We start from the raw sequence: 288,358 nt of genomic DNA, 5'->3' as shown, positions 1-288,358 counted from the left end.
CTGATGCTGGTGGGTCGCGTTTCTTTGCGGTTCAGAAGTCCATTGCTGATAAACTGGATCGACTCATCCCGGGTTTCGGCATCAAAATATAGAAACTCAGCGGAGCGAAAATAACGACACGCACCACCATTGGAAGTGAACAGAAGACTGATGTTTATTGCATTGCGATTGCCCGATATGGATTTGGAATGTCCATGGTTGCCCGTAGGCAAAATTACACCCGCCGAAGTTAGAGTTTCTACACAGTATGTGGAGGCGCTACTCGATATTCAACGCATAATACAATCAGCCTGATTTGAAAAAGGGAAGGAACGGAACGCGAACTTCCACATTCATATTTTAAAATTTTCGGTTTGCAAAACCTGTGTAATAAGCATTACAATGGAACCAAATCTTGTTACTCCGTCAACCCATGTTTGATTCACTGCATTCAAACACTAGTGCAGTTGATTTTAGCCGTATATGTGTGCCCTATATGCAAATATTAACTCTCAAGATCGAATTCTTGCTCACCAATCGCTTCTACCTCTTCTAAACACAGCGTTTAAGCACATGATAACTTTGTTAATTAAAAGACTAGCGCATAAAACTAGGACAAAGACAGAGAAGGAGACAGGACGAGCGCTAATTAGCGCTCCTCCTGTCTCCTTCTCTGTCTTTGTCCTAGTTTTATGCGCTAGTCTTTTAATTAACTATGTCAAACCAACTAGCCCAGCTTTCCGCCTTGAATGATAACTTTGTTTTGTGAAATATTTTCTCCCTTGGAAGACCAGCACTCATTATTATTAAAGCAATACGAAAACCAAAAATGCCGCCGAGACCTCGCCTGGGCGAGAATGAGGAGCCCGGAGGTGATAAACGGTAGTCTCGTTGAAATCATCGTGCGCACAGCAGTGTTAGTGACACACATGGGAACGCGTGGCACGACAGTAATTTAGCCTCTAAATTAATCTTCCCCACGCGGCCTGCTGGCCTTGGCCTTGCATCAACGAGCTAGCTTTGGGCAAATAGCTCTTAAACGCGTCCCCATTTATTCTGATACAGGCAACTTCCGCACATAAATCTCTCGTGCTTTCCAAAGGAGCAATATTACAACTTCATTTTTACTGCGCTAGCACTTATATTGGCCATTCCACGCATTTAGCCGTTGTCTTTTTAACCGTCCGTCCGTCCGTCCGTCCGTCGGTCAGTCAGTCAGTCAGTCGGTCGGTCGGTCGGTTGGTCGCTCGGTCGGTTGGTCGGTCGGTCGGTCGGTCGGGTCGGGTCGGGTCGGGTCGGGTCGGGTCGGGTCGGATCGGGTCGGTCGGTCGGTCGGGTCGGTCGGGTCAGTCGGGTCGGTCGGGTCGGTCGGTCGGTGGGTAGGTCGGTCGGTCGGTCGCTCGGTCGGTCGGTCGCTCGGTCTGTCTGTCTGTCTGTCTGTCTGTCTGTCTGTTCGTCTGTCTGTTCGTCTGTCTGTCCGTCTGTCTGTCCGTCTGTCTGTCCGTCCGTCCGTCCGTCCGTCTCAAGCCGGTTTGTGGCAGGCTGCTCACCTGCCCTCCGGATATTAAGCAACTACTCGGGAAGGCCAACCTGTGTTGCAACCAAAAACAAGCAAGCCAAATTCCACCGATTTCAGCAGGTTCCAGAAAAGGCCAGTGGCACATCACTTCACTCTGCACTACTTCATCAAAAGTGAATGACAATTCCGCATATGTGGAGATTTACCCTTATCCCTATCCCAATAACTACAACCGTCAACACTGGGCCTGAACACCAGAACCGAAAGGAAAATCTAACTGCTAGCGCACCTAGTTCGCATTTCTGCTAACTGCGCAAATTAACCACCACATTTTTTTTTCTTGGCGCACCGTCCGAATATGCTTGGCAGCGCCGTAAATCAGGTGCACAGGCTTACCGCTAGTCTGCTGCGAAAGATCCCTGGTAAGTTAAGTGCGGGCTTTACTTACTATTTTCCTCTTTACTTCGTTGTTATTTCAAATTTCTGTCTCTCCTACTCGTCGCCTAATGCAAAAGCAATACCGTTGCTAGTGCTTGTGCCAAAGGGAGCAACGTTTGTCAATTTATTCCAGCGTGACGTTCGTCGATGCATTGGAACGCGACAACACCTTCGATGCCAAGTTTGTTACCAGGATTCATGGGAACTCGGTTTCTTGCTACGCGTTGCATCTTACCCGGAAACTTTTCTCAGAAACATCAAGCAAAATTTGCATCGAAGCTAAGATTATGCCAGCATGAAACCACAGGCTTATAAAGGCTTTTTAGCTGTGTCTCTTGCCCTCGTCTTCGTGGGCAGTATTTATTTCGCTTGGAGAGGACAAGATATCTCAGCACTCGTAATGAGGAAAGTTTTTTCTGTGCAAAAAAGTTCGACGCTTACGTTACGTAATGTGCTCACCGACTGCAAACGCTTTTGGAGTCATCAGTGAGTGTACGAAAACGCTATGCTCAAAAGCAAAAGGAAAGAGCATACAAAGGAACACTTCCTATAAAGCCGCATTTCATAATATGTGTAATTTAAGCAATATTTGGAAAAAGTTTTGTAAGCACGGGCTTTTTCAATTAGTTTGCCTCGAAATGCGGCTGCCGCAGCCCCCTTATGACGCAGATACTCGTGTTCAGCGGCTGAACAACGCAGCGCTAAGTTCGCTCGGCAGAGGATTGCGCGGTAGATATGGTGAAGGGGCACTAATGGGAATTCTTGAAGGATCTACAGTCCAGAAAATAAAGATGATAATTAAAGGCAGTACATGCATGTGCATGTGTGCACATGCGTAGGCCTTATTTCACTGTAGTCAGTGAAGACCACCTTGCCCAGACCAAGAACTGTCATTTGTTGAAACGTTGTCAAGGCGACTGAGACTGCCCCTCAAACTTTGTTCATTTCAGTGTGTGTTATTTTGTGTTATTATGTGACGCAGATAGAAAGTTTCTCTACATGGCCTCAAAAATGGATTGCAGAAATTTAAACAGCAAAAGTGCCCATCGATTATTTTGCACGTCATCCATGTACAATGCAGGAAAGAAGCCGTCGTTACCACTGCAATGTGTGGTAAGAATACCTTATTTCAGAATATTGTGGTGCCTGAGTGGCTCTATCGAATGAGCAGTCACCTGAGCATCTGCAACCGTTTATGTGAACTTTGCTGTTGTGTATCAACGAATACATTTATTCTAGAAATGGATGGTAGGCGACATATTCTGGTAAAAGAGCGGGTTAATGATTGACAATGCGTCCTGTTATTTTTCATTTTCTGGCGGGCGCAGTTTCAACACAGCGGTACAATGAGGCATCTTTGTTTTCAGAACCGAAAAGCCCATACCTAGACAATAGTTACGCAACTGAGTTTCTCTACTACTCCTGCCTTTGAATTGGTTGTACCCTGCACAACATTTATCGATAATAGAATGTTACTTGCGCTATAATTAGATTTCAAAAGTACTCCTACTGCCAATTTGTGCTAAGCTACGCCTGAAACAGAGCCCTTCAGTTCCAAGTAACATTTTTTTATGAGTAGATCAGACACTGGTTATGTAACTGACGAATGCATCAGACAAAGTCCTTGACTTGGGGGACACACTACATTCTGCCAATTGTCTAGCTAAAAGAAGAAAGCAGTACATTTATATGATACTTGAACCGTCACATGCGTACACGACTGCCATGAATTTAGTAGGAGATTGCTTGCAAAAAAAGGAACAAATATACAGGGTGTTTAACTTAAGATTTATACAATTTTTAGAAATAGGCTTTGTGAGTTACAAGAGTGCGTTTTTCAGCATAGCATTGTCAGTGGCGTAGTATATCAGAATACACCTAATTCATGCTAACTAGCAGAATGGTTAACTAATATTGTATAGTTAACTGTTTGAGTATTAGAGTTAGGTTCCTCAGTTATTCAGATGTGTCTTGCCCACGTAAATAATACTCATATCAGTGTTTAGAATTTCGGAAAGGTGGTCACCCTCAGTGGTTTAGTCCTACAACATCTGGCTATTTCGACGAGTACGTGCACTGAAGTGGTTGCTTTGCCTGCAATTTTCTCGAAAACGCATGTATTTTGGCGCGATGTAGCCAAAATTTGTTCGGCCATAGCGCCGACGGTAATGCTGTCTGAAAAATTCTAAAAACAGCTGTGGATATTACCTACGGTTGCCTGCACGCCTTTCAATAATTAAGGAACCTAAGGGTAATGCTTATAAAGTTAACTATTCAGTATTAGTGGACCATACTACTAGCTATCATGCCTTAACTGTATTTTGATGTACTACACTACTAGTAATCCAATGCCGAAAAAGCGTTCTTTTTACTCGAAAAGGCTATTTTTAAAATTGTATTATTTCGACGTGAAACACCTTGTATATTGTTCTGACTTATTCCGTAAATGGTCCAATCAATTTTGAAGCGAGCTGCAATCACAAAACTTCAGATATCTGCATTAAATGAAAAAAAAAGAATATAAAATCAATATATAGCAAGTACACCCGAAAGGTTTTCGTTGCTACATCGCTGGTAGGCTACTATGAATGACGCAATGAATTTTCAATGCAATCTCTGCGAATTAGGAGGGAGTGGAATAAGAGGAAATGCAGGGAGGTTAACTTAAAGAATAATCGGTTTGCTACCGTACACGGGGGAAGGGGGTGAGGGGATAAAAAAAATGAAAGAGAAAGGAGAGTAACAGAAAATTGAAGTCACATGCGAATTAATTTTTCTTTTGCTCCACCAGACAAAAATTTTCACTGGAACGATTCACTGTAGTTTTTGAGGCAGCGCAGTGAATGTCGTGTTGGGCATTATACCAGGTTATTATTGGTTCCGCTTACAAACTTCACGATGGCTAAGGAAGCAGGCCGAGCAGTAACGTTCATTGCCACTGATTACACTCAGACATAGGTACTGCCCTGGTCCCGAAGGCACTCCTGGTATACTCTGTATCATGCAAAGTGAATCAATAAAGCAAGGTTGTTGAATCAACTCTGCTCGTTTAATGAACATTGTTGAGCTCGTTCTCTGGTTTTAGACGCAACCTATTCCTCTTTCCGTTTCGACAATCTTTCATGCATCAGCATTAACGCGAATAATTTAGAAGGCGCAGATGTCTACTTTTCGTCACTGCTACGTAAAGAACCTTCGAGGCTGCTTTGTGCGCTGTTATCTACGGTGGCGGCCTGTCTATGACATTGAAGCTCCGTTTGATAGCCCTCGCGATTGACACGTGTGGAAAATGCTGGCAAAGGGTAATGTGATCCCCCAAGCGATAGAGGAGGAAGGTTATGCTATCTGAAAGCATTTTTTCTTTGTATCAGTCATAAAACAGCCCCAGCGCAAGCAAGGAAGCTTTTCTTCAGTAGTTTCTAGGCTGCTGCGCCTGACCAAGCATCCTGTAGGTATTGGGTCTTGTAGGGTTAGCGGTAGTGAAGCAAGTGATTTTAGTTACACGCATTTTGCTCTCTTTTTACATAACCTCTGCTAGGTTAATCAGTATAAGAACACTGTGAGACGTGCGCCAGTAAATGTGTTTATACTTAGTCTCTTGATGTCATAGTCCGTACGGTAGTGCTCGTGTTAACGGTCTCAGTTCGCGAGCGTTATGCCGGGGCTACGCCAATAGTATTTGTCTGCCGGAAATGGGATCCCGAACTAACGCTTGCTGCTGTACGGCGAGAATTTTCACTGCTGTGCCAAGAAAGGCTACTATACTGAAAGAATAGTTTTATACAGGAAGGTTCTCTTCTAGTGAACATATATTTATTGCCCTCTGCGGGAAGCCAATCGCGGGAGAGCAGCCTCTTCTATGCCTAAATATCGAACTGTCATGAATATTTGTTCGCTCGAAAAATATTTCAAGACGCAGTAATCTCGGCACTGGCTCCGAAGCAAAACAATACGTCAAGGCCCCCTGCCGCGCTTGATGATCTCTGGCCCACTCAGCTGAGCAAATTGCGCACTCGACACCTCTAGCTTTAGCGTTTCGCTCCTTCTGTTCGCTGAGAACATAGTTCATTCGCAATTTGAATCAACAATTTTTAAAACGACATATTTCTACTTTAAATAATTTTCCTAGAACATTAATTTTTTATTTAGGACTACATTTTTTTTATAAACTGAAATTTCTCACCACGAACAAGTTTGAAACAACGCGCCTGAAACAAGGTATGCGCTCAAACAGCCGCATTCCAAATCGGGTAAATTGTAAATGTAAATTGTTAAAGTTACAGTTAAATTGACTGTGAAGTTAAGAACGTGAACTGGAAGGTATATTAGGGCCAAGACAGCGTTTTAGTTCAGTGTTTATTCATGTAAACTCATTTTCACGTCATGCATCCAATCTGTATGGATTCACTTCATACGAAGGTGGAAAATTTGTTTTGGTTTTTCTTTTATGGGGTTTAACGTCCGAAAGTGACTAAGGCTATAAAGGACCACGCATTGTAGCACTCCGTTTAATTTCAACCACCCGTGGAGCACGGCATTCGCACAGCTCACTAGACTCTAGCATGACGCTTCTGTCTAAATGTGACTGCCGCGGCCGGGATCAAACCCGCATCTTCCGGGTGAGCAGCCAAGCACTCTAACCACTGAGCCACCGTACCGGATGAGTTCAAAAATTTCATATTTCAAGAAACACCGTTCAACAAAGCTGCTAATTCTTCCTATCGCCATCGTTGGATCGATGACCACTGAACATTAGCGCTACTGTGCGTTAATGTGGCCGGGCACAGAAATGGTAGCCGTGACGCCGAAGAGATCTTAAAGAGTGGGTGCGACGGTGTGCGCACGGAAGCAAGAATACAAGGACGTCCATGGCAGTGTACAGCCACATTCAAGCGTTCAACATTCAAAATTTGAATTTCGTTTGAGTCCTGGTCTCGTTAAATGACATTTAGTGGTGCACTTCGTTACTCCTATACTCACAATTACGGTGCATATATCTGCTTCAGGCTGCGTGTAAGCATGGCGATAAAATAAAGTTTCTTCGGTAGTACTGCGCCCCATGAGCTTTACACTCCTGGAGCACATTACGAAAGATAAGCCAGAATTGAATCATGAGATATAAACTTTTTTTTTCGGTAAACGTTTTATGGTTACAAATCTCTTGCAGTCTCGTTGCGAATAAATGTTATCCGATGTTCTGCAAGAAATTAGTGCGCATTCTATTCTTATTGGCAGCAGTGGAAACATCCGAGAAATCAAGTATTATATGGAGGTGCTCTGAAAGAAAGAATAAGAGCTGGATTTTCAACGCCAAATTTAATCAGCCAGACCTGAAAAAGGGAAGGAACCGAACGAGAAGGCACCCATTCATACTTTGAAACTTTCGGTTTGCTAAGGATGAGTAGTAATTATAATGCTTATTACTCATACTTTCCTAGTCTAACATAACTTCCTACTCCATAATAATTTCCTACTCCATCAATACGTGCTTGTATTCAAATACCAGTGTACTTTATTTCGGCCATGCATGTGTGCGCTATGATACAAATTTTAAATCTCTAGACCGGATTCTTTTATAAGCTAATAACATATTCCTCAGAAAACATTCTTGCTCTCCTAATGCTTCTAATTCTCCTAAATGCAGTGTGTGTGCTTGTCATACACTTTCATTTAAAAATGTTTTCCTCCGCTGACAAGGCAAGCACTCATTCTTATTGCTCCAATACGAGAACTGCCGCCGCGGTGGCTCAGCGGTTATGGTGCTCGGCTGCTGACCCGAAAGACGCGGGTTCGATCCCGGCCGCGGCGGCTGGAATTTCTTTGGAGGAGAAATTCTAGAGGCCCGTGTACTGTGCGATGTCAGTGCACGTTAAAGAACCCCAGGTGGTCGAAATTTCCGGAGCCCTCCACTACGGCGTCTCTCATAGCCTTAGTCGCTTTGGGACGTTAACCCCCATAAACCAAACCAACCAAACCAGTACGAGAACTAAAACCACCTCCGAGACCTTGCTGGAGCATGATGTATGATCCCACAGGTGTTACGTTAGTGCCTTTCATTAAAAACCTTGTACGCAAACCATCGCCAGTGACACATACAGGAACGAGTTGCAGAGAAGTTATGTAAGCTCCAAATTAATCTTCCCGACGCTCTCAGCTGTCCGCGCGTTAACGAGCTAGCTGAGGACTAATAGCGCGCAAATGCGCCCCCATTTATTCACATGCAGGCAACATTCCGCAGATAAAGCTCTCGTGTTTTCCAAAGCAACGTTCTTCGCTCCCCTAGCCATACCACTTCCTTTTCTTCTTTGCACAGCGTTCGAAGGCCCTCGCGAGCGCCGTAAATTACTGTGACACGCTCACCTCTAATACGCGACCAAAGAGCCACGGCTAAGTGAAGTGCGGAATTTACTAACAGTTTTCCTCCTTGGTTTGTTGCTACGTCAGAGTTCTGCCTTGTTTTATTCGGCGCCTTATGCAAAAGCAATGCCAATTCTTGTGCCAGAGCGACCCTCGCTAGTCCATTAATTACAGCAGGACGTGCGTCGGTACGGTCGGACGCGACAACACCTTCGATGCCAAGTTTTTTGCCGGGATTCACTGGAACTCGGTTTCTCGCTACTCGTGGCGTCTTACCACGAAATTTTTCTCAGAAATAAAACGGAAAACTTGAATCGCAGCTAAGACGTTACCGGAGCATGAAACCACTTATAAAGGCTTTTCAGCTGCTTCCCTTCGAGACGTCTTTGCGGCCAGTATTTGATTCGTACCAAGTAAACAAGATAAGACCTGAGGGAACTCGTAATGAGCAAAATTTTTCTTTCTAAAAGGTTCGGCGCATGCGTTTCGTGAGCGTGCCCACCGATTGCAAACGTGTTTGGAGCAATGAATGGGCGCACGGAAACTTTATGCCCAAAGGAAACGAAAAAGCCCATACAAAGGTGAACTTCTCATCAAGCCTCACTGCACGATATGAGCAATGGGTGCAGCGATATTGGCGCAGAATTTCCTCCTGTATTTGTAACTTAAACTCACGAAAACAACTGGATTCTGTGTTTACGAAATGATCGCGTGCTTGGGCGCGGTTTTTTAATTTAGTCTACGTACAAATGCGGTGACCGTAGTCCGGAAATGACGTGTAATCTCGCGTTTACCAGCTTAACGTCGACGCTCAAAATTCGCCCTGCAGAAGACTACGCGGCGGAAGCGGTAAAATGACACTACTTAATCCGAATTCCGAATGGTGTTCACTCCAGATAATGCAGATGATATTAAAACGCAGCACATGTGCACGTGTGTTGAAGTGCGTGTATCTGTGCATGGGAATCACTAAACATTCTACGTGGCACACGCGTAAAGAAATCAGACTGCACATGTATCGTGCACGTGTGTGCGAATGCATGTAGGCGCGAGTCTGTCTGTGTGTTTCTACAACGAAAAATAAAATGCGTTCCTAGCGCTCGAATAATCTATTGCGATAACTGACACCTCCAGTGGTCGGCAGCGGCGAGGAGATGAGAAATTACCGGATTTATGGTACTTCTACGTTTTCGTAAAGCTTAGTGTGCTCTTATGCATGAGGTAGTGGTGAGTCGCTGATTAAGTTCGCCCTCCAGCGGTTCTTTACGGCATTCCATGATCTAAATAATTAAGTTTTTTACAGCGATGCTGTTAAGAAGATAAGCCTCTGATCGGCAGCATTAGCTTTGACATCCACATCGCGAGGGGCTTGTGAGGGAAGTAATACGATGAGAGGAGTAGGTGAAGGTGGCTGAGGGTAACAAGGAAAAGAACTATCAGAACCGACATAGCAATAAATGAAGCATTGGAGCGTAAGCCGGTGAGAATGAGAGCGAACCTCTACACTGTGCGGGTGCAGCGCATAGGGGAGGAATCTGGCAGCTACAGCGCGGCGCAGCGAGAGTTGTGTGCGTGTGCGTGTGCGCGTGCGCGTGCGCGCGTGTGCGTGCGCGTGTGCGTGTGCGTGTGCGTGTGCGTGTGCGAGCGCGTGCGCGTAGGCGTCCGCGTCCGCGTGTGCGTGTGGGTGTGTGTCTGTGTGTGTAATCACCACCCCGATAATTAAGGGATGGTACTAGTAATCTTGCTATCTTTCTGTGCGTGTGCGCAGTTGGGGTGGGGTGTCTCGAAAAGGCGGAGTGTGTTATCTAGCGCAGCTTCGCCCACAGCACCAGATCATTGCTCACCACCTAGCGGCCTTCGAGAAAAACCACCAATTCATGTCCAGCATAGCAACGCACTTCAGTTTTCCGTTACTCGTGCACTGTAAAACAGCATTTCTGTTCTCAACTCATGTCATCGCGGGAAGTACAAAAAAGAACAAAAAGCGATCACCAAAGGAGCTTTCGTGCGTTTTATTTTCATTCTCATTGGAACGCCCGCCCACTGTTATTTTGTTGCTTCCCAAGGGTGTCAGACAACCTGTTCTGAGCAGCGTTATTGATCACTGTACTGGGCACTGGAAAATGCACTACCACGGCCATGTTTTTCCTTCGAACCATTTCGCTGGAGACAGCTTCTTCCTTATCGCTAAAAATCAACTTACCTTGTAATCACTTATTTAATGTCGTACAATCGCGTTGTGATCACGGTTATTTTTTTTTTCAGGAGCGCTGTCATAGGCTACAGAAGTCGTCGTGGAGCAATCGGTAGTATCTAGCGCTGTTTCTACATTGCTATAATTGATGCTTGCCCTCGAGGAGTAAGCCAGCTTGCTGCTTTTCGGCCAGCAAGGCTGTGTGCCAAAATGATGGTGCATGCAGAACTGGGCCGAGATGATGGAGCAAAAGTAGGAGGCGAGAATATTAGAGCGGCAGACGTAGAAAGCGCATCAATTGTTGATATTTCCAGGGTGTATCATTGTCTTGTTTTTTACACCCCACGCACGCTTTACTGTAAATCTGCTCCATTTCGGGACCTGCACAAAGGAGTCGCAAACTGCCACGCATCATGTTCCCATGCTACCTGTCTCTCGTGCTGGCAGGGCTCACACAAGACGCAACTTTCAGTCATTGGAGTTCAGTAGTGTGACTTTGTGGGCTTGTTGGTTCATAGAATGGAAAAACACTGTACCGCAGCAGAAGGAAACAGAAAGAACAGTGTTTCTCGAATCGCTTAGGCACAGCCAGCAAATGGGTGTGTGGAGGCGGATTGGTACCTTTAAATCAATACGAACGCTCAACTACTTCTGCATAGATTCGATTTCATTAAACGGTTGTTTAACTTATTTTTACTGTGCCAAATAAGGCACCAAGTTTTCGGAAAGCGGAAAACTGTACAAGGGCCGCTTGTTCCGCTTAATACTACGTGTTTAATGCGAATAGAGCTCGGCCCCCACAGAGGGCATTAAAACGTGGTTTCGGAATTCTCGATGTCAATGCTTGGCGTACGGAGCTGCATATTTACAGCACGAGCAGAAAGTTTGCAATTCCTCGTGCCATCCCCTCGTGCTTTTCTAATGAGGCAATCGTTGTAGGCTAAACGGCATTGCAGCCTCTCATCAATCAAGCCATTGAATGAAGTCAAAAGTGAAATTTTATATACGCGCAATTAGTTCGGTGCAAACACGAAAAGCGGATTGCCTGTAGCAGTGAATATATGCCGCATGCATAGATTTGACCTGTCCAGAAAAGGCAGTAGCGCATATACAATGGCGTCCGAACATGTTGGACTCTTTAAAAAGGCATTTTACTTTAAAAGCGATCTGGTGTGGCTCACGCTGCTATCCTGATGTCTCCTCGCACAGATCTGCACAGGGCGGGAATTTAGGCGCGGTCATCAGCGTGAGTTCTCCCATGCGATAAAGCAGAAGGGGTTGGCGGGGGTGGTGGTAAAAACATTTACATTAGGTTAGCTTTCGCCGTCCATGAAGGAGATGTCCTTAGTCCAGGACCCTGATGGCTGGCGCGATCAGGCACACCCGCTCCATGTGATTTCTGGTCGCTCAGCGCCGAGCCAGGCATGAGCAGGAGATGGCGGGTGAGAAATGGGTGTTCGGTTTCCTGGTAGGCTCGGGCACCCCCATACAGAGAGATAGAGTGCTGGTTTTTTATCTTACACGGCGGACAACCTTTCGACCATTGCGTGGGGAGGAAAACGTGCATATGAAAAATGTTAGGGTAGATGAGAGTGGAGCTGGCGCCGACGATGGCGTCGGCTTTTTTTTTTTAGACATTTTATTTAGACTCGAAAGTGCTCTCGGGTGGTGGGGCAAAATGCATATATGCTCTGCCCGAAAGGGCCCTTACACCAGTGCTTTGCTCCTAAATTGTATGCATCAAATCAAATCCATTTCTGACGTTGAAACACCAGAAGACATTAATACTGTTTTCCACGTAGTAAAAAATGAGATAAAGGAGTTACAAAATCAGAGAATGAAAGAAGTGCATGACATGAAAATGAAAATTAAAACTTATAATACATGAATGCATTAGCACGTAAGGCATTATACCACGCATTCATGTGCAATTTAGTAATCAGTCAATGAACATCCGAAGATAGTAAATAGCTTTTAACAGCGCTATTGAAACAACGGCGTGACAGAGCAGTCACCTAAATCTAAACTATATGGGTGTTGATTTTAAAAATCTGGTATTATGAAAGATAATTACTCGTCCCATAATTAGTTCCTAGACGTGGTTTCTTAAAGCAGCCAACTCTAATGTCGTACAGAATATTGCTGCCCTACCAGGTAAGTTTGCAATGTAGACTGATATCGTCTAAATAGGGTAATAAAAATTTTGTACACACCGCTGCTTCGCTGTGAAGGCTCAAAAACCTGAAGCACATTTCGGTGTAAGTGGCAGCAGCGGTTGCAATAGCCGTTTCTTAATATGTTGCAGTGTGTGGTGCTCAGGTCTGCATGGCTAAGGCTATCGATTCACTGTGCATTCATAGCTGTTGCTGCAGGAGAACGCAATTGAAGCATGATGATTTACTAACCTCAGCTTCCGAGCAGAGTCATTTGGCCGTGATGCATTTCCGACCACTGCGGTCTGAAGGCACAATGACTTCTGAAGAGCAGAACAATAAGAACACTTGTGAAGAACATCTTGGAACGTAAAAAAACGATAGCATAAGTGTAAAAGCCTTATGCGCTTCTAGAAAAAAAAATCATGAAGGGCATAGAGTGCACTGAAAAAGAAGCAAAGCTATTGAATTGGTCGAACCGTTTCCGAGATGCTGCAGCAGTGAGCAGGAACGGATAGAACTCCAGAAAGCTTCACGGAGCAGCGCAAGACGCCTCCTCCAGAAGGTTCGATGCTCCATTGCTTGTGGTGACAAAGTCCGTCCTGGGCGAGCCGTTCAGGCAAAAAAATTTTTTGATGCAAGCTGGAAAATCTGATAAAATGAAACTGCGTTTGGCAACGTCACAGCCTGAAATCCATGACATTTTTCTTCTGTCCATTACTTCTGGTCGCTGACACTGTGCCATGTCCGGAACTCTCGGACGAAAACTTTCAAAATAGGAAGATTGTAAGGTACTCTTATGAGAATATTGAAGGTCCATTCTTCTGATATCTAGCAAAATCTCTAATTTTTAACTCTTTTCATCGATCCCAACGAACAGTTAAGGCTGCCATAGAAACGAATGGGTAACGCTTTTGACAATATCAAAAATAATAATAGAAAAAAAGGAATGTCCTGGGGTGATCTGCGGATATATTGATTGTTGTAGTTAAATCTTGTAGTATATGAAGATATTGCGCCCATAAATGGTTTCCCGCGCAAACATGCTTTTGTCCAGAATTGTTGGGTATGCTTCCTTTTAGTGTATCGCAAGTAGGTGAAGGGTGCTTCATCGCTTACAGCGCTTAGCTGTATGTGAACGACACGCTGCGCTAAGAGCCTGAAATATCTGAAAGAGCGATTGGTCTATTGCAATCTACCGAACTTAGACTAATACAGAGGGTCCACATATTGCTCGGTTACAGTGAAATACTTACTGTACAAAAATACTTACTGTGAAATACAAAAGCTATCACCCTCCTCGGAGGTCCTTTTTTAAGTAAATGATTTTTTTTCATGTGCACTTTTTATTCTGGTTGTTACTCTATTCATGACTTGGCTCATGGCTTATGCGGTCAACGTACCAAAGCTACTTAAGCTATGAGGGGCGCTGTAGTGGAGGGCTCCGTATAATTTTTACCCCCTGGGGTTCTTTGATCTGCACTGGCAACGCACAGTAAATTTGCTTCTAGCATTTCACCTCCATCGAAATACGACTGCGGCGGCCGGAGTGCAACTCGCGTCTATCGGATCAGCAGCCGAGAACCATACCCAGTGAGCCACCGCGGAGGCTAATGACGGGCTGCTGTATGTTGCTGAGATACTGTGTGAGTTTGCAAAGTGTTACATGAATTATGTGAAGGTAGATTCTCTATTTTATTTTCGGCTCAAATGGCTGCTTTTTCGTTATTGTTCCGTAGAGTAGTGCCTTAACGAGTGACTTATAAGCATATTGATGAACCAGTGTTTGATTCTTGAATAAATAAAAAAAAATATTGTCACGATATCGTTGTTTGGCACGTTGGTGGGGCAGCTCACCAAGGTACTTTGCTTCCCGATATTGGACTGTATCTTCATTTGAAGTCCTTTCAATATTGGCCTCCCCTTTATGTGCTAGCAAGGGCATACCTGGAAAATCCACCTTTCCAGACCTTATTTCATGCTCTAGATAAGGTAAAGATATATATAAGCATTTACAAAAAGAAGTTAGGCACCCATGGCCGGCTTGTTCTTGACAGGAAGTGATTCGTCAAGGCAGCCAATTCGCATTGAACAGTGTTAGCAGTATGCATCGATGAAATTTTGGTAGGCAGAGATGTACAAAAAGATCTAAAAATTCATGGAACACACCTAAGTGGACTAGAAAAAAGAACAATGCGGACGAAGGTGAATAAAACGAGGTATTCGCTCACGCCCTGTGTGGAGGAGGAGGAGGAGGTAGAAGAGGAAAGGCAGGGAGATTAACCGGAAGAGTAATCGGCTTGCTACACTACACGGGGGGGGGGAAGGAGTGAGGGGATAAAAATTACCGACGATTACGTTACTTCCTAATGCGAAATTTGAGCGCAGCAAATAAGCTGTTTCACCTTTTCGATAGTGAGTCAACCCCAGCTGCGGAGTTGGTTTCAGGGACAACGCCGCCGATGCCGACACAAACAATATGATACCCTCCCTTCCGCAGCGCTAAGAACCAGGTCTAGCCGTGGGAAGGTGGTCACGTATTCGTCGACGTGCCGGGGCCTACGTGAAATAACCGGCGCGTCGGCAACTGAAGAGCACCCTATCCGCCACACAAGAACAGGGGGGGGGGGGGGGGGACCCTTCCCTCTTCTTTCTGCATGGCGGCGACGGTGTTCTATGCAGTCACGTTATCTTGACTCTCTAGCGGCGTCAGCGGCATCCAGCGGTATCAGTCGGTCGCTGCTATCGCTGGGGGGATGAAAGGGGGGCGGAGCTGGTTACGAGGCCGACGACAACGCCGACGACGACGCGAAACCCAGGAACGGACGCCAAAGAGCTGCGCTCTAAAAAGAAAGACAAAAGAGAGTAGCAAAATATTGAAGTCACTCTAAATAGTCAGTTTTCGTTGAAGTCACAGCCTATCGTGCAGGCCAGAAGTTCGCAACAAGCGGAGCAGTGCCTAGGGGGCCTTCACCGCCGACGATCGCCGCGGCCAGTGGCTGAGAATCTTCACTTCCGTCAGTGGGCGTGGATCTAGGCGCTCCAGCGAACGGCTGAGAGACTACCTTTCGGCGCTGTAGGCAGGGCAGTCACAAAGAATGTGGGTTATAGGCTCTTCATGCCCGCAGATGGCACATGCAGTACTATCAGCCATACCGATTAAGAAGAGTATTGGCCTTTGTAAACCGCGTTGTATGCGGCTGGTGGGCTATTTCGATTAGTGTCCTAATAAACCTAATGATGCCATAAGTAAAACAAAACTACGATACTAATATGAAATAATGACCGAGAGTTAGGCTTTGGTGTGCAATGGTAATAAAAAAATGCCAAGGCAATCTACAAGTTAGTGCCTTATTACCATGCATATGTGCTTGCCTGAATGTCGTATTAGTGAACAAAAAATTGGCTTTTGTCTCTGCTTCAAAAGAGACATTAAGAAGAATATGAATTTGCCTGTACTAATCGATTACCGCTTTCCTATGACAGAGATGCTACCGAGAACGCAGCTAGAAAAGGTGATCAAAAAATGAAACCAAAGTGCCACCACCCCCGCCCGGCGTTTATTACACGCGAAATGTAGTGCGTCGGCAAAGATGTCCAGCACGTGTCTATTAGGCCAGCGAAAGCCGCCATTAACTCCTAAATGGCAATCACGGAGTAATTTTTGGCACGCATGGCGCGAATTTCTATCTTATGGCGGAAATAGTTTTAGACGAAGTTTTTCGAAAATAAACGTGTGTTTAGCGGCGACAGAAACGTGAACATAGGCCGAAAGCCTAGCAGAACTGTTTTTGATGAAGAAAAAAGGTGACAAAGGTGCTCCCAGTCTCCGTGCAGTCTCCCAGTTGCTTATTATTTTTACACTGGTTCGGTTTTGCCACAGTTGTTCAGAACACCTGCCATCGGTTTTTGACTACTTATTTCACACGCCCGAAAAAAAAAAAGAATATTTACGTGACGAAACTTAATATTGCTATAAAATGGGATGTGTGGCTGCTGAGTCACAGTGCGAGGATCAATATAGGAGAAGTTATTAGAGAGTTCACTCATTCAGTTTTTGTTTAAGCTTCGGGAAACGAACAATGTTGGATGGTTGCCCCAGCCCAAGAGTGAGATTATTCACATATTGCCTTCGATAATTTTTCATGTTACTGATGCGTAATTAAAGTTGGTAGAATTATTGTTTGTCTTAGTTCCCCGAAATGGTAAAATATATTTTGAAAATTAGGGCTTTAGCACAGGTTTCATGATGGTCTTTCCGCATGACCGCAGAAACGGGTGCCGAAAAGAATGACATCATGTTGAAGTTTCAGAAGCTGGTAGTAATAAATACTTAATGCTATGAAGAAAATAAAATATGAAAACTGTGCAGATTGCTATAAATGGAGACGGTGCCACGTATTACGAATGCAAACACCGAAGTTTATTTTCGAGAAACGGAATGCCGAAGCCATAACGCGGTCAGTTTACGATCTCTCTTACGAGCGCTGAAAGGTGTTATAGCTCCTGTATCGTGTTTAAGGTACTAAGCGCGGATTTATGACTACCAAAACCACACTGAAAAGGAAGAGTGGTGGCGAGAAAAACTTGTTTCGACTCCTGTTACGCTGCGACATAGGCAGTTGGTCTTTGGCATATGTGGAAGGTGAGCATATGAATAGTTTTTCTGCATACTGCCGCACTTTACCAGGAAACGTGGAAGAAGACCTCACTGGAAGATGTCGCATATCATATAGGCTTTCTGGCTGCTAATGGTAACAGTACCGAACACCGATAATATGGGAAGTCAGAAAAAAAAGTACTTTCGACACAGACCTCTAGCCTATGCAGAACGCGCGAAAGACTACACCATGAAGGTTCTGTTTTCGATTCCTTGAGGCTGCCATTGAATTCGAGACAGGCAATCCATCAGAAAGCGTAAATTCAACAGCTGCAAACCATAAGTCTTTAAAAGTGTGGAAAAAGTATAATTATATTTTTCATTTCCTGTGAACGCGTTGCGTCTCCTTCACTGTGAGAAGTCTGACAATTTCAGTGTCTGTGCGTTTTAATTTCTCGCAGGCGGTATGTTATTAGATGAAAACTAGTGACAAAACTGCAGTTTCGCAGCAGTATGGCAGATGCACAGAGCGCCGCCCAGGGTTCTTTATAGGAACTCCTTCGGGCTTCCGGCGCTTATTTTCTGGTGTCTTGTTGGATGTTATTGATGTTACTTGCTTTTTTATTTTGCTCGCTTTCCGCCAACATTTGTGTGATTACGCTTCTATTCGTACACAACATTTAGGACATGTGGATCATATATACGTGCTGTTGCTGTCACGGGAAGGGTCGTCTGCATGATGCTTCACATGCGCTACCGTAGGCGTGAAACACCATGAAACTAAACGATATCGTGGTACTGTGATCAGCTTCTAGTTCATTTTCTCCCTTCGTGTTTCTTTCTCTTGTTTTGTGGCTCAGAATAGTTATGACGTTATATATAGCACAAAGCTTGTGCCCACGCAACTGGTTAATCATTGGTTTGCGTTGGTACTAAGGCGACCTGAGACATGCCTCCGTTTTCTTTCGCCTGTTTGCTATTGCGTGTTATATGCCGCACCACATCAAGTGACACATCAGCCACCTTCCTTCACCATCATCATCCTCAGCAGCAACAACAGACTGACTACGCGCACTGCAGGACAAAGGCCCCTCCCATATTTCTCACATGAACCCAGTCCATTCGTTAGTTGTCTGATAAATGACGGCTTCCTGTTTTCCTGTCCTAGAAATCCGGGAGCTTCACCGCCATGCAAACAATCAAAGGGAGCGGCGTACTTTTCTAATGAATATCGCAATTCTAATCAATTAAAAGAAACTACCATGTGGATGAAGCCGCCGAATCTACCCACAGAGAAGCTTTTTTTTCACCATCTCTCTTTCTAGGCTTGACGCAGCGGGCACCAGTTTTACTGTGCGTGTTGCGTGAACGAGGTGGCCGGAGACGAAGCAGCGAGAGCAGGTGGATGCTGAAAAAGAGTTTACTGTTTATTTTACATATAAACAGAAGTTTCAGAAAGCATAGGAACACCTGCCATCCGCCTGATTTTATACGGTCCGCTGTCTCGAGCTTGTTAGCTGTGAAATGTAGCTCTTATATTAGTGCCCAGTAAGGTGAAGTCATGAAGTCTTGCCAAACACCCATAGCCGGAGGTGTAACCTCTGCCCTTTCATTCCCCTTCCGATGGTGAAGGCAGCTCTTCCGGTGTCGATGCTGATTCTGGCACAGCGACTAAGCTCATCGGGCGGCCGTAGAGAACCTGCAACGATTTGTAGCAAGCGTCACTGGAGCCGGCGTCGACAAGCGTCAGCTTGAAGACCCACTTCCAGAAAGGTCACCGCCTCCGGACAGCCGCTCCCAGAGGTCCCTAGGAACGGTGTGCGGCCACCGCCGTCGTTAATCAGTGTAAGGAAGAGGAGAGGTTTCCCAGAAAGGTCACGGTTTTCGTGCCACCTTCCTCCGGCTGTCTGGTTCCTTCCCCTTTTCTTCCACCGTTCCCCGCAGGGAAGGCAACAGGCTTTGTCCTTCCCCACCAGCGAGACTATCGCGAGTAGTGACGACTTTCAGTCCGCCGCCGCCGAAGCTGCCGGTCGGCGCATTTTCTCCTTCAAACGGAGGGAAGACATCGTCACTGTTGTGGCCATGTCTGTGTGCCCAATTTCGGAGCCGCGTCGAAGCCTCTTGCCTAACTCATCCGCTAGCCGATCTGACCATAAGCGTGAAAACAGCTGGAGGTGCCCGATCATAAAAGCTTGTCCGCCGTAAGAAAGAGCCACGAAGTGGTCACAGCTGATCGGTTCAGCACGAATGGGGTCCCAGTCTGTCATGTCTTCATGACAGCCAGGATGACCTTTACAGCTTGCAATAAAGCTCGAAACGGAACGTTTCCAGTCAGCTCTGCCCCAAGCCCATACCTTGAGCAGGGCAGTACGCGGCAATCTTAGAGAAATTCCAGGTGCCAGCATAAGAAGAGAAAAGGAGAGAAAACTGACACGCTACACAGCTCTGGCTTCAAAAGCTCATGTGTGAATATTTGGCTTGCCGGACCTAGTCGAGGCAGTTTTTATTTTTCTTCTTCTTGTGAAACAGAAGGCTAATTCTTCTGAACTTTGGCCAAAGACAGCAGCTGTAGCTTTACGGCAAAAAGATCATAACGCTGACCTTAAGGAAGGTGAAAAAAAATAAGTCAAAATTGTTTATTTCGAACGAGAAGTGTCCGTTGCAGTGCCACAGAGAAAAGCTACCTTTGAGGCCGTCAGCGTTTCCATTTTCTCGCCCCTTCCGCTAACGAACCTGAATTCATTATTGCCGTGTGGTTCCGTATCGAAGCGTGCTACTGACACCTGACGGAAATCATCAAACTTTGCTCAACCATCACTGGAGCCCAATTTTCATAAGGCTTTCGAGCTTACTAAAGCTAAAAAAAAAAAACTACTCGAGGCCCTTACACAAGCCACATAAGCTACAATGGTCCATGCTGGAATTCTGCGCGTCAGCGGAAACAATCTCGTTCAAAAACGCCTCCAGAAATATCACAACAAAGAGAAAAAAACTGCATGCATCTTTCTTGTTTTTAAGTGTGCTATTGATGTTAACGATCGGCAGACAATTCACCTAGCCATCACGGTGCTAATTTTCAATTAATAAAGAAATATGTTTAATGCGCATGGTGTCACTAAAGTGGTAGTCAAAAAATCATGCTCACCACTCTTCACTGCGGTTCCGCGATTACAGCCAGAAATTGGTAGCGTGGCCTCACACGCGACTTATCTTCATTAAAGGCAATATTATTTTTGCCACAAATGAAAAAAGACAATTATATTCGATCATATTCCATTCATTAGCCCTCATTTAGCGTTCCTTCGTTAATTAGAAGGATACAGCGAGAAGACTGTGCCCTGCAGTAGCCGTAGTAAGGCCGACAAAGAGGATGACACCAAAGGCGAATCGCAAAAGGCGCCCGTGTGCTGTGCGATGTCAGTGCACGTTAAATAATCCCCGGTGGTAGAAATTATTCCGGACATCTCCATTACGGCGCCGCTTTCTTCCTTTCTTTTTTCGCTCCAACCTTTATCCCTTCCCTTACGGCGCGGTTGTAGTGTACACCGAGATATCTGGGACAGTTACTACGCTATTTACTTCCCTCAAAAACCAATTTTCATCTTCATTTTTTCATGTACATAGAGGTGATAGATCAGACGCGCCTCCGCATCGCTGAAACAATTAGCCTTTCGACGTGCCTGCTTAACTTCGCGATGGTGCTGTGCTCTTTGACTTAATAAAGACAGCGAAGATAGTTGCTTCCTCACCCTCTCGATAATGTTCGCGCCTCATCACCACGCTGCGACAGCCTTGGAGCAGCTATTGCGGATGGAAACTATCGCTGAAAAATGACTTATGAACGGAAGAAAGGGTGGCACTTAGCGATCGCTTCAAATTTGGTGCTTTCTACCGTGCCGTCCTGAAGATACTCGCAAAAAGCACTCCGCTGGAGAAAGCATTGGCTTTCTTCCCCCGTCACTGCGACCAACTAGTGCTTCGTGAGCTCCACGAAAGCATATTCGGCGTGTCGCGAGCGTAATGGCACTCCGTGGTCTCTCGGGTGGCTTTACCATTAGATGTTACCGCCTGTGTCTCAGGATGGCACAATCTTAGCTCTATCGCGCATGGATAGACTCTCAGGACCTTCGAGCGTGTTTCTCTTGGAAAATACATTATTCCCCTTGCATTTTTCCTCTAAACGTTTGGACCTCTCCCATGTGTCAACTGATTTCACACTACGTCCGGGAGTTCTTCGTGCGCGAAATCGGAAGATTTCTCATTTCTTTCCGCAGGCCTTTTCCCTTCCCCGTTACTAGTGGCCGCTAGTTGCACTGAATTTCGAGCCAGGTATTTGAACTGTATTCTTTTATCCTTCGCCCATTTCGTTCTTCAACGCCTACAGTGTTCCGAGTGCGTCGCCTCATAAGAACCAGCTTCGTCCAGTTTTCGATTCGCACCATGTAAACTTCTTTAAATTCAAATCTGGCAGTCTTTTTACCATTGTATCAGATTGCCAGCACTCCAGAATCGACCGAGTGTTGACATCTGAGGACAGCATTAGCACATTTCCTTTGTTGTGCCCTCTTCTCCAGTTTTCCCTTAGCCGGTTTTCTTCACAATGAGCTGCTCCGAGCCGCGTCGTTCAGCTACCGTTTGTATCTTAGTTTCTGTTTGATCCGAGCTCAGAAGCGAAGCGCGATCAATGTCGGCGTCTTTGACAGGTTGACACTGGCGCCGTGCCACTTTCGCCCATGTGGTGTCCTCTTTGCCGCTTACTCTCTGGTGACACTGATCTATGCTGTTTCCTCTGCAGCTGTCAAGGCTCTCTGCCATTTCCAATTCGGAATACGCATCTTTTGAGAGGCTGTTCTTTTCTTCACATACTCGTTGAATGCGTGAACGAACTCCCTGCTCACCGCATTTAGAATGCCCAGCACAGCTATAGGCTATCTTCTCATTTCGGCATCACTCTCCGAAATGTGCACTTTTCATTTACCTGCGCAGCGGTCGAACTTGTTTGCAGTCATTTGTTCTTTGTCGACGCCGCTTTCCATCTCGACTACTGTCTCAGTAGTTGCGAGCCCTCTCTGTGCCGAAGTAGCATTGTTCCTTTCTTTTAGCGAAATTTTGTCTTTTATATTATGCGCTGTCCTTCCGCTATTCTTCAGAGCAACAATCCTGCCATCAGCTGACTGAGTAGAACTCCTAGGCTAGTTATTTACACATTGCTGCGAGTGCTGCTGTCAGCTTGGCTTGTAAAGTACGCCTCGGCGAGAATTACAACGGACCGGAAAAGAGCACTTTTAGCTTTCGCGTAGTTGTTGGCATCCTCTTTGGGAAGGTGGGCAAGTACACTGCCGGCATCACTTGAGGGGACCGTCACGAACATCACTGGCCAGTCGTCCTAGTCTAGGTACTCTTCTGTATAAACGCTATTAAAATTTTCTGGAAAACATCTTGACCTTTCGACTGTTCTGAAAACTCTTAAACGATATTGCGTTCTTTGCCATACTAGCGAGTGAAATTTACGCGTGAGTTTCCGCAGCTCTGGTTCTTCTCGGGCTGGTTATTTATTCAACCTCCGTTGAATGTCTTTTTGGAAAAAAAACAGCGCACTAAGTTGACGTATCTAGAAAGAACAGACACCACCACAGCAATATTGCTGGTGTGTGTTATTTCAAAATCCGTCACATTTATGCGCTCTTTTTTTCAATATGGTATAAACTTAGCTCGATTGTCGGCTCTTCGGCTGAATGTACTGGAAAATCCGGTATGAATTTTAAACCGCAACCGCATACCGGTTTGCAAATCCTGTACAATAACCCTGTATGCGGTTCCGGTTTAAAATTCATACGGGATTACTGCACAGTCCTGTGTTGTACAGGCCAGCCCCGTAATATACACGAGGGCCCTGTATCACAGGGAAAAGGCAGGAATAAAATGCTTCAAATATATCCCACTTGGACTAAATCTGCACAAAAACTGGGGCATTTCTCCAACAAGTGCCATAAGTGCACATGCCAAATGGTGCAATATACAGAGCCTCAGAAACTGGTAATCTGCGATTATCAGCGACTCGCATTGCAGTCGATGTGCAATTGTGTTATTTGCTCCCAGCTTTCACCAAGTATTGGCAGCTTGGTGAGTATTATAATGCATCAAAAAATCCAAACGATGTTTATTTTTTTTGCATGTCTTGAACCAGCTCACTGAGGTAATAATTTAACTCTTTGCGACGATCTACCGGCCCTGGGGTCTCTACAGGGTGCTGGCCAATGAAGTAGTGAAAAGCACCTGCAGAAAATAAAATATTATTGCTAGTACATAATGCCCCCAGCTGATCATTTAATTGGGCACTGACACACAACATTGAGCACTGTGACATGCAACTTACGGCCAATGGCTTGTAGCTTTCCAGGGGTCATTGGCTTTCTGCCCACTGTGGAGGCTTGTGGCTTCAGCTACCGATGGCAAGCTTGCCCTGTCACGCTCCTTTCCAGGAGTTGTGGAGTCGTCCAAAGGCTGCGGGCTGCGTCCTTGCAGAAACGCGAATCTTTGGGTGCCACCGTAACTGCTGCCCACTTTGCCGAAGCAATAAAAATTCCATTCCCTAGGTGGACCTGTATGCAATAATTACAAATGCATGCCCCAGTAGCACTAACGGGGCTCTGAATTGCAGGCCATCGTGGGCCCAGACAAGCCACAGACAAGCCAGGCGTCTCATGACGCCTGGCCCTGAGCATTGGCAATTCTCAGTATCGTGAATGCACCTCACGCTTTTCGTATTTGAATCAATAATGTATTGCAAATCTGCGTCGTAACATTGTTGGTATGTAAATAGGTTGCTCAGACGATTCCAATGCTTGCGTGGTCATCCTCCATTATTTACAGCACATACCGCAGCATCGATGCGATGAGTGATGTTTGTGCAAGGTCTTAAGCCGCTCCCTCTCAGGACGCTTATCTCTGATTGCTCTCGCACGTATACATCATATGCCTCTGTAAAGAAAGAATACAAACCATAAAACTAATTTTAGTCGTGTTATCATGAAGTACAAGCAATTTCACTATGTAGCTGAACGAAAATTTTGCGCTAATTCGTCCCTCTACGCTGTGCAATCCACAAATTGCAAAGTTAAAAAGACACTTGACAGTTAGAACTTTTCTGTTGACGCCGAGCATATAACCGAGACGGAGGCAATACTTAAAGAACAGAGTGATTTGAAATTCGTACTTGCGTCCTAGCAGCACGACGTCGCCGTCATAAAATCCGCCTTCACCGCCGTGGCCTCCACCGGTCAAATGTCAGTAAATGTCACTGTTCACCAGTCACGTCTTTCGGAGCGAAGTCATTCAACACTGAGGGAAGGACGATAGGGTTCCACCATATTTGCACTGGACGTACGCATGGAAGGCGATGTCATCTTCGATCGTGCATTGATCAAGCAACACGAGGAAAGGCAAAAAAAAACTATAACAAAAATTCAACTAGGACTAGCGAGTGCCAGCGTGTTTTCGCAGCTACCTTCATCGCTTCACACTCAACCCAACCGCAGGAGATAAGAAAAACCTGTTCCAAATGAACGCAGGAAAGGCGGGGGAGCACTTCTGCATAACGTCACCGCGCAGCGACCGGACACAGTGAACAAGTAGAATCGGAGCCCCCTCTCCACTTCATGGAAGCGCCGCAGGGAGTGTGGTCTTGAGGGCGGCTTAAAATGTTCGGTAGTGGGTTGTAGACTGAGCGCCTCCGCGCCATTTGGGGGAAGGGGGCTGGGAGGGACAGGACATACACAGAGGAGTCCTCGGGGAAGGAACAAATTTTTCTTAACCCTGGTTTTTCTGTCTGCCTTAAGGCAGACAGAAAAACCAGGGTTGAGCAGGTTTTTTGTTGCGAGCGGACCCAGTAAAAGCTGGGAAGGCGGTGGTGAGAGGAAAGAAAAAAACTCGAAAAAAAAAACAATTTGCGCAAAGACAGGTTACTCGTGTGACGTTTCTACACGAGTTTATGTTTTTATTTGGTTCTCTCTAGCACTGTACCTTTTCGCTAGCCCGAATTGTCGCCCTTTAGGGAACACCCCAAGCTGCCGACTCCGTTGAGTTAGTCTTTTCTTGTTCGTCGATAGAAATGTTCTGGGCGATTTGTGATTAGTATCTCTTCCTGATAGGGTGAAGGGTGGGGCCGCTCGCGATGGCGCTCGGCCAAGTTGCATTATCAAAGTGCGATCACTTGACGAAGAAGAAGCGCACAGAATGCCTGCACAAAAACCAAGAATTTTGTGTCTTGATCGATGCGTCGCTACAGACTGCTGCTAGCGGTCATTAAGAAAGCTGCTGCAATGAACGCGACAGTAGCAAACATTTTGCAGCCTCAGGCGCAGTTGCCGGAGGCTCGCTATGTTCATCAACCAGTCATGAATTCCATGCGCCACATGTTGCATGGAGACGACGAAAGCACTTGCAGTGCTGGCCTAATTGAAATGCATTGAAACAAGCAAGAAACCTTAAGCTGGAAGCTTTCTCCGCGGCGACCGTAGCGCACCAGAAAAAAATGCAATGCGATAAACACCAAAAGAAGCACCAACAAATCTCAGAAGCAGGTTCTTTTGTTATTACGACGTTCAAAGAGCATCTCTTTAGTTTTAATTTTTAGTTTTTATGGGGTTTAACGTGCCAAAGCAACTAAGGCTATGAGAGACGCCGTAGTGGAGGGCTCCCGAAATTTCGACCATCTGGGGTTCCTTAACGTGCACTGACATCGCACAGTACACGGGCCTCTAGAATTTCTCCTCCAAAGATATTCAACGGACGCGGCCGGGATCGAACCCGCGTCTTTCGGGTCAGCAGCCGAGCACCAGAACCACTGAGACACCGCGGCGGCTGGAGAGCATCTCTTCGTCAGAGTGAAACGTGCAAGGTCTTGCTATTTGGGCACGCTTAACCCTTTTACGTCTGATATAGGATATGCAGGCAGACTAAATGCCAGAATGTCAACTCTTCCCGTGTACAACTAATGTAGTACGTGGGACTGTCGATAGGTGTTGCCCGGCAACTCGCTAATGGCGAATAATGTTTCTGCCCTGTGAAGCCCAGAGTAACCTGCGCAGGATTTACCAAGGCTGCTGGCGGATATATACTAGCTGTTTGCCAGCACACAGCCGCCCTGGCTTTGTCAGGGTGCTGCACGGGAAGCCAATATGGCGTTTGCCCGCAATTCTCCTTCTTGCAACCCCCGTCTTTCATGCTCGAACTGCATGTTTTGCCACTGCGCACTCACGCTTAGCCCTTTTCTTAGCCCTTTCAACAAAACCGTGCATGTGTTGATTATCGCACTTGTGCGCACGCTGACCCCTAGCCCCCCTCCCCCTAAAAAACATTTGCTGGCGTACAACAGTCAATCTGCAGACCAAGCACCAAAACCACGCAGCACATATCGCTCTGAATACAGGCTGGTTTGTCCGGTTTGAGCTCCGTACCGGACTGGTCTATCCGGTTTGAGCTCCGTGCCGGACTGGTATGTCCGGTTTGAGCTTCGAACCGGGAATTGACTGTCCGGTATGAGCTCCGTACCGGAGCGGTCTGTCCGGGTTGGGATCGATAGCGGACCGGTATGAACCGGTATAGCCATCAAACCGGACGGATCTCACCGGTATGAGAGTGATACCGGACCGGTATGAAACCGATATGTTCCGGTAAAATCCGGTTTGCCGCGATACCGGATTTTTCAATAGGGGCATTCGGCTTTATCCTGCGCATTTGCACCGCTGTCCTCAATGCGCACTCCGTGAGAGCCTGCTTGCTCCCTTCCCTTTGCTGCCGCCGTTCTGTGCAGGGACAAGAAGCTTTTTCTCGTTCTTCCAACAGGGAGATTATTCCGAAGGGTCATGACCTTCTATCTACCGCCTTTTCTTCCGCAAACAAAGGAAAGACGCCACCGCTGCCGCCGCTATGAGTCGTTGTACTGGAATTCGGCACCCCTTAATCCTGCTGCCTGGCTAATCCGTCAGCTCACACAAACGCCAGCATGGAAATTCTGCTTGAAGTGCGCAATCATAACAGTAGACACTAGGTTAGAGCTCACGCTTGCTCACGCTTGCTCCCACTTGCTCACGCTTGCTCACGCTTGCCTCATCACACCCAAAACTTTTATGAACTTTTATGGACCTTTATCGGAAAATAGAACCCTGAGCGGGGCAAAAAGCCGGGTGCGACCACCCGGCGTTGTCCAGAAAAATGCTGATTCACTGATGGGCTGTGACGTCAGCAGTATCATATCCTGTTGACTGAAGACGCATGACGTCCCCAGATCGGGTAATGTCATTGGATAGGGGGAAATGAGGTCAATAGACCGGTAGCGATGCCATCAGACAGTGTTCCTAGTGGGAAGCATCCACCTTGCAACCGTGGCAGTTGGTATGTGGTTTACGGGACAAGCTCCGAAAAAGCAACTTTTGTCTCAAGGCCCCTAAAACCCCTTCCTGCAAAGGCATCAACAACTTCGAATGCTATGGCATAGCCAACACAAAATAGAATGAGATGTCCCTGCGTTTTTTTTGACAACTCTCTTTACTATGAACTAAAGCTCCGACTTGCACTGCGCAAAACAGGACTTTAAACAACTTTGCTATCTCGCTCGTGGGTGGGTGTTGCTTTCAGGAACTGATATTATTCTTTGCAAGGCCAATCGTCCTGCTTGTGCCACCTGCGGCTGTCATGAGAGAATAGGACATACACTTGGTGAAAGAGATGGAAGACAAACACTATGCTATGCTGTATAGTAGTAGTAAAAACATTTATTTATTTATTTATTTATTTATTTTTCAAAAGGAAGAGTTAGGGAGTAGGGGGATGGGAATAGATAGATGTGGAGCTACAGTGGTCGGTCTTCCCTAGTCCAGGATACCGTTGGCCACCGCCGCTGCCTTGGCCCTCGTCACCAGCATAAGCTGAGTGCTCGGGTCGGAGTCAGCCAGGAGGGCCTCCCACTGCTCTAGACTAGGGCTATTTACCTTTGGTAGTAAAGGGCTTTTTTCGCAGCCCCAGGTGGCGTGGTACGTTGTGGCGTAGCCCCCACACCACACGCACTCTTTCGCGTATAACACCTCGGCATAGACCGGTTGAGAGCAATATCCACCGACGGTGGCGGACGACAGTCAAATCTGAAGATACGTTAGACACTTTCGGGTTTTGAGGGTGCGATCCTATTTTCAAGACAGGCTCTCACATGGTAACGCGCACGTTTTACCGAAGTCCTTCCTCGTTACGTCATCACTGTTTTTTCATTTTCTTTTGCCCTTTATGTCCCCACTTATCATTCCTGTCTGCTAACAGCCAATTGGAAGATTCTTCTAGTTGGCCTCCTCGCCTTTCCTTTTGCTTTCTCTCTCTCTCTCTCTCTCTCTTTCTCTTTTCAACATGTAACGTGGTTCTGATTTCATGGGTTTAAACTTAACTATGACATCTGATAGCATTCTTTCCAATGCTGCCGGAAATCACCGAACCATTTTTTTGCATTTATTAACTATGATGCTTTACGGGTGCACATTGTTCACCAGCAATATCTTTTGGTTGAAGCCCATTTATACTCTCAAAGTTGGTTCAGCGTACTTGTTTGTTTTTGTTTGCTTTCAGCTTTATGTTCTTATTAAGCTCTCGGCAAGACTATGCCTGGGTGCCCACATTGAAAAGCAGTTTTTCTATTGAGAATTCTGATAAATACATGAAATTAAATGACCACGAAAGCCCTCCGTGCATATCCCCCAAATCTAATGTCTTGTACAACTGCCCCACTGCGGCTGCCTCTGGCTAAATCAGACGGAAAAGAAACGTCGGTGGTTTTGCATCACTATTTCAGTACCAGCAGAGGTGAGCTTGAAAGCTATAGGAAAATATTACGCGGATAAGCGTAGTTGCAGTGCACCAGCAAAAAGTTATTGATATTCATTCTATAGTACCTCTTTCGTTCCTGCATAATTAGCTGTTAGAGTGCTCAACAATTTCTTGGTGAACTATGTTTAGTACTAAACATGCATGGTAGTGACGTATGGTCGTAGTGCACTTGAAACTTGGTAAACTCTAGAGAGTGTCTTTACTTGTCCATTGCTCAAGCCGCTACAAGACATTCCTAATTTAGGTGCCTGATGCAGCTCCGTAATAGTAGTCGGCTGATGGATGAAAATGGTCGTATCTGGTCGGGGCTTCAATGCAGAAGCACAGTCACAATATCCGTTTTGCTGGCCCTGTTTCAACAAAAGATTTAATAATATCCGGAACATGTCTCAAAACATCCCAGGAGAACAACATTATGCTGCAAATGCTTCCCCGTGATAAGTATGCCAAACCTATAGCTCATTTTTCCTGAACAGATCATGTTTTATACTGGGCGACAAATTATCCCTGAGGCAAGCAGCTTCGCTAGTCGCCCGCGAATCACAAGAAAACTGGTGGCTGCTTGATTTTGCTTATCCGAGAGTAGTGCAGCACTGGCAGTACTTTTTCATCATTGGGCCAGCACTGCTCTGAGGCAATTATGTGGCACACAAAATTGTGGTTGACACCATGCTTCGACTTCATCGCGGTACTATATGCCAATGGGCTAATGTCCTATGCAATATATAGAAGATATTTAAAGTAGCCGGAGGGTTAACATATCTACACAGTAGCCAATCTGATCAGGACATAATCAGATAAGCTGCATCACACAATAATGGGACATCTTGTGAGGACCAGGTAACAGCATATCTCTTGAAGGATGGAGGGGAGATTGTGCTAGAAAAACTAGCCACCTTGTATACGCAACGCCTTATGACCTTGAGCGTACAAGAAGCGTACCGATCGTCTTACTGTTGGTTGCCTGTAAGGAATTTTTAAGGTAATTGCTAATAGAGCTAGGACAACCTCAGACTTCAATGCACCAAATGATCAAGCAGGTTATATTATAGCATACTAGTCAATAGACCATATTCACGTTGCCGATCAGGCGGTAGACAAATGTGAACAATAAACCCATCCCTGTGCATAGCCTTCATAGGCTACGAGGAAGAATTTGACTCACTTAGACCTCAGAAGTCTTGCCGAGTCTGTCTGAGGTAGTCTGAACTCTGTGGCGATCGATGTTCATCAAAAATGGTGCAGCCAAGCCGTGTGGTGAAAATGGGCTTGCGGCCATCCCATCCCATCCCCATGCCTTCCTTCAGTTACGCAGTCATCGTACCCATGTGGTTGCCATTTATAACACCGCATTTTCAGAGTGGACAGCCCCATTTGTTTGATCTACGGAGATGAAAGATCAGCACTATTTAAGGGAGAGGTTCCGTCAGTACCGCCTTCCTCAGATTTTGCAAAGGGCACAATAGATTGCAGCTCCAGCCAACCGTCCCGCGTCCTAGACCTAGATGTATAATTATCGGCTACTGCCAAGTAGGTCCTTTCCAACGCGATTCCCTTGCGCAGGTGCGGAGCAAAAAAAGAACCACTGTCTGCCAGATGTGGCTGCCCATTGAACCTTGCACCTGAATGACGTGGAGGAGTACGTCCAGCTGTTCTTTTACGCAGTGTCTGCCAGTCTCTCTTGTGTTTTGCCCTTGTAGTTCCTCGGCTGGCATCGCTTGCAGCCCTAGCAGACTAAGCCTGGAGCACGTGTCCTGCATTACATGGGGTGTAGTTCACCTGGCCCGGACGTCTAGGGGCGGATCTTTCTTGCATGCAGCTGCCAACTGCAATGCACGGTCTAGACGCCCACCAAACTAGCGAACACCGGCTCTCGTTCCGGCGGCACTGTGCTTAAAAACGACCTGGACACTGGCAGCGGTAGCAGAAGGGTCAACTGGCGTGCAGTCGCGAGGAGCGTGGTCCAGTTCCCTCGCATCGAAGGAACCGAACCTGTCTCGCATATATCTGCCGTGAATGGGCCGTACGCAACCCAGCGGGGGAAGCTGAAGCATAGAGCTGATCATTTTAAAATGATGGCTTCAGTAAAGGGGGAAACCGGAACACAGGCGACATAGAGGTCGGCTAACTGCACAGGCGGCCCCCGGCTGATACGCAGTCGCGATCGCGGCAGTCGGAGCAGGGTGAGGCACTAAGGCGCCAAGGAAACCCCAGACTGTTCTCAAGGCTACGTCTCTTGTCCCTTGCTTTCTACGAGGTCGGGGTGTGATGTAGATGAACTGAGCGGGAAAGGCATCATGCTGTCATAGCTGCCAAGGTCTCTTCTGAGCCGGACGGCCACTGTCCCAGGAAGGGCTCTGCTAGATCCTACACAACGGCAATGAAGTTCATGTGGCGGGTGGACACACAGTGAGGTCGAAATCTTTTTCGTTTCAGCAGTGGCACATCACGCAACTGCAACACATGTGGCTCCCACGCCGACAATCGATTTCACATGGTGTCTGTCCAGTCTGGACGCCCCCTCGTCCGATTACCCACTTAGTGGCCTCCTGTGCTCAGTCTCACAAAAGTGCGAGTTCTAACAGGCTCTTTCGCTGGCCCACCATCGTAATAGCGGTGCCTACGCACGAGCCGCGAGGAGGAAAAGAGCGCGCTGCATGGACTCCATGTATAAATTACAAATGCCCCATACCCACCACTTGCATGGGCATCACACGGCAAGTGATGACCCCACAGCGAGGCCGTCAAAAACAGAGGAAAATCTGTCCGCCTGTATAAAAATATTGTAAGGGCTTTTCTCATGCAGTTAACAAGTCATATGGCGTGCACGCTTTCTGAGAAAGACTCACCAGTGGCATGACTTGCAACATTTTATATGATTAAGAAGTCGAAAACAGGCTCCGTCGCTGATTCATATACTTCTTTATGAGTACGTTTGCAAAGGAACATTTCCATAAGAAAGAGCGGCCGGCAGGCAGTAACGTTGTTGAACCCGAAAGAAACCAATGCTGCATTCAAGTAACTCTGTATTCTCTCTCAAGAAAGCAACACTGTATTAAGGCAAGTAACTCCGTTCTCTTTATTGATATTTTTCAGCCCACAGCCAATGACTCGTACGCCCAAAAAGGTCTCTTTATTGTTAAGATTATTGCATCATTTGCGCCTGAAAAAAAACTTTAGGCAATTTACACTCACTAGTTTCACGAAGATTTCGCGACTTAAAAAGTGCTTACAAACGAATTTTATCATTTAAGAAAATCTATCATGCATATTAAGATTTCCACTGTCTTATAATATTGTTTCATGTCTGGCGACACTATCCCCGGTGTACTAATTGGGAACCCTCACGATAGCTTAGTGGCTTTGGCGTTTGGCTTCTTATCCCAACGTCAGGTTCAATCCCCGCCACGGCGGCTGTGTTTCGATGAAGGAGAAATACAAAAACACTTACGTACTGTATGTTGCCAGCGCACGGTAAAGAACCCTCGATGGTTTAATATCATCCGGATCCTTCCAGTACAATGACCCTCATAGCTCGTGTCTCTTCTGGACCATTGATTGATTGATTGACTGATTGATTCATTGATTGATTGATTGACTGACTGATTGATTGACTAATTGATTGATTGATTGACTAATTGATTGATCGACTAATTGATTTATTGAAATATGTCTTTTATTCAAAGTCTCTCTTGTGCACATTGCACGCAGCATCTATACGGGCATGTGGCTCCACTTTTGTCACATCGGCCGAGTCGTGCGCTGGTTCCACTTTACCTACTGCTACATGAAGCATGTAGCTCTGGCCGTCTGCCAGATAATCCCCGAGCTTTATCGAGAACAGAGCAATGGCTCTGCTTTCATGTGTTGCTAGAAGTACCCAGTCGCTGTACGCGCCCGGGCGGATTGTGATCTCCCTACCACGTTATTCCCATAATCATAGCATTCCCAGTCGGCGCGGGTAGCTGCCAATGCGCGTCGGCAGCGACTGCACATGCCTGTGTCGTGGCTATTGTTAAGAAATTTTATTGCAAGGCAGCTGACTTGAGCCCATGTGCCCCTCTGCAGCCACCCTTGAATAGGCGCAATAGGGCAATACGCGGGAAGGGCCTATCGCCTTTCGTCCTGGGTCCTTAAGGGCCTTGCGGCGTCGCTTCGAGAGTTCTTTGATCGCTCAGGTGTCCAGCGCGAGGATGTGCACCCGCTAAAGTGATATGTGCATTCGGCGCGGTTAACACCTTGTTTGCTGCCCACACATTTCTTCGATGCCTGGGTATGCAGGCACAAAGGAAATCGTCTCAGTAACGTTGAGCTGAGGCGCCGACCTTTAAATGTTGCTAATAATTTTCGGATGACGCTAAATTATATTGATGTGCGCAATCTCAGTCGGCTGCACATTTCATATGCGAGAGCGTAGTCTATGAAAAGGTAGAGTCTGAGGTCATGGTGGCGAAATATGTGTAGGGCCCACTGCGCTTACTTTAGGACCACTGCAGGCTCTACCTACATAGTGTCGGCGTCCTTGACGAAGGGTACTATAGTCGTATTCACAACGCAGTTGGTGATCTCGGAGTAATCCTCTGTACTGAGATGCTTGGGAACTCCATACTCGTTGATATTATTATCAACAGATGTGGGCAGCACAGTCTCTGCCATATCGCTCTATACCATGAGCATGGCAGCCAATGGCTATGCCACGGCGACAGTCCTATGCGAGGGGCTTCTTCGCTCCAAGTTGACTCATCATAAAGCCATAGTTAGTGAGAATATTCTGCAAATCAGTGAGTGCAACTGTAGGGGCCCTGGTAGAATGAACATAATCATTATAGGGCTCAAATTCTCTTTTCGGTGCAATACAAAGTGCCTTCAAGATATAAACTCCAGCTGGGCGCACCTCTGGGCGGTTCCGCGCTCTGTGTAAGCAGATTGATACCGCTGTGTGAGTAGAGCTCTTCGAGAGGAGCATGATTTGGACAACCCGTGACAACGCGGATGGCTTCCCGATTAAACTTCTTCAATTTGTGAGACCACTTTCTTGTGATGACGTGGAAATTGCAGAAACTTGCGAGAGCCAAGAAGGAATTTTAAAAGGCGGGCGGTCGCCTTTTTTCATGAACCCCAATGAAGAGAAGTGGCTGGAGCAAATAAAGCTCAGGAGGGTATTGCATTGACACCTTACTGTGCTGTACCATCTCGTATACTTTCCGTCTCAGTAAATGTACGACCCCAGAATTTCTATAGAAGATAGTAATCGAATGAGTTGGCCGGACGTGTGCAGGTTGATTGGTCTTCGGCTGCTGCTATCTGCTTGGAAGTTGCCCAACAAGAATCGCGATGTACTAAGCATCTTACGGCGAAGCGGACATGCACACTGTATTTAGGAAATTTGGATGGCATTTAAACTTGAAACCCGAAAACTTTCAAATGATGTTTAATCACGGTGTAGAAGTCGATATACCAGGTAGATGGAGCAGACATGGAGAAAAACTGGTGAGTTCCTGATATATTTAGTTTGAGTGGCGTTAGCTGTGGTAAAGCGTATGTTAGGCTGTCTCGCCGCTCTTCTGTCTTGCAAATGAAACACAGGAAAATAACTTTGTTTATAAGACAGTTTTATGCGGTGCTGAACTGGTCAATATTAACAGAAAAAAGCCGCAGAGTGAGCCTAAAAGCACACGAAATAGCACGAAACCTTCAACCCGAAAGTTTTTCCCGCGCTCTTTTTTTTTGCTGTAGCTGATTACTTCGCCATCCAGTGCGTCGACGCTGTTCAAACCTCTGCCATTGTTCTCAACGCTTCGCTGCGGATTGAGCCCTCGTCCACATTCTGTCAAACAGCCATTCTTAATAGTTCATTGCGCAAACTGCGTTTTTTTTTTCCAAAACCTAGCAAGCCTTCAGGACAAAGTGGGTGGAATACAAATAGATGGGTACTGTATAATACAGCTGCTTATAGGACAGGGAGCTGAAAGGAGCAATCGCAATAAAGCCGTCGCGAAGTTGCCACGTCGTGCAGCAGACCTTTGTCTCATATGTAACGGCTTTTCGACATGCCAACGGGGACACATCCTCCGCTCATACGCTGACTTTACATACGGCCGTATCTCTCTAACTTAATCGCTTATGCTGAATTCCAATGGCAGATCGAGACCGCTCCGTCGGATCGCGTACGGAGCGCGTCGGAGCGCGTAGATTTGCCACCTCCCAGTTTGCGATTGGAATGCCAGTGATCCCTCGGGAGCGCGACGCCAGCGCCGCAGCGGCGACCGCGGAAACTAGGCGCGCCGCCGGAGCGGACGCCCTGCTAGCTTCGTGTTCGAGTGCGACAGGAGTTGCGCGAGGCGCGATCTCCGCGTTGACAGACGCACTCTCGGCGAAACAAAAAGGAGGTAGTACGAAGGCCGTAATGTAAAACCAAAACCAAAGCGTATGTACAGGATGGTCCACTCTCCGTGAACACGCGAGTATGCGGCCGCGGTCTTCGGAGAGCCGGTGAGCCTGTCCCTACCGTTCACGAAAGAAGTGGCGGACGACGCGCAGGCAATTTGCTCGCTGCTCGATTTTCCAGCCTTGCGACTGCGAGACGCAAGCCGCTGAACCAATCAGCGAGACAGTCGAGCTTTCGGCAACGACGCCGCCCGCGGACACGCCGAGCGACGAACTGCGCTGCCCCCCGGCCAACGTTTCTCCCTGGCTGCCGTAGTCGTCGCTAAGCCTAACTGTTTTTCATCGATGCCGCAGCTGAGGGCGCTTCGGAATTGGCCAGCGCTGTAGTAAAGGTGCTACTCGCGTCACCGTTTTACTGTGCTCCTCGTCTCATAATAAAATAAAGACATGATCGATTTCTGCGACGCCTCCAACAGCGGAGCTAGCAGACAGCAGGCCAGCCGCACTGGGCATCAGGAAGAAATTTGCTTGTATCGCAGTTATCACTTCTACCAGCAACTCGGTATTGGCCAACGATCCTCAAAAATGATTCATTTGTTACATTCCTCTACTCCGGGGCTTGTTATGAACGCGAACAAAGAATATTAGCGCATTTTTCTGACGCCGGCGGCAGGCATATACAGGCCGGCACCTTCACACTCGCTGTCCGTTTCAGACGAATCTTCACTGCTGGACTGAGCTTTCGGTGCCCGAGTCGGAACTGTCACTTCCATGAAGCAAAATTAGTGCCGCACGGCTCGAAGCAAGATCATTGCCGTCCACTGTTGACTGGAAAGTGCCCGTCTGTCCCGGCTCGCCCGGCTCACCACGTAGCGACGACAGGAACGAAGCGGCTGCTGCCGGTCGCGACCGGAAGCAGACGCGGCGGAAAAGAAAACGTCACGCGAGGTTCCGGTCAAATCCGCCGATTTCGGCAGATCAAGAATCGCTGCTCCACGGAGCGATCCGGGATTTACGCCTGATCCCGATCTGCCATTGGAACATACAACTCGCGCTCCCATTTTACCATTGGAATACGACTGATCCAAACCGAGCAGAAAAACTTGATCCCGATCTGCCATTGGAATTCACCATTAGTGAGGAAATCTGACCTCCACTCCTCTGCGTAATATAGCAGGAACAACGGCCCCCAGTAGGTTCGTAAAACCATATATGAATTCCCTCAGAGGGGATTCATGGCGTTAGACGTGACACGTGCTGTGCTGTTGTTTCTCGACAAACTCGGGAGGTGCTTCTGAGAAAGTTACATTGGACAGTCGAAGTAACCTTTTCCGGAGTAATGCGTGAGTATCCCCTTTAAGCTTGTGATTCTAGGCTTTCATCAAAGCTTTATTCTAGGACAGTTAGCTCCAACCTAATATTTCGAAAAGAAAGCATTTGCCCAAACGACGAGACATGTTTTATGGGGTAAGCAGAGATGGCATGCTTTGCAGATCTGGCTCTAGTATTTAATTTAATTTCATTTCTTTTTCTACTTTAGCCATAAAAAGTATCAAACACTGTTAGAACCCATAGCCAGATGCTCTTGTGGGGTTCAAAAACAAAAATGTATTTAGGCACAGACACACCTGTTGTGTGAAAGAATAAGCACAATATTACCAGGAAAAGGTGGAAACACAGCAATGAGTTGGGGTGAAATACATTACCTTGCATGTTTTAGTACAAGTAACAAATCTAACCAAAGCAACAGAGCACCACAGATTTAAATCGAAAACAACAAATCGCACTGGTCAAATGAGGGTCACCAAAATATATTTTCAAGGATGGTTGCCTGCCCAGCATTCCACAGATTTGTCCAGAAAAGGCTTTACCGCTTTTTAAATATAACGGATGCATTTAGGTTCAAAGCACCAAAGTGAAAGCTTTAGTTCATTGTCACCATATCATTCTTCACTTATTTTACGTTCATTGCCGCTATATGTTGTTTTTTATTATTGCGTGGTGTTATTAGCATTCTTTATTATTCTGCTGCTAAGAAAGTTCAAAGTGATATGACTCTGGTAGTAGCAAATGAGAAATGAAAACAAATTTTCACTCCCGACCGTACTGTGCTCCGCCACAAACCAGTTCTACTTGCCGTGAGCCAAGAGCTACCGCTGCTCAAAAGACTATGATCCGCAAACACACGGGTGCGCGCACTCATAGAGAGAAGAACGCCGACACTCACCGAAAGAAGAGCTCATTTAGGTGAACCACGACCTTATTTCTTGTAAAAATACAAAAATTCGGGTTACAGGAAAGCTATGTGACGGTCCTTACAAGCAAACGCCTAAGAAAATGAACATTAACAATATCCCGAGTTTGTTATTCGTCACGTATGGATAAAGAAACACTACTGTCCTAAGCTGGGTTTGGCTTGCATGCAGTGGACACTAGCGAGCAAAAACTATTTGCCGCCGTAATCGAGGCAAATTTCCACGCAGTGAAGGAGTAAACCTGTAACAGACGTATGAAAATCAGCATTCCTATATGTTACGCGTGATATCCGGTCGGGTGCCTTGGAGTAGCCGAAATCGTCGGTTTAAGAGTTTCCAGGCAAAGGGCAATATTACTTTTGGCCATTATTCTGAACGAATAAGGGACTATGAGCACGGAGATATTAGCGCCTGAAGATGCACCCCTGTCGAAATCCGGCTATTAAAAACCCAATTTTTCAGATCTGACCGCAACATTTCTACTTCCGCGCACGTAGAGTGCATGCCAGAAGTACCTCCACTCTAGCACTATTCATAATAATGAAGCGCATTTTCTTTGACGACGTACGTAAAGTATATGGTTAATGAGACGTTTAATGCCAGCCGGTTAGACTTATTGTGGCGCAGACAAGCGTCTGTCGCACTGTACATTTTTTGTTTGTATTTTGTTCTCAGTGCTTGCATTAAGGGCACATGTAACTTAAATTAGCGTGCAGTTATTTTCTTGTTTTTCTTTGGGTCATCTTTCTTTGATATTTGAGAGCTTAGATAAGCCTCCTACATCGAGCGATGCAAGGAATACCAGCTGTCCCAGCTAAATGTAACCAAGCTTTTAAAAAACACGGGATGCCCTAGCCGTCTGAAACCAATTGAGGGTTCTTTGAGTCGCGTGACCTAGTCTGCAGTATTTTTTCGTTCTTCATTGTTAAGTAATTAGTTAAGCTTAATTAGCTAAATTTTTAATTACTGATTGATGAACAAAGTGTCAATAGAAAAGTTGAAGATCGCTTTGAAAAACACCTGACTGAAACATTTGCAGCAACGTACTATTTACGTAAAGTATTTTTTTACCGGCCTTTAACCGTAAATTGGACAATAAGAAAAAGCTTCCACATGACAACGGAGCCGCTTTAAAGTCCCAAGATGCGGCTTAGAGAATAAAATCCTGTTTTTCCTGAAGTCCTCTTCTCGATGAGACATTGGGTTCACATTGGGGCAGAGATGCGAGCGAGAAGCTGGTCACGTGATAACTTTCTTTTAGGGCCGACAAATAAAGCTACGTAAATCGTACCGTGATGGACACATCACTACTAGCGGTTTTTCGAGGTGCTCTAAAACATTTTCATTGAAACTTTTTTCCTGAAGTAAATAATTAAAAAGTTAGCTAATTAAACGTAACTAATTAATTAACTTAGAAAAATTGAAACAATACTCGAGACTAGGCCATGCGACTCTGAACAGCCTTTAGTTCGTTTCACTGGACTAGGACACTTCGTCTTTTTTAAAAGGTTGGTTAAATTTAGCTGGGACACCCGGTATATGACGCGTGGTCTACGTCTTCTCGTAGCTCCGAAAACGCATTAGGCAAAGGCCGTTTTCGTTAGGATCCCGGCCAACGGTATCACCGATTTTATTCCTTGCGCATTATACGGGGGAAAGTTGGCGTCTATAGCCAACATAGGGAGATTTGAATCACAATAAACGGCACAACTACGAATATTACTTGTGCGTCAACTTCTAGTAATATAAAACTTTCTCACAATAGACGGAGAAGCTTGCGAGCGTGCCTCCTTCAAATGGAAATGTGTCATCAAAACAAGATTTCTAGCCTTGCCCAGAAATCTGGAACATCAACAAATTGCGCCATATTTAGGTCGTTTGCTCAGCACGCCATTTCATTTTGAATGAGCGGCTTTTGTTAGAACTGTTTTTTTTTAACATGAATTTCCACTCGCGCACACCAACAAAATGTGAAAAAGCATTTTGAATTCTCTTTTCAGCTCACATAATTACAGAGACACAACGTGCATCTAAGAGTTCAGAGCCATTTTATCTTACTCTGTTGGGCGATGAAGCACCCTTCACAAGAGGTATAAGATGTAGAGGTGCTCTCAAACGTAGTCTGATGCAGTGTATACAATATCTCGAGGAGAGGTCGAATTAGTTTAATTCAGTCTTTCTGCGTAAATCTACTCGTGAAATTATTTGCATGTGCTGTAACGCTAATACGCACCACTATGGCTTCAACGGAAAGTGCACAACAACAACCGGATTATGCGCCTTGAAAACATAGCGGGAGGCGTTTATACATATACAGACTTATTTCTCGGTGGTCTTCAACACAAAAAACGACCTCTGAAAGAACTCGGAGATTCCCTACATACACAGCCTAGCGACCCAGGTAAGGATGCAAGGGCAGAGGTTAGTTGGTTGTTCATTTGGCAGGGAACCGCTCCCTTGTGCTTACCGCTTGACGAGTACATACACGAAGAAATGATTAGCAGATTAAGTGTGGGATCACAATTAATGTAATTTATTGAAAGAGCTCGCTCTGATCCAAACGTAGATCTGACTGCGAAATCACATGAACGTGAACAAAAAACAACGAACAAGCGAAGGAATAAAAGTTCATTCTTTCACAATCAAGGCGATACCATCAGACGTTACAATTCACCACCCAAAAGTTCTGCGGAATGAGTGCTGACATAATTTTTTTGGCCGCCGGGCCTAATCTAGTGCGCTCCGATTAGATCTCTTTTAATTTTTGTCTTTCCGTGAGCTAGAATGGTGGTGCTGTTACCATACTCATGTAAAGACGAGCTAAATGCCGGCGTTCGTGTTGATTTTCCTAGAAGGCGAGCTATGAACATTCAATTTCTAAAGTTATCTTAGGTGGAAAAGTACTACAGTTATTGAAAAGTGACTAAGTTTAATCTTGATTTTAGGGCAGTCACGGCTACCTAGAAAGTGAAAGTAAAGGGCTAGAGTCCGGAGAAAAGTGCGGAGGGGAGAGAGAAAAATGTGAAAAAGAAAGCTGGAAACTACGAGTCTGCATTCAGCTGTTCCTGACAGGCAAGGAGCTTTACCGCAGTACACAAAAACAACGATTACAACTTTGCCTTGCAGAGGGGCTCTGACAGCACTGCAGACAAAAACAAGTTTTAGTGCTGGTTTTAAAGCAAGTTTTTCCGTGTCGCTCTATTGTTAGTAAGGGCAGCTTTCTTAGCAATAGTGTTCCTGGCTATCGCGAGGTACTCGTGAATCCTGGGCCTGCTTGACCAGCTATATCTTGGCAAATGAGCTGAGTTCTGTGTTGTCGAGCACATGGAAGAAAGTTGTTCCGGGAAAAGCTTCAGGGCCCTGCCGAGGTTACATGTAAGAGTACGTGATTATTCATACAAGTAACCCTTAGTATAGCAGAAAAAGTTTTGTTTGTATTTGAAAAAGCTTGTCCATAATAAAACTCTTCGTCTCATACGTATTAAGTTTCAAACTGGAGAACTATAATGCATTTGGCGTCAGTAGGACAACTTTTATTCTATTTATAAGTGCTCACAGTGATTCCAAAGTAAAGCTAAGAGCGTGCACTTAAATTAGTAGCTGGCCTCCCTTGAGGCCACTGCAAGTGTCCGAAAAGCGAAGTATTTTATTGAAACTTACCTGCACGTAATTCATTTGATATATAAATATTTATTACTTTTTTATTTTTAAAGGCACTCCTCGGTCCATGAGAAATCTTAGGCAGGAGTCAGTTTTACAAAGCAATTTAAACGTGTAACAACCCGGTTTTAATACGAGGAACTACGAACGAAAATAAAACAAACAACACATAAAGCATGCGCTTAAGAAAGCAAATTCTTTTTATAAACTAAAAGAACAGAAGGATAATAGAACTAGTGTGCACAATAAGTGAAAGTAAAAATCGCTCACTTATTAACGGAAGTAAAATGCAAAGATTCTTGGGCAATGAAAAGACATGTTAGCTTTTCGCTCGTTCATCGTGAACTATGATGTCGTCGCAGAAGCTTCAACAGAATACTGACCCCCCCTGGTCGAGGTGTTCGTGTTACATTATTAGTTTGAATTGCTTTCCAACAAACACGTTCCCACAAAAAAAATGTCAACCTAGAAACTCATTAATACCAGAGTTGTAGCCGCCGCAACCTAGGTTATTTGCCGACAACCCTTTTATCACCTACGTTCTCTTTCAGCATGTCTCTCCCGCACAGCATGGTGACTGTATAGCCTGGACAAGAAAAACTTTCCAGTGCCCTCTTCTACCCCCTGTAGACAGCAACGTCTACACAGGTCTCGTCGGCCTTAGTCCAAGTGGAGTTAGGGAGGAACGATGCTGCATGGGACACTGAGGCCACGTGAGGCCAGACCTGTCACCTGCACAGAGGGTATCACAATAGCGCATCATGGACGCTGTTCTAAAGCATGGTTATCGCGAGAGAGCTGCAGTACATGGCCACTCGTCAGTTCAAGGTTTAGAATTTGCTGCATGGAAGGACAGCCTGCCTACATGCCTGATAAATTTGCAGTACAAAAACAAAACCACCTAACAAACAATATAAAAATAGTGCTCAGTGCAGGGCCTGCATAAAAGCAAATTGGAATTGGGTGTGGTTGCGTGTAGAGGATGGTAGCGAAGGCCTTCTTATATGAAGGAAACCTGAATCGCGCATTCAGGTAAAGGATGAGAAATGGAGTGAAGGGAAGAAAATTGAAACAGTTACTCTACTGGAGAGCTTCGGAATAATTTCAGCCACCTGGGATTTGTTAAACAAGCACTAATTACGATTCAGAGCTCGGCTCTTTAATGCGGCAACTCCGGGCGTTCTTAAAAGCTTGAATCATTGTCCTGTGTAGCCGATTTTTCTATAAAACCCAATTAAACGTCCCGGCTTCCGCTTTTTTTGTTTTCAAACTGACCTCCGAAAGCAGGAGTAGTAAACCAGCGCGTGTATACCGATTGTCTCAATGAAGCAAATTTCATTTTATTTCTTCATCTTAACGACACCTGGAAAGGGATACTGCATAAGGGATGGTAATTATTGGTTTAGCATTGTTATGTTAGTACATATTTTCTTACGCTTTCAGTGGACTTCGATGAGCAGGCGCTGAGAGCAATATCGCCTGGAAGGCCATTCAAGCCTGCAGCCAGGGTTGCCGTTGGGAATTTTTCAAAAAGAGCCAGAACTGAAGCTAAAAGTAGCCAAAAGTAGCCACGCCACCTGATCTTGGCGCCAAATTTGTAGCCAAGTAGAAAATAACCATTATTATAAGCCACTTTTATTAATGAACAATAAATAATATCATTTCGAATCAACACAAAAACACAGAGTAAATAAAGAGCACGGAATTTTGGGCCTCTTGCTCGGCCTTCAAGTATCAGGTGCGTTGCAAATAAATAAAAGTTCAGTCCGCGAGTTTATCTAGAGTAGATAGTGTTCTTGCCGGAGTAATTTGGCACATTCTATTCAACAACTCAGCAGGAACGTTAAACGATGGTGCTCTTCATCTTGGAGTCGTAGCCCAAATTTGATTTGCAGAATTGCCATAAGCAAATTCAGCTTCATTTTGTTACGGATCTCTGTTTTCGTCAAGTTCACGCAAGAGAACACGCGCTCTGCATCAGCATTAGAAATTGGAAGGGTCAAAATTTTCAGTGCTCCTTGCGCCAGGTGTTGAAAAGGGCATTCGCCGCAAGTGTCCTTGTACGATGCCGCTGCGTGCCGGAAAGTCAAACATGATGCGCGATCAAGTGCACCGCTAATTCTCTGCTGCTAGCGTATTTCAGACTCCAGTTCATTGGAGGAATATATACGTCGAGGACGCGCGCGCGCATGAAGGCGACCAGGACAGCGATGAGGACAGCAAAGCTTGGAAATAATTGTTCTTTTCTGTTCTTGCTTGCTATTGTATATGCAATTCCAAAAAAAAAATGGCTAGTATATGCGCCAAAATAGAAGTTCAAAGTAGCCAGAAAGTAGCCAAGGAGCCAGCGTGAAATTTTCATCGCCAGACGGGGTCGAAAAGTAGCCCATTTGGCGCAAAGTAGCCACCAACGGCAACCCTGCCTGCAGCTGTAACAGGAAAAAAGGGATTGGAAAATGTGACATTGTGTGAGAGAAGACGGGCAACATGTAGCTGATGACAGACGCGGTTAATATACGTGCTGGGGGAAGAATATAAGATGTGGCGCTCAGGGTGGTATGAATTTTGGGGCTGTATAAATTTTATGTGCCGTATTTTCCGATGTATAAGAAGCACCCCTGTATAAGACGCACACGCCATATATGCAGGCTGTCATTGAAAAAGTTGGTATATAAGACGCACCCGTTTATAAGACGCACTCCAATTTACCCAGTTAGGCAAGTGAGGGTTAATTAAACACGCTTGCGCGACCATTGCGAAATTCACCGTACCTGTGTGGAATTCTTAAGCAGAGCTAAGTGGTCGAAAAGGCAACACTCACGCCATACCCGCCCACGTTTTAGAAAAAAGAAAGAAAGAACGAAAGAGCTCTCCCATACGTTGATAACAACATTTAATTTCTACTTAAAACCTTCGAAGTCTTCATCTTCGAATGTGCTATCAAAAAGTTCGGCCATTTCTGGAGGCAACACGGCTGACACTTTCTCTTCTCACTACGTACACGGAGCAAAGAAAGTCGGAAAGAGTGGCTAAACAAAGAACGCCGGCTTGTCTTGGCTTGTCCTGACAATGGCGAGAAGAGTGATTGTCACCATCTTTTGGCATTTCACATTACTTTTGTTTGGGGCCTCCGAAACGGTCGCTTGTTTTTGATCCTGGAATTCGTCATCCCCGCCGTTTCATGATAAAGTTCACTTAAATAAAGTGGCGCATGGCGGTCCCCGTATTGAAGCATAAACCGTGTTACAACCGCGTCCTTGGTATTGATATTTTTTCGGTGAAAAAACTTGAACAAGAGCCTGAGTAATTTCTGAACTCGCAAAAAAAAACGAAAAATTAGCGTATAAGACGCACCCTTGTATAGGATGCATCAGCAAGATTTTTGAAAAAAAGCCGCGTCTTATAAACGGGAAATAAGTAATAAAAATAGGCTGGAGATACGACGACGGACAGATAGGGGCGATAAACTGGAAGCTGATTTTACAACGGAAGCGGTTACCTGGTAAGAATTCGATGCATGAATGAACCTGGGAGTGTGATTTTAAATGGAAGCAAGAGAATTCGTGCGATAAGCTTGATGTAAATTCCAAGAGGGTGACGCGAATTCTAGGTTTGACATGACGAACGACTTACGTTCTAAAACAGAGCATTTTGAGGAGCGTGGTGTAGATGGCGTTTTAAGAATCACAATGTTCTAGCAGCTGACGATATCATGTTGGTGACATCAAACTTCAGGAGAGATCATTATAAAGTATTACTCGTAAATAATAAATATGACTGAACTGCTTCTGTGAGTACTTTCGAGATTACGTAGGAAATGATAAGAGCTTACATTTATTTGTATTACGTTTCATTAGCCAACAGTTACCCCAGTGCTGGACAGCATTAAGATCGCTTTGCAGTGATTATTGGTCAGTGTAGGCAATAATGCCGCGATAAATAACACAGTGGTCAGCAAACATGCTCATGTTTGAGGTTAAATTTGTCGGCAAGTCATTAATGCATATATTACAAAAGTGGTGGTGCGAGTACATATCCCTGAGGAACGCCTGAGTTTCGCTTTGCAGGAATTATTGATCAGTGGAGGCAATAACCCCCGTTCCGAGTAACACGTGAGATTATGGAAGCATATCACATGAAGGAAAAACAAGGTTATGCGTCAGTAAGCCATCTATTTCATTATATGGCAGTGAGCAGAGTGGTTTGTTGGGCGAGTTGGTTTGCCATATTGAAATATACCTGCGCTTAAAAGACACGGACTGAAAGGTAGAGACACACACACATAGCGCTGGACTTACAACTGAATCTTTATTCGGGAAACACTGCTCTTTATGCACACCAGCAGCTGATAAAAATGGAAGATGGTAACACCCGGATGATAAAAAATCGACAAACTGTCTCGTCACATGTCCAGTCCTACCTTCCCTTTTGCAAGTTCAGCTCTGCACATTCAAAATTAGTGAAGAGGGCAATCGTGAGGTTATGTTTTCAAAATGCGTTGAAGAAATCTTGCCCGGAATTAGTCAAAGAAAGTTTTGAGCAGCAGGTGGTGAGGCTAAGGGAAGCAGGTTATCCGGATCAGGTTTTAGTGTCGGTGGCAAAAAGCATGCTCAAGAAATTTGGCAAAAAGGGTACGGTGCCTAGCAAGGAGGGAGAAAAACAAAAGGAGAAAACGGTGGTGATTCCGTACATTCATGGGGTGTCCCATAATCTTAAAAGAATTGGTTCGAAGGTAAAAACTAGGGTCGTTTTTTCAGCCCCGGACAAATTGGAAAACTTATGCAAAATAGTAACGTACCCAGAAAGAAAAACTAAGGGGTGTAAAAAGAAACACCAAGTCCCCATGGTCGCATGCGCAGAAGGAGTGGTATACAGGTTGCCGCTTACATGTGGCAAAGCATATGTAGGCCAAACGGGGCGATGTTTGAATGAGCGGCTCCGGGAACATCGGAAGAACATGGAACGGAAAGGCGATGGGAATTTGGTGGTTCATTGTCAAGAGTGTAAATGTGTACCTTCCTATAACGAGACTAAGATAGTTAGCAGGAACCGTGACCAAACGGCGCGTGAAATAATTGAAGCCATGAGCATAGCGGACAGTGGGGATGCATGCGTGAGTAGCACGTCCCTTTCACTACTATCAAAGGAAAGGGCATTTTTGCAAAAGGGAAGGTAGGACTGGACATGTGACGAGACAGTTTGTCGATTTTTTATCATCCGGGTGTTACCATCTTCCATTTTTATCAGCTGCTGGTGTGCATAAAGAGCAGTGTTTCCCGAATAAAGATTCAGTTGTAAGTCCAGCGCTATGTGTGTGTGTCTCTACCTTTCAGTCCGTGTCTTTTAAGCGCAGGTATATTTCAATATGGCAGTGAGGCTGCATACCTCGATGCCACGTAGAAGCATGGGTTTTTTCTGTGTACTAGCTGATAAGTTGGCCACTTTTTCTATAAAATGTACTGCTTTCCTTGAATAAATTTCAGTTGTGAGTCAGCGCTTGTCCTGTGTTTTCTTCCACTCTGTCTGTGTCGTTGCGCTGTTTGCCTTCAATTCAGCCCGAGGTTCGCTTTGCAGGAATTATTGATCAGTGGAGGCAATAATATGACATGATAAATAATACAGTGGTCGGCAAATATGCTCATGTTTGAGGTTAAATTTGTCGGCCAGTCATTAATGCATATTACAAAAGTTTCGGTCTGAGTACAGAACCACTGAGGAACGCCTGAGTTATTGATAAGTTGGGGTAATAGCGACACGATAAATAACACAGTGGTCAGCAAACGTTCCCATGTTTGAGGTTCGATCTGTTGGCAAGGTATTAATGTATATTACAAAAGTGGCAGTGCGAGTGAAGATCCCTGAGAAACGTCTGAGTTGCTGGGAGGGAATGAAAGTTCTTGTTCTTAATAGGAACGCACTGGGAGCGGTTAGTTAATAACGCAGCAATCAATTTGAATCTGTTGGCATGAAATTTAATCGGGAAAGTTTAAAGAGTAAGCGTTTCTGGGCCACCTTGTCGAAGGCTTTAGCAAAACGTAAAAATATAACGACGCTTTGGTGAATGGTATTATGGTTCATGTGATCAACGTGTAAAAAGGTCGCCACTTGGGTCTCGCAGGAGTAGCTTCTACGAAATCCACGCTGGGCGGGATGGAAAAAGCTGTTACAATCAAGAATTGTCAGGATATGCGTATAGATTACGTGCTCTTCATTTTACAAGGTACGCTTGTTACAGAATTGAGACGGTTATAATTTAAAGGTGATTTGTGGCCTGGAATGACCTTCCCATGTTTATAATCGTTGGACAGTTGACCCGTGAGGAGTGACGTGGTGAACAACAACCGCAAAGGGGACACAGATGCTTATTTCGTCCATTTTTGCTATTTTACCGTGGATATAGCCGATACCGGAGGTGGACGAGAGTTTCATGTTTTCTATTAATGATAAGATTCCTTTTGGAAAAAATATTAGGGGAGCATATGATCGCAAATAGATGTCAGTCCTGAAGGCAGTGAGGGATCAGTTTTCTGATAACACTCATAAGAATGCGTCTAAAAAAATGTTGACGCAGTCTGCATCAGAAATAGATTCGCCGGTTACCTTGGCGAGGAAAATGGCACGCGTGTGTGGCGGGCTGATAACTCGCCAGGCCATTCTATACAAATCGCAATGAAAAAGGTGCTTTCTGTAAGGGCACGTTAAAGAACCCCAGGTGGTCGAAATTTTCGGAGCCCTTCATTACGGCGTGCCTCATAGCCTGAGTCGCTCTGGGACGTTAAACCTTATAAACCGAAAAAGGTGCTTTCAGATGGTAAAGTAATAATTTCACTGTTGGAAAATTCGAACATTTCCGCGACTTTGCAGTAATGAATTTAGGGTACCCAACATGTGTGTGTTAAGTTTTGGGACAAAGTTAAAAAATATCCATTTCCGCTACTGGATTAATGAAATCAAAATTTTGTTTGCCCGCTCATTACAGAAAGTCATCTTATTTATTATGTTATTTAGGGTGAATAAATGGCTGAGGTAACTTTATTTACTATGCGAAGTTTTGCATTTCGAGTAGGGATTCGAAATAGGGAGCTCGACTGACATAGAAAAGGTATATTGGTCTCTGTTAACTACTTCCTTTGCGGCTTTATCTACAACAGCTAGCTCTTACCAGGGAAGAACATTAACTAAAGTCGATTGCCGACTGCTTTAATTTATGGTTATCCTTTACTGCATTTCAAAGATTGTACACAAAATTACGTATTTAGTGGCGTATCAGCCAAACCGCTTTGTTTTTAGACAAGCATAACATGAAGCCTGCGGTCAACGAATAATAGAATCATGGCACTGACACGCCGCGAAACTGGCTACAGACGTAAAAAATAATGAAGTAAAAATGCAAACTATGCTATTGAGAAGAGTCTTGCTCTCCGACAGCCTTTGAGCTTTTCATATTACAAAAGTTGCTTGCACCGTTAAAGGCTTCGCGTGCAGCCCCTTTCTAAGAGAGTCGTACAAAATTTAATGACAATACCAGTGGTGGAGATGAGCACAGAACCCCAGTGCGCCGACTTCACAAGCGAACTGATGCTTGAAACGCCTTCTCCACCGGCTGCTCCCAGAGCAAACTCGGAATTATGCTAATAACCAGCCCTCTTGGCCTCATCGATAAAGACGACAGTTTTCACGACTTCACGTTCCGCATGCATAGCACCGCCATAGCGCCATTTCACACTGTCATTCCCCTCCCCAGTGCCTTGCCCTTGCGAATCGAAGGACCTACTTAAGCCCTTCCATTAATGAACGTCTTGAGCAGACGAATTCTTCATATCGGAACTTTGACTAACAGAGTGTGACTCCCCCTCAATCCTGGCTAATTGTGTTCAGTGCTGTGGAAACAGCTCTAGGGGGCTCAGCTGGATCACCGACTCCACTATCCAGCGAGCCATGCGCCTCGAGCGACAGCGACCCTTCTCGGCAACTATTAAGCGAGCCCTCTCCATACGCGCGGATTCGGCGCGGTAGTTCGGTGCTTGCAACGAAGCTTGCAAGCAGCTTATTTGGAGCTGTTCTGTTTCTATGCCGTAATTTAATATTTGATTCAATCAGCCGCGTGGTACATATTATTGCCGAATAGTGAAATTTTCGGGGAAATGGTTATGCATATGGAAAGTTCGTCTTTTCTCTTGAGAGACTCATTTTGGTCGTTTACACAAAAGCCATAATAATTTTTTGTGGTTTAATTAACGTCCTAAACTGATTCAGGCTATGAGGGACACTATAGTGGAGGACTCCGCTTAATTTCCACCACCTGGGGCTCTTTAACGTGCACTGACATTGCACAGTAACGGGCCTCTAGCATTTCGCCTCCATCGATATTCGACCGCCGCGGCCGGGGTCAAGCCCGTGTTTTTGGGGTAAGGGCAGCAACCGAGCACTATAGCCACTGAGGCATGGCGGCAGCACAGCCATAAGCCCATAGCAGAGGGGCATTTGGGGCTGCATTACGTTAAAACCTTACTAACATTATTATGAGAAGCTGTATTTTCAAGAGGTTCTGGAAGACAATTTACACTAATAACTTCAGTATTTCCGTTGCTGTAGACGAAAGAAGAAAGCTACAAGAAAGAATATGTCTTGTTATTCTTTTCTTGAGTAATGCAGATACTGAAGTTAACATTAATTCTTCCACCAGAACCTGTATAAAATAAAGCCTCGCATAATATATTTAGTTCTAGCTTTGACATTATGCAGCTACAAGTCCCCTACTCCTGCTTTTTTGTAGTGACCGAAATAAGGTTCTCACGAGAAAGAATGAGATTTTCATAAGCAGCTCAAAAAATAAAGAAGCGTCTTTGTGAACTGGGCACGAAAAATCACGTTGTTTTCGAGACTGTCTGGAGGAAGTAGAAAACAAAAGTAAAAAATAAGACCGCATGACCTTACGACTGGTGAGGCACATGTGCGCACGTGGCGTTTAAAGCACCACTGGGAACGCTTAGTCCCGCGGATACATGAAATAACGCTCCTTGCTCAAGGGAAGAAAAATAAATGGATTAATCGTCTATGTAAGTAATAGCTGATAAGTGATATGCACAATCCGTTTGAAAGCCCTGAGGCGCTCTGTGCCGACGAAGCAGGACAGTGTTTTTAGCAGTTCAATTTTTTTCCGCAAGCTGTCCCGCCGCTTGCCTTGTTTATGTATAGACGGAATGAATAATCGGAATCCCAAAACGCGGAAGAGTTTACTATGTTGACGTTGCATTCGAAATGAACTCGCTTGAAATTTCCAACCGAGTGTGCGACCACATCCTCTTACCTTACCAGAACTATAGCTTAGAACCGATCCTGGCTTGATGTGCCGTTCACAGCTTGCTCTAAATATATCGTGCTATAGGCAGTGAAAATCCAAACAAGCTCTTTCTAAATCGATCCCGCAGTGAGACAGAGTGAGAACAGACTTTATTTCTCAGCTTTTACGTCAGTTCTGAGTCTCTATCGCGCTTCCTTCATACTAGAGCGGACTTAACAGTAACGGCTTTCTGGTAGCCAGGTCCTGATTTAAATATCTTCTGATCAGAAGCTTCAGACAAATATCCGTCTGTTAATGTTGGAATGAATGTAGACCGAGTATTCAGGTAGGACTATGTGCGAGCTTTTGACATATATGATCAGGATGGCGCAACAATGCCTCCATTCTGAACAGGACACGTACACTCTAAGTGATTTTTCGCCCTATCGGGAGTAACGACGACCATTGCTCTCCAGAGAAGAAGTTTTGTCAGCGAACAGACTATAACCGCGGAACGATGCATCCGTGTGCAGATTTCAAGAACTAGATGTTTAGCCGTTGGCAGCGCAGGCGGAGAGCAAAAAAAGCAGCGCTGATATAGCGCCGCGAGACATCGAGTAAACGCTGCCACGGTTGCGCTACCACCGGCTGCAAAGCACATGAACGTCAGTACACACAAGGCTTGATCACGTCTTTCTGCGCAAAGAAGGCTGTTACAAGCATGTTGTCTGTGTTTTAATGCTAATCACGGCCTGCTGTGGAATTATTAGCGCGATTCAAATATTAGGGGACGCATGTTCTCTAAATAAAGATTATTGTAGCTCTACTTCGTTACTCAGTCATGTGGTATTGTTAGAAACGGTTGTACCATGCACGTTCCCTAAGCCCTTGACACATTTCAAGCAACAGAATTATGCAAGAGCATATAAATAATTTTTTCTGCTTATTCGCGTCTCGCAAACTTTTGACCGCAATGGTATACGAGAAAGAACAACCACACATTGCGTGAACAATAGAAATACGTTAAGTTCTGGTTCAGTTACGCTAACTTCCATGCTTCATGTACGTATATTCTACGTACTGAAAACGCTTAATCTACAGTAGCGGTTCCAGACTCGCAACCAGCGAGACAGCTGAGTACCACAGCGGTCACGGATTTTGTTTTCTACTTCAGCTCTTGCTCTCTTTGGACGAACAGTTGCACCCTAAGAGATGACTCGAAGCAGACTAATGGCAACCCCTCTAGACTTAGTCTGGAAAATGAATAATGGTTCTGGCAAAGGAGTTCATCCTCTAAATAACAAACTTTTTGTCCAAAAGGAAGAAAAGACGCTAGGAGTGTTCGGCCGTCAGATGTGCAAAATGACATAGAGATGTACGAACAGTACTTTCCCAGAAACGAATCGAATAGGAATAGTGTAGCTTGGCTACCGAATCAAGTACGAATAGGCTAGCTGAAATCGAACCGAATACGGATCCAATATTTTGACTATTATTGCCTACTTTTGCGAATATTCAATGAGCAATCGTGCGGACAGCAAATCGCTGCTTTTGCAGTTACAGCTGTATATCTTAAATGAGGCAGCTCTGATCTTCATTGTCATGTTATGCTCATAGGAAAAGTGCGTTTTGCTGTCGATAATGGAAGATAATAAACTAGCGCCAGATCTCAGTACATGAGATGGGTGAGAGGTTACGTATCAGGCATGGCCTCTGAGATCAGGCATACACCTGTAAATATCGATCTCTCCAGGCATGCATGAGGATTGCCACACTGCCAGGCGAATGGAATGCACCGTGACGCTGAACAATCCATCCCGTGCGTACTGATCGCGGCAGCATGGTAATGCGGCGTGTATGGTCTCTGCTTTTGGAATACTCATAGAAGAAAAATACGGCAGGCCTTATTTAAGCTGCGCATCAGTTATTCGGAAAGCATTCGAAAATTTCATGGCGCATTCGATTCATGTTTAGTACTTTTGAACAAAATATAATCGAATACGAGGATAATCGGTTCGGTATTCGAAATATCTCAATATTCGCGTACCTCTAAAATTAAACCACTTTTCCAATTTTTTTCTTTAATTGTTTGAAGGGTATCATACACTTATCGGGGGGAACGTGACATGCTGCTATGCCATACACTGCATTTATTTACGTGCTCCCGTGGATGTAATCGCGCCCGCAAATTCCTTTGCATCAGGCTATGTCTGTGTTTTTTTCTATTAAACGGTCTTGATCTCGCTTTGAGCTCCGTTTGTACGCACTGTTACATTTCCGTCTTCTTATTGCTCTAGTGATTTTGTGGTCAATTCCTTTCTCTTGAGCCATTTAGTTCCTTTTTTGTGATGTTTTTTCCAGTCTCTTCGTGAGCGTTTCCACCCCCGATGACGTTAAAATCAAGCTTTTTTCCTCTCTGTGCAGGCGCGACGCTTCGCCACTTCGAGAACGACCGGAATATATGCGTGCGTTTCTATAGAGAGCCCAACAATAAGTGCACATCGTTTTCCGCCTTGCCTGCTTGATTTTTCTACAAACCAGCGTTCATTTGTCTCATTTCCAGATTTCGACTTTGTGCAATGGGTTTAAGATTTTCCTTTGATTCAGCACGAATCTTTCTTCCTCGTTGTCTGTGTTGAGCAACATATTTGTGCAGAATGCAAGGCGAATATGCTATTATACATTCACTCCCTGCGCTTGAATGCATATCACTAACTACCCTTACCTCATCCAGAGTGCAGTTCGGGGTCGCTTCTAAGCAACATGTTTAAAAGCTGCATAAATATGCTCTCAAGACGGAACTAACTTATTTTCATTCAGTCCACCACTGTGCGAGTGTCTTTAGCGTACCGTTCCAAGTGCTGACCACGTTTTGAATATTTTCGTTTCAGAGGCTCGCCCTGGAGTCATCGGGGTAGAATGAGTGAAACTCTCTAATAGCGGCCCCACGTCATAAGCCTGCACAGCCAAGATCACCGTCCCTATACTGCCACCAGGGATAATAGATTGCCTTGGTCATACAACCTTCCATCTTCTTCTCTGCGCCAATCTGTCACCGCTCTGACGCAATGATAAAAAATATTACAGCCGCTAGCATTACAGACGAGCGGCAGCCGTCGACCTCATTGCTTTGAACAGCTTTCGCTTCTACTGCGATCGGCAAAGCTGAAGGAATGGCACAGAATTTCAGATGAAAAAAGATGCCCAGGCTTAGCTTGGTTAAGCCAAGAATGCGTTGCATATTGCGCGGTCTTTTTGCGCGAGGTATTGCTTGGCGGCACTCGATTTTTTCAGCAGCTTTTCCTCCGTGACGTATGGATGGATGGATGGATAGGAGCGCCCCCTTTGAAACGGGGCGGTGGCAACCGCCATCATGCTCAGCCGTCCTATTTTTTTCTTCTTTGCTCTTTTCTTTCCCTTTTTTTCTTTTTTTCCTTTCTTTTTTTTCACTTGGTTTGGTGCCGTCACGTCACCCCGTGACGTCACCCCGTGACGTGACGTCACCAAACCACCTGACGTCAAGTCACGTGGTTTGGTGGCTGCCCGGCCGCGCCCAAGGGCTGAACTGAGTGATTGCAATATGCTACGCATAAAAATAGATGCTGTTATACTGCTGGCTGAAGCTTACATCCACCTTCTAGAGTGCACTTGTTTCCACGAAATCCACTTCTCCTTTATTCCTCGTCGAGCAGCGCGACAGCATTTACCAAACTTTCATTTCGTGGACATAAATACTACACATTTACGTGGAACAAAGTGGACGTAGGTAAGCAGAGAGATAACGCAAGCGCTCGTTTTGACTCTTCTCTTTTGTACGCCCCGCTTTTTGCTCTAATTCTGCAGTCATAGAAAAACGAACTAGAGCAACTTCATGTACTAAGAATACATACACAGCATTGATCCGAGAAAGCTGATATCTTTGTTTGATCGCTTGTTACCAACCACAATATGCAAACAAGAAATCTGAACTTTGGTGCTACTTCAAAGATCTTGAAGGTGGTGTCAATGCAGGACAGCTAGAGTTCTCACCGCCATAAAGAGGTCTGGATAGGGTACACTGAGCTCCCGTCTCTCGCCAAATATCCATATGGCACCGCACAGGGACTTCGTCCTTTTCCTGTGGATTTTGCGAGTTAATCGCGTGAGGGCGATTTGTGTAGCAGTCCTGTCTTCAAGTTTCGTGACATGCATGTACACCTTTTCAATTGCTTGTAAGCGTAATAAAGCTACTTACTATTCACGCGTGAGTCGTAAGGAGAAAACTGACTGAATTCTTTTTATCCCTACTTTATCTATTCTACAAATGCTTCCGCAATTCACTTTGGCGCATTGCGACCCAGTAAGAATGCTGCGCGTTTCGTGGCACCAAGCGGGCAAGCGTATCGAAGCGAAAATGGTTTTGGTGTCCTGCGAGTGAGAAAGAAGAGTTCCCTTGGGCCGAAGTTTCGGTGTGCAACGGGTTGTTAGCCACGCAGTGACGTCACATCCTGCCCTTGTTATCCCAAACTGAGACCACAGACGACGCCGCGTTTTATGAGAGGCTCTATTCGGATAGTAAGGATAGGACAGGCGTCCCTGCATGGTATATGCTTAATGGTGACTCACCCCAGCGTTCCGCCCTTTGCCCCCATCCACTCTCCTTCCGTCATCGTTTCGCACTTAGTATTGGTTGTGTCCTTCTGCTGTGCACTAATCTGTGCCCTTTGGAGGATTGGGAGGGCTGTGTTTAGTAGGAGGCTAGGCATGCTTCGCGAAACTGACCCCGACTTCTAGAATTCTTCTGAGGGAATTCAAAAGAGAATAGTCAGTGCCATTTGTTTGTCTTCCTTATTTCGAATGCTTTTTTGCGTACTCGTTGAGGCCGAAAAGAAACGAAATCTGCTTTTTAGTGACAGATTTAGTGCGAAAGTTTGTCTCTGTGCGGAGTTATGGAAATGCAGAGGTCTTCCGGCGTGCTCACACGCTCGGTAAAGGGCTGAAGGAAGAGCACAAAATGGCAGGTAAAAAGTACGCAGTTAAAGCGCTTGCTGAAGCTCTAGATCCTCCTTCGAAAAACCACTCGTTTGGGCGCAAGCCCCTTATCCTCCCTACCTTCGCGAGTAGTTTGCCTTTGTTTACAATTTCAAGTGGTCATCTGCTTATCTTACATCAGGTGTTTCTCAAGGCAGTGTTCTCGGTGTTTTGTATTTTTTTATTTATATTAATGGCTTGTCAACTAATTCATCATCCTGTTCGCGCTTGCTCTCTGATGATTTCAAAATGGCCACGTAATAAAGTAAGCTGATGAGCATGACGTTCTGGAGCAGGATCCTAATAATAGTCATAGATGTGAAAACTGGCTCACGAAGCTTAAGCCATCCAACTGAAAAATAATCCCCTTCAGCCGTAAGCATGCCAATTTCATGTTCTTTTACTTCAAAATATTGTTCTTATGTCTGAAACTACGTCGTATTAATTTGGGCATTCGTTTAACACCAAGCCTTTTCTAGTCAGAACATATCACTTTCATCTGTACTAAAGCATCCCGCTCACTTCGTTATCACCGCCGTAACCTTAAAAAAGAGCCTTCTCAAGTACACAAATTAGCTTACTTTGCCTCTATATGACTCATGTTAGAATCTGCGTGGCTGATGTGGTTCCTACAACATAACTATCTGATCTAAAACTTAAAAACCATTTAAAACGCAGCTTGCTTTGCTGTATGAGGTTTCACGTACCAAAGCAGCTCAGGCTATCCGGGACGCATTAGTGGAGGGCTTCGGAAATTCCGACCACCTGGGGACCTTCAACGTGCACTGACATCGCACAGTACACCGACCCTATAGTATTGCGCCGCCACCGAAAAGCGACCGCCGCGGCCAGGTTCGAACCCGCGTCTTTCAGGTCACCAACCGAGCATAACTACTGAGCCGCCACGGCGGCTTCAAAAAAAGAGCTGTCAGGTTCAGCTCCAACAGCTATAGATACCATTCTACAAAAAACGATCTCCCGCCTTTAGGAAATTGTTACTAAGTTTCACATACGCGTATATGCTTGTTGCGCAAGTATTTGTATACCGACAGACCTTCGTCCCTGACATTTAACGCTCAACTGCTGCGCACTTCTAAACGCTAACATAGTCATATTACTTATACACGCTTCTGTGGACGCACAAAGGCTTTTACAACACTTTCTCGCAACATCTCACTTTGAAGTAATCTTCCTGATTCAATTGCATCTTTAAATAATCCCGTTTCTTTCCATGAGCAATATTATAGCTTCTCCTGCTAGAATAATCCGTGTATATTATTTTCGCCAAGCTTGTATTCGTTTTGTGTGTGTTCTCTTGCATAGTTGTGCGTACCTCTTTGCATTCCATTCAGCAGCGACTACCTATTGTTCTCTTAATGCTTAGAAATTTGTTTGTGCTGTTTCTTTTTTTAAACAATGGAAGGTTCACTAAATAAATAAGATTGAATAGAAGATACGAACTCATCATCATTATCAGACTAGGTCACTGCAACACAATTTCCTCTTTCATATTCCTTCAATAAACGTGGTCATGCGGAACTTGCGGCTTCCTTATCTTCGCAAACTTGTTAATCCTCTCTTTCTGCTGCCTTCTGCTAGAGTGCCTCCTCTGGGAACTTACTCTCTTATCTTGAGGGTCCAGGGTTACCTTGCCTTTGTATTCCATGTCCTGCTTATGCTCATCACTTCTTCATGATGTTAACTATTCTCAGCTCGTATTTGTTCCATCACTAAATCTTACGTCTTTCGGTCTCTTAAATTTAAACAGATCATTTTTCTTACCACAGCTTGCTCTCGTCAACTTAATTTCGGGCACTTCCGTCAGCCTCGAAGTTTCCGCCCCATAGATCAGTACTTCTTTAAGGATACGGCAAAGCTTATATTAATGACTTTAGCAACCAGACATATTCTGGTACCCTATGCAAACGCTGCTAGTTTTTTTTACTTTCCTTCATTGGGTCGGCGGTAACTACCTGTACTAATAAATACATTACCTGACAACTTCCAATGGTTCGCTTTCCATCGTAAACTGTGGAGCCCTTGCGAGTATACTGAGCATATGCAACCGTTAAGTAATGAGGTTCGAGAAAGTCTCGCAGTGCCTGTTCAGCTTTTGAACACCTTTTAAGGAAGGCTGGATTTTTTCTTGGCTCTTAATGCCCTAACCGCAAAGAAATTGCAAGTGATGTCACGTAACTCTCTTGAATTATCTCCGCATTAATTATCTCCCCAAATCTCCAGAACGTTATCAGCTTGTTCTGCGATAAATTTACTACTAAGAAGAGGCGATACGAGCAGCGCTTCTACCGCCTTCACTTTTCTGTAGTCGTGATAAGGTTTGGAATATAGGAAAGCTTACGGGTGATTTGATTCTCTCAACGCTTCGCTCTTGCGGTTAGGCCACTGCACCATGCAGCAGATAGGAAACATTTTGAGAGAACGGATGAGAGCAGAATCAAAATCGCCGTTTCACATTGTTTCAACGGAGCGGAAGAACGAAGCAGACCGCAGTGTGAACGGTAGCTTTACTCCTTGCCCTCCCCAAAAAATGGCAGAGAATGTTTACTAGATTCGGCACTGTGCGAAAGCACGGATTTGTGGTACGTAGAAGACGACGATAGAAGACGAGTGCCGTGGTATGGAGAGCCCACTCTTCTCGGACACGCAATTGGGTGTCAAGATTTGGTGATTGTTCCTATAATGTTTGTAGCGTTTTCTCGAAGTATGGCAATAGAGAAAGAAACAGCAAGAGGCTGTTTCGCTAGGCGCTCAACTTCCTGATTAGTGCCACGCAGAAGACGACAGTGAACAGCCAGTGCTGCGGGATGGAGCACTCGCGCTTTTCGGATATACAGTTGTGCTCCTCAGACATACAATCGGCAAGAGACGACTTTGTTGGGCTATCAACCTACAGATTATTGCTTTCGCACTAATATCAGTCGGCCCTAGGCAGATACTGCTACGCCGTCATCCAGTAGTAATGACTGTCTGCCTGCGGATGAGCTTTTCTGCAGCTTTGTTTTTTACCTGTACATATGTACCTTGCTGGACGTCGATACTTGTGTGGTTTATGAAATTCATCTATCGTGTGGCTCTAGGTACATCGGTAAAACTGGTCAATGTCTGAATGAAATATTACTGGAACACAGGAGGAAGGTAGGCAATTAGATAGACGGTAATCCTTCTGAACATTGTCCTGACTGTGCAGAAAAGAATAAGAAACAATGTAAACCTGTCTCCAGCACATGCAAGATTGCGGCCAAAAATAGTTGTGAGGATGTTACAGAAGCAATAGAGGCAGATTTGATTAGAAAAGCCGGTCCATCCTGTGTCAGCACACCATCTGTCACACTTACTAAAAAGGAAATATTGTTTTTGGGAGCGGCCAGGTGATGTCGACCGGGCTATAAGTTTGACGTCATGCAGCAAAGTGTATATAATTGTGCTTGTGTGTCAATAAATCTTCAGTTGGAAGTAAGCGCTCCTGTTGTCCAAGTCTCTTTCTCTGTCCGTGTTTTTTTGCGCTTGTACATGTCTGCTATGCACCAACTAGCCCAAAGGTCTGTGCTCTTGATACTGTGAATTGCACTTCTGAAATGGCCTGCGTGGTTTCATATACCTAAGTGATATTTGCTGCACCGAAAAGTGTCTTATATCACATGTGTGGATGGTGAGAAGTAATGCATCCTTAGCGAAAGCCAAGCTTGTGAACTTTAGAAAACTTCATGCTCAATCCGTCGTTTGTCTTATCAATGATCCAAAACGAAGACTGTAAAACTGGCGCTTCTCTGGCATCCAGAAGATCTAGAATAATTCTACATACGAGACGCTCTCTGACTTTGGGTCAAGATGACATCAATTATTTTGGAGAATTGGAAGGCCAAGGTAATTGACCCGATGCAGACTCTAAACCGCGCTGTTGTATTTACACTTCCCAGGGGTGTACCTGTCAGCGATGTTCGCCATCTTTCAACCACTTGCGGAATTCGTGCCTCACTTTGAATCGTGGACAGCCACCCCATCACATCTGTCGGCACAGAGAGGGGCACGTTCATAATCTTTCTCACACCGCTCCTAGTAATTGTTGTCCGTGTTTCGGCCTCTCTAGTTATCGGAGAGCACTGGTTTTCGTTGAGAAGTTAGAGTGGCCCCCATCCAAAGAATGACATGCTTCAGGACCATTTTATACATGCCGCCGTTGTTGCGGACGCCGCTGGGTGCCTCTCAGCGCAAGGAGCGCACCCTCATTGCATGGTGAAAACACCATATCTGGCAGCGAACCTGCTGCAGATGTGACTACTCAGTCCCAGGCTGGTCGCAATGAGCAATTGTCTGCTGGCGTTGAGTCTTCCACAGATACCGCTGTAAAGGAAGCATCTATCAGATGTATCTATCCTGCAGAGCGACCTTGATAAAATAGTAAATTGGTGTCAGCGTTGGCAAATGAATCTGAATATTAGAAAATGTAATCACGTCCATTTTTCAAATAAAAAGTTCGAACCTCCTACACAATACATTGTTGAAAACATAATCATAGAAAGCGTCTCAGAGTGCAAGTACCTTGGTGTTTATTTTATGCAGACTCTTTAATGGAACACACACATACAGCAGTCAATATCTAAGGCAAGTAAAATGTTGTACTTTATTCGTAGAAATTTCAAATCAGCATCAAAAGATGTTAAAGAAACACTTTATTTCTTGCACGTCAGATCTATCCTCGATTATGCCTCCATTATTTGGGACCCATATCAGGCATACTTGATTGAAGCAATAGAAAAACTCCAAAATCAGGCTGCACGCTTCGTATCCAATAATTATAACCCCTTCCAAAGTATCACTGAGATAAAATCACTGCTGGGCTGGGAACCGTTAAACATCACAAGAAAAAATTTGAGACTTAAATTCTTCCACCGCATCATCTATAATCAAACAGGAATTGATAGCCGTAACTACCTTTTGGAACCAACTTACGTCTCGACTCGGCACGACAACTCCAAGAAGGTGCGCGAATACAATACTAACACAACCAGTTTTTCTAAATCATTCTTTCCACAAACTGTGAAAGACTGGAACTTGCTGCCGGAAGAGTGTGTTTCAGTCTTTGATAATCGCGATTTTTACTGTCGACTGTATTCCTGACAATCTAATCCTTTCATACTATTGTTCAAGATTTCTGTTACCTTTAATAATGTTCACTTATTGTTTTGTTTTACTTTGATGTTACCTTCGCTTAATGTTCTTGTTGCTTTTTGTGTGAAAATGAATACGCTGTTTTGAAGCTGTCTCCCCTGCGATAATGCCTTCGAGGCGACGCAGGTATTCTGTAAATAAATAAATAGTAAATATATCACCCTTCCTTGCTCCGTGCAACACTTTGAGATCCAAAGCGATTAGTTGTGGCTACAGTGACGTCCCTTTCTTGCAGTGGAAACCGATGGCGTAAGGACCAGGGTTATCTTCATCAGCTCGGCAGGTATTCAAATGTTGACGCATCCTATACAAGCATGGCTCCCATGTGTTGCATGGCAAAAGAAGCGGGAAAACAAGACGACGGACGAACACTGAGTGCTCTGAAGAGTTGGAGGACCTTCTCCCTGCAAACGTAAGCCTACCCACAAAACATTCAAGAATACGAAAGCGTTACAGTGCTCGAGATCGAGGAGGAAAGGCGTTTCCTCCTCTAGCTGTTTGTTGGACCTCATGAATGAGCATTCAATCACCAGCTCTACATCATGGCGGCCACCTTGCAAATAAAATTCGCACAAGTGAACCTGTGTGCGCCTAGAATTGAATAAAAGCAGGTACAACTGCGCTGGTGGTTTTCAGCAGTTGTCTTCCCTCTCTCGCTCGGCAAGAATCTAAATCAATGAAAAGGCAACAAAAAGAGCTCTGCGGCATTTTCTAGCGATGTACAATGTCTGCGTGTCGCACTCTGTAGGCCTTAGGAGGCTTGTCTTCTATTCATGAAAAAGAACCTTCCTTATTCTTACATTGCTTAACTAGTGACGTGGATGAGCGGTTCGTATGTTGAGAATTAGGGTATGTGGTGGATTGTGGCGCTTAAAGTGCACGCATTCAATGACCACGGAAAGGAACAATGACCACGCCAGCAGAAAAACTGTTAACAGTATAACAGTATGGAGGCCTTGAATCCTCCGAATGGATTGCATTTTGTGGTTACTTGCCTTAAAATGAGGCAGGCCTGGCAGTAATCGTACGTGTGCTCTGTGGTTATTTATTCTCAATCGAGAAGGACTTTCAGTTTGCTCAATACACTGTTCACAGCACACACCGCACTCGAGAAGTTAGACTACGTTACTGCTGTCACAGTTGAAGTTTCTTCCAATTTTGAACGAGAAAGGCGATGCTGCGCTACGAACTTCTGTGGCCTTATTGATCATCGCACAAAGCTTAGAGCGCGGTTTATTGCAAGGTGTGCACCCTGAGACTTCCCCGTGGTCAAGTTTCGAGGACATTACGACTTCTTTGATATTTCCTGCCCTGCGATATACGACACGGGGGGGTTCGAAATTCATTTGAACATTTTGTCACTAAAAATCATCATAAAATTCTCCTTCACAGTGACAAAATGAAGCGCTTGCCTCCCGAACCACACCGCTTCCTATATCGAAGGGCAAGGAATATCAAAGGTGCCGTAACCTCCTCGAAACTAGACATTAATGAAATGAAACTAAATCAGGAATCTATGATTAGGAATATTGCCGATATTGAAGCGAGACTGTCGGCAGTGGAATCTAAATCATCCGCCACTGATGCGGCCCACGGGGAATTGCGGATTTTGCGTGAGCTAGCCGATCAGCTTGTCAATGAAAATAGCAAGTTACGTCTTGGACAGGCAGAGCTGGAAGACCGGCAGCGCAGGGAAAATGCTCTGTTCTTCGGCGTACCCGACAGTTTGTCCGAAACGTGGGATGAAACGGAAGAAAAGTTATTGAACCTTGTTTCAGGCTGCTTCGATCCTGTTCTTACGAATGACATGTTTGAACGAGCACGCAGGATTGGTGTATTCTCAGACGAAAAGAATCGTCCGATTGTTGTGAAGTTCCGGTCTTTCAAAACAAAACAACAAATCATAGTGCAGTCTGCTAAACTTAAAGATAAAAAGGACACTGTAAGTGAAGATTATTCTTTGCAGACACGTGTCGCTAGAAAGAAGCTTGTGCAGTTCGCGAAGGATGCTGACTTTAAGTGTAAGCTGAGGTATAACAAATTGTATTGTAACAATAACTGCTACTGCTATGACCCTCTTCACGATAGCGTTTTCGAGCTAGCTGGCCCACCGGGATCTGTAGTGGCCCCTTGTCGCGCTGCTTCTGGCTCGCCACACGCTTCGCCATAGAGGTGCGGGAGGGGCAGTGGACGGGCGACTGGAGATAAGACAGCGCTTTCAATTCTTTTCACAAACATAAGAAGCATAATACCAAAGCGGGAAGATCTAAACTCTGTCATCGACTCATGTGATGCCGATGTTGTATTGCTGACAGAAACGTGGCTCTCTGCAAAGATAGAGAACAAGGAACTGTTTGATTGCAAGAAGCGCTACAATGTTTATCGTTCTGATAGAGGTCACAGAAGTGGAGGAGGTGTTTTAATAGCCATCGCCGATAATATTGTGTCTTCATCGATTAGTCTTTCTAGCACTTTAGAGTTGGTTTGGGTTGAACTTCGTGTTCATTTCAGGAAACTTATTCTGGGCATATGCTACCGTCCCCGGTCTTCGTGTGCAACTTTCGTTGAAGATTTGCATGATGCGCTTAACATGATCTCAGTACGTTATCCGGGTGCGGCAATCCTTCTTGCTGGTGACTTCAGTTATCCCAGTATCGTGTGGGCTAATACGTCGCCGTATCCTCGCCCCTTTTCTACCGAATGCAATAAATTTTTGCGAACCTGTTTGGACTTTAACCTTTCGCAGCTAGTTACTAAGCCAACTCGAATCACGCCATCATCTTCCAATGTTTTAGACCTTGTGCTAACCAACGCGCCGGATCTTATCCCTTCAATATCGTACTTACCTGGTCTTAGTGATCACACCTTGCTTCATTTGATGTAAAAATTAATATTCCTAATCGCCGGAACATCTTCAAGTCAATTAGAGATTACAAGCGGGCGGACTATGATGCTATTAATCGCAAATTAGCTCTTTTCTTAAACAACTATTTACCAGATTTTCCACAGCGTTCTGTCCACACCAACTGGGAAATGTTTAGGGACACTGTTGAACGTCTCACTAATACATTTGTGCCGCTAAGAATTTTGCGGTGTAATAGCCAATCACCGTGGTTTAACAACGTTTTAAAAAGGCTATCCAATAAGAAAAAACGTTTGTTTCGCTCGGCGAAATCGTCGAATTCGCAACAACGATGGGACTGTTACCTTTGTGCGGCCGCTGAGTACAAATTAGCTCTGAAAAATGCTAAGGACACCTTCTTTAACAGTACTTTGCCTGCTTTGCTGATTAATAACCCTAGACAGTTTTGGAACACTGTGAACAAGAAAGATAGTTCGTCAATACTACTTACATCTTCTGACGGCGTTGCATTTTCACCTAATGAATGCGCTAGTGTTCTTAACAGTGTTTTTGTTGCTGCTTTTTCTGGCAATGTTTCCGTTACCAATCAGGAGTGTCCGGTCTTGGATTCTTTTCCCATAGATCCAATTCTTTTTGACACAACTGGCGTCCTGAGGATAATTGAAAACCTTAAGATTTCTTCCTCCTGTGGCGTCGATAACATTAATTCGAAATTTCTGGTTAACACAAAGATGTACAGTTCAATGATCCTCACCAAACTGTTTGACCAGTCTCTGGAAACAGGCTGTATTCCCAATGACTGGAAGGTTGGGAGGGTTATTTCACTGCATAAGTCTGGCGATAAACATTGCCCTGATAACTTTCGCCCTGTGTCGTTCACCAGCATTCCATGTAAAAACATGGAACATGTCATCTACTCTCATCTTGCCAGCTTTTTAGAATCCAATTGCTTTTTCACTAATGCCCAACACGGCTTCCGTCAATCTTTTTCATGCGAAACGCAACTCATATGTTTCACAAATGACTTGCATTGCATTCTGGATCGTGGGTCCCATGCTGATTCTATATTTATGGATTTTTCTAAAGCATTTGACAAGATTTCACATGAGCTTCTTTTTCTTAAACTAAACAGCCTTAACATTGATTCCACAGTGCTTGCATGGTTGCATTGTTTTCTTTCAAACCGAAGTCAGTTCGTAACAGCAAATAACGTAAATTCAGATTCCTCTCCTGTTTGCTCTGGCGTGCCTCAGGGGTCCGTTCTTGGGCCCCTCCTCTTTTTCATTTATATAAACGACTTACCAACTAATATATCGTCTTCCATTTGTCTTTTTGCCGATGATTGTGTTATTTACAGCGAAATTAATGATGATAATGATGTATTTGTTCTTCAGTCAGATATTAACAAGGTACTGGATTGGTGTAACTTGTGGAATATGAAGCTAAACATTACTAAATGCAACCATTTGCCCATTTCTCGTCTATCTAATACACCCTCTACCTACTGCATTAATGGCATCACTCTTGAAACTGTGTCGTCTTATAAATATCTGGGTGTTCACGTTTCTTCTAACCTGTCTTGGAAAACTCATGTTGACTACATTACAAATAACGCCAATCGCATGCTTGGATACCTTCGCAGAAATTTTTCATGTGCACAGAGTTCATTTAAAACTATTACTTTACAAAACAGTGGTCCGCTCTAAATTGGAAGATGCTTCATCGGTGTGGAACCCTGGGGTCGAATCTCTCATTTCTGACTTAGAATCAATTCAAAACCGCGGTTGTCGCTTCATACTTTCCAACTATCATCGTACTAGTAGTGTAACTGCCATGAAAGCTGACCTTTCCCTACAGCTTCTTTCCCATCGCAGGTCAATAGCTTCATTATGTACTTTTCACAAAATTTATAATAATCCTTATCTTAAAGAGAAGTTACTAAAAACACCACCCTATATTTCAGCACGCATTGATCACCGTCACAAAGTTTGGATCCCTCCTTGTCGTACAAGATGTTTTCACGATTCATTCATACCCAGAACTTGTGTCAGCTGGAATCACCTTCCCCACAATATTGCTGTAATTACTGATACTGCTGCATTTCGTAACGCTGTTATTAATTTTATATAAGTATGTGTCTATAACTTTGTTAATTTATTAGCTGCTGTTTTCTTTTGTGTTTTGTTTTGTGTAATGCTGCCTTTTGTTAATTCTATTTACTGATTTTATACCAGTGTGTGCTGTAAATATATTCAATTTTTATAGCTGCTGTTTTGTTCTTTGTACTTGCATGTTATTCCCACTCCCCTCTGTAACGCCTAACGGCCCTGAGGGTAAATAAATAAATAAATAAACCATGAAATCTCAAGGTTCACACCTTGCAATGAACCGCACTGTAAGCTCTGTAAGCCCAGAGTCGTCTTTGTCATTCAAATTTCGAGGCAACTTCAACAGTAACGCCAGCAACGGAGTCTACCTTCTCGAGTGCTGTGTGTGCAGTGAGCCATATATTGGGCCAACTGTAACTCATTTCCGATTGAGAATAAACAACCACAGAGCACACCTACGATCCCTGCCAGGGCAGCCTCATTTAAGACACGTAACCAGAAAATTCCATCCATTTGGAAGCCTCAAGGCCACCATACTGCAATCTGGCTTGCAGAGACATTACGGCAAAGAAGCCCATGAATCATACCTAATATTTAAATTTAACCCTTTTTCTGCTGGCGTTAATGAGAGCGTTGGCAGATTCTCCTGCCTGTCGGGCTAAATCTTTCTGCAATATTTTTTTTTCTTGTGAGCCCTTTTGCACCCAAACGGTTTTTCCTTAAATCTACTATGACGACTGCTTTAAAACGCATTCTTCTGTGTTTATCACTTTCATCTCTACTTGAGGGATTGAAAATATTCTTCTTGCGGTTAAACACTTTGTGTCACGCTCGTATTTCATCTGTATTCATCCCGTTATTATCGTGAAGTTGTGGATTATCGCTGCATTGGACCTATTTCTTTTTCGTTGTTGCTAACCGCTGTTGCCTCAGATGAAATTTCCGGTTTGCCGACTTGATAGCACTATCGCGCTGTCTTTAACTTTATTTGTGCGCTTCTATGCATTTCTTCAAATGTCCTCCTAAAAATGGTAAACAGTGAGATATTTGTAGGTGTATCCTGCATATTTGTGTCTCCTGTTTTTCTCTCAACCATTCCAGTGCACTTTTCTTTCTTTATTATTTCTGCTTTCCATTCCTGTAAACGATTCTTTCCTGGTGGCCCTCGTATGGAAACCTCATCTGGTTTTATCGGCTCATATATCACCGTGTGCGGACACTTTGGGCAGCCAGAAACTGTCCGTCTTCTTTGGGGTATCTTTGGGACTCGCAGCAACACTGTATCGGGGTCTTCTTCGATCTGGAGAAGGCTTACGATACCACGTGGAAGTTCGGTATCCTCCGTGACCTAGCGGACCTAGGTATCCGCGGCAGGATGCTGAGCTGTTTGAACGACTTCCTAACCAACCGCACGTTCCGAGTCCGCCTAGGCGCAACCTTCTCCAACACTTTCATACAAGAAACTGGCGTACCCCAGGGGTGCATCCTCAGCACGACCTTATTCATCATCAAAATGAACTCCATAGGAAAAGTAATCCCAAAATCCATAATGTACTCAATTTACGTAGATGACCTCCAAATAGCATGCACGTCTTCCAGCATACCTACCTGTGAGCGACAGATACAAATAACAATAAATAAACTGGCTACCTGGGCAGATAGAAACGGATTTAGATTTTCTCCTCAGAAAACAGTAGCGGTTCCGTTCTCTTTGAGACGAGGCCTACAGGCCGACCCCACACTATATTTAAACCAGACCCCATTACCTGTCAAACAAGAGCATAAATTTTTAGGAGTAACTTTCGATAAAAAGCTCACTTTCTTCCCACATATAAATAGCTTAAAGAAAAAAGGTTCCCAGGCCCTCAATATACTGAAACTACTGTCAAGAAAACGCTGGGGGTCTGATACGGCATGCCTGTTACATATATATCGTTCTCTGGTTCGCTCTAAGTTAGACTATGGGTCCATCGTATATGGCTCAGCAAGACCATCCTACATAAAACGACTGGATCCTATCCACAATCTTGGTTTAAGGTTGGCTTCCGGTGCTTACAGAACTTCACCAATAGCAAGTCTGTATGTGGAAACGAATGAACCTTCCTTAGAAGATCGAAGAACTGCACTAACTTGTACATACTTTCCTCAAAATCCTTTCTCAGCCCAAACATCTCTGTTACCCAATTGTGACGAAATGCCCATCCCGAATACTCTTCAATAACAAGCCTCACTCGATTAAGCCGTTGCTCTTGCGCTTCGAAGAAAAATGCCAAGCTCTGAACATACTAAACGAAATTAAAAATATTGCCCCAAGACACGAAGCGCTACCACCGTGGTACACTCTCCCCACAGTGTGTGACGTCACACTAACACGCTTCAGTAAAACCTGTACGCCACACGACCATATAATAGAAGAATATCTAGCACTACAAGAAAAATACAGAAATTACACTGCATTTTATACTGACGGGTCAAAAACTCATGCTCATGTAGGAAGCGCAGTAATACAAGGAAAAAATGAAAATGCAGTACGACTGCCCTCATGTGCTACAGTTTTCACCGCGGAGTGTTATGCTATTAGTGTTGCGGTACAGAAAATAACAAATGAAAACATCAAAAACAGCATCATTTATACAGATTCACTGAGCGTCCTTACAGCATTAAACTCCAAAAATGCCACAGAGCCACTGATTGGAAGCATCATACACATTATAGTAAAGGCCACAACACGAAAACATGTTATAAAATTCTGCTGGGTTCCCAGTCACATTGGCATTAGGGACAATGAGAGAGCCGACATGTGTGCTGCACAAACCAGAACCATGGAAATAAAACATGTGAATTTGCCTCCTAGGGATTACATGAAGTTATTGCATAGCAGACTAAGAGCCAAGTGACAAGCTTCTTGGGAAAATGAAGGACACCACAAGCTGCACACCATAAAGCCCATTTTAAAAGAATGGAAATCATGCCGCCATAGAGAACATTTTATCGAAGTAATTTTATGTCGTTTACGCATAGGCCACACACACATCACCCATGACTTCTTATTAACAAAAAAAGACAAACCTGTGTGTGAAATGTGTGGTGAGGAGCTCACAGTAAATCACATTTTAATTTCTTGTTCACATCTCGAAGAACTTAGAAAAAAAAATTTTTACGGTATTTTACAATGAACACATTCCATTTCATCCCGCATCGCTTTTAGGCGAGAAATCACTTGTCGAATTTTCACTTGTTTTTAAGTTTCTAAAGAAAGCCAATGTTTTAAATCTATTATAATGTAACCTCTGTACACTTGACATAACATCATCTAACCTTGTGTTTGGCGCATGATAGCCATAGTTGCTTATGCGCCATAAAACCCCATATAACTAACTAATCTTTGGGACTCGCGCGGGGCTACACAGACGCAGCCAGAAGTGCTGCAGACGCTCAGAACTAGCAGACACTTCTCTCCTTTTACTAATTCCCCCTGCCCCCCCCCCCCCCCCCCCCCCCCGTCTGCACATGCCTTTTTGTTTATGTCGAACTAGCCGCGTTCCCACCCAGCCCGGCCTCCCTCTTTCACCTCATTTGTGTGTGTTAGTCTCTCTGCTGTGTTCCTCTTTGTCATTTAGTTTTTGTTTCTCCATTCTTTCTTTTTTCCTTTTCTTCAAGCCCTCTGTTTGTCGAGTTTAATTCTACAAGAAGAGGAGTCCATGCAATGTATGATTATTCTTGAGAAAAACCAGTCCCTGGTCGAGACGTTGAATAAATTTGCTAGGGTTTTCAATGTGACTTCCCTAACTTACTATATTTGTAATCAGTTGGTTTGAAGAATTTGATATCCCTCATTCTGCTATCATAGAACCTGGGAAAGTCGCGGCGAACAACATCAACTGGAAGTTCCCAAGCACCTCAACGACTACAGCAGGAATCGACGCCTCGCAAAGCAAGCATCTTCGCAATTACTTCTATCCTGGGCGGAGCGGGAATCGCGCCTTTTATTTCTCAAAACAGCGCCACTGCCGAAAATGCCATGCACCCGCTGAACTTCGTCCGTCGCTCTGCGACAACAGTGGTTCTACATGTCGGCACCAACAACATTTCAAAGCAGCCAACGAAAGCCGCATTCCAACGGTACCGGCAGCTGAGGAGGACGATCAAAGAGAAGCGGCTGAACATGAGCAAAATTTATGCAACTTTTGAGGCAAATCGCCGCACGGCAGGTCCTAACCGGCGTTTTGTAGAGCGGTGCAACCGGGAGCCGTGAAAGTTTAACGACCTTCTGCACAAGTACTGCTGTCGTACGAGGGGAGTGTTCTGCTCTTAACCATTGGCTCCAATGGATTCCAAGCAGCCGGGTTCTTCCTGCGGACGGCCTTCATCAGAGTTTTGAGAGCGCCGCCCTAATGGACGACCCTCTGCCGAAGATCATCCTGACTCGCCACAAGGCGAAGTACGGTGGCTGGACCACGCTTCGTGCGAACCAGAGAGCAAGACCACGCAAAGATAAAAAGCATAAAAAGTTGTGAGAGAAGGTGGGTGACGAAATAGGAAATCAGGGTACTTCATCATTAAGAGAACAGAATTACACGCCATATGCTGCAGATTCTATTAGATGTGTCGAGCTTGCGTTTTTTCGTCCTTTACCCTGACTTCTATTGTGGTGTTGTTTTGACCATTTTTGAAACAAAGTGGGTAAGCTCGAAGCTGATATGGAAGTCCAGCTTTCTAAACAGGATTTTGCTTTAGGCATGCATTAAGCAAGCTCCTTCTGCTTGCCAGGATCCGAGTCAATGACCTTAAATACGTGTGGGGTAAGAAAAAATATAGCTAAGAACGAGGTGTGGCGAAAGACACCATGAGTGGCAGGAAATGGGATTTGCTTTTACGGCACAGTTCGCAGTTTCAACTCACTGAGCTAGTGAAAGCCCGCTAGTAAAGCTCGTTTTCGGGTCACATTTCTTTAAGAACTAGCTTAACGACTGCCTGGGGAAAAGACTTCCAAGAAAGTAACATGTTTCTTTTTTCTCTAAAATAAAATGAAGTTTTTACAGAGGTATTTAAATACGCTATAGCCCATATGCGAAAATATGGAAAAAAATGCTTATCATCTGCTGGCATAAAATTAAAAAAATAATGAAAAAATATGCGTTCAATATACCTTTTTGTTTTTGCAGCACAAAAGCCCCTGTCCCTAGGACATGGCGCTTAGAAAACCTTCATTTGCATTTCTAGTCGTGCTTCTACTGAAAATGCACTGGGGTATCTATAAGAAATGGCGTTTAGCTTTTCTGAACTGAAATAGGGAAGCGGTTTTGAAAATTTTTAGAGTGCTTAAAAAAAATCGGCGTGCTAAGATGGTTTGAATACGATGTCTGTTAGTTTCTTTCTAGTTGAAGGAAAATTCAAATCGTTTATGCGAAATTTTCGTCAAGATGTACTTGACGCAACATCACGCACCAGCTTCAGTTTTCGTGGTAGAAAATGGGTGCGCTGCGGAAGATATGCACTACTGCTTCCAATTGTATTCAGGGCAGTTTGTGTTATGGAAGAAAATATAAAACAAAAGTCTTCCGTACGCACATTCTATATAACGAATCTTCATATGGTGGAAATATGATTAAAAATTTCCTAGCTCCGGCACGAGACATGTGAGAGGTGGAAGGAGGGGGGGGGGGGGGTGGGGGCAACAAAGCTTCAGCAGTTATTCCTCTAGTTTTTCGCTTCTCTGTTCAGCGTCGTCTTTGCTACTTCGGGTGCGTTCCAATACTCCCTAGTAGACGTGTACTTTGACGTCTTGCCGGACAGCCGCCATTTTGAGACGCGTTCCATTTCTCACGAAGCCGTCCAAAAAGACTGCTTCGCCAAAGTCAACATCGATGCAGGCCACTTCCTGTCTAAAGATGGCGGAGCAGTTGGTACAGTCGGATCTGAGCAAACCATGTTGTTCGCGGGCACTGGAGCCCGGGGACAAATCATCTTTCAAGTGTTAGTCATTCCGTTAAGTTGATTTTTATAAGAACTGGCGGCCAATAAAGCAGTCTTTGTGGACCTACGATTGCTATAGCAGCTTATATGTGCGAATCGTGCGGGAGGAAATCATGCGGGTTAGATCGTCTGCTAAAGCGATAGCGATGAACACACCATTATTGCAGCAAAAAAAAAACAAGCAAACTACTAACAGCGCGTTTTTAACTTGCTTTATTAACAATTTTTAAGAACATAGGAGTGCAACTATTCGTAAATTTTAGTTCAATTTGTCGCAAGGCGGCTCGTGAAGTAGACGTGTTCCAATATGTAGACATGTGGATGGCTTTCTAGACGTCACACTAGACGTCTTGTCAGACGTCTAGAGAATTGGAACGCACCCTACATGTTGCGCCCTGTAGACCTCACATTTGCGCAACTTTGCCTTCTAATCCTCATAACAAAATTAAAACCTGTGGAATAATACAAATGGAGGAATAACAATCATGGAGGAGAGTAAGGCTGCGAAGTTTTGCTCTCGGAAATGAAGCCCACTGACTCAAAGGTCATTTACAGCGAAGTGCAACAGAAATACGCCGTTACAATGCATTACGTACCAGGTTCAAGGTTTAGGGACCTACTCAGGTACCCCGTATCTTTTGTCCCTGGTCTTTTAGTTGCTTGAACATAGAAAACTAAGAGCAGGTAAAATATAATGAAAGTAAAGTTTCAATAAAGCAGAACTAACGAAGAAAGACTAGTAATAATGTACGACATAAAGTACAGAACATAGCTACTTTAATTGAGAAATGAACTGAAGCTTCGAGTGGTTCAGCTGCGGTTAATATTTCACTGCTTTCAACTAGGTTGCACTGTCATGGTATCAATTATGAAAGAATGACTCCAACTTACCGTGCAAGTGGTCTTGCGGAGTTTCTAAGATGGCCTCAGGTTGCCGAGCAAAGTTTTTAATAACTGCGCTTTTGGATCCATAGAACCAGGAAAAGAGAAGAATTGATGTCATCTGAGACACCCTGAAAGTTTCAGGAAACGTGCATTTTTAACAAAGTTTTAAGAAGCATAATGAGCTTAATTAGCTTTTCAGCTCAGTACTGAAAAGAACGGCTTATTTATGTGTCAAGGTACGCGATTTGCCTCGGCGATAGTGTATACGATATTGGCGATTGCGTTAAATCTAATGAACGCACTCTGCAGGTAGGATGGATCTCGCGCGACGACACTTAGAGATAACCTGCGTTTAAATGAAGTGCACGGGACGCCACGCACATGTTGCTGACACCCAAACTGTACAGTTTCTCTCATCCATACTTAGTGAGAGTACAGATAGTGCTTTATCTTTATATACAACTTATTTTTTTAACTACATATCCCCTCGCACATCAGACCGCGTCTGCGCAGATTACTTAGCAACACACATGATGTATTGCTGCAGCCTGTTTATTGCCTTCAAGTGACCTGGCAGGCTGACATGCATAAGAAACTTTGCTCTCTCTGCCTTCAACTGTGTGCTACTGAGGAAATCTCAGCCGTGATACGAAAACATTGCGTCTAATCTAAAAACAGCCAGCATAGTTATTTGTTACGGTGCAGTGCGGTTGACCAGTCAGTGAAGTGTCTGTCTACGTGCTGATTGTCAAGCTGGGCACTTGGTTTGGTTTATGGGACTTTAACGTCCCAAAGGGACTTAGGCTACGAGGGACGCCGTAGTGACGGGCTCCGAAAATTTCGGCCATCCGGGCTTTTTTTAACGTGCACTGACATCGCACAGACAACGGGCTTCAAGAATTTCGCCTCCATCGAAATTCGGCCGCCGCGGCCGGGATCGAACGTGCGTGTTTAGGGTCAGCAGCAGAGCGCCATAACCACTGAACCACCGCGGCGGCTCCAGGCTGAGCTCTTGGGGGCTGCCAACTAATAACACTTGGTTTCAGTTGCTGGTCAATATAAAAAGTGACTGCGGGGCAGCAGCTGGCTTACCGTGGAGTAATGTCAATTATACAGTGATCGACTGACAGTGAGTCGCTGCTCGATACCGAGCAATATACGATTTGCTTTGGAATTTTATTCAAGATTTTATCAGAGAATTTGGTTTTACAGTGTGCTATACGATTGGCTTGCGCTTTTGTTTCGCCCTGATGGCAAGTGCAGGGGCACGGACCTATACCGTAGTGTCAGGTACTGCTCACATGTGCTAAATTTGCATGTGCATTATTGAATAAAACATGGTAGGTGGTGCTTCATCAACCCTTGACGATGTTTACGGGACGACACATTTTATTGTAGCCACTGAAGAAAATGGATGAATGAGTGTCTGTCAGTGCCTAGCCGGAGGGAGCTACCTGTCTAGTAGCTTGAGAGGTTTCAGTAGAGAACACATTAAAATGTTAAGGCTAAAAGGTGATTTTGAGAAATTCTCTTCAACACCTCTTGAGCACAGCGTTCTGGAACCACGTGGAAAGAGGCGCCATGTCTTCAAGGCGGCCGCAGTTCTTCAAAGTAATAAAACTTCCAGCAATAGTGACTGACGATGATGTTTTTATTTGTGCTGATGACACACCCAACAATTTTCATGCTTGTTTGACAAGGAGAACACAGACAAGAGAAGGTGACCGTTGTTGACGATAGATGACTGGAGTACCTTGGCACGACACAATGAAAACACGACACGTCGCGAGTTGACCAGGAGAAATGGAGCAGGTATGCACGCCTTGTCCTCACGCGTGCGGCAAAATATCACACGTTTACAGCCGCGAGGTATAAGCCACACACACACAAGAGAGCAGTGGCACTGGGAGGTCAGCACAGTGTGTCCATCTCCGCACTACAGTCTTGTGCTCAATGCAGCGCTTAGCTGACAACGGTGGACTTTACCAGCGGCGACGGATGCCTGTGTTAAGTAAAGGAAGATAGTGGAAGAAATGAGTTAAAATAATGTTATCCCTCTCACCGCGTTTCCTATCTTTTAACCCCTGCTGCCAGGAGCCTTACCTCTCGAGATTTGCGAACTAGGCAAGCACAGCAAAATGCTGCATTGATATTTCTATCATCGACTGTATACGTGCAGGCTGTCTCTCATGTAAGCTCACTAAATATTTCATACATACGCCTGGATCAAGAACACTAACAACGTCGAATGTATGCGGACTATCCTTCACAACTGTCAATAATTTTCTGTAGTTACTTCGCGTGGTGTCTAAATTCCAATTTTCTGGCTTAAAAAGGTTGAAAGGCTTCAGGTAGCGGGCTCGTTGATGAAAATGTGTTTTTTTTTTCATTAAAAAAAAATGCTTTTTTAGCTCAAGACCAATATTGTCGGCTGAGTGCACTGAGATGCATGCATGAGTCGGATACCACGCAGTCGGAAAAAGCAAATATATGCAGATATGCTGAGCCACCAAAAAGTGAACTGAGCGCTATCCATGCTTTTAATGCCACGTATATTCGAACATGAATAGGGTACCCTTACTCGTTGGTGCGGATGCCAAAAGTACAAACACCAAACATAAAAGAAAACTAAATATTAAGAAATTTTCTTCCTCATGCGTGTACTTTTGCACAACGCTGTATCTCTTGATACCGTACATCTTGCTCTTTTGTGAAGATGAAGAACACGCAAAGAGACATTTATTAGAGAGGGTGTCAGTAGATGCTGCTACGTTTGTTTTAAAGACTGCCGAGAACGCCGCAACACTTCTTTGCAGTACTCGAAATCCTAGTCAACACAGAGTAGTAGTATCTTCTTTATAAATTTATGCACGCCCGCCTTCTGGAACGGTTTTTTTTTTCCTTCGTCGTGGTTTAGGAAGACTATGGTTTGCCTTCCTACGCGTAAAGTTTTCTTCAAGGGGCGCCTAGAGTCACACTGAATTCTCTGACCGAGCATGTCCTTTTGAATTCACTACCTTTTTCCTGTTTTCTGTAAATCCCGGAATTCCTTTGTACTTTTGCTTTATATAAGGCGGGGCATATATGCAAGAGGGGCCAATAAAACCAAGAAATGACGGTATGGTGGGCGGACAGTAGCGATGCAATATAAGTGGTGACCCAGGGTCTCCCGCAGGCATCACCTTGGGGCGGGGCTCCGTAGAGGGCGCACCAGTGCGCACGTCATGCCCGGGCGGAAGTGGTGCTGTTCGGCGGTGAGTGGGGTACGGGCCCGCTCAGGACTCGGTGTCGCTTGCGTTGGCGCCGTCGGCACGCCGGGTGCAGTAAGTGGACATGTTGCAGGAAGACGAGGACTCGCCGTCAGCTACCGATGTCGCGGGCGGCTTGCATACGGCTACTGCACATGACAAAAAGAAGCGGGGACCACGCCACTCAGCCACCTGAGAAATGCGCTTGGGGGGGACAAAACTCAAGCAGCAGCCGCTGTTGCTCTGGGCGGAAGAGTTGCACAGTCACTTTTTATTATTGCGGAATAGCGTTATTGTTGTTTTCGGGCGAACTTATTCCACTGTACATAAGGTCCTTATCGCTGCCTAGAATACTTGGGTCGTAGCCTCACTGCTGCGTTGCCCACGACTCCCTGCTGGAAACAAGTTCTATGATGCAATACCCTCATAGAGTCTTCATCATAGAATATCATATAATCTGAATGATATATCATACAATTTGTATGATATTCTACGACATCTCTATGATGACTATACGATTTTACAGAAATGTATGACATTTGTATGATAATTTTCTTTGATATGTATGATAAGCCTATGATATTTGTTTGATAAACTGTATGAGTTTATTGCATCATACAACTTCTTTCACCAGGGCTCCATTGTAGTTTTTGTACGCAGCCTTAAGTGAACAGACCTGAAGGGCATCTTACAGAATTCATTTGCATCAATCCGCCATCCGTTTTATTGTTCTCTCTTTTTTCATCGCCTTTACGTCTCGCTGTTGTCCTTACTTGGAGCAGGGTAGCCGACCGGACAAAAGTGTGGGTTCATAACTAGATTTGAGCGCAAGCAGACCAGGGCGGCGGTCAGAGAATGGAATGCACACACGACCATTTTTTTTTTCGTTTTCGTGTACTTGCGCTGAACTCTAATCATGAAGGCACTCGCTCAGTTCAGCATCCAATTGAAGCCTGGTCACTTCCCTGCGATTCCGTGCTCTTTCCTCTCTCTATGCAGGGTTACGCTACACTAAACTAACCTACACTACACTATCTATACTTTATTACACTATACTGTACTACACTATACGTCACTACACTACACTACACTACACTACACTACACTACACTATACTATACTATACTATACTATACTATACTATACTATACTATACTATACTATACTATACTATACTATACTATACTATACTATACTATACTATACTATACTATACTATACTATACTATACTATACGATACTATACTATACTATACTATACTATACTATACTATACTAATCTATACTATACTATACTATACTATACTATACTATACTATACTACACTACACTACACTACACTACACTGGACATACTTAGTCCCGCTCATCAAATGAGGTGAAACGACATGGCCACGCCCGTTTACTAGCGTGAAACCGCAGTAGGCATTGGGTGGTTTATGCCGCAGCCGAAGTGGCTAAAAAGACGCAGCACAAAGCGAGGTATGTCAGTAAACAACTTGAGAGGATACGTTCAACTAAAGCAAGCTAAGGTTCTCAACACAGACACTTCCTCTTTTGGCTATGCCACAGAAAAAATTCGCTCCAAAAGAATGAAAAAGTTTGATCGGATGAAACTTCCTGTGCATCCGTAGGAGGAGTGTTCCAGTGTTCATGCGCACACAGCAAAGCAATGACGAAAATGACGCGTCATACGTGGGTGCACTCGAAGAGGTGAAGAGGATAAAACGCCGATCGAAGAGGAGGTGCAGGTAGCGACATCACGTGCAGCCACATCTAGCACAATTTAAGACTCTTCGCAATCAGTGCAGTGAAACGAAAGACGATAAATGTAAGATATGTATTACACGAAGAAAGTAACGGCGAACTATTGCGTCTGCGTCGGTCCACAGTGAAACAAACTACATGACTTAGATGTTACTGCACGTACTCTGCAAGAATACCACTCAGTGGCCAGTGACCATTTTCAAGCCTTTTTATTTTCATTTCAGTAAGTTATTCACTGTGTTCTCATCCGTATATTCCTTGCGTTCATTTACCGTTTCAAGGATGTGTAATCCTTGTTTTTGATTTGTTGCCATGTCTGTTCTAACGTCGACCTTTCTGCTGGATTGTGTGTACATTTATGTTTTACATCTCTCTTCATGTAGTTCCGCTTAAATTCTTAACGTTAAAATAAATCACGCTCACAATGATTACAAGTAGTGTCGCACATGCTAGTTCTTTTACCTCTTGCCCTCAACTTGCTCAGAGAGCACACACTGACTTTAGCTCATTTTTTCCAGCAGAACAATATATCAGCAGTACCACAATAATTGCACACACTTGCACACCAAGTCACCTTGCAGGCTAGATTGATACAATTGACTGGACTGAGCCATTAGTGAGATTACGCACGAGATTTATTTTAGCTCATGGCCTACTACTATTGTATGACTGATGATTGTATTGAATTGCGCTGATTTCGTCTTCATCGCCCTTCCTGTGTTCATAGTTCATGTATGCGCACCTCGTTCTTAATGATTGCGTGGCTTCCTAGGTCCTAATTCAGTGATTCATTTTCTCAAACTTTGTTTGTTTCGCTGTGTATATGCGTCTTCCTTGAATGGTTACTTCACTAATAAATCAGTCGACGGGTGTTGCCATCCTGCTTGTTACTGCTTTAAATACTTCTCCAGTTATGACATCCGAGATTCGTGTATGCACCTCATCCGCGTTTTACTAGTGCAACAACTTGCAATGCTGGGCGAGATTTTGCATTGCGTCAAATTGCTTTCCCGTACGGAGACAACAATAGAACATTACAGCCTCAGCGTCCTCATCGTGGCTAATAAAATATGCAAAAGGACACCACAAGAACGTGCGCCACAAAAGGCGAAAGGAGGGGCGCTACGTCCGGCATAATTTATTAAATGCAATTCCATCTCTCATAGCCCTTTTAATCACGACAACACAAGAAAGAAACAATTCGACGGTGTAGTCGACCTTTCATTACTGCATCAAGAATGTTTCCGAAACAGTTTGGTCCTGCATATTCCTCTCTATATGAAATTAAAGGAAGTCTGTGAAACAAAAATGTGAAACTGCTGAGAAAACAATGAACGCTGCAGAGAATAATCGTTGTTTTTCAAGAAGAGGATTCTTTTGTGAGATAAATCTTTGAATAGCCAGTCATTGTTGCAGTTTAGTTATTGTTGCAATTGTCTCTCTCATTGCTACAGTTCCACAAAGATGGGAGTTGATACGTAATGCATGAAACAAGGATGCCACGCTTTAAATGTTTGCAAATAATGAAGCTAGTCAAACACGCGCGAGGTTCTTTCATTGCTTGTGACAACGAAGAATCAACGGACAAATAAAGAAGTTAGGTAAAAGCACAAAAGGGTTACTGTCTTGCTCATGAAAACACTCGTGACCAAACCACCTTCGCTTAGTGGCCCTAGTAGCAGCTCGTCCCGCTCCCAGCTAGGACTTCCCGCCCTCACCTCCGTCAGGATCGCCACGCAAGATATCAGGCAGCAGTGAAGATCTTTCAGCTCAACTACGCGTACACATTGTGCAATGCCCCGGCGCTTCTGTGTCACAGTGCGCCGTGCCGGTTACATGGGCACCGTGAGTTGGAGAAACCATGCAAGGGTAAGTACAATGCTTGTTATCGCGTTCAAGGCGACCAAGTTGGTTTTTACACGGTGCATTTTGAGCCACCTTTGGAAGAAGACGCAGCCTCTCCACGCAAGTCAGCCGCGGCCTGCGCCAGCGGTGAGCCCTGCTTGCGAGAGCACCATGCGATTACAGCCGTCAGCTTCGGTTCTCTCCTAAGCACCCTAAGCACTCTCAGGCTCTACGGGCTCGCGAACAATTTGGGCAGGGTTTGTCGACTCACTGAGTAGTTTGGCTGTCCACATCTCCTTTTTGTCAGCTCCGAGAGTTCGACGTCAGCCATATATCTGCTTTTCAAATAAAAGCGACGGCTGTCACTGCGTGAGGCAAACTCGTGGTGCCTTTTAAGATATTTCAACAAGTTTAGAGCAGAAATATTCTCTCCTACGTGCTGTTTCATGAATAACTGCTATGGTGCAAAATTGTCATGTTTCAAAGCCGGCGTGAATGTCACAATGCAGGCTGAGTGCCTCCGTGTGTATTTCGTAGCTCCCTTAAGTGGCTTATGATTTTCTTCAGTGCACTGAGAGCAAACACTTCGCAAAAGAGCCAAAATTCAGCTCGTAAAGAAATGCCTCGAGAGACTTTCGGAACTTTTAAAGTGAGAAGTACCTTGGCTGGTGAGAAAAAAGTTTGAGCGTGAATAGGGGCCTACGCTATACGGCACTCAAATCTCCGGCCAAACCGTCAGCTCAGAGCAGAAAACAGAAAAATAAATCGACAAAACAGGAAAAAGGAAGCAGAAGTGGGCCAAAAGGGCGGAAGCAACTGCGCTTAAACAGGAATTTAAAGTTCTGAGAAAGTAACAAGAAACAGAGTGTTCTTTAGCGGTGAACGTTTCTTTATAGGTCTTGCTGTCATGAACTTGTAACCCGCTTTTCGCAGTACTTTTAATTCCTGACTTCATTGTGATGGCATTTTCCGCAGCGCATGAAGCCCACTGTACTGACTAATGCACCAAGATGCGCTAGCGAAGAATAAAACAAATTAAAAGTAATTCTAGAGATGCCATCACTAGATAAAAAATGTGCAGTGTTGTTTTAGCGGTGAAAGTTTATTATAGGTTTTGTTATCATGAACTTGTGGCCCGCTTTTTCTTGTACTTTAATTGCTGACTTCATTCTGAAGGCATTTTCAGTAGCGTATAAAGCCTATTCTAGTGACTAGTGCAACAATATGCGCTAAAGAAGATAAAATCAATGAAAAGAATTAATTTTAGTGTTGGAAGCGCTCGCTATAAAGTGTACCAGCGCGCCACCTTAGGAACTAAAAAACACAAGCTTCTTGAGCTCGAAGCATTCATTTCAAAACTTTTGTACCTTGCTCAAGAGTTTCAAGAGTTTCCTATTCGAACATCTTTCCCAAGCTCTTTAGTCCAATGTAAACTTTGCTTTGAGTGCCCGCATAGGACTTCCCAATTTTACAAATAATCCGAATCATCGTAAAAATCTCTTCTATTGTAAAAATCTCTTCTATTGTAGTAAGTAACGAAAGAACGATTCGATTTTTCCCTCCTCTTGTATTACCCACCATATTGAAGGGACGCATTCATAATATTTCGCTGCTGAAATGCTGCTATTGGAGCCATTTCTGGGATAAAAAAAAAGAAATGGTTCCATTCTTTAGTGAGTGTCAAGAACAAGCTGCATCAGAAGTATTTCTGGACACCATCGTGTAGTAGTAATTCCGTGCCTAACCTTCATAAATTTTATATTTTGTACTTCAGACAGGATCTTTCAAACAGTCGATATTTTGATCAATGAGGTAGGAACTGTAGATCTTGTAGTAGCTATTTCTCTGCCAAGTAACTGCGCCACCGCAGACGTTAAGTGTAGAACTTAAAAGTATCCTGTAGCCTCGGAGTGGGCTCTGTTTTTGAAAACAGTCGCTGGAAAAAAACTACCCAGTGCCCTATTCGAACTTCGTTCTAATTATTCGGAGACTATTCAGAACATGAGAACGCATTCTATTCCTTTCGAATAACCTCGAAAATGCAAAAATTAATTCAGTGACCGAATCAAATGAGATAACATTTGGTTCTTTATTTCAGAATTTAGGATATCACTCTAAGAAAACAAGGACTGAAATGGGGTCACCGCTTAGTCCTTTCGGGGAATAACGCATTTGCAACACCCAATGGTCCTTTTCGGGACTAACTTCAAAGGGTTCAACCGCTGCTTCCTTAGGAAAGGGGAGGCAAAGGCAATCCCAGGGAGCAGCCGTTTAAAGCAAAAATATGCAAACGAAGGAAGATTTCTGGAATAATTTAGAACTGGATATTTTTCAACAGCACCGACCATCGATATCACAATAAAGGAGGCAGAAATAAACACATTAATATACAGAGTCGAGCCCTAAACCTTTGGTTTGGGAAACAGCGTGAATGTGTCAAGATCACCACCGCAGACGGCCCAGAGCAGGAAATAGAAGCCTTATATACGAAGCAAACAAATTGCTCGGGTTTCTCACGCGCGTTGCTCTTTAGAGCAAATCATTGTGATTTTGCTGCCATGTCCTTTCGCAGCAAGCAGCGGCAGGTCTTAAAGCACGAGCAGAGCGGTCTAAATCGTGTTTTTGGCCAAACAAAAAGTGCCGAACAATGTATACTTTACAACCGGCACTTCACAACCAGAAATTGGTGTTTTTTCTTCATTTTTTGCGCATGAGCTGGCCTTTTTGTACCAACTGGAATCTTCACCTTGCAGCCTGTTGAAAACAAATATAGAAGACCGTGGTTCAGTTCGTTTTTTTGTTACTGCTGGGTAGCGGCGACCGGGAATTGAGTCCGCCACTCACCGCTTTGCTAAGTGTTGGGGATGCGTACTGAGGATCACTTAAGCTAGCAAACAACTCTCAATGAAATGAAACTACCTATGCCTGCTTAATGGTAACCCTTAGAAATCACATCCGAAACGTTTTGAAGCGCGTAGTATACGTTTATGTATGTCCATGCTCAAATGTTGGTCACTTCGGTTCTACGAAGCCTTTTTCTCATGCATTAGAGTCTACCTTCTTTGGCACGTACAGCAACGGTGCTCTTACGCACATTAGACGACATCCTGCTCATCGAAAATCGAGTACTATTGCAATAGATTTCTTATCCCGCAGTTTTCATGGGCTGCTGTGCTGCGGTTCATTACCCCTTAGTCTATTTCTGAGAAATTAGTCTGCAGAGATTGCGCACGGCACGTGTCTGTGGGAAGAGTGCCGTGTACAAACTTACGGCCTACAGGCGGGTTTTGTGTACTAAGGCCCTTGCTCCCCAACAAGGCTGTTTTTTTAATTTATCGAATTTGATCACGTGAAAAGTTTTGTCTTGGCATCCTTCTTAGTTTTATGTGACCACATAGTTTTCGGCTGGAAAAACAAATAATGAAGGCTATACATGAATCCGCCCCTCCTCCGTTCTTTTCTTCCCCACTCAAGTGAGAGTTCGACAAAGGAAATATTACTTAATCAAAGGATTTGCATCCCCAAAATTCGCACGGAGTCATTCACTGCTGAAGCCGCCAGTTACGCAAGATGAAACAGAGCGAAGATGTTAAAATGTTAGTTGCCGCAAATGTTCCTTTCGCAATGCAGCTGAACGCTCTAGGAAAGTTCGGTGCACCATCGCACGATAGCGCCCCGATGGGGCCTTTGCACGGCACCTGTACTTTGGCGCACAACGAATGCAAACTACCTGCAATTGCAGAAAAGCTCGCTTTTGATACACTGTCAGCAATAAACCGAGTTTCTGCTCTGAACTCGAGCTCTTTTACATAGTACCCGTGGTGAAGCTATATACAAAAACAGAAAAAAACTAATCAAAACGATGCAAAACATCCATCTCACCGTGGATAAGCGGACAGCAGTCTTGAGACCGTATAAGGCCAACTGCTATCTCATGCCTGCCATCTTATGATCTTAGGAAAACTCATCAGGTGTCTCAGCTACAATCTACTTTGTTCAACCTTTTTTATGTTCTAGGCCGGCGGCCTAAACATGAGGCTCGCTTTCCTAAAAAAACATGTCTAATAGTGAAGAGCTATAGGACGAGCCACGCTGTATTCACAGCGCGCACAAATTTGCGTAGGAACGTGCGCAACGCAACGAAGCGCAAATGGGATTGCTTACGTATGCCTCCGGCTACCCGCAGTGGGTCGTAACGTTTTAAGGAGGCTTGAATGGGTGAACCATCGCTGCAAGGCAGCATTTTTAAGGTAATTCAACTCGCTTGCAATGCGCGCCTGATGACATAGCAGAAGCAACTAGCTACTCCCTCACGCATGTTAATATCAGTCAAATACTTAAGGAGTATCTCTTGCCGTGCTTTCCGCATTGAGAGCCCTTAACTTTGAACACGCGTCCGATCGGACATGTGGACATTGTTACCCTATCAGTGTTAAACAAGTTTTAGATTATCATTGAGCTGCCTCGGTCGCTGGTATGCCCCAGTTCTTTAAAAGAGCCAAAAGGATGAACATTACTGTAGAATTCGTTGAAAATTCCTGTCTTGTTTTGAATTCAGTTCACTCGTTTTCACACTGTAATGTCCAAGAGATGCTGCCGCACAGGTATAGTATGGTATCTTGCTGCAGGTACCTAGCATGCAACAAATGTGTCAGGTGCGTTATTTTTTCTTAATCAAGGAAAAAAAAGGAAATAAAGAGCTAGGAAGAGGAAACACAAGATGACAATGGCATTTTTGGAGACACAGACTGCTGAGTAGACTTTACTGTTATGGCTCAGGGAGCTAGCAGCGTTGGTTCATAAAAGACCACTGATTAAAACGAATTGGGCCTTTGTTATAAAACATTACGCTACCATTACATTTCGGAAGCGCAGCGTTCCTGAGAGTTATAAATAGCCTGATTGCCTCAGTAAAGCCTGTAAACCTCATGAAAAAGAAGGAGCCGATTACAATAACAGCTAATTATGCAATCTAATTGAATTCAGTACCCAGTAGCATCCACGGCAAACAAGCTGAATAGTTATAGAAGCGTAATCGATTACTATTGCATTATTTGCGTTTTACATTGATTATCATATTTATAATATATACTTCGACTGCAAATAACAAGTGCGGCTCGTTTATTGATATAGTTTACTGATACAGTTGATGCTTTCCTATTTTCACGAAAAGTTGCTTTTTTACATTTTGGTTGCTAATTTCTCCACGTTTCCTCGTCAAGAGACGAGCAACGACCGTTAACACTCTCTCGATATAGGCGTTGGAGTGAATGGCAGCATTGTCACGTATGCAAACCTTCCGCACCAGCTGATAATTCCGTAGTGCTCCGATGATCGAATATGAGTGCTTTATGAAGCGGTTGATAAGGCGCTGCTGGTATGTGATTGTGTACAGCTTAAAATCTAGTTAGTTCCCTATACTAAAAAAAAAAATCAGTGCAAGAAAGGTACAGGCGATAAGACACATTAGAGCGCTGCGTCTTTCTTTTCGTCCTCCTCGTTGTGCTATTATTTTTCACTGTAGGAGCCCACGTGGTCCACACACGTTGGTCTATAATACTACAAAATATTCCAGCAGTAGTGCTGGTTTCAGTACAATCCTTGCTTTACTTAACATTCTCTTGATGTACGCGTTGGAGTGAATGGCAGCATTGTCACGTATGCAAACCTTCCGCACCAGCTGGTAGTTCCGCAGCAGTGCGATGCTCGAGTATGAGTGCTTTATGAAGCGGTTGATAAGACGCTCCTGGTATGTGCTTGTGTACAGCTGAAAACCTAGTTAGTTCCCTATGCTACAAAAAAAAATCAGTGCAAGAAAGGTAAAGAAGATAAGACACATTACATCTTAGTGGAAGCCACTAAAGTCGGTGCAGTGGGAGGTGAGTTGCGACGCGATCTTACAGGAGGGGGCTAACTTAAAAGCGGCTACGAGACACATATTTCTAGGGACGGGCGCTGCCGTAGGAGAGAGCCGTGACCCGGTCGTAGCCAGAACATGATTTTGTGGGAGGCTACTCCGCAGCCGGTCCGCGTCGTTGCTGTTTCATGAAGGGCACATCACCGCTCGCACTTGGGCTTGCCACCAAGTTCAGGTTCTTGATACTGGTTACGACTAGTTTGCGAAAAAATTAACTGAATCATAGCACCGAATTACAGAAATATTTCTTTGAATTATATGAAATAGACTGGTCGAAAATGTAATGAATTAGATACGATTTTTAGAAATATAATAATTAAACTAATCAATTACCTGTAGCGCGCTACGTAAAACTCGGGTTAAGATCCACTACCGCGTACGAGATAGTGGTTGGGAAGTGTGGTAGGTCACATGTGGTTTAATGTCTAAAAGCTGCGCATGGACTTGAAAGACGTCTTAATGGAGAGTTCTGGTTCCAATCCGCACCTGTGGTTTTTTAACGTGCACTGAGGGCAAACAGCAGACGGGAGCTTTTGCATTTCGCCTCCATCAGAATTGCTATTCGAAGATTTAAAAAAAAAAAACATGGACATCCGTGCTTACAAATAAAATAGCGGAAGACGCAGCCAGTTAGACTAGCATTGAATAAATGTCTTGTAGAATAAGAGAGCTTTCTGTTTTCAAGTTCCAAAGATGTAAATAGATCAAAGCGGCCGAGATAAGCGAAGTTCGGGGGAGCTCCTTTGCGTAAAATGATGCTGATACTATGTGGCAGTGAAAGACAAAACTTCGGGAGGAGTACCTCCGACTACTGTGCATTGTAACGTCAATAATGACATAAAATAACGGTAAATTGGGTAACTTCTTTTCGCATATGCATGGTGTATACATATATAGGGTAGCTCATATATATGGTTTCGCATATACATGGTACTGACATTGCTGGCTGCTGCAAGAATGTTATTTCTTCACTGCAGTGACAAAATTCTCACATGAACCACCACGATAACTATTCCGCACGTAAGGAGCGAAAAACGCGCGTTTCTGTACAACAGACGTACCGACGAATTCAGCTTTGCTTACGCGGCAATGGACTTCACTGTTATGGCGATATGCGGTGAGGTGAAGCTTCAAGAAAACAAAAAAAGTCCGAGTCAACGTTCTCGCCCCAGGCGCATGCATACAAAGCGGTGCGTCTCAATATGCTCCATGAACCGAGCGCTGTCAAGAACAAACGGCTTGGTCTGCCCAAAATTTAATTGGCCGTAGCCCGTGCCCCGTGGCTCTAGGATATCCCTCCGCATTGGCTAAGGTCGTTCATTGTGTGGGGTTCGAGGCGCGATTAATTCTGATAATTGAATGTCCTGGCACCCTTACGAAGAGGGCGTGAATTAAATAAAGGCGAAGCGCAAGCACACAAAGAAACCGCTATGGCGCGATGGAATGTTGTGTGAAATGTTTTTTTTTTCTCTTTCTTTCAAATGGAGAGTCAGCAGATGTCAAAATCTTTTGCAATGCAATTAAGGCGACGGGGAGACGCTCTGGGGAATGCTGATGAAAATTTGCTTCGATCAGAACGGCAGAAAAAGCTTTGTTGCTAAAAAAAAAAGTTCCATAAACAGTGGATCATAAGGACAACGTCTTCAAGGTTTTGCATGTTGTTGATAAGCGGACAGTGAGCGAAGATCTTTCGATATAATTAGTTAAATTTTATGAGATATCGGCATTATGTTGCGGAAATATAGACTCTGTTGGCATAGCTGAAATTGAAACAGTATGGAATGGTATGGTATGGTGCGGTATGGCCCGGTGTGGTAGGGTATGGTATGGCATAGCATGGTATGTTATAGCATGGTATGGCACTGCATAGCATTGTAATGTTTTCTTTTATGTTGTATAGTATGGTATATGAGGACTTGCACGTTGAAGCTGCACTGTAGTTGCGGCATAAAGCACGTGGTAATCGACGGTTCAGGATATGGGCTGGGCATGTCGCCCAGGCGGTCGACATGCTAGGCCTGTAAATTTTGGCCGAATAAACGTCTTCTACTACTACTACCACTACTGCTATGAGATATCGGCATTATGTTGCGGAAATGAAGACGCTCTTGGCATAGCTCAAATTGAAACAGTATGGCATGGTATGGTATGGTGCGATATGACCCGGTGTGGTAGGGTATGGTACGGTATGGTATGGTATAGCATGGTATGTTATAGCATGGTATGGCATTGCATAGCATTGTAATGTTTTCTTTTATGTTGTATAGTATGGTATATGAGGCCTAGCACGTTGAAGCTGCACTGTAGTTGCGGTATAAAGCACGTGGTAATCGACGGTCCAGGATATTCTTAGACTACTTAATAATGTTTACCATGCACCGTCATTGTACAGCATATGGCTGTTTTCGCATTTCCTCTCCATAAATATGCGACCGCATCTCCCTATACGCCTACCACTCCTTTAGACGTCGCAGGCGAATGCCATAGCAATTAAGACGAATCCAATAGCAGCCCCGCCCCCACTACAGATACTAACCTTAGTGTCTTCACGTCTTGCGTGAATGTTCCCGGTAGAGCTGTCACGCGCTATGTAGGGAAAATGAGCTCGATGGACAAGTCGACAACACGAAGGTCAAGGGGGCTCTAAAGCTTTTCCTCCCGCTGGACGCTCATCAGACGTCGAGGAAATGTAAATTGCACGCGGTTTTCCTTTCACGTGTCGACGTGAGTTTCAGCTACTCATAATGTGAAGGAAGCGAAAAACACCGCGGGCAGCGCGTTTTTCACAACACATCTAAGAAGTCACTTGCAACTTCAAGTAACTTCGAGGGCCACTGAGTGAAGGAGGCCTCAGCACTACGAACAGAAGATGTTGAAATTAGCGCATGTTCGAAGATTGACTTCCACTCTGAAGTTCAAGGCTCAATTATATGTTCACCATATATCCAGAGCCATGATTGGCTGGGGTAAGGACGCCGTCCAATGAAGAACACACTATTCGTACTAGCACTGCTGGGAATCCGATGCGCAGGAAGCAGGTTTGAATATTTCGTCGCTCGCCCGTATCCGTGAACTGATCAGTCGCAACAAACCATGACACAAACCTCAAGGTGCTGGCCTGTCATATAACTGAGTAATACTTGTTGGGGGGCTAGTTGGTGCATGTTTCCAGAAAAGGGTTGTAGCGCCGGAACAGACAACACACAGAAAGCTAGACGGGACAGGGACAGCGCCTGTCCCGTCTAGCTATCTGTGTGCTGTCTGTTTCGGCGCTACAACCCTTTTCTGGAAGCCTGTCATATACTACAGTTTTTGAAAGCGAGCGGCACTGCGATTAATAGTCAGGTTTGGTTCACACAGGGTGCAGAATCCTGAAATCATTCATGAACAGGAGAAGTTGGGGCAACTAAAGAGCCCAAGGAAAAGCTGCACATAATTTTAGTCCTTCATAACTATCTATTGGAAGGTTCTCTATGATTATGTTGATGCTTATCCGACAGAAAAAGAAGCAGATATTGCTGAGAAAATTGCATTAAAAATTGTTGTTCCCGCCGCTCAATCTAAACTCGTAACGTCTGCACTAAAAATTACTCCATGATCACCGTTTTGAAATGGAAGGGGGTGCAGTTGAGCCTCTTAGATTCGCAAAGAAAAAAAAATGTGGGAACGCGCCACAATATACTTACAAAACCGGCCGGTGATGGCGACACCATCATTTCGTTTCTTGGCTTTTCCTACATCAAGTAAGCACTGTTTTCAGTGAAAGTAGCGAGCTTAACGTCAGAAGGTAGCAGTACATCAGAACAGAAATACCAGAGAAAAAACATAATCGCCCACATTACAGCCATTAGAAACGAAGCTAATCGTGTCCTGTTTTACGGCGTAGCTTTTGAAACGCTAATTTATATGGTAGGTCTCTTCTTATCTGAGTAAAACACATCAATCAGTGCAGAAAATTGCGGTTGAATTCATCCAAAATGATTACTTTATTATCATTCAAATGTCACTGGCATTAAATTTAAAGCTACTTGCCTGACCGTGAGATACGGCGCGAAATCTACAGAGCGTGTCTGTTTGGCTAATTTCCTCACTTATCCCTCGCAGATCTAAATCCAACTCACCACGCTTCCTTTCACGCCGGTCGCTCTAAGCGCGCTTATCCTTCTTAGGCACGTACCACTGTGCTCCAACAATCTTTCCTGGTATAAATCAGCAGTCGACTGATAACGCATGCCTGTCGATGCCGCAGTCTATCTAGCACTATCCATTCTCTAGATTCCGCTGCATCTACTTTGATCTAACGCAGTGTCAATAACGATTTATTGTGTATAATGTATTGCATTTTCCCTTTTGTAATACACTTATCGGGGTCATTTGAACTGCACAATTATTAAATAAATAATTCAATAAATGAATAGAAATTTTTGAACAGCCTAGTAAAAATTAGTTCGACAATGCTGTTTATAAAAAATAAGAACATAATGCGCATGTGAATAGTTTAATATTATAGAATAGTACCAGTGATTGAGGAAGAAAAAAGGGCTGTGGTTTAAACAGTCCAGACAAACAAATTAACTTCAGCTATAATTACGCAACTGATCATCTTATAGCAGTGCCTGTGAAAAATAAACACCGAGCACCTTTACAAATAGAAAAACTCAATATCCAGAGTTCTAAAGGGGATATGGTGCTTAATACAAATGCCTCTATTTTGAATGAAAAATAACCGCATTTGTCTTTTAGGGCTTATTTTCAAGTGGTTGCCATTTAACCGGGTGTGAAGTTTTCCAACCTACTCCTAACTTTCATTATAATAACAAAGATTACGGAAAAAATCATGCGATCACAAGCGGATGAGTGGTTTAAAACCGGAAAAATATGCGCGGTCATTTATGCAAAGAGCGACATTACTGAAAGTAAACTTATGAAATGTGCTCCTAAGCTAACAATCGTGTAACGATAACAAGCCTCGGAGTCCGGACAGTTTTTCTGCCTTAAACATGAACAACCACAACCGCATGTTAGTACTCAACTTTATACAGGCTGAAATCGCAAGAAACCCGCAAGAAGCCGCATTGTTCGGAAAGGCAAAGCTTTATATTGTTAGTTTCATGCGTTCCATGATTGCATCTTTACCGTGCTTCTTGTCATTGGCTTCGTTGACGTCGTTGAGTTCCCTCTCTTCTTTGAGGCTGGAGAGTCGGCTGGCAAGAGTGCTCCGTAATGATCCCCTGCCTATGTCGGTGTGGGAAAGGAGGTATTTGGCTCTTGTAGCATGAAATCAAGTAAAACAAAAACAATGCAAAACAAAAGTAGTCACAGCAACCAGCATATTATCCGCAAAGTCAAGAAAATAAAATCCTACGGAGCTTCTGAAGCTCATTTCTGCAGGCAAGGCGCGCATCTTCTCATGACACTTTTTGAGTATTCCAGTTGCGCCCTGGAATATTTCAGTAAAACCTAGAAAAGCTGTGGTATTGTAAGAGTAGTTATAGGAATAAAAGTACTGTCTACAAGCCACAGTCGCTAACAGTAAACCGAAGCGAGTTTTAAGGGGACCGGAGGGACTACTGCTTGCAACTTTTATAAAAAAAATTGATTCTTTGGATTAATAAAGTTGTTCTCACTTTGCTTGCGCAACAAGAGACGTACTCGTTGCTAAGAAATTTGTCGCTAAAAACTGATTACTTTATTCCGCCCCTGGATTCAGACTTGTGACGTTTGTGATTACGCAGCGACTATGACAGGCTCTGTGATAGCTACTTTGAAGCGAATAGCAGGGTTGTGTAGGCTAAAAAAATTGTTTAAAGGCCAATGACAGAATGGAAGTTTCTTTACAAAACAGTCTGGCCAGCGATATCCATCTTTAAACGCTTGGTATTATGTAGCCTAAACAAAGCTCTGTTTGCAGATAAATATAGCCTCTCAAGTTTTGTTAACGAGGCAGTCGATCGATAAAGGGCAGTGCTCCTATAGAGCGGCCTCATGTGAAACGCGCTCAATCAGAGCGAAGCTCAAAGCCCTTCTGCGCGTGAAAAAGTTTCTATTAACGTCCACTTTCGAAAGCTTTTATGGATGTTCTTGTGGAAGCGAAAAATCTGTCTGTAGTGATTTTTTTTTTCACGTTTATCTCACACCTTGGGCCAAGGTTTCTCTGAAACTACTAACTTGAATTTTGGTATTGTTCACTGACTCAATTTGGAAAGAACATGCTGGTGCTCTTTTTCTATCACGGGGGATACAATCAGTGATCAAAACCAACTTTTGGTTGCAGCGAACGCCACATAAAACAAAGTCGACATTTTCCGCCTTATAAGCGATAAGGCACTTGTCGATATATCTGTCACGCACAGTTTAGCAAAATCAATTTTTTTATTGGTGACTGAAACAAAAGCAATATCAGTAAATTTGTATTTCAAATATAAATAAAACACTAACATTACATTTGCATGTTTTGTAAAAGAGATCATTCCTAACTTTGAAAGCTGTGTAGTTTCAGATTAGAAACAAACAATCCAGAAACACAAGGCATGGTGCGCAATAAAGAAAGAAACGTGTAAAAGCTTCAAATATTAGCTACAAGGCATAGCCATAGCAGCAACTTGTGCGCAGCGTTTGCAGCAGCCGGCTAGGCGACAATTAAGCAGAGTTTAGTGCAGAGAAGGAGTGAAGCCATTTTCATGCCAGGAAATCAAGGGATCAACAAATCAGCTACATTCCTTGATGCATTACCTGATGAAGTTGGCGGAGAAAGGAAAAAACAAACAAACCATCCTCGTCCTTCCTAAGAAACGTCAGTTCATGTCGTTATCCCGCTATCCTCTCGATGCATGAAGAGTAGTTGGTAAGCAGCGCCATTGTGTCCAACATTCCTAGGTGTGTCTCAATCATCGTTGTCCCCTGGTTGGGCTGTGTTATCATACAGTATTATGTTTGATAGCGTCATTGCAATCAAATTCCCGCATCACCCCCCCCCCCCCCCCCCTCAGAAAATCACTTTGCAGTTCACGAATGCGATGCAGCAGAACGTAGACACATATCCGCCATAATTGTTGTGCTTACGTAGATGTTTAGTGCAGCCAGCCATGCCTATAACCAGTCTTTAAGGGTATAACTCCAGTGAACATTGGTCGTTCTCAGTTGCTGCCTCAACTGCACGATTCTTTAGAGTTAGGGACAACAGCCATATTCCAGCGATTTGCCCCACGAGCGCATTTTCGGACTTAGATTTTTGGCAATGACATGATTGTGTCTTCCGGAAAACCATTATCTTGAATATCGATCATAACACGTGACAGCGCGTGCTTGTTCACTGCGGCACAAAAAGGAGTCACCCAGTTGTTTTCAAAAAGTCTATTAAATTTAACACAGGAGTAAAATGGCGTAGATCTCTGTACCATTCGCCGAACCTTAACTTCTGAGAGAACCTTAACTTCTGCGGTGTAGATTGCAGGCATGTCGCTGTAGAACATCAAGAGTAGAGCCCGTTACCAGCGGTGAGAAAGCACTTTTAGGAAAAAGAACTGTGCCATTAGCGGTGAACGCTTTCAGCATTTCGGGCAAGGTAAAGCAAAGCAAATACTGATAATAGCTAGCAGCAACCTCGCTGTGAACCTCAATTCCCATCGACTTGTTCGACTTGATGGATCTAAGCGCTGTCACAACGAGTGGCAGAATCAGTGGCCGCATAATATACTTTTTCTATTCATCCATTCATCTATTTAAGTCCGCAGCTTGGTAAAACGAGGCCCAGAAAATATCAGCGGCCAGATTAGACTCCTGAGCAACGCCTGCGTTTCGTGACTCTCTGAGTTAATCACGAATAAAAATGCAACCTCAAAACAGTTTTGTGACAGTAGCATTGGATGCTTTCCGCAGCAAGAAGAAAAGTGCATTTTCTTTTAATTTAATGAATTGATATAAACATTTGTCGCGCAAGATAGTATTGATAAAGAAACTCAGGATATTTGAAGCCAAAAACTACTCAAGACAATTTAGCCGTTACGATGAAAAGAGTACCGGGATGCGGCGAGATCCGTTGTGTTATGACCTGTTTTCGCGAGGACAGAATTTTATGCAAGAGCCATACAGTCGGTTATTTTTCGCGAGGACAGAATTTTATGCAAGAGCCATACAGTCGGTTATTTTTCGCGATGACAGGTGCCTGAGGAATACTACGGAAAACACTGCGGTTGCGACAAAAGCGCTGAATTTTGTCCCCGGATATTACACAAATTCCTGCTGTTGAGAGAAAAGATTTTCTTTCGTGCTTTAAACACACTCTTTATAATTCCACGAGCGGTCTGTTTGCACATGTGCTGCAGTGTGACGAGAGTGCCCAAAGCCCGGGAGAAGCGCTGCGAATTTTTGCGCCACAAAATGTAAAGCAGTGGTTTCTATTATTCACAGTAAGGGCTAGTAAGGAGCGCCTTGTACCTAATACCTTGCGGAGTGGTTTGTAAAGTACAGTATGTAGCAAGGTCCCGGGAGAAAGAGAAGATCGGAAAAATACCAGGTCGGATGAAAAAAAAAATAAGTTTCGAACAGCCCCAACCATGCTTCAAGAAAGCCTGTAAAAATCAGCCGTGGCGCCATGTCAACGTCTGACGCTATGTTGCCTCTGCCTATAGAAACGTGCCAACACTCTTGACAGCGACCACAGCTGCAATGGCATTGAAAAAGTTATAGAAGAGAACATAGACTCGCGTAACGCGGGAGACGAAGAATTTTGGGCAGAATTACCATATGAATGCTCGGGCCTATTTGAACGCACAGAGTCTCGGCTTGAACGCCACAGAGGGTGTCCTTGCGAAAGGCGGAAAACCTCATCGTTCAATACGGTCGTTCCAGGAGTCGGTATATCTATGTGTTTGCAAGTAAAACGTGGTGCAACGCGGCGTACTAGGAAAAGTTGCGAGTTTTCGCACCGAAGCATTCATTGCATTCATTGCGTCATTGCATTCGTGGGGAGGCCATCAGGCCGCATTATTGAAACACCTGCCACTAGACTGGAAGTCGTCTATCTTGTTGCGATACTTGCCACGTGCTTTCGAGCACTAACGCAATGGTCATCTCATCGCTAATAACAAGGCGAAAAGACGCTTTCGAACAAATTGCACTGTGAGCTATTAGAAACGGTTTTTCCCCTGGTGTCCGTCTTTAGCACTCACTTTTCGACATCGCTTCCTCCCATAATCTGAAGATTTAATCTCTCTTTTATGGAAACAAAGAAGGAAAAGGAAAGCAGCTACCCTTCGCAATCGTAACTTGCAGTGTTCTTTCCGGGGTGCAATATTTGCTCTAATGTTGAGGAGGGTCTCGTTTGCTGTGCGCCTAAGCGGGCTGACATGGATAATGGTCACATTATTTACGGCCCGTCAAAACGTGAGGCTCTACCAAGCCAATTTCCTCCTTTTATTCCGCATAGCAACATAGCATTTCGTCCTTACAAGAAAGACGAGCGTGATGTAATCACGTAGTGTACATTTACTAATATCATCACGCCTCTGTACTTCGAACGGAGCCAATAACGCTGTGATGGCTGATTTCAGCCGAGATTACAGCTGACAAAAAGCCCCAAAATGTCTTATTCGCCGGGGCACAAGGAGATCGTGAAAAATTCAGAGCCGTGTCCTCTGCATACAAACAGTCCACATGGGTTTGATCTGCCGTAATGCGGGCGACAACAATAAAAACAACAAAACACAAAGGCTAATCTACGGCTTAACAAAGACACTTCAGCAAAAAACTAGCCCATGTTTAGAAGGCGGCAGCTCCGTCAAAGTTCTGTGCATGGCTAACGGGAAGCGAGCCTGGAAGCTCCTTCTTGCGATACGCTCGAGAATCTCATGAGAATCTCAGAAGCTCATGTTGTTCAATAGGCTCCAGTTACATCTCTTACTCTGCATTAACAAAAAAAAAAACAAGAAGGCGCGTAATGTGTACGATCTAGCTAATAACATCAGTCGGAAGCTGATCGATCGTTGTCCCACAGAGACGAGTACCTTAAGAGCACCAGTGTCTTGCGAACCAAACTTCGGGGCGTACTCAAAAGTTATCTTTGGTAATGATGCTTTTTTTGCGCCTTCAACGAGACAGAAACAATCTGCGAATAATTAGGCAAAAAATATGGCACGATTCCACCTTCATGCCACTTACCATAACTACGAACGAGCCGGTTCCAGCACAAAAAAAAACAGCATTATAGTAACGCATAGATGAACCCCGGGGACTTGTTCTGCTTTCAATCGATACTTTTGATCGTCTTAAGAAGGTGTCATCAAAACTGAAGTGGCTAGCGTGCTCTCAACTTTCGTGAAAGAGCACGAATCTGAGTGATCCTTCGACAACAATCGATTAGCTTGCCCGGAAAGGGAGAGTAAAATAAAATGGGCCTGCTATCACTCTTCAGTGCAGCTCGTTTAATTTGGCTGTCAGTGCCTCTAAGGGGCACGTCATTTTCCACGTTGCTGTTTTTAAATACTTGTTTTAATATGGAGTCGTAAGTCAAAGGTCGCCCGGTTTTCGAGAGAGAACTCGGCATCCATCGACCGGTGCATGTAGTAAAATAAAATGCCTGTTATCAGTGCACGGCATTTCTACCCCTAACTTTAGTTGTGACTTTTCTTTTGCCCAATGAAGATTACTGGCAGTCTTTGATTGTTCTTTTTCCCTACCCTCGGAACTTTATGCTGTCGTCAGAAAGTACAGACCGCTATTCGCTCCCTTTATGTGCAAATAGCCTTCTTGTATAAATAGGTTATTGAATTCAGTTTGGGCAAAAGCTTCCCTAGGCGGCCCCGTGTTGCCCATCATTCCGGCTACAGCGTATATCACAGCATCTAGGTTCCGGCGACGAGCATTATTAAGAGCGCAAGACACAGCACTTTTAACATCGGCGGAATATCAGCATCTGCAATATTCTTGGAGCAGGAAAATTTGTTTAATTTCGGCAGCTAGAAGTATCTCTGACGAGGTTGCGCTGCCGTATCCCCCCTATAAATTTCTATGTGCACAGGTCCCGTTTGGCGTTATCTCCCCTCTGCATTTTGCCGTGAGCCTGAATCTCTCGATCATTTTTGGATCCATTGTCGTCGTTTCACCTCTTTGAGAAGAACACTGCTGGAGTTGCCCTTACAGCATCTTGGCTTTAGTTTGAGCAGCCCACTCTTGCTATCATTTGGAGCCACCACGCTTGGGTTCAGCCACAGGTCTGTTTGTGACGCTGTTCAAAATTTGTTGCTGGAATCTCATCGACTGTCTTGCTAAAGCTTCCAGCATTTTTTTTACGCTTTATTATATTTTGAATGAATCTCATTTTTTTTCTCTCTTTCTCTCTCTCTCTCCAATCCAAACTCCTACCTTTTTTCGCTCCCTGCCCTTCTTGTGGTAGACTCCCCCGGTGTTGCTCTCCCGTGTGCTTTTCTTCCTTTAGTATGTACAGGTGAATAGCAACCTCTACCTCCCGATTCTTGGCCGATCCCTCAGTGTGGCTTTGTGCCATCTTTCCAAAGGCTAACAACATCAACTACTCATCATGCGTTCTGTACGATCAGTAGGATGATTTGTTTTTTTCTTTTTTTTCTAGGAAGGAAAGCTTATGAGGATCATTTCTCTGAACAAAAATCAGTTAGGAATCAGCGCTTCTGCTGCGTGTACTTTCTTTCGTATGTCCTGTCTTTCCGCACTGGTTAATAATTTAATGCATTTGTTATTTTTTGTTGATATCAATTGACAGAAATAGGGTCACTGCAATTATAAATAAAAACAGATAAATGGACCCCTTAGCTTGACATTGAAGTGGGTCCTCCCTTTGATTTAGTATGAAGTGGCTGTGGCCTCCCTTGCGCAATACATTGATGTTAAACATTCCTTGACAGCTTACCTGAAGGTCGTAAGTTATGAAGAATTCAGTTCTCACTCACTTTGAGTTCTATAATGTGCAAAGATGGGCAGTGCCTTAGCGTCCTAACCTTGTATGTCGTGATGTGAAAGAAATTTTAAAAAACAAAAAGCGACTGAGTAAACCACTGGCGCAGACTGTCGGGGCCGACGTCTTCATTTTAATAGACGGCAGAAATTATTTTCAAAATTTATTCCGCAATCACGGGTACTTTTTTATTTTTCTATGCGCAGCACTATTGTGTAAACATGCTCAGAGAGTGAATTTGCGCTTTCACGTTTACTTATAACAAACTATTTTTGGAGTCGGTTACTAATAAAGAAAAAAGCAACAACGCGATAAGAGAAGAGTGAGGCTGAGTTCAGATGAAAGCGGTGCTCGTTTTCGTGCTTTCATTGTATACGTGTCTGTCTGTCCCACAATGACCCCAGTTACAGGGAACTGATATAAAAGTGCTAGTGTAATAAAGCGATGGGTGAAGTGAAAGCGTAAGTGCAGGAAAAGTTCTCTCGCAGAAAGAGTGAAGGCATAGTGAGTAGCAGCCAGTGGCTCAAGCTGTCGGCGAGTGGTGTCGTTAAAGGTGCACTGAAGAGGAATCTGAACTTGTCTTTTTGCCTCGGGAACTCGATCTACACGTTCCGAGCTTTCTTAGAAACTTCGATTCATTGCCCTGTGTGGTCGATTTCCGTAATTAAATCGAATTAACGTCCGGCTCCCACCTTTTTGTTTTTTAATTCTCCCGAGTACGGTGGGCGGAGTCAACCAACGCGTGGAGCGTCTTTCACCCAGTCCCGTGGCGGCTTGCCGCTCTGCCATCGGCGGAGTAATACGTAGTAGACCGTAGTAGCAAATAGTCCGCGCGTATTTTTATTTCTGCGTGCTTATTTTGCGGCTATATTATCTGCTAATGAAACTATTCATTCATGGAAACCTAAAAAACAAAATAAAGCGAAACCAAAGCCTCCACGGAGCTGGCTGAAAGGCACTTCACGCGTTGGTCGACTCCGCCCTCCGTACGCGGAGAATTCAAAAATTAAAGGCGGGAGCCGGACGTCAATTCGATTTAATTAGGGAAATCGGCCACAGAGGGAAATAAGTCGCAGTTTCTAAGAATGCTAGGAACGTGTAGATCGAGTTCCCGCGGCAAAAAGACAAGTTCAGAATCCTCTTCAGTGCACCTTTAAGCCGGAAGCAACATTCTCGGATTGGGTGCGTAGCGGCGGCTGTGCTGGCTAAGAGGAGCGGCGTGCCATTTCATCGCTTCACCCCTCTTTACCTCACGGTCTTTTTTCCGGCCACGCTTGCTGGATTACGGGATGAGAGACCGGCTCGTCACATCTCTGGCTGCTCCTGTTCCTCCTGCCTCGCGGGGCAGTCGGGCGAGGTGGGCGACTGCCTCGCCGAGGAGTCGTGTAGACGCTGCGACCACGTCACTCTGGTCGCGGGACTTTGTAGGCCTCGGCGACTGCCGTTGTACAGGCAGCGCCGCATCGAGGACCTTCCTGCGGGTCACACGTTGGACGCCGATCGATAATGACTGAACTAAACTCTTTTTTTGCGTTTTTTTTTTCTGAAGGCAGAGCGATGATATATTATTCATCCAGTACGCTTCACGCGGGTAACAAACGCGTTATGATTTACACAGTTCTTTGCTTATATTTTAGGAATTCAAGATTTTTGTGACGAGCGATTCAGTCGCGCTCGCGTGCTATCTTTTCTTCGCCATTGCAGACGGCAAAAAGTTTTACTGCTCAGAAAAGCTAACCCATGCTTTATTGGTGTAGTTGTTCCTTCGTAGGCCGAGAAAGTTTTCGTGGCCACCTTCTGGGATGTTTCACCCCTTTTGTTGGATGTTTTATCACGTTTTTCTACAATTCTTCAGAGAAGCATTAGTACCACCGCATTTTTCGTGGCATATCTGGCAGGAGGGGTTTAATGTCACTAGGCTGCACAAGCTGGGGGTTTCGGTGGCGCCGTAATAGACCCCGGACTTATTTCGACCAGAAGAGGTGTTCTAAAGTTGACGCTAAAATCAACGCACACCAACGGTTTTGCCCCTCTCGACATCTGAAACATGCTGCGCCCGAAGCTGTACACAAAAATGAACACTATACACGGCAATAAACTTGACTCTTTGTACCTTGGAAGTTTTTTTTTCTAAGTGGTGTAATGTCAGTCAGCAAGAGGTGCAAGCTAACATGATACCATTTTCTCGTTTGTTTCCTTGAATATTTAGGCAATAAATGAGGTGACAGTTTGGCCACCAAGTATGGGGTTTCACACTGTGGGTTTGGCCCGAAGAACCACAACACTTGCGATTTCTCACAACAGAGGTACTTTAGCGGCAGCCGATCGATGTGCTTGTCGACAGAATGAAGCTCCATTTTCCAAAAGTGTGCCCTTCCGCTAGTGCGCAGTAGGTTACGTGGGAAAGCCAAGGAAGCTTGCTTTCGAAGGCTAGATGCAGCGTCTTAAATGTTGGAAGGTTTCACTGAGTTTAGTGCACGAAAAGTTTTTTTTGCATAAGTCGCTTACGAGTTCCGAGTGACGCTGAAAAGAGATATACAGCAGGTGTTAGAGACTAATGGGGGCTCTGCACTGTACCGGGAATACAAGAAACAATTAAATACGATCCCTACCGGCAAGAACAGGTGATATGCGCAAAGTATACTAAGTAGTATAGGTAAGACTAAGAAAAATAAAAAAAAAGCTTTTTGGGGCTACACCATGCCAAAATATATGCGCTTTCGAAAATCATACAGACAAAGCAACCTTACAAGCGCACCTGACTGGCCAAACAATCGAAATTTTGTGAAGCCACAGAGCCAAAGGTAATCACATTTTAGAAATTACTAACGACCGGCTACAAGCTGTAATTGCAGCTAGGCATCTAGCGCTACTAGTTAAAACGTTAATTACTAAAAACCAGTTAACCGGCTTACTCCTTAAGATGATTTTCTGGTTTTCTGGTGTGTGCGAACACTGGTAATACTATGCCGAAAAAGTCATAATTTTCCACAAAAAATTCATTTTTGAGGATTACTTAATATGTTGCTTGAAAAACCTGGCATATGTTTGCACTGAATGTCGAGAGACGTGTTAAAGAGCTACATGACAAGTCTCTAGTCTTTCATTAAAAGGACACTTAGGGCAAAGCGAAGTTGGGCTGTACCTGTATGTTACCGCGTTGTCGTCACTAACAGGCTACTCACACCGAAGGTGAACCTCTTATAAGATAGAAAACACGAAGAAATTAAACTAACGTATCGCCACGATTGGTAATTTCCGGATGATGTGTGATAATATCGACACCTCAGTCGCCACCATTGGCAATTTTGGGAAGCTAAGTGTTGAAATACTGAGACCTGTATCGCCACCGTTGGTAAATTTCAGAAGTTAGGTGTGGTAATATCAACAACATTATAGGGCATGGATCAGTGAGGTTAGGTTGTATTGCCAATTCCCTGTATCTTTTGTACCAGCACAAGCGTCAACAGACACTGAAAACGGTACGAACTCATTTTTTGTTATTCTTATAAACCGAAAAACGAAAAACGGATGAGGTTGTCCTCAGTGTGTGTATGCCTGCAGGGTGGCTGACTAAACCACCGAATACAACTGCGATCGGATACACCAAAATCATCCTCACATTTCAGGTGTCGTTTGAGATAACTATGCCACATCTAACTGCGACACTTCACGGGCCTATATGTTCTATAGCTTGGTGGACAAAGGTTTTCTAAATCCTTGTGGCAGCACGTTTGTTCGAAAAAAAAGCACGAGTGTTTTTGTACACGAAGTCCTGCAGTAGAGCCAGAGCAGAGAAGGTGTCTCAAATAATTTTTTTTTTCTCGGAAAGTACCTGTTCATGCTATTCACTGAATGATTGAAGATAATGTGCATGTAACGGTCACTAGGACCAGGATTCACGAAATGTCCTATTTTTATCCACGGGCACAAGTGAGGCGAAAATTTGCGAACATTTGCCATTATGGTTGTCATGAAAAGAGATCAGTAAGCTCAGTCTTCGTTCACCAGCCGGTGCGCGCTTCATACTGGTATTAATGCTCTGCAAAAGGGCATGAAAAGTGCCGTCAAATCGTGAGGAACTCGCAAAGACACGTTGCTTTCAGAGCTTCTTTACAGCACTATAAAACTTTAAAGCGCCATGTACAATGCGGCGTGGAGTCAACTGCATCGGACGGCATCGGAGCAAAGATCCGTTACATGCGCACCGAGCCGTAACGCGCGTACAATCTCGGAGGAAAATAAGCAAATTATGATCTTTTCGGCAAATGAAAGGAAGCCTTAAAAAAGGACGAAGAGGTCCCCAAGTGAAAATGACCACCGGAAACGAAACAAAAGTGAAACGCAAGCAGAGCCTCGGGGACGAAAGGAGCAGAGTGTGGCGTTGTATAGAGGGCGCGAAGGCCCTTACGCCAAAGAAGACAGATCAGCACTCGCCCATAGAAGTGTCAAAAGCGGCGGAAGCCAGGAAATCGCAAACACCGTTCTGTTGACAGCGAGCAAAGAGAAAAAAAAAACACTACCGGAAGCTCTAAATGGGACGTGCGACGGAAAAGAGCAGCAGCCCAAAGCTCAAGACGGGAGAGAAAACATCGTTGCCGATTGCAGCTAAGCCTATTGGCGTATATTTGTTGGTACTGTCAACTAGAGTGATGGAGAGGGCTAAAGAGGAGCAAGCAGGACAACACAAGTCTCTTCGACCTGTTTGTCCCCTCTTGATTTGCTCTGTTTCTTCCTTGGGCCTGGAAGTTCAAGCAGCAAGGAGCCCATTCCCAGAAAGCATGCGCATTACAAGGAAGACAAGAAGGGGCTGTGTTTACGCCAGCTACAGGCAGCGAGGAGGCAGCGGTAACCTACCGCTCGCGTTCTTGCCGTTGCTGCAGATGCTGTTGAGCGATACGAAGCGGTCGTGGCTCTTGGTCGAGGACCACCGCCGACGCCGGCGACCCGAGGCGCTCGAGCAGGCGAGCACGTTGCGGAAGGCCTGGCGGTATTTGTCGTGCATGAAGCAGTACGTGATGGGGTTGCAGCAGGAGGAGACGTAGGCCAGCAGGTGGACGGCGGCGAAGGCGCCCGATGGCACGCGGCTGTAGGCGGCGTGCGCGTCGAACACGCTCCACGTGTGCAGCACGTACAGTGGCGTCCAGCACACGAAGAACTCCAGAACGAGCACCGACAGCATCCGGATCACGCGCCGCTTCGAGGCCCGACTCTGCGTGAAGGAGGAGGAGAGGAAATGCTATTGCGGAGCAGCACTAGGGCGACGTGAAAAGGATATGACACTTTGGTAATCCGCGAAGTCCGGATGAAAACAAACAATCCATTACGAGTGCCTGTCCTTCAAAAGGGGAAGAGTATGGAAGATATGGAGAGGTAATGATTGCGCTACACGTCTATGGACTGCGTTTAACAAATACTTCGCGATTCACAAGAAGAAAAAAGTAATTAAGAGGACAGGACGCACGCTAAACATTTCTAGATGTGACATTTCAGGGCAAATTTAGAGAATGTCCTATTTCTCTCTCTCTCTGTTTTCTAAACGTCCTGTCAGGCGCTCAATATTTTATTAAAGGACGAACCAGTAACAGCTTTGTGCTTTGATTGTTCTCCATTTCACGATAGTGTGGACAGGGAGCCCTTTCAGGCCATCCGAAGGTGCGGAGCATTAGCCGGATGTGTGTTTGTTGAATGTTGAGTGACAAATGCGGTTGACCGAAGATGGCGTGACTGCTCCAGGTGTTCTTGTATAGTGTTCGGCTATTTGTTGTTTGTATGTTAGGCAGTCTGTCAGTTACGCATGATTTGAGGCAACTTGCTTGGCAGAGGGTAGTAGTAGTACAATCGCAGAAGAAAAACATTTTACTTCTAAGAGTCACCTTCCAGAGTTAAGGCGCAAGATTTCACTTTGATTATTAGCGATCAAATATGGTGCTCGTTTAATTCATGAAAAAGAAAGCACTCTTTCAAAATGCCTGTGAGGTACGTGGAGACACGAAGCGCAACGCACTGTGGAGGAAGTGAAACTAACTCGTTGTTGTGCTTAGTAGCTACTCCTCGAATGGACACTCCGGTCTGCTCAAAAAACGACATTTATCCCTTTCACAAATCCTGTTTCAGAATCTTATGTGCGACTGCACCTTTGGATGCCACTCTCACAAGTGACGCCGGAAATCCCTGGGCCGGAAACGAACTGCACTCCTACGACTTAATGTGAAACAAATAATTTTAATCTTTTTATTAGTATGCTGACTAGAGTCTTTAAGATCTGTAGAGGCAGCTGATATCAGGTATTTAGCGAATGTGTCGCACAGTATCGCAATTTACCTAAATGTTGGAGTGATATGAGAAAGAGGCCGAAGCCACTCTGGCGTCGTTCAAAAATGAAGTCACCACTATCAACAACACTACAACAACACCGCAAAAGCAACTACCCCAGCCACAGCCACTACCACTTCACAGCAGGAAAGAGATCTCCGCCAGAGGCTTCCAATTGCTGTGCTTGGCGACAACCATGGACTCGTTATTTGAAGCATAATGGGTGTTAAAATTAGGCTTACGAATTTTTTTTTTTTACAGAACACAAAGAGTAGTTCACACAAGCCGTTTTCGTAAATGGGTTTAGCAGCCAGGTGAACAAGAAGTATGAGAAAAACTGTCGTCGTAAACTTAGCAATTAATTTAAATCGAATAGTGAACTTGTAACGGTGTTTATTCGAAGCGCAGGTCGGTGGTCGTTGATCGAAGAGCGTACACTCCCACGAGTCACTCCGGACCCTGAACTGCACTTCGTCGATCTCTTTGTCCCAACTTCTGAACTGCCGCCAGTCGCTCCCATTAAAAGCTTTTAATTAACTCCGGTTAGCCAGCATGTTTATGCTGAAAACTAGAGACAGCGGTATTCGAAGTCTCTTTTCTTTTTACAATTTTTGCAAGGCGCCTGTGTCCTGGGATATGCTCGTCTAAATTTTCAGTCCTACCCGTCTAATTACGCATTGGAGATCGCGGCTCCCGGCAAGAAGCTCCTGCGCGATGTGAGGTACATCTCGCACTTCACAAGAACGTGGAGTTACAGTCGACTATTTATAAATTAGCGCTCATGGACAGCGGTGTGGTGGCATGTCGTGTTGTCACCCTCTATAGAAGCAATCGCTTTAAAAAAAAACAGTGCTCTACCCACGCCGCCAGCCGCAGTGGTTCTTCGATTTCGCAGGCCGAGCACAAGTTATCACTGTCCCCTGCAACTCCATATTCTTGTCAGGAGCAGCGGTATACTCAATAGCTGCGAGCCGTGTCACACCAGCGAGGAGTTGCATGATGAGTGCCGTGGTCTCCCGTGCGTATTTACACGGTTTGGGCTGTATTTTTAGGCTTACATATCTGACCACACATGCCACTTACCGAAATTGCACTAAATAGAATAGTCCTTGAACGCCACAGTTTTGAATATAAACTTGCAACCTAACTGCAGTGAATAAAAAAGCTAATTAATTACTCAGGTTACGATGACAATTCTTTTCACAGCATGTGTCCACCTGGCCGCACAATCCATTTAATGATTTGTGTACCGCTTATGTTTTTTTTAATCCGTAAAGCGTAATTTTTACCATCCCGTATATTCCTTGCTTCTGACCAAATGTTTAGGGGAATCCCCCAAGGTGGAGTAGATTTGAAATAAGGGAGTAATTACTCATTGACGTCCACCCAAGCGCAGCCATACGGCTACAAAGGAAAGCTATACAGCTTTCTCAGAAACTTCGCAGTTAAAGAAAAATTCGTCCTGGTCCGGGGTTCAAACCCGGGACCACCGCTTCACCGGAGCAGTCGCTCTACCAATTGAGCTAACCGGGACGGCAAGCTTATGGTAGGGCGAGAGCGAATTGATCAATAACTCGAAGTGGGAACAGTGTTTGACCAAACACTGTTTGACCAAATTTGCTCTCGCCCTACCATAAGCTTGCCGTCCCGGTTAGCTCAATTGGTAGAGCGACTGCTCCGGTGAAGCGGTGGTCCCGGGTTCGAACCCCGGACCAGGACGAATTTTTATTTAACTGCGAAGTTTCTGAGAAAGCTCTATAGCTTTCCTTTGTAGCCGTATGGCTGCGCTTGGGTCGACGTCAATGAGTAATTACTCCCTTATTACATTCCTTGCTTCTCTTTCAAAATGGCTCTCGCCTCTTCTTGTTTGGTTTAGCTTCAAACAGAAGCCACTCTAGCGATTTCATATATACTCGGTTGTCTGTAGTGAGATAAAAGTCCTACACATGTCCTTATTCTTTTAAAGTTAAGCTAATAGACCCTTAGCCTATGCTCTGTAACCTGCGCTGCTAGTTATGCACCGATTGTCGAGTAGGGGTTGAATGTTATGGATCTCGACCGCAAAATCGGAGCTTTACATTCATTGTGCAGTGAGCTTCCAAATTCTGTGTTCAGCTTAGACCTATAGCATGGTTGGTCTTTTAAGGAAGGAACGAGACGATCTCTTCAATGAATGCGCGTTGAGTAACCACAATAAATGACGTCAACCACATTTCCTCAGAGACATTTAATGCTCGTTTCCTGTGACTTCGGGTGGCTTTTAGTTTTCCACTGACTTGTTTCATGGATTAGAATCCGTTTTGTTTTCTGCATTCTAATTACATTAGCGAATGAAGAGTGCACAAAAAGCAACATGCCTGTCTAACAGCTTCACTTTGCTCTCAATGAACTTCCACTTACATAATAAACAGCCAGAAAAAAAAAACAAAAGGGAATTTTGCTTTTGACTTCTAACCTTGTGAACTAAAAACTGTTCTTTCTAGGAAGCGCTTGCACTAAGCACAATATAAATTTCGCACTTCATTATCTCTGCAAAGGCGAATAGTAGATAAAAGCCTCTAAGGGATGAACGCAAAGATGATGGCGACATTTGCGGAGTATAAGAGTGCGTTGCTAGTGCCATGTGAAAAATAAAAGAAAAGAAATCACTAGTCGAGGCTTTTTTTTTTAGATAAAAGGCATGAAGGTGAATAAGGAAGAAAAACTTTTTCGAAATAATTTTTGTTTTCGAAGAAATGGAAACTCATAGCCCGCTCTATACGATGGCCTTTACACTTGCAAATTACGTCTCTGAAGCAAGCGTTGATTGTAGCAGCCGTAAATACCATTAAGTTATACGCTCAGTTTTTTTTTTAGATTTTAAAGACGCTGAGGATACTGATGCCCTTCCAAAAGCTTCTAGCGATAGGGCACGAAAAATGCACCGGGTCTGGACATGTCTCTTTTAAGAGCTGCGAAAAGTGGCGTAAGAATTTCGATTTTTACTTTTATTAAATTTTTATCGATAAATGTTTCTTCTCGATAAGTTTTTCTTGGAAGAGGCACAGCTTTACCGCTGGAAATGATCGCGGTGCTTTATTACCTATTTTATTTAATTAATAAATTCAAGTTTCCTCAAACAACCGCTGTCTGCACAGCGCCCTATTACAAGCCTGTTGCAATAAACTGCTTTCTGGAAGGGCCAAATTACACTCAGAAAATAAATGTTATGGTCAGGCCGTGCGGAGGCAGAGCGAGAGGAACAGAACTAGTCGCACTGACTAAGTTAACAAACATGTCCAAGAGAGAAATCGCCATAGCACGATTCATTAGCGTTCGTTTATAGTGTAAATGCTGCCTTGGTAGACGACAGCTCCAGATAGTCTCCCATAATTAATGCAAACGCTGAAATCAGTGCCCCTTGCAGCCTATGAGGGACGAAGCATGGCACTCTTAACGTTGTATAAATTACGTTATAACGCTGGAAGGGGGAAAAATAATCAGTGCTTGAAGGAATTTGGGGAGAGCTGTGTCCAAGTTATGTGCATGGTAAAATAGGTTCTATGGCTCTTTTTGTGTATTTTGATGTTTTGTACGGGAACAAAAGAACAATAAGTTGCTGAGAAAATTGCATTTAAAATTTTTCCTGTTATTCGATTGAAACTTGTGGCGTGCACACCGGCTAAGTACTGCGGCGGCGCAGCCTAACCCCTAGAATCCACGTACAAACAAGCTGTGTCGACGCACGCAGTTTGATCCTGAAATCGGCCTGTGATGGCGACACGTGTGCTAATTTTCTGGCCTATTACAGCTCACAAAAGCTCGGCATTCGGTAAAAGTATCGTGTTTGTAGTTTAAATGCGGCAACCTATTGATACAAGCCAAACCTCCATTTGTCCTTGGTGTCCGTTTAAGAGCGCCAAACTGCTCGTCTAAAGTGGGATTCGCACTCTTCTTCATTTTTAACGCCGTTCTTCTCTCTTTCGCTTTATCCTTTTACCGCTGAGAAGAAAGTAAAAAGTTTTTATCGCTGCCGACTTTCGCAATGCAAACGATTTAATCCGCAGACCGAATTTCCCCACACGTGGTCACTGCTCGGCCAAGAACGTTGAAAAGAGACTGAGGCCCGTATTGTGCAAGGATTCTTTCTAGAATGGACTCTGCATATTTACCGACGTCAAATGTGGCTCCGAAAGGAAGGTTATTAAATCACAAGAAGAATCATCACAAAAGAAAGCGCCAGGGCCATGATAAGCAGCGACTTTATTTCTTCGATGCACTACTTTTAATTTTCTTTTCGTAACCGCTTTTTGTGATGGCCAAGCCGACAGCTAGCCAAGAATAGAAATCGCTGGTTTTGTTATCAGGAGGACGCACTCCCCATAAAAGAATGGGAAAATTATTGATCGCCGTAAAATCATAACAATATGCAGACCTATAGAGTTTTTTTCCCAGCCACCGAACCTCCCCTTTTTCAGTACCGCAGTGTACTAATTATTGCTCTTCCTTAGAGGATATTATAGGGTTTAACACGGCTTTTATGGGGCTGAGCGTCCCAGAGCGAGCCACGCTATGAGGGACACCGTAGTGGAGAGCTCGGGATTATTTCGACCACCGGTTTTTTTTTTTTAACGTGCACTGACATCGCACAGTACACGGCGGGCCTTTAGAATTTCGCCTCCATCGAAATGCGACCGCCGCGACCGTGATCGAACCCACGTCTCTGGTGTCAGCAGCCGACTACCATAATCGCTAAGCCACCAGGCCGACGCAAGATACATGGCCAGTGCTGCTCTCTATATCTCTGCTATCAATAGAGGAATGTTCATGAGAGGTACTGCCAAGAAATATGGCAGCCAACGTACGAGTTTTTAGAGAAATGAACCGGAATTGGATTACGACTAATTATAAGATTTCCAGCGTGCAAACCCTTCTGGTTCAAGACGCCGCTTGGTACAACGACCTACTATGCCGGCCTGACCGCGCCTCAACTAGTATTGACCTTTGGTTCTATCAACTAGTGATGACTACGTTGTTGTGACGTGAAAGCCCACTCATCCTCTTCGGCGTCCCTCTATAAAAACTCTGAGAAACACCAAAAGAGCGTCGTTATCCCTGGCGTATGTTTAGGCATTTACTAGCTACTAGCGGGACTCCATGGTTCAATGCCCCTCACTGAACTGAGGGTCTGTAGAAATAAAAGTTTTCTCATCACCCTCCTCTTCCTTCGACATATTTTCTCAGGTGAAAGATGGCACCATTCTGGAGTTTAATTACACCCATTTGAAGAAAATCTGTAGATGCAAAAGTAACCATCAATGACTGGTATTTCTAAAATGCTAGTCCTACATTCTTTGTCGAAAACACACTGCACGCTGGTGAACGAAAGCACAGAAAATCATGAATACCAATTTCGCTCGACAAATCTCATCTTGGCGGTCAATCATTATGTGTTAAACCAATGTCCTCTGACTTGACAAGGAGTTCAAAAAGCCATAACCAGCAAGGAAGAAGACCATCGTCACACCAAAAGGAGAGCCAAGTGACAATCAGCTGTTCTTCCAGTAGTTAAGATGCGTCAAGCAGGAGACCAAAACAGCGACAAAATCTTGCCGGAAGCACGAAGAAACATTTTATGCACTGCGACAGCGACTGAAAGTCCTCGCATACCGACAGCATTATGTGCAGAATCGCGCAGCCTTCCACCGCGGCGAGTTAACTCGCTGTGTCGCGGCGACAGAACTTTCGGCAGCGCGATACAGCTCCTTTCCGAAAGGAGAGAAAGCAATAGAAATGTGCAGAAAACGCTCTCGCTATCGACAAGACATTTTGTTATTGCCAAATAATGGATGTCTCGGCACATAGTACTGGAGGAGTTCACTTACGTTGCAATGTAAAAGTGTTTTGACGTCTATTTAAGCAGGAAGACCGAGTCATCGCAGTGAATCAGGTCAGAAAAAGCGCAGCACAGCAGATCAAAACAAAAGTGCAAACGCGGCAGCGCGTACCTTCCGGTAGTTTCCCCTGAAGATGAACGGCCTCCTGGGCATCTTCTGCAGCCGGGCTTCGACGTCAGGGGGCGCGAAGAGCTGCGGCATGTCGGGATTGGTGTGGTACTCCTCGTGGACCACAGCCGTGGACATGAGTTCCTCGTCTGCTTGAGTACGGAAGAAGGTCGAAAGAGTAAGGGAGAAAAAAAAGGAAACATATTAATGCGAAGGATGACAAGCGTCCGCCATCTTTTACTGCGCTCATGGCCACAGCTATTCGCACCAGGGGTGCCCTGCTAGTGCTAAGCACTACGTAAGTCTAATATGCTGTGTGGTCAATTTTTATCAAATTTTCAGTGAGTGCTGCAAATTAACATCGTTTGGCACATCGTAAAAGACAAAAGGAGAACAAGAGAACCTTTATTTATGCAACTCACGCCTGAGACGCCGTCTTAGGCATGGAGGGCCGGTGGTGATAATCATGGGTGTTACTCGCAAAGCCTTTGCTAACCAAGCTTCGACGACGCAAGTGAGCCGTGCCACTAACAATGGCTGTATTTAGGACATTTTAAAATTGGAAAAAACAACTTTCGGAAGGGAATCTTTGCGTCCCGGCACTGTGGGACTACTTTTTATTTTGCATGTAAAATAAAGCGTGAAGCGCTATTCGTAGCGAGCACTGTCTGGATTCGGAAGTTGTAGGCTTCATTGAATGACCTCCTACAAAGGAGTTCAGACAGCTGCGGTTTATCTGGTATCTTTTGTCTGAGGGAATTACAATGGACTAGCTTTCTCGGCCCATGCCGTCGGTAAGTGCTGGAAAGGTTTCACCGACGTTCCTGATCCTGCCCGGACGACAGCAGAATTAAGATGAAATAGAATAGCCGCAGAACAGAGAATTCAACTAGAGGTACTACCTTGTTGTGAAATACCTCCTAACTCCTCCACAAATACCTTCTGCTTACGTGTTTCAATAATAAATATTAGTCTCATTCACAGTAGGGAGCATTAGCATGCAGTTTTAGGTGTTCTAATAGGTAACACATGAATCGTAAGAAACAGATGCTTGGGCAAGTTGGTAACTCATTTTCACCGGAACAGCGCGCACTAAGACACGGACACGAAGGGAGACACGACACACACGAGCGCTGTGTGTCAGCGCTCGTGTGTGTTGTGTCTCCCTTCGTTGATTGGTTTATGAGGTTTAACGTCCCAAAGCGACTAAGGCTATGAGAGACGCCGTAGTGGAGGGCTCCGGAAATTTCGACCACCTGGGGTTCTGACACGTGCACTGACATCGCACAGTACACGGGCCTCAAAAATTTCTCCTCCAAAGAAATTCTAGCCGCCGCGGCCGGGATCGAACCCACGTCTTTCGGGACAGCAGCCGAGCACCATAACCGCCGAGCCACCGCGGCGGCTCCCTTCGTGTCCGTGTCTTAGTGCACGCTGTTCCGGTGAAAATCGTAAGAAAATTCACCATTTTTGCACACTTTTCTCTGCAGATAATAGTTTCCCTTTCGCATGCAAAACATGGAACAAAAACAAAGCAAATTGAAAGGCGGCAAAGAAGGCGGTTAGGGAAAGCGCCATTGGCAAGAGGAAAGAGCATATATGAGGCAGGCTAGTCCAGCTTCAAACGGGTTAGTGAATAATGTTGCAGCAGCCATGATGTGATTGGCCGATGGAGTAGGGATATAGGAGGAAAAATAATCCGAAAAAATGATTGCGAATAACAGCGAAAGTAAGACAAAACAGGACAAACACTTATTACAACGCGTTGCAAACTATGGCATGCTGTATTTACAGTAGGCTGTGTTCCATACCCCAAGAGGAACTTGCTACTAGGCACTTATACACTTGGGCCGATGCAACTGCGCCCTTTTGCGGGTAAAAAAGTGTGCCTGCAGAGATGTAATCTTCAATCTGTAGCGAAGGTAGAACCAGCCGACGGAAGAACAATAGATACGCGAAGCCATTGTACGTGAGAACCGTCGGTCACTGACACGCCCCGCTGAATAATTGATTTCACGCACACCGAAACAACAGGCCACTGCGATCCCTCTGCGTCCAAAACCGGCTGGAGCCGGTCTGCTTGGCTCGTTCCCGGGAGAGGTCCCGTTGCCGCGTACAGCTCGGGTGGTTTTACGAACTCACGTTTACAAACTGCGAATGTAGTCCTGAAGTGCGTATCGCCTACCGTGACGTGAAGCAGTTTTGCTGCTTCGCCTGCGGCTCGGCTTCTCATCTGCCGACCAGCACTGCTTTGCGATCAGTATACGGTCGGTAACCCTTTCTGAGAGTTGTGGGTATGGGACGAAACGGCGTAAAATATACTTCACGTGCGCCCTCCCTTTTTTACCGTCGAATGGCAGGCGCTGTTCTGAAAACTTTACCGTTCGACAACCAACCGAGGAGAACATACGAGGAGACATACGAGGTTGACATACGAGGAGAAACTATAGGTCGATGAACTTACAGCTACTGCAGCTCTAGCAACTCTTCCTTTATTGTTGAGCTTGAGGCTTGAGAAACACTGCCTTTCGGGCCACATATCGGTGCCAGAGAGAAGTTTATTCTTCAGGAAAGCTTATTGTTACCTTCGGCTAGAGCGTTGCACGCGGAATATGGCTTCAGAGACTTTCCTCGAGTGAACGCCCTGTGTGACATGATTTGCGACTGCGTCGCAACTCATGAAAACCTTTTTGAGCTTCATGTCCACTTTCGCCGGCATAATAGGACGACAAAATATTTCAAACCTTGCTGCATTTCGTTGGCTGCTTTCACCCATTTAATAATTTTGTTTGTGCTTAAGCACGACTGTCGTACTAATGTGATAACTGCATTGAAGTGGCTTAACACAAGAATAGTATTATAGTTCGACATGCAATGACGCTAGAGGGGCAGCAAAGCTAGAATCAAGCCTTGAAAGAACAGTTATTGTTTACCCAGTGCATCTGTTCCCATTAATTTCGTTTGCCTTCAATTCATATTTTTGGCTTTTACTTCACAGATCAATATCCGTGCCCGGGATCCTTGCTTTTGAAAAGCAAAAGTATATGGCATTACCATTTCCTTACCGCCTTCGCTTGAGACAATTTTTTTTGCGCGCATAGAAGATATTAGGAGTGACAGCTGAGTGCTCACTTTTTTTGACTTGATAAAAACCTGCTGCCGACCGTCAACACTCCCAATGCGTTGAATTTTTCTTGTTTCCCTACTGCAGCATTAGCGATACGGGGCAGCGGAGGATGTTTAAATATACGACTTAAGAAGTAAAAAAAAAACGACTTTCCGACAATCTGTGGCAAAAGTTTCAGCACACTACACTAAGCGAAGTTTAGATACTGCTTTTAGGTCTTCCGCAAAGAGGTTTCTTTGAGGACTAATGAGGTCACTCTCAGCTTCAAATCCCTCCTTTTGATGTTATGTCAAAGCTCACGAGAAAAACCTGCAAACAGAGAAATAATATTTACTCTGGAGAGACGGCTCATCCAAATCCATTTGCGGCTTCTGACGGGCGAACGCTGCTAGCTGCCATCAATGGCACCGCGACACTCTCGGCGGCTTATAGATCTACCCAAAGTAAACTTTGATGGAACGAAGGAACATTAGTGGGAGACGTCAGAAGCTGAATACCGTCGTGGTACGTTGTTTTATCACTCAAGGACCGGCATTCAGCTAAGTGCGTCGCCGCGAGAGCTGCCTGCGTGTCATCTATTCGTGGAGGACAACACTTAGGTCCGTCGGCTCGCCGAGTGCTCATAAATGACGCATTTTAAAGTCAGAGGTGACTTCAATGTTCAGTGAAATGAGGTCGATTCGCACTATATATATGTTTAAAAGTGAACAGTGCAAACACAGGACAAAGAGAGGAACGTAGAACAGAGGCGCTGTGTTGTACGTTCCTCTCTTTGTCCTGTGTTTGCGCTGTTCTCTTTTAAGCAATGTTAAACCAAATAGCACGCAACAACGCCCTCATAATAAGCTTTCGGGCGAATTTTTGTGCTATGGATACCCTAAAAAATGTGCTTTGTTGTGCTAAACATATTTAATAATTCAGGCAATGATATGCCGAGCGTGAGCTTTCACTGACTTGCCTCTGGTGCTTTACCTGTTCGTTAAGGTAAACTAAAAACTGGCGTTTATTCCTGGGAGCGCTGTAAATGACGTTTCTGTACTGAGTGTGTTTTTTTTTGCCCACTGAAGATAGTTTTAGCAGCTGTGGTTTTTCCAAGGTTTCTGTCCATCGCTGTCCAACCGAGAATTTTAGGGATGAAGGCGTCCTGGTGAAGCTAAACCTTCGAAATAAAGTCATGTCTCGCCTTTCATGGTGGCGGCGGAAATCGAAGCAAGACATACGTGAATAAAAGACTACACCGGCTTCAAATTATTGATAAACACCGCATATTTTAAGAAGCGCTAAAATTTTATGAAGCTGGGATTCTGCTGACGCCTACTGGTACAGTGTACATTACTCGGTTACGTTATACATATCCCTTATTAGCCTATCTATATTGATCTTCAAGGCACTGACTAAGCAATGAGGACATAAAATATATAAGACAATATATAAGACATTTAATGTTTGGTGCTGGGATCCAAAACTCTTTACACATCTTTCGCTTTTTTCTTCGTTTTAACCACTCAGTTGTTCAGAGTTCACAAAGAACAAACAGCAGATGCGGTTACAAGGCAATATAAGCAATAAGAGTTACCAGCTCTTTCTGTTGCTTGGAAGGCGTTGTTTAGTGATGTCTGACTTTTCTGGCACTGTTCTTTTAAACAGTACTTCAACACAGACTGGGATACTCAATGTACCATCATTTCGTGCGAACGTCCGGTACGCATGATAAAAAATGTGCGAAGCCTTGAAAATATGTAAGGTAGTTCCATAACTAAATCCCAGAGCTTTTCCCGGAGCTTATATTTAGCTAAAATAGAGTTCCGTGCTAAAAAAAAAAATCTTGGCAAAATGATGATGAACTTCACAAACTATACGTCTGCTGAAGAGCATATCTAAATTTACCTGAAATTTGTCTGAAGTCTTCAAAACACCTCTTAACAAAACCTTACGTTTTCTTTTTTGAACAAAATATGCACCGGTCCGTCCTCTAAGCTAATCAACTTCCGCTGCTGGGTAATTGCATCGCACAGTAAAAAATTTTCACGGTTTAGTTTCTTGACAGCAAAATAACCTTGAAAAGATTTGGAAGTTTAAAAACGCTCATAAATGCTAACTTATGTCATAGCAAAGCCTTAAAGCATGCTTTTAGTGCTCACTGAGTATCAATCGGAGAGAACATACTATTGTTTTTGTTTTATTTGTCGTGGTTCTGAGAGATCGACCCTGCGGGCAAAAGCGTGCCTTGATCCCGGTCTACTGTATACGATACTTCTACATATGAAGGCGTCAATATGAAGGTGCACAATCTAATCTCAGCGCCCTTTCTGGTGACGTTAGGGGCGTCGACAAGAACACGCCTGTGAGCAAACTGGGGTATACTGTCAACATCTCTCAACGGCTAAGCTAGTCGAATCGGTATCAACTTCCGTGACAGATCTTAGCACGGTGTTATAAACGGCTAATGCTGGGCCTTCGAGGTTATAAATAGGTTATAAATCGAGGTTATAAACAGGGCAAAAAAAAAAAAACTACGTCCGCCTAACGCTTTTGCAGAACGAAGGGTCAAGAGTAAAGCTTTTCAGGCTTCTGAAATCCAGAATTATTACGGGATTCAACTCCGACGGAACCCTATCTTGCAAAAATGCCCTGAGAACACGCGAATTTGAAAAAATAGGGGAGTTCTAAATGTTCAAAATAAGATTACTTCTTCCAAATGGATACGTACAGTTCCAAAAATAAATTAGGGAGAAACAACAAGGGGCCCAGGAGATGCACGAGAGTGCAGACAATGCTGGAGCCAGTAGCCGAGGGGCTACTGGCTCCACAATTAGATTATTTCTTCAAAATGGATGCAGAGTTCCAAAAATTGATTAGGCAGTATTAACAAGGACACCTGAAGATGCACGAGAGTGCGGGGATGGTGCAGGAGCCAGTAGCCGAGGGGAGTTAGTGAGATTATTTCTTCCAAATTAAAGAAACGCCTTCCAAATTTGTTCCAAATGTTAAGGTTCCAAAAATAAATTAGGCAGTAACTACGCAAGGACTCGGAGATGCACGAAAGTGCGGGGACACTACAGGAGCAAGTAGCCGAAGGGAGTAAACTATATATTTTCTTCGAAATGGATGCAGAGTTTTAAAAATAAATTAGGCAGTAACTACGCAAGTACTCGGAGATGCACGAAAGTGCGGGGACACTGCAGGAGCCAGTAGCCGAGGGGAGTCAACTAGTTTTTTTTTTCTTCGAAATGTAAGCACAGTTCCAAAAATAATGTAGGCAGTAACTACGCGGAGACCCAGAGATGCACGAGTGTGCAGGGACAATGCAGGAGCAGTAGCAGAAAGAAATTCGTGAAATTACTTCTTCCAAGTGGATGAAATTTCTTCCAATTTTGTGCCAAATGTTAGAGTTACAAAAATAAATTCGGCAGTAGCTACGCGAGGACCCAAAGATGCTCGAGAGTGCGGGGGGGACAGTGAGGAGCCAGTAGCCGAGGGGAGTCGGTTAGCGTCGGGGGGTTAGTCCAGGTTGGTGCCAGCGCAGCGAAGGGCCCCAGTCTCACTTGAGGGGTGCTGTTCGGTTTCGGGCGTCGGGGCGGCACAAGCCCGGCAACGACGCCCCAAGGCCCGGCTCACAACTGGCCAGCAGCAGCAGCACAGCGTACTTTTGTTGTCGAGCTTCATGCCGTGACAGAGGGTGGCGCAGATACAGCTGTACACGAATGACATGATGACTAGTGGCAGCAGAAACAGCGTCACGTCCAGGTACACGTTGAAGACCCGCTCCGAGGTCACGTTGGGCCACACCTCACGGCACTTCTTGCGCTCTGCGAGACACGCGTGAAGGAGAGAGCAGGCATGGAGTTATTGCGTGAGGAAAGTCGAAACTCTTCAGGAAGGGTCTCAATCAAGGAAGCTGATTTGTGATTTAGTTGCGTGCATACTGCTTGTATGCTATAATGAGAAATTTAAAATACACGAAGAACAGGAAAGAAGGCTAGACAGAAAGATTCGCGGTACAGCCAACTTCACATCTGTCTGTACATTGTCGGAACGCACAGCACAATGTGCGCTGTCTAGCCGAGGCAACTCGTGCGGCAATAGGTACTGTAAACCAAGAAAAGAAAAAAAAAAGAAAACACAATAACACATTTTACTGGTTGACATTCATTAATTTGACAGCAAACTTGGCAAACCAAACCAAACCAAATAAGCAAATAAGCAAATAAGCAAACCAAATAACCTGATGCACAGAATTTTGTAAGGCTCTGAAACGTGGGATGCGAGAACGATCGCAGTGACGGAAGTTCGTTTAGGTTTATGATGCGTAAAGTAAACGGACCTTTTATTTTTTCCAGCAACGTTTGTCGATATTGTTTCAATGCTTACCGTATACCAACAGTCCAAGAGAATTGCGAATAGGGGACAGTTCTCTCAGAAAGATTATTTATTGTCGGACAAAAAAAAAGAAGTTTCTTTTTATTTTTTTATTATTTCAAGGCGGTTGTCTATACACGCAACCATTGTAATATCCTCAGGAACTTGTGTTTGCCGCATTGAAACCAAGGCTCCACCTCGCTGCTGGAGAACAGAATAGAATATGCATTTTCCCTCAGAACCCCGTCACCAAGGTTGCAGGTCTGAGACAACGCTATTACTCTTAACGACAAGCGTCATGTTATTACCGCAACCACGTATGTGATGACGGCCAGCTGGGAAACTCGCACAGAGCGATAACGAATGCGGGGCAAAGAGCTGAGTGTAGATCGCCGCAGAGATGGCATTATTTTGGCGACATCCATGCCGTCTACAACGCGACATCGCCTGGAATACGCCGATATGTGCCACACCACTTCCAGAGTGCGTTCGACCATTCCCTTGACGACGGGGGTGGGCAGACATTTCGGCACCCGGAGTTGGCTGGTACCGATAAGGAGGCTAGGTGCAGCCTCGAAGCGTGCTCCGAGTCGTCAGTTCTGTACAGCGTTGCATATGCTTCGCCTGCAGCTGGGAGACGCAGTCAACCCGCGTTTGAATTCCCCACGTCATGATACGTTTTCGGAAGTTCGTCGAAACTTGACCGTCTGAAGTTTTTAAGCTGGAAATATAGTGATAGCACCATAAGTTTTTGACCCGTAAGTGCACCCAATTCGAGCGAGAGAGAGGATATTGGAGGAAGACAGAAGTTGGCTTGACATTTCAGTAGATGGCCTCCTACGAAGCGTAACGGAAGGAGAAGGATAAATAAAATAAAGGGAAGCTTGCGAGGCTGTGGAGACGAAAACAGAGAGGCATCAAAAGAAACTCACAAAACAATACATTTTAGATTTTTGAAGCCCCGGCCTCGCTTCTAGTAGGCCTTCACTTTTTCCTGAACATGATGCTGGCACGAAGAAAGAAGTTGGCGGTTTCAGACCCGTGTGCGGCGGCTGTTGCAATGCATTGGTACGCATAAGGACTGTATGGTGCTCTGTCTCGATTAAACCATACACGATCAATCGAAAAAAATGGGGAACTTGAAGTATAAAAGAAAATGTATTCAGAGAGGGGAGCCCAACGCGAGATACCTACGTCAACTCAAGCTGAATATGTGAGCTGAACTGCACGGAAATAGCAACGCCGATGTACGAACCGTGTTTCTCCGCCCTACGCTGCAATCTGTTCCAAGGAAATCTATAAAGTAAACAAACAAGCGCGTTCAAAGCTTTCTCTGAGTCTGTTTGCGACATGACGTTTTTCTACTCGCAGTTCGACTTTATGCACTGCTGAAGGGCACATAGAAAGCAAAAGCGAAAAAGGGACAACAAAAGTAGCGAGCGTGAATATGAATCGGTGTGCAGCGCTGTACCGCTTGTTGCTTTCGCAAAAGAAAAACGCAAAAGACTTTGTCGTGTTGTCATGCCTTGCAGGCTTGTGATATTGAAATCGATGTAGGAGCGAAATGCCTCAGCGGTCGCGAAAGGGACAACAGAAAAAGTGGCCGAGTAAAGTGAAACGCAAGGGAATAAGCATTTTCGTAGTAAAAAGCTTTCGGAGTAGCTCTTGGTGCAAGGTTCGAAGTTGTAGGAACAGCGATCCCTCCCATGCCGGCCAGCAGCAAAACAATACCGACTGCGTTTTATCGCCGGCTGGCGCCAGTGCACCGCGCCAGAAAGTTCGATTAGTTCCCCGACTCATATCGTGCACTCTCTTACATTGTCCCTAAATTCACAAAACATTCAAAGGCCTAAAGTCTGCGTAGAAAGTGCCCGAATTCGAAAGCATCACGAGTTCCGACCCGTCTTGTCGATATCGTTTTGGGTTAGTATCATAGCTAACAATCATTCGGTGCCATTATCGTGCTACTTTGCAGAAACAAAGACACCGTAACAAATACGGCAACATTGGCCACCGGGCTTGTCGGAAAAGAAAGGAAGGAGCGTGCGCTTCATAATATTTAAGCATCGCAATATGCCGAGCAGATTGTCAATGTTCCTGTCGGAATATGATACAGTAGGCTTAATCAAGCACGTTTATACTTGATCACAACTAGTACATTACTACGAGCCAAACCGCGCTATAACAGGCTTCCGGCCTGTTTGTTGTAAGGCTATACGTGGTCATAATAATGCCTGTGATTGAGTGAGTTCTGAAGGTCACAGGATGTCAAAGAACACATTTTGTGATCTCGTATTCACGGCTGTGTATGCAGCGAGTAAATTAAGGGCGAAATTGGTTCAGGGGGCAAATAAGGGACTTAAGGTCTGCGAATGCTAAGCATTGAAAGTAACAACCTTATCTCAAAGAACTTGCAGCTATAAAATTAAGCCACGGTGTCTAACACAAGAAACACAGAACAAAGGTAGTTACCATATGAACGAAAAAATTACGGCCATCAGGCGCTATGGTACTCTTTACCGTGTGTATTAAATTTCTGAACATTTTGCTTATTTTCTTAAGTATATTCTCTAGTTTTTATGACCTCTCTTTGATTGTATATTACATGTACATTATCACTTTTTTTCTGAACTTTCCAATCTTGTAAACTTCCATAGTGTCAGCCTTACCTTGTAAACAGCTTTTCCACCCTTTTTTTCTGCTTTATTTCACTTGCATTGTAATTATTGTGTTCATGCTAATGTACTATCGCGCTCAATATGAGTTGCAACACGCGGTCATCGACCGGGGCTCGTTCCGTGGTGTGCCTACTCCAAACAGTCGCTCTCAATTCTGGGAGAAACTTTTTCCTGAGCGGGGGTGCTGTTGTTTCCTGGAACAGCAGTTTCCCCCAGAATTCCGAGCGGCTGTTTGGAGGAGGCACACCACGGAACGAGCCCCGGTCGATGAGCGCGCGTTGCAACTCATATTGAGCGCGATAGTACATTACCTGTACCTAGTTTTGTTTTTACGGCAACATTCGTTTTATCTTTTTTTTTGTTGTGCACTTCTTACCATGTTGGGTTTCGTCGCTCTGCCACCTTTTTAGGCTTTTTGCTTGCGCCTTCCCCCTTCCCCTCAACATCACCTGTCCAGTGGACGTTGATGCTGAAATAAATTTGACTTTGACGGCTCATGTGGAGTTGCATTAAATTTGTATGCGTATTCACTTGTGCTATTATCCTAAAGCTACTGGAGTATGCCGGCCACCGAAATCACAACCTTTCGGAACTCCGAGCTGGCGAAGGTCCGTTTTTTTTTATGGTCGTATATGGTTGTACCTCGGCAATTGCTTAAAGAGTCCTTGGAGGTAGATCTTAAGTATACTAATCTGACTTAATCTGTCCACTAATCCACCTCAACACCACGTAATCACACCCTAACCCATTTAATGGAAGGTAATCCAGCCACTAATTATTCGTATTTTGAGTTAATCTCATACTAATCTATCTTTATCTGACATAATCGACCAACTAATCCGAATTTCAAAAACCCAGCATATGCGATACCCCTTGGAGATATTCACAAGGAGCAAAATAAAAGGCTACGAGCACAACCGTCACTGCACTCTCAAGTGCGCGCCATTGCCGCAGGAAATAACCTCTCCAGAGTTAAATCTCTTTTTTTATAATTACGAAAGGATTGAAAAGTACAGCGGCCGTCTAGCTGCCGTAGATGGTCATTGAGGGCACCTCAGGAGTCATCGAGGGCAGAATCGAGGGCACCTGCTCTGTTTATATGTTTATACTTGACTAGCAATGAGGCACTAGACGTGCAGCCGGAACATAATCGAGTGAAACTGAGGTACACAAAAAATAACTCATTATGTCTTACAGCGTTATTTTTCTGTGAAAGTGATTTCATTGTGATTGGCTTCAGTGGAGGAGTGAAAAATGATAAATGTTGACTGTTAACGCGAGACGAAGTGTTTGCTTTTCCAATAATCTTGGCAACCTGGGTTAAATCGATTACGGGCTCTCCGGTGTCGCGCATATAAATCATCAGTATTTGAGTATGAAGCCTGCAGATTACAAAATTGGCCCATCACCGTAGTTTGCTAATGTCATAGAAACAGACGTGTAAACTTTTTACGCATGTGTATACTGTGATAACAATACAGGACAGATGATTATGATATCCATGGCAAACGTTTCAGTTGTCGTACGTTTGCCCAACAGGTCCGTGTTGTGAGTTAAATGATACCAAACAGTGCTGAAACCGCCAGGATATTAATTTTAGGTTCACTAACAGCCAGTCACGGATTTCCTTGTCCTGATCTCCGCCAATTGCTCAGGTTTAAATACTTTATGTGTAAGAAAGAAGCCAACACTCACTGAATCAAAGACATCATAGGGGAATGTTCAATTCATTTTACGGTATTTTTGACTAAAGGAAAAAAAAAAGTTGTTTAATCATTTTCGAGAGGAGACTATTTCACAGAAAGTAGAAAAAAGACAACATACCACTGGAGGAATCCGAGGTCACGACCTCCTCATTCCGCGTGCTAAGCTGTACAAACTAAACTGCGGCGTAACTGGCGTGTCTTGTAATTTTGAACGCGTTTGTACTGCGTTTAGCCAAAAACGGAGATCTAGGCTTAACACACTCTCTGACTCGTTTTCACTGATGTTTTGCCTAGTTTTCACAAACATAATTCGCATTTCATTTGTTGGTTCAACTCATATCCAAAAATAACGCTGCCGAATGCATTTACACAGGATTACGGAACCAACACTGGGTCTGTATATAGTCATACGATTTACAGGCAGTGAAGCAGAATGCCCAGCTCGCACCAGGAGAAACAGGTCGAACTATCAAGGCGCCTCAAATGTATGCAGCATTAGTGCCTAACTCCCGCTACACCGCCTGCCGCAATATACAGATGTATATCGCAAGGAGTTCCTTTCAATCACGTACTGTTATCACCTCGGAACCAGTTTGTTAGGGTCTTGACATCCTGTTGGCGACTGTATGCAGACAGATGATATACATGCAGTTAGATAGATACATGACTTAAAGATACTAACGCAAGTAGGAGCACCGACATGAGGGCGAACCAATAACGGGAACGAGTTCAGTGAACCGCGGCAGGGTAATGTGCTCACGCTTTGCTTACAGGGTGGATTGCTACAGAGGCAAGCGTGACAAGAAGAGTGGTGCCTGCTTGGCACTGGCTCGTACTTACCTCCACGCAGGGGCACCAGCTGCGAGAGGACGGCGATGGGCAGCATGGTGACCATGGAGCACAGCCAGACGAGTGCGATCACCTTGTACGCGTGCGACCGGGTCTGCCAGCGCCGCGACTCCAGCGGCCGCACGATGGCGAAGAACCGCTCCAGTGAGATGGACACCAGCGTCCAGGCCGACACGGACACGGACACGGCTGCGAGAAACAGGATGAGGGGTTGGTCAGAGCTGCGAATCCCGGTAAGGTTATAGCGTATGCACGCTAGACCGGCACCAGCACAGGCACTGCTGTTATACTGCTGTCAGCAGTGAATGCTGTTTTACAACGTACAGCCATCAGACAAGATTAAGGGTTCTTGCCGAGACCTCTCTGACATGTTTTGCATACACTCTAAAGTTTCTAAAATGGGAATTTTTTCTCTATTCTCTTTTCTTTCGAATGATTTAAAGGCCCAGACCCGTTTTCTCGATATTGTTAGGGGTTACTGTCATCGCTAACAATCATTTTGATGCCATTAGAGTGCCACTTTGTTAGTCACACACGCAATCATATATATATGACGCAATGATATATTCAATGAATAGAAAGGAGAAAGCGTTTACGATACGCTCGTAAACGCGTTCTGAAGACTCATTCAAGGACACTCTGTTGCGTCGTTTCATAGATCGATCGCCCGACGTGCGCCGCCTGAACTACAGAAAGGGCAGTGGGCGAACTTCTTTCGGCGTGCCCCGCTAGCTTCTAGCAGGCAGTATGTATCGGAAAGTTGTAGAGCTGTGCTGAAGCGATTGCTCATGAGTAATTGCTACGTAACAGAAATATATGCCCTCCCAATTCACTGGCCTGACCACTCCTGCTGCTTTTCGTTGTTGATGAATTCGCTCTTGTCCTGCAAGGTACTATTCTTCTAGGTAGGCTTAGTCGGCAGAGCGGCTGCCCCAGACAGGCGTTAGTCCCGGGTTCGAACTTGATACCATGCAAACGAAATTTTGTTCAATTGTGAAGTTTAAGGAGAGGCTTCGCGGCTTTCTTGCCTCCGTGTGTGGCTGTGCGTAGTCGGATGCTAATGAGTAGTTACCCGCTAATTGAAACCAACACCAGCGTGGAGGATTCGTGTTCATACCCAAGACTGCGCACTCCTCTCACTTTGAACTGTCTATTAATTCTCCCTCACCCTTCCATATTCTAGCGTTATTACTGAGCTCACGCAGTACAGAGACTACCCCAGTTAGGAGATTGTTTGAGGTTCGTGCTCCCTTAAGGGCAAACTTTTTTAGATCTGAGAAGGTTCTGAGCAAGCCGTAGAGCTTGCCTGGGCAACCGTATAGCTTCGCTCTGGCAAATAGTTCTCAGTAAATACCCCATAATTAAAATGTACTCCACACTGCACAATTCTTCCGGATTCGTAGGACCAAAAAGAGGGAAAAGATAGCGAAGAGCCATGTTTCACGTTCCTTTGATTTGGGGTCGAAAGTTGTAAATCTTATTTTATGAATGTTAATGCTTTCAAAGTGCCAAAGATTGCTACTAAAACGGTAGCATTACTCACTTGAAACGCTAAGGCCACTGTATGCACATAATGAGCACTTTTATTTGTCTCAGATGGTTCATTACTCATGATTCTTCGTACTTTCAGAGTCTTCCACAGACCTGCGTAAGCGCTCGGACGCAGTCGTCCTTTCCGCAGCGCGCGAGCGACGTATAGCGGGAGCTCCTGGTTCGAGGTAATCAGGCATCCCGTTAGATGTCGCTCGCGCGTGGCGGATCGGAGCGCGGCGTCCGAGCGCTCCAGATCGGTCTTTGCACGACTTCACATGGAATCATCCAGTCGGAACTGTGGCAGGTGTAAGGGCTAAATTTTTTTCTTTCTAAATGAAGAGGAAGGCCCTGGGTGGAGCGTCTATAACTATGTCAACCCGCCCATAGCTCTGCCGAAAGACAGTCGCTTAGTACATTGGTCACTGCACGGTTCCTCTGCTCCGTAGCTTTTGCAGCTGCAGCCATCTGTAGAGCCTATATTTGGCCCCCCAAAATTATTATTATAAACAAAACTATTTGCCATCACTCTATGATGTTGACAATGTGCAGTTATTAGAAAGTTACTTCAAACACCCAGAGTTAAAAGTACGCTACCTGTTAAGAGGGAGCTGTTAACTTCAACCAGACACTACATTCCGCCGCTTACAACAAGAGGGCGCGTTTAGACTCCGCAGGCTTGGCTACGTCGCCAAGAAACGCTTTCGCGGATAAGTGATGCAATGCTTAGGCGATCAAAATGCTTTGTTTTACGATACCTAACCAAAGATTTGACCAAATTTCGCAACAACGATTGCACCATTGTTGACGGCAACATACACAGAAGATGCCATAATGAAAGTGAATCCAAGAAGCCACCCAACTTCCCAGCTCTCAATATTGTGCTCACGAAACGGTGGTTTTTGTCACTATATCTCACCCTTAAAGCCCAATTTTGAGACCTGTGCAGCCGCGGGATGCTTTTTGCTGACTGTTTCACATCCTGCACGCATACACCTTCTTCAACAAATTAATGGGGGCGGCGCAATTGCAGCCGCCCTCCCCATTCCCTCTCTTCTTTTACAATTGCACAATGTTTTAGCCTTACTGTTTGCATGCTCTGCTGCGCCTTCCAGCCTGTTTACTAACCAGCCTTATTGTATCCAGTTCCAAGGCCTACCAGAAATAGCAATATCCCTATAGAAAATGAGGCACCCGGAAGCCCTTACGCAACTTCTTCGCCCCTAGCGCAAATGCAGAGTGCCCCACCACTCAATGCGGTGGCCAAGTAGCGTCGAGGAACCCTCTCATCAAGGTCCACGTTTACCACTTTTCTCTCACTTCGCTCCCAAAGTGGGCTTCGATGTCGATTCGCCAAAGATATGAAGAGGTAATTATTGGCAGAGAACCAAGACGGCAGTTACTCCACGTGCCCGAACGACTCCTCCCTGGAATAGAGAAAGCGGCGAGCCGCTTGGGACGGCTATATAAGTACTCGCGGCCACAGCTTTGGAACATATCGCCACGTATTAGCATATGCTTCGATTACGTGTCTGAGACAAAAAAAAACTAGAAAATTAAGATTATGAAGGCGAGAAAACTGGCCGGCGAGCTTGAAAATGAAAATGAATGCGGCGATGAGGAGGCGACCACGAGCGTAACAGGTGGATCCGACACTTCGTTGGAAAAAGCGCGAACATTTATGACGCAATTTTGGTAGCCGTTTTTATTCGGGCGCCTCCTTCACGAACGTCACGGGTTACGTGTCGTTTCGGTGCACCAATTACGTGACAACATCTGCCGTCACCTTTCTCTACGCTACATGCGCACCTCATGCAAAGAACTTCAGCGATCACCGCCGATGACGCAGCGCTGACGAAACTATGACGACAATTGCTACAAACAGTAGACATAAGTAGTATATCGCTAACATGACAAACGCATTCTATATTTATCACTGACGCTCAAACGTCTGAGCAATAGAACGCTGCTTTCAGTGACGTGCATTTTAACCTCGCCACACATAAGAGAGAATGTTTCTATAGATGTGCAAAGTAGTAACCGGTGCTGTGGCAATTAGAGTCAATCACTCCATTTTTGATATCTTTCTTATATATTCAGAAAAAAATATTATATCGGAGTAGAGAGCAATGTACACTGTCTTTTAATTAAGGCACTGCCCAGTAGGTCTTACCAAAAGTTTTAGCATCTCCCGGTAACAACCCTTTCTGTGAGATGCTTACTGCATGCTCTAAAGTAGTTACGCATAAACCACATTTAACCAACACGATTCGCTATCGTGGCGCTGAAAGCGCAAAGAATACAAAAGTGGTGTTGAAGTTAATATTTTCGCTAATGCGTAAGCTCACAGAGATTACAGTAACAGAACTGTGGGGAGTATTTAGGCTTGCTGGGCAACTGTGCATCTGCTCTTAGCTCCTCAGTGCGTTCCACACGGTCAGTTTCACGGCTGCCGAAATTGATGTATTGCTTTACTTAGTGTAATGGCATGCCTGGGCAGATCCGAGCTTGTTAAACGCATCCAACGCCCGAGTGCATGAGAGCGTACAGCAATATCGAAATTAAGATCACATGCACAAAAAGCTACAGAATGAAATTTATACCACTCATAAAAACAAAATTGGAGCAATTAAATTGTTTATTTGAAACTTCTCGGTATATAAAAAATGAATACAGCACGGCCTCTTGGACCTATCGTTATTTCATTGCAATTGCAAAATACAGTGCACAGATATCAACGAAAGTGAATATTTTACGAATATGAAAGCCTTCTCAAAAAACAAAACTGAGCCCAAAAATATTTCTCCTTGCCTTCGTCTCTAGTTAAAGGCAGGCTCAGCGATATTGTCATAGAGCGAGAGACGGTCTGAATGCCAGATACTTCGGAAACACCCATGAATCACAGGAGCCGCGGGCGGGCAGGCGTTGTCGGAGCGGTTAAGCAAGCCTCATTCTGAGAAGCGCCTAACGAGGCTAACTGACCCAGAAATCGTAGGCAGCAGATGCCAGCCTACGGTTGCACCGACACGTGCCTTTACGCTGGGCTGCAAATTAGTATAGCTAGCACTGGTCTACGGAGGTTGCTACTTTTCATATAAGCGTGCACAAATCAAGATGTCGTTGAGCGCTTAAATTAAAATAGTAAACATTCCAGTGAGAATTTTTACAAATAAGTACATCTCGCTACGCTACGAGTAGTCGAAATGCCTTTTCTTTGCTTTGTTTAATAAAGAAAAACGGTTTTAAACGCCGATTTTTCTTCACTGGAAAGCTTAGTGTAATGGCCACAGAGCTGGAGGGTAGAACTGGATCACACCAACTAATTCCAGGCGTTGACAGAACCTAGTTTCTGAAGTCTTTCCGTCGGATTTGTTTTTCTGAACTCATTGTACCTTCGCTTCTGTGTATATGATTTTATGTGAATTTTTATTGTTCGTTGTCTCTGCCATTATAATTATCGGAGATTTATCTTCGTCGTTGCTGAGGCCACCACCACCGTACTACTGCTGTTTTTTTCGCTTGCAGTACTGCTGATAAACGTTTCATGCTGTATATGGTGAGGTTTTGTGAAAAAAAGATTGTATCATTATTACGCTTTGAAATACGGCACAGGTCCATCCAATTGGAAGTATACCAAAGATCGAGCACTAAGTTAATGATACTCTATAATTATGTATGAAAAGCCAATTTGCTGTTTTCTGAGCAATTTTACTTTTCGCGTGCGCTATGCAGAAATCATGTACATTTTTTTTTAGAAAATAACAAAAACTGGCCTTTGCCTGCCAACTTACAGCGCGTTTTCATATTGGAAGAACCCGTAAAGCACAATGCATAATCCCCCTCATCATCACTTTTGTGAAGACTGTGCGAGCCAGGAATTGCAGCTACAGCAATGCTTCATTCCTCTAAGGAAATTGTTTTCTTCACTTCGCGTCACCAACGTTACAGGTGATCTCCATTTTTGTTTATTTGGCAGGTTATCGTCGCCTTTAGTTCGGTGCCATTGCTTTCTTTGTCATTAAGGTCTGTGTCGAAATGTAGTCCATGTTGTCCCGCCCCATAGTGTGCAAAATACCAACCAAACAATAGAATATAAGCTGGAGGTAGCGATACCATGGAATGAATTATAAAAATGCATTAAAATCCACGTTTTGAACTTTTAATTCGCAGATTCTTCAAAAGGATTGTGTACAAATGCTAAGCGGCACCGATTACGATTATTCTGTAAAATTCCACAGCGGTTTCTTTTAAACAAATACCTTTTTGTCGTGATTTCTGAGTAACAACAACCCCTCACTGTAAATTTTTACCTGAAACTTCATTTGAATACTGCGCAAGATTTTATTATTGTCTGACTAACTTTCTTGCCTGAAAAAAAACTGAATGGCAAAACTGATATAAACTTACAACAAAAATACAGACACTTAATATAAGTGCATGCTTAAAGATGAAATTTCACAAGCTAAGAGATGTCCCAGTAACTGTTGGCGAGTAGGTATACACGAGCGCTCTTTATTCCCGTTGGTCACACGATTATCAGGTCTCAAAGTTGTGGAACTGCTTTTCCATGCAACGCTTCTTCCTGCTCGTACTGCTCGTATGCGTACTGCTTCCATTCTGCGACTCCATCCCACTCAGCTACCCTACACGCACACTCAAAACACATGCCCGATATTGCTGTCGCCCAAAAGAGTTTAGTAACGGAATGATTTCCTGTAGAGCCTTCGACATTTTCCTTCGGAACTGCGCACAAAAACTGTTTCATGTTTCCGCATGCACGAGTAAAGGGGACACCGAAGCAATAGTGAGGGGAAAGCACTTGTACACTTATGTGCGCCTAGTTTCGTTCCTCTTCAAAAACCTGACACGGGGTGGCACTGTCTGTCCTGACCACACTCCTGTTTTCAATTCCGTCCACATCGAAACACGGCAAGCCAACAGAATCTGTAATAAGTGATCAGTAGCCACAAATGAAGCAGGTCTGATATCTAACAGATAGCGGGAGCAAATGTGCACTAGCAAAGTGTAGCCAGCGAAGCTCCCCCAAAGCAGACGCCAACTCGGATGGATAAAATGGAAATCACCCTCACTGATATCTGCGGAAAAGATAGTGGGAAACGCCTTCCGGGTGCTTAGCCGTAACCTCTGGGGTCCTCTCCTTTTAAGGCCGCCGCGACAGCAAGAACTCTTCAGTACACGCAGTTCTTCCTTCCTCGGCACGGGCTCACGACTCTTTTTTTCTTGCGCGTTCGCTGCGAGTGGGTATCGTCGCCTATCGGAGGGTCATTAATAACCGGACCACTCCAAGGCCGCAGGAAGCTCCCGGACAGCGCTACGCCACCTCCTCTCTCCCCCGCCTCTTCTGTTCTCCTGTGGCGAAGCCTTTCCGATACCCCCTATGGTCGCGAGAGGGGCACGCGCTCCGCATTCAGCAGCGGCGCGTGGCTTCTTAATTCGCAGTGAAGACGTGGCGAAAGAAGAAGGCAGCAGGAAAAAAAGAGCGAAAGAGTGAGCTGCCGAGACAACGAGGACGGCGAGACGTGTTGCGTGCCAGGCAGAGGCCGCCGGCTCCCTTGTTATCCGATAAAGGGAAAAATAAAGAAGTGCATTCCTTTTTGTCTTCCTTTCTTGCATGTTGGTACAAAAAATTGCCTGCCCTCTCGTAAGGCTGTCGAGCTTGCCCTGTCGTCGCCGCCTAGAGGTTTCTAGAGGTTTTTGGAGTTTCCCGTCAGAGTTGAAATTGAGCGATAATTGTGCCGTACTCTTAGTTTTCGCCCTTAACGGAGCATTTAGTACACAGGGCAAAACGCTTGTCTAGAACACGTTCTGGGCGTGTTTCAGGCTGAACACGCGATGTCGATAGATAGCACTTGGTTAAAAATGGTCTGGATGTAAGCATGTGCACTTAAACTCATAGGATTTCATTGTCATTTTTCGACTTCCTGGTCGCAGCGCCTTTGGGAGGTGCGGAACACACAGTTCGTTCGTTCTAGACATGCGTTTTGCCCTCTGTACATGTTGACACGTGAAAGTTGCGGGGGGTTTTAAGAATAACCGGATTTGGGACAACGTAACTGAGCTTACAGGCGCCTTTCCCCCTGCACGAGGGAAGTGGTCGGGTGCGTGTCCCCGCCCTTTTTCTGGGAGGTTATTTAGAAACGAAGAAGGCGATATAACAGAGCAGGGCATAAAGACGAGAAGAGCAGCAAAGTGAACAGCGGAAAGTACTGAAAGCGCGGAGTGGGATCGCAATATGAGCGTCTAGCTTTCAGAATTACCACTGTTCTTAGGCGCAGGCACCGTGATGTCTTCAAAGGCCCTAAGCGTGCTGCAAAACGCTCCGAAGACTGTGCAGTGAATGAGGGTGCGGTGGTAAAAGTGGGAGATAACCGACAATGAGATTTTTCTGATAACATTCATTGACAACAGTCTTGAACATTAGCTCACAATGTTGCCCTTAAGGCCAGTTACCACCGTGTCCTGTAAATAGCATAAATAAATGTTTTCCACCACCCCCACCACCACCAAATCTTTGCTTGGTATCGGATAATGCCTGATAACCGAGGCTGTTCTTTTCAGTTGTTGTTACAGAACTACTGGTGCCCATTTGCTAACCACAAACACACCATTCATGGTGAACATATTTGTAGTTTTATCTCTCAGTAAATACGATCCTCCACTTTTGGGAGCAATACAGCGTTTGGAAAAAAATTTACCTGAATATCTCTGAGCGTTGTTCAAATTTTTTTCAGCCTTAACATTTCTGAAAACTATTCTGCTTTAATGGAAAGGTTTTGTGTTCTCATGCTTTGCGAAATGTTATTCGTGAAGCGTGGAATACCCTTCAAATTAATTCCGGGTTTTTGGGTGCGTAACAGTGAAATATATTTTGGATAACCAGAAGGTTACTGTTGTATTACGTGGTGTGAATCAACGCATCTCGAGTTAATCCAGCTTCCATATGAATGAAGTTCGTAATTAGAAATTCATTGTTATCGCTTAAAGCAAAAAAAAAGAAGAAAATATTCATTAATGACGTAGGCTCAAGCCCCCTCACCTCCACCGCTCAAAGAAAAAGGGAGACCCCACAGTTTTCACACACTAGCACCAACAGTTATCCTCATCTCAACGATGTTCCCTTCGCAGTGTCAGGCAAGGCTGAGTCCTTCAAGCAAATAAGATGGCAAGCGGGACAACACCGCCAGCTTTCCGCGAATCTTTGAAGGTGCGCTCTTGACGTCTCTGCGGGAACTTGTATGTTCTCTGCATCGCGAAGCGCGTGCAGTAGGAAAGAAAAATCAGAGCCAAGGTGCCGAGGAAACCTAGTGTCTTCAAGTCATTGCTTGCCCTTATGAGTCTGCGCCAAGCTTGTATAGCGAGCGCTGCTACTGCTCGGCCAACACTTGTACAGTGAAAGCTGCAATACTTTAGTCAAAGAGCCAAGTGACGGAGTCAAAGTGACAAAAGCCTAGGCGTTACGGGTTACACGTAACGCGCTACGCCTGCCGTCGTACTCCTAAATGGTTTATATAAAGATAATACAGCAGATCTAGCTGTAAAAGTTGGCTTTGATGAAGTGAACGGCGCCGTAGCTGTGTCATTTCTCTGTGGACACCTCAACAGCGCCGTGAGGGAAGGGAGGATGATGGCTGTCGCATCACTTTACCGCTGCGCCGCTGCACTGGTAGGGGTGTAAGGACTCGCCGCCATTTGTGAACGTAAGTGAATAACGACCACTTATGCACATACGTGCACTAACCCATGGAGCTCCGAATGGAGTGTGATTTGGTGACCAACGCGAAGTCTCACAAATGCACCAACGAAAACAGAAGTAGTGTACAATTTTCGCATTCATAGCATGTAAGCAGACTAATGTGCCCGCGGTAATTTCTACAGGGAAAAATTCAGCGAGAAATAAAAGAGGAGATGATAGGTAGAACATTAAGAAATACAGATCTGAGCGGTTAGAAAAGGAAAGACAAGTACTTCAGATTTTACTCTGTTGAAATAGTCCTCAGCGTTCGAAGAAACACAACAATAGCTGCAGGAGATGAAAGAGAGATTTGTCCCACAAGACACCTTGGCTTATGATTTTTTTCTCATTGCGCTGGCGCTCTCTACTTACATTTATTGAAGAATAATGTCTGAACTATTTTCCCGCTTTGCACAGCATAAATTTTCTGCAATGATTTTTGACAACCACAGTTCTCCATCCGAAAACGATATATAACTTTCACAGCTTCCATGGATATCTAGGCATTAAAGAGACCCCGAAATGTTTTAGATGGCCATATGTCAGTGCAGCAGGTCTGTAGAGTTGGCTTTGGGGGTATTGAATTCAAATTTGAAGGTTCTGCGTGGACCCTGTAACTTGAAAATATTTATTAAAAATCATGCTCACAGTAATTCGCAACCGATGAGGTCGACACCTCAGCGCCGCGCGACTCCTACTCCCCACGAGTCTCCTACCCCAAAATCATTTCAGGGTCCCTTTAGCATCCATCAGCTTCAAAAACAGAAATTCTGCTTTATGTAGGTTTGCATGTTTATTTATGTTTGCAGTTTTGCAGCATTGTTGTACCGGGAGATTTGCATAAAAAAAACGACGAAAAGATTCGCAATAAGAAAAACACAGAAGTTCACATGGAGAAATATAAATGTACGCGCATAATCTGGAGCAATTTTGATAAGAAAAAAAAAATGGCTGAGGCTTAACTTGGTTAAGCCTGGAGAATGCGAAGCATCATCGTGTCGCGTAATTTGGAGGCGCACAACCACAGCGACGGCGCGAGGTGGGCCCCCGTTTCTTCACTGTCGTGACGTCATCAAGTCACGTGGTGTGACGTCATGTATCACGTGATTTGGAGGCGCACAACCACAGCGACGGCGCGAGGTGGGCCCCCGTTTCTCCACTGTCGTGACGTCATCGTGTCACGTAGTGTGACGTCGTGTCACGTGATTTGGAGGCGCACAACCACAGCGACGGCGCGTGGTGGGCCCCCGTTTCTCCACTGTCGTGACGTCATCGTGTCACGTGGTGTAACGTCATGTATCACGTGATTTGGAGGCGCATAACCACGGTGAAGGGCTGAAGTGGTAGCTAAAGTAGTATGGTTCGCATAAAACGTGAAATCATAAGAGGAATAATGGTTACAATCGTTCGCCGAGGAGCTCGCGGAGGAGGAAATTAGTAAACAAAGTGGAATTTAGCACGAGTCCCTAAAATGGCATTAGCCACAAAACTATTGAACGAATTCTTGGTGCAATTCTTTGAGAAAAATATCGAACAAGGCAAGACTGTCACGGCAGTAAAGCCGTTAGTAAGGAATGCACGAGTCACAGGCGGCACAGCGTCTAGCAGCTGTGTATTTCGCAAAAATTAGAAAATTTCCGGTCAATGAATGCATACTGTTCAATAACGACTTCGTCCGAAGAGCAACCTACGTGCAGAACCGCTATGAAAGGCTCCCTACGCTTTAAGCGCGTCATTTCATTTCATAAGCGCGTCAAGAAATAAACCAACTTGACCTTAGTTCCACTCGTTATTGTGTTTGGTATTCAGACAAACTTTGTCCAAAGAAAAGCAAACGTGAACACAATACAACAAAGGCTTAGAGATGTTCGCTTGGAACGTCTGCTATGAAAAAATATTCGAGAACTGAGAGAATCCTTGACGGTCATCCTTTGGCAATTAATTCATGAAAAATAACTTTAACTTTTATTCTGTATAAAGATAAGAAGCGCAAAGGCGGGTGGCGTAACTTCTGGCCTCGCTCCTGTTCTCGGCATTGTGTCGATTTAACTTTATAAGGCAGAACTCTCCTCAATCCGAAGCGGAACTCATAAAAGGTTTGAGAGTCCTTGTGCAAGGTCGTATTAGCATCGTTCTAGTTCCTTTCTTTTTTCAGTTCTAATCCATGAGTCTTTTTCTGATATTAAACTTTGAGCAAAAGCTTTTAACTGATTTCTATTATTAAACAACTTAAGATAAACATTAGCCGCACTCAATCAAGCACTTAAACACACAAGCACAGTTACACGCACATGGGCGCATTTGTTATGGCTTATGATACAATATCAGCATGAAGGTATTTTCTGGTTTACACTTGCACGCGTTTACTGAAATTCCCATCCCCCTTCGTACACCGACTGGCATTCCGGCGGTGGTAAATTGTCTAGAAAATTTTGTATCCTTTTACGTTAAAAGCCTTCCTCTCGCGCAGTCTCCCATATTTCAACAGAATACAATGTAGGCGTTCCGAACTTCACATTGTTTCCTTTGTCTACTTTTCTGTTCTCACTACTTGAGTTTATGTTCTTGTGTTGTGTTTGGTTTTATGTCACATAGACAACTAAGGCCATCATGCCAAAAGCACGATTATATTTTCGTGCGAAGGCAGTGCTAGTAATGTTGTGAAGATGTAGGTTGCGCAACCACGGGACGAACCACAAAGAAAAGACACAGAGACACACACAAGCGTCCCGTGGTTGCGGAACCTACACCTTCACAACATCATGTACCAACTAGGCCCAACCCAAGTTTTATTGCAGTGCTAGTAAGGCGTGCGTATGTAGACAGGCACGTGCTCCGGACTGAGTAACCAGCTGTTAAAGTCACGTACAGCGTTTTTTCCTCTGCGGAAACCCGCTTTCGCACTTCAATTAAAACTTGGCTCATTTTGTGCATCGCTTTATGCATAAAAAGCTGTTACGCACGCCCCGAAGCAACTTAATTGGCCAGTACAAGTTGAAAGGATTTGCGAAATTTTTTTCTAACCTCTGACCCGATATATATGGCATTGCTTGAGTGATTAGAGAGAGATTGGCATGAACACGCGAGAAAGCTCAATCAGCTTTTCCGAACTCTGCGTCCAAGCAATCTGCAGCTCCTGTAGAGATCAAGGTTGCAACTGTTGTTGCCTGGCGCAAAGAGGAAAACTAAATTTCCGCCGAACAGGAGACCACTCCCCCCCCCACACACCACTCCCGGGATTCGCGTTGCGCGGCGCAGTACAGCGTTGCAAGTCGTTCCGATCACGCGATTACGCGCTTCACGTCGGTGGCGGTGGTGGTGGTAGCGATAAAACCGTCCGGCTGACCTTCGCTGCAGAAGCTTGGCGCGATTGAGATCTGCCCCGACGCCCGCGGCTACCTGCCGCCCATCACGAGGAAACACCCGAGGCGAGCTGCCTGGTAATGAAAATGCACGGCAGGGACGACGAAAGCCCAGACTTCGCCGAAGCCACTAGAGATTACGGCGCCCCAAGTTTTCAGTTTGATTATTTCATTTTTTTTTCATCTTCCAGGAGCATATCGGTGGCGTAAGAGTACGATTCAGAGGCCATGTAAGTTAGCGCGGATTATGCTAAACGTATGCACAGCGATTGCCTCATCACCGGCAAACCAATGCCTAAAAGGCTTTCCGAGTACTATGTTCGACACCCTTTTTGGCCATACCATTACTACTGGCTTACCGTTTCATGTGTGCGGACACAAGGGATGGCGGTGTGAAATAGCACCTATAGAAAGCCGCCTTGCATCGTCGGCTAACGTTCCAAGGGAACTGATGTTGCTCCTCAAACCCTGTTGACTGTCATTTTTTGTATAGTATTGCTTCTTACTGCCCTTTGCCTACCACGTATCTCCACTTTGTTATCCGGCGTGCTGTCTATCCAATCTTAGCCCAGAGCTTTTCCTTCCAAGCACACGGTGGTGGAAACACACATCAGGATTTCCCTGTGTAACGTTCTCAGTGAAATTTCGAGCTCTATGTTGCTCTTAAAATCTTGTTGCTCTTGAAATATGGTTCGGACCGGCATTGTGGATCTACACCACGTCTGAACAAACAAAACAAGGAAATGGAACAGAATCGAAAGGCGGAAATTTATATTTTCAGCTTTTTTTTTGTATTCAAATTCCGTTCGCGGATGCCCGCTCACTGCCAACTCTCCCCCTCGCCGCATTCCCATTTTCTTTCTTTCGAATTCATTCATTACGAAGTAAGGATGCGAGTTCATATAACGAAATCTTTTATCAAACTGCTCTCATTGCGATATCGAGACCTAGTTCCATACACACACAAAAAAACGGCTTGATTGCGACGAAGGACCAGCAATCGTGCCGAAGAAAACGGCTTATATTTCTTCTCCTTTTTTTTTCCTCCTTTATCATCGCTTCAACATCGAGAAACGGAGAGTAAACCTTCGCGGCCAGTGTTATCGACGCAATTTCAAACGCAGGGCTGAAAGCTAAATTGAATGCTAAGAGAAACCCGTGCTGCTCTTCGGCAGGTTTGCAGAAATCAAATGAGCACTTAGCAGAATTAGCATTCACTTTTTGAGTATGCTTTAAGGATATTACCGAGTAGTGTTCCTTTAGGAGATAGCACGAGTCCATTGCTCAACAGAGCACTAATAACAGATTAAAGCGAGTGCATTAGGGAACTGCAACAAGATTTATATTTTTATCTCCCCTTTTTATTACATAAGTAAGTATTGGGAAACAAAGAAGTTCAGTTTGCAAAAGTCGTAGCTAGAACAACAGCGTGCAAATGAATCGCTTGGACAAACACATAGGAACCTATTGAAAGTAGCCCATGGTAGAGAGAGGGTGTGGTAAATGGTCCTTGGCGATCACAAAATGAACAAGGGAGGGTAAAACCTCAGGTTGCTTGAGCCAACGTTTCGACAAGGGGACATGTCTTCGTCTGGGCTGTTGCTATTAGTGCTATTTTTGTAGTGCTATTTGTGTATACACATATTTAGGTGTCAAAATGCATATACTGCAGACATTTGTAATTAGGGCGATTAAAAAGACCGTAACACTCGCCACTCTAGTGTCATATCAGACGCCACAGGGAAAGCTGGAGGCAACACTTGGGACTGAGTTCTTTAAAGTGTGGAGATTACACTGAGAGGCGAGCGTTCAAGATCAATCTGTGCTCATTGACGACTGGATAATAACAACTTCAACGACGCCGGCTGAATATAATGTGGCGCTACGCATGCAATCCCATACAATATTTTTGTAGCCTCAAGTTCCAGCCACCCTCAATGATTTCTTGTCCCACATCGAAGGCCAAATCCACCGCCACACATCATACGTTATCCGCCTAACCACACCACTCCCACTTCTTCGCGGTTCATCTGTAATCAGTGAAATCAAATCGCTGTTCGGGCACAGTCAGAAGCCAGGCATTGCGTTGAGTTAAAGGCGTTGTTTATATTTCTATTTTAATGCTGAGTGCGAGGGAATCAAATTCAATGTACGGAATTTTTTAGCGTTGTTATGCATTTTCCTTATTGATTTATGCATACTGAATGTCAGTTAAGAGTACATAGGAATAAACGTCCACAAAATTGGCTCTATAGTGTTAATCGGATTACTACTACGCCTATTTAAATTAGGTATCGAAGGGTTTATATTATTATGACGCATATAATGGAAATACAGGGACTGTTCTGAAAGTTGTAGGACTGGTTTTTTTCTGGGCGAACGGGCGGACGAGAGGTGGTCTGCGCGTGCAGGATCGTTGAAGGGGTATATTGGGAATGCTAGGGAAAATCGGCAGTCGGCTCTCGGCCGTTGAAGAGAGGAGGTCGCTTGTACTGTGAACCCCTGTCGAAACGTCTCGTCACGCAGAATCATCGAGCGTCTACTGCATCAGCGATACGCGATCAAATTTTGAGTAAATCTTGGTAAAACGGGCAAAGAGACTCACAACATGATTAAGGAGGCCTACGGTGACGCTTCCATGGGTAGATAAGGTGTTTTTTGAGTGGCACAAGCTGTTCCGAGAAGGTAAGGAAAGAGTGGAGGAAGACGACCGCTCCAGACGCCCTTCGACCAGCAAGACTAACGAAAATGTGTAGCGAGTGAAACATTTAGTTAACAATGATCGTAGAATGAGTATCAGAATGATTGCTGATGACTTGACAATTCCTCAAACCCAAGTTTTTGAGATCGTGACAGAAAACTTATCCATGAGGAAAGCGTGCGCGAAGTTGGTGCCGAGAGTGTTGTCAGAGGACGAAAAGGCCAACCGGTAGGATCTTCATCATGTGAATGAGGACCCCGATTTTTTGCCCAGCACAAGGCGGCAACGCTGTCTCTGCCCCCCTACAGTCTCGAGTTGGCCCCGCCAGACTTTTTTCTATTCCCGAGAATAAAATCGACGCTCAAGGAAAAACATCACGGATCGGTAGGGGTGGTTCAACAGGCCGTGACGAGGGAGCTAAACAGCAGTCCGGTCCAGGCGTTCCTGGAGGCTTACGAAAATTCTAAAACTCATTGGCAGCAGCGTGTAGGTACGGAAGGGTGCTACCTTGAAAAATTGTAATCGTTTTTACTATTATCTTCAATAAATTTTGTTTTAAAAAATGAGTCCTACTACTTTCAGAACAGACCATGTAAGTGCTTGGGCACTAACTGTCAAAAAAGAATGACCATTCGCAGGCCCTAAACACTTAAAAGATTCGGTTAATGAGGTTAAATAGAAAGATTCACCAGGTACTATTGCGATGGAAAGAAAAGCGAACAACGCGGCGCCTATGCATCTTTTTTTCGTTTTTTTTTTGTTTTTCTCTTTTATTTGTTTTCTTTTCCTTCCTTCTTTTTGATTTTTTTCTTTCGCAAGAAGCGATCGCCAACTCTCGTGCTCGTCTTGTCCCCCTGCTGCGCATTCGCGGCTTTCGATAGAAGTGATTGCAAAGCGGGCGTCATCGGTGAGTGGATCCCGCTTTTTTTTCTTCGCCACCGATGGCGTCATCAATTTGATTGACAGCTATAGTGTGACAGAATTTTGGCCGACAGTATGAGCCAATAAAAGCTTTCACCTTAAAACACTGCCCCGAGTATTTGCTGGGCTGGCCTTCTTATGTACTTTGTTTATCGTCACCAGCACACGCGGCCTTATTACTTCGTCTGCTACCCGAGACACGATCAGTACGCGAATGACAGCTTTTGTCGATGTGCGTAGTTGTCGCTGTTTAAGGAGGCTTATCTGGAACTTCGTCAGTCATTTCTGAATAGGAAGCGCACCCGAGAACGAGGGGCAATTTTAACCCGACGACTGCCCAGTGCATTTTTTGCTAATGCCGCCACGGAGCATTGTTTCTTTTTGAAGGCAGAAGTTCACAGATGAATACAAGCGCGCATACTTTTACTCCTGCGTAACAAGTGGTTTCTTGCGGTAATAAAAGTTTAGGCGCTAATTCAGTGTAATAATACCACCGAGAAATGAAGGGGGCGGAAGAAGGGTAGGTCGTCCAGCGTAGGCTACAACGCTGCTGTACGCTTACAAACTAGGAGGTTGCGGAGTGAAATGTTACCACGTCGGTGATAGTGTATTTGCGGTTCACCTCTCTTTATCAGCGCCCTTCTTTATGCTCCAGAAACACAGGTCTGCACCACACAGCACCGTGTCTATACTTTCGCTTTACTTTTCCGGTGATCAGCACCAGACCACTGATGCTGCAGGAACGGTAAGGAATCCAGCAGCCACACAGGGCTAGTGTAACGGCCGCGGGAAAATGAGCACCCCTGCTATAGTTGTTTGCGTGGTGCGTTGATGACGGCGCGGTGTGATGAAAACGAGCATCGCTGCTTTGGGTCCCAGCCTCGAAATGGCACCACATCCTCAGTGCGAAAAAGGACGCCCAGCTTCGCTTTCATGATTACTGCGGCGCAGAAATTACGGTGCAGACATTCCCGGTCAACGAGATGCGTTTACCCTAATGAAAACGAGTATTGCCTTCCTGCTTACTTTGTGTTTCCTTTATCTTTCCTGAACAAACTTTCTGCGGGATTTTCCTTTCTCCTGACCGAAGGAAGTTCATTTTGAACGGACTCTGTTTAGGTTTTCTTTCTTTCCACTAATGGAAGTGCAGTTTGAGCTGACTTTGTTTAGACTTCCCTTCTTGTGACAAAAAGAAGTTAGGAGTCACTTTGAACTTATTTTGTTTAGACTCACTTTCTTCCGACGAGGAAGTTCACTTTGAACTGACTTTGTTTACACTTCACTTCATCTGACAAAAGGAAGTCCACTTTGAGATGACTGTTCCGACTTCAGTTCTTCTCAGAAGGGAAGGGAAAACAGGGGTTCATTAGTACATAGATGAAGGAAGCTGAGAATCATGGGAATCAAGGTGCATAGACGATGCTTTTATTTAGTTTGTGGTGTTCGTCAATGGGAGAATAATAGATAATTATTTAAAGATATCTGACTAGAGAGCCGAAGTAAAAACAGCCACATTCCTCCTGTGGGATCTGAACCCACACAAAATGCGCAGGTCGCGGGTTAGGATCCCAGCGGTGGCATGTGCGCAGCTGGCGCCGCAGAACTTATTACGCAAGAGGAGACTGTTATCGAACTTTTAAAACTTTCTAATGTGATGAAAGCCACAGGAATCCTGAATTTAGCTGCAATATTCGCGTCGCAGCAAACGTATAATTTCTGACGCAAATTTTGAACGCCATGAAAACAGCCATACTGCGGACAACTCGGGCAGCAGCTTTCATGCCCCATAAAGTGGGGGGCTTCCAAGCAGTGTCTTGGTGTAGTGCATAGTACGTTACCTTAGAAGACATATATTCACAAGTTCGGAATGAGCAGCCTGATAGGTGGGGGTCAGAAGGTAACTGGTTTGAATCCTGGAGGTGCAGCTTTATTTTATGCGAAGAATACTACTTTAGCTACCACTTCAGCCCTTCACCGTGGTTATGCGCCTCCAAATCACGTGACACGATGATGCCGCACCACGTGACACGATGACGTCACGGCAGTGGAGAAACGGTGGCCCACCTCGCGCCGTCGCTGTGGTTGTGCGCCTCCAAATCACGTGATACATGACGTCACACCACGTGACACGATGACGTCACGACAGTGGAGAAACGGGGACCCACCTCGCGCCGTCGCTGTGGTTGTGCGCCTCCAAATTACGCGACACGATGATGCTTCGCATTCTCCAGGCTTAACCAAGTTAAGCCTCAGCCATTTTTTAATCCTTGTTTTAATTTCCTTTTGTTTATTAACCGTTATTAACGCCGCTTTTTGTGGTTGGTATTTTTACACCACTTTTCGCAGTACATTGGGAAGAAGTTAAAGGGCAGTTAAAAAAAAGGTGACATTGAGATTGAATTCACTGCAAGGGGTGAATTTTTGTGCCGCACGAAGTTCGAAGGTAGTTTCTTCGTACCATTTCCGGGTACTTTACTTTGAATTCAAAGGACATTACCATTTTCATAAGGGTGTGCGGCAACGCCGCGTGCATAAGAAGCAGTGTCAATTGTAACACGCTATGACTGCAGTCATTCCAAACAACGACCGACAAGCAGGTTAAAAACGAAAAGGTGAACAGTTCATACATGGCTGCACCAAAGAAGTTGTGAACGCGAATTCTTGGTAGTCGCTCTTGAGCGCTGAGGCGTATAATTTAGCGCTGATGGATAGTGAGAAACTCCGCAGTTTACGGTCATTGAACCGTGTTTTTTGTTCATCGTAGCGAAAGTGCAAGCTGCAGTAAAGTTAGTAGAAATCGATAGCTGAGCGACGTTCTGTTGCGAAGTATGCAGATTTGAATGGAGTGCGAATTTCGACGGCTCAGACGCATCGGAGCACAAAAGTTCGGGGCGAACACAGTGAGCTGACAGCCTACGCGCCTTGCGGTGTTGTGGCTCGCAGGCGGGGTGGGGAAATTTTCGAGCCAACGCCTGCACGAATGCGTGCAGGATCTGTGTCTAAATTTCCAAGAACAACTGCGTAAGTAGAGGTAACAGAGCGTTCACAGCCGTCAAAAAGGAGCCATTCGAAAGTTTCAGATCGCTGCTTCTACAAGCAGTGCGTGGTGCCAAATTTAGTTCGGTGTTACTTTTGTTGCATATATACAGAGACATGTCAAAAACATTGGGGGGCCAACGACGCCAGTGTTAATGAAGGCGACCCTTATCTTTCTATGCAGTTCATAATGGCCTGCGAGGAATCAAGCCGTTCCAGCAGCTGCTAGTAAAAACGAAAGATACTTGCTTAGCTTCAAAATTAACAATTCAGCCCCTGCTCTGCGAAATACATGATGGTTTGTGGCAGCGTGCAACATGAAAGACTTTTGTGAGGGTTTTCATCCAGCAGAAAAACATGAAGGCAAGGACTTCAGGCACTGCCACAAGCTTGCCGGAAACGTGTTCGGTACCCCCCCCCCCCCCCTCCTCCCCCATCACTTCGTCTGCATTGTGCGCAGTTGATGACTGAACACTTATCATAGATAGAGTGAGCTGTGGTGCGGAAGTAACCGAATCCCACAATTAAAGCAGACCGCAAAAGCAAATTAGGGCTACAACACTTAAAGCTGCGTTCACGGCCGCTTAAAACGCACGCGCCAGCCATACCTTCGTAACCCTAAAACGTAACGGTTGCATGAAGAGCACGCTGACTCTGGTGATCCGACATGCTGCTCAAGCGAGCCAAAAAGTCGAAAGGGTGAAATGTGCCTTTTGTTTTTTCAGAGTTACCACATGATCACTTAAAAGGAGCTGAGTTACCTTATAAGGTTCCTTGAAAAACAAGAGGCACAATCGTGATTGCTCTTGAACAAGCAAACTGCGGTTTAAGCCAAAACGTGAGTGTGTTGCATGCCGCCGACAAAACGCCAAGAAAACAACTGCGCCCTAATTCATACTTAGCGCCCCTTATGCTACGGGCGCAGGAAGCGGAAAGCTTGACCTCAGAGCAAGCAGGGTTCGTCCCGCAGACCGCGTCGCTCGTTAATCAACTAACGCCGGACGGCAAACGACATACGCCACGGCAAACAATCAGCAGACAGCGCAGCTGAAGGCGCATCATAGTCAGTAGGTCATAGCCTTATACCACTACCGCCAATCGCGAGATGGGATAAGTCTTCCCCATCAGTAACCCAATGGTTTTCCCTCCAGAGCTTCATAACTTATGTAACGACTATCGTGATCCGTCTGCTGGTCCTGTACGGTTCGTTGATGGTGAAAGGAAAACGAGAAACGAAAGAAAAGGAGATAGGAAAAAGCAATGAAACAAGAAGCGAAGACAAAAAAAAGATAGACGAAAGGAGAAAAAGAAATATATAAACAAAGACTGAATAAAGAGAAAAGGAAAACAAGAACGGGAAAAGGGAAAAAGAAAGACACGAAAACAAAGAAAGACCGCGAGAATGATAAATAAAGCAACGATGAAAAATATACCAAGTAAGACAGAAAGGAACAAAAAGAGACGAAATGCACTTCCGTCAAACAAGTAATTATGACAAGCGTAGCCACTTGAGAAACTCAGCCGCATGCGACAGACCCTGTTGTAAATCTCACAGCAACGCATATAGGATTGGTTTCATTTATGAGGTTTAACGTCCCAAAGCGACTCAGGCTATGAGAGATGCCGTAGTGAAGGGCTCCGGAAATTTCTACCACCTGGGGTTCTTTAACGTGCACTGACATCGCACAGTACACGGGCCTCTAGCATTTCGCCTCCATCGAAATTCGGCCACCGCGGTAGGTAACGAACACGCGTCTTTCGGGCCAGCAGACGAGCACCATAACCACTGAGCCACCACGGCGGGGGGCAACGCATAGAGGAGTATATATGGTCCCTAAAATCAACCGCTGCATAGCACAGCCCAGATTAACCAAAAAGGAAGACCACAAGGAAGGCCATTGCAAAAGGGTTGCTCTCATAAAAACGCCGGGAGATAGAGTAACCAATTTCTCGTAGGCAACAAAGCTCCATATAAAGGCCACTCAGGCGGCACAGAACAGTATCCGTGGTAACATAATTGTAGCGGTCTTTTCGTGTCTCCAATCGTGCGTTTAGATGGGAATAAATTATTCCTGGATCGTGTTGACCAGACGTTTCGACAATTCACTATGGAAAGCCTAAACACATGGGTAAGGAGAAAGCAAAACACAGAGAAAATACCACGCAAATAAGTAAAGAAGGATGAAATCCGTTTTATAAGCCCCGTGAGCTTCCTAAGTTGCCGCCAAACCTGTCTATTGTGGAAAAGCGGCGAAGCTAAGCGAATGCTTCCATTTTCTAGGGCAAACACAAAACGGTGAAGAGACAGCTCAAGGACTGAAAAAAAGTCTGGAAGAAATTAATATAATCTGCGCGCCAGCAGAGCTGTTCTTCAGCGGGATATGGTGCTCTTCGATCGAAACTAGTCCTGGGTTGTTGCGTCATACTAAACGTGACGCCATCCTGCCGCACAGTTTATCTGTCCAGCGCAAAGAGTGTTGCGCAGGCGGGAGACGGCGTTTTAGTCACCCTGAAAGGCGACGATACCAGGGTTTATAGTCTCCCTCCATAAGCGCACCATGGCAACGGCTAACAAAACGTCGGAAAGATCGCGTTATTTTCAGAGAAGGAAATTGCCACGATGCAGTGGCTCGATCTTTAAGGCTTTCTAGACAGCGACAGCTAAGGCGCATGGAAAACTAAGAAACTTGTTGCATACTTAAAACGTTGGACGCTACTTCGAACGCTATGAGAGTAAAATCTCTATGGCGGAAAAATCCGTACAGGCAACGAATTAGGAGCTGTTCGTTTGGTAATTATACCCCGCGCAGACATGCGTTCCTGCGCACGAACTAGGAATTCGATGACAATTCCTTTATTTATCTTTGTGTCAGATTAGTTGGTAAGGCTTTTAAAGTTTCACACCCTGTGGCTAAAGCTTTCAGGGCTGGTTAATACGTAACTACGCTTCATCGCTGTCTCCGGATTTAAAGAAGCTGATTTGCAGCCTCCAAAGCAAAATTTAACTAGTTCTGGTGAATAAATGTTGCCAGCTAGGATTTAGAGTTTTAATATGTATCGGAATTGAAATGTTTCATATGAAATCAGAGTTTGGAGATTTTTCAGTAGACGGGAAACTTCCCCCTTTGTTTCCACCGCAGGCTAAGCTCTTAGCGTCGCAATAAGGGTAAGTGCCGACGACTCCAACAGCATGGTGCAACGATGAGTACTTTTTCGGGTGGCGGAATGGCACAGGCGCTGCCGGAGAGTACCGAACAGATTCCGCTATAAGGAAAGAAAGCGAACGAAATTGTGCATGCAAATGTACTACCTCAAAAATGCATCACTTCACTATAAATGTTGCAGCTGAGGAAGTTAAACTTATTGAATACTGCGCCTAATGCATACAGAAAAAAGTAAAAGACCAGTGTGCAGAAAGAATTATTGCGCCGAGAGAAAAGAAGAGTAAAAACCAGAGACAATAAACGCTTTGCGCATCTGTTTAGCAACTTCGAGAAGAATTGCACCCGCTATCTTAGAGACCCTTAGAGCACGTGTCTCCATCAGCTAACAACTCCAATATGCGTACAGAGGGGTAATGAACTGAACATTAAACGTTAAAAAAAATAGACCATTACCGAAACACGTACTCCACTCGAAGATATATGAATAGCCTCCGAAAGAAGCGGCAATCAAGATGCTTGTAAGCCGTGTGACTTTCTAACAGTTACAATGCGCTTGGGTGCAATTTTCCGAAGATAGTGCGCTGTTGCTAGGCGAGCAACATTTCTTGTCTACCAGACACCCCGTAAAAATAGTGTATTAGACACCCCGTAAAGAGAGAAATTACAGCCGCGGTTAGTCGCTTCACGGCATTCTAGTGTTAGGCAAGATCAGCTCACGGATGCGACTGCGGCAGCGTTTAGATGCCGGCAGGGTAAGTTAGGTTATAAGGCAAACAAGGCGTAATAACCCCTTCGTTCTTTGTTGGCACCCGGAGCACGCAGCCAGGCATAGTATGAATATGGATGAATAGGGATGAGAAATGAACGGATGGCACACACCACGCACAGTCTAAGGAGACCGCCGGTGTCTTGAAGGCACCCGGCCTGGGGAGCATGGCGTCTTCACTCGGCAGGCGCCTAAAAGCTCCCGGCGCCGCGCGATGGTTGCGAAATGAAAAAAAAAAAAATCCTATGTGATGAGATTTACTCGCACGTTAAATAGCCTGAACAGCGGTATATTAGCTAAGAACTTCAGCGTGGCTGGCAGCCCTTAGTGCCGCTTGCGCACATGAAAATTCATTAATCAACTATATTCCCCTTGGTCTCTATTTCTGGCACGAGCAAGCTGCAAAAGGTAAACAGCCCGTCTGCACCCGATTCCCCGCTTCCTGGGCTTCATTACCTGGAGTGTTTATCAGCTGCCAAACGGCACGCTCGATCTTTCGTCTCCTTGTCTAAGCGTGCCCGTAATGAGTTCTTTTCAGCGCGCACTCCGTTTTCTTGCCTCCTTCGCCGCGATTCCTCTCCGTTCCCATCTTCCCTTGTGAGCGTAGTCTCTGTTTGCGCGACGGCTGTTGAAAGCAACGCCGAACTTTTCATCTTGCCCAAAGACTTCTCTGTCTCTTTGCGAGCTATTTTAGGAGACCTTGAAGCCGAGAACACAAATAGGAGAAGATAGCGAAATTGCTTCTGAAACTTCGTACCTTTGGAGCCTTTATTACGGTCATATTTTAGCAGGCTTTAAATGTTTAGTGAGCACATTTTCAGCAGATGAGCAAGCCAGCCTTTCTTTTTTGCATCATTTGTTTGTTTTAACGCGAACGAGTAAAGGCTTCCGTACTGCAGAAAATCCGGCGTCGTAAGCGTTGTGAGCGAAAAATTCCCGCCGAGGCAACCTAGGTCATGTGACCTTTGGCGTCATCCCAACCTGCCTACCAGATTTGGAGAAACTGACCACCGTGGCAGTGCCAGTTAAATCAATGATCAGCCGCTAGAGGTTGCTCGGGGGAAAGCAACCTGAGTCGCACAAGCGCCACCTCAGGCAGCACCTGCCATCGCAGGGCAGCGACGCATTGCTTTATCACTGCTTCGCTCCGCCAAGATACGTAGGGCGGCTCCCAAGGATGCATGAATGTAGAGTCGAGAATGACCGATTCCACATATACGGGCAGCATCTACATATTAAAGCTATCGAGTCAAACCTCTACGGCTGAGCCTAATTGCCCGCACCATTTTTTTTCTTGCCATCAACGTCATTACCTGGAACTACATTCTGATGCTTAGAAGCCTTTATAAGAGTGGCACACGATGTTTCGCGGCAAGGTAAAACGTCATATGCAACGCGTGTGAACAGCCAAGGAACCCTTTGCATGCCAAAGCGTCACTTCCTCAGGGTTAAAATTGACCCTATGCCGCTTATATGAAGAAAAAGTAAAAGTGGTAGGGCTTTAACCCTGTCAAAACGTCTAGACAAGCAAAAGCATGCGTTTACACTCGTTGGCTCATGGTTTTGCTTTTCTGGGTCGTCGGCACGGTTGGCGTCGACAGTAGACTAAGTTTCAGCTATGATAGAGGTTGAACTCATCTCATCTGTTCGCGCTGCAGATGAAAGTTGATGAAAGCCACGATGCCCAGTGCACAGCGCGAGGTTGTGTTGCAGTTTAACACGAGGCGTGACAGGTTGTGGCACAGTGTTCTCGTGCAGTGGCCAGCGAAGCTGATCTGTTAGCGCCGCCGTGGGTTCGGAACCCAGCCGTGGCAATATTTATTTTATTTTTGCACCCTCAAGGTCAAGGATGCATTAAGATTCGAGGTTGGGTTTGACCCCGTTAATTAGTGCCTTCGCGCTAAAAAAAAATTCAGGGGACCACTTTGTTGACCTAAAGTGCGGTGAGGCGAAAGCCTCACTGTTGCTGCTTGTGTCACCGATGTGTGGTTAAGATGTTAAGCTTCGCCTGTAAGAGTGGAAGGCGACAGCGTCCTGCAGCGCTGCCAGGGAGTCCGCCGAACGCCATCGCCCATTCGGCTCTACGCGGTAAATTGGTTCTTGAGGAAAGGAAAGGTATCTGTCTCGCATATCTGGGTGGACACCTGAACCTCGCCGCAAGAGAAGGGAGGAAGATGGGATTGAAGGAAGACGCCGTATTAGCTAGAGGGGCCTTTGTTCATTCCAAACCATCGAGCTGGGACTGCGGAGTGGTCAGCATGCTCGTCTTGCACTCCGGAGACCCTGGTTCGATTCTCGAACTCGACCTATTTCCTACTAGGTTTTGTTTATTGATGTTGTCTGACTAGAAAGGTTAATTAGGCTAATTAGTCTTTACTATTTTTCTAATGCCATCAATCATGTCCTGTCACTCACCTGTCAAGTGAAGGAACTCTCTAGAAAGTTCGACACAATGTCTAAGAAATGTCTAGAAACGTCTAACTATTAATGATGATTAATATTAGTCAAGCATGAGTTGCACATTTCGGGATACTCGCCAATGTATGGTTAGTGATGCATAACGTGACCTTAACTAGTACACTGATTAATAAGTGTTAGTTAAGGTGCAGGCGCAGTGGGCAGTCCCACATGTCACTTCATACTACTAATTACCAATTAGTCATTTAGTCATTAAGTACAATGATATAATCACGAAATCTCTTTATATCATGTTCCGATGTCCTTCGACTGCACCCGATTAAGTATCGATTGGCTATTCATTGGCATATGCCCATATCAGGCATGCATTCGGAACGCGGACACATTTGGTAACACGTCTTGGTTACGACAGTATGAGGCATTAAAGACTTTCGCCTTAAAAAAAGAAAGGACTGCCCCGACTGCGCACCTTTTCTTCAAGAGGGAAGACTCATAGCAAACCCTGTTTGGTGATGTGACTGGATAAAACACTTCTCTTACATTTCCGAGGTCCTTTCCGTTTTCTCGGAAACTTTCGTCATAAAATACGCTTGTTTTCTTCAAAGCGTGCCCGCGCAAATCTTCCGGGCTTGTTCTGTCTTGTCCGAATACGATCCAATCAAGGTACGATCTAACAAATCTGACTTTAAAGGACCTTGCAACACTTTTCGAAAACAGTCCGGCGTGCATTAAATGTTGAAGGGTACTCCTTCATGAATCTCTTCCAGGAAGAATCATTTCAAGGGATGCTGGCAGTGGTATATTATTATTATTATTATTATTATTATTATTATTATTATTATTATTATTATTATTATTATTATTATTATTATTATTATTATTATTATTATTATTATATATAAAAAAGCAAGACGCCAGCTGCCGAGCGCCACATGAATTGAGGGCACGTTTCGTATTGGCCGAGTTACCGGGATCCAGTATTCGCCCTTTGCCTTTTTCGAACATTACTTTCTACTTTAAGAAAGGAGAAACAAATCCGAGCACGATGAAAACGGGGCACCCTTTCGCCGACCACAGTCACTGAGATGTTATCTTTGACTTCATTATGTTTTTATTTGTTTTGTGGCTTTATTTACGTCGCGAGGCAGCTACTTCAAGCCACAGCGCTTCTCACTGTCCGTGCTGGGGAATCTGCACAGCCACAGTTTATCTGCTCGTCATGCTTCTGCTGCGCTGTAATTGCTGTGCGACGTTCATGTTATCCCTGAATATACCTGACGAATAACCATTTCAAAACCATTACACATTACAGAGTGGTTGCGCGAAAACGATGCGAGGCAAGTTTCGCACATGATTGTGCGCTTTCGGTTAGGCGTGGAGATGTGATACTGATGTCAGATATTCATAAACAACACAGTATATCAACTGAACGACATTGTTTGCTATATTTAAAAAAGTACTGCACGGTTCGTTTAAGGAACAACACATGTTGGACACCTTTCTCGATTTTTCTCCAACCAACAATCTTCCAAAAAACTTCTAACATCCTGCCGCAAAAAGCGTGCCTCAAAACCCTTGTTGCTCGTCGCTCCTTCTGCCATCACAACTCACCACCCCATCTAGCCCCTTACTGGGCACGCACAACCTCACACGCTAGTGTCTACACCTGGCCCCGGGTGAAACAAGCAAGTTTGCCATCGCTATCGTCAAAATAGCCCTGTTTACGATTTTTGCGAGCCATGCGCAGACACCGATCGCTCGTATAACGCGTAGTAAAGCTCGGTATAAACTACCAGTTATTACTGGTCAGTGGTCACCCGGCAAGGTCCATTGGTCTGGTTCATCGTATGAAGGCAAGGAATGCTTGATAAACTTCTCGGCTGGTATGGTGTTTGAATTTCACCGCGCTACTGTTCAGAGTTTTAGCAAGAACTCCCCCAAGACAGTCAGTATTATTGATTGCAACAAAAAAAAAATGCCTTTTACGGCGTATAAGTCCACTGCACTACAGAACGCATGAAAAAGTTTTAAAATCTGAGATCTAAATATCGGTGTGATCGTTAATAGAAGCGAAAGGCTAGGAAACTGCGGCCGATGCAGTACCGAATCAGAGGAAAGGATGAAGGAAAGGGCGGTAGAAACCATCCAACCTGCTCGAGAGGAAGCTCTTGCGTATTTACGTCGAGCATTACTATACCTAATGTAGATTTCTTGGGATGGCGTTGCGCACACGAACAAACATACACAGGAAGAGGCAGAAGACAGAAAGAGCGCAAACTATCAACTAGATTTATTGCTTTCGCAACAGAATATATATGCAGCATACACACGTGCAAATCAGAATAGGGAGACGGAAAAAAGAAGGAGTGGGGGGAAGGGGATAGCAAGTCAGGCCTGCATAGGTCAGCAAAAGCTACGGATAAAATTCCTTTCCCTATCACATAAGGTGACCGAGGTATCGCTAATACAATTTCCGCCTTGTTCTCTGATGTGGACAGCTTCTAAAAGTTCGCGGGCTATTTTGCTTTTGCTCTTGCCCAGAATCTTGATATATTTGAGCATCGGCTCAAAACAACAGCATGAAATGCAATGGGCAGGCAAGTTCGCCCCGTCTATTTTTTTTACAGAAAGAGCATGCTCCCCTGCGCGCTCATTGATGCAGCGTCCAGTTTGGCCGACATACACGCGTCCACACTTGAGCGGGATTTGATACACCACTCCCGTGGCATATTTGACGTATTGTTCCGCGTGTTTTATTGTACATGCGCTCCGCGGGGCTCCTTCCTCGGTGATCCTGGGGCATAACCCAGCAAGCTTTTTTGGAGTCGAAAAAACCACCGGTATACCATGCCTGTTAGCTACTTTTTTTATTTAAATTGTGGGCGACTTTGTGCATGTAAGGAAGCACCGTCGGCTTTGCACTCTGTTGCGAAAGCAATATATATTCTGTTGCGAAAGCAATAAATCTAGTTTATAGTTTGCGCTCTTTCTGTCTTCTGCCTCTTCCTGTGTATGCTTGTACGTGTGCGCAACGCCATCCCAAGAAAGCTATGCACCAACTCGGCCAGCAAGAAGTTCTTCTACAAGTGTAGATTCTATATTTGTTCCCCTTACGACTGCACTTCAGGTCGCCCTGGGTTTGTGGAACATATATTGCGAGCTCTTGCATTTACGTAACAGTTACTTACGCTTCCTTATAAACCCAGCAGGACCTTTGCCCGTTCAAAGATCAACACTTGGATGCTGTGGGGTATTTTCGGTAAGTCTTGCTATCAAATTTTGGGAACCGTGAAAGAGGCGCCTTTTCATCTAGAAGTCTTTCGTACACGCGGAGAGGGAGTGACGTATACGTGGGGAAAAAAAATTATGTCCCAAAGTTTAGAAACGACAGACACCATTTGTTACAGAGATCGATTATGGATATGGCGATATGGCTTCATTGTTCAATAAGCAAACCATTTCGGAAAGGAAAATTTCTATGCGTTCAAGACGTGACTCGAATCGCTATGCGAATTCGCTAAAAGACGTGATTATTTAGCGCAAAAAAAAACGGAGCGTGATAAATCACTCCAGGGGCAAAAGTCGTAATCGATCTCTTCTCTGAGACTGTTTAGCGATATAATGTAGCCTGTTGCAGGCACCTTTTTTTTAACTGCGAGGTCGTTTCCCAGGAACTGAGAAACTTACGATGGCCGGCAGTTACACGCCGTAAAGATTACTTTGGAGCTCAGCCCTCTATGGAAGCTATAGATCTCCGGCATTTGGTAGAATCGGTCAAAATTTTCGGAAACTGAGATATTGCAGTGAGCGCGAATAATATCTAAAGCCGTCATGGGCATTGGGCAAGACAGCTATAGAGCGTGCCTTTCTGTTTAATTTGGAGAAAGCCTGAAGAAGAATTCAGTTTCGAAAAACCACACGGTACTCATTTCTTTATGCAAGAGCCTAACCAAACTAAATAAATACAAAAGGTTGCTATATGTAAGATGGGTTAGACTCGTGCAACTATAAATACGCATTCTTTGATTGATAGCCCAGCAGCGGTAGCTGTAAAGTGCAGTAGAAGTTCGGGTCGGCCAGATGGGAAAAATGAACGACTGCCTAGTATGCGAATGTTTTTTTTTTTTTTAACAACTACCCGTTACGTGGTAGGGGTTAATGCCCTTTTGTCACTAGGTGACCCAAATATGGCTTTATACACGCAATAGTACGCCGCATTTGATTTTTGGGTATTTGGTGCATGCATTTATGCTTTTATTGGCAGTGCTTTCGATTGCATTTCACAGGTTTTTTTGTTGTCTGTACTCTTGTTACTGAGTGCAATTCTTAAGCCTTTGGGGCCTCCCAATGGTGTAACAAAGGCCACCATGTGCAGACGCTGTAGCGCGAATGTGACGCACACAATGTCTGACGGAGATTTTTCTTGTCTCTTCTTCAAACACTGTCGAATGCCATGCAAGGCTTCACGTGTTCCTCTAACACCTCTCCTAATAATGAGTGCTGCAGAAATACGCTGCAGGGTGCGGCCTAAGTGACACACGCCTTCAATGTGACGCAGAGGTTGGTGCAGAGGAGTCTGTAAGTGGCGGCAGGTGGTTCTTCCCGACGCGCTGGTGTTCCCGTCGCAGCTAAGCGGCACCTAGAGAACAACGGATATCCCTGTGGATGCCAAACAAAAGGTCACAATACCCTACAAGCTGCCGCGGAATTTTTTCTGGAAAACATGCACCGTTACCTACCTACTAAGACACGATAAAACGCAAACAGGTCGGAATTCCCAATAACCGTGAAAAAAAAAACCGTTACGCACTTCTTTCTTTGGTATTTCGTTTGAGTTTTGATCTGACATGTTTTGTTATGATTGAAATCCCAGGCAGACTCGCTCGTTGCTGAGTGCACATAAAATACAGCGTCGAAGTAAGCATATTTTATGGCCTCGTGGGTTCGAAATCCAAATCTCAGCGCGTGGCCATAACGTCTGATACTCTGAGCGCAGCACCTTATTCGCTGACAGCGATGATTCATAATGAAATTCAAGGTGACTGGCCTGCACGACATGAACTGCTGTTGCCAGGTAAGAAGGCTATTTCTTGGGTGAACGAACTCGAACAAGAAATACTGAGAGCAGCACGCGCGATTCCTTTCTGCCCCCAAAAACACCAGCTGTTGCCTGCCGCCACACAACGTTAGAAATAATATGCAGGCGAAAATCTATGATGGTGACAAGAATAGAAAGACGATAGTGACCAAATCTGCGGATATGATTTACACCATATCATATATTTGCACGGTCAAGTGAAATGACACGATATCTTCGGCACTAAGGTGAGTGGCTTGGTGAACGCAAGGCACGTGTTACTTGTTTTGGGTGCGTACTTACAGCTCTGTTTATATTGAAACAGTGATAGCTTTGAGGCTCGGTTCTGTTATTTAGTGCACACTTATGCTAATAAATACAAGGACGTAATTGAAAAACAACAAAAATTTATGATTTCCGACGAACTACGGCCCTTACATCCGAGAAGGAGGTACGCGGAGGAGAAAGGGGGGGGGGAGGTGATACAGAAATAAAGCTGAAAAACCAGCCCCATTAATAACATAAACCCATGTGTAAAATTTATAAAATATATACGAAGGGAGCACTCTTTGTAAGCAGCCGTTTAAGTCCGACACCGCGTAATGAGGAAAACCTAAGGGTTACCGAGCGCGCACTACCAGAGCAAGGGTGTGGTTGTGGTTGTATACGTTGAGCACCCTGAGTGCCTTGAGTATATGGCGCACAATGACGGCAAATTGATTCTTCTAGACCTCTATCTAATACGAAGGAGTTGATATGTCCATGTTATCTGCTACCTCGTGCAAGGTGAGCGGTGTTTTTATGAGAGTTCTTCATTTTGGCCAGTTTTCATGGACGCAGAGTGGTCAGAAATAATGACAACACTGCAGAAAAAAATAGGGGAACAACGGACGGAGAGTTGACAAGAACGAGCGCTGAACTTCGAACAACTTTTATTGTGAACAATTCACATATATATACATGCTGTCCGAGCCAGGGTTTATCGTGTGCGCATGGGAAAATGTGGATACAATTGTTTTCGTTGTATATAACTGCTCTGAAACTATTTTGTGCTTGAGTATAAATGCGCGCTGTAATCCGTTGGCGTGTTTTGAAAAAAGGATATAGACTGAAGATAATCCTGCAGGAATGGTATCTTCGCAAGTGCGCTTGTGTACGGCAACCCACAATTGGTCGGGGCATCCAAAATAAGTTGGGGCTTCCAAGTTTCCTTGTTCGTGAATCTTTGGCCTTAATACGCCATTGAGCTCCACATCACGGGCATAGTTTCGTCATTCCCAAATGCAGATGCTGATCCCACTTTCATTTCTTTTCAATTTTAACAGCGTGTTGAGTCGGCACAATAGCACTCTTCCCGCGTTTCAATCACAATAAATGTATTACACCACCCACAACAAGTTATTTTATATCGCCGTCGTTAAGAGGCCGATAACGCCATAGTCTGCCACTGATATTTATGAAGCATGGCGTGTCTAGCTCTAAACCAGAAGAATGAAAAAGAAATGAAGGCAGCGGCACCAAAACAAATAGGTGGACGTCTTCCTATGCCGCGATACGAGAGTAGCAGGAGTCTGCGCTAGGCGATAAGTTTTACGCAGTGATTTTTCAAGACCTACTGGGGTCCCCTGAACACTTTCCGGAATGGTTCCACTCCATTGATACTTTCCTCACCGCGAAGCCAAATGCTCTCAACTGCGCAGTGAATGCGAGGAAGTTAGACCATAAATCTGAGCGGATCACTGCTCGTAAAAAGCGCCTAGTCGCAGATATCGAATCTGTTTACGACTGCGAACCGGAGTGTGGAGTTTAAAAGAGGGTGGCCTGAGGGCCATATTCAGACAGCGGTCCGTGCGCGAGTAACCCAAGCACGTGCTGCGGGTAACGCCCTCTTGCTCGGTCAGTTCTTCTGGACGTCGTTTATCAGAGAAGGTGCGACAGCTTAATAAATATGCGCGCGCAGTGTCGCTTCGTCACCCCGGCGTAACGGATGGAGGCGACGGCACTGCGAAACACTTGCTGGGCGTGGTATCTTGTCCCAAGCGTAGAATATGCCCGAAAGCAATGCGACTCCGTGATTCATTCATGGGTCACGTTATGCATTGCGTAATTTATTAATCACTTTTCTGCACATTTACCACCCCAGGCTGCTGACCGCGCGCACGGCACAAAACTTCACAGATTGCGTTGTTGTTCTAGACATCCTGCTTTCGTCATCTTTGCTGCACAGTGATAAATGCAAGATTTGTTCATTTATATACTTGACGAAGAATGGCATACGCGGGGAAGGGCTTTTGACCTGATATCCTACATTTTGAGGCCGGGATGTCTGCCGAATGCTTAAGGGTTGTGTACAGCTGGCCGAATCTTTAGGTAGCGTGCGTGAAGGCCGCTTTTTCTGCGCTACAGCGCTTTGAGACAAAGCAAACTTCTGGAAAGCTGAATATTAAGTACGGACTTAGTGAGCTTCTGCTTAGATTTGATATTTTAGGAAGTTTGCTCCGTCATAAGCTGCAGGAGCACGGAAAATGTGGCCGTCACGCACGCCAGCTAAAGATTTGGCCGGTTGTATGTCGTTCGCGGCCACCACGATTTGGCAGCGAATTTTTGCCTCAATTTATGCTGCGCTATTCGCGTAGGACTCAGGACGCGATTTCCTTGCCTGGAGCTATTGGGAATTTCTAGAATTAAACAATCATCGTCCACATCATCGTCAGGCATGGTTACTTCTAGTGAAGGACAAAAACTTCCAACATTGATGGTCACTTACACCCGTCAAATCTGCCCTAGAGTAAGCCCTTAAAGTGACAACTCTGTGTTTAATACTGTGTAGTTTAAAACTGACGCATATAGCTATATTTATAACCAGCTAGTTTAAACCGGGTCCTGCGTTTCTTATGAGCCTGTAACAAGCAGTGCATTCCAAATGCATTGAAGTATGCCAGCAGATGACTTGCATGTCTCGTAAACATTGTTTAGTTACCTTCGTGCTCCTGGGGTTTACGATTATCCAGCATTAACCTGTTCAACGGTGTCAAAGGCTCTCCATCGAGAAAAACGGGAGAGTGTATTACGACGTTTTCTCGTTTATGTCCCAGTTAGAGACTGTACAAAGAAATCTTCTACTGCCAAGCATTCGTGCACTATGCCAGCCTGAAGTCGCACGACTAGCTGTTACACATCTACCAATATAAGCATGAGTACAAGCGAACAATGGACTTGAACTTGATCAGAAAGGCTACGGAATGTTTCGCTCAGGGTTTCTCTCATTCAGCTTTCGCGATGGCTCACTGGTTACGGCACTCGGCTGCTGACCCGAAAGACGCGGGTTCCATCCCGGCCGCGGCGGCTGAATTTCGATGGAGGCGAAATTCTAGAGTCCCGTGTACTCTGAGATGTCAGTGCACGTTAAAGAACCCCAGGTGGTCGAAATTTCCGGAGCCCTTCACTACGGTGTCCCTCATAGCCTGAGCCGCTTTGGGACGTTAAACCCCAATAAACCAAACCATTCATTCAGCTTTCGGTTGTAATAGCATTACGGCAGCTATAAGGTTTGTCGTGCTCCTTTTAAATGATAACCCGCATTTTAAACAACGATGAACGATATGCACTCATTTCTGCCAATCTCATAGAGTTTGAGGATTCAGGGATTAGGTTATGTCTCGTAACTTCAATAGCCAGTGCGCAGCAGATGGCCGCTTTCCAGAGGATTTAAGGCATTTGATGTGTATGTACTACAGGCGAAGCTGTGAACGTGACCACAGTCTATACAGTTCCATTTCTTAGTCTCCGTTCTTAACAATTTCGCTCCAAAGGAAGGAGTTCTTTGGAGGGCACTTTGCCATGCAGGCAATGAAATCGTCTGTCCCCGATGTCAAAAATAACAAGACATAAACTATCCTTTAAATAGACGTTTTGCGTATCATAGCTATCAGGACTCTATCTATTGAAATATATTTACCATTTGTGAACTGTTACATTTAGTCCAAAAGGATTGCGGACATGGCTTCAGAAGGCAGGCTTGAATCTTACTTTTTTAGACAGCCTTGTGAATTTTGTGTGTATTTATAACGTACACATGACCATATGAAAAAAATACTTGTTTCTGTCGCTTCACCCATGCTTGCGATGGCAGTATGTCCTGTTTTGAATGCCGCTTCTCATTCGATGGATATTTACTCTTGGAAACAAAAATTACCTCCCGTGAAAGTTTTTCCTGCACTCAAGTGCGCAACGTATTGAACGGAAGCAAGCAGAGAAGTGCATATCAGGATCTTCTTCGCGTTGTTTAAACTTTTTCGCATGCGCACCGCCATGTAGATGTTTACCAGCAAACGAGAGAGAATTGGCCGAGAAGGCGTGTGCATTCAGAAGATAAAACACACTGAGAACACAGGAGATAAAGAAGCTTGAAGGCGCTCGACAAACTTCTGAATCTCAGCGTGCAGTGCAACACTCAGCGACGTAGGAAAAGAGCTATTTTCTCTCAAAGAAAAGCTTGCGAGTGTAGAGTACAATAATAGAAAAGCGGAAACAACTGACGGCGCAAAGCTTCAAGAAAAGCGGATCTGTTTGCTTGATGTACATTGCGCCATGAGGCAAAAAGGGGCTTTACCGGGCATGAATTGTTGATCACGCCGACAGGAGCGGTGAGCGTTCAAGAATAAGTTTCTTTCTTAATACAGTGCTATGTTGCGCAAGGCGCCTTCTTTTGTTTCCTTAACTTTAGCGTTTTCTCCTCTCTTTTCTTTCCTCTTCTAAAGTACACAAGCCTCCATGAAGTTCCACCCACTTTTTCCCCAAGTTTGCCGTGGTGTACCAAAAGCATGCTGCTTTGAGAAATCCAGGCCAGGCTCTCCTCCGGGACTCCGTAATACGCACTGTTTGAAAAAGCAACGGATATGCCTTGGGACCGAAGCCGCGGAAATTTTTTCTCATGTTGAGCTAGAATCTCCTCACGCCATGCGTCCAACGGTGCCTCTATGAATATTCTCCGAACTCATCCCTGTAAATATTTGATAGAAGACGTTTGAGGAAAGTTGCGAAGAAATACAAGCGAAAACGTTGCTTACTGTATTTTACAAGGGAAGATGAATGTAAGCACATTTTAAACAAAACGTTTACACACCGAACAGCTGCATAAAAAATAGGCACCGGGGTAAAGTAAAAAGATGTATTTTGCTGAAACCTAATCAAAAAAAAGCTGGCTGCCGAGCTCTAAGAGTTTGGGAAACTGTGTTTTTGCACAATGCGCTACTCTCAGCTTATTTATATAATCTTGCATTTTAACAATCACGCTTGTATCAGACTTCGTGCCACGTGGACATGCAGCTCACCAAACGGAGACAGCTTCGCTCAGGTATTTACTTTACGCACGACTTGTTTTAAGCTCCCATCCTCGGCAAATTGAGGCCAGTTTCTTCCGAAAACTACGGCGAACCTTAGGCCGAAATTAAGCCGAACTTATTCCAAGACTTCCGAACTCTCTATCGCAACGATAGCCAACAGCGAAAAACCCTTAAAAAAAGGCTACATACATGTATATCGATGAGCCGTCCTCAAACGAGCTGCGCCAGTCTTGCAATGCATATCGTGCTTACACCTACTCCCGAGCACGCGATAGACTGCAATTTTCTGTCTCTGTCTGTCTGTCTGTCTGTCTGTCTGTCTCTCTCTCTGCGTGTGTGTGTGTGTGTGTGTGTGCGTGCGCGCGCGCGTGCGTGCGTGCGTGTGTGCGTGCGTGTGTGTGTGTGCGTGCGTGCGTGCGTGCGTGCATGCGTGTGTGTGTGTGTGTGTGTGTGTGTGTGTGTGTGTGTGTGTGTGTGTGTGTGTGTGTGTGTGTGTGTGTGTGTGTGTGTGTGTGTGTGTGTGTGTGTGTGTGTGTGTGTGTAATGTGGTCGTACCCTTAAATATACCGATTGTGAGAAGAATAAATTCAAATGCATGCAGAGGGCTGCGGTAGGTGGTGGTGGCAAAATGTTTTAATGACTCGTTTAGGAGTGCGGGACTGACGTCGTCAGGGTCCCCAGCGCTGTAGTTGATTGATGCCATCGTCCTTGCTCGGTCGAGAAGCCATACTTGATCGTCGCACAGTTGCGAGCTGGTCAGAGCAGCCTCCCAACACTCGCTCGTTTGCCGACATATGCACACTCAAATGAAATTAGCCCGGTATTGACAGATCATATGATATAAATTTTAGACCTCGCCACAGAAGCGCCACTCCCAATCAAAGGAGTCCCCAGGTATACATCATGTAACTTGGGTCGATGTGGCAATATCTGTGTTTGTAGGCGTCGGAACTGTACTTCCAGTGTTTTATCGGGGCCCATAGCCGGAGGAGGATATTTCCTTCATGCTAGTTTATAAGGTTGTGTTCTATCCAAGAAGGTAGTGAGCACTTTTGAGTGGGCGCGTTCGTCAAACTAAGTTCCTGATAGTGTTTCGGGACCCCGATTGATAAATCAGTTTTGTAACTTGATCCTGTATGCAGTCCTGTTGCCACCCTTGGTATATGCTACGTCAAACTTCGGGCCTTTCATGTTTGCTTTCACGCTATCAGCAGTTGGATGCCATCGCACAAGCAAAATACGGGCGAGCGTTTTAGGAGCTGAAATCCGGAACGCAGTGTGAAAAACTACTACAGAATAGCCAAAGTAAGCAGCAATCATCAAAACCTGGTGCGTAAGTTAAATTACGAATATAACAAAGATTGGTCCATTCTAGGGGAAATTTCTTCAACCTCAGAGGATGAAGCAGGGATCTAAGTCGCAACACGCAGCACTTGTTTTTAGTCACAACACCCTAATGACTGAGACGCTGTTAAAAAGCATAATATCTTTGGTCATTAAATATGAAAGGTACCGCTGAACGTACAAAGAAAAACTCTACGCAAATGCCTTAAGATATGGATGGTAAATTTCGTATTTACCGTTACACAGATGTCTCTACTAAAAATAAAGAAGTTCGTACAATTAAATTTCTACTTAGGGCAGGTAGTGACCGCAGATCCGGATCATGAGAGGGAAATAACTAGAAGAATAAGAATGGGGTGGAGCGCATATGGCAGGTTCTCTCAGATCATGAATGGTAGCTTACCAATATCCCTGAAGAGAAAAGTATACAACAGCTGTACCCTACCGGTACTCACCTATGGGGCAGAAGCGTGGAGGCTAACAAAGAGGGTTCAGGTTAAGTTAAGAACAACGCAGCGAGCTATGGAAAGAAAAATGATAGGTGTAACGTTAAGAGATCGAAAGCGGGCGGAGTGGGTGAGAGAACAAACGCGGGTTAATGACATCTTAGTTGAAATCAAGAGGAAGAAATGGGCTTGGGCAGGGCATGTAATGTGAAGGCAAGATAACTGCTGGTCCTTAAGGGTAACGGAGTGGATTCCAAGAGAAAGCAAACGTAGCAGGGGACGGCAGAAAGTTAGGTGGGCGGATGAGATTAAGAAGTTTGCGGGGATACAGTGGCGGCAACTGACAAAGGACAGGGTTAATTGGAGAGACATGGGAGAGGCCTTTGCCCTGCAGTGGGTGTAGTCAGGCTGATGATGATGATGATGATGACAATTAAAAGTGTTTATATAAATTGTAAACAAAGTATAACTAAGCGTCATCTTGCGAGATTTTTCACTGGACACATAGCCAACTAACTTATCAGTTAATAGCACTTATGGGCCGATGTAACAACTAACCTACCATTTCATATGATTTCGTTACTACGAACAGAAACCGTCCTCAGAGTAATCCATATTTGGTTATCTTGCAAGCAGTCAAATACAGCTAACTAAGTGGCCCAAAATTAAAAGAACCGGTGTTTCGCATGTTTTACACTAGCGGGCAACGAAAGCAGATATGAAGTACTCCCTCATGTGGCTTCATCAGCAAAGCAGCCGTGAAATATGTGCGCCCATTGCGTGATGATGTCACTCAACTTATCGCTTTGACTGTTCGCTTCCGACTCTCGAAGGACTTCAAGAACCCGCCTTTCGATGACTGTATCTTTCAATTTTTGGTTTCTTTCCCACTCTCTTCGTTTTGTCTTCTAAATGGTGACGGGTCACTACATCAAGTCCATCTCAGTCTGCCTTATATAAAACTTCCTGGCACCTATATTAACGCATTATACAGGCGGCTCGATAGATTCTTGTGCATTTCGTAACCTTTAAAGCATTTTCTTTTTGTTGTCAACGGAAAAACTCAAAAACTCAAGACATTGAGCGATGATACGCCTCCGAACGCCGCTGGAATGTTTAGTGAAGTAAAGCTTACGTGAGTTAGTTGTGCAGACTCGGTGAGCGTAAGATAAAGCAGGGCACGATCGACCACCGCCACGTGGAATAAAGAGAAAAATAAAACAGAACCATCAAGAAGACTCCAGACCACATCATTCTTTTCAGACGCTGGAGTCGTCAGTCACTTATTTCGTTTTTTGTCTTCAAAGAACGCGAGGATGATCGGTTATCCCAGACGGTTTGGTGTAAAGCTGCAATTTTCCAAAGTGAGAATGGCGGGCGTTTTATCTGGCGAGCGCAGTTGGCATTAATTTTCTTTCTACTTTTATTGCACTAGGCTCGGCGTCGAAGCTGACTAACAGGAGTTGGGAAGAATCTTTTGTCCGACGCTGTTCCGGACGCTTTGCTCCCATTTCACCGCTGGCCCTGAGGGTTCCGCATTCTCTATGAAGTCCTTTGTGGACTTGTGGAAAGTAGAATCGATTCGCTTACGTCGGGTGACCATATACGTAATAAAAAATGATGCGCAAATGACATTCTGTGGCATTGAGTCGATCAAAAACTAAACTAATACAACTCCCTGCCTGATGCCAACAGGATGCGTTAATCACTGATGAGAGTGAAAAATGTAATTGGGAATCTCCTCAAGATATACGTCGAGATTTTTCGTGCACAAAATTGCGTGCCGCTTTTCTCCAGAACTTTAACTTTGGGGGCGATTCCTCTGCGCGGGGACGCACAGGCAGTGACTCGAGGCAGGTCTTCGTAACAAAAGGTTTATGCTCACATTGCAGGGGGGTCGGGCGTCGTTGGGCAGCGGGGGTCAGGTGGTCCTCGGGCAGGGCAGGTGTCGGGAGAGCCGGTGTCCAAAAAGAGCGAGCCCTGGCTCCCTCGCGTAGTCTTGTTCCCTCCGCCCCACCACTCGGGAGGAAAGGTTCGAGGCTACCCGCGGTGAGCGGCGCGGGATTTGAATTGGCCCGCGAGCGGACCCTACAACTTACATTGTCAACGGTCCTTTGTTAAAAGCGTGCTCCCGTATGGGGTGAGTAATGTTCACTGTGATCAAGGGAGCCATTGATAAATGCTTCCATATCTTCCATGTGTACATGTCTTTTCGCGGCGTTCTAAAAAAAGGTACCTAGGAAATAAAACTAAAGCGTAGCCTAAAAGGAATGACACTTGGGCTTGTCGGTACATGCTATTAAAAAATGTGCTACGGTGTGTGTTTGTGTGTCCTATCTGACCATGTCTTGGTCGCTCTACACATTACTTTATAAAATGTAGCGCTGGACAAGGAGCTAATGTTCTTGACACGCAAAGTACTTTCAAGACGCAAACTTTAGAGAGACTCGCTAATGAGTGGTCAGAATGCGTACACAAACGTTCCATAGTGTTCTGCTTTTAACTTTCTGCGTCCTTTCTTCTGTTACGCTCGTAACTTAGGGTCAACTCTGGAAGTGAGCTTCGTGCGAGATTCACGCGTTGTAAAACGCGTAGCTTCAAGTTACAAATGGCAAGTGCTAACCATATATCGTAAGGAGGAAATGACAGGCCTGCATAAGGGCACAAGCACTTTTGCAGTATTACTCTGCGTTAACGTGTTCAGTGGAGGCAGATTGAAGAAATGAACACTATTTTTTTCTTTATTGCACTCAATTCCTGAATGACCCTTAGACAACAGAAATCATTGCAGACTTATTAGTGCGTATGATAAATTCAGAATGCCACATGATTGCTGCCTTGCGCTTTCACAGTTCATAAAGTGAATAGAGCATGAACGTCTCCTCTTACCCCGATATATTTCAGTCCAGTGTATCACGTAACTGCGTAGGAATAAATATTTTTCCGCACACACGCGCCCCGTAAACTTTTGATCGCGATAGTACGTACGCTTCCCGGAAAAAGGGCGCCTTTAGAATCAAGAATATACCCCGACTAAACGACACCGCGAGAAGTTCACACGAATCTTTCACCGGAAACCGTGCCTTGACAGAACTTTGGTGGTTTGCATTTCCTTTCCGCCAGTAATGGCTCCGATATTTATCTCTCTCGTGAACGCGAGTAGCGCCATCTCTCTCTCTTGTATCATGCAATAGGGCCTCCCTGAATCCTGCTCAAACCGCCTCTCGCTTTCCTCGTATATTACTCAGCATACACAACGCCTCAAGATTATGCAAGCTAAGAATTTTTCTTTCTAGTCTCTGCAAGTTTTGAGCTTCAATCTCAAGTTTCTGAAGCTGATGCTAAATATTGTAACGTACTTGCTGACGAAGGGGGGCTTTATTAGCAGGCACGAAAGGGAAGGCCAGGCAAGCTGGGGCAACAACAGCGACAGACTCCACACGGCGCGAGCCCTACTTCGTCGTCGTCGCCCTACTTCGTATGCGCCACCTGGCAATACTAGGTGGCAATATGTGCCTCATAAGTTTTACGAAAAGTGTTTTCCTTTCCTCCAAATGACCATTGTCCGGACACCTTGAAATTCATAATAGGCACGTTTTTTTCCCAGTTAAGAATGGTATACGAGCGCTCCTAGCGCTCTCACGTGGCTATTATCGGAGGATTTAAGCGCCCTCTGATAGCCCGCCTACAACTGGTGGAAGCTATACTTTGACAGCTAGTGCTAAACGTACACACCAGATTTTATTTTTTAGTTATTTTTATAAGCCTGCAGTTCTTTGTGATTTGGCACATATCAAGGAAGAAGTCACGGTCAGTTTAGATCGTTTACATGTATACTTGTATGGTCAAGAAAGCGCGCACTGTGGCAGTGGAGCTTCGACATTCTTCAAGATTCAACAATTTTTTTAAGAGATGCAGCGTCTTCGTTTACGTGTCTTTATTCCTTGTGAACTACTTTGCTTTGGATGTGTTTAAATGGTATACAAAGCAGGAAACGTTAAGAGACTAAGGTTACCGCGACGCCCGGAGCCCCATAGTTTTCGTACGTTATTCTCCAAAGGATATCGCGGTCCATTCTTGAGGTATTAATATCAAACAAAACGATTCTCTTCCTGTTCGAGCTCAGAACAGAACCTTCGACGCCTCTGTTCCCACAGTACGATGAAAGAAGCCGCTGAAGGGTGCGCCAGAAATGCTGCGTCACGTGGACAGCCACTTGCCAAGAAGGCGGACGAGGGTTGCGCCAAGGCTATAGCGGCGAAGAGGGCGTAGACTTAATCATATTCGCTTGGAGTACCGAGCGGCCGGGTCTGGTAAAGCCCTTGAGTGGCTCCGGACCGGGCCTGCGACGCCTGGCGGCCGTCGCTGCGCTGGTGTTCGAGTGAGTGCCAACAACTTGTAAGCAGCACGCATTATGGGCCCTGTCAGGGCGCAGGCGTTCAAGGATTACTGCATGGAATGGGTTGCGCTGACCCGATGTTTCCGCTTTGCCGTCTGCGCATTCGACGAGCGCGCGGAATTGCCCCTACAATTCATGAAATAAGTAATGCATTTACAAAGCGTTCAATGAAATGCCGGAGCTGAACATCGGTGCAGGATTCAATGACATGCCAATAAATGATGCGAGATGCACAGTTCGAGAATGAAACACTTGTTGTGGTCTGCAGTCGATGAATCATAAAGTGCCAGTTGGTGCGAACGTCAACTCTGCGTCTGAGCCAACAAATAAGGTAATTCCCCATGTTGTGGCGGAGCTTAGGTTATTGACCAATAGCACTGGTTGCAGTCTTCACTGCAGTCTTCTTTAATCACGTGTGCGATTCCGTGCATAAGGTACGTAGGCTATCGAAGACTGCTGTATGTTCTATAAGTAGCAGCATTTATCTATGAGATCGAACCATCAGGCAGCTCTCATGGAGGAAAAATAAATGAGGGAAAAAAGTGGAATGGCACTGTTCGGGAATTTCCCCCAATTTACTTGTGATTCCAAGTGAAGAAAACAGCCTCTGACCGGCATGTAGTTTTGTCCTTTTCAGAGGTAATAGGATTCCTGATACAAATACACCGGTTGTTAGTTGTGTAAATGTGCTTAGCAGCGTACGAAGTTTTGCGGGGTTCACTGCGTACAGCGTGACTTATAAAATCCAATGTATGAATTGTCAAGAGTTTTACGCTGGTAACATGTAGCTTTTTTCGAAGAAATATAAAGAGGCTTTCAAATTGAGCTGGTTCTTTCTAATCACCGTCATTCATTATGCCGCTTTCGCGAACACTTGAAATGTTGTAGTGTTGTTGTTTTCATCTTGATGTGTTTAATGTCTCGATGCGATATTTGATGCGTTACTTTCCTCTTGTGTTTAGGTGTTCTGAAAAGCGAAATATTGAGATATCATGACACCATACTCAGACACTCTTAAACAAGGTAGATTTGCATAAAATGACTGAGAGGAACGCATGAACAAGAAAAGACAAACATGCCCACATGCTATTATCTAAGAAGCACGAGGTGGCTGAAGAGCAACGTTCACCCGAAATTCTGGACAGTATCGCTGGTTTCAAAATTTTGATGAGAGAGACAATGCAGCGGGCAGCAAGCTGAAATATTTACTGAAAAATTTTACACTTGAAATAAAATTTTTGGGAATTCAATAAAACGCTACCACTGCGGAAGAGCAGTCAGGGACGCAGGACAAGCAATATTTTAAATAATTATAGCCCCTCGAACTAAATTAGAATATCTGGACGCCCTCCACTAATCTACAGATATTAGTATCGAATGACTAAAACCATATTATCAAGAACTAGGGCATTTTATGCAGGGCGCAAATTCCAGGAGCTGCCATTACGCTGCAGTACGCGCAGCAGTGGAGAACTCCGGATTATAATTCACTACGCAGGCGCCTTGAACGTACAAAGGTAGTGCAGGGTTCAGTACTGTCCTAGCACAAAAAAGCACAAATCCTTCCTCATTACGTTACCGGCGGCGGTGAAACTAATCTAGTTCGTTCCTTACATAAACTACTTTATGCGCGTTTGAACATTATTATATAAAACAGCCCTTATATTGGGTGTTTTACCTAACAACTGCAATTGTTATAAGTAGGTTTTTTTTACTTACGAAAGCGCTTTTTTTGGCTTAGCACTGTCAGCGTTGTAGCGCATCGAAATACAGGTAAGACACGCTAACAAGTACGTTGGTTAACCAACACTGAATAGGGTTTTTTTAACTATTTCTGATGGTCTCCTTATTTATTGAGAAGAAAATAGTCCACCGTAGAGGCGACCCTTATCAATTTTAAAATTTCGAAAACGCAGTTACCTTCGGCGCTGTGGCCGTGCAAATTTTGGCTATTTCCACAATTAAGTGCACTGTAGTGGTTGCTTTGCCTACAAGCTTCTCGAAAGCGCATGAATTTTAGCGCGATGTAGGCAAAATTTGTTGGGCCACATAGTCAAGGGTAAATGCGTTTTCGAAGTTCTAAAAACTGAAATGAATTACTTACAGTGGGCTTCACATTTTCAGTAAATAAGGAGAAGAAGAGTAGGAGTTAAAAAGTTCATTTTTCAGTCTTAATTAAACAACATACTAGTAAGCACAAGTTTCGGTATTCTGATGTGCTGCAGCTCTTGCAAAGTTATGCCTAAAAAGAGCTCTTCCCACTGAAAAATCATAATTCAATTAACAAATTGCCCAATGTCTGAAATGAAACACCCTGTATGACGCTCCTATAGACTTCAGCGCATGAAGAATGTGGTGCCACAGTGGCGATAACAACGATATCGAAAGCGGGAATATTAAGGAGGTAGTTCTAATACTCCTTCCGAATGTCTTCATGGAATTGGAGCTCTGTTAAGCCGCCTAAAAGTATTTTTTTCACTGCGATTGTACCTCAAGCATGAGTTGTCTGCAATAAAGACACAGAAGACAAAATTAAGACGGAGTAGGAAGCGCAGTCTTTGTATCTTTTCGTCTGCACTCTATCACTGAGCGCGAGAATTTCGCCAGGTCGTTCGGGCCGCTCATAGACGAAGTGCTCTTTGCCAATGCCCAATGCCGCGGTGTTCCTTTTTGGACCCATCTAGCTAGCACGGGCTCTAAGAAAGCAAGTTCCCGGCAGAGCTGGTCCTCAGCAGCGTGAGAATGGTGCAGAAGGTACGTATGGTTTTTTTCAGCAGTAATTCATTCGAGTGAGGTTGCATTGGTGCCCGGTTATTTTGTGATACGTTTAATTTGACTCGCTGAAAATAATTTACCTTCAGGTAAGGCACTGAAAGGGGCCTTCTGTTTTTCATTTTGTCATGCCATGATTCTGGCATATATATTAGATGAGGTTTTCGCCAGCGAAAAATGAGAACCGTGTTTTGCTAGATATGACAATGCGCATAGGGATTCATAGCATCAGGAAGCCCCGAACAGCTGCTGGACACCACTAGGTCGGAATTCTGCATATTTTAGTCTGTACTTCGGTGAATGAGCGAAATAATCTAAGCGTTGAGATTACAGCAGGGCAGAGTGGAGTAGCTTTCCAAGGACTCAAGTCTTCCGTCAGTGAAAAACTTGCCTGAGAAGAATTGCCTGCTAAGGATGAAAGTCAGGACATAAGTCTTCTTAATTCCGTGTCAGCCTAAGTGTTTTTTTTTGCGCAAATTTTCTTTCGAGTACGGTTATTCTCTCTTGTAATGCTGTTTCAGCGATAACATAGATCACCACGTTTGCGTTTGAATCGTGAAAGAGTTTTCATTATGCACCCACATGGGACTAATTTTCAACGGAGCCCAGCGCAGAACAGATTCGTTTTAATATTGAAAGGGATCGCGCGTGGCTCTGCAAAACAAGAACTATAGAAGATCAACGTACGTGCGACCGTTGCGTAGCGACAATGTCTGTAGGACTACAACACTCAGCCCTCCTTCATCTGAGGGCTTACACTCAACCGGACGCAAGCGGCAGAGACGATGCGAGCGCACGCTAAGGTCCGAAAATGGAAGCCGATTTCCTAACTCCTCTGTGGCAGCTAGACGCGTGAGTCCCAGGCATTTCCCCTGCCTGCACACGCGACGCAGTAAGTAGAGCTAGGTGCCAGACGAACATAAATTTCGAAGTTTGTTCGCCTCGGCGCTGTCAGTGCTGCGACAGATACATTGTTTATGATGTTGTTCTTATTAACAACATGAGTAAATGCGAACCCACAACTAATGCAGACATATTGTGACGCACTTCGCCTCTGTAAGAAATGTCTGAAAGAACACTATTCACGTCCACAAGCAGAAGCTAGCCTAGCCTGTTCTCCTAATCACATACCCGACTATGTACAACAAAAACACGAATACCCCGACTCATACGCAGAAGTAGTTTAGCCGAAGCTCGAGGATCAATATCTTAATCCAGGCCTCCTAACACTTCCTCGATCAACCCCTTCACACATGCCAATCTTGAACCCTGCCTGTTCCGCTGCCCTGCAGCCTTGTTCTCCAGAGCTCACCTTAGCTTTTTAGTGCGAAAGCGCTACTGTACTGGCAAAGCCGAAAAACCCGAGGTATGTGTGAATCCTCAACCCACAACGGAGCACCAGCGGCGGAGGCCTTGCACAGCAGCTCCGCCAACGTGCGGAACCGGCACTCCACTTCCTCCCCGTGGAGAGGAGAGTGGTGGAGCCTCGCGCCGCTTCCCTCACACCGGCCGCTGTTGCCCCATGAAACGGACTTTTTCCTTTGCGGCGCAACGTACTCCGCCGCCCCCGCTCCCCACGCGAAAGAGCCATCGGCGCTTCAATCACGCCGCGTCCTCATGACAAACAAACCGCTCTTCAGGTACCGCGCGCAAACGAGACGAGACGCACATGTAGCACGGGGAAAGCAAAACAGAGAGAAGCAAAGAAGGAATGTACACAGCTAATCAAGTGCTTCCGCACCTCCTACTCGGTTCAACTACGTTAAAACCCTGCAATTTTTTTCTTCTATTTGCCTCTAACGCCTGGATTGCTGGGTTCGCCTTCTCCCAGCCGGCAGACCAATTGGCTTTGATGAATCAAGCGCAGGAGTTATTGAGGATCTAAGTAATGGGCTTGAATAAAGTGTACTCTCTTGGTAAAAACAACTCAACAGTCTTTCAAGAAGGTTGAGTTGCCAAGCCACATGAGAAAGGGCCTCGTTACGAGTTCATTAAGCGGACATCAGTGGGCTTCAACCACAGCGCAACAACCCGTAGCACATGAAAAGAAGATTCATTTTTTATTCCAGTTAGAAGAGCATTTTTTATTCCAGTTAGAAGTGGCACAGGATACAATGGGAGTGATTTAGTCTCAAAATGTCTCTAAGGACACCTGTAACGTGCAAAGAACGTGTTTGCGTATCGAGAAAACAAATATACACAGTACACTGCTTTGTAAACGACTTCAATTTGACTGTTTTCTAGCGTTTGTACGTCGCCACTTTGGCATGTGTTAGTCGTTATTGGTATCTTCATGCACTTTGTTAGTGTCACTGCATCTTGTAAATTTTTTATTATTCGCCCAATGAAATTCCGCAGTTTGGAATAATGCCTAGAAGACCACTCTCTTTTTGATAACAACTGGCGAAATAATTATTGAATGAAAATGTAGGTCAGCATTTTGTGATGGAAATCGGAACAGTTGCTCGGGGCCCCCTAAAAAAAAACCTCTTTTGACTTCTCATGGTTGAAATAAACGGCCCTAGTTGTCTTTGCAACTCCACTGTCGATGTACCAAACCGGAATTTTTTGTTCCTACTCACTGCAATTAGTAGACCATAAATTAGACAGGCAATCGCTGGGCCTCATATTTACGTTCTAGTGAAGCCAGTTCGTTCGTCTGATCGAAGATGGGCATCACTTCTTGTCGAACAGCTACCGTTCTGCCTCTTAATGTGCACCGGTTTGGGCTCGGCCAGCCTTTTACTAATGGCAGTTTTTTTCTTTAGCTTGTTCGAAGAGACGGAACGCAAAACTTCGGCTCTTTGTTTTTTGCCTGCACTAAGATGGTTTATGGGGGCTGTACATGGCATCGATCGTTACCATAGTAAAATGTGTGCACCCCATCAGATAAGAGCAAGAAGCCTTCTGGTGATATGCTCTTAAGTTTGAGAACCGTAGTGATCACGATCTTGATAGCGCTCTAGAGCATGAGGATCTCTAGCTCTCCTCACACGGTCTACCTAATCGCTCTCCAATGCATGTGACCGGAGCGGCAACGCCTCAACTTCAAGAAAGGCCTCAATGTTTCGCTTTCTTTGTGCAAGTTCAGCGTGTTATTTTTGTCACGTGTCACCAAGAATGAAGCTGTGCTGGCCACCGATAACAACATTATTCAAGGTCGAGTGAGAGCCTCGGCCAGGGTGATAATACGGCGCTGCTCTGCCTACAATTCGGGGTGTAAAACCGCGCTACTATCGACACATGGCAAAGATTGCCAGTATAAAAGGAAGAAACACGAGGCAACAGCCGGATAATTTTCCTTTCACTAATAAGCGCGTATTTCGCTTAATTGTTTCGCACAGTTCGAGCCAAAAACAGGCGTTCAGCAATCACTTGTTGCTCATTTAGTAGACGCCTGTCCTAAGAAGTAGAAAACACTGATAATCATTACTTGTGTTCATCGTAGGGAGTTTAGGGGCAGTAAAACAAGCGGAAAGTCCCGGTTGAATGGTACGGCAAAACAGCGCTGACGGACGGGACGGAAGAAGATGAGACGAACACATGCGCTCATCTTCTTCCGTCCCGTCCGTCAGCGCTGTTTTGCCGTACCATTCAACATGAACCAACCAGCCCGACTCAGCCCTCTCCTTAAAGTCCCGGTCCTGACTTTTTTTTTATGCAACGTATTTTTCGTATCTTCGCGGCGTGAAAACCCCGTCTTTTCCAGCAGTGCTGGAACGCTGTGCACGTGAAGCTTGATTCATTTAAGAGACAGACCAAGACGACGTCTGTTGCCGCAACTTTTATTACAACACAATGTGGCCTACGTGCCAGCCTCCACGTCTCCATAGCGCCAGAAGAGCCTCCAATAGAGTATGTCGCGAACGTTCCGGGTCCCGACGCAGAAACTCTGGCCAGCGTTTGAGGAAGTGCCCTTCAGGGAAGCTTGCCCAATTCTCCGTGTGTGTTTAGCAGGCTCAAGCTACGCTTTATTCGCGCCCACTCACGTTTCGACGCGTCGTTCGATAAACAAGCCGTGACAATACATTCAGCGGGGTCGATATTACCACTGCCGGGTCAGCTCATGTTTCCGACCGGCTTCCAGGACCATCCGTGCGGAGAATAAAATATTAACTCAGGTCGGGGGTCCGTGTCACAATGTGGCGTCATTGCGACCTTGCTCTTGGAAAGAGAGAGCAAATGAAAGCATTCCCATAACGAACGTTTTGTCCAAGTGTTTTTGCAGGAATACTGCGAGCAGGATCAAATAAATGGTACGCGCGAAGGAGAGAAGAAAGATGTAGTGTTTTATATGGAAAGAGAGGAATGTTTTCGGACCAAAGCGTAAGAATGGAGCTGAAGATGTGGAGGCAACTGAGCATAAACAAAATGAAGAGTCTAATGACATTTTCTGCGTCCCGCAGAAACATAAAAAGAAATATACGGATCTAAAACTTCACTTCACCTTACTACCCTTCACCAATCAATGAATCAGTCAACCTCAGCTGTTCTGGCTAAGTACAGAACTCGGATATGTAAGTATCCGCTCCTCCAAGATGCAGTCGACTTAATTGCAAATGAAGAATCGAACAGCAGTCGTGATGACAGCCTTATGAAAATTAGTTTTTTGCTCACGTCCAAAGCCTGTATTCTTTAAGGCTGAAGTTACAGCGGCTTTACGCTTATTTTTCTTGTTTGCACTTCAACGAACGCGGAAGAAAAGTAACGCAGCCTCATCGAAATCTCGAAAATCTCGCAAATGTACAAACGCAGCACATGTTCTATGCGCAGTGAGGGTGAAAGAGAATGGTGCAATAGCTGCTTACAACTCAACGTAAAAACAGACAAAAAAGTAAAGCATAAACTTCCAACTGTGAAGAATATTGAGCGTGACGCAGTGCTGACGGCGCGCCATTACCGATGACCGAACGCAAAGGAACTGATTGCACCACGGAGTTAATTTCTAACCTGCGGCTTTATTCACCCATTTATTTCCTGTAAAATATGTCCCTGCCGACATGAACGTTCAGGTATATGAATACAACGAGCAAGTGAAGTTAAGTGCTCGAATGCCTGCTGCATTTATTTTAAAAAGTGTGCAACTTTACAATCGGAAAATTAACGGCACCAATTTCAAACAGTGCAAATACTTCTTCAAACCGACTGAATACATTGTATAAACAAGCTATGAACTTTCGATGAATATGTCTACAAGAGAAATGCCCCAGGCACTCAAAATTTAAAGCTCGTCTGTTAGGCTTCCCCTTTCTTTGCACCTATATGGAATGCGATATCGTAATTCGTTAGTTGACATCGTAAGAACAAAAGTAAATCTTCGCCGCTTAGGCAAAAACATCATTCTTAAAAATCAAGCGAAAGATTACACTGCGCGCATAGCACTAAGCTACCACTGAGCGGATGAAAATTGCGAACAAATAAATATTGACTTTCTCTCCCGCAAACAATAAAAAAAAGCAGGAAGTTTGCAAAAACGAGTTCAAGCACAGAAGCAAGACAGAAAGAGGGCAGAAAAGATTTCAACTGGCAAAGACTTTTGCTTACGCGTCGAGTGACATGAAGGTACTTAGCTTCACAAGGAGAAGAAAAGGAGGTCCTGCATGCTCGGTTGTTGTGTGCTTTTCCGCGAGGCTCACTCGGCGCACTAGAGCGTCTGAAAGGTGAACTGCAGCTATGCACTTTTTCGACCTCGAAAAAGTAGACAACAAGGCGGCACTCTAAAGTAGTTTGGTTGAGCCTTGGACAAATCACCTCGTTTCAAACTGTACTCTCGACGCACTCTAATAAAGCGCCTCATCTTAGACGCTCTGCGCTTTTATTTTGTTTTGACTACGGTTTCAGCTTCACGTTTACTCGCACCTTAGCAGTCAGCACTCGACCACATTTATTCGGGAAACAACAATGGGAGGCAGCTTGGGAGACCGATGCAAGATTCTATCCATTTAGGAAATGCTGTCCGTGATCGGCATTCTTTCCTAAGGACAGTCGTTGTCGAGAACTGCTCGAACCAAAAAAGTATAAAGGCTACCACGAGAACAAAAACGCATCGGCAACCACTCCAAGGGACACTGACACGTGCGGAAGCTTCTAAGAAAGCTCGCGCAGAAAGTAAAGTTTTATAACCCGCTAGGAACATTTGCTTCGCTAGGGAACTCGTAGTTCCGTTGGTGCGACGTCTCCACTGCGTGATTCGCTTAGACAATCAGGCTATAACGGCGAAACGTTGTTATGCGCCGCTAAGATTTACGCTCACTACCCGCTAGTCCGGAGCGTCCTCTTCCCGCTGGTATTGCCAAACGGTGTCCTAAGCTTCGTTTATAGTTTCAGCTGCGAACGTGCCAGTTTTTTTCTTTTTTGTTCATCGTTTTCCGGCCGACTGGACATATCCTCGCCACTTGAGGCTCTAAAAAAGCCGCTGCCTTGGAGCTGCGTTCTTGAAGATGAAGGGAAAGATTTGTTTTCGCTGTTCCGTCCACACAGAGTGCTCTAAAGTACAGTCGTGCCTCCATGTAGATTCTGCCGCTGCATTTGAATGCGGGAAGACGCGCTGACATAGGCCGTAAGAAGCGACTGAATCGGCTCAAGTCTGAGATGACACTTTCGTGTTTTCAAGCGTGACACGGGCCACTTACACGTGCCAGAACTAGAGGCGACATCTTGTGAAGGTTTGCTTCAGCAAAATGGAGCTGAACTTGTGTGGGTGTTTATGACTGGAAGCAAACAGAGTAGGCGGCGGTGAGTTATTGAGTAGGCAGCAAAGTCGACGCGCCAGTGAAGATGGGAAGTGGACGTCATATGCACGAACAAAACAAAAAACAAAAAATATGTGCGCCTGCATTTCAGTAAATATTATTCCAGAATTCTCGTTTCCTGTATGCGACGTTCAGAATCTTAATCTGGCTTACGTTATTGCTAGGAAGAAGCGAAAGCTTTTGCGAAGTTCATCCCTGAAAGTTTAAAAAAAAAATGGTCTGGTAGAGCTGCATTTCTTGAGATTGGCGCAACAATTCTTTGTTCGTTTCTTGTTTGTTTGTTTTTGTTTGTATCTCACCACTGCGATAAATCTCAAGCTGGTTAAAGTATAATTTCATTCACAACTTCATTGAGTTTATGTATGAGGAGAAATATCCTTCAAATGTGAATAATGTTAATCTTGAGCAGGCGAAGAAGGTGGATGGGAATGTGTGACGGGAAACAGCCCACCTTCCGTTTTGCGACTCATCGAGTGTGCGGATTGTGCTGTACGCCAATGTTCTAGCTCGGCATTTCTCTACATTTTTCGCTTGTGTACCCACGTACTATTTATGGTACATAAACACGTTTGCAAAAAGCGAAACTTTCGCTTATACTCTTTAAACATTACTTTTTCTTTCAACTTGCCTAGTATTAAGACTGCGCCCAACTGAAAGCCATCATTAGGCGCCTTAAGAACTTTTAATACTCGCTTCTTTTTTCTCTGCTTCATGCGTCCATGCCATGGCGTTTTACTGACCTCGAGGTTTGTTATGAGCACATTCGAAAAGCGCTGCGTGCGTACCCGCTCCCTCGGAGTCCCGTGTGTTTGGGCTGTTTGTTTCTAAATGGAAACCAAAAAGCACAGATGCTCTATGCGTACAACTGTGTACTTTATAACCTTCTACAGGGAAGAATACGCAGACTGCAGTTGCATTACAGCGACTTGCTTTAAATTCAACGGAGAAGGAACCCGAGGAGTCCGTGGAACGCACAGAGCTTCAGTTCATTTGAGGCTCTAGAAAAGAACGAAAGGACGCAGCATAAGTTTGCTTTTCTACGCCATTGCGTAAGAAACAAGTAAAAAAAGTCACAGAAGAAGAAAAATGCAGCCACTGGCAGCAAGGGTTATCTTCTCCGGAAAACAGAAATGGCTGCGTTCTGTCACCGTGCTTATCGCGCACACCGGACGAACGACGACTGATGGTGTCCGCGGTGAGACCTTGTACAGGCAGTTTGCAAATGAAAGTGAAGCCATCATCATCGTGCAAGGTACGATTATCCATAAATATTAGCGAGTTCATCCGTTTTTTTTTGTTGCGGAGTTTTTTTTTTCTAGGACGAACAATCACCATGCACCATGTTCAACAACACTGCAGAAGTACTACCTGAAATCATTACCGTGTGCAAAATGACTCTTGTCTTAAACACTTCGACTGGTGCACCAGCCCAGAGAGAGCAGGACGAAGCAGGACCACAGTACCAGGAACACGGGTAGCTGTCCTCCCAGGCCGTGGCTTTGTTGACATTCAAATGATTCTACGGTTTATTCCCCAAACTTCCTTTCGTAGCCGCTTGTTTGTTTTTGTTTGCTTGCTTGTTTGCTTGTTTGCTTGCTTGTTTGCTTGTTTGTTTGTTTGTTTGTTTGTTTGTTTCTTTGTTAGGATTAAGCTGAGGCTTCTTCGCACAGTCTCCAGTAAATAGCGTTGTAGAGAACGCGAGGCGGAAGCGACGCACCGTCCCCTAGGTATGTCGGTCGCCTCGACCCTGTCCTCCACCTAAGTGCGGCTTACACCGACGCGGGCATAATTAAACGCCCAGCTGCGCCGCGCTTTCCCCGCTCTCAGTCTCGTTGTTTTTGTGCTCCCCTCCCACGATTGTTTCTTTGGCGAGAGAATAAACACTGTGTGCTCTGAATCTCCGCCCGTCACGACGTATCTCGCTGGATCTGTCGGGCGGACCCAGCTAGTGCTACACCGTAGTATCCGCCTATGATTCATAATGCTACTAAACGGGAAAACATTGCTTTGCAACGATAACTCCGGCATACCACGACGACTAAAATATTCGCTTTGTTGCGGGTGCACGTGTTTAGAAGTTTTACAGAAAGAGTAAGGTATCGCATGCAAACAGTGCTTTCTGCGAATCATGCAAAGAATTTGAAATCTAACTTTAAATCATTTATACTAGCATGCCCGCGTAACTGCAGATTGTATTTCTTCAACTCATCAGGTTACACATCGCCTTCTTTTCAAACTTAATTATCCCTCTTTTTGCAAACAGCCAATCAGAGCACAGTTTAGCTAGTCATTAAATATTTCTGACTTCTACGGAACTAAATAAACGTCGGTATATATGTGAATAGCGGCTGCCTAACTACGAAGAAAGAGCAAGACTTTATTTAAAGTGTAGCGGTGTAGCGTAAACCTGGACATTATAATCATGGCGGATAGATTGTCAGCTGGTACACATAACAGATAGAAACATAAGTTATATTTAGACGATAGAAACAAAGAAATAATTTCCTATTTCAAAACCCACGTCGTGGTGACGGCTCAGGACGGTCTTACGAAGCGTGAGGTCAGCTTGCGTAACTTGGCAGCCGCTTCTTAAGTGCACATTGTATCCGTTGCGGGAAGCCCCCGTGTCAATCAAAAAATGAAAGAAGAAAGAAGAAAACAAGCAGAGAGAAACTGCAAACACAGCGCCCTCAGCGCATCCGTCTGAAGAGCGATGGAATAGACGAGAGGTTGTCAGGCGTTTTTCTCTTTTTTTTTTTTTGAGATTGCCAACCTCTACAGCCGAGGTGAAAGTCCTCTGCATACGCCCTCAAAGTTCGGAACGACCATACACTGCAATGCTGCAAATTTTAGTCGCTGCTTGACTACTGATAGCAAACATGCGTACTCTTATTCTCGAAGGGCAGAGTTTCTGAAGGATGCGAGTTGTTTACGAGAGCGGTGCCAAAAAAAGTGAAAGGGTGCCCCTCGTTTGTCGCCCCAGAGAGCGTTACTGATACGACATGCGCGACAACATGCAGGAAAATGTTTATATGCGCGCTGCCTACGTTAAGAACGTCGCAGCTAAAGAGGTTTGCTGCCTATTGAGCGGCGAAAATGTCGGCCGCTTTCGCAAGAATTTATGAGTATTCAAGCTCACACGTGCGGAACGTATTGGTTGGCGCCAAATCGTCTCCTCTGCAAGTTGACGCGAGCACAACCTGCATCAGCTTTTCTGTTAAGGCAGGAAAAGCAAATTGATGCCGAAAACAAAAAGAGAAAGCATGGAGCTATTGGTGTGGAAGAGCAAAACAGGTGATCGAAAGCCATCCGAGGGCCGAATGCACAGAGACGGTGAGGTACTTGGCAAGAGCAGCATTTTTGGTTTGGTTTGGTTTATGGGGTTTAACGTCCCAAAGCGACTAAGGCTATGAGAGACGCCGTAGTGGAGGGCTCCGGAAATTTCGACCACCTGGGGTTCTTTAACGTGCACTGACATCGCACAGTACACGGGCCTCTAGAATTTCTCCTCCAAAAAAATTCAACCGCCGCGGCCGCAATCGAACCCGCGTCTTTCGGGTCAGAGAGCAGCATTTTTCCCAGTCCTATAATTTGCTCTTGCCCAGCTCGCTGACAAGCGGGTTAAGAAGCTTGTTCACTCCGGTTAGAGCAAAGTTCAGTAGTGACTTCTAGTGTGATAAAGCAGGCGTAAAATATTCACACATTATCCAGAAAAGCTGCACCAGCTTGTTTCGGGGACCATTGCGAAAGGCGCTATAATGCAGGGCTGCTTCGTTGAGTCGCCGCATTTGCTTCCGTTGGCGCTGCGTCGAAGTCTTTCTCATGTTGACTGATGGGGAGTTCTTTTGTCCCGCTGAATTCGAGGGCAGTGTTCCCGCGCACATATTTTTCACTCGTTTTTTTTCTTGTTTTAACGGCGGCAATTACAAAAATGCGTGACTTCCTCGTTTATCTTCTCCTGAATGTCTTTTACAAGAATTTTGTTTACGCCATGGCATGAATGCAGCCAGCAGTTGTTCCTTCACACGCAGTTTGGTCCTGCTGAATAACAGTGAGCAGTGAGACGGGGCCCATTTTCTTAGAGGGGGGGGGGGGGGGGGGGGGGGGGAAGGCGTGCGTAGGCCAAGCAAAGAATGGGCATCTCTCCGAGGCTCCATTGTTTGCCGCTTCCTGCAAGCAGCTCGGACAGGAAGATTGCTACCCTTTGGTGTTTCTATTTTTAGCCGCACAGCCCGCTCGCTAGGCACATAGGGGATAGCATCCTCTTAGTTTATAAAGGCAAGAGATGTTAGAAGCTCTCTTGCGAACACCATAATTCTTCGTTGAGCTTGTTATTACGCACCGGAACCCTTCTTATGTGCACATGTGCACAAGAGAACCCTTAGGATAAAGATATTACTTTCGAACTTTGTTTTCACGTGTGTGGATGCCAGCTTATCTTGTTCTTTTCTGCTCTGGAGTAAGGTTAACTACATGCGCTGCGGACACCGTGCATTTTATTCAAATTTGTTGTAGTTTTTGCTTAACACACCGCAGCAGTGAATCTTAATCTTTCAGGAAGAAGTAAGGAAAATCGTATAATAGTGTAATAGGGACGTCTGCCAGCTGTTCATTTAAACGGCAATGTGATTTCCGCGTGCATTAGGAAGACTGATGACAACATTTTGGTAGTACGAAAAAGAGATGCTGGATTTGTGAACTGTGTATTGATTGGAGGAGCGGCTACCTGTTTTAAATGTGGTTCTTCCACGCGCGGAAAGGTTGGCGGGCTGAAGTGAAAACAATATTCATTGATGTTTCTGAAAAATACATACCAATGCCGTCCCATTTATTATCCCATCTGTGTTGTGCTGGCGTTCAAACGAAATACGTTAAAGGCCTCAGATGTCCGCAGCTATGTTTTTCGTCCGGTTGTTTCAACGTGTATCCGTTGAATAATGAAGGAGGTTACACTTTCAGTTTTCTCTGTTTGGAGCCATTGATGCATGAACTGTACACATCTTAGTGAAGCTGAACACCTATTCCGCAGCCACAGGCAATAATGTAATGAAAAAACGTAGGTGAACACATCAAAGGCCGTTTCCTACAATCGTATCATATTATTAGGCAACTACGTCTATTCACTTTGCTTTTGTTCTTCACCACCAATTAGACAAAACCACCACATGCTTCCGATAGTCCAGATGCGGTCCCTGTTCATTCCTATAGACTATCACTCACAAGAGTGAAGGCAAAAAGGTGACGCACCAGCCAAAGACTGACTACCTAGGCGAAAAGGTGCCACATCAGCAAGTGGTCTCCTTATTAGACTAAAACACAATACAGCGCGTGAGCCTGATCTTCAGTTCCGCAGTTATGGTGCACAGTCGCAGTTTAACAAACCAGCTGGCGGCTACGGTTTCTGCTCACGCATCGTGGAAAGTTTTGCTGCCAACAGGACATGCACACTGGCGCCTGAGGCTGCACCGAGCACTGGCGCTAAGGCAAATATCCTGTTGGCAAGAAAAGCGCGGCTGATGGCCAGTTTTGATAGCTGATGCACGTTCTCGCTTCTAGAGCTTTAACAAATGGACTGGTTTGAGTAGTTATCACCCGTTACACTCCAGAAGAAATGTAAGCTCGTCGCTTAGCATTTAGAATCTAGTTAGCGCAGTTCTCTAATTATAAGCGTCACACGTGCGACAGGCCCAAGCCAGTACGCATGACAGCCATATTCCCTTACACTATTTCGGAAACAGAGACGAGGCGGATACGCGACGGAAGGAAGGAAATGAGCGACCACGGTACCAAATGTTTGTGTGGAGAAAATGAGCCCATGACGAAGTACAGCCTATTGGTGGCGGTGACAATCATGGAGCCTAGAATGCGCGAGGTTGTCGGTCGCGGTCAGTTCAACCAAAATAACGAAGCTTTGATGCTACCCACGTGTACTGTAATGAGCCGTAATCACTACTTTAGAATTGACGCAGCGTTCACCCCACTTCGCGAACCGAGGTGAGTCTATGGTGCAAATATAAGAAAACTCAATCTCCAAACACTAAGGCGAACACAAATGAATGAAGCGGCGAGCCGGGGTTACAAATAATATTTAAAAAAGAATGCGCCGATTTCTGACGCGCTTGTAATGGTCTATGAAAAAGAAGTGTAAAGCATTTATCCGCACACACTTGTGAAACGCATAACAGGCAAGAAACCCAGATGTGAAAGCGTTTTCTATAAACTAATTGCATGGTCAGAGATATTTCTAACAAAGAATGTGCCGCTGGTAATATTACGCTACATGAAATGCAACATCCTACTCAGTGTTCATAGCATAACTGTCACTTTGATAGTATGTGATGACGGATACTTTTTTCCAACAGCTTGCCTGTTCTTTTACCGCGCGGCAAGTGCTGGGAAGACAGAGGGCGATGTGAATTACACCGGAAATAATATTTGCAGATTTTAATTTGCGCGACTCCGCTGTCATACGGCTGCACTTCGAAGGGGGACACTGGGGTTCTTACTGTACGCTCATTTGGTGCCAAGTTGTGCGGTTTGTACTGCTTGGCGTTTGTTCTTTGCAAGATTTATTCGCATTCCTTAAAGTGCAGCTCAGCGCTAATGAAACTTACTAGTGGGTTAGTTTTTCCGCTGTACGTCACACCCCTCAATCAGACAATAAAATTCAGGCGCCAAATAGACAGCGAGAGAGGGTCGCGGTGGTGTGTGTCGCAAGTATGCTTCCTAGTCCATATTATTTAGTATTTCTCCTGCTTTATAACGAAATAGAGAGCTCCACACGCTTCTCCAGAGTGTTCGAAGGGCGCGCTCTGTTGCTCATTTAAGACAACCGTCGCTGCCCAGCGGGATCTACACAGTTTTTAAAGATAAGCCTAATCAACATGATCTATGGAAAGTGCATGCACGTTAACGTCTTGTTTCAAGCCTTAGGTCACTCGCAAATGAAGCAAGTGTACTCCCCGGAGCACTGTTCGAGCGATCTAGACAGGTATGTGGACGAGTCTACTTTTCTTTATGTATGTGACACTACAGTATGAAGATCAGGATGTTATTTTAAAAGCACCAGGTGAGATCGTATATCCTCCATTCCCAATCATCATGCGGAAAACACGTGTCTCGAGCATGTACAGGATACGATTTGCATCTATGTGGTTTGAATTACGATTCGTGCACATGTGCCGCAGAATCTGCACGCGGTCTTGCTTTTTTGTGACGTTCCTTTCCTGCTTGGGACACGATGAAGAAAAAAAACACCAACAGTAATAACCTCCGATCGTGGGCCGCCAGAGAAGCAAGCATTTTACCCCACATTTTGCCCAGTTTTAGATACCTCATGCTCAGGATTTTTGCAGGTAAGGAAAAGAAGAATGTACGTTCGCAAGTTTGTTTTCTCGTTGAAAACTTGTTCTTGCGAAGATCACGACCTTCGGTCCCACCGAAAGAGGAAGCGATATACTTAGACGGTGATGCCCCCACAGCTACCAGTACGCGGGTGCCGGCCCGTAAATTAATTCTGCGACTCCCGCCTGTCAACTTGTTTACGATGGCTGTCGTAGCCACGCGCACAAGGAAAGTGGGTGTCATCCGATCAGAGGCCAGTGAAGTCGGCTGGCTGCAGCGTAATCCTGTCCACGTGCACAGGTGATGGCGTGATGCCGATCTGTTTTCGCACAGCTTTAACAACGTCGGACACGCCACCCTTACAAACTTGAAGAAAAGTACTTGCAGTTCCTGGTGCGCGCAATTAAGGAAGTTTAGCTGAAAGCGCCATTTCAACTCGACGCATGGATGCCATAACCACGTTTTCAGTAGTTTTCAGTAAAAGGTATTGTTAACAAAGAGGAGGACTGCTTTACTTGTTCGTTTGCATTGACACTAGTCAGTACTTACCTTTCTCTCTCCAACTTAAAGTCAATCTAGGAAGGCTTTATTAGTGCCAGCATACAATTGCTACACAGGGGTAGCTTTCCTGCCTAATCCTCTACACAGAGTTTTTTTTATTACTTTCATAAGCGCCCTATTCCCCGCGGCGTGCTCAGAAAATGCTATACTAATTTCTAGTCAAGCTCTCTATCGGTTCTCTGTGCCTGGCGTAATGGCAGCAACGCGGATCAGTAATTTATACTCGGTCACAGCTTTTTGTGCGTATTCGAAAGCCCATATATGATCTCTCTTCGTACGGAGTGGAATATAGTAATCGCCTGCAGTTATTAGTTTTCTCTTAAAACATGGTAATAGTCAGCGTGTTTTATTGAAGGCATATTTCTAACAACAGCGGCAACTATCAACAGAATAGACAGCTGGACCAGTTGGAGGCTGTTGGAATGTGAAGGAATGTTGGAAATGCAAACAGAGCTCGAAGGTAAATAAAAATAGCTTTGTTGATTGCAAAGAGACCCAAATCACTGAGGTGAGGACTGGCAGCAGAGGAACTGCATATAGTGCTCGAAGCATGGCACACTCGTCAAACTCTAAGATTCTAAGTACCTAATTTCTCATTTCTGTTCACATCCCTTCTGTTTTCACATCGGTCGCGACGTTTAAACAAAGCGTGTTCTGCTTATAATTTTGCACAAGCATATAAACAACTCTACATCGCCCTGCTGATGACTACGAGTACCTGTTCCTGCGTAGCTAAGTGAGCGTCGTCCTCCACTCTTCGTGGACTGGTCAGCCTCTTGCTTTTCTGGTAAGAAATGTAATTACTGCTCTGCGTTCATTATAGAAGCCTACTGCGGTCTAAATACTACCTTTAAACTGCAGCAGTGGCTCAGGACTTATGGTGCGCGGCTGCTGACCCGAAAAACGCGGGTTCGATCCCGGCTGCGGCAGTGGCATTTCTATGGAGGCGAAGTACAAGCGACCCGTGTACTGTGCGATGTCAGTGCACGTTGAAGAAACCACAGCTGGTCGGAATTAACCGAACCCGTACAATATGGTATCGTTCCTTGCCTAAGTCGCATTTTGATATTAAGCGCCATAAAACAAAACAAAATACTGTCTGAAATGAGTTTTCGCAGCAAAAATCGTCGATGACACTAACACTGACGTCACATACGAAATTAAAATGACACCATATCATTTCATTGAACAAGTACATATTTTCTCCTGAACGTACTTTTCTCTACACCATTAATCGAAACCTGCAATAGACGCGAGAATAGATTCGATTATTGTCGATCAATGCCAGTCTGAAGCTAAAAGCAAACGCAGAACCAACTAACACATTCCTATATTCTCAGTCCTACCAACTTCCTTCCCCAGTAATTCGAATAAGCAGCAAGAGAAAAATTAAACCTGAAAAAGAAAAATATTTCCCAGGGTGGCATTACGCACAATGGATTTATCGAGAACAAGAGCGCAAACCAAATACGCTCCATTTCTTGTGTGAATCCACCTCTCAAGCCTTTAGGAAAGAACTATAAGCACGTGATTGGGTGAACAGAAGAAATAATTAACTAGAAGCGTTTCTGAGGTACCGCTTAAAAATTACACCGTGAAGCTACAAACTGGCGTACCTGAACTATCTGCATCATGTGCTGCTTCGAGCGATTTCATCAACTATAGAAAAAAATTGTGATAACGTCTTCAATTCGCGATATAACCTGACGTAGTATTAATGGTATGCAATAAAAGGCAAAAAATTAGTACCAGCAATACTTCAAGTAGACTGTGTTAAATCATTGTTTACATCAGCGCATGAAGATGCGGCGAAGAAATGGAGAGGCTACTCATTACATATTAGACACACGTTAATATGTATTTCTTATGGTACAGCACTGCAGCGGTGGCCTAGAGGTTGGAGCATCCGCCCCTCATGCCGGATGTGGTGGGTTCGATCCATAGTGCCGCCGGGTACCCACCGGTCAGGCAATGCGTACGAGCTTTCCCCTGATCAGGGGCTCGGCTTCTTTAGAGTGAAAAGCTCGGGAAGCGAATCTTTGACCCTGTCCTGAGAAGACGAAAACACCTTGTGCCATCGCGCTCTTTCGCCCTGGATGCGCTTGCGCTGTGAAAATTCACGATCGTCATTATTTCGCACGGTGCAATTAATCGTACAAGTTTTGTTAGAAGCATATGATCCACACGTTAATTCTGCAGTGGTGCCCTGGTAAGCCGAACTGCCGTTATTCCTCATTACTGTCAGGCATTGAATAGCTACCAACTTTCTTCAGAGGTAACCCCCTCTTGAGTTTCATGTATCAGCATCACAAATCCATACACCGATGTCTAGATCCTCACCCTCGTACCAGCGAAAACGCATAAAAGTTAGGCACGCACGAACTTCAAGACTGACATTACGTGAGCGTAGAATGATTAACGAGCCTTTCAGTTCACGGTCTAGGACGGGGCGGCCTCGCGTGCAGGATGTCATTACGAAACACGAAGCAAACGGGCGCGGCTTAAGACGGCTGTGTATACGGTGCGGAGTATCGGTCTCCCGCCGCCACCTGTAAGTCGGTCATTTCACCGGGACGCTAGACCGTTCTTCACATTACATTTTAGCTAGGAGACGCGCGCTACTTAGCGTGTCACAGAGCCGTGATGAACGGACGGTGGTTCGACGGCCGCATAATTGCGTCGAGCGGACGATGGCAGCAGCTGAAGGAAGCCCGAGTAGTGCGTGACTGGCCCCAATAAGAGATCGCTCGAGTAAGGCAGGGGTGTCGCTAATATCGGCCGACAGATGAACACTGGACGAATGCGTTGATATCCAGAGCAACACCTGTTTCCAGAAGCGGACGAGACTTGTATGCCTGTTCGTTTCGGTGCACTACGAAGCTGGTAGTAAACAATCAGCTTCCCAAGAAAGCACCATATGACAGGGCAGTCGCTTTACCTTGAAAAGATTTGTCTACAGCCTCTACAGCCGAATTTCGATGGAGGCAAAATTCTAGACGCCCGTGCGCTGTGCGATGTCAGTGCACGTTAAAGAACCCCAGGTGGTCAAAATTTACGGAGCCCTTCGCTACGGCGTCTCTCATAGCCTAAGCTGCTTTGGGACGCTAAACCCCAATAAACCAAAGCAAACCAATCTTGTTAAAAAAGTGTTTTAGAAATTATTAGTTTACTAGAGACATCTTATAAAGTCGTTTATCGACGTATAGTGCATGACCTAACAATATAGTTTTATGCGACGATCGCAAATCATTTCGCACAAAACTCGCCAGTCATTTCCAAGATTTGTTAGCATTTCATCTGTTACCATCAATCATTCATTGCCTTTCATCTGTGCTTGCCGCCGCACGTGCATTTCTTGCTTTTTCCGCATCATCCCACGGATATCTTGATGCTCTTTATTTATTTATTTTTCTTGTATTTTATAATTTGTAGTGTTTGTGTTCATTGTGCCAGCCTTCATAAAGCTTGTATTTACCCCAACTGTATCCCCTACTTATGTAATGCCCTCGGGCCCTTAAGAATGAAATAAACTAAATGAAATGAAATGAATTATTGAATACTGTGTTTTCTTGGATCCATGCAATTTTTTTTTTCTTTAATAGGGCTAATATAGGCCGTAACGTTTAAAAAACCTCCAATAGAATGTCTGGGGGATTGCAATTTCTTAGACAGAATTAGTGGCCAAATGGCTCACATATAGAGCGCCTGGATAAAAAAAAAATGAAAGTAGATTTCTCAATTACCGAAAAGTGCTTTCTCTCAAAGGAAGCTTTGCAGCACTAATCGCTCCCCCTGAAAATTTACGACGCCTCTGCTTTTCAAAAGGTTTTCACGGGAAACTGCTGGGCGGAGGAAATTTTGCGGGCTAATTGTAGCCTTCCTTATTCTCCTGCTCCTGTTGCTTGCGGCCTGTTCTTGGAATGTCTGCTGGCATTATATGAACAAATTACTAGAAAGCATCTACCAGCAAGCTGAGTCTTAGCAACTCCATTGACTCAGCCAAACGAACTGTGACGGGTCTAACGTCGTATGATACGTCAATCGAAAGCACAAGCGGTTCTGCTTCTAAAGCATACCGCAGAAAAACTAAGTCCACAAGAAGGAAGACAGACCAGGAATCCTCGTCTTTATGCGACGGTTTACAAGCTAAAACAACTCGCCTATCATTCTGGTATTTTAAAATTCTCTTTGAGCTGGCTAGTTCTCATTCAAATTTTTCGGTCGGGGGTATTCAAGCAAGAGTTACTCTTAATCATTTTATTCATTATTCATGCACAAAAGTGCCTGTAAGTCTCAAATAAAAAGAAGGCGATCAGGCAGCGTCTCTTTCTAGCCATCATGTAGAATTTATGCCAGGTACGTTTCACTTTAGCCTAATTCGTTTCGTGGCTTTCGGGAGCTTGTAATGCATTGCCAGCATTGGTGGCCTGCAATGGCAGCTCATTGACTCCTACACACTAGCTGGCTCTATGACAGGCTCTAAGAGATTACACGGAACACGCGAGCACGATAATGAGTGTTCAGCCAAGCAACGTGACAGCAGCTCAGAGGGTGGTCACACGATGAAGCGAGATGAATGTTTAAGTACCACAGTGAGTAAACGCGGGCGGTAACTTGCTCCCAAAAGTACGACGTGCGAAAACGGCGCCTTTGATTCTCCTTGAAAATGTTCTTCGAGCAACGCTTGTACGCCGTCTTTTCTTTGTTTTATCTTTATTTGAAGGTCTCGGTTTTTGCGCGACGTGATACGAAAGCTAAGCGTCAGAACAAGGAACACCAGTTCAGAAGCTCTAAGCACGACCAAGGAGTTGGCGAGGTGGATAGCGCGCGAGAGTACACGCGCCACAAATTGTTTATGCATGTCACGATCCTCTTGCTCCTCCCAAAGCGATACCACAAATCCCGCAGCGCCTGTTTGCAGTTAGAAATTCATAATCAGTAGTGGTTATAAAGTATATATTGATGTACATCAATCAGTTTTACGTAGGATTCAACCTTTTTGCACCGCATGTGACAGTAGGCCAAAGAATGGTTTACGGAAATATGCTTTTCTTCAGAGCGCGAATTTACTTCAGCCTTCAGGTGGCGTTGTGGTAGAGCATCCGCCTCGCATTCGAGAGGTGCTGGGTTCGATCCCCAGTGCCGCCGGGTACCCACCGGTTATCTAATGCGTACAAGATTTCCCCCTGGCCTGGTGCTCGGCTCTTCTGGGGTGAGACGCTTGGGAAAGGGGTCCTGGGCCATACCGTTGCGTTGACGGGCCAGTGATTAGATCTGCCCTGAAACAACCCTAAATACGCCTCGTGCGATAAAAGCCCACTTGTGGTCCTTTTTCCAGGTTCACACGGTAGTGGGATTTGAAGGCGCGCCCACCTTTCTTGTGCCATGCCACGCTGAGAAGCTGACCATCAGGCCGGGGAATGGCTTGTGCCGATTTGAGGAAGCCGGTGGGCACCCTGCGGCAGTGGGAGTCGAACCCACAATCTCCCGTGGTCGAGGCTGGTGCTCTACCACGAAGCCACGGCTGCGGTAAAGGAGTCCCATGATGTGCTACCCAACTGGAGACATTAGCCCAGCGTACGATGGGGGGATGGTTGTGAGCAGACACCAGTCCTCGAACTCCGCAGTTAGCGACGACTCGAAATTGACGACGACGTATTGCGCAGAAATGTGTTCGAGGATTTTACTACAAGCACAAACTGCATTCTCTTCGTGTGTGACAGGTATTGGTACAGTGGCAAAAGTATCGCGAAGTCGTTTGTTTCTAGTCTCCTTCTCACTTTTCCGTGGTATTCATGAGCATTTAGAGCCCACCAGCTTTTGTTTAGCACAGTTCCAAGTTTCATGAACATTCGGTTAAACGTATTTCCCCGAATTTTATCGTTCTGAAATATGTCGTTCACTTCAGATTGTTAAACGAAGGCGCCGTATGAGAACGAGGAACGACACTAAACTTTGTGCGCATTGGCGTGAAGTTTTAGCAGCCAAAATATATGTAAAGGCAAGGCAGATCCAGAACAACGATGCTAGTACTCTGAAAGCAGACACTAAAGAAAGCTGAAAAATTTTATGAAAACTGTAAAATGGTCACCTGTGGGTTAATAAACAATACCTTTTTTCATCAAGCATTCATAGGTTGTATATCAAATCAAAATATTTAGGTGTCGCACGAAAACATGCGAACATTCTTCATAGCATTCACTGGAAACATGGGCCTTGAAACTCTTTAGCCAGATTGAGATATTAGAAACAAGCAGCCCATACCTCTCTCCTGAACACTGAATAACACAGAAGTTTTAAACAAAGCGCCTGAAATATTTTTATATGCGGCAGGAATTAGTGAGAGCTTGATCAAATTTGTTTTGAAATGATGGGCTTTTCTGACCATACTCCTCACAGACATTCCAAAACACCGCTCCACTAAACATAGCCTCTAGTATGCATGTGCAACTCGCAACGTTTGGCTGGGATCACTGGCATTTTCAATACGGACAATTACTTAATACCACGAGCGCATCTGACCGAAAACTTTCCAAGAAATTAAGCTCCCCTTAGATATAAATAATTTCCTTGGTAACGATTTCTAGTGAAGTAGTATTTACAAATTTCTAAAGTGCCCTACTTTAGCACTTGATTTCGAATTTCAAGTTGGATTTGCATATAGCGCACATTTCCATATTTGAGCCACCTAAATTTTACGGAACTGCTTTTATTCGGTCCACACAAACGCTTCTGAGCTGCAATGAATAGAACAGCAAATCTCCTCAAAAAAGCAGCCTTGATCCAGTTTGCATGCCATACATAACAGCGACAGCACAAACTCAATTATAACCCGGCCTGGTACACAGCGACACTATTAAGCGAACTTCACGCATGCGCGATCGCAGAAAGACAAGAATATGCTTCCATAGAATATGCTTCATAGAATATGAAAACATAGAATATGCTTCCGTCCTTGACCTGGGCAAGCAAAGGCTAACAAAAATCCACAAAACGCAACCGGCTGCCCAATTGATTTTTTATGCTAATTTCTTCAGTTTTCTGCTGTTCTCGTTTACTGCTTCCTTTGGTGAAACCTGCTAGCTAACGTGGTGTTTCTGAGCATTTGTAGACAAACCGCTGCTCATCCCTTTGTTTTAAGGCTCTTCTCTCGTTCCTCGCTCGCATGTCCACTAGCTTCAGCGGACCACCCATTAATTTGCTTTCTCGGTGACCTCGCTGTGCCGAGCAGCAAAAGGTGAGGAAACTAATTTCATTAACAAGATCGCCTGCGTTCGAGGCGATAAACAAACACATTAGTGCCAGCGTGTTCAGCGCTGAGCAGTCACGCAAGAAGATCCGCTTTGGCGGCGCCGACGTTGTTACGTGTCTCGGCAGAGAGGAAAATACTGCCAGCGTGCTTACATAACGTATTTGTGCGCCGAGCATCGTGGCTTTTGTTTCCGGATTGTAACGAGCCACTAGAGGCTCATTCGCCCACGCAGTGGGGAACAATCTGCCTCGCTGCGCAAAACATGGACAGAAATATATGTGCTACGTGCACTGTCCGCTAATGACCTTCGAAAAGCAAGCTTTTTTTGGAGAAAAGAAGTAATGTGCAGGCCTAAGCGTATGCTGACCGAGCGTAGAGTGGCGCACACTCGAAGTTCAGGAACTTGTATACATTGATAACAAATCAACTACGTTTCTTTGCAGACGAACCGATTCTTTTGTCCTAATAGGTCACGCTGTTTTAATTCCGACTCGAAGGTAGCCGCATGGAATTTCGGCTGGGTTAGCTTCAAAAAGCAAAAAAAGGCCTATGTACTGCCGGCCAAATCTTTAGCTGGCGTGCGCGACGGCCGCTTTTTCTATGCTGCTGCGCTTTGGGATGAAGAAAACTTGCGGAAAGCTCAATACTAAGCACGGGCTTAGTGAGCCTGTGGTTATATTTGATATTTTCGCAGGTTTGCTCCGTCGTAAGCTATAGGAGCACGGAAAAGGCGGCCGCCACGCACGCCAGCTAAAGTTTTGGACGGCTGTACGTTGCTACATCAGTGTACGCTGTAGAGCCAACTGCGGCTGAAATCAATCTGCAGACATCACCTGCGTTGTCTCTTACATACCATGAAAAGCTTTGAGACGCTCAAGCTCAAACGTAAGTTCCATATTTTATGTTCTGATAATACTGCCCTGACGACTGTTCTAGATCAAGGCCAGAAATACTGATTTAGCGCGAAGTTCTCGCACTTTTTCCCCGGTGAAAAAAAAAACGTAAAGAAACAATGAAGGCGACTGCGATAAGGATGCCGATGCTGCTGCTAGGACACTTACGGTTGCCTGTTGCCATGACAGGACCACCGCTTTGGTCAGCCAGGAGGCCGACAAGGTTACTTTGTGCCCCAAAGTAACATCGTGCTTTGTGCCCCAAAAGTAAATATGAATGTACCATAGCGTGGATGATATTAAGCTATAATAAGGAGTGATCCACTGAATTATGATGCAGGAAGACAGCGTGCTAAATGAATGGAAACTAATGGGCTCCCTCATGAGCAGTGCGCTGACGTTCGTGAAAAGTATCACCTTTCTAACATTCAGCAGCTCTGTTATTAGACACAAAATGTAGTAGTACTACGTGTCTCTCGGATCGCACAGCGCGCTAAAACAGCAGCTTTTTCTGTTTGCTTTTGTTCCTCGTTACCCGACGACCGAAGAGCAAGCCGGCCTTCGGGTCAACGCAGGAGCGGCATCACGAGGTCATCAGCCACATCGTAACGCCTCCTTCATAAGGCACTCTTTGATCTTATGACCCTGCACTGGGGAGCCATAGACACGTGGCCACCTGGACTTTTTCGCCAAGAAAGATATCTTACGAAGGCTGAGCAGAGCAGCACCTTGCATTGTTCATTTGCTCGGCTTCGTTCCCACGTGCTCAGTCTTCCGAAATGTATGTGGTGCTGCGAAATGGATGTGGAGAGTTTGTATTTCGCAAAGGATAAAGGGATGATGGCAAAAGCGAAGTACACTCCCTAAGCTACATTCTCCAACAGGGGTAGTCTTCACAATTCCACGGCTGTCTGCAAGTGCACTCTTTATAGTTTTAGCGCCCTTGTTATCTCTGTCAGCGAAAAACACTTCCTGCAACCACAGTTCCGTGCACAAGCATAAGCTACTGTTACAGGCTTTTCAGCGTTCACTTTTCAGTTTTTCTTCTGTGGTGGTTTAGTCGTTATTGCCGTTTTAAGGCTTGACCTGTCCAAGGCTGATGTGAGTGGCATAGGCATGGGTGTCGCCATTGAGCATATCGAGAGATAAGCGGGAAAAGGAAACCTCTGGTGGCTATTCAGAAGGTCCTGTCCGACTACCCTGAGCTAGAGAAAAGGAAAGAAGGGAAGCACAGGCGAAGCACGACGATCATGCTTCGCAGGATCTTTTAGCCCCAACATCACCCAAAAGTATTTAGTAATATTTCAAAGTACAAAGATATGACCAGGAGCAAATGAGCTGTTGTCACCAGTGCTCTCTACTTTGCCGATAGGTCGGCCATGCCTTCAGAGCAAGAATGCATGGTTAAAGAATGCAGCGCGAAAAGACAAGGACAAACGAAGAAGTGGACAGGACTGGCGCTGTAGTGAACATGGTTAAAGAATGCAGCGCGAAAAGACAAGGACAAAAGAAGAAGTGGACAGGACTGGCGCTGTAGTGAACATGGTTAAAGAATGCAGCGCGAAAAGACAAGGACAAAAGAAGAAGTGGACAGGACTGGCGCTGTAGTGAACATGGTTAAAGAATGCAGCGCGAAAAGACAAGGACAAACGAAGAAGTGGACAGGACTGGCGCTGTAGTGAACATGGTTAAAGAATGCAGCGCGAAAAGACAAGGACAAACGAAGAAGTGGACAGGACTGGCGCTGTAGTGAACATGGTTAAAGAATGCAGCGCGAAAAGACAAGGACAAACGAAGAAGTGGACAGGACTGGCGCTGTAGTGAACATGGTTAAAGAATGCAGCGCGAAAAGACAAGGACAAACGAAGAAGTGGACAGGACTGGCGCTGTAGTGAACATGGTTAAAGAATGCAGCGCGAAAAGACAAGGACAAACGAAGAAGTGGACAGGACTGGCGCTGTAGTGAACATGGTTAAAGAATGCAGCGCGAAAAGACAAGGACAAACGAAGAAGTGGACAGGACTGGCGCTGTAGTGAACATGGTTAAAGAATGCAGCGCGAAAAGACAAGGACAAACGAAGAAGTGGACAGGACTGGCGCTGTAGTGAACATGGTTAAAGAATGCAGCGCGAAAAGACAAGGACAAACGAAGAAGTGGACAGGACTGGCGCTGTAGTGAACATGGTTAAAGAATGCAGCGCGAAAAGACAATGACAAACGAAGAAGTGGACAGGACTGGCGCTGTAGTGAACATGGTTAAAGAATGCAGCGCGAAAAGACAAGGACAAACGAAGAAGTGGACAGGACTGGCGCTGTAGTGAACATGGTTAAAGAATGCAGCGCGAAAAGACAAGGACAAACGAAGAAGTGGACAGGACTGGCGCTGTAGTGAACATGGTTAAAGAATGCAGCGCGAAAAGACAAGGACAAACGAAGAAGTGGACAGGACTGGCGCTGTAGTGAACATGGTTAAAGAATGCAGCGCGAAAAGACAAGGACAAACGAAGAAGTGGACAGGACTGGCGCTGTAGTGAACATGGTTAAAGAATGCAGCGCGAAAAGACAAGGACAAACGAAGAAGTGGACAGGACTGGCGCTGTAGTGAACATGGTTAAAGAATGCAGCGCGAAAAGACAAGGACAAACGAAGAAGTGGACAGGACTGGCGCTGTAGTGAACATGGTTAAAGAATGCAGCGCGAAAAGACAAGGACAAACGAAGAAGTGGACAGGACTGGCGCTGTAGTGAACATGGTTAAAGAATGCAGCGCGAAAAGACAAGGACAAACGAAGAAGTGGACAGGACTGGCGCTGTAGTGAACATGGTTAAAGAATGCAGCGCGAAAAGACAAGGACAAACGAAGAAGTGGACAGGACTGGCGCTGTAGTGAACATGGTTAAAGAATGCAGCGCGAAAAGACAAGGACAAACGAAGAAGTGGACAGGACTGGCGCTGTAGTGAACATGGTTAAAGAATGCAGCGCGAAAAGACAAGGACAAACGAAGAAGTGGACAGGACTGGCGCTGTAGTGAACATGGTTAAAGAATGCAGCGCGAAAAGACAAGGACAAACGAAGAAGTGGACAGGACTGGCGCTGTAGTGAACATGGTTAAAGAATGCAGCGCGAAAAGACAAGGACAAAAGAAGAAGTGGACAGGACTGGCGCTGTAGTGAACATGGTTAAAGAATGCAGCGCGAAAAGACAAGGACAAACGAAGAAGTGGACAGGACTGGCGCTGTAGTGAACATGGTTAAAGAATGCAGCGCGAAAAGACAAGGACAAACGAAGAAGTGGACAGGACTGGCGCTGTAGTGAACATGGTTAAAGAATGCAGCGCGAAAAGACAAGGACAAACGAAGAAGTGGACAGGACTGGCGCTGTAGTGAACATGGTTAAAGAATGCAGCGCGAAAAGACAAGGACAAAAGAAGAAGTGGACAGGACTGGCGCTGAGTCCTGTCCACTTCTTCGTTTGTCCTTGTCTTTTCCCGCTGCATTCTTTAACCATGATCACTGACCAACAAGCCCAAACAGCCACTTTAGTTCAAGAATGCAACCTCGAGACATCGCTGCGCAGCACCACGCCGTCAGATCACTCGGATCGTGTTTTGATTCCTTAACGGCGTCCTCGAAACTCGAAGACCTGCTCTGCTAGAACAGGGAATAAAAAAAAGCGCGGTAGCTAACTTCAAGAACGTGCGATAGAGGCAGTTCGGCAGTACTCTGGCGAACGCACAGAAAGAGCAATGCGATTAAAATGTAAAATGCGCCAGATAAACGCCGACAGCCCTGAACTTTCGTACGGAAAAGTAGCTCATTCCCTGTCGAGTCGCGTCACCTCTTATCCTTTTCATCTTCGTTGCACTTGCCGCTGGGAAACGATAACGTACTATGTACTACAGTCTGTGCTTGCTTATCTGTATATATATATATATATATATATATATATATATATGACAGAAGCCAACAGCCACAGAAACCAAGGGGCACAGGGGATATTTTTTTTATTTTTTTATTTTTTTATTTTGTGGTGTTGATCAATTTAGAATATTACTGAATATGTTATCGCTGAAAGAAAATTGATTAGAAAAGCAGAAGAAAAAACAACCACATGCCGCCGGTGGGATCCGAACCCACGACCTCCGAATTACGCGTCCGGTGCTCTACCTCTGAGCTACGGCGACGGCTGTCAAATCTTCTGCTTTCGGGGGTATTTATGTTTACAAGTAACCTAACCTTGAGAGTGTTCATCAGCGCCACCCACGTTCATAAGCGGCGGACGTAGAACGTCCTGAGTTACCGCAGAGTGTGACGTAGAACGCCATCGAACGGAGAGGGTGGAAGCTGCGTGAGAACCCTCTTATGCCTCCTATGGCATCAAGGCTGCCAGAACCGAGGCCCTCGCTAAGCAATTAAGCAAACAAGGGAAGGGGCCCTTGTTTGCTTGCCCTTGTAGTACATAACGAGCCCCTCAATTCCCCTTCCCTTGTTTGCTATATATATATATATATATATATATATATATATATATATATGAAAGAAGCCAACAGTCACAGAAACCAAGGGGCAAAGGGGATTTTTAATTAATTTATTTATTTTGTGGTGTTGATCAATTTTTTTAGAATATTACTGAATATGTTATCGCTTAAAGCTAATTGATTAGAAAAGCAGAAGAAAAAACAACCACTGCCGCCGGTGGGATCCGAACCCACGACCTCCGAATTACGCGTCCGGTGCTCTACCTCTGAGCTACGGCGACGGCTGTCAAATCTTCTGCTTTCGGGGGTATTTATGTTTACAAGTAACCTAACCTTGAGAGTGTTCATCAGCGCCACCCACGTTCATAAGCGGCGGACGTAGAACGTCCTGTGTTACCGCAGGTGTGACGTAGAACGTCATCGAACGGAGAGGGTGAAAGCTGCGTGAGAACCCTCTTATGCTTCCCTATTTTATAACGAGCCCCTCAATCCCCTTCGCTATATATATATATATATATATATATATATATATATATATATATATATATATATATATATATATATTCAAGCCTACTGCAAGAGACTTTCAGATGAGTGGTCACTTCGAGAGCACTGCCTTCTTGTGCACTAACTGCAAGCTCAAATATTTGGTGTTTTATATCTACTAGGCAGCTTGTGCAGGCCTGCAGGCAACTCTTTCTAGAAGAAACATTTTTTGAGCCGCACAAAAGAGCCCAAAGCTCCTAATGAAAATGATTTGATTTTTCTTTTTAGGCAGACGATCATTGACATTTTTCTCAGCATACGCAGACTTCATAGTGCAGCTCAACACGTCATTGTAAAAAAAAAGAAGAAAAAGAAGACAAAAGACGTCTGATTTGGCCACATGTCTGCATCAACATCACGTTGGGTTGTAGGTGGCTTTTTTACACCAACAGGAACTTCAAGTCGAGTGTGGTAGTGATTTGCGGACAGCAAAATCTGGCCAAAATCTTAGCAAAGTCATCACGGTTAAAAATTGAGGACGCGAACACCATTCTCTCGACGTGGCTATAGGTGTCGACGTCGCTTTCATTTACACTGCAGTGCTACGTCAGAACGACTTGGGAAACGCCACGATGGCTCCATCGAGCACGAAGCGGCTAGGGACATCGTGTTGGAGGGACTAACTGAAAAATCCAGCCCGTTAGCTCGATGGAACGTTTGCCAGCATGACGCTTCAAAAAGCGGTAGCAGAAGCATGTTGGGTACAGTTCGTTGTAGGCTCATGCCCGAGTGCTTGCCTCATTATTAGAAGTGCACTCAATGGGACCAGAAGTTAAACGAGGACTGAGTTTGGGCCTGCAAGCTGGTCTAAATAAAGACAGGAACTCATCGCTGCAGCTGTATGTACTACGTGTTAACCTGGTAATGCGCTTGGCATGCTCTCCCACGCGAACGTCAAACACACATAGACGCACACGCTCTGTCGCTGTCTAGCCGCCTACCTTCTCTTTTCAGGACTAGTTTACTCACAGCGAACAGACTATTTCTGACTCCCCGAGCAGCGAGAGGTTGCATCGCGTTGAAAGAGTAGGAAGTACGTCCCAGAAGCTGGAAAACGTTTTTAAGCCATGAAAAGTTGCTCCCTCCGATTTCTGACACCCCTTTTCCTCTTCCACATCCCAGACTTATGAGGAAACTCAAGACGCTATAAATATAGGCTCAATTAGGGTTGAAATTAATTTTCCCATAGAAAATGAGTCTAGGGAAACAGTGAAGGGCTCTGATGGATGAGAACCAACTAATGAGTATTTTGTTCGCAATGAAAAATTATTTTTGCGATAAGTTGTGTCTTTAAACCTGGAAGCTAAACAACGCTGGCTAGGCATGCCCATAAGGGCTGACCCTAATTAGCTTTCCTTATTTGGTTCCCTTAGTGCGCGTAAAAATATCAATAAACGGCCGTCTTTGCAATTAGCCTTGGCCGGAATGCAGCTTTCGCGGCCCGGCAACGAACCTGTAAGCTGGTGCTCAACGAACGCCAACGCCACTAGGGCCAACACCAGGATCGGCAAATTAGCAGACCCGAAAGGAAAACAAATATATTGGTTATGTGCCCATAGCTACAGTCAAGGAAGTTTACCCATTCAATCGGTACTTTTAAAGTTTAATGATGCACAAAAAGAAGATCATTTTGCGAGAAAGCCTATTCGTCTGAGTACAACATATAAGTGGTATATTTGTAGTTACGAGCTACAAAAAAATTCATCAAATGGTGGCTTTCGGGACTCGGTCTTTGTAACAGAAATAGAGCATGATCGCCATTCGCAACAGTGTGATAGTAGGTGCACGAACGAAGATTGCATGCTTCGGTCATGTGGAAAATGATTAGGAGCATAGAGGAACGGCCTATGGACGGAACCCTGACAAAAGTACTGTACGAATGCAGTCGAGTCAACCTCTCACGAATGCAGTCGGAGTTCAACCTCTCACAAAGGAGACAAGATGGAAAGCGACGATTGTGCCCAATGCGTGGAGGAGTAAAAAGGACGAAATAATCTCAGGGGTGCTCGAAACCGACCAGTCCTTGTGAAGACCTCGTACGGTAGATAACGCAAGCACCCTCTGATCTTGAAGAATAATCCACGAGCGCCTAAAGAGCTAAATTTCTTTCTAACTTCCGGCCCAAAGTAGGAAGCCGCATATATTGCTATCCTTGATAAAAAGCGGCTACTGAGGTGATAACTGCGCTTACGCTATTTAAAGCTATCCAGGTAATGGTAGTCGTTCAGAATGCGCTTTTTCTAATTTCCTGACGACAAAGGTGGAAAGAATTAGTGCGTCCACAGTAAGCCAGATGCACATTTTGGTGCTGGATATTTGCACTTATTTTTTCTAATGTTGGGGAAAAACATTGCTAGTTATCTATGCCATGTGACGCGGACATTATTTAACACGAAAATAGAAATTAAAAAAGAGAAACAGAAGACTTAAAAGGAACTTATGCACATAGAGCACTAAATCTAAACAAATATCTTGTTCCCCGGTATTGTCTCCTTTCTATCCACTCCTGCATGCGCCCCAGAAGGGCCTGGAGTATTTGTAAATAAAGAAATAAATAAATAAATAAATAAATTAATATTGGCATGGCATGCTACATGACCTTTCGCACGCCATCGAGAGCGAAAAGAATAACTGGAAGCTTTATTAAAATTAATACTCCCCGCTCATGTCAGGGGAAACATAAAAAAAATGCCCATCGTTTGGCATGTCTTCAGGCAAACTAATGCGTTACGAAGCTCATTATACGTTCATAATAAAGCAACGCAAAAGACGACGGAGCCGAGAACGGAGAACACAGGGCCTTTCCTGGTAATCCTTTCTCTTGGTCCCCCTTTCTCTGGTCCGTCATCTTTTGCGCTGTTTTATTATGAATCCATACAAACCAGCCCATCTCAACATTTAGCTGAACCGTTTTACGCTCCCTTAATCCGGAAAGGATGATAAAACGAAATGCACTGCGCCAACACCTAAAAAAATTTTATGCATTTAAGATCTTTTATGTAAACACCTGGTTCAGAGTGGCGACTATCTTCAACGGTTTTGCATGCAACAGTCAATTTCAAAACATAATTAGAAGCATTATTACTGGTGAGGGGCAATGACCATGAATGCTGACCACCTTGCTATTTATTGAAAATATATGAACACAGCCGACTGTTGTGACATGTTAGTGAACTCTGTAAGAAGGGGGACTGCGCTTCTAGCGACCGCCCTGGATGCCCACCGAAAGTGGAAACCTAACTCATCCTGTTCGATAACATCCGACCGTTGGCACATTCCTCAGCGATATAGAACCAGCCCTGAGGTTAAAGAACCCACTTTACTTGAGGTAGTCATGTTTTTGCGAACCACTAGAACCCTTCACTTCTTGCGAAGATTGTGAAATGCTTTCAAGTTCACTACCTGAATGCACCATCTCCACTGCCTTTTAGAAATTATTCTTTTTATCTTTTTTTACTAAGCGCATGTGTGGTCTGGCACCCATTTAGACTTTACAGCTACCCGTATACTTGACCGAAAGATGCAAAACAGGATTCCAGTAGCACGATGAAGAACGAAACGACAAGCGCTTTAAAATCTAGCAAAACACAATGGTGCATCGAAAAAAACTGAAGCCCCGTTTTCTGGAGAATCAGAACGGCGCTCAAGAGTGCACGTGTGAAGTACATGTACACATGAGGCTGGTTTGCAAAACGAAAGCCAGCTATATTCTAGCTGCAGCAACAAGACAAACACTGAATGTGGAGGCATTGGGATGCGCAACTTTCCTCTTGTACAGCCTTGTGTGCATAGCGCTTGCAAAATATGCGGCCAGGAAAACTGGATGCGACGTGCCACAGTTGTGTTCACATACACGCCGTAGAAGCATGCAAATAAAGCGGGTCTATCTCGAGAATATAAAATAAAAACCCAAACAAGAAAAGATCACAGAAATCCTTCGGGCCTCTTGCGCGAATTATTGGGACACGTTTTCCATATCTACAAAAGCTTCCCTTCAGAAAACTTGCCTTTTTCGCGCCGATGCTCTCGGGTTGCACGTCTTGCGCGTATGCCTCCTCGAGTTCATGTTTTCTCGTGCCTTGCGGCGCTTAAATCGCGGAACCTTCTTTTGTTTCCATCTTTTTTTTTGTTTAATTCAGCGCTATTTTTTTTTACATTTTTATTGCTTACAGTGTTCCCGCATATCCTTGCTTAAATTGCGTTTACAAGCTTACGTTGTGCGACTTGCTTGCAGGTGCACGCCAGGCAACTCTCTGATCAGCCCACAACAAATCATGTAGGAAACATGCCGGTTTCGACTCTAGCGACTGCATTCTTAAATTCGGGGTAAAGAGAGATATACAGTGCGCAGCAAAAACGAAGAAAAAGACGAAATAGGTCCAAGTTGGCGTTTTCGAAATACAGTCGGTCTGTGCTCCTGCACCCACTTTTTTTCCCCCTTCTTTTGTGTAGCCTAGGAGCCGCCTTGCGTCTGCAGTGCGGAATATTTTATTGCACTCGTACGACAGATTCGAGGAGCTCTGGGTGCTATCAAAGCGAACGCCGCTAGGGCAGCGGGATTTACAGCCCGTTTAGAACATTCGCGACTCGGGAAAGTGTCTTGTTTTCAGGGCGTCAACCGAGCGCGGGAAAACCCTTGTAGAGCGGTTAAAAATGCTTGCGTCCTTCGTGTAAACAACATAGACTTACTTTAACTGTGGCATAGCATGCGATTTCTCCGTTTACTATGCTTGAAAAATTCTTTGCCATTTTTTGGAACAATTCCGGTGCTGTAATTTTCTGTCAGCCCCATTCGCTCGCATTTCGTGCCAAGGCTCCATACTTGTCTCTAAGAGCTAACACGTTGTTATGTTAAAACTTGAGACTTTACTCTCTTCTTTCAGAAGCAAGAAGCAGGCCTAAGGCGTCATAGCACAGGATCTTGCCAAAAGCTAGGCTGTGTACTATCGCCGTATATTTTCCTTGTGTCAACAAATCATAGGTCAAGTGCCCGTACCACTACGCACGTTCAAGTGCTCCCTGATTATCAGCTGCATTGAGTATCATATGCTGGAGCTATCGCGGTGGTTGATGCGTCGGACCTGAACCAGTTACAAAAAGTCTTGTGTGATGCGCGTTTTAAACATTGGGTGCCGATTTGCCAGAGCGACCGCCACCTTCCATTTTAGTCACTTCAAATCGTGAGGCAGAGTTATTGTGTGCGCGCACGCGTGTGTGTAATTCTGTAATTTAGGAGGGTGGTGGTCGCATCCATAATAATATGTACTTCTCCGCATTTTCTTTCTTCATAGACTTATAACGGCGACTATGTTAAAACAAATTGCAGTGTGACTACTTGTTGGCTAAAACACCTAAATATTCTAAAATATATACTGGCGCCTAGACCAAGTCTATTTTCATTACGTGCTGCATGTGTGCAAAGAATATGTGTTCCAAGCTTTTATTCATTATTCAGTCACATGATCTATTAATGGGGCCAAAATGTAGGCCCTGTTAAATGGGTTATGTTACCGCTCTATGTGACGACGTCATTCAGGCTGACGACGACCGCCGTCGTGGTACGAGGCTATGATGCTCGGCTGTTCCCCTGAAGGATGCGGGTTCGATCCCGGCAGCGGAGGGCGCATTCAGATGACGAAATGCTAGAGGCTTGTGTACTATGGGGTGTCAGCGGACGTTAAAGAACCCCAGGTGGTCGAATTATCCGCGCCCCTCCACTACGGCGTCCCTCATAGCCTGAGTCACTTTGGGAAGTTAAGACCCATAAATCAAACCTGAAGACTACCGTGAAGTCTACGGGAAGCGAATGTTGACATTCGCCTCGTTCAACATGTTGCAGAGGTACGGCGCTAGTCTGGTGATTATGATGTCATTTCCTGCTAGCGACAAAACGTCCGCACACCGACCGTTAGAAGCTGCACTGTAAAACCACATGAAGGCAACAAAACTCACGAATGAGCCTCACATTACATAATTGCAAAATAAATGCAAAACTTCCCTAGAAAGAGGCGTTCACTTTCTTGAGCAACGGTGTCTTCTAGCCGCGGATCTGAGACGCGCGGTCCGTGGAACAGGTAGATGGGCCTGTGAAACAGCGAGTTTATCGCAATCTGGTTGCTTCACACCAACTGCGCCCTCAAATGCTCCGCAAAGGAGTGCAAGATCCGCACGGAACAACGACGTACAGGCGCTCTCGTTTCATGCGTGAGTACGGAGCGTGTTTCTGGAAATGTTTGCGAAACAGGAAAAATGCAGGATTTGTAAATGGAACCAACGTCATGATAAAAGGAACAGGGGTATCACTAAAAGATGCGGAGCCAAGGCAGCACCTTCCTACACATTTCCCAACAGCGTGCAGGTTTACTAAAAAATACCCCGAACTGTAAGCTGCTTAGACAGTGTGGACACTCAGATGGGTATCACCATCAAGCTTCTCTGCGCGAAAGGGCCCTTCGAACGGGAAGGCAGAAGCATCATAGGAGGATGGCCTGCGTACGCTGAGCGTGTGACGTCATGCTACCTTCTAGTTTTTTTCTCCTTAGTGTAAAATACGAAGAAACATAATGGGGACAAATTCGAAGTTACGCCTGGTATATCATGCTTGTTTTGTTTTGCTCCGGTGCTTCTTAAGCAAAATGAAGCGCAAGAACTTGAAGGTAACATGCAGTAAGAACACAAACACTCAATTTTTGTGCAGTCAGCTGTTATTGTCGAAGCATTAGTGCGAAGCATTCTTTTTGTTTTTGTCTCAGCATTCTTCTAGACGCATTATACTTTTAATGCGCTTCGAAGTTTCCAGGAGAAATAAAGCTATATCTCCTATTCGACAGTAAACAAAGTTTTCCCCTTGATATTCCTCTGTGCATTAAACGCTTGTGCGTCTACAACGCGCTGTCATCGATCAAAATTCTTGGGCAGGATGAAGCGACCAGTGTCGTACAAGAACGAAGTACTGTATAGGCGGCAATAAAAGTGTTGAAAAAAAATACCAAGAAGAAAGTGAGATTGAGGCAGTGCTAACACCAAGTCACAGTGCCCTTCACAAGGCTGGCTGCTTCTACGTATCGGTATTGCATGACATACGTGCAGGGTAAAGGACACAGGCGACGAACAATAGGAACACAGGCAATAAGTAGATGTGATGCGCGCTTCTGTTCGTTGTCGCCTGTGTGCTTTGCGCTACACGTATGTCACGGTGTTGTTCGCAGAAGAGGTACAAGATCCATGGGACAGCGTCTCCTCGTTCATGGCACACCTAGTATTATGGTGAAAAGCAAAGCCCCATCCGCGACCGAGGCTCAGACGACGGCGAGGAGCGGCAGACGTGTTATTACGCTTCGATGGGCCCAATCTTTGGGCCTGCCGGTCATTGTTCGGAGTCAGGGTGCCAGAACTGATTTCTCTTTCACTGACAGCTTAGAGAAGTTATCCAGTATTCCCCTCGAAAGCCGGTGTTTTCCAGAACACTGAAGGAGTACGCTGGCTGTTGTTATCAGCTTTTCTGAAGCGTTTTTTTGTCGTTAGCAACGAAGGGCATTGCAGATATGCATTTTAGCGGCGCAAAGATAATCACCTAACTATTTCTGTTCTGAACAGAGCGAGATGAAGAGGAACTTGAAACACTGACAACTTTAAACATGGAAGTGTTTTTCTCTTATAATTAAAATCGCGATATGACGCACGCAAAACAATAAACAACGGCGGTAATGGGCTGGTATCGGTACTAACAATCAGGAGCTGAACAAATCTCCTTATCTGTGCTTTGCACTTAATGTGAGGCTTGCCGCTTTTGTTTTTTTCTCACTGCTTAAAGCACAATCTTCTATACTGCGACAGTGTATGTGAGACGAAATGCGAAGGGGAAATGTTTTGTTAGTCACTTTTAAGTTACCACTCTGATGGTGGTTAAAACCTTGCTGCTATGATTAGCGAGCAAATAATGCCAAAACACAGCCTCTTCTTAAGCTAATGTAGTAAGAAATAAATATTGCTGTCAAACTAGAGTCTAGGGTTTATGAAAGGCGCATTAAGACGCATTTGGCAGAGCTCCAGGGAGGCTTTTTGCATGCAACTACGAGACTCTATCTTCTATTTTACAAAAAAGAAAAATATTGCACTCCTTGGCGTTGTTTTACGAACGACAACCACAGGCAGATGTAAATCCGGATTAATGGTTAAAAACGATTCACGGCAACCTTGAGCTGTCCTCCCTAAGTAAATATCAAAACTTCAGCCAGACCTCCGACGTACGCTACGGGTACGGTTTGAAAAACATACCATAGCATAAATGGGGAAATGGTTTTGTCCATGCTTGATGAAAAAAGTGCATCTGGAACATCTGCACTGTGCTCCCAACCAAAATTTAGTATATAGCCATGAGCTGTAAAGGAAAAAAAAACACTGAAACACACGGAGAACACGCCAATATCTGCACTTAACGGTTACTTTGGCGCACAGATATAGTATCATGGGCTCGGACTGATTTTAGATATTGGCCTCTGTGGCACTTGAGTCCCCAAAAGGGCGTGATTTGAGGGAGAATAGCGATACATAATGGACGCGAAGCAGGATGCATCGTAAGAAAGAAATTGTGTTCAGTCTGGAGGTTATTGATGGGGCCCGCCAAGAGTGAAAGTGCTTTTATGCACGAGGATGTCATTGCGACAAAGATCGCTGCCGAGAGTCACTGTGAGCTGTGCAGGAACCTACGAGACATTCGTTAGATTGGGAGATAAAAATAAGAAAAATAGCGTCCTGCCAAGAGAGAGAATACACTGTGAGATTGTAGAGGACAACTTCTCCTGGTCCACTAATGTACCAAGAGACAGAGCAAGTTCGTCATTAGACAAGTTGCAGGTCATGATCCGGACATTTCAAGCGGAATGCCAGTAGCGCCGTTTCGAATTTTTGCACTCGAACCCTGTCTATTTGAGCCACAGCCTTCAGAAAGCAATATCAGTGCCCTCAGAGTATCATGACACCCTGCTCGAACATTGTTCGCCGTTCGCTACTACATTCTCTTGAAGGCTTTCCTTAAGCTTTTTTTTTTACTGAGTGATTGTGGCCTATTTTGTGGAAACAATAGTTATGTATGATCTCGTGTTTTATTGCGCCCTTTGGTGCACAGTTTGTAATACTGTGCTGCCGTATTAGAAGTGCCTCTTTAATACTAAGCTCAACTACTTTCCTTCTATTTCAACATATAAAAAAGAGAGGAGGAATACGTTAACACGAATGGTGCTCTCTTTTGGCGTATTTAGGGTGGAACTTACTCGACACCATCAGAAAAGCAAATCATTCACTCTAAGTGCCTTGAACACCAGCACTTAATGGCGCAGTGACATTCACTAGGTGATGCAGTCACGCAAAGTTTACACAGGTCCACAAACGGACTATACACTTTCGAGTACAACTGGGCGTAATTGAGCATGAAACCGTTCTAACTTACTGGCTGCTACCAAGAACGCGACCTTTGTCACATTGGAAGAGCTCTTGTTATCCGACGGACACAACGCGTCGCTGTGAATGCCGCTTGCGAACCCTTTCTCTAAACAAGAAATGTTCGTAAGCTGTGCTCTTAATTAACGGACCTGGGACCCAACATTAGGAGACAGCCACGAAAGGAAAACCAACCGTTCATACGGAGAACTGACTGAGAGTCATGACAGTGCTCTCTCTACATCTCCTCAGGAAGCGGTTACATTGCTGTTTAGCCAGAGAATCAAGCAGCCTAAAACTTTCAATGATAAATTTTCATTTTACGCCTCAGTTCGAAAAAACTGTCCCATTAAAAACAGTCAGAGCCCGATATCTAGCATCAGTTAGCATGACGACGGGCTGCGCAGCTTGAATTCTGCCATGGGCACAACTACGTTAAAACCGCACTCTCTTTCTGTTGACACTTTCGTGGTCTACTCGCGAATCACACGTCATTAATGGCGTTATTTTTATGTACTTCTTGCTTATGCACCGTTATAAAACCGAACGTGAGAAGCGAAAACAAGAACGAGAGAAATATGGCTAAGGCGTCGACAACGCGCTCACAAACTAACCGCGCTCATCTAGAACGGTGGGGCGCTCGTTAGGCAAAGTAAACCCAACGTTTAATTTGTTCCGCACGAGAGGCCTACGAGGGTGACGCTCGGGACTCATTTACTGCTTTATCGGACCTCGCAGCTGGTCAACAAAAATAAAGGGGGCGTGAAGGAACGCTGAGATACGCCTACTTTTTGTCACTGCGACTTACGTAGCATAATAGAGCTCTTGCAAGAAAAAAAAATATATAAATGAGCCCACGAAGCAGAGTTCCTGCCGCTCCGTTTTAGTGCATGATGCTCCGTAAAATGCAACACGGTGCATCAGCAAAGTTTTAACACGAAAGCGGTTGGGCTAGTCAGTGTGCAGGGTTCGGTTTGTACGCCTAGCCGGCCAGAGTTTAGGGTAAGACGACCACGCACACCGTTCCTTCTCGACTCTCAAGCTTCCGATCAGACGATTTGCTTCTCTTCTCCATCGTCCAGTGTAGACGTGGTCATCAAAGTTGCCGGCCGGTTGCCTTCTTTGATTGCCGCTTTATTTCATCAATGTTGCACAGAAGCGCCACGCACGAGTTTATCTCTCTCGGACAGAGGCGGAAAACGCGCATTCTTTCTAGGTGCCCACTCGCCGTCGGCGCCGCATCGTTAAGTTGCTCACCTCGGGGAGCATCGTTTAGGAGAGTGGCACAGCGCCAACTATTCGCGGCGCACTTTTGGTCTGTAGCTTCTTCTTCTGTTTGGCACTGCCATCGAGAAGCGGTTGCTTCACAACTTGCACTTGTTCTTGCCTTCCTTCTTTTTCCTTTCGCAATCTTTGATTATAGTTCGACGTTACGGGGCTCCTTGGCGCAAGTTCGCGAACAACTCCCACTGCCCCCTCGATCGCCATGCGCTCAGCGGAGCAACTAATGGCAGCGCCGCAAGTAATATGGGCAGTCCTCAATGATTAACGCAAACTAGTGGTTAAAATAACCTGTTCGTTTGCATGCAGGTGTTTGGAAAATAATGAAATGAAGTATTTCGCCATCCTAGGAAACACTTCACGGCGTCAGAAGATTGTTTTAATGCCACTAGAGTGGAAACCCCATGGGGACAAAATGCGTCGGCTGTCGTAAAATTTGCACTTTGGCAGGGAGACAGTCACGTCACCAGACAGGAGCATCGTCATAGTCTGGAGCGAAACAACGTCACCAGACCGGAAGTAAGGTTGCTTCCGGTAAAGGCATCCACAGCCTGCTAACTCCATCCAATTGCCAACATATAATGGATTTAGCTGTCCTGTGAATTTTTTTGTTTACGCCTGATCAGAGTCACTGCCAATAGGCGGAAGTGCGGCGTCGAAAAGGACGGAAGAGCTTCTATTACGGTTAAAAGCATGTCTTCTGATTTTTATCTCGCGTTCAAATCTTTGATTAGGCTTAAAGTTAGGTTCACGGCCCAGAATATCAAACGACCGTCGCTATGATTCGCTATTCAAACGGTGACACTGGGCCTCCATTTTTAACCAAATTTGAGCAGACCGCGCGGAAAAAACTGGCTCTTAGTTTTCCTTCGTGGTCATATTTCTCATTGCTGTTCATGCGCGCTCCTTAATATAATGTTCGACCTTTTGATGGCTCAGCAGACAGCGTTTCAAGGCAGGGCTTTCAACGCCCAATTTCGAGGAATGTTTTATAACAGCATTTCACTCAATGCAATTTATTTAGCAGCACGCACTTACATTATCTTTTAAGCAGCGTGTGCCGGTAATCAGAAAAAACGTTATTAAGAATTGCCTGACTATATCACATTGACGCCAGATTCGATGGAAATCAGCAGGTGCAGGTCTGTGTCCGATATGCATATCTGACTTAGCAAATTTAAAAGCGTTGCTCCTTGATTAACTATCCCTTCCTTATGTGAACTTATTATGAGACCACCCTTTTCAAACCAGAGCAACAAGTTTCTAGGTGCTAGACTAGAACGATGAAGATAAGTCACGACCGGCGGTCTCCACTGCAAAAGTGCACCACGAGAATTTCAACCGCCGTAGTTTTTCAACAATATAACCACGAGTCATGTAACTTCATAGATTTAAAGCGCGAGAAATAGACACGGCCTTGCAAAAGGCACTTTTTTTGTACGAGAAATAAAATGCCTCAAAATACATATGAAATAGAATTGTTTCAATGCGATAAAAAACATGTTGTCTACCGCAGTGACCGCACTCAAAGAACAGGTGGTGGTGTTTTGCTCGCAATTGACGAGCAGTTTGATTGTCACTGCATATCAGTTGTTTCTGATATTGAATCTGTGTGGTGCTGCGTGAATTTAGGTTTCAGAAAAGTGATAATCGGCGCTTGCTATCGCTCCCCTTCTAGCGATATGTAATTCTGTGATAGCCTGCATGACAATCTGAATCGAATCACTGTTCGATATCCCAGCGCATAAATTATATTTTAAGGGGAACTTCAACTATCCCAACATTATCTGGTCACACACGTTCCCCTTTTCTAACCCACCGAGCGGAGAAACTAACCAATTTATCACCATCTGCGCAGACTTTGGCTTGACACAAATCGTCACTTCACCCACACGTGTTACTCAAAATTCATCTTCTCTTCTAGATCTTGTATTAACGACTGCAGAAGATTGCACGTCACCTGTAATACATATGCCTGGCCTGAGCGACCACGATGTATTACATTTCACGTTAACTCATGAACACGCACCTTCATCAAACCGCTCCAAAAATATTAGAGACTACAACAAGGCTAATTTTATTGCTATTAATGACGAACTGAGTTCTTTTTTAGACATATTCTTACCTAATTACCTCGAGCGCTCGGTGAAAACTAACTGGTGCATGTTCCGAAATAAGGCATCTGAATTGATTAACCGACATATTCCTCTTCGGCGCGTTTACTCGAATAACCAAGCTCCATGGTATAATCGATATTTAAACCGCCTTTCTAACAAAAATAAAAGACTTTTTCGAACTGCTAGGTATTCGTTAAAACCTGAGCGATGGACTGCATATAAATCAGCTGCCTTAGCCTATTCCCGTGCACTAAAGACTACTAAATTTTCTTTTTTAATGTAACCCTCCCGAACATCTTAAAGTCTAATCCTAAACGCTTCTGGAGCATAATAAAACCTAGCACTAACGACAAAGTGTCATTACTTTCAGCAACTGGAAATCCCATTCCGGACCATCCTTGTGCCACTTCACTAAATGACTCTTTTGTCCAGTCATTTTCTTCCTCATCCGTTGATCGCCACCATCCCAAACTCTAATCGTGTAACTACTACTGTATGGATCCAATTGTGTTTGACTCTCATGGCATTATACCGATCATTAATAATTTAAAACAAACATCTTCTAGCGGAATCGACGGCATTAATAGCAAATTTCTTCGGAATACCTCTATCGTTTTGGAAAGCATATTCTCACAGTCATACCATGATGGCGTACTACCCGAGGACTGGAAAACTGCTAAGGTCATACCTGTACATAAAGCCGGAGACAAACAGAACCCGTCTAACTATCGACCCATCTCTCTCACATCTATACCGTGCAAAATAATGGAACATATAATTTTCACTCCCCTTTTTAATCTTCTTGAAGATAATAGCTTCTTTTCTCTGACTCAGCATGGCTTTCGGAAAGGTTTCTCCTGTGAAACTCAATTACTTTCCTTTACTAATGATCTGCACTTCTACTTAAACTCCGCGTTTTCGACAGACTGCATATTTCTCGACTTCGCTAAGGCATTCGATAAAGTTAACCATTCATTACTTCTATATAAACTCATCATTCTAAATATTGACCCTTCTGTTCTGAACTGGATTCGCGCGTTTCTTTTTTCTCGCCTTCAGTTTGTGCATGCTAATGCATGCACAAACTGAATAGATGCATGCAGGCATCTATATCGACTTTACGAAAGCGTTTGATCTTGTAAATCATTTCATCCTTCTTTCCAAGCTACATAGGAGTCCGCGGCATTGCTCACACACTGCTTAAGTCATACCTTGGAACTAGAACTCAGTACGTTGACATAAATGGCAGTAAATCTTCCGTGCTGGCTGTATCAACTGGAGTCCCGCAAGGAAGCATACTTGGGCCACTGTTATTCATAATCTATGTCAATGACATTGTTCGATGCACAGACAGCGCTCAGTTTGTCTCGTACGCAGATGATACGACGCTTTTTGTTAAGGGCAAGACAGAAGCAGACATTGAATTGCTGTCGAATAAAGCGCTTGGCGATTTACACCAATGGGTTAACGCAAACTGTTTAAGGATAAACCCGTCTAAAACACAAGCAATTTTATATTCACCAAAAGGAAAACATCAGCTGACTTCATTGAATCTACGTCTAGGTACAGATCGCATCCAAATAGTCGATACAGTGAAAATACTTGGTGTTCATTTCTCAAAGCATTTAACTTGGACCAAACACGTTGAGTACCTTCAATCGAAAATATCCAGTGCTGTTGGTGTTATTGCGAGGCTGAGAAAAATTTTGCCTACCAAGGTTAAAATTATTCTCTATAATTCCCTAGTATTATCTCTTCTTCAGTACTGTATTATTGTCTGGGGCACGACTAGTATGACTGACTTAAAAAAACTGCACTTACTTCAAAAAAAAAGCAGTTCGGTATATCGCTAATGTGTCTTTTTTGCACCACTCGGGCCCCCTTTTTGAGAAATATAATGTTCTCCCAGTGTTTTGCCTATATAACTATAGGTTAATGCTAATATATAAATCTTTTGTGAAAGAAAAAAGTAATTTTTTAATATCTTTAGCCCAACTACAAGAAAACGCCAGACCTCGCCTTACGAGGCACAAGGAAAAATGGCTTGTACCTACACCTCGCACCTCATACCATACGCAATCTTTGCAATATATTACTCCCACATTACTCAATAGTTTAGAGTCGTCGAATTTCGATCCAGCATACGAACCTAAACATACCATTAGTCTGTTCTGTCGGCAGAAATTATTATAGTTGTCTTAGATCTTGTAATGTGAGACGTTTTCTGCGCTGTAATTATTGTACCCATGTTCCTTGTAGAAATTTACTGTCGCTTCAATTCGTTACATACTGTGTCCAGAATGTCCAACACATTGTACTTCATCTGCGTCTGAAGCGTTACAAACTGTTGTTTGCCTTGCAATGTTGAATTTGTATTTATTTGTTGCTCTTGAACTATATTGCCTCTGTAATATGTATATGTATTTATTTTTCCTTTGTTATGGCGATGTTTCCGACACGCTGCAGTGCCACCATGTAGGGGGCCGGGGCCCCTGTCAAGCTGTTTTTACAGCTTTTAGTCCCGGCTCCTACCTTTTCGAAAGAAAAGGAAATAAAGAGAGAAATGAAATGAAATAATGACACTAATTCTTCTACCGTGCCAGTTGGTTCTGGGGTTCCTCAAGGATCTGTCCTTGGCCCTTTACTGTTCCTGATTTATATTAATGATCTGCCTGCTACTGTTAACTTTAGGAATTGTTTGTTTGCCGACGACTGCGTGATTTACCGTAAAATAACTAGCAATTCCGATATTCGCCCTCTCCAGGTTGATCTTAATAACATACTAGACTGGTGTCATAATTGGAAAATGGAACTAAATATTAAAAAATACAAATCTATGAGAGTTTCACGTTCAAATACTACTTGTCCTCCTTATTTTCTTCACACTCATCCCCTTGAAAATGTAAGATCGTACCGGTATCTTGGCATACATATAACTAACACCCTGTCCTGGAAACTTCATATAGAACATATAGCATCTAAAGCAAACAAAACGCTAGGTTATCTTCGAAGGAATTTTACACTTGCTCCATCTTCATTAAAATCATTATTATACACGACCTACGTACGACCGCAAATGGAATACGCTTCATCCATATGGGACCCTGGACAGGTCTCATTGACACAGGTTCTGGAAACTGTCCAGAATCGTGCGACTAGATTCATTTTAGGCAATTACCATCGTACATCTAGCGTCACCCAAATGAAAAGGTCTTTAAACCTCCTGCCCATAGCTACCCGCCGTAAGCACTTCCGCATCTGCCTATTCCATAAGATTTTCTACTCCAATTTTCAACTTCGCTCTCGATGGATTCAACCGGCACCGTTCATTTCTCACCGTCCTGATCATCAACACAAGGTCACAGTGCCACATTGTAACACAGTGACATGTGCGCAATCATATTTTTCCGCTAACCTCTAAAGAATGGAATTCCCTACCCGCATCATTAACTAGCATCACTGATTCAACTGAATTTAGAAGAATACTTACCACTATGATTACATAATGATCGCTTTTGTATTTTATTGTAGTGTTGTGTTCTCCACCTACTAGTATTGTTCTTAAACTAATTTATTAATCTGTTCCGAGTTAATTTTGCTCACTTCATTTTATCTTGCCTCAGTTGTTCTATAGTTTTGTATGAATTGTGCTTTGTTTATTTTTCTTGTTATCAAATGCCCTTCCCCTCTGAAATGTACTTTGTACCCTGAGGGTATCACAAATAAATAAATAAATAAATAAATAAAATGCAGATAGCAGGGCCTATAAAATGCGAGCTCCACTTTCTACCGGAAAGTAGACGCCTCTTGAGGGAGTGAGATATAATCATTGAAAGGAAATCAGGAGCAATGCAGCCGGCTAACTTCTCTTGGTAAGCAATGAAAGAAACTTTTAACGAAATCAAATGTTAGGTACAATTAACTCTCCGCGACACCTGCATTATTGCAGAAAGCAGATTACGCGAATTTTGTCCAATGTGTGTAATGCGCCTACACACATGCGACTACACACAAAACAGAAAAGTTGCACGAAAGTTGCTGGTCATCTATTACGTGGGCAGTCCAAGGAATCCATGGTTCATGGAAACAAGAGAAGGCTGTATTTGGAGAGAGAAAATGTTAGTCAAACGTAGGCAATCCTTAACAGCCTGCAAGGCATTGTGCCGCATATGTACGTTCACGCACAGGACTGGAATTTACAGAAAAATTAAGATGATGCGACGAGTGAATGTAGCCGCTGCCACAAGACGAGCCAGTTATCCTCTTTCAGTATTCTCTTGACCACCCATTTCAAGTAGGATTGTGTTACTCCTGCATTTTGTCAAAACAAAAATTGAAACAAATTTACACAGAGAGAGCATAGAGATTTCTAGTATAGCGCATACCGCCTCCGCTACTGTGCGCCACCACTGTGCATGAGTAGACCTCCCTGAGGGCGCTTTAGGATGCCGCCAGCTGCCGGTCAGCTGCGCGCAGGTCTGCTGTGTTAGGACCAACCATCGCGTGCGCACTGGCGGTGCGCGGTAAGCGGTGACCGTTAATGGTAGCGGTAAACGTTATGCTAAAAGCTTCCAATAATTCCGTCGCGAAAACACTGCCTTAATGAAAGATAAGAAAAATCGATGTGTGGAATGCAAAGATGCCAATTTGTCCCTGAACGTCAATGTATTCCACGGATTGCCCAGGACATCTGTATAATTTTAACAGTCGCTTGAGGGTCTGAAATCGGTTAGGACATAAAATAAAACAAAACGGCAGCCAACAGCGTGCAGGAATTGCTAAGAAAACAGAGCTTGGAAGTACACTCGGCCGCAGTGCTCGTAACCTTGGATGAAGAGTTAATTACCGCATACTATAACCACGCGCTTACAGCAAGGTATAAGACAAAGCTTCTCGCTTCAGTTAGGAGTTTTTATTCCTTCAGGCTGATAAAAGATTCGCTGGTGCTGGGCTAGGCGTTCGAGTCGCCCAATACGAATCGAAATGCAAAAATAATAATATTTGGGTTTTTACCTGCACCCGCGACGCCCACCTGTTATCCTTGTCCGACGCAATTCACGGCCGTCCGCATCAAGGTAAGAGTAATTAAGGCATCCCAGAAAGATAACGGAACACGAGGCACCTTAGCGCCGCCTCAGATCCGACAGTCTCGTTCATCATTATCTCGGGCGTATTGTTCTTCGTGCGCATACCGCCCACAAGCGTTCTCAGCCAGCGTTGTTTTGCGCGTTCACTTTCACGGCCATGAGGAGGAGCCACCGGAAAACAGGCGCACCCGAGTCGCCGACGGCGGAGGCCTTGCAAGCTTAACAGCCAGGTCTCTCGGCACTCCCGGTTCCCGGAGGCGACCCAGATAGCCCCGAAGAACAGAGCTTCAGTGAGTGCTGCATAAATTGAGAGCCTTTCCGCCTCCCCCTCACTATCGAGATGATTATCCCGCCGCACGGGTCCAGGATTGCGGCAATGGTGGGTGCTGCCGGCACAATGAAAGTTTGACGCGATTATTTTGTCCGTCTTCCAAGTGACTGCAAGGGAAAAATCGTTGGATTGTGTTCCGCCTCTAGAGAGCTGGTTAGAAATGGTTTCTCACCAAAAAGCTTCCTGGAAGCTCCGTGTTCGAGTGATTTCGGGTTTTCCTTAATAGACAGAACTCGGTACGAGCTCACTTCTTAGCTGGCCGTTCCCGCCATGTAGAGGTAGCGTTTAAGGACGCTATTCCTGCGTAGAACCGAACCTGTATAGTGATTTTGTGGGACTGTTTTCCGCGCTTCTCCTAAGCAGGCAGCTACCAGTGCGAGATTAATACTTGAGCATTTTCAGTGTCATCTGGAAGATGAAAGAGCATGAAAATGAAAGAAGGAAAATAAATCGAAAGGTATGAATGCGCCAAGTAAAGGGATCAAGGGAAATGAAAAAAAAAACACGCGGTATGCATATTTGTTCCATGAAAACCATGATTAAGAACGAACTGAGCTTAATTTTCGCACATGTAGGACACCCGACTTTACAGGTATGTAGCCTTAGTGAAGCCAGAAAAGAGCAAAACCGAAGTAAGAATTCTTCACCGACAATCTGCTAGCCAGAATGGCTCTGTAATGTTTGCGTACGCGGAGACACCTTAAAATTCTTCAGGAAATGCCAACCACAACTCATTTTCGTTTGGTAGCAGGGGGGGGAGGTGCGTGGTTTCTGTATAACTGTACTGGATTTTTGAGTTATCTGGCCACCCAACTGTATGCTTCTATATTTTGCGCGTTAGTTCTGGTATATATTATTAAGCTCAAATTGTGTGTGCCCGCTCAAAAAAGATCACAGGTTCAAAATGAGCTCTGCACTTTGAGAGCTTAGAATGGTGCAGTTAATGCAGCCGGTTTCTTGTGTGACTGTGGAATAGAAGCACGGAAAAACAAACAAGAAAAAAAACGCGCTGACGGCGGGGCGAATAACCGACTCTGTCAATGTTATCCTTTGCGATGAGCGAATAGTTTGGCCAAATTTTAAAGACAGCCTCCAGTTACGTAAATACTAGTTGCTTTCACGCCTCTCTATTCCCTTCCTTTCCATCTTGTTTTGGCCAGCTGCATCTCGCTGCCAGCCGATTTTAATGATACTACCAGGGTCCGGCAACTTGAAGCAAAGCATATGGTTGTTTTTTGTGAGCAAAACCATAATAACCTAGCCTTAGATATTTTAGTCTGGTTTCCTTTTTTCATCTTCCTTTCCTTCTTTCCCTCTTTTTTCTTTTCTACTTCCTTCCTTTCCACCTCACTCTCTTTCTTTCTACCATTCTTTCTTCCGTTCCTTCTTTTCCGTCCATGCTTTTTTCCCTTCGCCATTTGTTCCTTCTTTTTCTTCCTTCTTTCCTTACTCCTTTTCTTTCTTTCTGTTCTTTCTTCCATTCTTACCTTCTTTCTGTCTTTTTCTTTCTCATTTCGCTTCCTGTCTAGGTGTCTTACGTTCTCATTAACTATCAATACTTTCAGAGCTTCATCCTTCCTCAATTATTTTCTCTTCTTTTCTTGTCTAAGCCACTTTTCTTCTTTCTTTCTACCCTATCCTTATCGCATTCCTTCTATATTTTGTCTGTCTTCCTTCTCGCTTTCGCTTTTCCTTACTTTCTATTTGTCTTTCTTTCTTCTTCCGCCAATTCTTCCCGCCTGCTCCGTTCATTACTGTCCTCATTACTCCAAAAAATTTCAAGGTCGACGATCTACGGACAGAGACCATCAATGACAGCATCCGCTAAGCCAAGCCAGTGTTGTTGATAGGCACACGGAGGCCCATTCAGAAGAAAGGCGAGAAACAATTCTTCAGATTTACACGATACAGCTAGCGGTGGCGGCATCGAGCCATACAAAGCCAATGTTCACATACTACGCCCCCAGCCATTTCTCGCCATTGAAATAGTATGTAATTAATCCTTTCTTCATGTTCAAAACACGACCCTCTTGTGAGCGAGATGCGAACACTTTTTCTTCACCTCATACAAAGAACCGACATATCTGTATGAGCGCCAGTGATTAGTAAAGTGGTGGTTTGGTTTATGGGGGTTCAACGTCTCAATGACAGACGCCTTAGTGAAGGGCTTCGGAAATTTCGGCAACTTGGGGTTCTTTAACGTGCACTGACTTCGCACACTACACTGGCCTCTAGAATTTCGCCTCCATCAATATTCGACCTCCGTGGTAGGGATAACAATGCAAGAGCGGGGGCTAATTGGTGCTTCATACTGATAATTCACGCTCTTCGCGCTAATGCGCTTCGTCCGTTTGTGTTTCCGTGTGTATGTTCCTTGTAGCGCGAATTATCAGTATCAGTGGTAGGGATAAAACCCGCGCCTTTGACAGCAGCCGAGCGCCATAACCACTGAGCCATCGCGGCGTCTTGGTGATGTCTTCAATCTGCAGTCCTGGCCCTCAGTTATACGGGCTGCCTGCCAATTTTTTACCCTTTAATTTCCTTTTATCAGTGATCCTTCTGTGGTATATGCAACGCACACTTCATCGTTTTAAAATACAAAGAATCATTTTGTTCCTTCGTGTTACATAACAATATTATTTTGTCGATAACTCAAACGAAATACAACAATGGCAAGAAGCAAGCTCTACTTAAATTTTTTTCTACCTAAAAAAGATGTGGTATTTAAACACTAAAGTAACACGCTGGGTCAAATTGCCTGTCGTTTTAAATCTCGAGCGCGTTAAACTCCGCGTCGCAACTTTTTTGTGCTGGCAATGCAAGGTGCAAGTGCAATAAAAGTAACACCATCTCCATCGTCCGAAGTCAATACGGGAAAGATGGCAGGTAGCATGTGGCCCGCATCTCTGCGCGAGAAGGAAGGCTGCAGCTCCCGCAGGAGTGAAAGAAGAGTGCAGAGTGTTTGAAAAAAGAAAAATAACGGCAGTCGAGCATGCTTCAGACTAGACGGGCTTCCGCATTGAATAGTGTAGTCTCAGTACGGTAGTGCGCATGCTAAACCAATTGTCTCGAACCTAATTGCCTGCACTGCGCAGCTAATTAGTTTCTCTACCCTGTCCCTGTCGTGCACAACGTCAACATGGCTGTGTTTTCCTCGCTGTCAGTCGCGCATGCAGTGAGACAGTCGAAAATAGGCGAACAACTGCAAACGTGAAAGCACCATACGATGCTAAGACTTAGGCACCCCGTATGCGGGGTAATTTGAGTCAGGCCGTTATCTTGAATTTGGGGCAGTTCCCAGCTCGTGCCGCTGAGCCGAACAGCCTGTGGCACTTCAATTGGCGAAATAGAGGTTTTTGGTATAACTAATCATAGTTATTTGTTCATCTGATAGAATTGTCATAGGTCATCACCAAAATGATTTACGACGCTGTTGCTCAGTAGCTGCAATTCCTACGGAGGCTATAATTGATATTTTTCAGAAAATTGATTAATTAGGCCAGAAAGTCATCGTCTTTGTCGTTTTATAGAAGGGCATTCGGCCAGATATCTCATCCTAGCTTAGTACTCAGGCTTAAGGTGGCATTTCAGAATGATCAGACTCGTTCTGATTAAAGTTTATCTGTATGAAGTAAACAATTTCGTTTCATTGAATGCTTTATCCAGTACTACTGAACATTTTCGATCCGGTGTTCCACAGGGGGCGGTCATACTACCTATGCTTTTCTCTATCTATATCAGTGATACGAATCTCGGCTTTCACTCTGATGCGACGATACAGTATTACGCAGATAACACCGTAATAGTTGCTCAAATACGCTGTTGCGATAAAAGTCAGACTTAATGGCCGCTTGGAGAAAATTGGCCAGTGGTGCAGAAAATGACCAATGGATATAAATAAGGAGAAAACAGTTTGCATGAGGGGCACGCCATAAGAACCGCTTGGTGTTTCGTTACAAATTCGGCAACATCCATTTATAGGTACAAAAGAACATAAGTATTTTGGTGTTTACCTCACTAGAGGCCTGAACTGGTCTGCACATATGTATGGCCCATGCTTGCAACAAGGCGACTTTTAAACTCTCGACATCAAGTAAGAAACTGCTTGGTGCGACGCCAGATTTTGATGCCGGTCTTCATGTACGCAACTCATAGAAAGATACACAAAAATGTATGTGGGTTCAGAACAATACCTTAGATTTGTCTATAGAGCCTGCACTAGAACACAGTCTCTAATAGAAGTCAGAAAGAAAGCTCGACTCGTTACAGAGAAGCAAGGAATGAAATACAATATACTCCTTTACGTTTTCATTCTTAAAGTCTTAAGTGGATGCTATCAAGTGGATAATATGAAACACATCACACCAGATGTCATTTCTCAATCACGAAGAAAACACAGAAAACACATCAAACCATTAAAGAACAGAACCGATTGCTTCAAGCCCTCTTTTTTAGTTCAGTCTAGAGATGAGTGAAACAACCTTCCAAATGAAATTGTCGTCTTTACGGAACCTCTACAGCTTGAAAATGCTTCGATGGAGTACTTGTTAACGGTAGGATAAATTGCCGGTATGCTGCGATGAACAATAATAATCCCAGATACTTGCTGAGATATGATTTGCTTTTGTTCTATGCTATTGAAAGCATTTAGCTGTTTCCTTGTAAAGTAGTGCATATTGTGCATCCTGCGTACCAGCGGATACCAGCGGATTGTACAGTTTCGTTGGTTTTTTTTTCTTCAAATGTATAACAACTGTTATTGTATGCTGCCTTCAACTCCTGTCTTGGCTCAGGCTGACAGTATGAGTAAAAAGAAATTGCTTACAGAGCCCATAAGGACATTGAGTGGGCGGGACAAAACAACATAACTATAACAAGAACAAGTGGTAAAAGGACCGCGTATTACAATAAAAATTTAAAATTAATCTATTAATTGTACAGGGCAAAACTGTCAGGCAAAAACATAATATAGGCGCAACATATACAGTGGTACACGACAATTAGCAGCCTGAAAGAATAAAAAATCAGCAAAAACTAAACAAAATAAAGAAAAATGTAAGGTATTCAGTTTTTTTGCAGAATTTTAGTTCTCAAGAGACTCCTGCATTTGTCAAAGGCAGTGGCATCACGATGGCTCGCCTACCGCTTGCTCCATAACCAGCCAATGTTCATGCTCCTATGAAAGCAACGAAAATTCTGAGTTATTTTGGTCGAAAACACTCAGTTATTCAACAATCTCTCCAAACAATTTTTTTTGAGCGGCTTTATTTATGGCAGGTACTGGGCTTTCCATTTTTTAGTGCCGTGTCTCTCAAACCAAAAAAGAAGCTAAAACTGACATTTTGCCTGGATCGTTACTACATCGCACATTCTAAAGTTCTTAGTAATGCGCCCACACGCACTTATACGTCGCGCCGAAGTCGAGTGGTATAACGATATAGCACAAAAATGAAAATGTTACACAAATAAGTACTCGCTCCCGCCATGCTTTTGTTCTTGTTTTTTTTTTGAGTGGTTGCAAAACAAGTCAACTAGTACGCTGTTCCGAATTCCTGGTAACAAGCGAAGGCAAGCAAAAATTTTTGTAGAAACTGATTCTCTGTAATGGGTGTTGAATGTGAGACCCAAGTCCCATGCCCAATGGTCATTCCAATCCAATCCAAATTTCCTAGTAACATGATGCAAGAACTGAAGGTTAGGATTTTTGTTTTATTACGGAGTGTCCAAATCATTTCTATTTTGAGCGCGTATTGTTTAATTTCAGGCGCAAACCGAGAAGCCCACTGCAAATCCCGTCGCCAGCAGCCAGTTCGGAGTGATGTATTTCCAATAAATCGAGACACTCCACTGCGTTTTGTTGGGACTAATGATTCCCCTTGGAAGTGCAATACATTCCAGGAAACATGCTAGCAGTAAAGAAAGTTGCGCCAGTTTTACATGCCTCGTTTACAAAATTAACCACGCTAAACGTTTTCACAATAACCAAACAAACCTGAAGCGCATTTTCGCTGGGAGATGCGTTGTGAAATCGAGATCGCGCAACTCTCGAGAAGTGACAGGAACTACAAGAAAGCTTTCTTCTTTTCTTCAGGAATGAAGAGATAGCCTGCAAGCAGCGAACACATTTTTTTTTTTTTTTGCGTAGTCTCACGCGAAAGCTGGCTGCCACTCGTGTCTTTCTCATTGCGCCCCCTCTGTTGCATAAAAAACGAAGAAAAACTTACTTTGGATCTCGTTCTTGAGAAATATTTCGGGACTGAAGAGTCTAAAAGTCCCATTGGGAGGAATACGCATCGAATCGCACCCTCATACTGCCGGGCTTTTAGTGTTCACCACCGAGCTGTGCAACCAGTTTCGATTTCAAGACTGAGCGTGATTACGGTTGAAGAGTTAAATACAGTTTAGGCGGCCTCTCATAACTAGTTATTCTGAACCGCTTTTAACCAAAGTAACATTAAGCTTTTTTGATTCCTGTGCGCCTTCTTCGATTACGATAATTACTACTCCAAATTATGGTTTGCTTGCAAGTGAACGTAAACCTTAAATAATATTCAGCGACTTCTTATTTCCGCACTGCAGCTTTCTTTTTCTCACTTTCCTGTACACAATGAGAGAAAAAAGAGGAGTTTTCTTTCGCGATTAATACTTTGGAATTGATATTAGTGACGCAAAGTGTGCAGGGCGCGGTATATAGATATCCGACGATCCTTTATTCATGGCCCTGTCTCTAGGGGGACCGTGCACATAAACGATTCTAGGCTCCTCAAGCTGCTTTTCACAACCCCTGCGCATTTTCAACGGCTTCTTAACATACCTCGTCTAATCTTGCTGCATTTCTAATCTTCCTGAGCGGGCCCTGCCTAGGAGATAACCATAGAAGAGAGGCTTTCTTGCCAAAAGTGAAGAACTTTGCTTCGAGATTGCTGTCCCTGCAATTTTTGATGATCGATTCTTTCGAACGTAGTCGTAGACAGGACCGTCCTGCCATTTCGAAAGCTTTCGATGTCTATCGCTACCATATTATTCCTGGTAGAATGGGAAGGGATGCAAACATATGATATGCTAAAGAGATTGCAAGGCGACCAAGCTTGAGCAACCGCATCCAGCTTTCCTTCACGTGATGCATGCCCACATCATTGATCATCCAGTCAGGGACACCCTAGAAAAACGTTGCACCCTCCCCATTGCATACTTCAGCTGCCAGCGATTCTTGCAACACATGCGAGATCCACGAAGGACGCGTTGAATTTGTTCTTGAGCTTCATACGATTTTGAGACTTGTTTCGCTAGGCCGTTTGGTCTTTTCTCTGCTCCTTATTTATTTATTTATTTATTTATTTATTTATTTATTTATTTATTTATTTATTTATTTATTTATTTATTTATTTATTTATTTATTAAGGCACTCTTAGCCTGTTCGGGCCGTAACAGGGTGGGAATCAGATAAGTAAAACAGGAACACAAGATAAAAATTTCCAATTTGCACAGTATGCAGGATGAGATGCAATGGATTAAGCGACCCGAGGATTTGCAAAAAAATATCGACAAGCAGATTACAACATGTGCTTAGACAACTTAGACAACATACCGCTTTCACTTTTGCAAAAAAATATCTTTGATTGGTTTGGTTTGGTTTTATGGGGTTTAACGTCACAAAGAGACTCAGCCTATGAGGGACGCCGTAGTGAAGGGCTCCGGAAATTTCGACCACCTGGGGTTCTTTAACGTGCACTGACATCGCACAGTACACGGGCCAATAGAATTTCACCTCCATAGAAATCCGACAGCTGCGGCCGGGTTCGAGCCCGCGTCTTTCGGGTCATATAATGTTTACAAATAATTGTGAATGCAGGTTATGGCAATCTATTATTCTTCCGAGAGGAAATGATGTTTAAAAACATCAACTCCTGTTGTGTAGGTCATCATAGCGTGAGGATTATGTTGATTTTTAACCAACAAGAAAGAGTAGGAAATATAAAGACAGCGCAAAGACACTATTTTATTTTTAAACAAGCCAACAGCCGACAGTACAACTTTATATCCCTGTGACCTAGTTTTCACTTGTCGCACTGTTCCTTGTATTCAGTACTTCACGAGATAGCGAACCCTACACTGTACCCTTAGTGCAAACAAAAAAGCAGTCCCTCCCAATTATAGCAGTAACCCCATGATGAGTATGCAATGAAAGCCCAGAACCGGTGAGGTGCTTTGAAATGTGGCGTATACAGAGGTGCCAATGTTAATTCATTCTGATGTGCTAACGTTCCAAGTCATTTCCAACTAACTATTCCCTTCAAGTCGGAAGTGCTGAGCAAAGAGAAGACCATAATACCATGACATTTCCTTCTGGTGGAAGCAACTGCAGCAGAAATCCCCGTGAGAAAACTAATGTTTGTTTTCAGGTGAGTTCTGCACAGTCCCACTTACATAAGAGACGAGAGTTTTTGAAAGTACAAGCAAATAACAGTATCGACAACTTTCAAAAATGCATTTGTGGGGCCGAGTGTGCATTTGTAGCCAGTGGCTGTATCGGTACCGTGATGTTATTTTAAAAATTCACGTCAATAAAAAAAAAACGCTAATTCTCTCGGCCGCTCACACTACGCTGACAGAATTTTAAAAAAAGATTACAGAGAAAGTTTACTAAGTTCGAATCCGAGCGAAAGAATGGATTTGTGCTACGTAGAAGACGACGGTCAGAAGGCAGTGCCCCACGACGGAGCAGATGGAAGTTGATGAAGACGACGCTCTCCAATGCACAACGCGAGAGTTTGGCGCAGTTTAACACGAAGCGTGTTGGCTGCGCCGATAGCCTAGTATGAACCCATATGCCAAGACCAATTATGAATCACAGTGGTACTCACTTTTAGTGCTGTGTTGTTCACGGCCATTTTTTCTAATTCTTTGTTGCTTAGACGTATCGTGTTATGATGTATTCGCTATGTGCTCCGAATTGACTCTTTTCTCGTGCTTGCGTGTTGATGTGCCACTGTAGACAGCTCATGTACATAAACAACGCATCATTGTAATAATTACCATGTTGAAGAAAAAAAGCGGCGATAGCTAGTGGTCTCGCTGAGTGGCCCTTAAAGGAGACAAGTTCGCGTAGCCGCTGGTTCCACTCCCTTTCACGGACATTGATTCAATTTCTTCTGAAAAACAGCGTTTGCAGACAAAGAACCACAACGAGAAGGACACACAACTGTGCTTCTCGTTCTGGTCCTTTGTCTGCAAGCGCTGTTTTCCCCAAGATGCACCTCAACCAACTCGCCCAGCAACACACCTTGCTCAATTTCTTTCTCTCTTTTTTACGCTTTAACCTCTAACTCACATGAAGGTTAAAAACCAGGCACCCGGCGATCGAAGGACGAAGTCCCGTAGTGAAGCTTTGGCTTCAGAAAACGCACCGAGTGTGTTTTATTCACAGTCATCGGTCGTATCTAAGCCGAAACTTTGCCGTAAAGATTCCTTAATACTATTCTCTCTTTCCTCCCGGCAAGCTGGTAGCGAAAAGGACAACAAAAAAAGAAAGCTAAAAGCGGCGACAGCTTTATTGATCTCCAGAAAGGACAATGTCCGATGACGCCGTTCAGTAAGCTGCGCACAGACACAAACAAACAAAAAAAATGAAAAGAAAGACAGCGCAGGAGTGTTGATACCACAGGACACGTCACTCCTTTCTCCTTACTTAGCAGCTGGTACTGATGGATCTGCAGAATGACGATCCTATCTTCCAGCTCATCAGTGCTTCCATCTGAGAGGAACGCGAGCTTCAGTTTGCGCGCCTGCCGACAAAGGCGGTTAAGGAATGCGCCGCCTCCTCTTTCTCGTTCGTATTCGCCCGGGCTATCCGCTTCTCCCTAGACGACCGCGCCACGCCATCTCTGTTTTTCTCTTTCCTTTTTTTGTCACGGCAATCACTTCTGTACGGAGCAAAATACTGATCGCGGCACCTCGGGTGCGGACGAATCGAGTCTTCAGCGCACTTTTTCTTCTGCTCAGCGTCTGGCGCAACCCACATAAGGCCATGACAGGACAGACCGTTGTACTTTGGCAGCAAATGAGAAAAAAGAAATGCTCACATAAATGCGAAAGATGAAAGTTGAGACGAGGCGAACGGTGGTTCGAAAAACAGCCTTCACAGGCGGGACTTGAAGGAAGAAGAGAGCAGCGCAGGAAAATAAAGAACGCTCAGCACCAGTCGTGTATATACTGGCAGAAGACGGGAGGAAACGTATATAGAAGGAAAGAGAAAGGAATAGATCAACCAATCTATTGATAAAAGCCGCACCAAAGTTTGTCTCGGGAAATGCGAGGTGATGGGCAGATCGTAGGTATTTCCTTAGATGTGCGTAGGCTGCCACGAAAGAAAAACAAAACGGAATCTGGAGCTTCACCAATGATAATACCTCGATATAGAATGTCAATAACGACGGCAAATGGAAGGAGAGTGCCGGAAGTTGAGGAAAAGTGATTGAAGGCGATGCGGTGAACAGCCGCGATCAAGACTGACGGCGGCAGCCTTCCGCGGATATTTATTTTTTCTCTCTCTCTCTACCGCCTCCCTCTGTGATAGTGCGCTGGAATGCAATGACCCTCGATTCAAGGGACAGGAATGGAATTCGTTTCCTTTTCGGGATGATGCCCTCCACGCCGGTAGACTGGATAAAAACTGCAGTCGTACGAGGGACCTTATCAGGGGCTGATGAGGTGCTTTCTCCGCTATGTTTTATGTCGTACCTTCAAACGTCCGCGTTCATAGGCTGGCCAAAGAAAAACTGCAAGACCTGCCCGGGCTGTACGGTAGAGTGGACGAGGAAGTGAGTGGTGTCAAGGGCCGGTAAGGTGGCTTGTTGGCCACCATTTTTTGCGTGTGTTCCACGGCAAAACAGTATTTGCTGAAATTTTAGTAAATCAATCAAAAATAAAATACTATCGTGAACGTGGTTGCCTGAGCCCAAGCCGAAGTTTGCTGGGTCCCAGATGCAAAACATTTTTTTTTAATTTTTATTGCACAAGCGTGCTTCGTGTATGGGAGGTGGTTGTACGACTACTTCTCGTGGAAGATAGACGATAATCGGAGAGAAACACGGGAGTATCCAAATCTCTGCGACATTAAACTTTTTTTTTTCAGATTCAAAACTCTGAATAGAAAAGCGCATGCGTAGAATGCTCCCTTTATTTATGGCTTACACTTAGGTCAGGGTGCGGAGACAAGTTCTTTTGTCATCGGAATTGAATAGGCTTCGGAAGAAAGAAAAAATGCAGCATGTATGCGTAAAACCCTGAGCGCTTGCCTGCCCTAGTTCCTTGGTAAAGTTGATGACTTCCATTCATAACTAGCTGCATAATTAGAAGCGATACGGTGCAGAGTTCAAATACTGCCTACAAAGCATTTCAGTCACTATCGTGGTAGGCCAACAATAGCACAGGTGAGCTTCCTATACCGCTGTTTTTGAAGTTGCCGATGTGAAGGAGATGCCTAAAGCCTTAGGCGGCAGCAAAATGTCCGCCGTGCCGGCACAACACAAGTACCGGAAGAGCAGAAAGCCTAGGAAAAGAAACATAGGAAAAAGGGTACTTCAGCCTTTATTTCGTTAGCCGGCTTTCATCCGCAAACGAGGATATTAAATTTACCTTGAACTTTCCGTCAGTGAAATTAGAGTTGCATCGCTGCCCTGATTATAACCTTAGTGATATTTAAACTGTTCCAGCTTCTGGCGCTCAAGGATTTTTGCGATTTCATTATAAAACCACAAGAAAAGCGGCGGTTATCGCGTACATATCTTCATGAACAATAAAAAAATTTTAATTGGTTCTAGCCAAGTGTTTCGCTTAGGTGGCTTCTAAACGAGCGTGCTCCGGACATGGCGCGAAATTGCTCCTGTCATTGCGTGCTTAAACAGGAGCCCTGCCTGCACGCGCATTTTATACTAATAAAAATGAATTCTTGACAGCGCCAACTTTTTTTTTTGTTGTACATGAAAGCTTTCACTTCAATGTTTGGAGACCAGAAAAAATCGGGACATCGTTTTAAAGCCTGCAGTAGTAGCGTAGCAAATAACAGGACAAAGGATATCTGGAGAAAGTACGTCGCCTGCTTTTTACAGCGTGATTGAGGGGTCGACAATGTATTTTTTCGCAAACTCCTGTAGTTATGAAATCAGCGGTTGTTGTGCACCGCTTTATTCCATTATGCGAAACCGAAATTAATTCCCCTGTGTCTTTTTCGTTTTTTTTTAGGTATTATGGGGTTTTTACATCCCAAATCAACTCAGGCTATGATGGACACCGTAGTGAAGGGCTCCGGCAATTTCGATCATCCGAGGTTCTTTAACTTGCTTCTGACATCGCACAGTACACGGACCTCTAGAATTTCGCCTCCGCTGAAATTCGACCGGCGCTGTCGGGATCAAACCTGCGTCTTTCGGGGTACGATAAAACCAAAACCGACATGCAGATATAAAAATATCGAGTAGCTCCAAGGGCCCGTTCCAAGCAACTGAGCCATGAAAAAACAACACTTGCGAGGTTGTTTTTCGTGCAGCGACCTTGACAGCGCAAAGCGCTGGATGCCTGCAGCGCTGTTGCGGCAGAGACTCCCACCACGGCAAATTGCTTAGCAGTCGAATGGGTGTGGGTGTGTGTAAGCTGCATGAGATAAACATCAACTAGCTCTCGTCGCGAGTATTCCGGTACTCGTCAAACTGCCTCTGGATTCCGGCGTTCGGGTTCTTCCAAGAGGAATATACGTTACATTCGCATCCACTAGAGGGCACAGGTGTTGTTTTAACTCAGCATGCTGCTTCGTTCTCAAGAGAAAGTCAGCTGATCATTTAGGATGGGAGCAGAAACACAGATGCCCCCCCCCCCCCCCCCCCCCCTTCCCGCCTTGACTCCATCCTTTCTCTGTTCCTTTCAGAAGTTGAGCTGATCCTGCAGAGGGTTCAGGTCACACTCGGAGAGCATGAAGCACTCTCTTTCGGCCCCACCACGGTGGCTGAGTGGTTGCGGCGCTCGGCTGCTTACCCGAAAAACACGGGTACGACCCCAGCCGCGGCGGTCGAAATTCGATGGGCGCGAAATTCTAGGGGCCCGTGTCCTGTGCGATCTCAGTGCACGTTAACGAAACCCAGGTGGTCGAAATTCCCGGAGCCCTTCACTAAGGCGTCCCTCATAGCCTGAGTCGCTTTGGGACGTTCAACCCCAATAAACCAAACCCCTTTCTTTCGGCTCGTGACTGCATGTGCTTGGCTGTAGTAAATTACAGCAGTTAATTACAGTGGTTGCTGGCCAACTTTGGGCTGAAGAGGAGAAAGCTTAGAGAGAGTGGACAGTGAGCAATACCTAACATGAATCATTCGATGCGCGAGTTCATCGCTCATGAAGAGGAAAAAGAAGGTTTCCACTCCAACCAAGTGCTCACGAGTCATTTCATTTTTTTTTTCAAACCCAGAAAAAATCTACAAACGCGTCTTTGTTGCACTGCTCTCACCACGTCCAGCGTTATGCTGAACACTCATGATCACGGCGGGGACTTCAAATGTTCAGAACATAACACTGACTTTCAAAGGTCCTTAAAACTTCAGTGCGAGTGCCAGAATCACCTTATAGGTGCGAATTTGCACCGAAGAGAAAGAGTCGGCCATGATAATAAACATGCTCGAAAACAACATCTCTAGGTTTTTCAAGATTACAAGTAATGAATATTTCCATTCAATGACGCGGTGTCCGCTACTAGAAGCCAAAAGATGTCGCTAGTGCGTGCATGTCCATGAAAGATGGCCATGTAGTATTTAGTAGATTTGTGCAGTACCTTAATATTAAATCACTTTAATATTTTGCTATCAGGAGCGTTTCATTTTCGTCCATTCGTAAGGAACGTACTGAGGGTTAAATGTGGCAGAAACCGATTAATAGGCAATCCCGAGAACGTCGTTTAGTCGGACTCAGCATCAGAGTGCATTCATTCAACTCTGAATACTTGCGCATCAAGCTCATGCGTATTATGCGCGTTAGAGGATATTTTCCCTGGGTGCTTTCACACTCCGTTAACTCCATCGGATGACGTTATAATGTACGGTGCGAATGAGAGAAGGAAAAAGAAAGCTAAAACGGCGCGTTCCTCTACAACCAGACAACAAATGGACAAAAATAAAATACTCTGCTTTGGAGCAAGACCGAGGCAGAAACTGCACAAAAATCCCCAGGCTTTCTCCACTCCAGCAACGACAGACAGTATTGGGGTACTAGCCCGCGAGAAGCGTGCACAAGGAGTCAACAAATTATAATGCTGTCCATCTCCGTGCGCCAGCCTAGGAGTATTTCGTTATTCTGATGGCTCTTTCCTGCAAAGTGAGCTCTTTGGCCACGGTCCAAGCAGTTATCTTTGAACGCTTGGTCAAGCATCGTCGGGATCCAGCCTAGCTGAACCATCGCCTTCGTAAACATGAGCGGTAGCACCTCCCTTTTTGCAGCCGCGCTGTATTGCTTCAGCATTCACTGATGATTGTCCTTAATATCTTAACTAGAAGCTTATGTCTGTCGTCACCTAACTGAAGGCGAGATACTTAAAGGTTCGCATACTGAAGTGAGGGATAACTTTTTTTATATGTTTCATTTATTCTCACCGTCGTGTCACTAAATAATTTCGTGTTTGCCATGCAGGCGAATTAGTTACTTCGGAATCTTCGCTAGACGCCACTGGAGTGTTCGCAAAGAAGCAAGTGCCAGATTCGATGACGATATGGGCTCTTCCGAGTGATGTAAGGCCATTGCACAGAGTTGTGAGCCAGGTTTCAATAAAGCGGAGTCAATAGCTGCGGTCATTCTGACTGCGACGGCAGTCCAGCCTGCCTGTCATTATAGCCGCCATCGACCTTTTAACAAACAAAAGCGGTCGGGTTTGGGTTAGTTGAGCTGGCAGTTTCTGTGCTGCTTTTACGGCCACTTCTTTATCCAATATTCCGTGTAGTTTAGAACTGTTTGTTTGTTTGTTTATGGGGTTTAACGGCCGAAAGCGACTAAGGCTATGAGAGACGCCGTAGTGGAGGGCTCCGGAAACTTCGACCACCTGGGGTTCTTTAACGTGCACTGACATCGCACAGTACACAGGCCTCTAGAATTTCTCCTGCAAAGAAATTCGACCGCCGCGGCGGGATCGAACCCGCGTCTTTCGGATCAGCAGCCGAGCACCATAAACACTGAGCCACCGCGGCGGCAGTTTGGAACTATACTCCACCCTTACTCTCAGCTTTTCTGCTATGACTGCTTTTCTGCCTCTCGTTGCCGCGCTGTGACAGTACCGGGCGTAGGGCGCCTATATTTATATCAACTCTGTACGTATACTTTAAAGAATAATATATGCTTTCAAACATCATCCTTATGTCGAGGACTACACGCCCTCACTCAACAAAGAACCGGAGTCGTTGCACATCTTAGCGCAAGAAGACTGTGCACGCTGAAAGAGCAACGGCTCGTCATGACGCGGCACTTTTCATTCGATGACGCTTTATAGGGACGCACGGTTTCGTTAACTGTCTCCAATCCTAGATGTTTGGGGTATTAACGATACTAGGCGGTTATTCTGTGGAAATGGGTTTCTTGAAATTGGCCGGTCTAAAATAAATAAGTATAAGGCACATTATAGTACGTAAAACTTTGCATCATGATCATGCCTGAGCGTTGGCAGAATTCTTCCTTTCGCAATGCCCCAAGCCCTTCGAGAGTGGAAAATGCAGATGATTTTTTCCAAGCATTTTTTTTTTAAATTGCTAATACGTGCCCGCCACATGATGCATAGCATCCGTAGGAATATATATACCTCGGAATGTGTTGATCGAATTCTCCGCGTTTCGACATCGACGACCGCTGAAATGTGCTCTTGAGACACCTTGGCCGGCTTGCACGAAACAAATAAGACCGGCTTATTTCCAGTCTAATCTTATTCGCGGTCTAAAAGCTCTCTGGGTTTTGAAGAAAGGAAAGGCGTATAGATGGTTCACTTTGTCGGTGATTGCCTCAAATGCGCACGAACGCCGACTAAAACATTGAGTTACCGAACTTTCAGTCGGAGTTCGTGGTGCATTTGAGGTGTCCGCTGACAAAATGAACCAGCTATGCGCCTTTCCTTTCTTCAAAACCGAGAGAGCTTTTAGACCGCGAATAAGATTAGACTGGAAATAAGCCGGTCTTATTTGTTTCGTGCAAGCCGGCCCTTGATTCTGAGCACGCCTTCCAATGGCCTCCAGGCAGCGTAGGCACTTTGAAGGAACCGTGCAAGCGAGGAATCGTTTCCTCAACAGGATTCCAAACGGAACTTTCTCGGTGGATGCAGTGCCATGAATTCCAAGCTGCCCGGAATGTGCCTGTGCCCGATGCTCGGCGACATAAACTCGTTTTCTGCTGCGCCAATTATTTTATTTTCCTCTTTTTTTCTACACACTTCGAATGGCAGGTTGTGCGAAAGCTGGCACTGCAGGTGCAATTGCGCGACCTTTCAAGTAACACACTACTCTAACAAAGTTAGGAACCTGAGCACCTGTGCCGCATGATAGCCGTCCTAGCACGTATCCTGCAATCTCCACGTCGGGAGGAACGAATACATTACTCCCCAGGCTAAACACATTTCTTCAAACTTTTTTTTTTTGACTTAGTTCATTCTGAGCCATTTTCTTGGCAAACCTTATGCCTTGCAAAGCCAAATGTTAGAGAGTGGTACGATTCCATTTGCTAAGCGAAAGAGAGTCGAGGTAATGATGTGCTCGTTACATTGCGTAAGTTAGAAGCCTCCGAGCAGGACTTAATTTACTTTTCTAGTTTTTTTTTTTTTCAAGGCGAGTATACGAGAACAGCATTCATTACAGTCGCACGCATTATGAAACGGAACACGCGACCACGTGTTCTTGCAGCGAGTGGCCCGCGCTTGCGACCGCCCTTAATGCTAGAGGCACAAAGGCACCATTCTCTTTTGCGTGTCGCCGACATCTGGAAAGGGAACAGCTGCACACGCTGAAGTCAGCTTGCTCGGCGCCGTTTGTAAAGTTATAGACACCGTTTCTAGCAGTGGCATTGTCTTCAAAGTTATCCTCAAAACTGTTATGTTCAAAAAGCAGCGTGTTTCATATTTTCCGGTGACAGCAGCTGTACCGGGTACTTTCTTAGGGCCGCAGTGGAAGTAAGCTGATACTAAAATTCTCGCACACACCCTAGGAAATAAAAGTCATCATCAAAGTCTGTAGTCAGCACTTCAATCGTTAGTCAGTGTTGTAACGGGGTGAAAATGCTTCTGAGCCATGTATACGTTGCAGTAAACGCTCTCTCTCATGGAAGAGCGGAAAGAGGACGGAGGCAGTAGAACTATCGCGATGAAAAGTTTGTGTGCCTTTTAGAACTGCATCATGTGCCCACAGCCGGGCCTTCCTGACGCACCGTCTATCCCTTTACTTTATTCTTGTTGTACATGCACTTTCCTGAGTATACTAGCTCGTGCTGAAAACCACCTAGAACCCCCAAGAAGGATTAACGGGGAGCAAGCACGAGCATAATTGGGATCGGCATGAATGGTCTCCGGCTTGCCAAATTATCGGCTCTTCACATCCTAATCTATTATTCCCTATCTTTTGAATAAACTATGGGAGACAAAACACGCCTATATAACAAGTAACGGATTCTTGGAAATAAATATTTCATTTTCTTTTCTGTGGAACCGTTGGTCCATCTCTCCTCTGTTTCGACATTCATTTTATTTTCTATTATATGGCATGCAATAAAGCAGTTGCATTCACTCCTTTGGCTCATTTAATTCTAGTCCATTTTTTTTACGCAGCGCTGGCTAAAACACGTCACTACAGCGCTGCAAACCTAGCGACTTGTATAAAGAGATGGACTAGCTATTAACCTAGATTTTAATCAGATTCAAGGCAACTGCTTCACTACTGCTTTCTTGGTACTTAGGTTTTTGCTGTATTACTTTGCATCCTCTCTCTATTCTAGTGTTGCACAAAGCAATCCTTGAAGAACGCCATATTATATATAGGAAATCTCAGACATCGCTGTTTCAGTGCGCAGTATGAATATTACCTATACCCATGAGATGGATCCTGGACCCCAAACTTCCATAAACCATTTAAAAGACTTGAAGAATTGGAATCATTACCGTTCTCAGTCAGAACCCAGCCCTTCAGTAATGAGGCTTCTAGCCCAAGCTGCGAAGGACCAGGAAGCGATCATGCTATCAACTGCCCTCCTTGATATCAAAGTAATAATGAAAATAGATAACATACCTTACACAGCACCGGCTGCATTTTCTTTTCATGAACTCAGAACTGCGCGCTGCTTCTTTGGCAGCATGGATATCTCAATATTTAAATGTCATTGCATCAGATTAGTCGAAAGAAGTGTGCCTGTTCAAAGCAGCAAGCAATTATTGCGTCTACGTCACCTACAAACAACATGCACTCATAGTGCATTTGAAGTCTCCATAGCGGTCACAGATTCCACCCCATTAATAGGACATTGCGAACAAATAGGAGTAGGCCGGTCTCGATTGAGTACCGCCATCTAATCGCAGAGAGGCCACTCATGCCGAAAACGGAGTTCTAACAACAGGCAAACACCAGAAAACGAAATACGAGTGCTGCCATCACCGGTTGATGTGGCGAGTGTCAGGAGTGCGTCGACACGAAACGGCGCTGATCTCAGAGGCTGTGGTACATCGCCATCCACTTCAAACGCAGCGGCGGCAATGCGTCCGTTTCGGCAAAGACGTAACAAGTTTCAGTCGACTGGCGGGAAGATCTTTGAATCCAATTTTTCTCGGTGGTAAATTCGTCTTTTGGTGCCTTAATTCTGCACAGAATTTTACCGTTTGTGTGGGTTTCTTCGACGTACGGAGCTTTTGCTTAATAAAGGTTTGAGCTTATAAAGTCATCTTTTGGAATTTTACAATGCCGAAACGCGAGGCTTCATTTCATTTTAGCTAGGCCCCGCCGCGGTGGCTCAGTGGTTACGGCGCTCGGCTGCTGACCCGAGAGACGCGGGTTCGATCCCGGCTGCGACGGCTGAATTTCGATGAAGGCGAAATTCTAGAGGCCCGTGTACGGTGAGATGTCAGTACACGTTAAAAGAACCCCAGGTGGTCGAAATTTCTGGAGCCCTTCACTAAGGCGTCCCTCATAGCCTGAGTCGCTTTGGAACGTTAAACCCCAATAAACCAAACAATCATTTTAGCTAGGAATAGCAGGCACGGAAACGAAAGAAAAAAGAACAAAAGATTTATACAACAGCACTGTCTCTCTTGTGCGCCCCACACGCGCATTTCTATTAGCTACGTACTCGAAACCAAATTAAGGTTCCCAATGAGGTGAGCAAAAATGGAGATCAGACCAATTTGCGTGCGGGGCGGAAGATAACCGCAGGTGCCAAGGACGGCACTCGTCCACATGCGTCATCATATGCTCGTTCAGCTCTGGCGGCCTGCCGCCTGCGCTGCCGACGCGTCATTGCTACTTTCACACGTGTGCATATAGTTATGCCCGTTTACTTTGCTTTTCGTACTCATGCGGACGACGAGCACTACATGTAGAGCACGCGCGCACCGCATGGCCCTGATTTTCCTGGCTTGCTTTGACGCCGCGCGGTTCACATCTAGGTTGGGGCAACGTAAGTGTTATTCTTCTTTTGTTGCATTCCACATCCTTTGACACGCTACTGGTGTTGCAGAACGGTAGAGGCCGTCATGCTGCGACGGTAGCGACTCTACGCTACAATCAAAACACTGTTCATCGCGTCACCACTGCGCACGTAAACGTTGTCATCATCACAGTTCTGGGCCCACTTAATATAATGATGATTTACCTTGTGTTTTATAATCTTTCATCGACTGTACCGACGGAGAGATTACGGTAGGTAAAGATGCGCGAGAGAAATTATTGTAGAATGAAATGGAAAGAAACTTGGAACATAGATTGATGAACAGTTGAAAAATGCATCAGAATTGCAGCAGAATCTTTTAGACTAAGACGTTGTTACATCGTCGGGTTATGCTATTGCTATGTGTCATTGTAGTGTTTGTTCGTTCACGCTCAAGGCTGCAGGAAAGGGTTGTTATCACTTTTGTTCGTGGCGCGAGAAGCAGCCGGACTAATCTCGATTCTTCACAGCCATGAACAGCTGCATCTACTTGTTTCTAGATTACTCTAGATGATCTCGACCTGTTATCTGGAAGTTTCCTTGTCGGCTTTAAATTGAACGATGCCGCGAGCAGCGGGCATTCTTAGATCGATGATTGACGAGCACGCTTGTTGGTTACGCCGCCACCGAGTGATTCAGTTCTTTTGCGGGCGCAAGTCAGCCCAAATAAAGAGCTTCGTTTGCAAGTATTTCTGGTGTCTTCCTGACCGCTGGACTGCAGTCACTACAACGTGACACTATATTAAATCATCAGCAGACGCATTGAAGTTTTTAAAATGAGAGCAACGATTGCTTTCTTTTCGCTACTAGTAGGCACTGTAAAGTCTGGATTAGCTATATCTGGTTATGAATCCGACACTGGTGTCGACTCAAGGAAATGTACGAAACGTAGTCGGAGCATCAAGGCCACTTTTGTCACAGTAAAGCTGCCGCAATAATTAGTGTGAATTAAATGCAAATCATAGTTCATAATCCGCCGTATAAGCGATTAGCGTAGAAACTGCTTTGCTGGAACTAATTCTGGTCTTAGTTTTACTAAAAGAAAAGATAAAGAAATACATTGCATGAATTCATATAAGTGAAAAACTATTGTAATTTCTTCAAGCGTCAAAATTTGGAACCCTGCCACCGGTGCCGCCGAAGAAAATTTATTCTCTATGCAGCTACTTATAACACTCGGACCACACGTGCCACTGCAAGAAAGGAAATCAGAATCTCTAATGTATGTCCATTAAGTGCACGCTTGTTTTTTTTTTCCAGTGATGAAGACGGGCCCGTCGCGTTCAGCATTTGCACCATGCAAAGCGTAGAGGGAGGTTGTGTGAGAGACATCCGAGCGAGAACGGAAGCTGAAAAACTACTTACTGAGCGAGTTTTAAGCATGAAGTTCAAATCGGCGGAATGAAGGGATTAACGTAATAAGTGGGGCGTACGAAAGGTCACCATCGTTGCAGTGTTCGTCAGCTTACCACATTAATTGTCATTATAGGCAATGACTGCTCAGCCTTCAAAGCACATTTCATCATTGCCTGTATGACGAGAGTTAGTGGATTGCGTCGAAGTTTTTTCCTAATTGGACTTTCGTCTGGAACATTCCACTCACCGTCAGGTACGTTTTAAGGGGTGTCTAGGCAGCCACACTGCAAATTCATCAAGTGCCCTCTTTACAAAATAAGTGTGAACCATATTCAGCCAAAGGACACTACCGAAGTTATCGGCATATGCGTTTCGTTCTATGATTCTTTAAGAGTTATCAAACTGAAAGCGTTGCGACACCTGTAAGAGAGCCCAAGTTATAGCTTCCACTCCTGATCACGGGGGTCATCACGATCGCAAAACAGCTTAACGCTGGCTCCCAAACTCGTTATGTACGCTGCTAAATTACCATCGTTGCCAGTGACAGATGACCCCACAACTTTGTACAGCTCATATCATTTATCTAGATATAAATGCTCGGACCGCTGTGTTTGTAATGGGTGCGTGCTATGAGACACAAATACGCTCAAGAATTCAGTAACAGTACGTTTACAGTGTCGCTAAATTTTTCTGTAACGTGCGAGGTCGTGCAGATGTTCTAATCTGGAAAGAAAACTTATCTCCCCTCCCACAAACTTGTCTCCCCCCCCACTCTCCACCACTCCAATTCTCTCACCTCTCTTCATGCACTGTACGCACTAGAAGTCATGTATCATATGAATACATTGTAAACCTGATACACTTAATTTTCAGATATTGTTTTGAGCTTTAGAAGAAAATCCAACGAAAATAAAAAAGATATAACACAAGCAGCTATTATGTGATCGTTTGCATGCAAATTTCACGTAATTGAAAAGCAGAGGGCTCCTGCTGCATAATTTAAAATACCGCTAAAATATTCTGAGACATCTTGCGAGCGTTAGCTTCAAGCAATTTCACTTACAAACTCGCACTTTTAATTTCTTTAAAAAGATTTCGGGTCATATCTTTTTGTCATTTCTTGTTCCTGAATTCCAAACTCGTGTCACAAAGTAATTCTCGGAACCTAAAAAGGTAATTTAACGACGCAGACGAGGGGCTGGGGATAAGTGGCGCAAGCATGGTTACACATTAGGCAAACAAAGCCCACGGCTTGCGTCACAAAGCAAACCCGGCGGTAACAGAGCTAATTGAGCGTAAACAGTGCCGTGCCTAGAATAGGGGAGAGATCCTAGTCACAAACACCGGCGACCTTTCATTGTCCTCGCCTGACTAGCGGCTCAAACCACGTGCCGTCGTATGAAAAAGCAAAGTCAGGTAAAGTCTGCTCTGACGGGATGTTGTTGCCGCCAGCGGCAGGTAGATAAACGGTAGTTATGCAAAACTGCAGCTATATTCCCGAGGTCACATACTTGCACCGGACCAACGACAGGGTTTGCCAACAGGACATCATCATCAGCCTCAGTACGCCCACTGCAGGACAAATGCCTCTCCCATATCTCTCCAATTAACCCGTCCTGTGCCAGCTGCGGCCATCCTATCCCTGCAAATTTCTTAATCTCCTCCGCCCACCTAACTCTCTGTCGCCCCCTGCTACGCTTGCTTTTTCACGGAATCCAGTCTGTTACTGTTGAGAACCATCGGTTACCTTACTTTCGCCAACAGATAGATGCCAGAGCGTAGAAACGCCACTTCTCTGTAATGACAGTGCGCACTCCCTGTATTGTATTGCATAGTGTTTTCCGATTGCACCAACGGTGAAAGAAGGCGCATCGGTTGATCTTCATGTGATCAAACATACACCAAATAACTGCCCGAAAGCAAAAGCACACTCTCAAAAAAGGCTTCACGGCTATCTAAACATTTGATTGGAGGCGTTCACAGACACCTCAATGGCACCGTCGCTAAGAAGAGGTGTCTAGACGCCAACAGTCGGGTTTGAAGAACGGCGATCAAGAGAGCCGGAGTAGTCAAGAGTTGGCGAACGACGTGGGCACGACCTCGTACGACTTTTCTGGGAACCCACAAAGACGCCTTCAAAGAGTGTCGCAACCTACGTAGGGCGTCGACCACGTATGGCGTTTAGTGTTTGTCGCGGCGGCCGCGTAAAAACACTAAACGCTATAGGCCGTGTAAAAACCTGAATGCCGCAGCATCCATCGCCTCCTAAATTGAACACCAGCGACTCAGTGCGCTATAGAAAGGTCGGCGCTGTCCACCGTAGCATCGCCTGTCCGCTTTCGATAAGCGAAGTAGTTGTTGCTGTTGTTGTTGTTGTCCTCTAAATAATGGCGCGTACCCACTGCGGGGGATTGGCCAAGACACAGGCGGCAACTGATAGGTGCTCACAATGTTAAATAAGAAAATAATGATGGGGAAAAAATAAAATAATAATGATCATAATTGGTATTAGGAAATAAAAGAAGGAAATTGAGATGCATAATTGAAATAAGCTAAACAAATACTGTGTGATCGGTGACTGAAATAGAGAACGGGGCTAAATATTCCATGTTTCGGAAAGCTTTCGTTGCAGAGAAATATTGATCATGAGAAAAGATCAGAGCTTAAGACGGCAGCCGTTTAGTGTCTGTAAGGAAGTTTTGCATGGCGGAGAGCACATTCCAGTTACTGTGCCCAAGGGAGGAAGCCCCAAGAGACAGAGCAACCCCAGCTGACAGACTTAGACCTACCTGTCGTATATCAGTGGATCTCAGAGAACCTTATTCTTCTTCTTCCTCTTAAGAATGGCACGTGCCACAGAGAACCTTCCTTCGAGACATCGTCGTTTTCGGATAGGATGTGTGTAAGTGTGCAATGACGCGACGCTGCAAACCCGTCTTTACGCAGCGCATTAAGAATTGGCGCACTGAGGCGTCTGTGAAGCCAAAGCAGCTTCTTTGAAAAAAGCGCATAGAACAACAACCGCGACTTAAACAACGCCACCTTGTTTGGAAACTGCGCGTGCAATGAAACGAGTGCTATTGGCATCACTGTCGCTTCAGTTCATCATAACATTAACAACGTCAATTATTACGATCGAAAATTAATCGGGAAACGCAATAAAAAACTTAGCAGACGAAAGAAATGGCAGCCTGACATGAAATGACATTTCTTGGAACTGTTGGCTGCGACTTTTTTACTTCATTTTGTAAAACAAATAATGTGGTAACGGGTTAATGCGGAAAGGGTGCTTATATACATGAAACTGCACGCATTGAAACTGGGATTACGTCACCAGCACCTCTAACTACCTTTCTCAATCTTGCGCCACTCAGCATGTTTCAAGTGCCCTTGGATTAAAATGAAAGTGCAGCACGGACGATAACTTGAAAACCTAGTTAGAAAGTAGACTACGATGTGAAAGCTGTTTCGCAGTACATGTACACCAGCTATCCTGGTGTGCACGTCGGGCAAGCTTGGCGGGCGAATCGCTAATATAATTTTCCTTTATATATACATTACCGACCACCATCATGGTTGACTTTTACGAGCATGAGCTTTCACGCATCACGTTTACGCGCTTTCGCTAAGACACGAGCCTGCCCTTCATCTGGTACAGCCGATTCTTTGCGAACTTAATGGCTGTTCTCACGAGTAAGCAAAGAACTGAACAAACAATGACCTCCAACCAGGATTAACTCATGCTCTGGTTTTAGCTCTCCTACGCCCTTCCTTCGCTACTCGTTGCATGCACTCTGCAATTAGCTTTCCAAACAGCCAACCACTTGAAAAAAAGCGTACCCGCGCGTCGACAGACACGTAGGCGGAACGCACTAATTAGAATTCAGTTACACAGTAAAATGGGCGCGTCGGTTCCACATGTGTTGATGAGAGCGTCCGTCGATGTTTGTTTTTTCTTGCTATTTTCTTTAGTGGTGGCTCTGTAAGGGAGGTTTCACGGGTTTCATTAGATATAATGGCTTTCTTCAGTGCTATAATCATGGTATGTCTGTTGTGACAGCATCCGCAGTAGAGGTGTCACGTGATCAGGTTTTGACCAATCAGAGTGGAGCACTTTTGCGTTTTCCCGACGACCAAGGTAAATGTGACATCTGCGATCACAGGCTTGCGCCCTCAAGGTCAAGAGGTCGCTATCATTTTCTTGCAGTTTTGGGTGGGCAGAAGGAGGTGGGAGAGGCGACAGTTATGGGAGCTTCCATTGTTTTTATTCTTCGGGAGCCCCGCGGAGAGGTGCCTGCCCTTTTATGCCAATATATTATGAGTTGGCGAGCGTTATTGCGCAACATAACTTTGCCATAACATGGAAATCAATTTTACACAAAGTTCACATGAGGCTGCCGCTGCCACTTTACTAGAAACAGTAAAAGTACAGCGTCGTGAGCCCCGCCGCTGTGGCTCAGTGGTTACGGCGCTTGGCTGCTGCCTCGAAAGACACGGGTTCGATCCCGGCCGTAGCGGTCGAGTTTCCATGGAGGCGAAATTCTGGAGGGCCGTGTACTGTGCGATGTGAGTGCGCGCTAAAGAACCAAAAGTGGTCGAAATTTCCAGAGCCCTCTACTACGGCGTCCCTCATAGCCTGAGTCGCTTTGGGAAGTTAAACCCTCATGAACCATAAACCATACAGCGACGCGATTTAGCTACACCATTTTGCTTGAAGCTGCCACTGGTTAATTAGAGTGTATGTTCTGAGTATATTGGAAGGCCAAGACAGGTGACCTACCCTTCACTGAGGTGTCTGAGAAAAGGCGGGAAGCTTCCCTCAACACATAGACACAAGGCGACAAGTGACTGCGCTATGAGTTTACGAACACCGAGAAAACAAGTCACCTTCTGTGTTCGTGTTCTGAACGCCATTTTGTTTTCGGCTTTTCTGAGATAAAGAACCAACCGGAACAACTTCGCACCCTCCTCAGTTTAATTAAAAGGCTTTTATCAACCCAACTCCTGCTTAAAGGGAGACTAAGATCGCCGGCATGCCATGGAAACATGCTGGCAGTGTCATTCATGTAGGGAACTTGCTATGGGCCCCACGCCAAGGCACCTTACTCGCAGCAAGGTAGTTGTTAAAACAGGAAGCCTTTCTGACTTCATTAATTGCCCGTACAGTTCTTTAAACTTCCTTGCTTAAACATAGCTTTCCAGCACACCTGGCTGCTCCGTGTGCGTCAAAGACGGCGAAATTAAAGCGCACTGTGCTTACTCGACGCCGGTGTACTCGACACTCAGACTTTCTCGAAAAACTGAGTTATCCGTGCTCGCCTTTACACAGCACAAATTCAGCCAAGCACTGCTTCCGCGAGTAAGCTCCGGAAATGCAACGCGCCAGACAAGGTTGTCTCTGTCTCGTGTCAGACACGTGCCAGGGAGAGGTTTTAAATTAACTTTGCGCGGGAGGACATGTGCGTTCGCGAGGTTGCCACGCGTGTAAGTAGGCGGCGGGTGTGTTTCATACTTCCTTTCGCAAACTTTTATGGCTTCCTTTCAAACAGTAAGCTAGAAGAAGTCTGAAAGCCGGCTAGCGTCATCTGCATCGCAATGCTCTCCATTCCTGGCAAACTGGGACTGTGAAAAACACGTGGCGCAAACATGTCATTTTGAATAGAACTTCTGGCGAGGTTGCATCCGGTCTCGGTAGTTTTGGTTCTGACGGTAAACACTAAAGGACCTTCTGCCGCGCACCGAAAGAGGAAATGACTCTGCTCGCGCAGCTGCGCTCTTCCTACAGCTGAGCATTTCCATACATTGTCAGTGATATCAAAACACACTTATATACACATACAGGGAGGCACCAGATGCTTTTTAACTTTCTTTTACGACAAAGGCCGTAAAAGATGCTAGCTGAATCTGATTTATCTGCTTTGATATGCCGCACTGCCAAACATCCGAATCAAGCGGAAAATTGGTTCCGGAACCAGACTAGAAGACATGATCTGGACATCGACAATTGTGCACTTACACTGATTCATTAAAACACGTTGTTTGTTAAAAATCTTTCACGTGCACATTGCTCGAGACACCTGTGAAAGCATTAGACCCGCCTCCCCCCCCCCCCTCCCCCCTCTTAAGCCTTCCGTCGTCACGGTGGCTGGGGCGGGAACTGATCGGGTCGCAAATCTCCAATAAACATGTAGCATCAAGGCTGGGACACTACTTTATTTTTCATAGAACATCTCGGTAGAACTGCGTTAATAAGGTCAAAGCACTGATATCATGCAGACCTTACAAGGCTTCTGACCTTACTATTGTTTCTGAATGGAAGATCCGCGTTATTTTTGCCAGTGGCTAAAGCGACTTTGCGGTCGATGCGTACCACTCAACCATTAACGGGTCTTTGCGCGTTGTTAACATTGTCAGTTGAAACTTTTCGAAGCTTTCAGACTCAATGCCTATGAAAAAAAGTCTCAAGCCTCCAAAGCTCAGCTGGATGTCAGGACAGCACGACCCGATGCATGCGGTGCTTAAGTGGGTTGTGTGGTCCTTGAGTTCCGATTTATCCCCTAGAGAAATAATGCACTTGCATACATTTCCCTTGTGAAGGATACAGCTGGAAGAAAGAAATGTGAGGGATTATCCCGCATTTATGCACCTAGCAACACGTAATTCATCTTTTCTTTAAACTGTATAAGTCAAGGAGGGCTCGCATATGGTTGCAATTCTTTTCAAATTACCTTTTTCGTAACCAATTCCTCTGGCTACCGGACATGACGGCAGCGGCTGATACCAAAGAACAAATAAACAATGTATGTCGCCTCCTCAAAAAAATACGAAAGGCTGTTCGATTAATGGAATGAAACAAAATAAAAACTAGAAAAAAACATCAAAGTTGATGTCGAGGGTTTCAGGGAAACCAATCTGACCGTGGATGGACATGAAGGTGAAAGGTAACACCTATGAAAGAAAAAAAAAAGACTTGACGTTTCATCTTGAGTAGGAGTTCCCCTTCACCTCGGTTATCATTAACTTTATTACAGGCTATGGTAGCATAAAAGCGCCTGAAGAGGAACAGAATATTTCTTTGTTGCAATCGATATCCACTGCACAGTGGTGTGCGGTTATGGCCTGTCGCCACAGCCGATCTCCCCGGGGCATTGCCATCAGATCATAGGGCTAATGCTCATCTTACTCATGTGTGTTATTGTAAGTGAAATAAAAAAGGAAAAAATATAAAAGCCATTAATTTCTCGGTTTTGAAATGTATGCGCAACTTAATTAGCATACACAACACACTACGATACAAGACATGAACGTGGCGCACAACAAGCGCAAGCTTACATCTGTTTATTACTTTCTGATTACACACTTTTACACATGGAGGATATCACGACTACAAGCAATACATTGCATGAAAGCGAGCAGTTTTACCTTGCACATTTCCTAGCCCTGACTAATGCGATTTCCGCACATTTCGCCGCACTAGAGCAGCGACGAAATAGCCAAGGTGAAACTGCTCGCTTGCAGGCATGGCATTGCTTGTGATCGTGATAACCTCCATGTATAAAAGTGCGTCATCAAATGTATTAAACAGCTGTGCTCGCGCTTGTGACGTGCATCGTTCGGTCACTTGCCGTGCTACGTTTCTCAACATACAATACAGAAAAGGCCAACCAACTGGCCACTGTGTTAGTATGCTTAGGTAAGTGGGCAAGTATTAGGAACATCGGCATTTTTTGCACCAAGTTTGAGCTTAGATTGAGACAAACATTTAAGACACGGTGACGTCAGCGGATCGTCCGGTGAAAACAGCCGATCGCATGTTTTGGGAAATCTTTAACGTTCTGTATGGCCACCAATTCCCGAGTCGAGGAGCCTGGACCCGGGAGAATCTCGCGTTTGCATTTACTGGTAAAACTTATAGTAACGTGACATCCGCTATGTAAGACTTAACGGCCTGAAGCTCTACCTAATCGTCGCGAGGGGATGCTGTTGACGGCTCCAGATTAATTACGATTACTTGGGGTTATTTAGCGGGAACTTACATCCAACACCAAGCAGATGCTTTTGTATGTCGCATCCATTGATTTCGTGTCTCTGGATTCAGTTGTCTTCGGCTCAAGAGCCGAGCACCAATCCCACCGCTCTCTATCTCGTTAAGTGTTTACGTCAGACTGGTAATGTCGCAAAATACTGCGCTCTTGTATGTGTCACGATGCCAAACTCCTCCAATAAAATGAAATACATTCCAGGCTGCGCCCATTTTTTTTGTATATATCTTGTGAAAAGTGTCAAAATTTTGCAAGTGAATTCCATCCATTAAATACTGCAAGTGTCATTTCAGAGCTAACTTTGCCCTATGATGCTCAAAATGGTAAGGAAGTCTCAATTTGTTAGCGGAGAGTAAGATGCAATTTAATGCTTCTGAAGTTTGCTTGCATACTGTGGCAACGGCTGGCGCAATAAATATAGTTAATGACGACGACAATTAAAGGGCCATTTCCTTTCCTCAATCAACAATTTACCAGTGTAAGAAAGGATTTTGTCGTGCCATGGATCCAAGACAAGTGATCATGATGACGCTAAACAGTAACAGGTTGACATCTGACACATTATTGTACAAGGCCGTGATGCAGTGGGCTGATGCTTGCGTGAAATGAGGATCGAGGCACCTTTACAAGCATAGAAAAAAACTTGTGAGCAAAAGGCCACTTGTTAGGCGCACCACTCAAAACTACCAACTGCGCTGACTAACAGCGCTGTACAAGGAGCCAGACGTACGCTGTTAGCCGACGAGCTAGGTATTGCCTAATTATTAATTTCCTTCTGTGCCTTTTGGGAGACTTGGAAGGTTTTCGCAATGTCCCATTCAGCTACAGGACATGCATGTAGTTAGCAGCACGCACATCTAAATTATTCGATGATGTCACCCATGCTTTGGCGCGTTTCGATTGGGTCTTTACTGCGTTTTATTTACCGAACTATTATTCGTCCACCTGCCCAACAGGCAATAATCTGTCTTCATTTGTGAGCAACGTCTGGCCACGTCCTTTCATTCACTACCATAATTTATCTCATTTATTTCGTTTTCTTTTTCGAGCTTGCTATCATCCTCATCACCGATGTTCATATTCGGTTTTTCGTTTAGCAATCAGTCTGACTGCCTCCTCTCTTTCTTTTACCGTAAAAAAAAAGAAGAAAAAAAACTCCGGCCATAATTTAGTCAAGGCTCGTGCACAAATACGGAACTTTGTGGCCTTGGAGTACGTGTTACGCAGTACAACTTGAGTAAGACGTGTCAGTTCAGTTTCACAAGGCGAACTTTTGTGCTTTCGCATCAGTGGAGCGTCCCGGGCCACTGTACTTGTTTCTTTTGGAGGTCATAAACTGGCCAGCTTGTTGGTGCTATTTTGTGGCGAGCGAGATGGGAAAATTTTCGCCTGCTTGAGGTCCACTTGCAAAAGAGCGAGGCCCTTTTCGTCAGCGTGCCACACGCAACGAAGGGTTATCTTCTTGCTGGCTCTGGTCCAAGCAGGATTATTCTAACACTAAATGTCAAAGTCTCGAAACGGCGTGAAATTTACGAGCAAGTTTAACGCAATACCTTCGGCATACGTATAGAGAGCACACCATGCCTACGTGGCCAGCGGTCTGCTAAGCAGCTCTTAGCGCAACCTCATGAAAGAAGCGTCTTCTTCCCGGTAACATTCTTCTCGTTAGCTTTAGCGTGACGTGAATACAATAAAACACGGAAATTGTAGAAAAACAGGAATAAGCATCGCCATGGGCTGCGTTCTGTCACAGTTGTTTCCTTAATGTTTTTTCTGGCCATGTATCATTTGCAGCTACTGTTTTGAACTCCAAGCCCCAACGGCTAGAAAGAATTTTCGGTGACCGGATTGCGTATGAAAGGCACAGTCAACCAATGGTAACAAATAAAAAAAAAACGCAAATTAACAAGCTGGTGGTTCATGGATTCAATTCTGTTCTGGATGCGAAGCACAATGCAGAGGAACACGATAGCCGAAGAAAATTGAGGGAACTACTCTGGAGGTAGTCGAAGGACACCTGCCTCCAATTTCCTCCCACCTAACAACTTCTCTCCTTGCCAGCGAACCAGTTCCTTACCCCAGAAACAGGCGCAGACCTCATTGCCCTAGACTGATTTGGTAGAAGCGACGCCAAAGCCACTACACAAAAGGAACAGCCTTCTGGGAAGAAAAGACTTCATATGGCAGAAAAAATTGAGGACATCCGTAACGCCAAGATTACAGTTCCTTTATGTGCTCTCAGCGGGCAGGTTTGCCGGGTATAAAACCATTTCCGCTCGTCAGGAAAAAGGAAGAAGTGCAGTGAATGAAGCCTGCTATCATCTACATGAGACAGAACAATATGAAGATATCTTCATTACACACATACACACATTTAATGTGTGTGCGTGCGTGTGTGTGCGCGTGCGTGCGTGCGTGCGTGCGCGCGCGCGCGCGCGCGCGTGTGTGTGTGTGTGTGTGTGTGTGTGTGTGTGTGTGTGTGTGTGTGTGTGTGTGTGTGTGTGCGTGCGTGCGTGCGTGCGTGCGTGCGTGCGTGCGGTAAGGTGGGTCTTCTGAACGCTCCGACACTCGTCCGTGCGACCTCCTTCTTCGATATATATATATATATATAGATATATATATATATATACAGATTGCCGGCCTATTAGGACACTGGAGGGCCTCGTTATGGTAGACAGGACAGAAACCGACAGTAAATTAAGCTATCCTTCTCCTTCCTTCTGATGTACGTAAGCTTGTATGTGTAGTCAACACAGTACTTTTAAACGCAGTAAATAAATATGGAGGTTTACTTCCCTGCCTACGATTGTTACGATGTTTTTCTTGAGTAGTTACAACCATTATGTCTTCATACCACAGATTAAATTCGTTGCCTTTGATCTCATTCTACAGAATGTGCTACACTGCTTGGTGTATCTCTTTATACACAAAACCGATTAGAACCTCGATAGCGCGCATGCAAATACCCAAAATGTATGCATTCATAAATGTGAATCTATTCGCTAGAATTGATTTCAAATACAGTTACTCTCGTGTAATTCTCCATTCCAGGCACCTTTGTTGTTTAACCCTGTATACCATAACGTTCTACTGTCTTATGAAGAGTAGGAGCAAATGTGCACTATCTGGTAAAATCTTTTTTTAGAGAAATTTTTAATGAGGTTTCAAGAACTCAGTGTTCGGAAATCCTAGGAGGATGAAGTTTTTTACGTGGAAATTTTTCCGGCATAGAAAATTGAGGTGTTGTATAAAATTTATTCCAATCAAAGCAAGGCCGCTTGCAAGTGAGATTAAGTGCGGAGCCGTAAGGTAATAACATTAGAAATTGAAATAGTTTTTATTACACGACAATTATAAAAGAGAAATTTACGGATATCAAAAAACTGAACGATATCAGCTATCACTCCCAAGTGCATGCGACATACAGGGGCCTTGCAACGTTATGTATGCAGATGACGTCTCACTGTTATTCTCATCAAGCGCATGTGAAGATGTGATAAACGAGGCCAATAGGACACTAAGTACACTCCATCAGTGGTCCCTTAAGAATCTGTTGAAAATTAATGTAACTAAAACTAAGGCAATTATGTTCAAACCAAAAAATAAAAACGTTATTCTACCATGCGATCTTAAGCTAGGTTTGGAAACGATATAGGTTGTAGATAATATTAAGATATTAGGGGTTCATTTCAACAGCCAGCTAAGCTGGGACAATTATGTTAACGCTGTCATCAGTAAGCTTTCTCGTGTCACAGGTATCATTAACCGTTATCGTCACTTACTTCCATGCGAAGTTAAACTTCTACATAATTTGCTCTATATGTCCCAAGTGAACTATGCGCATTTAGTTTGGGGAACAACTACAGGTACCAATAAAATAAGATTTATGATTTACAGAAGAAGGCTCTGCGTGCAGTACTTAATGTCGGTTCTCATATAAACACATGCGATTTATTCCACCAGTTCAATGCCATAAAAGTATCTGAAATGTATAATGTTAGGCTAGCTGAAAGATACAAGACGGACATAAAACAAAATATAAATTACTTGCGTGACACGGCACACCTTTCACTAAATGTACAAGTTTATCCTAGCAGACACAGCGAACTGTGGCAGATTCCAACCTGCCGCACAATATATGGTACACATAGTCTAGCAAACACGTTGCCCCGTCTTCTAAATAAGTTTCAAACTGCACAAGTTGATCTTTCATGTGCATGCCGCCAAGTTATACAAGATGTATGTGCCACTTAAAGTTATACAAGATGTATGTGCCACTTTATAGATTCATTGCTTCTTTATCCCTTCACTGCTTCTTTATCTCTTTCGTTTCCGTATAGTGTTGACTTGATTTCAGTAACCGAATTCCTGTTGTTCGATGACGTGTATTTTTCTGTTTCCTTTTTTTGTTACCATTTTATGTTGTGCACTTCTTTCCTTGTCATTTTTCTAATATACGCAAAACCATTTTTGATAACTATTGTTTGCATTTTGAGATGCTGCTTGTTTAAAACATTTATGTTACCTGCTGCCCTGCAATGTAGGGGCCGAGGGGCACGTCAAGCCAAAATTTCTGGCTTTTTTCCCTCGGCCCTCACCATTTCTACATGGGAAAAAATAAATTGAAATTGAGCGTGTCAGATATCTGCAGAATGATCAGTTCGATTCTCGCTTTTCACGTAATGAAATTTCGACTTCCATCGTTTCCTTTCCTTCATCCCGTCTGATTACATCGCCTGAGCGGCTCAACCGCCGTTCTTCCCCGCAAATTGGTAGCCCCTTTTTATACAGGAAACCAGTTCCCGTTCCGCAACGTGAGAACCCAGAAGAAAAAATTCAATCTTGAGTGAAAGACGAACACATGAACAAGGTGAAATTTCGCGTGCGTCCCGCTGAAATGAAGTTCCGCAAGGTTCGCCGCTGTTCTTGGTTCTCACGTTGTCATCTTTTCCACCTTACTACTTACATAAATCCGCTTTCGAGCACTTTCAATATGAGGGATTAATTGCGAGAAGGCGTTCCTGCGTCGAAGTCATCGAAAGAAGCCCGGGTATGGCCGCAGGCCAGTGAAAATGTAATACTAGAGATGTTCCTAGTTCTTTTTCCATGGTACGCTAAGCACTAGAACAAGTCCCCCCCCCCCCCCCCCCCCCCCCAAAAAAAAAAAAAAAAAAAGCTTACAAAGAACAGCGCCAATGAGAGGACTGGTTGGTGAATATTTCAAGAAAGAGAAATACCGAAACAAAGCAGCGCACATACAAAACGCACTTGTTCCATTTGCAGCCGCAAATTGTTTTCGCTCTTGCTGAGACGATAGACGAATTGTCCGAAATAAGACAATTCGACCCACTCCAAGGAAGAACAGCATGTTACAACCTACAGGGTCTGTTCTGAAAGTAGTAGGACTCATTTTTTTTATAAAATTTATTCATGAGAACAGTACAAAAGATTGGAATTTTTCAAAGAAGCACCCTTCCGCACCTACACGCTGCTGCCAATGAGTTTTCCAGTTTTGGTACGCCTCCAGGAACGCCTGGATCAGAATGCTGTTTAGCTCCCTCGTCACGGCCTGTTGAACCGCCTCTACCGATCGGTGATGTTTCCCCTCGAGCGTCGATTTTATTCTCGGGAATATAAAAAAGTGTGGCGGATCCAAGTCAGGGCTGTAGGGAGGCTGAGGCAGCGTTGCCGCCTTGTGCTGGGCAAACAATCGGGGTCCTCATTCACATGATAAAGAATGTCCTGGCAGATCGCTTTCCGGTTGGCCTTTTGCTCCTTTGACAGCACTCCCGGCACCAACTTCGCGCACACTTTGCTCATGACTAAGTTTTCTGTCGCGATCTCAAAAACTTGGGTTTGAGGAATGCTCAAGTCATCAGCAATCATTCTGATACTCATCCGACGATCACTGTTCAGTAAATATTTCACTCGCTACACATTTTCGTTGGTCTTGCTGGTCGGAGGGCGTCTGGAGCGGTTGTCTTCCTCCCCTCTTTCCTTACCTTCTCGGAACAGCTTGTGCGACTCAAAAAACACCTGATCTACCCATGACAGCGTCACTCTAGGCCTCCTTAATCATTTCGTGAGTCTCTTTGCCAGTTTTACCAAGATTTACTCAAAATTTGATCGCGTATCGCTGATCCAGTAAACGCTCGATGATTCTGCGTGACGAGACGTTTCGACAGGGGTTCACAGTTCAAGCGACCTCCTCTCTTCAACGGCCGAAAGCCGACTGCCGATTTTCCCCAGCATTCCCAATATCCCCCTTCAACGATCCTGGACGCGCAGACCGCTGCTTGTCCGCCCGTTCGCCCAGGAAAAAACCACTCCTACTACTTTCAGAACAGACCCTGTTCGTATGCTTTACGCGGTGTACCAAGTTGACTTCGACCCGTTTCCACCTGCGTTTGAATGTGTTTAGCAGCGTTCCTCGATACGAAGTCGGCCAACGCGAAACGCTTGGCCAAATTTGGAAGAAGTAAATGGGCAGAAGCAATTTCTCCTGCTACCTATGGCAAGACGGCTACGCTGTTCTTGCCCTTTCCGTATATGAAGGACTTAGAACTTGTGTGGCGAAAGTAGGGTAGGGTATATCAGATAGAGAGAACGCATAAAGTGAAATTTCAAGGAAGGAACTTTATTTGTTGACTCTATTTACCACAGAGATGCTAAAACGTCGGGATAATTATCACGTATTTTCTATTTAGTTATTAAGCAAAGGTTTCCCATCCATAAATACGTCTCGTTGGCCACCGCTGTTGACGTGAAATACGGCGTCCTACCAAGGACTGCCTCTCTTCTCGAAGACGTCCGGAACCCGAGAAAGTGTTCTTGAGGAGAAATAGCACTAGCCTGTTGCTGCTTTTAACATGAGAGGTGAGAAAATGCGAGCCAAGAACGCGGAAAAGTCACACGTTTTGCTGTCTTACTCAAAGCAGCTCCGCTTCAATACCATGCATAAGAGCATAAGCTTTTTTCCCTTTATTTGGAAATGATGCTTTCAGGGGGTCCTATTGTTCTGGCCACAACGAATATTTCGGAAAGCGGAACAGAAACTGTACCTGTGTTCTGTGAGAAAAAAAACAACTAACTAATGGCGCTCTGTGCCCCTGAGTTTACCGAGGATAGGAACTAAACGCATTCCATGCCAGAAAAGGAAACGTACTTGAGCTAGAAAGGTAAGGAATCATCGAGCCCTGTAACCACCTTCCGAGTTTGTCTCTGCTTACCTGTTTGTAGTGAGGAAGGCGGGGGGGGGGGGGGGGGGGGGGGTTAGCGTAGGATGTCACCCCTTTACAAACTCAGGCGCGAAGACACAAGCCTAGGAAGTGTTGTAAGAGCACCTTGCAAAAATCAGAGAGAACTAGCTTGACAATCGCATGTCCCGCGTTTTATTCGTACAGTCAGGGACAAAAGTCTCCGGATCACGTGTTCCTGAAACGAAGCTTATAACTCTACTATCAGACAGCGGCTGGAGACCGCACTTACGAAAGAACAAAAATTTAACTTTTACCTCCGCAAGTGTGGTCTCTAGCCGCCGAATAATAGTAGAGTTATAAGCTTCGTATGAGGAACACGTGGTCCGGAGAATTTTGTCCCCGACTGTACGACCTGGAAGTTTAGATCGCCTTGTATTGTGTTGCATGAATTAGGACACCACGGGAGACGCAAAAAGGCGGGAAAAGAGTGTCATCTAAGTTAAAAGACCGGAATTTCCTCCTGGTTTTCAGGCTGCCTCTTCAAAAGACATCGGCAATAGCCTTCTTGCTTCACTTCTCCTTTGTGCAGGGAGAATAAATGGCTCTCCTGCACTGTCTTTACTGGTCGACAAAAGCATGTAAACGCGAGTAATATAGCACTGAAACGAAATTTAGAAACAAAAGGTCCTTTCGCGTCCGTAACGGTCGCGGCGAAATCGAATTGTGCTCGGATTCGGTGTCGTAAATAATTTAAACCGACTAGGTTACCACCGCTGCATTCAAGCGCAGAATGCTCTGTCTTTGAAAGAAACCAGGCGTCCAGGATACGTTGTGAAATCAGCCTGTTTACGACAAATGCAAAAGGAAGCAAGGCCTAAAAAAAGAAATTTTCATTGAGACGAAAGCGTCTTGACAGACTGAAAGCCTCATCTGAGAATTGGCGCTATTGTTGGAAACGTACAGTCGCTTTCAGCAGAGCTGAGCAGAAAGTCGGATTTCGTATTTTTCAAGTTGCCTTCAAAGTTGCTCTTTTCTTTCGAAATCTATTCGCACAAATTTGCAATTAACACCCGTAAGCTTCAAGCTCCACAGCTTCGGTTGCAATCAACTTTGCCCTTCTAACCAGCTTCAGCACTGCTTCTCCTGAAATAGCTGTAATCTTAGCTTGCAATTAAAGCCGTGCATTCGGTTGGATCGTTCCCTTGCTTCGCGAGGTCCCCCCTGCGAAGACTGAATAAAACGAGATTGCTGCGCACTGGAGGTGCCTAAGAAAAACATTAAAACGTTGTCCGACTCTGCAGTTGCCTGTTCTCTATTCACCGCATGAAAGGAAAGGATGCTGGCCTCTTCTGATGCTGTTACCTTGCGCGCCACTGTATGCTTTTGCGTGGAGCGAAGGCGAAAATGAATAAATAGAAATTCCGTGTTTCCTATTTTTTCTTTGTCGAAAAGTGGCCTTTTTTTTTCTTCTCGGGTAACAGACGAACCTTTTTTTCACGGCGTCCAGTTTGTTGATCATAATAATGAACGCTACGAGACAGAGCCTTTTTAACCCGAAACAACTACGAAAAGTTATCAAGTGCCATTTGTGCAATGTCAAGACTAGCCCTTCACCATACGGTGCAAAGAGCTGTAAAGAATGTTCCGGAGGAGTCCGAGAACAAATAGAAATAATGCGTGGTCACAAAGGGTTTTTCTGTTTCTTCTGCCATATTAATGACTACAGCAACTTGTTCCGGTTGGGCTTCGCGCTCAATGCTGTGAGATATGCCAGAGCGAACTTTAGTTGAGCAAAACGGTACTTTCGTGAGCTAGTCGGTAGATGTTCATCAGGTAAAGTCGCCGCGCGACTAATACAGGACGAAAGAAGTAGACAAACAGCAGCGAGGACGACTGAGGAGTGGTTTGTATATATTTGCGTGTTTTTTCACATTTTTCGTGTTTTTATTTACCGATGTTTTTGTCGTACGTAATCAATCTTCGTTGCAGTGACACGTGTTGGTTGTGGTCGTTTTTGACCTGTATGTTTCTTGACATCAATAAATATCATCAGTCGTGAGTCAGCACTGTGCCTGTCTATATTTTTTGCCCTGTAATAGACTCCCTTGCCTTTACTTGATTTAGTTGTGCTTTATTTGGACATTATAATGGACAGCTAAGCCCGTTATCGACATGAGTTTAGGATGAAAGTTGTTTATTATGCTCTCGAGCGCAGAGACTTTGCGGAAGAGTGCGTTTTATTCCATTCTAAAGGTTCGGTTGTACGGGATGAAGTATATATCCCGCCAACCTAGATTTCCTTAGGGTTCTGTCTGCTCAAATTGTCTCGTAATATTATACCCCACATAATGAAAGCAAGCTCCGAGCGTAAAAACAGTCGTATTCTGCCAAACGTCTGCCGCAGAATGTTCCGGTTGTCGTCACACGATTAAGCGTTTCGTGCACCATGAAATTAAAGGTTAAATTAGAGCCTAGCTCGCAACAGGGAATCGAACTGGCAACCTATAATCGGGGGCTGCATAAAAAAAAATCGTATCATGCGCTTTTCTGGAGTCGAAAACAATATCTGAAACTGTTACTGCGTCATCTCAATTCCTAAAAAAAAAAGAAAACAATTTTCGACTTGTCCGACGTACAAGGCATCGTGCCGAACGGGCAAGGGCGTTCTGTGGACTCCCTGCCAGCGCTCCAACACGTTGTCGCGTTCGATCTTACAGGCGAAGCTTAAGCGTGCTCAATTTTTTTTTTGTATCTAGTGCGCTTTTCTCCGAGCTCATTTTAAAAACCAGGCAGTTTTCCCAATTAGCCGAAGGCATCTTTAAAACAAAACCTGCATCTGTATACTTCTAGAGTGAATTTTACGCCAAGAAAAAGTTTGCGAGAGTAGCTGACTGTCTTGATTGGCCATGATGGATTTTCCAAAAATCTTGAGGTTAAGGAAAAGGGGCTTTCCCTTCACCCTCTCTTACCACCAGGAATGTAAACTTGCCATCAGCAAGCTTAGACAGAAAGCGCACTAAGCAAAGTTCCTGTCACCCTAGCCGCGCCTGCTGCAAAGCACATCCCGCGCTTGTCCGGATGTAGTGGCTACCTTTAAGCCCTCCATACCACCATTTTCCCGCTCTTGCTAGGCTCAGTAATAGGGCGCCGCTTACATTAATGTCATTTTGGGAACGTAAGTTATAAATCCCGGAAAGAAGGTAACGAAATGCGAAACGAGCAATGCAGTCCATCCAAAGCATGCACCGTGAATACAAAAATGAACAAATATAGCTGCACCCTAATGCACGGTAGTGGAAAAAACAACAAAGTAATCAAATGTGGCACAATTCATGGCCTTATGTCAAACTGAACTGCGGGGCAGGATATTCAAACAGAAAGCAAAATGATGAACTTTGGCAACCGATGAGGCCCACTACTTCAAGGAACTTGCAACCAGAAATTCGATTCAGAAAATCTAACCGTTTCCCGCAGATGATTCTAAGGTCACATATAAATTTCAGGACTTAGTCACGAAACACAAATACACCGACACAGACGGGGGAAAAAATTACCGACGATTACGTTACTTCCTAATGCGAAATTTGAGCGCAGCAAATAAGCTGTTTCACCTTTTCGATAATGAGTCAACCCCAGCTGCGGAGTTGGTTTCAGGGACAACGCCGCCGATGCCGACACAAACAATATGATACCCTCGCTTCCGCAGCGCTAAGAACTAGGTCTAGCCGTGGGAAGGTGGTCACGTATTCGTCGACGTGCCGGGGCCTACGTGAAATAACCGGCGCGTCGGCAACTGAAGAGCACCCTATCCGCCACACAAGAACAGGGGGGGGGGACCCTTTTCTCCTCTTTCTGCATGGCGGCGACGGTGTTCTATGCAGTCACGTTATCTTGACTCTCTAGCGGCGTCAGCGGCATCCAGCGGTATCAGTCGGTCGCTGCTAGCGCTGGGGGGATGAAAGGGGGGCGGAGCTGGTTACGAGGCCGACGACAACGCCGACGACGACGCGAAACCCAGGAACGGACGCCAAAGAGCTGCGCTCTAAAACGAAGCTTTCTTGATATTAATACTGAAGGGGGCACAAAACAACCCGTCTGGCGCGGCCTACGTGCATACGGGCATGTGCTCAAAGCCACTAAGTCTCACAAGCAAAAAGGATTGAAGGAAAGAAAAGGTTATCCGGAGACGCCCTTAGGCGTTCTGAAGAAAATGCATTTTGTGCGTGCATTTCCCCAGCCTGGTACGATCAAACCGCAGTTTACTGCCTTAAGGATCATTGCTACTGGCGCATTTTCTACCGGGCGCTAAACTATTCCTGGAAAGCGAGAAAGGAGAAACGCGGTGTTTTTGTTCATTCGGTTTTTCTATTCAGTCCATGAGTGCATCCTGTGCGAATGCCTAGCCATATGTGGAAAGCAAAATAAAGAAAAAGAGTTTGCAAACAAGCGGTGCTAGCCGACCTAGCCTCTTGAGACTGACGCCAGTGTATGTACGTAACCACATCGAAATTGCATCAAGCATTATTCTCCGTGGTAATTACACTGCATGGTCTCAAAAAAGTAAGTGCTGAGTGAGTTCAAATACGAGGGTTTGCGGTACGATGCGTGACATCGCAGTCTGCCTTTGTAGCTTCAGAACTGCGGAATGGGTACATTGACTGCTTACAAATGAGTAGTACTGTTTCGCGCTTAGAGCGCCTCACAGCATTCGTGTTAGAACAAAAGACATTGCCCGAACATCGTGGGAACGCACGCACTGAACCGAACCCGTAGAGGGCAATAGAAAGCACTAGCCTAATTGCGTCTACTCTTGCAGCAACCTCATGCGTTTCGAGCCCGGAGTAGGAGAAGGTGCATCGGGAACACTTCACTGTCTAGCGATCGAAGTCGGGGCCCGTTCGACTGACGCATTTTCACTACGTAGTGAGCGCCATTGAACACCTTTTTTAAGGACGTTTTATTGTCATGCGTGCTTAGCCACTCTGTAAGACGATTTCAGGAAAGTGAAAGAGAAATGCAGTGAAAGTTTTAACTGGTTAATGATCGATATCAGAACATTAACAATTTCTCCATGAAGAAACCTCTGTTAAGTATGGTTATGTGAATGCCTCCACATTGAGAAGCTGATGATGCCGCGAGTAAAGTTACGAACTTATGAATAGCCGAAACAAGACACCTCATTGGTTACATCAAAGTCATTTCGGTTAAGTCTGTCGCAAGATGTTTCGTGTCGAGGCCGACTATGCTGCCAGGGGAGGAAAATCCCCGTCGTGGGCTGAAACGACACAAGTCCTCGGCTCGCTGCGCCTGTAGCTTTTTCCCGCTGCTAGATGCTTCGCACGTCGCAGTTCTTATCACGCATTGCATCGCTGTCAGGGCGGAAAAACCGCAAGCAGAAACTGGCTGCCAGGGGGAGTCGAAGTGAGTGAACGAACGAGGCCGCAGGCCTTAACGCCACTGAAAGCGTTGACTGGAATAGGAATTTCGCTCCATTGCCAAATTCTCACGTCGACAATGCACGCATAAGACGAAGTGAAGTTCGATCTGCAAACTCATCTCATAAGCGAACATGGGCTTGCACCTAGGAACGAAGTTCATCATCAGGTACTAAAAAAAACCCGACTCAAGTCGATGCATGTGCCAGCGTGCGTGCAGTGGACACACACACCTTTGCTGTGATAAACGCTGCCGTAGTGCGGCAGCGTATTGCGAAATATGCTTTTATGTTGCAGCCATCACTGCGTTCAGTGCACCTTCTTGCATTGTACGGAAATGCACGAACAGCGAATGCAAGCATTTTGTCTCGTTCATCTCTTTGCTTATGTCTTTGTCGCAGGCGAATGACGCAGTTCATATTCTGGATATTCGCAGACTTTTCTGTTATTTTAAGACTTTCAATTAATAACTACTATTCTAGCGCGCGCCTGAAGATTCAGCGATGAGAAAGAAATTTTCACTGAAAAAAAAAAAACATACGACTCTTGTTGCATGCAACAATACAGCCCTGTAATAATATCTTCTGCATAGTAGTGGCACGTCACCGTAATACTGTAATTTTTGTCAATTTTCACGAACTTTTGGTATCAATCTCAAAAACGATACGTTCAGTGCATACATGGAAAAGATGGTGCCACACGCAATATAACACGCACACTGCTTACTGCAGCGGGCTACAAAACGAAAGAGTAAAACAAAACTAACACACCACCCGTCAGTTCAGAAGAACGTGTTTCTGCTGAAAGGCGCGCGCACATGATGCATTGTGAACGTGACAGCCAAGCACGGTGGGAAAGCTGTTAGCGTGGTATGAAGTGTACTAAATTTTCTTTGGATAAAGCTCGGAGACTTTACATGTGACGAGTCTTTCACGGTGTGGAGCCTTCACAACTCGACCCATACGACGGTGCTCTTGAACCGCCAAAGCTCCGTGTCTGCAATTTTCAAAGCTTCCGAAGCTCATCTTTGCATGCAAAGAATGATTTTCCAGAACACACTATTCGGTCAACATGCTTCCACAGAGGAATACGAGATTGATAAACAGGATCTCCTGCCCACGATGAAAAAACACGTGCATATACAGCACACAATACCAGCGTGAAATTAAAAAAAAAGAAAGTGAAATAGTTAAAAAAAAAAAGGAACGCACCTTGAAGGTAAGGTATGAGCTTGCACATGGCTCCGCCAAGCACAAAATTCCTGAGGATGCTGCCCACCAGCGTAGTGGGCATGCAGAATACTCCCAGCAGCAGGTCGCTGACGGCAAGGTTGAGCAAGAACACATTGGTCACGGTTCGCATGCGCCTGCGCTGCACCAGAGTGATGATCACCAGCGAGTTCCCCACCACAGCACACACGAATATGATGGCGTACAGCAAAATCCTGAAGGCCGTCTCGAAGCTGATGCCCGTCCAACAACTACCCGCGACAGCAGCTTCAGCCGTTGCGTTGTCGGACAGGAGCGCGTCCGCGCTGAGATTAGTCTCCATGCCGCGGCACACAGTACTCATCCCAAAAACTTTCACAACTCGCTGTCAGAACAGCGACACAAAAGAAGCGCCCGCGCTTTCCTTCAGCATCATCGCGACAAGCGCGCGCTCCGACGCGCGTACGACTGGCGCTGCGTGTAGCGCGTGGCCCAGGCGGCGCCGTCAAGAACAAGCTTAACGCCAGAGCGTGCCACACCGATCGCGCCGGGACGCCAACAAGCTCGCGCACGCGGACCCACGCCGCGCCAGATGACGAGGAGGACGCTTTCGCCCATGGAGCCACGCGCGCGCGGGCGTGTGGGTGTTCAAGGAGCTAGCGCCATCTATGAGGCGACGCGTCGCCGATACCCCGCTCAACGGCAGCGCTCTGCCGCCTTCGCGCGTAGTAGTATTTTGCCGCGGGGAGCTGCCGGGGTTGCTCCCTTGCACGCGTCGGGTTCTTGCGGGGAAAGTTTTTTGTTGGCACCGTCCCCCGGTCCCGAGCGCGCCTGCGGCGTTAAGAAACTTCGACCGCTTCCGCGGTCGCTCTCGCGAATCTCCGAAGGTGCTGGTAGGGGCAATAAATTATCGTAGCCCCTATTCTCTCTCTCTTCCCTTCGACCTCTTCTCTCAAACATTTAGTTGAATTCCTCCGCGCGCAATGTCCGTCGCTGGCTCAATCGCTACTGGCTGCTATCTGGCTAGAGCGGTTGAGTAAGGCAGGGCGAGCCCGCTTCGGTGTCCCAAGTAGCAAAGGTGCATTCTCCAAGGAAAAAAAAAAACGAATATAAAAACGCGCAGGGCTTTCCTTCATGCAGGTTTCGAGCGAAGCGAGGGGCCAATAAGAGTGCAAGTAAGTAATCAGTTATAGGAAAACCCCCGCGCCATGGCTTAGACCTAATGGTGCCGCCGAAAAGGTGCAGCGAATGTTGGTGTCATAAATTTCGCGCCTCCGCCAAGCGTACAAATTGAAGTTGCTCGTTTGTGCTCTGCGACACGGAGGGTACGCCGTGAGACGTTTCCACCATAACTTTTGTCCGTTAGCAGCCAAACAAACATTCGGTATATCCTAGGTTCAAAAACCAAAATTCGCTATATCTAATGTGGTACCTTTTATAGGTGCGCTATATCCGGGATGAACACAACAATTTTGTAACATATAAAGTTAGACACGGAAGTTCGTTATATCCGAGGTGAACGCACTAAAGTTCGTAATAACCGTGGTAAGCACACGAAAATGAGTTATAACGGACGTGGCATGCCTAGCTTCGTTATATCCGTAATAGCATGCACAGTTCGTTTAGATGAGAGGTCTCAAGCTAATATTGCTATGCGGGTTGAATCAAGGAAATTTCGTCTCCCGCGGGCTAGATGCCGGAAAATAACGAAAAGTGGGGAGCAGGAGGAGGATGAAAACTTTTATTTCTATTTACAGTGAGAGGTCGATGGGTCGAGCCGGAATGGCCCGCCCCTTACAAACACTAGGAGGGATCCCTAGTCCGGGATCCATGTAGCTTCCGCAGCGGCCCGGGCTCTAGCTACCGATGCCTGTTGGGCTTGGAGTTCGAAGCAGCCGCGCAGGGCAGCTTCCCAGTCCTCTGGAGTGGGGTGGAGGTGGGGGGTGGGTAGGCAGGATTTGAAGGGCATGCCCACACCATGTGGCAGGTGTCCGAAAACTCCTCCTCACATTGCGGGCACGCGCTTGAGAAAGAAGAATTGAAGTGCTTAAGTGCTGCCGGGCACAGTAGAGTATTGGTATAGAGGCGGAGAAGCCAGCGCTCCTACCCCCTGGTGAGGCCTTTACAGGGAGGAGGATAGAGGCCATGAAAGGTTTGTTAAAGAGAAGTGATCTCTCTAAAGGTGGCGGCCGGATTGAAATTGAATTCCGGATCTGACTGCGGATGAGGCAATGCCCGGTGAGCAAGCGCGCGGGCCGCACCGTCCGCTGGCTCGTTCCCCCTCAAGACCCGCATGAGCCGCAGCCCACACGATGGTACGATGAGTCGGAAACCCTGTGTATACGCATGCGTGGAGGATTTTGAAAGCACGGTCTGGAATATACCGTTGCTCAATTTTGCGGCAGGCGCCCCTGGAGTCCGTAATAATGACTCGGGACTCTGGATCTACGCCAGCCAGTGCAATGGCGATCTCTTCCGCAAATGTAATGTTTGGGGCACGGAAAGTAAGGCCCTCTTCAAAATAGCATTTCTTTTTAGGGTACGGGGTGTGAATAGCGCCAATCTTGCTGTGGGTTAAACAAAAAGAACTACAAGGATAACAGACCTCGTCATAAAGAATTTGTATTTTTAATCGTAGGAATTACTCGAGTTCTAAGCGGTGTGACAATGTTTTGCAGCGACAAGGGTGCAAATTACCGACGTTTGGTCTCTTGCGCAGACGCTTCGCATGGTGGCTCTGAGGTGGTAACATGTCCATCATCCTTTAGCTCTGACAAGATTTGTTCAGTTCCAATAAAGAGAAGAGGTGCTCTCATATGTACGTGCTCCCGAACATGGCCGCGGTGCTTATGCCCAGAATTCTTGAACAAAAATTTTGACTATTATAAACTTGTAAGGTACTGTTATGGAAATAATGAAGGTAACGGTCCATTCTTCCTATGTGTAGCAAAACATTTCCTTTAAAAGTTTTCTATCGGTCGCATCGAGAAGTTGAGACTGCCATAGAAAACGAATCGGGAACGCGGGCTGCTGAAGTGGTTCAGTGGTTACGACGCTCGGCTGCTGGCCCGAAAGACGCGGGTTCGATCCTGGCCGTGGCAGTCGAATTTCGATGAAGGCGAAATTCCAAAGGCCGTGTACTTTGTGATGTCGTTTCAAGTTAAAGAACCCCAGGTGGTCGAAATTTCCGGAGCCCTTCATTACAGCGTCCCTCATAGCCTGAGATGCTTTGGGACGTTAAACCCCACAAACCAATTTTGGAATAAATACCTGTGACGATGAGAAAAACGTCGATAGCAAAAAATGGAAGTTTGTCGATGGGAGACCAGCGTATATATTGTTATATTCAAATGTTCAATATATGAGAAAAATTGTTCGTAAACTCTTGCCACGTCATAAGTGCTTTTACCCAGAATTGTTGGGTAAGTGTTGCTTGGTTCCGCAGGGTTGCAAAAATCATCTGTCTAAAAGAATTTAAAACTCGGGGCACCTATGTCTACGAACTTCTGTCGTAATGTGGTGCTTGCTTGAAGTTCAGTAAGCTCCATTTGCAACTGGGGCTTAACATCGCTAACCCGCACTGATGAGGGTACAGGGAAATTTTCTAACTCTTGGAAGATGCTACGGATGTCGAAACCGAATTTAGAATTCTTCCTCGAGATAGACAAGCAAACATCGCAAGATTCTTTGGCAGCGTGCCTTAGTGGCTTCAGGGTTAGACAGTGGTCCAGCTAATTGGCGATTAACTGGAGCAGCCAGAGAGTAATTTGGCCAGAAATGCACGCAAGTCCGCGCTGCTTTTCGTTATTATTTTTTTCCCCTGATTCACGATGTTCAGGTTATCACAGATGTCTGGAGAAATGCAAGACAACGAAGCGACTTCTGTTTTGTCGGCACAGCAATTGGCTTACTTTTCTCCTGCAAGAAGCTGTCGATTACCTCTCTGGGGTAAAAAAAAAAAATCTCTTGAACACTTTTCCGCGGCTCGACCAGCTCACGTCCTTGTGATATGGGATCTTCTAATGATTTCATTCTTATAGCAGAGCGGTGAACTGGTGGTGGTTGAGCGCTCTTTAACGAATGAAGTCCACTGCGCCCAACACAAAATGACTGATTCTATATTCAATCTCTTGCTGCATAGTGCTTCTTGATTTAAGTGGTATGCACCCCCACAGAATGTTCAGTGACTCCGCGCCCTTCAAGCTTCGTTCGCAAACGTTGTAATGCTTCGCACAATTGATGTAGCACCGTCGATTCCCACTATCCGCTCCCACTCTAAGCAGATGCGCTCGACGACTCCTCTAAGCACAGAAATAATGTCCACTTTTGAAGTGACTACTTTCATCGGAGCAATGTCCAGTAGTTCTTCTGTCGCGATCTTGGCAATGTCCAGTAGTTTTTCTGTCACGTTGAGATTTTCGCGAACTCTTCCATTAAAGATGGCACATTGGGCGTTCGCTGTAATGTCAGTTCTTTCGTAAATGTCGGAATAAAATTCTTCGAAGTCCCGACGTCCGTTCGTTGAGGCGTTTTCAATGCGGACCTACATCAGTGATTCTCTCCGCACCCGTATTGGGGGAAAGGCCCATCTTTTAGAATTCGTTTTCCATGCTGGGATTGATAGCGCGTGCGGCTTCAAGCAAGCCGTTCTTCAGAAATAACCCATCGGCGAAAGGTTCCTCATAGTTTGTAGTTTGATAGAAAACAATGAAGCTTGTTCACATCGTTTCTTCCGCTGTTTTGGCAGACTTCAGATAAATTCTTGCTGTTTTGCGAGTGACTCCAACAGTTGGTCCACTTTGTCGTCACGCATCTTTGCAATTAGTGTACCGTACTTGTCATGAAGACAAGACATGAAGTTTTGTCGTACGTTGTATTCCTTCAGCAGAGACACAGTCTTACGGCAGATTGAACATGTCATATTCTCCCGTGACTCAGTGAAAAGATACGTGTGTTCCCAGGTGAGGTTGCAAACGCCTCTTCTCTTCAACGTTTCGTTTCGTTGAAGCCTCTGAATGCGACATTTCAACACGGAACTAACATAGCTACCCAAATGTCTCAAAGGGTAAGAGAAACAGAAAAATCCCTCCGCCGAAAAGTAGGCGTAGTATGCGGATGAATGGATTGGAGCGCCACCTTTGAAACGGGGCGGTGGCAATGGCCACCATGCTCAGCTTTTTATTTCTTTATTTTTGTTCAACTGTGTTGTAAATTCTCATTAATATTCGCCATTTTCTTTCACTACTGTTTCCTACACTTCTAACCTTATGTCACCTCTCTGCTTTACAGCCACCACTCTTCCAATCGCGTTTTGCTAACTTCCACCGCGGATTTATTTACATGACCATTGTTATTTTTATACCCTAGGGCCTCAGGAAGAGTGACTGCGACTCCATCGACATTCGGATCGATGCCATCACATTTGAGTAGGAGGTGTTCAATTGTTTGTACCGATATACCACACACAGCACATGTGTCATCATCTTCGTTAATGTCTTTTTTTTTGTAGCTGCGCGTTCTAAAACACCCTGAACTGCGTAGGAAACTGCCCCTTGAGTTATCATAGAAAAATTATTTCCTGATCTGCCTTTCCCACTATCGATATAGTTCTACACTATGCTTCTTTTCTATTGAATTCATCGAATTTTTAACTTCCGTGTTTTTAACATGTCGTTTAATGCTCTTTCTTTCTCCGTCCTCATTACCGGCATACCTACTGGTTAGTTTTCCACTTCTTTTCAGCCACTTTGAGTCAACACTCTTTCTGTATAAGTACTTAAATACCTTAGCTGTCCATCTGTTATCGCCCAATTTTCCTCAGGCGTTCTTCGTATAGTATTTTACTCTTTACTATTTTACGTGGTATGTGGATTTCAACGTCTCCAAGCCGCAAGTGGGCATTGAGGCAAGCAACAAGTACTTGTGGATAAGAGGGCCAGTCCTCAACCCAAACTGCTTCGAAGGAGCAATTGCATTGCGCTGCCATTATCGGAGCTCTTATAATGCGTTTCAGGAAAATGCAAAGGTAGTTGCCAGCTTAATTTTTCTTATTCCGCGTGCCCCTTGAGTTCCTTGATCTTCAGTTACTAAAATTGATAGATGAAAATCTCCAACAGCTAAACGGGCAACCCTTCACACATGTAGCCTTTCTCACCTCATCGGTCCTGGTATTTTGAGTCGCAATTTTGTTGTTAGACTTCTTAAAACAAGGAAATGTACGGGAGGATAGGTGCGGGGCTTCATAAATGAGGGAGGAAAAGCTTTCGCAGATTTGCTGGCATTGAGGAAGTCCGTGGAATGAGCGGGAAGAAATAAGAGGATATGTGGGCGTCATTTTTCATACTTCCAATAAGGAAGCGAGAACTTAACGAGGGCTGCAGGCACCGCCTCCTCCTCCCCCTCCCCACAAAAAGGAAAGGACCCACGCAGCTCTTCTGGCCTACTCAGGCGTGTTTTTTGTGCAAACCGAGGTGTGTCAAAGAGAAGCGTCGGTGTGTGTGCTCAAGACGTGAATTTCATGTGCGTCTACTCTCCACGATGGGAGTGCCAGCCAGTGTGTGTGTGCGTGTGGACATCACCTATGAAACTCATTGTATTATGCCATCATCAACCTTCATTCGCACTTTCCCTTTCCTCCTGTTCCCCTTTCTCCAGTGTAGAGTAGCAGGCCAGGGCCATGTTACCACCGGCCGACCTCTCCTCCTCATTCCTTTCATTAAAATTACTTTCTCTCTCTCTCTCGCTGAGGTGTGTCAGTGGGATTTTCTGATCTGTCATTAGTTGTCTATCATTGCCCGTCTCGAATTCGGAATGCAAATTCACGGTATGAGCAAAATAGGATTTAGAATGGAGTGCCCCGGGAGACGGTAACGTCAATGCACAGATTAGCTGTGCCGTGGCTACTGCGAAGTTCATATTCCGTGCCTTTTATTACAGTCTGAAATAAAGGCAAGGGTAGGAAGCGACTGCCTTTTAATTTCGAGGCCAAAAATCTGCACTCTGGTGTGGAAATAGTTCACTCCAGGACAACCTTCTGTGGTTCTTCACCCTGGGCTACGCAGCAAAGGGAAGGGGTAGGGCCTTTGTACCCGTGCCCTGGGCAGTGAGTTCAATGTTCAGTTCAGCGGTCTCGAAGGGGTGATCGAGGATCGAGAGCGAGGGGGTTGTACGGCGCCTCACTCCTTGTGCGCTTTTGAAGGCAGGTGATGTACAACTGAATGTAACTCAGACAAAGGGGCTCCTGCCTCTTTTCCTTTCTTCAAAGGACGAGTGCCGTTTGCGGCCGTAACATTTTGGCCGATTAGAGTTGGAAAACGAGTCTCGTGGAGAATTTGACTCCTGAAGCTGTCATGAGCTCTCAGAATAGAAGATGGAACTTGGAAGGCCGGAGGGCCGCGTGTTGAGGCCCCTGGTATAGATAATATATTAGGCTCGTTCGTAGCCAGGTATGCAGCAGGCACACCTGCCACTACTGGCTGACAGACGGCGCTCGCCATTTCCTCTTGCGCTGACCCTTCTAATGCGAACGCATTAAAAGTAAACCGAGTTGAAGCCTTGTACACAGTGATGTATAGTCAAGGCCCTATTTCTCATGAAGGTCGAAAGGAATGTGTGGTAGGTGCCGTCGCTAACGAATTTAATATACGAAACGATGCACATGAAGCTCCGACATTTTTCTATGATTGTAGTAATAGTGGCACTTGGCAAATTTACCGACTGGTCCGCTTGAAGGCTCTGCAAGTGAAGCCGAGCTTCAGATTACAGTAAAAAACTAAAACTAATCTTGGATAGTAAAGTTTCATGGTCGTTCTGTCAATTTGATTTATTTACTGCACACTACACACGATTTCACAAGTCCAAGCAGAGAGACAGGAAATAAAGAGGAATAAAAAGCACCAAGAAGCAACAACACTCCATGCGTAACGTTCACAGTTCCGCGCATTTTTTTGTCACTACGCCGGAAGAAAAGAACTGAATTTATCTGTCCAAGCGAAATACGGGGTTTAAGAACAAAATGATGGTAACGTGCGTGTCCTGTTAGCAAGGGCGATAATTGCAGTGAACAGTCAACTGGGAATTTATTGTTTAGTAAGAGTGAAAGGAAGCCTTCCTAACATTTCTTCCTTTTACCTGAAGGGGCTGAATGCCATTGGCTTCAATCTTGTGTAGGAGATCGCACATAGTAAGATTGGAATATTCTATGGCTTTATTGGGAATCTTTCCAAGTTCGTTAATATTAATTTTCGTATATTTATTGAAAATTGGTTGTTTAGGAAAGGAAATGACGCAGTAACTGTCTCACTTATCTCGGTCGACACCTGTACCACGCCATAAGGGAAGAGATAAAGAAGGGAGTGAAAGAAGAAAGGAAGAAAGAGCGGCCATAGTGGAGGGCTCCTGGAAAAAGTTCGACCACCTGGGAATCTTTAACGTGCACTGATATCGCACAGCACACAGGCGGCTTTTGGGTTTCGCCTCCATCGAAACGCTGCCGCCGCGGTGGGGTTCGAACCCGGGTATTCCGGACCAGTAGACGAGCGCCTTACACACTGAGGCACCGCGGCGGATAGTATATATATATATTGCCACACTCTACCAGCGCCCCCGTGCGGTCTGTCTTCGACCTTTGTCGCGCGCCGGACTTCGTCCTCTTCTGCTCGGTGCTAGGGTCGGCCGGCTGCGCTCCTCCCAGTGTGCTCGCCAGGGACAGAACGTTCTACCGGCGCCCGTGACATTTTGGTGGAGGTGCGGGGTACGATCCATGTACGAAGAGGTCCCAGGAACCTCCAGCGCTCCGCCACACCCCCTGGACACGACACCTGTCCACAAGTCAAGCCGCCGCTTGAAAGGCTTAGCTCCCGAGTACAAACCCCTCACCGCGCCATCCCGCACGATGACCTCTACGGTGGCCAGCCAGACCTTCCAGCCATCTGTGAGTTCGCCACCGCTACTTCTTCATACGCGTCGCACGCCTGCGTCGTTTCATGGTGACAAGTTTGAGAATGTGGAGGACTGGTTGGACGGGTATGACACGGTTGCTGAATTTAATCTGTGGGACGAAGACCGCAAGCTTCGGAACGTTTACTTTGCCCTCCAGGACGCCGCCAAGACGTGGTTCGAAAACCACGAGTCCGCCATCCACACCTGGCAAGACTTCCGGCGGCAGTTGCTGCATACCTTCAGCAGCAACGAACGGAGGGAGCGTGCTGAATTGGCCTTGCAATCGAGGGCGCAGCAGCCAAACGAGAGCGTGGCGATATTCGTGGAGGACATGACCCGGCTCTTCAACCGCGCTGATCCTTCGATGTCTGAAGCCAAGAAGGTGCGCCATTTGATGCGGGGAGTGAAGGAGCAATTGTTCGTTGGGCTCGTGCGCGATCCTCCGGCTACAGTCGCCGATTTTGCAAAGGAAGCGGCAGGCATGGAGCGCGCCCTGCAACAGCGGTTTGCGCACTACGGCCGTCCATCAAACATCACTGCTGTGGAGTGCCACATTCCGAAGCCCGGGGATGAGAACACCTCCCTCCGAGAGCTCATCAGGAGCATCGTGCGCGAAGAGCTGCAGAAGCTTCGCTCTGTGGAGCAGCCTCCTAGTGTGACCGCCATCTCGGATGCTGTCCGTGACGAGATACGCCGCACGGTGCAGCCCATTCCGCCTCCCCAACCGCCAGCGCCCTATGTGATGACATACAGCGAGGCATTGCGAAGTACTGCGCCACCACCGCCGGCGTTCTACTCTCCTGCCCCTACCGCGCCGTCCCGCCGATTCCCGTATACGGCAGCGCTGCCAGACGACCGCCCACCCGTCACGAAGGCAAACATGTGGCGCACGCCGAACAACAGGCCCTTGTGCTTCCACTGCGGCGAAGCAGGCCACATCCGTCGTCACTGCCCGTACCGCCGGATTGGCCTGCGCGGCTTTTCGCCAGACGCACCCCTGCCACGCTATGGTGAACGACCCCGCGAGATCGATCAGTACCTAGCGGCCAACGTCCCACCTGCACCCACTGCCCAACGTCAGTCCAGATCACCGTCACCTCGACGGTTGTCTTCACCAGCCCGCCAGTCCTACGTCCGGCAGTCCTCCAGCCCGCGCCGGGAAAACTGAGTACGGCGACCCCCGGACTTAGGGCCGCCGTCACTGGACATAATGACGAACATCCTCCGCTCACCGACGTTAGCATGCGACCCGACCTCCGACCTCACGCCGCTACGACCTTTCGACGCCCAGAGACGCCTTCGCTTGACGCTTCAATTGGACAATGCGAACGACCCCTACGTCCGACGACTTTTCGACGAATAGAGACCTCTCCGCTTGACGCACCAACTCGACCGCGAGAACGATCCCCAAGTCCGACCACCCCCACACAGCGTTTTTCCGAAGGTGACCAAGCTTCGGCTGAAATCCCGATCATCGTTGATGGCCGCCGCGTGACTGCTCTCGTAGATACCGGCGCCGACTTCTCCGTCATGAGTCGTGGTCTGGCGACTGTCCTGAGGAAAGTCCTGACACCTTGGCCTGGAACGCACATCCGGACAGCTGGAGGCCATCTGGTGACACCGCTAGGTGTCTGCACCGCTAGAATGGAGATTCGCGGTGTAATCTTCATTGCCTGCTTCGCTGTGTTGGCTCATTGCTCGAAGGACCTCATCCTCGGGTTTGATTTTCTTCGAGAACACAGTGCGATAATCAACCTCCGCGAACTTGTCGTGACGTTCTCACCTCAGTGTGCCACAGCCGGCAGAAGCGAGCCCGACAGGCCTGTTTTTCGCGTGTGTGATGACAATGTCACGCTACCACCACGCTCGAGTTTGTTTATTACGGTGGAATGCTCCAACCCACGCACGCCTCACGGGATTGCGGAAGGTAACCTGTCGTTACTGTTGAGTCAACAAGTCTGCGTTGCGCGTGGTGTTGCTTCCCTCCGCGGAATGCGAACGCAGCTTTTTGTTACCAACTTTAGCGCCGAATACCGCCGCTTGCCGCAAGCAACAGCCATAGCCTATTTCGATGAAATTAGTGACTCAGTCTCCCACTGCGCCTTGACCCTCAACGATACCCATGAATCGACGTCTGACGCCCCCGTTCTGACAGACGTGAACCCCGACCTAACCGCTGATCAGAAACACCGCCTCCACATGATCCTCGACTCTTTTCGTGACTGCTTTGCGACTACTTCTAAAGTTCGGCAAACATCGGTCGCTAAACACCGCATTGTAGTTGATGAAGGCGAGAGGCCTATACAACACCACCCCTATCGAGTGTCTGCGAAAGAAAGGGAGGTGATTCGGAGGCAGGTTGAGGAAATGCTCCGCGACGAGGTTATCCACCCGTCAACAAGCCCGTGGGCTTCGCCCGTTGTGCTGGTCGCCAAGAAGGATGGCACTCTCCGATTCTGTGTCGACTATCGTCGCCTCAACAAGATTACTAAAAAGGACGTTTATCCGTTGCCCCGAATTGATGACTCATTCGATCGCCTGCGTCATGCCCGCTACTTTTCCTCTCTTGATCTACGCAGTGGGTACTGGCAGATCGAAGTCGATGAACGTGACCGTGAAAAGACCGCGTTCATAACCCCCGACGGTTTGTACGAGTTCAAGGTGCTCCCCTTTGGCCTGTGTACCGCTCCTGCCACCTTTCAAAGAATGATGGACACTGTCCTGGTTGGCCTCAAATGGCAGTCGTGTCTAGTCTATCTTGATGATGTGGTTATTTTCGCTGCGACCTACGAAGAACATCTCAAACGCTTGAGTGCAGTATTGACGGCAATCCGATCAGCCGGTCTATCTCTAAAACCCGAAAAATGCCACTTCGCGTACCAACGGCTGAAGTTTTTGGGCCATGTTGTGACACCCGAGGGTGTCAGCCCCGACCCCGACAAGACGGCCGCTGTAGCTGCGTTCCGACTCCCACTGATAAGCGAGCTGTGCGCCGGTTTCTTGGCCTCTGCGCATATTACAGACGCTTCGTGCAAGACTTCTCCAGGCTGGCTGAGCCTCTCACACGGCTGACAAAAGACGATCAGCCTTTCGTCTGGGCACAGGAACAGCAGGAAGCCTTCGAAAAGCTCCGCGAACGCCTACAAACAACGCCCATTCTTGCCCATTTTGACGAGGAGGCGGACACGGAACTTCACACCTGATGCCAGCAACATTGGCCTCGGTGCAGTCCTCGTCCAGTGGCAAGATGGTGTTGAACGCGTGATTGCGTACGGCAGCCGCACGCTGTCACGGTCCGAGGCAAATTACACAACCACTAAAAAGGAGTACCTAGCTGTTGTGTGGGCGATAACGAAGTTCCGGCCCTACTTGTATGGTCGCCCGTTTCGGGTCGTGAGTGACCACCACTCACTGTGTTGGCTCGCGAATCTTAAAGACCCCTCGGGCCGGCTAGCTCGTTGGAGCCTTCGCTTGCAAGAATTTGACGTTACAGTTGTCTACAAGTCGGGCAACAAACACAGCGATGCAGACTGCTTGTCCCGTGCTCCTATTCCGTCCACCTCTGATGACCTCGAAGATGACCCTCTATTTATTGGTGCTCTGACCACGTCCGCCCTCGCTCAACAACAGAGAGACGACACGGAATTGCGCCCACTCATCGATTATCTCGAGGGAACCGCCTCGTTACCACCTCGTCTATTCGCGCGTGGCTTGTCGTCGTTTTGCTTGCGAGATGGCGTCCTCTACAAACGAAATTACGGCCCGACGGACTCTGGTTACCTGCTCGTGGTTCCAACGGCGCTCCGAACTGACGTTTTGCAGGCGTGCCACGACGAGCTTCCTTCCGGCCACCTCGGATTTTCTCGAACGATGGCACGAGTTCGTCACCGTTATTACTGGCCCAGGCTTTCTGCGGCTGTCAAGCGTTATGTGCGCACTTGCCGCGAGTGTCAACGTCGGAAAAAACCACCTTTCAAGCCGGCTGGCTTGCTCCAACCCATTGCTCCGCCGAGAATTCCTTTCCACCAAGTCGGCATGGACTTACTGGGCCCATTTCCCACGTCATCATTGGGTAACCGGTATATTGTGGTTGCCACCGACTACCTCACCCGGTATTGTGAGACGAAAGCCCTTCGCCGCGGTACTGCTGCTGAAATTGCCGACTTTTTCATCATCAGCATAGTCCTCCGCCATGGCGCCCCTTCTGTTGTTTTAACTGACCGAGGCACAGCGTTCACGTCCACGCTTACTCAGGAAGTTATGCGGCTCAGTGGCACAAGTCATCGTAAGACCACAGCTTACCATCCTCAAACCAACGGCCTAACCGAGCGCCTCAATAAGACTATCGCTGATATGATTTCTATGTACGTTGACGATGACCACACGAACTGGGACGCAATACTTCCGTACGTCACGTTTGCCTACAACACTGCCCTTCAAGAGACGACGGGGTTCACGCCATTTCGTTTGGTACACGGTCGTGAAGTCGTGACCATGTTGGACACGATGTTGTTGCCCGATATTGCGCACCCATCCGTTGCCGACGCTGATGCATTCGTTCGCCATGCAGAAGCTGCCCGCCGGCTGGCTCGGCAACGAACCCGCGTGCGGCAGGAAGTCGATGCTCACCGCTATAACCTTCGTCATCGCGAAGTCATTTTCCAGCCTGGAGATCAAGTGTGGGTTTGGAGCCCCATCCGTCAGCGCGGTCGCTCCGAGAAGCTTTTGCGCCGTTACTTCGGTCCCTACGAGGTACTCCGCAAACTCAGCGACGTTACGTATGAAGTGCTCCCGCAAGGGAGTGTTCGTTCTTCAAGACGCCCGCCGACATCCGAAATTGTGCACGTCGCAAGACTCAAGCCATACCATGCCCGCTAGAACAACTCTCACCACGTTCCGTGCCCGGGACTCGGTTCACGCACACACGTGGCTCCCCCTCAATCTCAGCCATCGAGTCGATGCCTTTCCAGAGGGGAGGGGCAATGCCACACTCTACCAGCGCCCCCGTGCGGTCTGTCTTCGACCTTTGTCGCGCGCCGGACTTCGTCCTCTTCTGCTCGGTGCTAGGGTCGGCCGGCTGCGCTCCGCCCAGTGTGCTCGCCAGGGACATAACGTTCTACCGGCGCCCGTGACAATATATATATATATATATATATATATATATATATATATATATATATATATATATATATATATATATATATATATATATATATATCTCGCACGATACATGCATACTCGAGATTAGGCCTGATAAGCGCATGATAAAAGAGCAGTTCACAATTGTGGAGAGCTCTTTTGAAATATAAATGAAGCACTCAGTTTGCAAACAAGGATAGATTCTGTTGGTATTTCTGCGTCGATGAAAATTTCTTGTCCCTACCAATTATCCAGTAAAAAAACTTATTGAAAAAAAAAATTGAAAATTATGTTTCTCGCGCATATGGTGGGCGCAACAACCATTGGTCACATGCTCGTTACATATTCGCTTTCATATTGGCGCTACCTGTATGTAGTTAGGGTTTTTTTTACTTGTGGCCACAAACTCGAAAAATTTCCCATTGTCCGAACTGGAGTAGTGGATTAGTTTTCACTTCGTCGTACACGTATAGAATTGAACGAAATATTTGCACATTGATTTTTTACATCGTATGTAATTTAGTTGGTTTGCAAGTAGTTTACATTATTAAAGTTGCAGTAGGTGAATGAAAATTGTAAATTAGTGAAAAGTAAATTTTATTTAATTTTATGAGAACAACTCTGCGACTACGATAACAGGAACACGTAAAAGCTTCCGTTACCTCAGTGCGGTGGATGTAAAAAAGTTTGTTTCTCATTTCACCATGCACTAGAAAAAGTTTTCGTATAATGGTGCAGCAGGTAAATGTGACAAAGTTTTTAAAAAGGACTGAATGGCCTAGGCGAATCATACCAAATCAGTGCTGTTGCTTAGGTAAAATATTTTTTCTTTCTGATCAGGTTTTCAATTAGTTAAGACTAACTTTTAAAACTGAATACGTATTAGTTGTTAAGAAAAAGGCGTTACAATGCTATAGGACGCCTTGCAAAACAACCCACCGAAATGTTTGCAACCAGGTATAATTTACGTAACTTTTTTATTGGCCTTAAAAGAAAACGCGAGATTAAATAAAAACAAATATACAGCAGTGGTGTTTGAGCTCCCAAAGACGCGCAGCCAGAGATAAAAATGTACTTACCTCCGGAACGCTGTCTTCGACAGGATTTTGCGTTTCCACTAAGCGTGGATATAAAGGTAATCTTAAATGGATTGATTTCTTTGAGGGCGGGTTTAGGCCTCCTGAGTAGCACAGCGGTCAAGTGATAGATTTTGTATTTCGCGCACTTTTTTGGTGGCTAAAAAAATTGTAGGGGTAACTTTGGCTCCTCTTTAAGGGTTGGACTCGATAGTTTTAATTGGTCAATGCCCATATATGCAAAATTGGTATTGGTCATTTTCTACTTAATATTCATAGATCCCTGGCAGTTCTCATACCACTCCTAGCGCAGTGGTGCAGCAGTTAAGCTGTCCACCACTGCCCTCGGAAAGTAGGTGCTGCCACCGATGGGGCATGCGCGATCCAGTTTTATCTTCCCTGGCAACCGCCCGCGACCAACCGTTAATTCAATTACCACCTGGAACGGTGGGCAGAATGCTCCCAATGGGCACGTTGTGATGAGGATGCAAGGTTACTATTTGTTTGTTTCAGAAGTACTGCCAGCCTTGTTAGCAGGCCTTAGGCAGCAGTGGGCATTTAACAGAGTAAAAAAAAAAGCAAACAAGATAGAGACACTGAAGAATGAACTGCAATATAAACAACACAGACAATTGTTTCCGTCGGAGTGATTCGGCAAAGAGAGGCCGGATATGTAGTCATGGTTTATAAGGAAGTACGCAGGGGAATGATGAAACCGTTTGGAAATCAACAAAGTTGGCTGGTAATGCGTTCCATTCCGAAACCGTGTGCAGTGGCCGAAGTGGCCCACCTGGCTCCTAGGTTGCCTATGTGGGGATTTTTCTCTCACGGTGAAAGATACCGATGCCGAGGATGACGTCGGATTTTCTGCGACGCGAGCTCCTTAAAGGGAAACTGCATAGGTTTTAGAAATCAACGAGCTTAAGAGGGTCGAATGTGTGAAACCTGCAGGTAAAGCATGCGAAGACGTTTTGGGCTAGCACTTGAAACAGTGAAGTAATCGCCGATTAAAATCCGGACGCCATTCCAGCTTCTCCGCAGCGCACAACGCCAAGTGGGGGGCGCATGAAGACGTCAACGAAGGTATGGGTACATTTCCAACGCACAAACGCGTGCTTTGAAGGAAAAAGCCAACGCCACCGAAGGCGAACCCTGCCGAGAGTTGTTTGGCAGCGTCTAACGCGTCAGGGCAGGGTGTGGCTGACGACAGTGGTAATTTGAAATCATACCTTCCATGACGTCACGCTGAGTTTCCCTGCACTTCTCCGGTGCATTGAGGAGAAGCGCAAAATTCAATCGTCGATTACGTCACTATTTTAAATGCTAGTGAAAAAACACTTGGCATGCTTTACCTACAGCATATAAAGATCTGTATCCTTGAATGTCGCGAAATTCTCAAAAAAGTGCTGCAGTTGCCCTTTAACACTATCGCTTTAAAACGCAGCGTAAACGGTGCTTTGTCGCAAACACATACGCTGATGTTCTTGCCAATTTTTATTTTCCAATTTTATAGCGTATTGTAGGATTGAATAGTAACAAAACCTCGGATCCCTCCTCAGGACGTTTGCAGTTTCTATATATTGTCAAACATTCACACCATTTGTTTTATATGGCAGCCCTAACTACACAGTGCAAACCTAGAACAAACTTCAGAAGCAAGATTTCGCTATGCATCACGTGGTTAGACCATTTTCACCAGTATATTCGTAACAGTATCTTACCATATTCCCCAGTTGCCAGCTGCGATGCCGAAGTAAGCTGTACTTGATTTTCTCCAGCTCTTTTGTAAGGTGATCGACAACTTTCGAATTAGCCCTTTTCCTCCAAGGTAATATATAAAATTTAAATGGTACCTCTAAACTAATTACGTAACTTTAGAGAGCGAAAAAATGTACTGTAGGTTAGGCCATACGACTCTCAGCAGCATTCAGCTTTCTTAGAACAACATAGGTATATTTATCTGGGACACCTAGCGGTAAATCCCTTTTCATGAGGACAAAATGCATTTTATTGCACTCGTATGCGGATATGTTTTGAGGCCTGAAAATAATAAAAGGCTGGAGAGCCACCTAAGAATCTAAACCCATACGAAGCGATGAGTTGCCCGGTGGAAGAGAACACCACGGGAGAGACGAAATTATACACTTCTTGGGCTGTTTTCTTGGTGTTTTCATGTTCCTACATTTTTGCAGCGAGTAATAGAATTGTTCCTTCCGCCGACCAGACGTCACGTGACCCGGAACGCGGTCTTGCCGGGTGATGTAAAAAAGACCTAGAAGATATTTGTCTTTTCCGCACCGCATATATGGTAAAAGGAATAGGTCGGCGCTCTTCGTATTCTTGCGTAGCTCGCACGGTTTCGGTTGTTCTGAGAATATTTCAGGCAGTGTGCCACGACCTAGGCCTATTGGTACCAAAACATATAAACGCTTTATTAAATGTATCGCGATCCCTTTCATGCATAATTGAATCGTACGCTGGGTCAATCATCCAAGACTGTGTTAAGATCAAAATTCTGGAGCAGTTTTTCTCTAAAGCTTGCTAGACTTTTGCATTAATGCCTGCATATTTAAACACTGAAAGCAAAATGCATTGCCTGTGATCCATCATTAATTGCGGCAAAGGGAAAGCAAGCGAACTACTCAGCCAGCGCTGTCCTGATTATGGCTCCTGCCACACGCGGGTTGGCTTTTCTGCCTAACTTTCTCCTGGGCTTTGCTGGAAAGACGACATGCGCAGGCCTTTCAGCTGCTATGACGGACATGAGTTCCTCGCCTCTTTCGTCTCGTCGGCCATTTCACGGTCACTTGTTCCTATTCTTGGTGCTCATGTGGTTGGATGCATGCGGCTGTTTTTCTACTTACCTTGCAACATTGGCGAGTTAAATTTTGGTGCCTCTTACTTAGTTACTTTTATGTTTGCTTTTGTAATTTACTTATTTATGCTTCTTTATGTATATAAAGCACTGCGCGCGACTTTTCACTCTCGGCTAGGCGTGGCCGTACAAGCCTAATGAGACTTTGGGAGGCATGGACATGCAAAATAAATTGATTGATTGATTGATTGATTGATTGATTGATTGATTGATTGATTGATTGATTGATTGATTGATTGATTGATTGATTGATTGATTGATTGATTGATTGATTGATTGATTGATTGATTGATTGATTGATTGATTGATTGAGACGGCCTAGGCAGGCAAAACCAACTCGCCCAACAGCTCGTGCTTTTGAGCTACTGTGCTTCTTGCGGGAGCATACAGAGGAACACTTATCGATACACATGCCCAAGGAGCAACTAGGGGAGCACGTTATAAAGAGTTTTGCATGACGACCGTGGTAACCTCTGAGCTGCCGTCCACGGCCGCTTGGAAACGCGCTCGCGACCAGGAACGAACGCGTAAACGGCGACAAGGCCCAGCCGTTGGTGATAGACTTCGTGGCTAAACAAGCACCGCAGTCAGCTGCTCGCTGAATCTCCCCCTTATTACACGGTCGCTATGCGCATGCGCCCCTCTCTTCAATTAATGAACGGTCGCGAGAGGTTACTCGGGATGAGCAGCATAGGTCTCACGAGCCCCACCGGTGGCAGCACCAGCCATCCCAGGCCTATGGCGCATCGCTTGACCGCTCCACCCCTGTGCCTGAAGTGGTATGAGGATTCCCAGGGATCTACGAATATTAAGCTGAGAATGCCCAATTCCGCATATATGGGAATTCAGCCGTTATCGATATTCGAACAACTTCGACCTATTAACAATGAATCCGAACACCGGAACCGAAGTGCTGACGCGCCATATTCGCATTTCGCCAAATAACACAAATCGAATGTGATTGTTTACCTCTTGTTGATCCCGCAATATTCCCGCTTTCTGCTTTTGTGCGGAGCACATAGTGTCAATAAAAGCCAATTCGTGAGCACTGAATCAACTACGGGGCAGGAGCGGAGCTGCTTCCGATATGCCTGCACGTGAGTATAAAGCTGAATTATGAGGGCACGGATTAATTGCCAGAAATGCGATTAGCCACGTGACTGTCAAAACGAGGTGAACAGCAGACTAGCACGCTTGCCCACGGTCGCCGTAAATGAGATATGTTTGTATCTTTTCCAGACAAATGTCGCCCTTAAACCTTTCGCTAGATCAGTCTAACATCGTGTGCACATGTTGCAGTTTGTTTTTATTGTAATAATAAATTCAGGGTCAAAGATTAGAATTGATATATTTGAAAGAAAAAGAAAGACCTCAGGTTCCTTTGAGACAACTCTTCATCGGCAACTTGAACTTCGGTTTGATAAGCATGCCTGCCTGCGGATGATTATCGTCTGATCTTCAGTGTTCAGACTGAAGGCGATTGTGGTTTGGTGTGAGTCCCTGGTGTCTTCCCCGTTTCGGCGCTACAGCATCCGTTCTCTTAACATGAACCAAATACCTAAACCGACAGTTTAGGTGTCGCTTCTACCATGCTATCATCGCACCAGGACATTAATCAGCTGATTCTTAACCTACAGAATGATCTTAATTCTCTTGAGCGTTGGTGCCACATTAACCGCCTGTCCGTGAACGTCACTAAAACTTGTTTTCAGATTTTCCATCCCCCTCAGAAGTCATTGCCCATCACACCACTTCTATACCTCAATTCTACTGCTATTTCACCGCAAGATCGAGTTTCTTTTCTTGGTGTTATCATTGACCCTCACTTAAAATTCCATCATCATGTAGCTGAAACGTGCAAGAAAATTTCTTATGGGTTACGCGCACTAATTAAAGCCCGAAGCTATTTTCCAGTCCAAACTTTATTATCTCTTTACTACGCATTCATCCACAGCCACTTAAACTACGGTATCTCATCTTGGGGTAGCGCCTATCATATTCATCTCTGGCCTTTAATAAAACTGCAAAAGCAAGCCATGCGCATCATAACCAATACCCCTCGAATGTCACCCTCCCGCATTTTGTTCATAGATTTAAACGTTCTACCTATCTCGGCCCTTTATTTTTACAACCTTGGTATCCTATTCTTTAAGATTCTTCATCATTATCTCCCGCTAAGCATACTTTCTCTCGGCACGATCATGAGCAACATCGTCACAGGTTTTGCGCTGCGTAATAACTTTTTACTACCTAAGGTCAGAACTAACTACGGCAAACAATGCCTTCATTTTTCATCCGTATCATTTTGGAATTCTTTGAACATAGACGTCAAAGAAACTAATACGCTTTCTTTATTCAAGGTCAAACTAAAGCTTTTCCTTCTTAATTTGTGATTTTTTTGTTATGTTATTGATTCTATGTATCGCGGCATCTGTTTTATTTTACATTATCGTGCATTACATTGTTTGTATTTAAATATTTCAGTAACTAATATTACATTATGTGCCCATATTTATTCTGTTTCGTCGCTAATTAATGTGTTGTGTATTTTATATTATGTTGCATATTGAAATTTATTTTCATGGGAGGTGCCGCCCGCGGTCTTGTACCATGGGACCTCTCGCTGTATACAACTGTAACATTTATTGTATTACTCTATAAACTTTCAACTTTCAACTTTCAACTTAAAGAACAAATCGTCCTTCATGGCCAGCCCTCACTTGATAGAGTAAAATAAAGCACGATAACCTTAAGACGACAACTTTTCTAAACGCGCCACGAGGAGTGTTAGGCTACTACATTTATTGTGTTTAATGCGGCTAAAGTACAGCTAAGAATAAAATAAAAGCGAGAACAAATGCTTCAGGACATTGTCAAGTCGTCAGCTGCTTTTTTATCGCTGTTATCGGTGCCAGAGGAGATATAGAGGGGGAGAGGGAGGGGGTGTTCCCGACAGTTTAGGTGTCGCTTTTACCATTGGATGTCTCTATGTGCGAGCGTGGAGAGCGATAAAATAATTTCCTCTATCTGCATGCAGTGCACACATAGAAGCCCGCACCTCACTTTGCTGAGCGAAATGCATCTGGCAATAACTGCGCCACAGAAATGCTCCTCTAAGCTCCATTCATTCATTCATTCATTCATTCATTCATTCATTCATTCATTCATTCATTCATTCATTCATTCATTCATTCATTCATTCATTCATTCATTCATTCATTCTTGACACAACACGGTTTAAAAGAGAAAATGTGCCGAAGTGGGTGTAATTCTGGTAGTTGACGTTTGCACGTATTGTTCGTATTGTTCGCCAGAGCACATGCAAAGTCGAGGCAGAAAACACACGACGGGCTGTCGGAGGGACCTCGCTAACTGCAGCAGCTTTGCGCTGTTCGCTTGTTATGGGGCCAGTACACGTGGCCGACACAACAGCACGTGTGCTTTGTTGATGAAAGCGGAACCAAACCCGGCCACAAAAACTCACAGACGGCGCGTGGCTCCGTTATGTGCGGCCTCGGGCATGCCGAGCAGAGCTCGGCTAACACTATTTTGAGCTTCAAGGCAGAAAGCAGTTTGCGCGCGTCGTGTTTTCTTTTTTTTTTCGCCGTTTGTCGGGCATAGCCGGCAACGTACTTGCTGTCATCTAAAACACTACGTCTTACGAAATTGCTACCTCCCAAGCCCTGGCACAGCCTTCGTCTTGGGCATCGCGCCGTGGCAAGCACAGCTTTGTTGGACATCACTTTTATGTTTCACACAACTGTCCAACATTTCAAGATTTTGATATGAGCATACTGATGGGGAGCGTCTAATTTTGCTATGCGTAGCGAAATATTGCTTTTAAAGTTTGTCCTGCGCTCACATCTAGTAGTCAATACTGCCATTAAAGCCAATGGGGTGCGTTTATGAAAATAAATAGCAGAAAGCTAAGACCGCTTCGACAGGGGACCTGCGGATAACTGCATTGTTATGGTGCAGTCTTGAGATGTGCCAAAATTTCGTTCATAAATAACTTTCCACTAAAGAATGCGCTTCTCAAGAATTTCTGGGTATAGATTGCTAAATGCATGTTGCTGAAGCATTTTGTGAAGTTATTTATTTACTCAAAATCGAATGAAAAACTACGTTTTTACCAGTAGGGCATAACGCTTTAAACATATTTTAACCACACACGCATGATTAACAGGCAGGAACTATTATCAGGGCACGCCACAAAGCTAGTAAGCTAATATATTGCAGCGAGTGGTTCAATCCTTACTTTAACGAAATTTTTCAGTAAAAGTTTGCCTGTAAACTTTTTCAGTTCTGTCTAATTCCGGCTTCTTACTGTGGTTAGTGTGGTGTGAGGGGCATAAAGGGCTACTGAAGCATTTTAGAATTCGATGAGTTTAAGGTTGCCGAATGTGCGAAATGTGCTGGTAGAGCCTGCGAAAACGTTTTGCTCTAGCATTTGAAATGGTGGCGGAATCGCCGAATAAAGTCGTCGTCGGCGTTCAGGCTTCTCTGAAGTGCACAGCGACGGGTAGAGGCCCGGATAATGACGTCACGTATGACCGCACTACGTTTCCAGAGAATAAACGGTTATTCCATGGAAGAAAACCGACACCATCCAAGGTGAAGCTCAGGATGCATTGTTTGGCGCCATCTGACGGCACACAGTGGCATGTAGCCGTAAGCAGCGGACATCTGAAATTTCGGCAACAATGGCGTCACTGCCGAGTTTCCCCGCACTCCTCCAACGTAGTGAGAAGAAGCCTAAACATTGTCGCGCGTTTAATTGATGATTATGACACCATTTTAAATGCTAGTGCAAAACTGCTTTTGATGCTTTATCTAGAAGATGGATAGATTCGAATTCTCAAAAAACCGTTTCAGCTTCCCTTTAATTAAACACTTTGACTGCAGAACACTCCCCACAACGGAGTACGGCTCATTGCTCTTGATTACAGTCGGGTTTCGCTGAAGAGAAATGTCGCAATCCTGGCGGAATAAAATAATGTTTCTTTTTTCGGCGTCTATCGGCATTTCACTTGCCGCTGTTTTCATGTCAAATATAAAGCCGAAGTCGCCGTCCCTGAACAAGAAAAGATATGGGATAAAAATTCCACCTGTTAAACCTTGTGGCTTCTTGTTATTTTTTCACCGCTACCGGAACAGTGAGGTTGGTTGGCAGAATGAATACCCTTTTTATTTTTTTTTATAAATGCAGGTGCTGCTTTAAAAATCATATATCCCAATTACAGGAATATAAAAGGTAGCATTTATAACATCAGCAACCAAAATCTTACTTGCGTGTGTATTTGCGGTGTGTGCCCTTGCAAAAAAGTTTTAGACAGTCCGTAGACTGTCTATAGACTTCTGTCTATAAAGTCTTTAGACTGTCTATAGACAAAAGTCTATAGGCAATACAAATACCATAGACAGCCTATAGACAATCTATAGATTTATGGCCATACACTTTTAGTAGACTTTTGTCTATAGACACTCTATAGAGTATGAATAGACTAAAAGCAATATCTATAGTAAGTCAATTGAGTCAATAAGAAGTCTATAGATGGTTTATAGACCATTTTTATAAGGGTGTGATGCTTTAATATACGATGATACTAGCCATGTCAACATAAGCAAAAACTTAGAGTATATATCTCTAACCAAATTTTCGCGTTACACTTTTGAGCATCAGATATCAAGCAAGACGTAGATTACATCACAGTTGTTGGGATAGGCTGCCGAGTTCTATGTAAGCGTGAGGCGTTGCCTCTGAAGCGCCGCTCTGCGTTAATTCTGGTCTGTGAAACGACCTGACCTATAAAATAAAAAATAATTCGCCGAGAAATAACCTCTTTCTGGCTGCCGTACACTCGTAGTGGTTGAGATGGTGTAAGGGGAAATGCAAAGGGATGGCTGTTTTTGGAAGGTCTTTCATTTTGTTTCATTCATGCTCTTAATCCGCTTGCAGTGCTACGGTGAAGTTATGAAACTAGGCCAACAACAAGGCTTTAGAAGAACTTCTTGCTGGGTTAGTTGGTGTGTGGTTGTTCTTGAAGGCGAGTTGCGCACGCGTAAAACACAGACTCAGGAAGAGCGCACGACTCGGGAAGAACACAGGGCCAGATCATGGCCTACAAGTCGTAGTTGTAGCGAATTCCTAGTAAAGTAAAGAGAAAGCGAAAGCAACGCGAACCCTTTTTGAACATCCGGTGTCATTACAGGAATGATCAATAGGAGCAGGGCGTCGGTGAGGGCAAGTGTACTGATAAGTCGCGTGAGTGACTTCGCCGAAGCCCCGTCAGATTCTAAAACGGAGATTCGAGCGGACGTGAAGAGGACGGAGCGGGAAAATTGATTATACTTCACGAATGGAGGCTATCATTCCCGCACGGCATACGCTCTGAGACAAATGAGACAAAGGAGTGCTGGGCGAAGAAAGGTCAGCGGAGAGAATGGAGATGAGGGCACCGGGCAAAGATGTATTGACAAATGCTGGTTCACTGGAGAAGCTGGCCTCTCTTGCAGTGGAGCCCTGCGTGCAGAACCCATTTGCCGCGAAGAACTTCTAGCTCGCAGTGAGGCTCGCGAGCTCACGCAAGCAGAAAGCCTATGCACGTCTGGGTGGAAGATCGAAGGCCGCCGGGCATAAATCACGACTGAGGTTTACTTAGCGAGAACTCTATGCGAGCGAAGTTGTGTTCTGTCATGCGTAGCCATCTCCTATACTTGAGCTTCTTGAATTCGCCTAGCTTATGTTCCTAAACGGCTGCATTGCTTGTGCTGTATACTTTTTATTCATTCGTTAAGACATATCTAAAGTTATAAGTAAATTGCATAAACACGTTAAAACAAAAAAAAATTGAAATTGCGAATTAGTCTCTGTGGCCATCTATAAAATAGGTAATAAAGTAACCTGTTCTGTGTGCCAGAAATCATGCAGCACAACCGACTGGAAGGTACATGTTACGGTTGACGCCTACAGAAGGCGAAAAGAACCACTGTCAAGATAGACCGAACGGCTCCTGCAACAACCACTCCTCGAGTGCTACGTCGTCTACACGCAGTCAGACTCCGTGTCAGGACGGAACTACAGGGAGCGTTCGAAAAGAGCTTAACGAGAGTTTCCCGTTGTTACCAGCAGTCCAACGAGAGGAGAGGTGTGCCAGCGGCACGTACGACAGCCAAGTTCATCGCACGGAAAACGCTCGTCGCAGGCTTATTATCCCTTATCAAGCGGATGCCCCCGCGCCAAACGCAACGAAGCTAACAGGCGGGAGCAGTCAAGGATAGGTACCAGCGTGGCGGTGGCGCTGCTCGTTACCTTTTCGCTAGCCGACCTTGGGCGTGGACCCGAGTCTCCGGCATGAAGCACTGCTGGCTTTGCTAGTATGCTATATTTAGACGGTGCCGACCTTTATCAGAAGAGTAGAAGGACGTAAGGCGCCGGCGCCTCTGGTCAACATCGGCCGGAGTTTGAGGCGCCGCTCTAGGGAAGAAATATGCGGGGAGGGCTGGACACGCAAAGGCAACAACTGTCCCTTCGTTCCCCCCGCGGTACAATAGTGGAGCGGGAGAGGTTGTTCTTTACAACCTCAATCTATATTGTGTCCCTTTGTGCAGATACTTCAACGTCCGCGGAACGCTACGGTTCGCACCTAACAGTCGCAGCAGCAACAGCGAAGAAGGCGGAGGCGGGGGTCGATGCCGCCCGGGAACGGAACCACAGAACACCTTTGGGGGGCATTCTGTGAGACTTTTATTTCACCACACAGCTGGAAACTATAAGGAATGAAACCATTGGATCGGAACATTAAAATTTGACCTGTAATCTCCAAGCTTGGCTGGGAAGTTTCGTCCATGTGCCTACAAATTATAAAAAATGTAGATGTCCGCTAGAAACGGAAAAAGGTGTACATGTCTGAGAAGTCATCTCAGCAGGGAAATTCTTAATGGTAACAATAAACCGTGGATCAACTGAAATACGCGGAGTTAGAAAAAGCGATGAAAATAATCACAGTGGGTTAACTTTAAACTTTCAAGTGACTGCCGAGGAAACAAGCGCTGTATATTTCAAGTGCTCACCACGCTTGATTTCGGTCTTTCGCGAGTTTCTGCGCTACAGCCAGCAATTTCCTCTCTGAATTTTGTTTGCGACATCGGATTTCCGTCCCGTGCACGAAAATGGACGAGGGCATCGTATTCATGTTATTTCACCTTGAAACTGATTCGCGCGAGTTGCAGTACAACTAACAGCGATTTATCTCTGAGACTGAAGTGCGTTTTCCAGATTTCTTTCCTGGTTTGTCGCAATGCATCAGAAGCAATTCCGCGAGAGAAGGACTACTTCCAGTTCTCCCTTTAATACATATACGCCTCGATCTCGCCATCATCGTTGAACGCTTTTTCCTGCATAAAGTTTCAGCGCGCGGACGGCTGGTAATCAGCCCAGAAACCGGAGGAGGATGCTCGGTTCCTCGTTCATCTCACGATGTACGGGAGCGCTTCAATTAGATGTAATTACTGCAGCGCTCTGCAGCTAGTCGAAAGGCGTGGCGCCTTTACTGGACTCCCGCGAAGGCCGAAATTTGGAACGACTTCCAAGGTCGACGTTTACAACCTTGAGCACAGGATTTTTTTTCGCATTCGCTTTCTCTCCATTGACTTTGGAGGCTCTGCGGGTCGGGATCTAGATTGCTAGAGTGCTGCAAGCGCAAGCTACGCACCTATTCGCTTGTTGAGCAGAAGTTTACGAGCTTCGTTTGGAGGCCTGAAATTTCGCAGCGACAATGTTTACCTGATATAATCAGGTATTCGTTGCGTTGTTAAGTGTAACACCGGCGACGTCACTGTAGGCGCAATTCGGCATATGTTTTTTATATTAGTGAGCATGGCCTTCGTTACCAGATTGTTACGTCATTAGGGTGCTTTGATGTCCGAGTCATGCCACCTGAGCGGGATGTGTTAATTAGTGAAAGACAGCAGCCTACAGGGCTCGCTGAGGTGTGGTACCTTAGAGTGGTCGTTTCGGGGCGCTGCGGAGTGATCAATTTAGAGAGCGCCCTTTTACTCCAGTGGTCGAAGAAGGGCCCTCTTGATATGTTCGTCTAGCTATTCAATAGCGCCAGGCTCTGTCGCCTCGTCGCTCTCCGCATGGATGTCATAGTGATCGAGCAATCCAGCTCATTTAGGAACTTCCCACAAATCTCAGCGCGGTGTCGCAAATACGTACTTCCATAATGACCAGCGGCTGTGCTAGAACGATTTGAAGTTTTATGCAGACGCTCCAACCTAAAGAGAGTTCGTCAGTATGGCTGCGGATACATCGGGAGCTCAGAACTTTATTGTGAGGTGCGTAGAGAAGAAGACCTCGCAGTACCAACTTTTACGGCTCCAACAAAGCCGTTTGCAAGTTCTGATAAGTTTGGCTCTTGGCTATTTCTGAGGTACAGTCGTTGTCAAATGTAACCAGGCTGCATGGTTTGCTACTAGCTTGTATAGTGGAGCCCTTGTGGCTTTACTAAAGATCAAAAGATGTTGGAAGGTAAGAAGACCCCCAGTCCTTACCATTAACGACCATTTCAGCTTCAGGGAAGCTGTAACGGCTCCACTGTACGAGCTAGAAGCAAACCATGCAGCCTGAAATCGGCCGGTCGTCGGCCATGTGTGACCGCGCCTTTACAGGCGATGCTTTAAACAAAGATGCCATCCAGACGCCATACGTAGAAAATATTCAGTAAACTAAAAATGAATTTTAAAGCTTTGTTCCCTCTAATATTGGTAATGACTGGACTACTAGCGCTTGCAGCTGCAAGCTATGATACTACCTTGGCTCGGAAGGTGGCCAGAGTTTATTATGCGGGATTTAAAGTGCTCCCCCCTGGTTCTTTGGTTTTCGTATGGTTCATGTCGTTGCAGCCGGAGCGTTGTTTGTAACCGACACCCATAAAGAAGGCAGAACTTTTCGATAGAGTTATAAGGCATAAATTCATTCATCAGCCACAATTTTACAGGTCGAAATTTGTGGAGCATCTATTAGGAACCTATCTGGTTCCCGAGCTAAGCGTGCTGGTCGCTGTTGTCGTGATGAAAGGCGTCTGTGTAGCTAGGAGTGATAGGGAGGACGGAGGGGTTGTGAAGAGCCCAGTGCACATAGCCCGTGTGGTGCGCCTTGCCCTAAACGTCCATAAACAAACAGAGCGGAGGTTCCTGTCAAAGGCATATTTGTGCAAGTAGTCGTTTCGCGTCTCATGCCCAACAACTCTCGACAAAAGCATCTTTGAGCAGGAAACTGTTTATGAACGCAATATTTTTCGTATAATGTAAGATTTCAATATACCATTAATGTACCCGCCCATCACGCGACGGCAGTCTTGTATTTTTTTTTCTATAAGCGTTTTTGCTGTCGTTAAAAGCGCTACCCATTGGTTTTCTGCGGTAGTCTCAACTGTTCGATGCGATCGATGGGAACACTTTAAAAGAAATATTTTGCTACATATCAAAATAATGGACCACTGCTTTCAATAATTCCATAGCAGTGTCTTACAATTTTTCAGTTTTCAAAACTATTACCCGAGAAAGCTGGACATGGGCGCAGTCGAGGGTGTCAGTGGGGAGGGGAGCAATCATCCGTCACAGGCTGCATGTTTGAGTCGCCTTAATCGCTTTTCAATTACCACTGATTTCGAGCATTTTAAGCTGTCTAATTGCCGTTTAGTGTTAAGTGGGAGTCCTACCGATTGATTGGCACAGCTGATATGAAAACAAAGAATATACAAGCGTAAAGATTCCTAGAGCGAAAGAGTTAGAGCTCATAAGCCTTAAATTAAATCTATGAAGCCTTTACCATCATATTTACCATCGCGATCAGAAATTTATGGGGACGTGGGGTGCCCCAAATAGTTTCGTCGCATTCTCGTTACCTAGTCCCCAGCAATGTGTCAAAGTGTGGGTAGGCGTATGTACAGTCTTTGCCAAAAGTAACCAGGCTGCATGGTTTCCTTCCCAATTGTATAGCAGAGCCCTACGGCTTCACTTAAGATCAAAAAGTTCCTTGAAAGTGAGGACAAGGGTTCTCCTTACCATACAGAGATTCACAGCTTGGTGGCTGGCGTAATAGCTTTAATATACGACTGAGAAGAAAACCTTGCAGCCTGGTTACTTTCGGCAATGACTGTACGTGCATGATCAAAAGGCTAAGAAAAATGCCTTTGCCAGAGAGTTAAAATTTTTTTTTTCTGAAATCATGCGTAACGCGAAAATTTGATGGTGACAGTGCTCTCGGGCATTTAATCAAGGTCATGTTTTTGACTCCCAAAATAGCTTGCAGGAGGCGGCGCAACAATAATGATGCAAATTTCCTAGGTGCAACTTCGAATAGTGCAGCAGAATCGCTAACAAATAATAATAATAGGGAGAGGATTAATTTCGTTGGTGGGAAATAATCACACAGCATGTGCTTTGTTGCTTGAGCGTTGCTTGTTACTTGATGCTGATGACGCATGCCGCGAGGCATTTCATCGCAAATTTTTTGAGCATTGCGTTTGGAAGCGGATGACTGCGGATGAAGACGGTGTTACCCCAAGCACAGCAGAGAGGCATGGGCGGAAGTTGATGTAGTCATTGCGCCTTTTCGCAAATTGCGTTTGGAAGCGGATGGAAGTATGGTGACGATGACACTCAACGCCCAACGTACGAGGCTGCTAGTTTAACACGCTTGATGGCAGACACCGGCGATGTTGTAGGGATGTTTAAAAATGATCGCACCCCTATACGTTCTTTAAATTCCCTATATAAGCCTACACACGATCTGGAAAGTTTATTATTAGATTGATGCCAACAGTGATCCCAGAAGTCTCACGGTCTGGTCACATCACCTACGCACTCGGATTTTATGCACTAATCATTGTTTCTGTTTAATGTTGTAAAAGCCTTACTTCCTTTACCCTGCAATTAAAAGAAAGAAAGGCTAAGCTAAGAATGCTTACACACTTACACATCTTTGTAGTTTATTGCGCTCAGAGCAAGTCCTTTCTCAAATAAGGCGATTGCTAAAAACGATGCTTCTTTTTCAATATATATTGTCTCTCGAATAATCTGTGCGTGGTTATCTACGTAAGATATATACTATGAAGCCATCCTTCGATGTTAAGAAGATTTTGATTTCACTTGCAGAGAAAACCTTTCTGTTTATTTACACAGCGGCACTTTTTCCATGAAAGCGTGGCTGCAGGAGAGGGAATTATATGTGGTGCGGGCAGTCTACTACTTTCTGCGTAAAAAGGACGAAACGATTGAGCATGTTTCTTTGTCCTGCTGGGACGCAGTTTTTCTTTCTGGGATGCCCTCCAAATGAGTCTTAAGAATGATTGTCCGGCGCATTATAAACCTTCTGGTTGAAAAAAATTCAGGGGGCACTTTGACCGTCTAAAGTGCGTAGAGGCGAAAGCGTTTTCCGCACCACTTTCGCTGCTTCTGTGGCACTGGTGGCGTCACATATGATTGAGTACTAATTACTAAGTCATGACAAATCACTAATTAATGGTTAATTACTGATTAATTACTGAATACTAATTAACTGCTAATTAATGACGCTTATGCTTCGCCTTTAGGAGTGGAACGCAACAGCGTGTTGTAGCGCTGCCAGGGAGTCCACGGAACGTCACCACCCGTTCGGCGCAATGCCTTGCCATTTGAACGTAACGCTTTTTGAGGAAAGGAAATGGAGCAGTAATTCTGTGCCATCTCGGTGGACACCTGAACAGGACCGTAGAGGAAGGGAGGAAGTGATAGTAAAAGAAGACAAAGAGGGCCCGTAATGAAGAAAATGGAAATTGTATTTGAGGAAAGGAAATCACGCAGTAACTGTCTCACATATCTCGGCGGGCACCCGTCAAAATTCAGGGGGGCACTTTTTTGACCTAAAGTGTGGTCACTGATGTGTGGTTAAGATGTAAAGCTTCGCCCCTAAGAGTGGAACACGACAGCGTCTTGCAGCGCTGCCAGGGAGTCTATAGAACGCCATCGCCCATTCGGTTCTACGCCTCGCTCGTCGGTAAATTGGTTTTTGAGGAAAGGAAATGTATCTGTCTCTCATATCTCAATGGACATCTAAACCTCGCCGGAAGAAAAGGGAGGAGGATGAGTGTGAGCGAAGACACCGTATTCACTAGATGCGCCTTTGTTCATACCAAACCATCGATTCATCTGACTCCACATTCTGTTCGCTATATCACTGCGCTGCCATTTGTTGATGAACCCCTGGACATGTTTTTTCTGATTGGACGGCACAGCCTCTGGAAAACCCGCATGATGGACAGGTTGGTTGGTTTATGGGGTTTAACGTCCCAAAGCGACTAAGGCTATGAGAGACGCCGTAGTGGAGGGCTCCGGAAATTTCGACCACCTGGGGTTCTTTAACGTGCACTGACATCGCACAGTACACGGGCCTCGAATTTCTCCTCCAAAGAAATTTAACCGCCGCGGCCGGGATCGAACCCGCGTCTTTCGGGACAGCAGCCGAGCACCATAGCCACTGAGCCACCGCAGACACTGAGAATCTTTTGTGTCTACAAAGGATCACTTAGTCGAATGGTTGTTCATCTAAGAGACGTGTATGCCCAGACTGAGTAGAACCGGAGTGGCACTATTAGTGATGTGCTCTGCATTCCCCCTTTTCTAGTGCATGGTGTTTTGAATATGTATTGTGTACCACTGTTTTCATAATGGCTTGTATATAGTTCATGTACATAGAACATTACATCACTGTAATAAATACCATGTTGAAGAAAAAAAAGCTGGCATGGCGGAGTGGATAGCATGCTCGTCTCGCACGCCGGAGACCG

At 45.1% G+C, this 288,358-nt stretch overlaps 1 protein-coding gene across 6 annotated transcripts; it reads right to left on the bottom strand.

The window, feature by feature from the left end:
- Positions 1–73,917: 73,917 nt before the first annotated feature.
- LOC149370795 (cholecystokinin receptor type A-like) lies at positions 73,918–257,073 on the bottom strand. 6 transcript variants are annotated; one of them, XM_089563130.1, is made up of 8 exons: positions 256,500–257,073; positions 122,443–122,640; positions 116,405–116,668; positions 109,736–109,884; positions 102,291–102,645; positions 90,641–90,739; positions 75,911–76,125; positions 73,921–74,730 (listed from the first exon to the last, which is right to left on the bottom strand). In XM_089563130.1, exons 1-7 carry the CDS (start codon positions 256,858–256,860, stop codon positions 76,004–76,006), a joined length of 1,548 nt encoding a protein of 515 aa, XP_089419256.1. In that variant the 5' UTR covers positions 256,861–257,073; the 3' UTR covers positions 73,921–74,730; positions 75,911–76,003. The 6 variants fall into 6 exon arrangements, with proteins under 6 accessions (XP_089419273.1, XP_089419256.1, XP_089419278.1 ...); XM_089563152.1 differs by having other exon boundaries at positions 116,507–116,668; XM_089563158.1 differs by having other exon boundaries at positions 109,736–109,881; positions 116,507–116,668.
- Positions 257,074–288,358: the final 31,285 nt, after the last annotated feature.

The sequence above is a fragment of the Amblyomma mixtum genome, chromosome 1 (genome assembly GCF_055824585.1).
Source record: "Amblyomma mixtum isolate Tamu chromosome 1, ASM5582458v1, whole genome shotgun sequence".
Lineage (NCBI taxonomy): Eukaryota > Metazoa > Arthropoda > Arachnida > Ixodida > Ixodidae > Amblyomma > Amblyomma mixtum.
Note: the sequence above shows the minus strand (reverse complement) of the source record. Positions and strands in the feature narration are given on the sequence as shown.

Bases quoted from the DNA above. Each gene is read 5' to 3' on its own strand.
- LOC149370795 (XM_089563130.1), bottom strand. From the start codon at position 256,860: ATGAGTACTGTGTGCCGCGGCATGGAGACTAATCTCAGCGCGGACGCG. The intron at 102,646-109,735 runs GTACGCGCTGCC...TCCTTCACGCAG, and splicing joins TCAGGGGAAACTACCGGAAG to AGTCGGGCCTCGAAGCGGCG. The intron at 90,740-102,290 runs GTAGGTTACCGC...ACACCGACATAG, and splicing joins CAACGGCAAGAACGCGAGCG to GCAGGGGATCATTACGGAGC.